The sequence below is a fragment of the Gorilla gorilla genome, chromosome 21, assembly GCF_029281585.2.
Source record: "Gorilla gorilla gorilla isolate KB3781 chromosome 21, NHGRI_mGorGor1-v2.1_pri, whole genome shotgun sequence".
NCBI classification, from domain to species: domain Eukaryota; kingdom Metazoa; phylum Chordata; class Mammalia; order Primates; family Hominidae; genus Gorilla; species Gorilla gorilla.
The window spans coordinates 35809140-36097497 of NC_073245.2; the positions used below are offsets into that span (position 1 = coordinate 35809140).

General features: G+C 43.3%; 1 protein-coding gene, 3 long non-coding RNA genes and 10 pseudogenes across 5 annotated transcripts; 13 read left to right on the forward strand and 1 right to left on the reverse strand.

Annotated features, from left to right (window-relative positions):
• The first annotated feature begins 6542 nt into the window (after nucleotides 1-6542).
• Nucleotides 6543-7552, forward strand: LOC134757789 (protein FAM27D1-like; annotated as a pseudogene).
• A 4118-nt stretch (nucleotides 7553-11670) lies between these two features.
• On the forward strand, nucleotides 11671-12479 carry LOC134757790 (protein FAM27D1-like; annotated as a pseudogene).
• Nucleotides 12480-29934: 17455 nt separating this feature from the next.
• Nucleotides 29935-30629, forward strand: LOC134757791 (protein FAM27D1-like; annotated as a pseudogene).
• A 9211-nt stretch (nucleotides 30630-39840) lies between these two features.
• On the forward strand, nucleotides 39841-40535 carry LOC134757792 (protein FAM27D1-like; annotated as a pseudogene).
• A 413-nt stretch (nucleotides 40536-40948) lies between these two features.
• Nucleotides 40949-42191, forward strand: LOC134757793 (protein FAM27D1-like; annotated as a pseudogene).
• Nucleotides 42192-51400: 9209 nt separating this feature from the next.
• LOC134757794 (protein FAM27D1-like) lies at nucleotides 51401-52095 on the forward strand (annotated as a pseudogene).
• Nucleotides 52096-52508: 413 nt separating this feature from the next.
• On the forward strand, nucleotides 52509-54118 carry LOC134757774 (protein FAM27D1-like; annotated as a pseudogene).
• A 3878-nt stretch (nucleotides 54119-57996) lies between these two features.
• Nucleotides 57997-58696, forward strand: LOC134757795 (protein FAM27D1-like; annotated as a pseudogene).
• Nucleotides 58697-62288: 3592 nt separating this feature from the next.
• On the forward strand, nucleotides 62289-188684 carry LOC134757821 (uncharacterized). 2 transcript variants are annotated; one of them, XR_010132332.1, is made up of 4 exons: nucleotides 62289-64703; nucleotides 69000-69134; nucleotides 126848-126969; nucleotides 185928-186240. It is a non-coding gene; the product is annotated as an uncharacterized lncRNA (long non-coding RNA). The 2 variants fall into 2 exon arrangements; XR_010132333.1 differs by lacking the exons at nucleotides 62289-64703; nucleotides 69000-69134 and adding an exon at nucleotides 101795-102062 and having other exon boundaries at nucleotides 185928-188684.
• LOC129528985 (uncharacterized) lies at nucleotides 79594-94381 on the reverse strand. The gene is made up of 5 exons (XR_008674342.2): nucleotides 94321-94381; nucleotides 83895-83975; nucleotides 83604-83731; nucleotides 82880-82975; nucleotides 79594-81942 (listed from the first exon to the last, which is right to left on the reverse strand). It is a non-coding gene; the product is annotated as an uncharacterized lncRNA (long non-coding RNA).
• Nucleotides 161444-162024, forward strand: LOC129528984 (uncharacterized). Its single transcript, XR_008674341.2, has 3 exons — nucleotides 161444-161472; nucleotides 161705-161812; nucleotides 161934-162024. It is a non-coding gene; the product is annotated as an uncharacterized lncRNA (long non-coding RNA).
• Nucleotides 188685-242300: 53616 nt separating the features above from the next.
• Nucleotides 242301-252966, forward strand: LOC134757820 (putative nuclear receptor corepressor 1-like protein NCOR1P1). The gene is made up of 2 exons (XM_063702434.1): nucleotides 242301-242472; nucleotides 252711-252966. The coding sequence occupies exons 1-2, from the start codon at nucleotides 242365-242367 to the stop codon at nucleotides 252864-252866; spliced, it is 264 nt and encodes an 87-aa protein (XP_063558504.1). The 5' UTR covers nucleotides 242301-242364; the 3' UTR covers nucleotides 252867-252966.
• An 18377-nt stretch (nucleotides 252967-271343) lies between these two features.
• Nucleotides 271344-272087, forward strand: LOC129529038 (protein FAM27D1-like; annotated as a pseudogene).
• A 588-nt stretch (nucleotides 272088-272675) lies between these two features.
• LOC129529039 (protein FAM27D1-like) lies at nucleotides 272676-275120 on the forward strand (annotated as a pseudogene).
• Nucleotides 275121-288358: the final 13238 nt, after the last annotated feature.

Here is a 288358-nt window from a genome sequence, read left to right on the forward strand (position 1 = left end):
GTGAACGTGTGTCACCGGAGGCGTACAGGGCGACGGCGAAACAAACGGTGGTGGCCAGGCATGTGCCAGCGGAAGGGGGGAACGAGTGACCTTTCCATCAATGCCAAGGAAAGTCGAAGAATACCTGGGACCCGGGGGTGGCGGCGCGTGTACCTGACCAAGCCACGTTTTCCAAGCCTACCAGAGGAGCAAAGAGGTTTCTGCAAAATTCGCCCCACCCCCAACCCTCCACCGCCCTGGTAGCCCTGACGCAACTTCGGCTGCACCCAGCCCCAGCCCCAGCCACAGCCCCAGCCCCAGCCCCAGGACCCTTTGGGTACCTGATATTCGTTTGGGACAGAAGATCAAGGGAGTCAGTCCACCCAGGAGCGGAGGAGACGATGTCCCTCAACAATGAGACAGGCCGCCATGCGAGAAACCGCTTTGTGGCGCAGAGGGCACATTGGGCCAAAGACACACACGCACACGGGCACTCACACACAAACTGTAAGAGATAGGAAAGAAACACCCAGAGACTGAGAGACAGAGAGAGAAGAGAGTGGGAGAGACACACACCCGCACACACACACACTGACAGAGAGACACGCAAACACACACACACACACACACAGACAGACACCTAGAGCAGAGGTATTGAAACACACCCCCCCAGGCAACCCCTGAGGCTTCGGGGTTCTGCTCTCGATGAGATCGACCCGCGGGTGAGAGAGCACCACAGGGGCACGCAGGCCGACCTGTCCTCGAGATCAAGGCGGCACGACTTTTGCCGAGACTCACCCCAACCAACACCGTCTGGGCAGGCCTGGGGCTGGGATGCTGTGCTGCTTACCCCGGACTCCCCCTGGGGTTTCGTCATCCTGGTAAGCCCTTTGCGACTGCTGGCATCCAGAGACGTTCCCGTCGATCCCGTGAAGAGGTCAGGCCGGAGCATCAGAACCCCGACACACAAGCACTTCCTCTGAGGTCTCCTGCTTTGCCAAGCCTCGGGGACTGGTTTCTGAGACAACCGTGGGAACCACTGTGACGAGAGAAGCCGCTCGCGCCTCGCGCATGCGCATCGTCTTGCCCGACTCCCGCTCCGCTCCTAGCAGTCAGACTGCGTCCCCTTTAAATAACGCCACCGCAGCGCGGCGGCAGCGAGGCTCCTGCTGCAGCCGCGGCGGCGGCTGGATCCGGGCTCCAGTTTGGGGCGGCGCGCGAGAGGGGACCGCGGGTGTCTTGTCCTGTCCCACGGCCAAACCCCCAGGAGTCCTGTCCTCAGGACCTCCTTGAACTGACTTCCAGCAAGGGAGGGAGGGGGAGCTTCAGGAGTCCTGCTGTGTTCTCAGGACTCCCCTTCAGATCCCATTTTGGCCCCCACCGAGTGAGATAGGATGGGCTCGCCACATCTGGTGAGGCAGGCAGGTCCTCGCTGCAACAAAGAATGATCCCATAGGTCTCGATGCCTAGCGTCAGCTGCAAATTCACTGACCCATCAGCCCTCTGCCTCCCTCCTCCTTTGAAAGAGCAGTGGCCTGCCCCGCTTCTAAAAGCCCTGGGGCTCCGGAAAGCCGACCGCGCGTGACAGGACTCGTACAAACAGGAACAGGGGCGAATGCGAGGTGCAGACCATGTGACCACGCGTGGCACTGGCGTATCCCACAGCAGATGGTGTGAACGTGTGTCACCGGAGGCGTACAGGGCGACGGCGAAACAAACGGTGGTGGCCAGGCATGTGCCAGCGGAAGGGGGGAACGAGTGACCTTTCCATCAATGCCAAGGAAAGTCGAAGAATACCTGGGACCCGGGGGTGGCGGCGCGTGTACCTGACCAAGCCACGTTTTCCAAGCCTACCAGAGGAGCAAAGAGGTTTCTGCAAAATTCGCCCCACCCCCAACCCTCCACCGCCCTGGTAGCCCTGACGCAACTTCGGCTGCACCCAGCCCCAGCCCCAGCCACAGCCCCAGCCCCAGCCCCAGGACCCTTTGGGTACCTGATATTCGTTTGGGACAGAAGATCAAGGGAGTCAGTCCACCCAGGAGCGGAGGAGACGATGTCCCTCAACAATGAGACAGGCCGCCATGCGAGAAACCGCTTTGTGGCGCAGAGGGCACATTGGGCCAAAGACACACACGCACACGGGCACTCACACACAAACTGACAGAGATAGGAAAGAAACACCCAGAGACTGAGAGACAGAGAGAGAAGAGAGAATGGGAGACACACACACCCGCACACACACACACTCACAGAGAGACATGCAAACACACACACACACACACACAGACAGACTCCTAGAGAAGAGGTATTGAAACACACCTCCCCCGCAGGCAACCCCTGAGGCTTCGGGGTTCTGCTCTCGATGAGATTGACCCGCGTGTGAGAGATCACCCCAGGGGGACGCAGGCCGACCTGTCCTCGAGATAAGGGCGGCATGACTTTTGGCGAGACTCACCCCAACCAACACCGTCCGGGCAGGCCTGGGGCTGGGATGCTGTGCTGCTTACCCCGGACTCCGCCTGGGGTTTCATCATCCTCTTCGGCACTTTGCGACTCCTGGCATCCGGAGACCTTCCCGTCGATCCGGTGAAGAGGTCAGGCCGGAGCATCAGATCCCGGACACACAAGCACTGCCACTGAGGGCTCCTGCTTTGCCAAGCCTCGGGGACTGGTTTCTGAGACAACCCTGGGAACCACTGTGACGGGAGAAGCCGTTGGGGCCTGGCGCATGCGCATTGGCTTGCCCGACTCTCGCTGCGGTCCTGGCAATGAGGCTGCGTCCCCTTTAAATAACGCCAACGCAGCGCGGCGGCAGCGAAGCTCCTGCTGCAGCCGCGGCGGCGGCTGGATCCGGGCTCCAGTTTGGGGCGGCGTGGGAGAGGGGAACGCGGGTGTCTTGTCCTGTCCCACGGCCAAACCCCCAGGAGTCCTGTCCTCAGGACCTCCTTGAACTGACTTCCAGCAAGGGAGGGAGGGGGAGCTTCAGGAGTCCTGCTGTGTTCTCAGGACTCCCCTTCAGATCCCATTTTGGCCCCCACCGAGTGAGATAGGATGGGCTCGCCACATCTGGTGAGGCAGGCAGGTCCTCGCTGCAACAAAGAATGATCCCATAGGTCTCGATGCCTAGCGTCAGCTGCAAATTCACTGACCCATCAGCCCTCTGCCTCCCTCCTCCTTTGAAAGAGCAGTGGCCTGCCCCGCTTCTAAAAGCCCTGGGGCTCCGGAAAGCCGACCGCGCGTGACAGGACTCGTACAAACAGGAACAGGGGCGAATGCGAGGTGCAGACCATGTGACCACGCGTAGCACTGGCGTATCCCACAGCAGATAGTGTGAACGTGTGTCACCGGAGGCGTACAGGGCGACGGCGAAACAAACGGTGGTGGCCAGGCATGTGCCAGCGGAAGGGGGGAACGAGTGACCTTTCCATCAATGCCAAGGAAAGTCGAAGAATACCTGGGACCCGGGGGTGGCGGCGCGTGTACCTGACCAAGCCACGTTTTCCAAGCCTACCAGAGGAGCAAAGAGGTTTCTGCAAAATTCGCCCCACCCCCAACCCTCCACCGCCCTGGTAGCCCTGACGCAACTTCGGCTGCACCCAGCCCCAGCCCCAGCCACAGCCCCAGCCCCAGCCCCAGGACCCTTTGGGTACCTGATATTCGTTTGGGACAGAAGATCAAGGGAGTCAGTCCACCCAGGAGCGGAGGAGACGATGTCCCTCAACAATGATACAGGCCGCCATGCGAGAAACCGCTTTGTGGCGCAGAGGGCACATTGGGCCAAAGACACACACGCACACGGGCACTCACACACAAACTGACAGAGATAGGAAAGAAACACCCAGAGACTGAGAGACAGAGAGAGAAGAGAGTGGGAGACACACACACCCGCACACACACACGCTGACAGAGAGATACGCAAACACACACACACACACAGACAGACACCTATAGCAGAGGTATTGAAACACACCCCCCCAGGCAACCCCTGAGGCTTCGGGGTTCTGCTCTCGATGAGATCGACCGGCGGGTGAGAGAGCACCCCAGGGGCACGCAGGCCGACCTGTCCTCGAGATCAAGGCGGCACGACTTTTGGCGAGACTCACCCCAACCAACACCGTCTGGGCAGGCCTGGGGCTGGGATGCTGTGCTGCTTACCCCGGACTCCCCCTGGGGTTTCGTCATCCTGGTAAGCCCTTTGCGACTCCTGGCATCCAGAGACGTTCCCGTCGATCCTGTGAAGAGGTCAGGCCGGAGCATCAGAACCCCGTCCCACAAGCACTTCCTCTGAGGTCTCCTGCTTTGCCAAGCCTCGGGGACTGGTTTCTGAGACAACCGTGGGAACCACTGTGACGAGAGAAGCCGCTCGCGCCTCGCGCATGCGCATCGTCTTGCCCGACTCCCGCTCCGCTCCTAGCAGTCAGACTGCGTCCCCTTTAAATAACGCCACCGCAGCGCTGCGGCAGCGAGGCTCCTGCTGCAGCCGCGGCGGCGGCTGGATCCGGGCTCCAGTTTGGGGCGGCGCGCGAGAGGGGACCGCGGGTGTCTTGTCCTGTCCCACGGCCAAACCCCCAGGAGTCCTGTCCTCAGGACCTCCTTGAACTGACTTCCAGCAAGGGAGGGAGGGGGAGCTTCAGGAGTCCTGCTGTGTTCTCAGGACTCCCCTTCAGATCCCATTTTGGCCCCCACCGAGTGAGATAGGATGGGCTCGCCATACCAGGTGAGGCAGGCGGGTCTTCGCTGCAGCAAAGAATGATCCCATAGGTCTCGATGCCTAGCGTCAGCTGCAAATTCCCTGATCCATCAGCCCTCTGCCTCCCTCCTCCTTTGAAAGAGCAGTGGCCTGCCCCACTTCTGAAAGCCCTGGGGATCCGGAAAGCCGACCGCTCTTTACAGGACTCGTGCAAACAGCAACAGGGGCGAATGCGAGGTGCAGACCCTGTGACCACGCGTGGCACTGGCGTATCCCACAGCAGATGGTGTGAACGTGTGTCACCGGAGGCATACAGGGCGACGGCGAAACAAACGGTGGTGGCCAGGCATGTGCCGGCGGAAGGGGGGAACGAGTGACCTTTCCATCAATGCCAACGAAAATCGAAGAATACCTGGGACCCGGGGAGTTCGGGCGCCTGTGCTTGACCAAGCCACGTTTTCCAATGCCTACCGGAGGAGCAAAGAGGTTTCTGCAAATTTCGCCCCACCGCCAACCCTCCACCGCCCTGGTAGCCCTGACGCAACTTCGGCTGCACCCAGCCCCAGCCCCAGCCACAGCCCCAGCCCCAGCCCCAGGACCCTTTGCATAGCTGACATTCGTTTGGGACAGAAGATCAAGGGAGTCAGTCCACCCAGGAGCGGAGGAGAGGATGTCCCTCAACAATGAGACAGGCCGCCATGCGAGAAACCGCTTTGTGGCGCAGAGGGCACATTCGGCCAAAGACACACACGCACACGGGCACTCACACACAAACTGACAGAGATAGGAAAGAAACACCCAGAGACTGAGAGACAGAGACAGAAGAGAGAATGGGAGACACACACACCCGCACACGCACACTCACAGACAGACATGGAAACACACACACGCACACACACAGACAGACTCCTAGAGCAGAGGTATTGAAACACACCACCTCAGGCAACCCCTGAGGCTTCGGGGTTCTGTTCTCAACGAGATCGACCCGCGGGTGAGAGAGCTCCCCAGGGGCACGCAGGCCGACCTGTCCTCGAGATCAGGGCGGCACGACTTTTGGCGAGACTCACCCCAAGCAACACCGTCCGGGTAGGCCTGGGGCTGGGATGCTGTGCTGCTTACCCCGGACTCCGCCTGGGGATTCATCATCCTGGTCGGCCCTTTGCGACTCCTGGCATCCGGAGACCTTCCCGTCGATCCCGTGAAGAGGTCAGACCGGAGCATCAGAACCCCGACACACAAGCCCTGTCACTGAGGGCTCCTGCTTTGCCAAGCTTCGGGGACTGGTTTCTGAGACAACCGTGAGAACCACTGTGACGGGAGAAGCCGCTCGTGCCTCGCGCGTGCGCATTGCCTTGCCCGACTCTCGCTCCGGTCCTGGCAATGAGGCTGCGTCCCCTTTAAATAACGCCACCGCAGCGCGGCGGCAGCGAGGCTCCTGCTGCAGCCGCCGCAGCGGCTGGATCCGGGCTCCAGTTTGGGGCGGCGTGGGAGAGGGGAACGCGGGTGTTTAGTCCTGTCCTCAGGACCTCCTTGAACTGACTTCCAGCAAGGGAGGGAGGGGGAGCTTCAGGAGTCCTGCTGTGTTCTCAGGACTCCCCTTCAGATCCCATTTTGGCCCCCACCGAGTGAGATAGGATGGGCTCGCCACATCTGGTGAGGCAGGCAGGTCCTCGCTGCAACAAAGAATGATCCCATAGGTCTCGATGCCTAGCGTCAGCTGCAAATTCACTGACCCATCAGCCCTCTGCCTCCCTCCTCCTTTGAAAGAGCAGTGGCCTGCCCCGCTTCTAAAAGCCCTGGGGCTCCGGAAAGCCGACCGCGCGTGACAGGACTCGTACAAACAGGAACAGGGGCGAATGCGAGTTGCAGACCATGTGACCACGCGTGGCACTGGCGTATCCCACAGCAGATGGTGTGAACGTGTGTCACCGGAGGCGTACAGGGCGACGGCGAAACAAACGGTGGTGGCCAGGCATGTGCCAGCGGAAGGGGGGAACGAGTGACCTTTCCATCAATGCCAAGGAAAGTCGAAGAATACCTGGGACCCGGGGGTGGCGGCGCGTGTACCTGACCAAGCCACGTTTTCCAAGCCTACCAGAGGAGCAAAGAGGTTTCTGCAAAATTCGCCCCACCCCCAACCCTCCACCGCCCTGGTAGCCCTGACGCAACTTCAGCTGCACCCAGCCCCAGCCCCAGCCACAGCCCCAGCCCCAGCCCCAGGACCCTTTGGGTACCTGATATTCGTTTGGGACAGAAGATCAAGGGAGTCAGTCCACCCAGGAGCGGAGGAGACGATGTCCCTCAACAATGAGACAGGCCGCCATGCGAGAAACCGCTTTGTGGCGCAGAGGGCACATTGGGCCAAAGACACACACGCACACGGGCACTCACACACAAACTGACAGAGATAGGAAAGAAACACCCAGAGACTGAGAGACAGAGAGAGAAGAGAGAATGGGAGACACACACACCCGCACACACACACACTCACAGAGAGACATGCAAACACACACACACACACACACACAGACAGACTCCTAGAGAAGAGGTATTGAAACACACCTCCCCCGCAGGCAACCCCTGAGGCTTCGGGGTTCTGCTCTCGATGAGATCGACCCGCGTGTGAGAGAGCACCCCAGGGGGACGCAGGCCGACCTGTCCTCGAGATCAGGGCGGCATGACTTTTGGCGAGACTCACCCCAACCAACACCGTCCGGGCAGGCCTGGGGCTGGGATGCTGTGCTGCTTACCCCGGACTCCGCCTGGGGTTTCATCATCCTCTTCGGCACTTTGCGACTCCTGGCATCCGGAGACCTTCCCGTCGATCCGGTGAAGAGGTCAGGCCGGAGCATCAGATCCCGGACACACAAGCACTGCCACTGAGGGCTCCTGCTTTGCCAAGCCTCGGGGACTGGTTTCTGAGACAACCCTGGGAACCACTGTGACGGGAGAAGCCGTTGGGGCCTGGCGCATGCGCATTGTCTTGCCCGACTCTCGCTGCGGTCCTGGCAATGAGGCTGCGTCCCCTTTAAATAACGCCAACGCAGCGCGGCGGCAGCGAAGCTCCTGCTGCAGCCGCGGCGGCGGCTGGATCCGGGCTCCAGTTTGGGGCGGCGTGGGAGAGGGGAACGCGGGTGTCTTGTCCTGTCCCACGGCCAAACCCCCAGGAGTCCTGTCCTCAGGACCTCCTTGAACTGACTTCCAGCAAGGGAGGGAGGGGGAGCTTCAGGAGTCCTGCTGTGTTCTCAGGACTCCCCTTCAGATCCCATTTTGGCCCCCACCGAGTGAGATAGGATGGGCTCGCCACATCTGGTGAGGCAGGCAGGTCCTCGCTGCAACAAAGAATGATCCCATAGGTCTCGATGCCTAGCGTCAGCTGCAAATTCACTGACCCATCAGCCCTCTGCCTCCCTCCTCCTTTGAAAGAGCAGTGGCCTGCCCCGCTTCTAAAAGCCCTGGGGCTCCGGAAAGCCGACCGCGCGTGACAGGACTCGTACAAACAGGAACAGGGGCGAATGCGAGGTGCAGACCATGTGACCACGCGTAGCACTGGCGTATCCCACAGCAGATAGTGTGAACGTGTGTCACCGGAGGCGTACAGGGCGACGGCGAAACAAACGGTGGTGGCCAGGCATGTGCCAGCGGAAGGGGGGAACGAGTGACCTTTCCATCAATGCCAAGGAAAGTCGAAGAATACCTGGGACCCGGGGGTGGCGGCGCGTGTACCTGACCAAGCCACGTTTTCCAAGCCTACCAGAGGAGCAAAGAGGTTTCTGCAAAATTCGCCCCACCCCCAACCCTCCACCGCCCTGGTAGCCCTGACGCAACTTCGGCTGCACCCAGCCCCAGCCCCAGCCACAGCCCCAGCCCCAGCCCCAGGACCCTTTGGGTACCTGATATTCGTTTGGGACAGAAGATCAAGGGAGTCAGTCCACCCAGGAGCGGAGGAGACGATGTCCCTCAACAATGAGACAGGCCGCCATGCGAGAAACCGCTTTGTGGCGCAGAGGGCACATTGGGCCAAAGACACACACGCACACGGGCACTCACACACAAACTGACAGAGATAGGAAAGAAACACCCAGAGACTGAGAGACAGAGAGAGAAGAGAGTGGGAGACACACACACCCGCACACACACACACTGACAGAGAGACACGCAAGCACACACACACACACACACACAGACAGACACCTATAGCAGAGGTATTGAAACACACCCCCCCAGGCAACCCCTGAGGCTTCGGGGTTCTGCTCTCGATGAGATCGACCGGCGGGTGAGAGAGCACCCCAGGGGCACGCAGGCCGACCTGTCCTCGAGATCAAGGCGGCACGACTTTTGGCGAGACTCACCCCAACCAACACCGTCTGGGCAGGCCTGGGGCTGGGATGCTGTGCTGCTTACCCCGGACTCCCCCTGGGGTTTCGTCATCCTGGTAAGCCCTTTGCGACTCCTGGCATCCAGAGACGTTCCCGTCGATCCCGTGAAGAGGTCAGGCCGGAGCATCAGAACCCCGTCCCACAAGCACTTCCTCTGAGGTCTCCTGCTTTGCCAAGCCTCGGGGACTGGTTTCTGAGACAACCGTGGGAACCACTGTGACGAGAGAAGCCGCTCGCGCCTCGCGCATGCGCATCGTCTTGCCCGACTCCCGCTCCGCTCCTAGCAGTCAGACTGCGTCCCCTTTAAATAACGCCACCGCAGCGCGGCGGCAGCGAGGCTCCTGCTGCAGCCGCGGCGGCGGCTGGATCCGGGCTCCAGTTTGGGGCGGCGCGCGAGAGGGGACCGCGGGTGTCTTGTCCTGTCCCACGGCCAAACCCCCAGGAGTCCTGTCCTCAGGACCTCCTTGAACTGACTTCCAGCAAGGGAGGGAGGGGGAGCTTCAGGAGTCCTGCTGTGTTCTCAGGACTCCCCTTCAGATCCCATTTTGGCCCCCACCGAGTGAGATAGGATGGGCTCGCCATACCAGGTGAGGCAGGCGGGTCTTCGCTGCAGCAAAGAATGATCCCATAGGTCTCGATGCCTAGCGTCAGCTGCAAATTCCCTGATCCATCAGCCCTCTGCCTCCCTCCTCCTTTGAAAGAGCAGTGGCCTGCCCCACTTCTGAAAGCCCTGGGGATCCGGAAAGCCGACCGCTCTTTACAGGACTCGTGCAAACAGCAACAGGGGCGAATGCGAGGTGCAGACCCTGTGACCACGCGTGGCACTGGCGTATCCCACAGCAGATGGTGTGAACGTGTGTCACCGGAGGCATACAGGGCGACGGCGAAACAAACGGTGGTGGCCAGGCATGTGCCGGCGGAAGGGGGGAACGAGTGACCTTTCCATCAATGCCAACGAAAATCGAAGAATACCTGGGACCCGGGGAGTTCGGGCGCCTGTGCTTGACCAAGCCACGTTTTCCAATGCCTACCGGAGGAGCAAAGAGGTTTCTGCAAATTTCGCCCCACCGCCAACCCTCCACCGCCCTGGTAGCCCTGACGCAACTTCGGCTGCACCCAGCCCCAGCCCCAGCCACAGCCCCAGCCCCAGCCCCAGGACCCTTTGCATAGCTGACATTCGTTTGGGACAGAAGATCAAGGGAGTCAGTCCACCCAGGAGCGGAGGAGAGGATGTCCCTCAACAATGAGACAGGCCGCCATGCGAGAAACCGCTTTGTGGCGCAGAGGGCACATTCGGCCAAAGACACACACGCACACGGGCACTCACACACAAACTGACAGAGATAGGAAAGAAACACCCAGAGACTGAGAGACAGAGACAGAAGAGAGAATGGGAGACACACACACCCGCACACGCACACTCACAGACAGACATGGAAACACACACACGCACACACACAGACAGACTCCTAGAGCAGAGGTATTGAAACACACCACCTCAGGCAACCCCTGAGGCTTCGGGGTTCTGTTCTCAACGAGATCGACCCGCGGGTGAGAGAGCTCCCCAGGGGCACGCAGGCCGACCTGTCCTCGAGATCAGGGCGGCACGACTTTTGGCGAGACTCACCCCAAGCAAGACCGTCCGGGTAGGCCTGGGGCTGGGATGCTGTGCTGCTTACCCCGGACTCCGCCTGGGGATTCATCATCCTGGTCGGCCCTTTGCGACTCCTGGCATCCGGAGACCTTCCCGTCGATCCCGTGAAGAGGTCAGACCGGAGCATCAGAACCCCGACACACAAGCCCTGTCACTGAGGGCTCCTGCTTTGCCAAGCTTCGGGGACTGGTTTCTGAGACAACCGTGAGAACCACTGTGACGGGAGAAGCCGCTCGTGCCTCGCGCGTGCGCATTGCCTTGCCCGACTCTCGCTCCGGTCCTGGCAATGAGGCTGCGTCCCCTTTAAATAACGCCACCGCAGCGCGGCGGCAGCGAGGCTCCTGCTGCAGCCGCCGCGGCGGCTGGATCCGGGCTCCAGTTTGGGGCGGCGTGGGAGAGGGGAACGCGGGTGTTTAGTCCTGTCCTCAGGACCTCCTTGAACTGACTTCCAGCAAGGGAGGGAGGGGGAGCTTCAGGAGTCCTGCTGTGTTCTCAGGACTCCCCTTCAGATCCCATTTTGGCCCCCACCGAGTGAGATAGGATGGGCTCGCCACATTTGGTGAGGCAGGCAGGTCCTCGCTGCAACAAAGAATGATCCCATAGGTCTCGATGCCTAGCGTCAGCTGCAAATTCACTGACCCATCAGCCCTCTGCCTCCCTCCTCCTTTGAAAGAGCAGTGGCCTGCCCCGCTTCTAAAAGCCCTGAGGCTCCGGAAAGCCGACCGCGCGTGACAGGACTCGTACAAACAGGAACAGGGGCGAATGCGAGGTGCAGACCATGTGACCACGCGTGGCACTGGCGTATCCCACAGCAGATGGTGTGAACGTGTGTCACCGGAGGCGTACAGGGCGACGGCGAAACAAACGGTGGTGGCCAGGCATGTGCCAGCGGAAGGGGGGAACGAGTGACCTTTCCATCAATGCCAAGGAAAGTCGAAGAATACCTGGGACCCGGGGGTGGCGGCGCGTGTATCTGACCAAGCCACGTTTTCCAAGCCTACCAGAGGAGCAAAGAGGTTTCTGCAAAATTCGCCCCACCCCCAACCCTCCACCGCCCTGGTAGCCCTGACGCAACTTCGGCTGCACCCAGCCCCAGCCCCAGCCACAGCCCCAGCCCCAGCCCCAGGACCCTTTGGGTACCTGATATTCGTTTGGGACAGAAGATCAAGGGAGTCAGTCCACCCAGGAGCGGAGGAGACGATGTCCCTCAACAATGAGACAGGCCGCCATGCGAGAAACCGCTTTGTGGCGCAGAGGGCACATTGGGCCAAAGACACACACGCACACGGGCACTCACACACAAACTGACAGAGATAGGAAAGAAACACCCAGAGACTGAGAGACAGAGAGAGAAGAGAGTGGGAGACACACACACCCGCACACACACACACTGACAGAGAGATACGCAAACACACACACACACACAGACAGACACCTAGAGCAGAGGTATTGAAACACAACCCCCAGGCAACCCCTGAGGCTTCGGGGTTCTGCTCTCGATGAGATCGACCGGCGGGTGAGAGAGCACCCCAGGGGCACGCAGGCCGACCTGTCCTCGAGATCAAGGCGGCACGACTTTTGGCGAGACTCACCCCAACCAACACCGTCTGGGCAGGCCTGGGGCTGGGATGCTGTGCTGCTTACCCCGGACTCCCCCTGGGGTTTCATCATCCTGGTAAGCACTTTGCGACTCCTGGCATCCAGAGACGTTCCCGTCGATCCCGTGAAGAGGTCAGGCCGGAGCATCAGAACCCCGACACACAAGCACTTCCTCTGAGGTCTCCTGCTTTGCCAAGCCTCGGGGACTGGTTTCTGAGACAACCGTGGGAACCACTGTGACGAGAGAAGCCGCTCGCGCCTCACGCATGCGCATCGTCTTGCCCGACTCCCGCTCCGCTCCTAGCAGTCAGACTGCGTCCCCTTTAAATAACGCCACCGCAGCGCGGCGGCAGCGAGGCTCCTGCTGCAGCCGCGGCGGCGGCTGGATCCGGGCTCCAGTTTGGGGCGGCGCGCGAGAGGGGACCGCGGGTGTCTTGTCCTGTCCCACGGCCAAACCCCCAGGAGTCCTGTCCTCAGGACCTCCTTGAACTGACTTCCAGCAAGGGAGGGAGGGGGAGCTTCAGGAGTCCTGCTGAGTTCTCAGGACTCCCCTTCAGATCCCATTTTGGCCCCCACCGAGTGAGATAGGATGGGCTCGCCATACCAGGTGAGGCAGGCGGGTCTTCGCTGCAGCAAAGAATGATCCCATAGGTCTCGATGCCTAGCGTCAGCTGCAAATTCCCTGATCCATCAGCCCTCTGCCTCCCTCCTCCTTTGAAAGAGCAGTGGCCTGCCCCACTTCTGAAAGCCCTGGGGATCCGGAAAGCCGACCGCTCTTTACAGGACTCGTGCAAACAGCAACAGGGGCGAATGCGAGGTGCAGACCCTGTGACCACGCGTGGCACTGGCGTATCCCACAGCAGATGGTGTGAACGTGTGTCACCGGAGGCATACAGGGCGACGGCGAAACAAACGGTGGTGGCCAGGCATGTGCCGGCGGAAGGGGGGAACGAGTGACCTTTCCATCAATGCCAACGAAAATCGAAGACTACCTGGGACCCGGGGAGTTCGGGCGCCTGTGCTTGACCAAGCCACGTTTTCCAATGCCTACCGGAGGAGCAAAGAGGTTTCTGCAAATTTCGCCCCACCCCCAACCCTCCACCGCCCTGGTAGCCCTGACGCAACTTCGGCTGCACCCAGCCCCAGCCCTAGCCACAGCCCCAGCCCCAGCCCCAGGACCCTTTGCATAGCTGACATTCGTTTGGGACAGAAGATCAAGGGAGTCAGTCCACCCAGGAGCGGAGGAGACGATGTCCCTCAACAATGAGACAGGCCGCCATGCGAGAAACCGCTTTGTGGCGCAGAGGGCACATTCGGCCAAAGACACACACGCACACGGGCACTCACACACAAACTGACAGAGATAGGAAAGAAACACCCAGAGACTGAGAGACAGAGACAGAAGAGAGAATGGGAGACACACACACCCGCACACGCACACTCACAGACAGACATGGAAACACACACACGCACACACACAGACAGACTCCTAGAGCAGAGGTATTGAAACACACCACCTCAGGCAACCCCTGAGGCTTCGGGGTTCTGTTCTCAACGAGATCGACCCGCGGGTGAGAGAGCTCCCCAGGGGCACGCAGGCCGACCTGTCCTCGAGATCAGGGCGGCACGACTTTTGGCGAGACTCACCCCAAGCAACACCGTCCGGGTAGGCCTGGGGCTGGGATGATGTGCTGCTTACCCCGGACTCCGCCTGGGGATTCATCATCCTGGTCGGCCCTTTGCGACTCCTGGCATCCGGAGACCTTCCCGTCGATCCCGTGAAGAGGTCAGGCCGGAGCATCAGAACCCCGACACACAAGCCCTGCCACTGAGGGCTCCTGCTTTGCCAAGCTTCGGGGACTGGTTTCTGAGACAACCGTGAGAACCACTGTGACGGGAGAAGCCGCTCGTGCCTCGCGCGTGCGCATTGCCTTGCCCGACTCTCGCTCCGGTCCTGGCAATGAGGCTGCGTCCCCTTTAAATAACGCCACCGCAGCGCGGCGGCAGCGAGGCTCCTGCTGCAGCCGCCGCGGCGGCTGGATCCGGGCTCCAGTTTGGGGCGGCGTGGGAGAGGGGAACGCGGGTGTTTAGTCCTGTCCTCAGGACCTCCTTGAACTGACTTCCAGCAAGGGAGGGAGGGGGAGCTTCAGGAGTCCTGCTGTGTTCTCAGGACTCCCCTTCAGATCCCATTTTGGCCCCCACCGAGTGAGATAGGATGGGCTCGCCACATCTGGTGAGGCAGGCAGGTCCTCGCTGCAACAAAGAATGATCCCATAGGTCTCGATGCCTAGCGTCAGCTGCAAATTCACTGACCCATCAGCCCTCTGCCTCCCTCCTCCTTTGAAAGAGCAGTGGCCTGCCCCGCTTCTAAAAGCCCTGGGGCTCCGGAAAGCCGACCGCGCGTGACAGGACTCGTACAAACAGGAACAGGGGCGAATGCGAGGTGCAGACCATGTGACCACGCGTGGCACTGGCGTATCCCACAGCAGATGGTGTGAACGTGTGTCACCGGAGGCGTACAGGGCGACGGCGAAACAAACGGTGGTGGCCAGGCATGTGCCAGCGGAAGGGGGGAACGAGTGACCTTTCCATCAATGCCAAGGAAAGTCGAAGAATACCTGGGACCCGGGGGTGGCGGCGCGTGTACTTGACCAAGCCACGTTTTCCAAGCCTACCAGAGGAGCAAAGAGGTTTCTGCAAAATTCGCCCCACCCTCAAACCTCCACCGCCCTGGTAGCCCTGACGCAACTTCAGCTGCACCCAGCCCCAGCCCCAGCCACAGCCCCAGCCCCAGCCCCAGGACCCTTTGGGTACCTGATATTCGTTTGGGACAGAAGAGCAAGGGAGTCAGTCCACCCAGGAGCGGAGGAGACGATGTCCCTCAACAATGAGACAGGCCGCCATGCGAGAAACCGCTTTGCGGCGCAGAGGGCACATTGGGCCAAAGACACACACGCACACGGGCACTCACACACAAACTGTCAGAGATAGGAAAGAAACACCCAGAGACTGAGAGACAGAGAGAGAAGAGAGTGGGAGACACACACACCCGCACACACACACACTGACAGAGAGACACGCAAACACACACACACACACACACACACACAGACACCTAGAGCAGAGGTATTGAAACACACCCCCCCAGGCAACCCCTGAGGCTTCGGGGTTCTGCTCTCGATGAGATCGACCCGCGGGTGAGAGAGCACCCCAGGGGCACGCAGGCCGACCTGTCCTCGAGATCAAGGCGGCACGACTTTTGGCGAGACTCACCCCAACCAACACCGTCTGGGCAGGCCTGGGGCTGGGATGCTGTGCTGCTTACCCCGGACTCCCCCTGGGGTTTCGTCATCCTGGTAAGCCCTTTGCGACTGCTGGCATCCAGAGACGTTCCCGTCGATCCCGTGAAGAGGTCAGGCCGGAGCATCAGAACCCCGACACACAAGCACTTCCTCTGAGGTCTCCTGCTTTGCCAAGCCTCGGGGACTGGTTTCTGAGACAACCGTGGGAACCACTGTGACGAGAGAAGCCGCTCGCGCCTCGCGCATGCGCATCGTCTTGCCCGACTCCCGCTCCGCTCCTAGCAGTCAGACTGCGTCCCCTTTAAATAACGCCACCGCAGCGCGGCGGCAGCGAGGCTCCTGCTGCAGCCGCGGCGGCGGCTGGATCCGGGCTCCAGTTTGGGGCGGCGCGCGAGAGGGGACCGCGGGTGTCTTGTCCTGTCCCACGGCCAAACCCCCAGGAGTCCTGTCCTCAGGACCTCCTTGAACTGACTTCCAGCAAGGGAGGGAGGGGGAGCTTCAGGAGTCCTGCTGTGTTCTCAGGACTCCCCTTCAGATCCCATTTTGGCCCCCACCGAGTGAGATAGGATGGGCTCGCCACATCTGGTGAGGCAGGCAGGTCCTCGCTGCAACAAAGAATGATCCCATAGGTCTCGATGCCTAGCGTCAGCTGCAAATTCACTGACCCATCAGCCCTCTGCCTCCCTCCTCCTTTGAAAGAGCAGTGGCCTGCCCCGCTTCTAAAAGCCCTGGGGCTCCGGAAAGCCGACCGCGCGTGACAGGACTCGTACAAACAGGAACAGGGGCGAATGCGAGGTGCAGACCATGTGACCACGCGTGGCACTTGCGTATCCCACAGCTGATGGTGTGAACGTGTGTCACCGGAGGCGTACAGGGCGACGGCGAAACAAACGGTGGTGGCCAGGCATGTGCCAGCGGAAGGGGGGAACGAGTGACCTTTCCATCAATGCCAAGGAAAGTCGAAGAATACCTGGGACCCGGGGGTGGCGGCGCGTGTACCTGACCAAGCCACGTTTTCCAAGCCTACCAGAGGAGCAAAGAGGTTTCTGCAAAATTCGCCCCACCCCCAACCCTCCACCGCCCTGGTAGCCCTGACGCAACTTCAGCTGCACCCAGCCCCAGCCCCAGCCACAGCCCCAGCCCCAGCCCCAGGACCCTTTGGGTACCTGATATTCGTTTGGGACAGAAGATCAAGGGAGTCAGTCCACCCAGGAGCGGAGGAGACGATGTCCCTCAACAATGAGACAGGCCGCCATGCGAGAAACCGCTTTGTGGCGCAGAGGGCACATTGGGCCAAAGACACACACGCACACGGGCACTCACACACAAACTGTCAGAGATAGGAAAGAAACACCCAGAGACTGAGAGACAGAGAGAGAAGAGAGTGGGAGACACACACACCCGCACACACACACACTGACAGAGAGACACGCAAACACACACACACACACACACACACACAGACACCTAGAGCAGAGGTATTGAAACACACCCCCCCAGGCAACCCCTGAGGCTTCGGGGTTCTGCTCTCGATGAGATCGACCGGCGGGTGAGAGAGCACCCCAGGGGCACGCAGGCCGACCTGTCCTCGAGATCAAGGCGGCACGACTTTTGGCGAGACTCACCCCAACCAACACCGTCTGGGCAGGCCTGGGGCTGGGATGCTGTGCTGCTTACCCCGGACTCCCCCTGGGGTTTCGTCATCCTGGTAAGCCCTTTGCGACTGCTGGAATCCAGAGACGTTACCGTCGATCCCGTGAAGAGGTCAGGCCGGAGCATCAGAACCCCGACACACAAGCACTTCCTCTGAGGTCTCCTGCTTTGCCAAGCCTCGGGGACTGGTTTCTGAGACAACCGTGGGAACCACTGTGACGAGAGAAGCCGCTCGCGCCTCGCGCATGCGCATCGTCTTGCCCGACTCCCGCTCCGCTCCTAGCAGTCAGACTGCGTCCCCTTTAAATAACGCCACCGCAGCGCGGCGGCAGCGAGGCTCCTGCTGCAGCCGCGGCGGCGGCTGGATCCGGGCTCCAGTTTGGGGCGGCGCGCGAGAGGGGACCGCGGGTGTCTTGTCCTGTCCCACGGCCAAACCCCCAGGAGTCCTGTCCTCAGGACCTCCTTGAACTGACTTCCAGCAAGGGAGGGAGGGGGAGCTTCAGGAGTCCTGCTGTGTTCTCAGGACTCCCCTTCAGATCCCATTTTGGCCCCCACCGAGTGAGATAGGATGGGCTCGCCACATCTGGTGAGGCAGGCAGGTCCTCGCTGCAACAAAGAATGATCCCATAGGTCTCGATGCCTAGCGTCAGCTGCAAATTCACTGACCCATCAGCCCTCTGCCTCCCTCCTCCTTTGAAAGAGCAGTGGCCTGCCCCGCTTCTAAAAGCCCTGGGGCTCCGGAAAGCCGACCGCGCGTGACAGGACTCGTACAAACAGGAACAGGGGCGAATGCGAGGTGCAGACCATGTGACCACGCGTGGCACTGGCGTATCCCACAGCAGATGGTGTGAACGTGTGTCACCGGAGGCGTACAGGGCGACGGCGAAACAAACGGTGGTGGCCAGGCATGTGCCAGCGGAAGGGGGGAACGAGTGACCTTTCCATCAATGCCAAGGAAAGTCGAAGAATACCTGGGACCCGGGGGTGGCGGCGCGTGTACCTGACCAAGCCACGTTTTCCAAGCCTACCAGAGGAGCAAAGAGGTTTCTGCAAAATTCGCCCCACCCCCAACCCTCCACCGCCCTGGTAGCCCTGACGCAACTTCGGCTGCACCCAGCCCCAGCCCCAGCCACAGCCCCAGCCCCAGCCCCAGGACCCTTTGGGTACCTCATATTCGTTTGGGACAGAAGATCAAGGGAGTCAGTCCACCCAGGAGCGGAGGAGACGATGTCCCTCAACAATGAGACAGGCCGCCATGCGAGAAACCGCTTTGTGGCGCAGAGGGCACATTGGGCCAAAGACACACACGCACACGGGCACTCACGCACAAACTGACAGAGATAGGAAAGAAACACCCAGAGACTGAGAGACAGAGAGAGAAGAGAGTGGGAGACACACACACCCGCACACACACACACTGACAGAGAGACACGCAAACACACACACACACACACACACAGACAGACACCTAGAGCAGAGTTATTGAAACACACCCCCCCAGGCAACCCCTGAGGCTTCGGGGTTCTGCTCTCGATGAGATCGACCGGCGGGTGAGAGAGCACCCCAGGGGCACGCAGGCCGACCTGTCCTCGAGATCAAGGCGGCACGACTTTTGGCGAGACTCACCCCAACCAACACCGTCTGGGCAGGCCTGGGGCTGGGATGCTGTGCTGCTTACCCCGGACTCCCCCTGGGGTTTCGTCATCCTGGTAAGCCCTTTGCGACTGCTGGCATCCAGAGACGTTCCCGTCGATCCCGTGAAGAGGTCAGGCCGGAGCATCAGAACCCCGACACACAAGCACTTCCTCTGAGGTCTCCTGCTTTGCCAAGCCTCGGGGACTGGTTTCTGAGACAACCGTGGGAACCACTGTGACGAGAGAAGCCGCTCGCGCCTCGCGCATGCGCATCGTCTTGCCCGACTCCCGCTCCGCTCCTAGCAGTCAGACTGCGTCCCCTTTAAATAACGCCACCGCAGCGCGGCGGCAGCGAGGCTCCTGCTGCAGCCGCGGCGGCGGCTGGATCCGGGCTCCAGTTTGGGGCGGCGCGCGAGAGGGGACCGCGGGTGTCTTGTCCTGTCCCACGGCCAAACCCCCAGGAGTCCTGTCCTCAGGACCTCCTTGAACTGACTTCCAGCAAGGGAGGGAGGGGGAGCTTCAGGAGTCCTGCTGAGTTCTCAGGACTCCCCTTCAGATCCCATTTTGGCCCCCACCGAGTGAGATAGGATGGGCTCGCCATACCAGGTGAGGCAGGCGGGTCTTCGCTGCAGGAAAGAATGATCCCATAGGTCTCGATGCCTAGCGTCAGCTGCAAATTCCCTGATCCATCAGCCCTCTGCCTCCCTCCTCCTTTGAAAGAGCAGTGGCCTGCCCCACTTCTGAAAGCCCTGGGGATCCGGAAAGCCGACCGCTCTTTACAGGACTCGTGCAAACAGCAACAGGGGTGAATGCGAGGTGCAGACCCTGTGACCACGCGTGGCACTGGCGTATCCCACAGCAGATGGTGTGAACGTGTGTCACCGGAGGCATACAGGGCGACGGCGAAACAAACGGTGGTGGCCAGGCATGTGCCGGCGGAAGGGGGGAACGAGTGACCTTTCCATCAATGCCAACGAAAATCGAAGAATACCTGGGACCCGGGGAGTTCGGGCGCCTGTGCTTGACCAAGCCACGTTTTCCAATGCCTACCGGAGGAGCAAAGAGGTTTCTGCAAATTTCGCCCCACCGCCAACCCTCCACCGCCCTGGTAGCCCTGACGCAACTTCGGCTGCACCCAGCCCCAGCCCCAGCTACAGCCCCAGCCCCAGCCCCAGGACCCTTTGCATAGCTGACATTCGTTTGGGACAGAAGATCAAGGGAGTCAGTCCACCCAGGAGCGGAGGAGACGATGTCCCTCAACAATGAGACAGGCCGCCATGCGAGAAACCGCTTTGTGGCGCAGAGGGCACATTCGGCCAAAGACACACACGCACACGGGCACTCACACACAAACTGACAGAGATAGGAAAGAAACACCCAGAGACTGAGAGACAGAGAGAGAAGAGAGTGGGAGACACACACACCCGCACACACACACACTGACAGAGAGACACGCAAACACACACACACACACACACACAGACAGACACCTAGAGCAGAGGTATTGAAACACACCCCCCCAGGCAACCCCTGAGGCTTCGGGGTTCTGCTCTCGATGAGATCGACCCGCCGGTGAGAGAGCACCCCAGGGGCACGCAGGCCGACCTGTCCTCGAGATCAAGGCGGCACGACTTTTGGCGAGACTCACCCCAACCAACACCGTCTGGGCAGGCCTGGGGCTGGGATGCTGTGCTGCTTACCCCGGACTCCCCCTGGGGTTTCGTCATCCTGGTAAGCCCTTTGCGACTGCTGGCATCCAGAGACGTTCCCGTCGATCCCGTGAAGAGGTCAGGCCGGAGCATCAGAACCCCGACACACAAGCACTTCCTCTGAGGTCTCCTGCTTTGCCAAGCCTCGGGGACTGGTTTCTGAGACAACCGTGGGAACCACTGTGACGAGAGAAGCCGCTCGCGCCTCGCGCATGCGCATCGTCTTGCCCGACTCCCGCTCCGCTCCTAGCAGTCAGACTGAGTCCCCTTTAAATAACGCCACCGCAGCGCGGCGGCAGCGAGGCTCCTGCTGCAGCCGCGGCGGCGGCTGGATCCGGGCTCCAGTTTGGGGCGGCGCGCGAGAGGGGACCGCGGGTGTCTTGTCCTGTCCCACGGCCAAACCCCCAGGAGTCCTGTCCTCAGGACCTCCTTGAACTGACTTCCAGCAAGGGAGGGAGGGGGAGCTTCAGGAGTCCTGCTGTGTTCTCAGGACTCCCCTTCAGATCCCATTTTGGCCCCCACCGAGTGAGATAGGATGGGCTCGCCACATCTGGTGAGGCAGGCAGGTCCTCGCTGCAACAAAGAATGATCCCATAGGTCTCGATGCCTAGCGTCAGCTGCAAATTCACTGACCCATCAGCCCTCTGCCTCCCTCCTCCTTTGAAAGAGCAGTGGCCTGCCCCGCTTCTAAAAGCCCTGGGGCTCCGGAAAGCCGACCGCGCGTGACAGGACTCGTACAAACAGGAACAGGGGCGAATGCGAGGTGCAGACCATGTGACCACGCGTGGCACTGGCGTATCCCACAGCAGATGGTGTGAACGTGTGTCACCGGAGGCGTACAGGGCGACGGCGAAACAAACGGTGGTGGCCAGGCATGTGCCAGCGGAAGGGGGGAACGAGTGACCTTTCCATCAATGCCAAGGAAAGTCGAAGAATACCTGGGACCAGGGGGTGGCGGCGCGTGTACCTGACCAAGCCACGTTTTCCAAGCCTACCAGAGGAGCAAAGAGGTTTCTGCAAAATTCGCCCCACCCCCAACCCTCCACCGCCCTGGTAGCCCTGACGCAACTTCAGCTGCACCCAGCCCCAGCCCCAGCCACAGCCCCAGCCCCAGCCCCAGGACCCTTTGGGTACCTCATATTCGTTTGGGACAGAAGATCAAGGGAGTCAGTCCACCCAGGAGCGGAGGAGACGATGTCCCTCAACAATGAGACAGGCCGCCATGCGAGAAACCGCTTTGTGGCGCAGAGGGCACATTGGGCCAAAGACACACACGCACACGGGCACTCACACACAAACTGACAGAGATAGGAAAGAAACACCCAGAGACTGAGAGACAGAGAGAGAAGAGAGAATGGGAGACACACACACCCGCACACACACACACTCACAGAGAGACATGCAAACACACACACACACACACACAGACAGACTCCTAGAGAAGAGGTATTGAAACACACCTCCCCCGCAGGCAACCCCTGAGGCTTCGGGGTTCTGCTCTCGATGAGATCGACCCGCGGGTGAGAGAGCACCCCAGGGGGACGCAGGCCGACCTGTCCTCGAGATCAGGGCGGCATGACTTTTGGCGAGACTCACCCCAACCAACACCGTCCGCCAGGCCTGGGGCTGGGATGCTGTGCTGCTTACCCCGGACTCCGCCTGGGGTTTCGTCATCCTCTTCGGCACTTTGCGACTCCTGGCATCCGGAGACCTTCCCGTCGATCCCGTGAAGAGGTCAGGCCGGAGCATCAGATCCCGGACACACAAGCACTGCCACTGAGGGCTCCTGCTTTGCCAAGCCTCGGGGACTGGTTTCTGAGACAACCCTGGGAACCACTGTGACGGGAGAAGCCGTTGGGGCCTGGCGCATGCGCATTGGCTTGCCCGACTCTCGCTCCGGTCCTGGCAATGAGGCTGCGTCCCCTTTAAATAACGCCAACGCAGCGCGGCGGCAGCGAAGCTCCTGCTGCAGCCGCGGCGGCGGCTGGATCCGGGCTCCAGTTTGGGGCGGCGTGGGAGAGGGGAACGCGGGTGTTTAGTCCTGTCCTCAGGACCTCCTTGAACTGACTTCCAGCAAGGGAGGGAGGGGGAGCTTCAGGAGTCCTGCTGTGTTCTCAGGACTCCCCTTCAGATCCCATTTTGGCCCCCACCGAGTGAGATAGGATGGGCTCGCCACATCTGGTGAGGCAGGCAGGTCCTCGCTGCAACAAAGAATGATCCCATAGGTCTCGATGCCTAGCGTCAGCTGCAAATTCACTGACCCATCAGCCCTCTGCCTCCCTCCTCCTTTGAAAGAGCAGTGGCCTGCCCCGCTTCTAAAAGCCCTGGGGCTCCGGAAAGCCGACCGCGCGTGACAGGACTCGTACAAACAGGAACAGGGGCGAATGTGAGGTGCAGACCATGTGACCACGCGTGGCACTGGCGTATCCCACAGCAGATGGTGTGAACGTGTGTCACCGGAGGCGTACAGGGCGACGGCGAAACAAACGGTGGTGGCCAGGCATGTGCCAGCGGAAGGGGGGAACGAGTGACCTTTCCATCAATGCCAAGGAAAGTCGAAGAATACCTGGGACCCGGGGGTGGCGGCGCGTGTACTTGACCAAGCCACGTTTTCCAAGCCTACCAGAGGAGCAAAGAGGTTTCTGCAAAATTCGCCCCACCCTCAAACCTCCACCGCCCTGGTAGCCCTGACGCAACTTCAGCTGCACCCAGCCCCAGCCCCAGCCACAGCCCCAGCCCCAGCCCCAGGACCCTTTGGGTACCTGATATTCGTTTGGGACAGAAGATCAAGGGAGTCAGTCCACCCAGGAGCGGAGGAGACGATGTCCCTCAACAATGAGACAGGCCGCCATGCGAGAAACCGCTTTGTGGCGCAGAGGGCACATTGGGCCAAAGACACACACGCACACGGGCACTCACACACAAACTGTCAGAGATAGGAAAGAAACACCCAGAGACTGAGAGACAGAGAGAGAAGAGAGTGGGAGACACACACACCCGCACACACACACACTGACAGAGAGACACGCAAACACACACACACACACACACACAGACAGACACCTAGAGCAGAGGTATTGAAACACACCCCCCCAGGCAACCCCTGAGGCTTCGGGGTTCTGCTCTCGATGAGATCGACCGGCGGGTGAGAGAGCACCCCAGGGGCACGCAGGCCGACCTGTCCTCGAGATCAAGGCGGCACGACTTTTGGCGAGACTCACCCCAACCAACACCGTCTGGGCAGGCCTGGGGCTGGGATGCTGTGCTGCTTACCCCGGACTCCCCCTGGGGTTTCGTCATCCTGGTAAGCCCTTTGCGACTGCTGGCATCCAGAGACGTTCCCGTCGATCCCGTGAAGAGGTCAGGCCGGAGCATCAGAACCCCGACACACAAGCACTTCCTCTGAGGTCTCCTGCTTTGCCAAGCCTCGGGGACTGGTTTCTGAGACAACCGTGGGAACCACTGTGACGAGAGAAGCCGCTCGCGCCTCGCGCATGCGCATCGTCTTGCCCGACTCCCGCTCCGCTCCTAGCAGTCAGACTGAGTCCCCTTTAAATAACGCCACCGCAGCGCGGCGGCAGCGAGGCTCCTGCTGCAGCCGCGGCGGCGGCTGGATCCGGGCTCCAGTTTGGGGCGGCGCGCGAAAGGGGACCGCGGGTGTCTTGTCCTGTCCCACGGCCAAACCCCCAGGAGTCCTGTCCTCAGGACCTCCTTGAACTGACTTCCAGCAAGGGAGGGAGGGGGAGCTTCAGGAGTCCTGCTGTGTTCTCAGGACTCCCCTTCAGATCCCATTTTGGCCCCCACCGAGTGAGATAGGATGGGCTCGCCACATCTGGTGAGGCAGGCAGGTCCTCGCTGCAACAAAGAATGATCCCATAGGTCTCGATGCCTAGCGTCAGCTGCAAATTCACTGACCCATCAGCCCTCTGCCTCCCTCCTCCTTTGAAAGAGCAGTGGCCTGCCCCGCTTCTAAAAGCCCTGGGGCTCCGGAAAGCCGACCGCGCGTGACAGGACTCGTACAAACAGGAACAGGGGCGAATGCGAGGTGCAGACCATGTGACCACGCGTGGCACTGGCGTATCCCACAGCAGATGGTGTGAACGTGTGTCACCGGAGGCGTACAGGGTGACGGCGAAACCAACGGTGGTGGCCAGGCATGTGCCAGCGGAAGGGGGGAACGAGTGACCTTTCCATCAATGCCAAGGAAAGTCGAAGAATACCTGGGACCCGGGGGTGGCGGCGCGTGTACTTGACCAAGCCACGTTTTCCAAGCCTACCAGAGGAGCAAAGAGGTTTCTGCAAAATTCGCCCCACCGCCAACCCTCCACCGCCCTGGTAGCCCTGACGCAACTTCGGCTGCACCCAGCCCCAGCCCCAGCCACAGCCCCAGCCCCAGCCCCAGGACCCTTTGCGTACCTGATATTCGTTTGGGACAGAAGATCAAGGGAGTCAGTCCACCCAGGAGCGGAGGAGACGATGTCCCTCAACAATGAGACAGGCCGCCATGCGAGAAACCGCTTTGTGGCGCAGAGGGCACATTGGGCCAAAGACACACACGCACACGGGCACTCACACACAAACTGACAGAGATAGGAAAGAAACACCCAGAGACTGAGAGACAGAGAGAGAAGAGAGAATGGGAGACACACACACCCGCACACACACACACTCACAGAGAGACATGCAAACACACACACACACACACACAGACAGACTCCTAGAGAAGAGGTATTGAAACACACCTCCCCCGCAGGCAACCCCTGAGGCTTCGGGGTTCTGCTCTCGATGAGATCGACCCGCGTGTGAGAGAGCACCCCAGGGGGACGCAGGCCGACCTATCCTCGAGATCAGGGCGGCATGACTTTTGGCGAGACTCACCCCAACCAACACCGTCCGGGCAGGCCTGGGGCTGGGATGCTGTGCTGCTTACCCCGGACTCCGCCTGGGGTTTCGTCATCCTCTTCGGCACTTTGCGACTCCTGGCATCCGGAGACCTTCCCGTCGATCCCGTGAAGAGGTCAGGCCGGAGCATCAGATCCCGGACACACAAGCACTGCCACTGAGGGCTCCTGCTTTGCCAAGCCTCGGGGACTGGTTTCTGAGACAACCCTGGGAACCACTGTGACGGGAGAAGCCGTTGGGGCCTGGCGCATGCGCATTGGCTTGCCCGACTCTCGCTCCGGTCCTGGCAATGAGGCTGCGTACCCTTTAAATAACGCCAACGCAGCGCGGCGGCAGCGAAGCTCCTGCTGCAGCCGCGGCGGCGGCTGGATCCGGGCTCCAGTTTGGGGCGGCGTGGGAGAGGGGAACGCGGGTGTCTTGTCCTGTCCCACGGCCAAACCCCCAGGAGTCCTGTCCTCAGGACCTCCTTGAACTGACTTCCAGCAAGGGAGGGAGGGGGAGCTTCAGGAGTCCTGCTGTGTTCTCAGGACTCCCCTTCAGATCCCATTTTGGCCCCCACCGAGTGAGATAGGATGGGCTCGCCACATCTGGTGAGGCAGGCAGGTCCTCGCTGCAACAAAGAATGATCCCATAGGTCTCGATGCCTAGCGTCAGCTGCAAATTCACTGACCCATCAGCCCTCTGCCTCCCTCCTCCTTTGAAAGAGCAGTGGCCTGCCCCGCTTCTAAAAGCCCTGGGGCTCCGGAAAGCCGACCGCGCGTGACAGGACTCGTACAAACAGGAACAGGGGCGAATGCGAGGTGCAGACCATGTGACCACGCGTGGCACTGGCGTATCCCACAGCAGATGGTGTGAACGTGTGTCACCGGAGGCGTACAGGGCGACGGCGAAACAAACGGTGGTGGCCAGGCATGTGCCAGCGGAAGGGGGGAACGAGTGACCTTTCCATCAATGCCAAGGAAAGTCGAAGAATACCTGGGACCCGGGGGTGGCGGCGCGTGTACCTGACCAAGCCACGTTTTCCAAGCCTACCAGAGGAGCAAAGAGGTTTCTGCAAAATTCGCCCCACCCTCAAACCTCCACCGCCCTGGTAGCCCTGACGCAACTTCAGCTGCACCCAGCCCCAGCCCCAGCCACAGCCCCAGCCCCAGCCCCAGGACCCTTTGGGTACCTGATATTCGTTTGGGACAGAAGATCAAGGGAGTCAGTCCACCCAGGAGCGGAGGAGACGATGTCCCTCAACAATGAGACAGGCCGCCATGCGAGAAACCGCTTTGTGGCGCAGAGGGCACATTGGGCCAAAGACACACACGCACACGGGCACTCACACACAAACTGTCAGAGATAGGAAAGAAACACCCAGAGACTGAGAGACAGAGAGAGAAGAGAGTGGGAGACACACACACCCGCACACACACACACTGACAGAGAGACACGCAAACACACACACACACACACACACAGACAGACACCTAGAGCAGAGGTATTGAAACACACCCCCCCAGGCAACCCCTGAGGCTTCGGGGTTCTGCTCTCGATGAGATCGACCGGCGGGTGAGAGAGCACCCCAGGGGCACGCAGGCCGACCTGTCCTCGAGATCAAGGCGGCACGACTTTTGGCGAGACTCACCCCAACCAACACCGTCTGGGCAGGCCTGGGGCTGGGATGCTGTGCTGCTTACCCCGGACTCCCCCTGGGGTTTCGTCATCCTGGTAAGCCCTTTGCGACTGCTGGCATCCAGAGACGTTCCCGTCGATCCCGTGAAGAGGTCAGGCCGGAGCATCAGAACCCCGACACACAAGCACTTCCTCTGAGGTCTCCTGCTTTGCCAAGCCTCGGGGACTGGTTTCTGAGACAACCGTGGGAACCACTGTGACGAGAGAAGCCGCTCGCGCCTCGCGCATGCGCATCGTCTTGCCCGACTCCCGCTCCGCTCCTAGCAGTCAGACTGAGTCCCCTTTAAATAACGCCACCGCAGCGCGGCGGCAGCGAGGCTCCTGCTGCAGCCGCGGCGGCGGCTGGATCCGGGCTCCAGTTTGGGGCGGCGCGCGAAAGGGGACCGCGGGTGTCTTGTCCTGTCCCACGGCCAAACCCCCAGGAGTCCTGTCCTCAGGACCTCCTTGAACTGACTTCCAGCAAGGGAGGGAGGGGGAGCTTCAGGAGTCCTGCTGTGTTCTCAGGACTCCCCTTCAGATCCCATTTTGGCCCCCACCGAGTGAGATAGGATGGGCTCGCCACATCTGGTGAGGCAGGCAGGTCCTCGCTGCAACAAAGAATGATCCCATAGGTCTCGATGCCTAGCGTCAGCTGCAAATTCACTGACCCATCAGCCCTCTGCCTCCCTCCTCCTTTGAAAGAGCAGTGGCCTGCCCCGCTTCTAAAAGCCCTGGGGCTCCGGAAAGCCGACCGCGCGTGACAGGACTCGTACAAACAGGAACAGGGGCGAATGCGAGGTGCAGACCATGTGACCACGCGTGGCACTGGCGTATCCCACAGCAGATGGTGTGAACGTGTGTCACCGGAGGCGTACAGGGTGACGGCGAAACCAACGGTGGTGGCCAGGCATGTGCCAGCGGAAGGGGGGAACGAGTGACCTTTCCATCAATGCCAAGGAAAGTCGAAGAATACCTGGGACCCGGGGGTGGCGGCGCGTGTACTTGACCAAGCCACGTTTTCCAAGCCTACCAGAGGAGCAAAGAGGTTTCTGCAAAATTCGCCCCACCGCCAACCCTCCACCGCCCTGGTAGCCCTGACGCAACTTCGGCTGCACCCAGCCCCAGCCCCAGCCACAGCCCCAGCCCCAGCCCCAGGACCCTTTGGGTACCTGATATTCGTTTGGGACAGAAGATCAAGGGAGTCAGTCCACCCAGGAGCGGAGGAGACGATGTCCCTCAACAATGAGACAGGCCGCCATGCGAGAAACCGCTTTGTGGCGCAGAGGGCACATTGGGCCAAAGACACACACGCACACGGGCACTCACACACAAACTGACAGAGATAGGAAAGAAACACCCAGAGACTGAGAGACAGAGAGAGAAGAGAGAATGGGAGACACACACACCCGCACACACACACACTCACAGAGAGACATGCAAACACACACACACACACACACAGACAGACTCCTAGAGAAGAGGTATTGAAACACACCTCCCCCGCAGGCAACCCCTGAGGCTTCGGGGTTCTGCTCTCGATGAGATCGACCCGCGTGTGAGAGAGCACCCCAGGGGGACGCAGGCCGACCTATCCTCGAGATCAGGGCGGCATGACTTTTGGCGAGACTCACCCCAACCAACACCGTCCGGGCAGGCCTGGGGCTGGGATGCTGTGCTGCTTACCCCGGACTCCGCCTGGGGTTTCGTCATCCTCTTCGGCACTTTGCGACTCCTGGCATCCGGAGACCTTCCCGTCGATCCCGTGAAGAGGTCAGGCCGGAGCATCAGATCCCGGACACACAAGCACTGCCACTGAGGGCTCCTGCTTTGCCAAGCCTCGGGGACTGGTTTCTGAGACAACCCTGGGAACCACTGTGACGGGAGAAGCCGTTGGGGCCTGGCGCATGCGCATTGGCTTGCCCGACTCTCGCTCCGGTCCTGGCAATGAGGCTGCGTACCCTTTAAATAACGCCAACGCAGCGCGGCGGCAGCGAAGCTCCTGCTGCAGCCGCGGCGGCGGCTGGATCCGGGCTCCAGTTTGGGGCGGCGTGGGAGAGGGGAACGCGGGTGTCTTGTCCTGTCCCACGGCCAAACCCCCAGGAGTCCTGTCCTCAGGACCTCCTTGAACTGACTTCCAGCAAGGGAGGGAGGGGGAGCTTCAGGAGTCCTGCTGTGTTCTCAGGACTCCCCTTCAGATCCCATTTTGGCCCCCACCGAGTGAGATAGGATGGGCTCGCCACATCTGGTGAGGCAGGCAGGTCCTCGCTGCAACAAAGAATGATCCCATAGGTCTCGATGCCTAGCGTCAGCTGCAAATTCACTGACCCATCAGCCCTCTGCCTCCCTCCTCCTTTGAAAGAGCAGTGGCCTGCCCCGCTTCTAAAAGCCCTGGGGCTCCGGAAAGCCGACCGCGCGTGACAGGACTCGTACAAACAGGAACAGGGGCGAATGCGAGGTGCAGACCATGTGACCACGCGTGGCACTGGCGTATCCCACAGCAGATGGTGTGAACGTGTGTCACCGGAGGCGTACAGGGCGACGGCGAAACAAACGGTGGTGGCCAGGCATGTGCCAGCGGAAGGGGGGAACGAGTGACCTTTCCATCAATGCCAAGGAAAGTCGAAGAATACCTGGGACCCGGGGGTGGCGGCGCGTGTACCTGACCAAGCCACGTTTTCCAAGCCTACCAGAGGAGCAAAGAGGTTTCTGCAAAATTCGCCCCACCCCCAACCCTCCACCGCCCTGGTAGCCCTGACGCAACTTCGGCTGCACCCAGCCCCAGCCACAGCCACAGCCCCAGCCCCAGCCCCAGGACCCTTTGGGTACCTGATATTCGTTTGGGACAGAAGATCAAGGGAGTCAGTCCACCCAGGAGCGGAGGAGACGATGTCCCTCAACAATGAGACAGGCCGCCATGCGAGAAACCGCTTTGTGGCGCAGAGGGCACATTGGGCCAAAGACACACACGCACACGGGCACTCACACACAAACTGACAGAGATAGGAAAGAAACACCCAGAGACTGAGAGACAGAGAGAGAAGAGAGTGGGAGACACACACACCCGCACACACACACACTGACAGAGAGACACGCAAACACACACACACACACACACACACAGACAGACACCTAGAGCAGAGGTATTGAAACACACCCCCCCAGGCAACCCCTGAGGCTTCGGGGTTCTGCTCTCGATGAGATCGACCGGCGGGTGAGAGAGCACCCCAGGGGCACGCAGGCCGACCTGTCCTCGAGATCAAGGCGGCACGACTTTTGGCGAGACTCACCCCAACCAACACCGTCTGGGCAGGCCTGGGGCTGGGATGCTGTGCTGCTTACCCCGGACTCCCCCTGGGGTTTCGTCATCCTGGTAAGCCCTTTGCGACTGCTGGAATCCAGAGACGTTACCGTCGATCCCGTGAAGAGGTCAGGCCGGAGCATCAGAACCCCGACACACAAGCACTTCCTCTGAGGTCTCCTGCTTTGCCAAGCCTCGGGGACTGGTTTCTGAGACAACCCTGGGAACCACTGTGACGAGAGAAGCCGCTCGCGCCTCGCGCATGCGCATCGTCTTGCCCGACTCCCGCTCCGCTCCTAGCAGTCAGACTGCGTCCCCTTTAAATAACGCCACCGCAGCGCGGCGGCAGCGAGGCTCCTGCTGCAGCCGCGGCGGCGGCTGGATCCGGGCTCCAGTTTGGGGCGTCGCGCGAGAGGGGACCGCGGGTGTCTTGTCCTGTCCCACGGCCAAACCCCCAGGAGTCCTGTCCTCAGGACCTCCTTGAACTGACTTCCAGCAAGGGAGGGAGGGGGAGCTTCAGGAGTCCTGCTGTGTTCTCAGGACTCCCCTTCAGATCCCATTTTGGCCCCCACCGAGTGAGATAGGATGGGCTCGCCACATCTGGTGAGGCAGGCAGGTCCTCGCTGCAACAAAGAATGATCCCATAGGTCTCGATGCCTAGCGTCAGCTGCAAATTCACTGACCCATCAGCCCTCTGCCTCCCTCCTCCTTTGAAAGAGCAGTGGCCTGCCCCGCTTCTAAAAGCCCTGGGGCTCCGGAAAGCCGACCGCGCGTGACAGGACTCGTACAAACAGGAACAGGGGCGAATGCGAGGTGCAGACCATGTGACCACGCGTGGCACTGGCGTATCCCACAGCAGATGGTGTGAACGTGTGTCACCGGAGGCGTACAGGGCGACGGCGAAACAAACGGTGGTGGCCAGGCATGTGCCAGCGGAAGGGGGGAACGAGTGACCTTTCCATCAATGCCAAGGAAAGTCGAAGAATACCTGGGACCCGGGGGTGGCGGCGCGTGTACCTGACCAAGCCACGTTTTCCAAGCCTACCAGAGGAGCAAAGAGGTTTCTGCAAAATTCGCCCCACCCCCAACCCTCCACCGCCCTGGTAGCCCTGACGCAACTTCGGCTGCACCCAGCCCCAGCCCCAGCCACAGCCCCAGCCCCAGCCCCAGGACCCTTTGGGTACCTGATATTCGTTTGGGACAGAAGATCAAGGGAGTCAGTCCACCCAGGAGCGGAGGAGACGATGTCCCTCAACAATGAGACAGGCCGCCATGCGAGAAACCGCTTTGTGGCGCAGAGGGCACATTGGGCCAAAGACACACACGCACACGGGCACTCACGCACAAACTGACAGAGATAGGAAAGAAACACCCAGAGACTGAGAGACAGAGAGAGAAGAGAGAATGGGAGACACACACACCCGCACACACACACACTCACAGAGAGACATGCAAACACACACACACACACACACAGACAGACTCCTAGAGAAGAGGTATTGAAACACACCTCCCCCGCAGGCAACCCCTGAGGCTTCGGGGTTCTGCTCTCGATGAGATCGACCCGCGGGTGAGAGAGCACCCCAGGGGGACGCAGGCCGACCTGTCCTCGAGATCAGGGCGGCATGACTTTTGGCGAGACTCACCCCAACCAACACCGTCCGCCAGGCCTGGGGCTGGGATGCTGTGCTGCTTACCCCGGACTCCGCCTGGGGTTTCGTCATCCTCTTCGGCACTTTGCGACTCCTGGCATCCGGAGACCTTCCCGTCGATCCCGTGAAGAGGTCAGGCCGGAGCATCAGATCCCGGACACACAAGCACTGCCACTGAGGGCTCCTGCTTTGCCAAGCCTCGGGGACTGGTTTCTGAGACAACCCTGGGAACCACTGTGACGGGAGAAGCCGTTGGGGCCTGGCGCATGCGCATTGGCTTGCCCGACTCTCGCTCCGGTCCTGGCAATGAGGCTGCGTCCCCTTTAAATAACGCCAACGCAGCGCGGCGGCAGCGAAGCTCCTGCTGCAGCCGCGGCGGCGGCTGGATCCGGGCTCCAGTTTGGGGCGGCGTGGGAGAGGGGAACGCGGGTGTTTAGTCCTGTCCTCAGGACCTCCTTGAACTGACTTCCAGCAAGGGAGGGAGGGGGAGCTTCAGGAGTCCTGCTGTGTTCTCAGGACTCCCCTTCAGATCCCATTTTGGCCCCCACCGAGTGAGATAGGATGGGCTCGCCACATCTGGTGAGGCAGGCAGGTCCTCGCTGCAACAAAGAATGATCCCATAGGTCTCGATGCCTAGCGTCAGCTGCAAATTCACTGACCCATCAGCCCTCTGCCTCCCTCCTCCTTTGAAAGAGCAGTGGCCTGCCCCGCTTCTAAAAGCCCTGGGGCTCCGGAAAGCCGACCGCGCGTGACAGGACTCGTACAAACAGGAACAGGGGCGAATGTGAGGTGCAGACCATGTGACCACGCGTGGCACTGGCGTATCCCACAGCAGATGGTGTGAACGTGTGTCACCGGAGGCGTACAGGGCGACGGCGAAACAAACGGTGGTGGCCAGGCATGTGCCAGCGGAAGGGGGGAACGAGTGACCTTTCCATCAATGCCAAGGAAAGTCGAAGAATACCTGGGACCCGGGGGTGGCGGCGCGTGTACTTGACCAAGCCACGTTTTCCAAGCCTACCAGAGGAGCAAAGAGGTTTCTGCAAAATTCGCCCCACCCTCAAACCTCCACCGCCCTGGTAGCCCTGACGCAACTTCAGCTGCACCCAGCCCCAGCCCCAGCCACAGCCCCAGCCCCAGCCCCAGGACCCTTTGGGTACCTGATATTCGTTTGGGACAGAAGATCAAGGGAGTCAGTCCACCCAGGAGCGGAGGAGACGATGTCCCTCAACAATGAGACAGGCCGCCATGCGAGAAACCGCTTTGTGGCGCAGAGGGCACATTGGGCCAAAGACACACACGCACACGGGCACTCACACACAAACTGTCAGAGATAGGAAAGAAACACCCAGAGACTGAGAGACAGAGAGAGAAGAGAGTGGGAGACACACACACCCGCACACACACACACTGACAGAGAGACACGCAAACACACACACACACACACACACAGACAGACACCTAGAGCAGAGGTATTGAAACACACCCCCCCAGGCAACCCCTGAGGCTTCGGGGTTCTGCTCTCGATGAGATCGACCGGCGGGTGAGAGAGCACCCCAGGGGCACGCAGGCCGACCTGTCCTCGAGATCAAGGCGGCACGACTTTTGGCGAGACTCACCCCAACCAACACCGTCTGGGCAGGCCTGGGGCTGGGATGCTGTGCTGCTTACCCCGGACTCCCCCTGGGGTTTCGTCATCCTGGTAAGCCCTTTGCGACTGCTGGCATCCAGAGACGTTCCCGTCGATCCCGTGAAGAGGTCAGGCCGGAGCATCAGAACCCCGACACACAAGCACTTCCTCTGAGGTCTCCTGCTTTGCCAAGCCTCGGGGACTGGTTTCTGAGACAACCGTGGGAACCACTGTGACGAGAGAAGCCGCTCGCGCCTCGCGCATGCGCATCGTCTTGCCCGACTCCCGCTCCGCTCCTAGCAGTCAGACTGAGTCCCCTTTAAATAACGCCACCGCAGCGCGGCGGCAGCGAGGCTCCTGCTGCAGCCGCGGCGGCGGCTGGATCCGGGCTCCAGTTTGGGGCGGCGCGCGAAAGGGGACCGCGGGTGTCTTGTCCTGTCCCACGGCCAAACCCCCAGGAGTCCTGTCCTCAGGACCTCCTTGAACTGACTTCCAGCAAGGGAGGGAGGGGGAGCTTCAGGAGTCCTGCTGTGTTCTCAGGACTCCCCTTCAGATCCCATTTTGGCCCCCACCGAGTGAGATAGGATGGGCTCGCCACATCTGGTGAGGCAGGCAGGTCCTCGCTGCAACAAAGAATGATCCCATAGGTCTCGATGCCTAGCGTCAGCTGCAAATTCACTGACCCATCAGCCCTCTGCCTCCCTCCTCCTTTGAAAGAGCAGTGGCCTGCCCCGCTTCTAAAAGCCCTGGGGCTCCGGAAAGCCGACCGCGCGTGACAGGACTCGTACAAACAGGAACAGGGGCGAATGCGAGGTGCAGACCATGTGACCACGCGTGGCACTGGCGTATCCCACAGCAGATGGTGTGAACGTGTGTCACCGGAGGCGTACAGGGTGACGGCGAAACCAACGGTGGTGGCCAGGCATGTGCCAGCGGAAGGGGGGAACGAGTGACCTTTCCATCAATGCCAAGGAAAGTCGAAGAATACCTGGGACCCGGGGGTGGCGGCGCGTGTACTTGACCAAGCCACGTTTTCCAAGCCTACCAGAGGAGCAAAGAGGTTTCTGCAAAATTCGCCCCACCGCCAACCCTCCACCGCCCTGGTAGCCCTGACGCAACTTCGGCTGCACCCAGCCCCAGCCCCAGCCACAGCCCCAGCCCCAGCCCCAGGACCCTTTGGGTACCTGATATTCGTTTGGGACAGAAGATCAAGGGAGTCAGTCCACCCAGGAGCGGAGGAGACGATGTCCCTCAACAATGAGACAGGCCGCCATGCGAGAAACCGCTTTGTGGCGCAGAGGGCACATTGGGCCAAAGACACACACGCACACGGGCACTCACACACAAACTGACAGAGATAGGAAAGAAACACCCAGAGACTGAGAGACAGAGAGAGAAGAGAGAATGGGAGACACACACACCCGCACACACACACACTCACAGAGAGACATGCAAACACACACACACACACACACAGACAGACTCCTAGAGAAGAGGTATTGAAACACACCTCCCCCGCAGGCAACCCCTGAGGCTTCGGGGTTCTGCTCTCGATGAGATCGACCCGCGTGTGAGAGAGCACCCCAGGGGGACGCAGGCCGACCTATCCTCGAGATCAGGGCGGCATGACTTTTGGCGAGACTCACCCCAACCAACACCGTCCGGGCAGGCCTGGGGCTGGGATGCTGTGCTGCTTACCCCGGACTCCGCCTGGGGTTTCGTCATCCTCTTCGGCACTTTGCGACTCCTGGCATCCGGAGACCTTCCCGTCGATCCCGTGAAGAGGTCAGGCCGGAGCATCAGATCCCGGACACACAAGCACTGCCACTGAGGGCTCCTGCTTTGCCAAGCCTCGGGGACTGGTTTCTGAGACAACCCTGGGAACCACTGTGACGGGAGAAGCCGTTGGGGCCTGGCGCATGCGCATTGGCTTGCCCGACTCTCGCTCCGGTCCTGGCAATGAGGCTGCGTACCCTTTAAATAACGCCAACGCAGCGCGGCGGCAGCGAAGCTCCTGCTGCAGCCGCGGCGGCGGCTGGATCCGGGCTCCAGTTTGGGGCGGCGTGGGAGAGGGGAACGCGGGTGTCTTGTCCTGTCCCACGGCCAAACCCCCAGGAGTCCTGTCCTCAGGACCTCCTTGAACTGACTTCCAGCAAGGGAGGGAGGGGGAGCTTCAGGAGTCCTGCTGTGTTCTCAGGACTCCCCTTCAGATCCCATTTTGGCCCCCACCGAGTGAGATAGGATGGGCTCGCCACATCTGGTGAGGCAGGCAGGTCCTCGCTGCAACAAAGAATGATCCCATAGGTCTCGATGCCTAGCGTCAGCTGCAAATTCACTGACCCATCAGCCCTCTGCCTCCCTCCTCCTTTGAAAGAGCAGTGGCCTGCCCCGCTTCTAAAAGCCCTGGGGCTCCGGAAAGCCGACCGCGCGTGACAGGACTCGTACAAACAGGAACAGGGGCGAATGCGAGGTGCAGACCATGTGACCACGCGTGGCACTGGCGTATCCCACAGCAGATGGTGTGAACGTGTGTCACCGGAGGCGTACAGGGCGACGGCGAAACAAACGGTGGTGGCCAGGCATGTGCCAGCGGAAGGGGGGAACGAGTGACCTTTCCATCAATGCCAAGGAAAGTCGAAGAATACCTGGGACCCGGGGGTGGCGGCGCGTGTACCTGACCAAGCCACGTTTTCCAAGCCTACCAGAGGAGCAAAGAGGTTTCTGCAAAATTCGCCCCACCCTCAAACCTCCACCGCCCTGGTAGCCCTGACGCAACTTCAGCTGCACCCAGCCCCAGCCCCAGCCACAGCCCCAGCCCCAGCCCCAGGACCCTTTGGGTACCTGATATTCGTTTGGGACAGAAGATCAAGGGAGTCAGTCCACCCAGGAGCGGAGGAGACGATGTCCCTCAACAATGAGACAGGCCGCCATGCGAGAAACCGCTTTGTGGCGCAGAGGGCACATTGGGCCAAAGACACACACGCACACGGGCACTCACACACAAACTGTCAGAGATAGGAAAGAAACACCCAGAGACTGAGAGACAGAGAGAGAAGAGAGTGGGAGACACACACACCCGCACACACACACACTGACAGAGAGACACGCAAACACACACACACACACACACACAGACAGACACCTAGAGCAGAGGTATTGAAACACACCCCCCCAGGCAACCCCTGAGGCTTCGGGGTTCTGCTCTCGATGAGATCGACCGGCGGGTGAGAGAGCACCCCAGGGGCACGCAGGCCGACCTGTCCTCGAGATCAAGGCGGCACGACTTTTGGCGAGACTCACCCCAACCAACACCGTCTGGGCAGGCCTGGGGCTGGGATGCTGTGCTGCTTACCCCGGACTCCCCCTGGGGTTTCGTCATCCTGGTAAGCCCTTTGCGACTGCTGGCATCCAGAGACGTTCCCGTCGATCCCGTGAAGAGGTCAGGCCGGAGCATCAGAACCCCGACACACAAGCACTTCCTCTGAGGTCTCCTGCTTTGCCAAGCCTCGGGGACTGGTTTCTGAGACAACCGTGGGAACCACTGTGACGAGAGAAGCCGCTCGCGCCTCGCGCATGCGCATCGTCTTGCCCGACTCCCGCTCCGCTCCTAGCAGTCAGACTGAGTCCCCTTTAAATAACGCCACCGCAGCGCGGCGGCAGCGAGGCTCCTGCTGCAGCCGCGGCGGCGGCTGGATCCGGGCTCCAGTTTGGGGCGGCGCGCGAAAGGGGACCGCGGGTGTCTTGTCCTGTCCCACGGCCAAACCCCCAGGAGTCCTGTCCTCAGGACCTCCTTGAACTGACTTCCAGCAAGGGAGGGAGGGGGAGCTTCAGGAGTCCTGCTGTGTTCTCAGGACTCCCCTTCAGATCCCATTTTGGCCCCCACCGAGTGAGATAGGATGGGCTCGCCACATCTGGTGAGGCAGGCAGGTCCTCGCTGCAACAAAGAATGATCCCATAGGTCTCGATGCCTAGCGTCAGCTGCAAATTCACTGACCCATCAGCCCTCTGCCTCCCTCCTCCTTTGAAAGAGCAGTGGCCTGCCCCGCTTCTAAAAGCCCTGGGGCTCCGGAAAGCCGACCGCGCGTGACAGGACTCGTACAAACAGGAACAGGGGCGAATGCGAGGTGCAGACCATGTGACCACGCGTGGCACTGGCGTATCCCACAGCAGATGGTGTGAACGTGTGTCACCGGAGGCGTACAGGGTGACGGCGAAACCAACGGTGGTGGCCAGGCATGTGCCAGCGGAAGGGGGGAACGAGTGACCTTTCCATCAATGCCAAGGAAAGTCGAAGAATACCTGGGACCCGGGGGTGGCGGCGCGTGTACTTGACCAAGCCACGTTTTCCAAGCCTACCAGAGGAGCAAAGAGGTTTCTGCAAAATTCGCCCCACCGCCAACCCTCCACCGCCCTGGTAGCCCTGACGCAACTTCGGCTGCACCCAGCCCCAGCCCCAGCCACAGCCCCAGCCCCAGCCCCAGGACCCTTTGGGTACCTGATATTCGTTTGGGACAGAAGATCAAGGGAGTCAGTCCACCCAGGAGCGGAGGAGACGATGTCCCTCAACAATGAGACAGGCCGCCATGCGAGAAACCGCTTTGTGGCGCAGAGGGCACATTGGGCCAAAGACACACACGCACACGGGCACTCACACACAAACTGACAGAGATAGGAAAGAAACACCCAGAGACTGAGAGACAGAGAGAGAAGAGAGAATGGGAGACACACACACCCGCACACACACACACTCACAGAGAGACATGCAAACACACACACACACACACACAGACAGACTCCTAGAGAAGAGGTATTGAAACACACCTCCCCCGCAGGCAACCCCTGAGGCTTCGGGGTTCTGCTCTCGATGAGATCGACCCGCGTGTGAGAGAGCACCCCAGGGGGACGCAGGCCGACCTATCCTCGAGATCAGGGCGGCATGACTTTTGGCGAGACTCACCCCAACCAACACCGTCCGGGCAGGCCTGGGGCTGGGATGCTGTGCTGCTTACCCCGGACTCCGCCTGGGGTTTCGTCATCCTCTTCGGCACTTTGCGACTCCTGGCATCCGGAGACCTTCCCGTCGATCCCGTGAAGAGGTCAGGCCGGAGCATCAGATCCCGGACACACAAGCACTGCCACTGAGGGCTCCTGCTTTGCCAAGCCTCGGGGACTGGTTTCTGAGACAACCCTGGGAACCACTGTGACGGGAGAAGCCGTTGGGGCCTGGCGCATGCGCATTGGCTTGCCCGACTCTCGCTCCGGTCCTGGCAATGAGGCTGCGTACCCTTTAAATAACGCCAACGCAGCGCGGCGGCAGCGAAGCTCCTGCTGCAGCCGCGGCGGCGGCTGGATCCGGGCTCCAGTTTGGGGCGGCGTGGGAGAGGGGAACGCGGGTGTCTTGTCCTGTCCCACGGCCAAACCCCCAGGAGTCCTGTCCTCAGGACCTCCTTGAACTGACTTCCAGCAAGGGAGGGAGGGGGAGCTTCAGGAGTCCTGCTGTGTTCTCAGGACTCCCCTTCAGATCCCATTTTGGCCCCCACCGAGTGAGATAGGATGGGCTCGCCACATCTGGTGAGGCAGGCAGGTCCTCGCTGCAACAAAGAATGATCCCATAGGTCTCGATGCCTAGCGTCAGCTGCAAATTCACTGACCCATCAGCCCTCTGCCTCCCTCCTCCTTTGAAAGAGCAGTGGCCTGCCCCGCTTCTAAAAGCCCTGGGGCTCCGGAAAGCCGACCGCGCGTGACAGGACTCGTACAAACAGGAACAGGGGCGAATGCGAGGTGCAGACCATGTGACCACGCGTGGCACTGGCGTATCCCACAGCAGATGGTGTGAACGTGTGTCACCGGAGGCGTACAGGGCGACGGCGAAACAAACGGTGGTGGCCAGGCATGTGCCAGCGGAAGGGGGGAACGAGTGACCTTTCCATCAATGCCAAGGAAAGTCGAAGAATACCTGGGACCCGGGGGTGGCGGCGCGTGTACCTGACCAAGCCACGTTTTCCAAGCCTACCAGAGGAGCAAAGAGGTTTCTGCAAAATTCGCCCCACCCCCAACCCTCCACCGCCCTGGTAGCCCTGACGCAACTTCGGCTGCACCCAGCCCCAGCCACAGCCACAGCCCCAGCCCCAGCCCCAGGACCCTTTGGGTACCTGATATTCGTTTGGGACAGAAGATCAAGGGAGTCAGTCCACCCAGGAGCGGAGGAGACGATGTCCCTCAACAATGAGACAGGCCGCCATGCGAGAAACCGCTTTGTGGCGCAGAGGGCACATTGGGCCAAAGACACACACGCACACGGGCACTCACACACAAACTGACAGAGATAGGAAAGAAACACCCAGAGACTGAGAGACAGAGAGAGAAGAGAGTGGGAGACACACACACCCGCACACACACACACTGACAGAGAGACACGCAAACACACACACACACACACACACACAGACAGACACCTAGAGCAGAGGTATTGAAACACACCCCCCCAGGCAACCCCTGAGGCTTCGGGGTTCTGCTCTCGATGAGATCGACCGGCGGGTGAGAGAGCACCCCAGGGGCACGCAGGCCGACCTGTCCTCGAGATCAAGGCGGCACGACTTTTGGCGAGACTCACCCCAACCAACACCGTCTGGGCAGGCCTGGGGCTGGGATGCTGTGCTGCTTACCCCGGACTCCCCCTGGGGTTTCGTCATCCTGGTAAGCCCTTTGCGACTGCTGGAATCCAGAGACGTTACCGTCGATCCCGTGAAGAGGTCAGGCCGGAGCATCAGAACCCCGACACACAAGCACTTCCTCTGAGGTCTCCTGCTTTGCCAAGCCTCGGGGACTGGTTTCTGAGACAACCCTGGGAACCACTGTGACGAGAGAAGCCGCTCGCGCCTCGCGCATGCGCATCGTCTTGCCCGACTCCCGCTCCGCTCCTAGCAGTCAGACTGCGTCCCCTTTAAATAACGCCACCGCAGCGCGGCGGCAGCGAGGCTCCTGCTGCAGCCGCGGCGGCGGCTGGATCCGGGCTCCAGTTTGGGGCGTCGCGCGAGAGGGGACCGCGGGTGTCTTGTCCTGTCCCACGGCCAAACCCCCAGGAGTCCTGTCCTCAGGACCTCCTTGAACTGACTTCCAGCAAGGGAGGGAGGGGGAGCTTCAGGAGTCCTGCTGTGTTCTCAGGACTCCCCTTCAGATCCCATTTTGGCCCCCACCGAGTGAGATAGGATGGGCTCGCCACATCTGGTGAGGCAGGCAGGTCCTCGCTGCAACAAAGAATGATCCCATAGGTCTCGATGCCTAGCGTCAGCTGCAAATTCACTGACCCATCAGCCCTCTGCCTCCCTCCTCCTTTGAAAGAGCAGTGGCCTGCCCCGCTTCTAAAAGCCCTGGGGCTCCGGAAAGCCGACCGCGCGTGACAGGACTCGTACAAACAGGAACAGGGGCGAATGCGAGGTGCAGACCATGTGACCACGCGTGGCACTGGCGTATCCCACAGCAGATGGTGTGAACGTGTGTCACCGGAGGCGTACAGGGCGACGGCGAAACAAACGGTGGTGGCCAGGCATGTGCCAGCGGAAGGGGGGAACGAGTGACCTTTCCATCAATGCCAAGGAAAGTCGAAGAATACCTGGGACCCGGGGGTGGCGGCGCGTGTACCTGACCAAGCCACGTTTTCCAAGCCTACCAGAGGAGCAAAGAGGTTTCTGCAAAATTCGCCCCACCCCCAACCCTCCACCGCCCTGGTAGCCCTGACGCAACTTCGGCTGCACCCAGCCCCAGCCCCAGCCACAGCCCCAGCCCCAGCCCCAGGACCCTTTGGGTACCTGATATTCGTTTGGGACAGAAGATCAAGGGAGTCAGTCCACCCAGGAGCGGAGGAGACGATGTCCCTCAACAATGAGACAGGCCGCCATGCGAGAAACCGCTTTGTGGCGCAGAGGGCACATTGGGCCAAAGACACACACGCACACGGGCACTCACGCACAAACTGACAGAGATAGGAAAGAAACACCCAGAGACTGAGAGACAGAGAGAGAAGAGAGTGGGAGACACACACACCCGCACACACACACACTGACAGAGAGACACGCAAACAAACACACACACACACACACACAGACAGACACCTAGAGCAGAGGTATTGAAACACACCCCCCCAGGCAACCCCTGAGGCTTCGGGGTTCTGCTCTCGATGAGATCGACCCGCGGGTGAGAGAGCACCCCAGGGGCACGCAGGCCGACCTGTCCTCGAGATCAAGGCGGCACGACTTTTGGCGAGACTCACCCCAACCAACACCGTCTGGGCAGGCCTGGGGCTGGGATGCTGTGCTGCTTACCCCGGACTCCCCCTGGGGTTCCGTCATCCTGGTAAGCCCTTTGCGACTGCTGGCATCCAGAGACGTTCCCGTCGATCCCGTGAAGAGGTCAGGCCGGAGCATCAGAACCCCGACACACAAGCACTTCCTCTGAGGTCTCCTGCTTTGCCAAGCCTCGGGGACTGGTTTCTGAGACAACCGTGGGAACCACTGTGACGAGAGAAGCCGCTCGCGCCTCGCGCATGCGCATCGTCTTGCCCGACTCCCGCTCCGCTCCTAGCAGTCAGACTGCGTCCCCTTTAAATAACGCCACCGCAGCGCGGCGGCAGCGAGGCTCCTGCTGCAGCCGCGGCGGCGGCTGGATCCGGGCTCCAGTTTGGGGCGGCGTGGGAGAGGGGACCGCGGGTGTCTTGTCCTGTCCCACGGCCAAACCCCCAGGAGTCCTGTCCTCAGGACCTCCTTGAACTGACTTCCAGCAAGGGAGGGAGGGGGAGCTTCAGGAGTCCTGCTGTGTTCTCAGGACTCCCCTTCAGATCCCATTTTGGCCGCCACCGAGTGAGATAGGATGGGCTCGCCACATCTGGTGAGGCAGGCAGGTCCTCGCTGCAACAAAGAATGATCCCATAGGTCTCGATGCCTAGCGTCAGCTGCAAATTCACTGACCCATCAGCCCTCTGCCTCCCTCCTCCTTTGAAAGAGCAGTGGCCTGCCCCGCTTCTAAAAGCCCTGGGGCTCCGGAAAGCCGACCGCGCGTGACAGGACTCGTACAAACAGGAACAGGGGCGAATGCGAGGTGCAGACCATGTGACCACGCGTGGCACTGGCGTATCCCACAGCAGATGGTGTGAACGTGTGTCACCGGAGGCGTACAGGGCGACGGCGAAACAAACGGTGGTGGCCAGGCATGTGCCAGCGGAAGGGGGGAACGAGTGACCTTTCCATCAATGCCAAGGAAAGTCGAAGAATACCTGGGACCAGGGGGTGGCGGCGCGTGTACCTGACCAAGCCACGTTTTCCAAGCCTACCAGAGGAGCAAAGAGGTTTCTGCAAAATTCGCCCCACCCCCAACCCTCCACCGCCCTGGTAGCCCTGACGCAACTTCAGCTGCACCCAGCCCCAGCCCCAGCCACAGCCCCAGCCCCAGCCCCAGGACCCTTTGGGTACCTGATATTCGTTTGGGACAGAAGATCAAGGGAGTCAGTCCACCCAGGAGCGGAGGAGACGATGTCCCTCAACAATGAGACAGGCCGCCATGCGAGAAACCGCTTTGTGGCGCAGAGGGCACATTGGGCCAAAGACACACACGCACACGGGCACTCACACACAAACTGACAGAGATAGGAAAGAAACACCCAGAGACTGAGAGACAGAGAGAGAAGAGAGAATGGGAGACACACACACCCGCACACACACACACTCACAGAGAGACATGCAAACACACACACACACACACACAGACAGACTCCTAGAGAAGAGGTATTGAAACACACCTCCCCCGCAGGCAACCCCTGAGGCTTCGGGGTTCTGCTCTCGATGAGATCGACCCGCGGGTGAGAGAGCACCCCAGGGGGACGCAGGCCGACCTGTCCTGGAGATCAGGGCGGCATGACTTTTGGCGAGACTCACCCCAACCAACACCGTCCGCCAGGCCTGGGGCTGGGATGCTGTGCTGCTTACCCCGGACTCCGCCTGGGGTTTCGTCATCCTCTTCGGCACTTTGCGACTCCTGGCATCCGGAGACCTTCCCGTCGATCCCGTGAAGAGGTCAGGCCGGAGCATCAGATCCCGGACACACAAGCACTGCCACTGAGGGCTCCTGCTTTGCCAAGCCTCGGGGACTGGTTTCTGAGACAACCCTGGGAACCACTGTGACGGGAGAAGCCGTTGGGGCCTGGCGCATGCGCATTGGCTTGCCCGACTCTCGCTCCGGTCCTGGCAATGAGGCTGCGTCCCCTTTAAATAACGCCAACGCAGCGCGGCGGCAGCGAAGCTCCTGCTGCAGCCGCGGCGGCGGCTGGATCCGGGCTCCAGTTTGGGGCGGCGTGGGAGAGGGGAACGCGGGTGTTTAGTCCTGTCCTCAGGACCTCCTTGAACTGACTTCCAGCAAGGGAGGGAGGGGGAGCTTCAGGAGTCCTGCTGTGTTCTCAGGACTCCCCTTCAGATCCCATTTTGGCCCCCACCGAGTGAGATAGGATGGGCTCGCCACATCTGGTGAGGCAGGCAGGTCCTCGCTGCAACAAAGAATGATCCCATAGGTCTCGATGCCTAGCGTCAGCTGCAAATTCACTGACCCATCAGCCCTCTGCCTCCCTCCTCCTTTGAAAGAGCAGTGGCCTGCCCCGCTTCTAAAAGCCCTGGGGCTCCGGAAAGCCGACCGCGCGTGACAGGACTCGTACAAACAGGAACAGGGGCGAATGTGAGGTGCAGACCATGTGACCACGCGTGGCACTGGCGTATCCCACAGCAGATGGTGTGAACGTGTGTCACCGGAGGCGTACAGGGCGACGGCGAAACAAACGGTGGTGGCCAGGCATGTGCCAGCGGAAGGGGGGAACGAGTGACCTTTCCATCAATGCCAAGGAAAGTCGAAGAATACCTGGGACCCGGGGGTGGCGGCGCGTGTACTTGACCAAGCCACGTTTTCCAAGCCTACCAGAGGAGCAAAGAGGTTTCTGCAAAATTCGCCCCACCCTCAAACCTCCACCGCCCTGGTAGCCCTGACGCAACTTCAGCTGCACCCAGCCCCAGCCCCAGCCACAGCCCCAGCCCCAGCCCCAGGACCCTTTGGGTACCTGATATTCGTTTGGGACAGAAGATCAAGGGAGTCAGTCCACCCAGGAGCGGAGGAGACGATGTCCCTCAACAATGAGACAGGCCGCCATGCGAGAAACCGCTTTGTGGCGCAGAGGGCACATTGGGCCAAAGACACACACGCACACGGGCACTCACACACAAACTGTCAGAGATAGGAAAGAAACACCCAGAGACTGAGAGACAGAGAGAGAAGAGAGTGGGAGACACACACACCCGCACACACACACACTGACAGAGAGACACGCAAACACACACACACACACACACACAGACAGACACCTAGAGCAGAGGTATTGAAACACACCCCCCCAGGCAACCCCTGAGGCTTCGGGGTTCTGCTCTCGATGAGATCGACCGGCGGGTGAGAGAGCACCCCAGGGGCACGCAGGCCGACCTGTCCTCGAGATCAAGGCGGCACGACTTTTGGCGAGACTCACCCCAACCAACACCGTCTGGGCAGGCCTGGGGCTGGGATGCTGTGCTGCTTACCCCGGACTCCCCCTGGGGTTTCGTCATCCTGGTAAGCCCTTTGCGACTGCTGGCATCCAGAGACGTTCCCGTCGATCCCGTGAAGAGGTCAGGCCGGAGCATCAGAACCCCGACACACAAGCACTTCCTCTGAGGTCTCCTGCTTTGCCAAGCCTCGGGGACTGGTTTCTGAGACAACCGTGGGAACCACTGTGACGAGAGAAGCCGCTCGCGCCTCGCGCATGCGCATCGTCTTGCCCGACTCCCGCTCCGCTCCTAGCAGTCAGACTGAGTCCCCTTTAAATAACGCCACCGCAGCGCGGCGGCAGCGAGGCTCCTGCTGCAGCCGCGGCGGCGGCTGGATCCGGGCTCCAGTTTGGGGCGGCGCGCGAAAGGGGACCGCGGGTGTCTTGTCCTGTCCCACGGCCAAACCCCCAGGAGTCCTGTCCTCAGGACCTCCTTGAACTGACTTCCAGCAAGGGAGGGAGGGGGAGCTTCAGGAGTCCTGCTGTGTTCTCAGGACTCCCCTTCAGATCCCATTTTGGCCCCCACCGAGTGAGATAGGATGGGCTCGCCACATCTGGTGAGGCAGGCAGGTCCTCGCTGCAACAAAGAATGATCCCATAGGTCTCGATGCCTAGCGTCAGCTGCAAATTCACTGACCCATCAGCCCTCTGCCTCCCTCCTCCTTTGAAAGAGCAGTGGCCTGCCCCGCTTCTAAAAGCCCTGGGGCTCCGGAAAGCCGACCGCGCGTGACAGGACTCGTACAAACAGGAACAGGGGCGAATGCGAGGTGCAGACCATGTGACCACGCGTGGCACTGGCGTATCCCACAGCAGATGGTGTGAACGTGTGTCACCGGAGGCGTACAGGGTGACGGCGAAACCAACGGTGGTGGCCAGGCATGTGCCAGCGGAAGGGGGGAACGAGTGACCTTTCCATCAATGCCAAGGAAAGTCGAAGAATACCTGGGACCCGGGGGTGGCGGCGCGTGTACTTGACCAAGCCACGTTTTCCAAGCCTACCAGAGGAGCAAAGAGGTTTCTGCAAAATTCGCCCCACCGCCAACCCTCCACCGCCCTGGTAGCCCTGACGCAACTTCGGCTGCACCCAGCCCCAGCCCCAGCCACAGCCCCAGCCCCAGCCCCAGGACCCTTTGGGTACCTGATATTCGTTTGGGACAGAAGATCAAGGGAGTCAGTCCACCCAGGAGCGGAGGAGACGATGTCCCTCAACAATGAGACAGGCCGCCATGCGAGAAACCGCTTTGTGGCGCAGAGGGCACATTGGGCCAAAGACACACACGCACACGGGCACTCACACACAAACTGACAGAGATAGGAAAGAAACACCCAGAGACTGAGAGACAGAGAGAGAAGAGAGAATGGGAGACACACACACCCGCACACACACACACTCACAGAGAGACATGCAAACACACACACACACACACACAGACAGACTCCTAGAGAAGAGGTATTGAAACACACCTCCCCCGCAGGCAACCCCTGAGGCTTCGGGGTTCTGCTCTCGATGAGATCGACCCGCGTGTGAGAGAGCACCCCAGGGGGACGCAGGCCGACCTATCCTCGAGATCAGGGCGGCATGACTTTTGGCGAGACTCACCCCAACCAACACCGTCCGGGCAGGCCTGGGGCTGGGATGCTGTGCTGCTTACCCCGGACTCCGCCTGGGGTTTCGTCATCCTCTTCGGCACTTTGCGACTCCTGGCATCCGGAGACCTTCCCGTCGATCCCGTGAAGAGGTCAGGCCGGAGCATCAGATCCCGGACACACAAGCACTGCCACTGAGGGCTCCTGCTTTGCCAAGCCTCGGGGACTGGTTTCTGAGACAACCCTGGGAACCACTGTGACGGGAGAAGCCGTTGGGGCCTGGCGCATGCGCATTGGCTTGCCCGACTCTCGCTCCGGTCCTGGCAATGAGGCTGCGTACCCTTTAAATAACGCCAACGCAGCGCGGCGGCAGCGAAGCTCCTGCTGCAGCCGCGGCGGCGGCTGGATCCGGGCTCCAGTTTGGGGCGGCGTGGGAGAGGGGAACGCGGGTGTCTTGTCCTGTCCCACGGCCAAACCCCCAGGAGTCCTGTCCTCAGGACCTCCTTGAACTGACTTCCAGCAAGGGAGGGAGGGGGAGCTTCAGGAGTCCTGCTGTGTTCTCAGGACTCCCCTTCAGATCCCATTTTGGCCCCCACCGAGTGAGATAGGATGGGCTCGCCACATCTGGTGAGGCAGGCAGGTCCTCGCTGCAACAAAGAATGATCCCATAGGTCTCGATGCCTAGCGTCAGCTGCAAATTCACTGACCCATCAGCCCTCTGCCTCCCTCCTCCTTTGAAAGAGCAGTGGCCTGCCCCGCTTCTAAAAGCCCTGGGGCTCCGGAAAGCCGACCGCGCGTGACAGGACTCGTACAAACAGGAACAGGGGCGAATGCGAGGTGCAGACCATGTGACCACGCGTGGCACTGGCGTATCCCACAGCAGATGGTGTGAACGTGTGTCACCGGAGGCGTACAGGGCGACGGCGAAACAAACGGTGGTGGCCAGGCATGTGCCAGCGGAAGGGGGGAACGAGTGACCTTTCCATCAATGCCAAGGAAAGTCGAAGAATACCTGGGACCCGGGGGTGGCGGCGCGTGTACCTGACCAAGCCACGTTTTCCAAGCCTACCAGAGGAGCAAAGAGGTTTCTGCAAAATTCGCCCCACCCTCAAACCTCCACCGCCCTGGTAGCCCTGACGCAACTTCAGCTGCACCCAGCCCCAGCCCCAGCCACAGCCCCAGCCCCAGCCCCAGGACCCTTTGGGTACCTGATATTCGTTTGGGACAGAAGATCAAGGGAGTCAGTCCACCCAGGAGCGGAGGAGACGATGTCCCTCAACAATGAGACAGGCCGCCATGCGAGAAACCGCTTTGTGGCGCAGAGGGCACATTGGGCCAAAGACACACACGCACACGGGCACTCACACACAAACTGTCAGAGATAGGAAAGAAACACCCAGAGACTGAGAGACAGAGAGAGAAGAGAGTGGGAGACACACACACCCGCACACACACACACTGACAGAGAGACACGCAAACACACACACACACACACACACAGACAGACACCTAGAGCAGAGGTATTGAAACACACCCCCCCAGGCAACCCCTGAGGCTTCGGGGTTCTGCTCTCGATGAGATCGACCGGCGGGTGAGAGAGCACCCCAGGGGCACGCAGGCCGACCTGTCCTCGAGATCAAGGCGGCACGACTTTTGGCGAGACTCACCCCAACCAACACCGTCTGGGCAGGCCTGGGGCTGGGATGCTGTGCTGCTTACCCCGGACTCCCCCTGGGGTTTCGTCATCCTGGTAAGCCCTTTGCGACTGCTGGCATCCAGAGACGTTCCCGTCGATCCCGTGAAGAGGTCAGGCCGGAGCATCAGAACCCCGACACAAGCACTTCCTCTGAGGTCTCCTGCTTTGCCAAGCCTCGGGGACTGGTTTCTGAGACAACCGTGGGAACCACTGTGACGAGAGAAGCCGCTCGCGCCTCGCGCATGCGCATCGTCTTGCCCGACTCCCGCTCCGCTCCTAGCAGTCAGACTGAGTCCCCTTTAAATAACGCCACCGCAGCGCGGCGGCAGCGAGGCTCCTGCTGCAGCCGCGGCGGCGGCTGGATCCGGGCTCCAGTTTGGGGCGGCGCGCGAAAGGGGACCGCGGGTGTCTTGTCCTGTCCCACGGCCAAACCCCCAGGAGTCCTGTCCTCAGGACCTCCTTGAACTGACTTCCAGCAAGGGAGGGAGGGGGAGCTTCAGGAGTCCTGCTGTGTTCTCAGGACTCCCCTTCAGATCCCATTTTGGCCCCCACCGAGTGAGATAGGATGGGCTCGCCACATCTGGTGAGGCAGGCAGGTCCTCGCTGCAACAAAGAATGATCCCATAGGTCTCGATGCCTAGCGTCAGCTGCAAATTCACTGACCCATCAGCCCTCTGCCTCCCTCCTCCTTTGAAAGAGCAGTGGCCTGCCCCGCTTCTAAAAGCCCTGGGGCTCCGGAAAGCCGACCGCGCGTGACAGGACTCGTACAAACAGGAACAGGGGCGAATGCGAGGTGCAGACCATGTGACCACGCGTGGCACTGGCGTATCCCACAGCAGATGGTGTGAACGTGTGTCACCGGAGGCGTACAGGGTGACGGCGAAACCAACGGTGGTGGCCAGGCATGTGCCAGCGGAAGGGGGGAACGAGTGACCTTTCCATCAATGCCAAGGAAAGTCGAAGAATACCTGGGACCCGGGGGTGGCGGCGCGTGTACTTGACCAAGCCACGTTTTCCAAGCCTACCAGAGGAGCAAAGAGGTTTCTGCAAAATTCGCCCCACCGCCAACCCTCCACCGCCCTGGTAGCCCTGACGCAACTTCGGCTGCACCCAGCCCCAGCCCCAGCCACAGCCCCAGCCCCAGCCCCAGGACCCTTTGGGTACCTGATATTCGTTTGGGACAGAAGATCAAGGGAGTCAGTCCACCCAGGAGCGGAGGAGACGATGTCCCTCAACAATGAGACAGGCCGCCATGCGAGAAACCGCTTTGTGGCGCAGAGGGCACATTGGGCCAAAGACACACACGCACACGGGCACTCACACACAAACTGACAGAGATAGGAAAGAAACACCCAGAGACTGAGAGACAGAGAGAGAAGAGAGAATGGGAGACACACACACCCGCACACACACACACTCACAGAGAGACATGCAAACACACACACACACACACACAGACAGACTCCTAGAGAAGAGGTATTGAAACACACCTCCCCCGCAGGCAACCCCTGAGGCTTCGGGGTTCTGCTCTCGATGAGATCGACCCGCGTGTGAGAGAGCACCCCAGGGGGACGCAGGCCGACCTATCCTCGAGATCAGGGCGGCATGACTTTTGGCGAGACTCACCCCAACCAACACCGTCCGGGCAGGCCTGGGGCTGGGATGCTGTGCTGCTTACCCCGGACTCCGCCTGGGGTTTCGTCATCCTCTTCGGCACTTTGCGACTCCTGGCATCCGGAGACCTTCCCGTCGATCCCGTGAAGAGGTCAGGCCGGAGCATCAGATCCCGGACACACAAGCACTGCCACTGAGGGCTCCTGCTTTGCCAAGCCTCGGGGACTGGTTTCTGAGACAACCCTGGGAACCACTGTGACGGGAGAAGCCGTTGGGGCCTGGCGCATGCGCATTGGCTTGCCCGACTCTCGCTCCGGTCCTGGCAATGAGGCTGCGTACCCTTTAAATAACGCCAACGCAGCGCGGCGGCAGCGAAGCTCCTGCTGCAGCCGCGGCGGCGGCTGGATCCGGGCTCCAGTTTGGGGCGGCGTGGGAGAGGGGAACGCGGGTGTCTTGTCCTGTCCCACGGCCAAACCCCCAGGAGTCCTGTCCTCAGGACCTCCTTGAACTGACTTCCAGCAAGGGAGGGAGGGGGAGCTTCAGGAGTCCTGCTGTGTTCTCAGGACTCCCCTTCAGATCCCATTTTGGCCCCCACCGAGTGAGATAGGATGGGCTCGCCACATCTGGTGAGGCAGGCAGGTCCTCGCTGCAACAAAGAATGATCCCATAGGTCTCGATGCCTAGCGTCAGCTGCAAATTCACTGACCCATCAGCCCTCTGCCTCCCTCCTCCTTTGAAAGAGCAGTGGCCTGCCCCGCTTCTAAAAGCCCTGGGGCTCCGGAAAGCCGACCGCGCGTGACAGGACTCGTACAAACAGGAACAGGGGCGAATGCGAGGTGCAGACCATGTGACCACGCGTGGCACTGGCGTATCCCACAGCAGATGGTGTGAACGTGTGTCACCGGAGGCGTACAGGGCGACGGCGAAACAAACGGTGGCGGCCAGGCATGTGCCAGCGGAAGGGGGGAACGAGTGACCTTTCCATCAATGCCAAGGAAAGTCGAAGAATACCTGGGACCCGGGGGTGGCGGCGCGTGTACCTGACCAAGCCACGTTTTCCAAGCCTACCAGAGGAGCAAAGAGGTTTCTGCAAAATTCGCCCCACCCCCAACCCTCCACCGCCCTGGTAGCCCTGACGCAACTTCGGCTGCACCCAGCCCCAGCCACAGCCACAGCCCCAGCCCCAGCCCCAGGACCCTTTGGGTACCTGATATTCGTTTGGGACAGAAGATCAAGGGAGTCAGTCCACCCAGGAGCGGAGGAGACGATGTCCCTCAACAATGAGACAGGCCGCCATGCGAGAAACCGCTTTGTGGCGCAGAGGGCACATTGGGCCAAAGACACACACGCACACGGGCACTCACACACAAACTGACAGAGATAGGAAAGAAACACCCAGAGACTGAGAGACAGAGAGAGAAGAGAGTGGGAGACACACACACCCGCACACACACACACTGACAGAGAGACACGCAAACACACACACACACACACACACACAGACAGACACCTAGAGCAGAGGTATTGAAACACACCCCCCCAGGCAACCCCTGAGGCTTCGGGGTTCTGCTCTCGATGAGATCGACCGGCGGGTGAGAGAGCACCCCAGGGGCACGCAGGCCGACCTGTCCTCGAGATCAAGGCGGCACGACTTTTGGCGAGACTCACCCCAACCAACACCGTCTGGGCAGGCCTGGGGCTGGGATGCTGTGCTGCTTACCCCGGACTCCCCCTGGGGTTTCGTCATCCTGGTAAGCCCTTTGCGACTGCTGGAATCCAGAGACGTTACCGTCGATCCCGTGAAGAGGTCAGGCCGGAGCATCAGAACCCCGACACACAAGCACTTCCTCTGAGGTCTCCTGCTTTGCCAAGCCTCGGGGACTGGTTTCTGAGACAACCGTGGGAACCACTGTGACGAGAGAAGCCGCTCGCGCCTCGCGCATGCGCATCGTCTTGCCCGACTCCCGCTCCGCTCCTAGCAGTCAGACTGCGTCCCCTTTAAATAACGCCACCGCAGCGCGGCGGCAGCGAGGCTCCTGCTGCAGCCGCGGCGGCGGCTGGATCCGGGCTCCAGTTTGGGGCGTCGCGCGAGAGGGGACCGCGGGTGTCTTGTCCTGTCCCACGGCCAAACCCCCAGGAGTCCTGTCCTCAGGACCTCCTTGAACTGACTTCCAGCAAGGGAGGGAGGGGGAGCTTCAGGAGTCCTGCTGTGTTCTCAGGACTCCCCTTCAGATCCCATTTTGGCCCCCACCGAGTGAGATAGGATGGGCTCGCCACATCTGGTGAGGCAGGCAGGTCCTCGCTGCAACAAAGAATGATCCCATAGGTCTCGATGCCTAGCGTCAGCTGCAAATTCACTGACCCATCAGCCCTCTGCCTCCCTCCTCCTTTGAAAGAGCAGTGGCCTGCCCCGCTTCTAAAAGCCCTGGGGCTCCGGAAAGCCGACCGCGCGTGACAGGACTCGTACAAACAGGAACAGGGGCGAATGCGAGGTGCAGACCATGTGACCACGCGTGGCACTGGCGTATCCCACAGCAGATGGTGTGAACGTGTGTCACCGGAGGCGTACAGGGCGACGGCGAAACAAACGGTGGTGGCCAGGCATGTGCCAGCGGAAGGGGGGAACGAGTGACCTTTCCATCAATGCCAAGGAAAGTCGAAGAATACCTGGGACCCGGGGGTGGCGGCGCGTGTACCTGACCAAGCCACGTTTTCCAAGCCTACCAGAGGAGCAAAGAGGTTTCTGCAAAATTCGCCCCACCCCCAACCCTCCACCGCCCTGGTAGCCCTGACGCAACTTCGGCTGCACCCAGCCCCAGCCCCAGCCACAGCCCCAGCCCCAGCCCCAGGACCCTTTGGGTACCTGATATTCGTTTGGGACAGAAGATCAAGGGAGTCAGTCCACCCAGGAGCGGAGGAGACGATGTCCCTCAACAATGAGACAGGCCGCCATGCGAGAAACCGCTTTGTGGCGCAGAGGGCACATTGGGCCAAAGACACACACGCACACGGGCACTCACGCACAAACTGACAGAGATAGGAAAGAAACACCCAGAGACTGAGAGACAGAGAGAGAAGAGAGTGGGAGACACACACACCCGCACACACACACACTGACAGAGAGACACGCAAACAAACACACACACACACACACACAGACAGACACCTAGAGCAGAGGTATTGAAACACACCCCCCCAGGCAACCCCTGAGGCTTCGGGGTTCTGCTCTCGATGAGATCGACCCGCGGGTGAGAGAGCACCCCAGGGGCACGCAGGCCGACCTGTCCTCGAGATCAAGGCGGCACGACTTTTGGCGAGACTCACCCCAACCAACACCGTCTGGGCAGGCCTGGGGCTGGGATGCTGTGCTGCTTACCCCGGACTCCCCCTGGGGTTTCGTCATCCTGGTAAGCCCTTTGCGACTGCTGGCATCCAGAGACGTTCCCGTCGATCCCGTGAAGAGGTCAGGCCGGAGCATCAGAACCCCGACACACAAGCACTTCCTCTGAGGTCTCCTGCTTTGCCAAGCCTCGGGGACTGGTTTCTGAGACAACCGTGGGAACCACTGTGACGAGAGAAGCCGCTCGCGCCTCGCGCATGCGCATCGTCTTGCCCGACTCCCGCTCCGCTCCTAGCAGTCAGACTGCGTCCCCTTTAAATAACGCCACCGCAGCGCGGCGGCAGCGAGGCTCCTGCTGCAGCCGCGGCGGCGGCTGGATCCGGGCTCCAGTTTGGGGCGGCGCGCGAGAGGGGACCGCGGGTGTCTTGTCCTGTCCCACGGCCAAACCCCCAGGAGTCCTGTCCTCAGGACCTCCTTGAACTGACTTCCAGCAAGGGAGGGAGGGGGAGCTTCAGGAGTCCTGCTGAGTTCTCAGGACTCCCCTTCAGATCCCATTTTGGCCCCCACCGAGTGAGATAGGATGGGCTCGCCATACCAGGTGAGGCAGGCGGGTCTTCGCTGCAGGAAAGAATGATCCCATAGGTCTCGATGCCTAGCGTCAGCTGCAAATTCCCTGATCCATCAGCCCTCTGCCTCCCTCCTCCTTTGAAAGAGCAGTGGCCTGCCCCACTTCTGAAAGCCCTGGGGATCCGGAAAGCCGACCGCTCTTTACAGGACTCGTGCAAACAGCAACAGGGGTGAATGCGAGGTGCAGACCCTGTGACCACGCGTGGCACTGGCGTATCCCACAGCAGATGGTGTGAACGTGTGTCACCGGAGGCATACAGGGCGACGGCGAAACAAACGGTGGTGGCCAGGCATGTGCCGGCGGAAGGGGGGAACGAGTGACCTTTCCATCAATGCCAACGAAAATCGAAGAATACCTGGGACCCGGGGAGTTCGGGCGCCTGTGCTTGACCAAGCCACGTTTTCCAATGCCTACCGGAGGAGCAAAGAGGTTTCCGCAAATTTCGCCCCACCGCCAACCCTCCACCGCCCTGGTAGCCCTGACGCAACTTCGGCTGCACCCAGCCCCAGCCCCAGCCACAGCCCCAGCCCCAGCCCCAGGACCCTTTGCATAGCTGACATTCGTTTGGGACAGAAGATCAAGGGAGTCAGTCCACCCAGGAGCGGAGGAGACGATGTCCCTCAACAATGAGACAGGCCGCCATGCGAGAAACCGCTTTGTGGCGCAGAGGGCACATTCGGCCAAAGACACACACGCACACGGGCACTCACACACAAACTGACAGAGATAGGAAAGAAACACCCAGAGACTGAGAGACAGAGACCGAAGAGAGAATGGGAGACACACACACCCGCACACGCACACTCACAGACAGACATGGAAACACACACACGCACACACACAGACAGACTCCTAGAGCAGAGGTATTGAAACACACCACCTCAGGCAACCCCTGAGGCTTCGGGGTTCTGCTCTCGATGAGATCGACCCGCGGGTGAGAGAGCACCCCAGGGGCACGCAGGCCGACCTGTCCTCGAGATCAAGGCGGCACGACTTTTGGCGAGACTCACCCCAACCAACACCGTCTGGGCAGGCCTGGGGCTGGGATGCTGTGCTGCTTACCCCGGACTCCCCCTGGGGTTCCGTCATCCTGGTAAGCCCTTTGCGACTGCTGGCATCCAGAGACGTTCCCGTCGATCCCGTGAAGAGGTCAGGCCGGAGCATCAGAACCCCGACACACAAGCACTTCCTCTGAGGTCTCCTGCTTTGCCAAGCCTCGGGGACTGGTTTCTGAGACAACCGTGGGAACCACTGTGACGAGAGAAGCCGCTCGCGCCTCGCGCATGCGCATCGTCTTGCCCGACTCCCGCTCCGCTCCTAGCAGTCAGACTGCGTCCCCTTTAAATAACGCCACCGCAGCGCGGCGGCAGCGAGGCTCCTGCTGCAGCCGCGGCGGCGGCTGGATCCGGGCTCCAGTTTGGGTCGGCGTGGGAGAGGGGACCGCGGGTGTCTTGTCCTGTCCCACGGCCAAACCCCCAGGAGTCCTGTCCTCAGGACCTCCTTGAACTGACTTCCAGCAAGGGAGGGAGGGGGAGCTTCAGGAGTCCTGCTGTGTTCTCAGGACTCCCCTTCAGATCCCATTTTGGCCGCCACCGAGTGAGATAGGATGGGCTCGCCACATCTGGTGAGGCAGGCAGGTCCTCGCTGCAACAAAGAATGATCCCATAGGTCTCGATGCCTAGCGTCAGCTGCAAATTCACTGACCCATCAGCCCTCTGCCTCCCTCCTCCTTTGAAAGAGCAGTGGCCTGCCCCGCTTCTAAAAGCCCTGGGGCTCCGGAAAGCCGACCGGGCGTGACAGGACTCGTACAAACAGGAACAGGGGCGAATGCGAGGTGCAGACCATGTGACCACGCGTGGCACTGGCGTATCCCACAGCAGATGGTGTGAACGTGTGTCACCTGAGGCGTACAGGGCAACGGCGAAACAAACGGTGGTGGCCAGGCATGTGCCAGCGGAAGGGGGGAACGAGTGACCTTTCCATCAATGCCAAGGAAAGTCGAAGAATACCTGGGACCCGGGGGTGGCGGCGCGTGTACCTGACTCAAGTCACGTTTTCCAAGCCTATCAGAGGAGCAAAGAGGTTTCTGCAAAATTCGCCCCACCCCCAACCCTCCACCGCCCTGGTAGCCCTGACGCAACTTCGGCTGCACCCAGCCCCAGCCGCAGCCACAGCCCCAGCCCTAGCCCCAGGACCCTTTGGGTACCTGATATTCATTTGGGACAGAAGATCAAGGGAGTCAGTCCACCCAGGAGCGGAGGAGACGATGTCCCTCAACAATGAGACAGGCCGCCATGCGAGAAACCGCTTTGTGGCGCAGAGGGCACATTGGGCCAAAGACACACACGCACACGGGCACTCACACACAAACTGACAGAGATAGGAAAGAAACACCCAGAGACTGAGAGACAGAGAGAGAAGAGAGAATGGGAGACACACACACCCGCACACACACACACTCACAGAGAGACATGCAAACACACACACACACACACACAGACAGACTCCTAGAGAAGAGGTATTGAAACACACCACCCCCGCAGGCAACCCCTGAGGCTTCGGGGTTCTGCTCTCGATGAGATCGACCCGCGGGTGAGAGAGCACCCCAGGGGCACGCAGGCCGACCTGTCCTCGAGATCAGGGCGGCATGACTTTTGGCGAGACTCACCCCAAACAACACCGTCCCGGCAGGCCTGGGGCTGGGATGCTGTGCTGCTTACCCCGGACTCCGCCTGGGGTTTCGTCATCCTCTTCGGCACTTTGCGACTCCTGGCATCCGGAGACGTTCCCGTCGATCCGGTGAAGAGGTCAGGCCGGAGCATCAGATCCCGGACACACAAGCACTGCCACTGAGGGCTCCTGCTTTGCCAAGCCTCGGGGACTGGTTTCTGAGACAACCCTGGGAACCACTGTGACGGGAGAAGCCGTTGGGGCCTGGCGCATGCGCATTGGCTTGCCCGACTCTCGCTCCGGTCCTGGCAATGAGGCTGCGTCCCCTTTAAATAACGCCACCGCAGCGCGGCGGCAGCGAGGCTCCTGCTGCAGCCGCGGCGGCGGCTGGATCCGGGCTCCAGTTTGGGGCGGCGTGGGAGAGGTGAACGCGGGTGTTTAGTCCTGTCCTCAGGACCTCCTTGAACTGACTTCCAGCAAGGGAGGGAGGGGGAGCTTCAGGAGTCCTGCTGTGTTCTCAGGACTCCCCTTCAGATCCCATTTTGGCCCCCACCGAGTGAGATAGGATGGGCTCGCCACATCTGGTGAGGCAGGCAGGTCCTCGCTGCAACAAAGAATGATCCCATAGGTCTCGATGCCTAGCGTCAGCTGCAAATTCACTGACCCATCAGCCCTCTGCCTCCCTCCTCCTTTGAAAGAGCAGTGGCCTGCCCCGCTTCTAAAAGCCCTGGGGCTCCGGAAAGCCGACCGCGCGTGACAGGACTCGTACAAACAGGAACAGGGGCGAATGCGAGGTGCAGACCATGTGACCACGCGTGGCACTGGCGTATCCCACAGCAGATGGTGTGAACGTGTGTCACCGGAGGCGTACAGGGCGACGGCGAAACAAACGGTGGTGGCCAGGCATGTGCCAGCGGAAGGGGGGAACGAGTGACCTTTCCATCAATGCCAAGGAAAGTCGAAGAATACTTGGGACCCGGGGGTGGCGGCGCGTGTACCTGACCAAGCCACGTTTTCCAAGCCTACCAGAGGAGCAAAGAGGTTTCTGCAAAATTCGCCCCACCCCCAACCCTCCACCGCCCTGGTAGCCCTGACGCAACTTCGGCTGCACCCAGCCCCAGCCACAGCCACAGCCCCAGCCCCAGCCCCAGGACCCTTTGGGTACCTGATATTCGTTTGGGACAGAAGATCAAGGGAGTCAGTCCACCCAGGAGCGGAGGAGACGATGTCCCTCAACAATGAGACAGGCCGCCATGCGAGAAACCGCTTTGTGGCGCAGAGGGCACATTGGGCCAAAGACACACACGCACACGGGCACTCACACACAAACTGACAGAGATAGGAAAGAAACACCCAGAGACTGAGAGACAGAGAGAGAAGAGAGAATGGGAGACACACACACCCGCACACACACACACTCACAGAGAGACATGCAAACACACACACACACACACACACACAGACAGACTCCTAGAGAAGAGGTATTGAAACACACCTCCCCCGCAGGCAACCCCTGAGGCTTCGGGGTTCTGCTCTCGATGAGATCGACCCGCGTGTGAGAGAGCACCCCAGGGGGACGCAGGCCGACCTGTCCTCGAGATCAGGGCGGCATGACTTTTGGCGACACTCACCCCAACCAACACCGTCCGGGCAGGCCTGGGGCTGGGATGCTGTGCTGCTTACCCCGGACTCCGCCTGGGGTTTCGTCATCCTCTTCGGCACTTTGCGACTCCTGGCATCCGGAGACCTTCCCGTCGATCCCGTGAAGAGGTCAGGCCGGAGCATCAGATCCCGGACACACAAGCACTGCCACTGAGGGCTCCTGCTTTGCCAAGCCTCGGGGACTGGTTTCTGAGACAACCCTGGGAACCACTGTGACGGGAGAAGCCGTTGGGGCCTGGCGCATGCGCATTGGCTTGCCCGACTCTCGCTCCGGTCCTGGCAATGAGGCTGCGTCCCCTTTAAATAACGCCACCGCAGCGCGGCGGCAGCGAGGCTCCTGCTGCAGCCGCGGCGGCGGCTGGATCCGGGCTCCAGTTTGGGGCGGCGCGCGAGAGGGGACCGCGGGTGTCTTGTCCTGTCCCACGGCCAAACCCCCAGGAGTCCTGTCCTCAGGACCTCCTTGAACTGACTTCCAGCAAGGGAGGGAGGGGGAGCTTCAGGAGTCCTGCTGTGTTCTCAGGACTCCCCTTCAGATCCCATTTTGGCCCCCACCGAGTGAGATAGGATGGGCTCGCCACATCTGGTGAGGCAGGCGGGTCCTCGCTGCAACAAAGAATGATCCCATAGGTCTCGATGCCTAGCGTCAGCTGCAAATTCACTGACCCATCAGCCCTCTGCCTCCCTCCTCCTTTGAAAGAGCAGTGGCCTGCCCCGCTTCTAAAAGCCCTGGGGCTCCGGAAAGCCGACCGCGCGTGACAGGACTCGTACAAACAGGAACAGGGGCGAATGCGAGGTGCAGACCATGTGACCACGCGTGGCACTGGCGTATCCCACAGCAGATGGTGTGAACGTGTGTCACCGGAGGCGTACAGGGCGACGGCGAAACAAACGGTGGTGGCCAGGCATGTGCCAGCGGAAGGGGGGAACGAGTGACCTTTCCATCAATGCCAAGGAAAGTCGAAGAATACCTGGGACCCGGGGGTGGCGGCGCGTGTACCTGACCAAGCCACGTTTTCCAAGCCTACCAGAGGAGCAAAGAGGTTTCTGCAAAATTCGCCCCACCCCCAACCCTCCACCGCCCTGGTAGCCCTGACGCAACTTCGGCTGCACCCAGCCCCAGCACCAGCCACAGCCCCAGCCCCAGCCCCAGGACCCTTTGGGTACCTGATATTCGTTTGGGACAGAAGATCAAGGGAGTCAGTCCACCCAGGAGCGGAGGAGACGATGTCCCTCAACAATGAGACAGGCCGCCATGCGAGAAACCGCTTTGTGGCGCAGAGGGCACATTGGGCCAAAGACACACACGCACACGGGCACTCACGCACAAACTGACAGAGATAGGAAAGAAACACCCAGAGACTGAGAGACAGAGAGAGAAGAGAGTGGGAGACACACACACCCGCACACACACACACTGACAGAGAGACACGCAAGCACACACACACACACACACACAGACAGACACCTAGAGCAGAGGTATTGAAACACACCCCCCCAGGCAACCCCTGAGGCTTCGGGGTTCTGCTCTCGATGAGATCGACCCGCGGGTGAGAGAGCACCCCAGGGGCACGCAGGCCGACCTGTCCTCGAGATCAAGGCGGCACGACTTTTGGCGAGACTCACCCCAACCAACACCGTCTGGGCAGGCCTGGGGCTGGGATGCTGTGCTGCTTACCCCGGACTCCCCCTGGGGTTTCGTCATCCTGGTAAGCCCTTTGCGACTGCTGGCATCCAGAGACGTTCCCGTCGATCCCGTGAAGAGGTCAGGCCGGAGCATCAGAACCCCGACACACAAGCACTTCCTCTGAGGTCTCCTGCTTTGCCAAGCCTCGGGGACTGGTTTCTGAGACAACCGTGGGAACCACTGTGACGAGAGAAGCCGCTCGCGCCTCGCGCATGCGCATCGTCTTGCCCGACTCCCGCTCCGCTCCTAGCAGTCAGACTGCGTCCCCTTTAAATAACGCCACCGCAGCGCGGCGGCAGCGAGGCTCCTGCTGCAGCCGCGGCGGCGGCTGGATCCGGGCTCCAGTTTGGGGCGGCGCGCGAGAGGGGACCGCGGGTGTCTTGTCCTGTCCCACGGCCAAACCCCCAGGAGTCCTGTCCTCAGGACCTCCTTGAACTGACTTCCAGCAAGGGAGGGAGGGGGAGCTTCAGGAGTCCTGCTGAGTTCTCAGGACTCCCCTTCAGATCCCATTTTGGCCCCCACCGAGTGAGATAGGATGGGCTCGCCATACCAGGTGAGGCAGGCGGGTCTTCGCTGCAGGAAAGAATGATCCCATAGGTCTCGATGCCTAGCGTCAGCTGCAAATTCCCTGATCCATCAGCCCTCTGCCTCCCTCCTCCTTTGAAAGAGCAGTGGCCTGCCCCACTTCTGAAAGCCCTGGGGATCCGGAAAGCCGACCGCTCTTTACAGGACTCGTGCAAACAGCAACAGGGGCGAATGCGAGGTGCAGACCCTGTGACCACGCGTGGCACTGGCGTATCCCACAGCAGATGGTGTGAACGTGTGTCACCGGAGGCATACAGGGCGACGGCGAAACAAACGGTGGTGGCCAGGCATGTGCCGGCGGAAGGGGGGAACGAGTGACCTTTCCATCAATGCCAACGAAAATCGAAGAATACCTGGGACCCGGGGAGTTCGGGCGCCTGTGCTTGACCAAGCCACGTTTTCCAATGCCTACCGGAGGAGCAAAGAGGTTTCTGCAAATTTCGCCCCACCGCCAACCCTCCACCGCCCTGGTAGCCCTGACGCAACTTCGGCTGCACCCAGCCCCAGCCCCAGCCACAGCCCCAGCCCCAGCCCCAGGACCCTTTGCATAGCTGACATTCGTTTGGGACAGAAGATCAAGGGAGTCAGTCCACCCAGGAGCGGAGGAGACGATGTCCCTCAACAATGAGACAGGCCGCCATGCGAGAAACCGCTTTGTGGCGCAGAGGGCACATTGGGCCAAAGACACACACGCACACGGGCACTCACACACAAACTGACAGAGATAGGAAAGAAACACCCAGAGACTGAGAGACAGAGACAGAAGAGAGAATGGGAGACACACACACCCGCACACGCACACTCACAGACAGACATGGAAACACACACACGCACACACACAGACAGACTCCTAGAGCAGAGGTATTGAAACACACCACCTCAGGCAACCCCTGAGGCTTCGGGGTTTTGCTCTCGATGAGATCGACCCGCGGGTGAGAGAGCACCCCAGGGGCACGCAGGCCGACCTGTCCTCGAGATCAAGGCGGCACGACTTTTGGCGAGACTCACCCCAACCAACACCGTCTGGGCAGGCCTGGGGCTGGGATGCTGTGCTGCTTACCCCGGACTCCCCCTGGGGTTCCGTCATCCTGGTAAGCCCTTTGCGACTGCTGGCATCCAGAGACGTTCCCGTCGATCCCGTGAAGAGGTCAGGCCGGAGCATCAGAACCCCGACACACAAGCACTTCCTCTGAGGTCTCCTGCTTTGCCAAGCCTCGGGGACTGGTTTCTGAGACAACCGTGGGAACCACTGTGACGAGAGAAGCCGCTCGCGCCTCGCGCATGCGCATCGTCTTGCCCGACTCCCGCTCCGCTCCTAGCAGTCAGACTGCGTCCCCTCTAAATAACGCCACCGCAGCGCGGCGGCAGCGAGGCTCCTGCTGCAGCCGCGGCGGCGGCTGGATCCGGGCTCCAGTTTGGGGCGGCGTGGGAGAGGGGACCGCGGGTGTCTTGTCCTGTCCCACGGCCAAACCCCCAGGAGTCCTGTCCTCAGGACCTCCTTGAACTGACTTCCAGCAAGGGAGGGAGGGGGAGCTTCAGGAGTCCTGCTGTGTTCTCAGGACTCCCCTTCAGATCCCATTTTGGCCGCCACCGAGTGAGATAGGATGGGCTCGCCACATCTGGTGAGGCAGGCAGGTCCTCGCTGCAACAAAGAATGATCCCATAGGTCTCGATGCCTAGCGTCAGCTGCAAATTCACTGACCCATCAGCCCTCTGCCTCCCTCCTCCTTTGAAAGAGCAGTGGCCTGCCCCGCTTCTAAAAGCCCTGGGGCTCCGGAAAGCCGACCGCGCGTGACAGGACTCGTACAAACAGGAACAGGGGCGAATGCGAGGTGCAGACCATGTGACCACGCGTGGCACTGGCGTATCCCACAGCAGATGGTGTGAACGTGTGTCACCTGAGGCGTACAGGGCAACGGCGAAACAAACGGTGGTGGCCAGGCATGTGCCAGCGGAAGGGGGGAACGAGTGACCTTTCCATCAATGCCAAGGAAAGTCGAAGAATACCTGGGACCCGGGGGTGGCGGCGCGTGTACCTGACTCAAGTCACGTTTTCCAAGCCTATCAGAGGAGCAAAGAGGTTTCTGCAAAATTCGCCCCACCCCCAACCCTCCACCGCCCTGGTAGCCCTGACGCAACTTCGGCTGCACCCAGCCCCAGCCGCAGCCACAGCCCCAGCCCCAGCCCCAGGACCCTTTGGGTACCTGATATTCATTTGGGACAGAAGATCAAGGGAGTCAGTCCACCCAGGAGCGGAGGAGACGATGTCCCTCAACAATGAGACAGGCCGCCGTGCGAGAAACCGCTTTGTGGCGCAGAGGGCACATTGGGCCAAAGACACACACGCACACGGGCACTCACACACAAACTGACAGAGATAGGAAAGAAACACCCAGAGACTGAGAGACAGAGAGAGAAGAGAGAATGGGAGACACACACACCCGCACACACACACACTCACAGAGAGACATGCAAACACACACACACACACACACAGACAGACTCCTAGAGAAGAGGTATTGAAACACACCTCCCCCGCAGGCAACCCCTGAGGCTTCGGGGTTCTGTTCTCGATGAGATCGACCCGCGGGTGAGAGAGCACCCCAGGGGCACGCAGGCCGACCTGTCCTCGAGATCAGGGCGGCATGACTTTTGGCGAGACTCACCCCAACCAACACCGTCCCGGCAGGCCTGGGGCTGGGATGCTGTGCTGCTTACCCCGGACTCCGCCTGGGGTTTCGTCATCCTCTTCGGCACTTTGCGACTCCTGGCATCCGGAGACCTTCCCGTCGATCCCGTGAAGAGGTCAGGCCGGAGCATCAGATCCCGGACACACAAGCACTGCCACTGAGGGCTCCTGCTTTGCCAAGCCTCGGGGACTGGTTTCTGAGACAACCCTGGGAACCACTGTGACGGGAGAAGCCGTTGGGGCCTGGCGCATGCGCATTGGCTTGCCCGACTCTCGCTCCGGTCCTGGCAATGAGGCTGCGTCCCCTTTAAATAACGCCACCGCAGCGCGGCGGCAGCGAGGCTCCTGCTGCAGCCGCGGCGGCGGCTGGATCCGGGCTCCAGTTTGGGGCGGCGTGGGAGAGGGGACCGCGGGTGTCTTGTCCTGTCCCACGGCCAAACCCCCAGGAGTCCTGTCCTCAGGACCTCCTTGAACTGACTTCCAGCAAGGGAGGGAGGGGGAGCTTCAGGAGTCCTGCTGAGTTCTCAGGACTCCCCTTCAGATCCCATTTTGGCCCCCACCGAGTGAGATAGGATGGGCTCGCCATACCAGGTGAGGCAGGCGGGTCTTCGCTGCAGCAAAGAATGATCCCATAGGTCTCGATGCCTAGCGTCAGCTGCAAATTCCCTGATCCATCAGCCCTCTGCCTCCCTCCTCCTTTGAAAGAGCAGTGGCCTGCCCCACTTCTGAAAGCCCTGGGGATCCGGAAAGCCGACCGCTCTTTACAGGACTCGTGCAAACAGCAACAGGGGCGAATGCGAGGTGCAGACCCTGTGACCACGCGTGGCACTGGCGTATCCCACAGCAGATGGTGTGAACGTGTGTCACCGGAGGCATACAGGGCGACGGCGACACCAACGGTGGTGGCCAAGAATGTGCCTGAAAGTAGATGGAGGATGTACTGGACGTGTTTGTAAGGAAGGCTTTTGTAGGGTGAACATAGAAGTAGAGTAGAGAAATTATTTGATTTGCAAAAATTTGGGCAGTTGCATTATTTGAACTATCCTGGTGGTAGGTCTCTCATTACACAGCTAATACTCAGCGGGCCACTTGTTGATGGGCTAAGCTTGTTTCATTTTTTCTATGTTGGAACCCTGGCCATGGGAGCTATCTCAGCCTAATGCTCTCCCATTATGATATTTTACACCTTCTTTCTGTATCAGGGTAAGTGGGGGTCTTCCCCAGGAGTGTTCTTACCACCCTGTTTCCCTCAGCAAAATGAAACTGTCCCTTTTGCCTCTGTATGCAATCTTCTGAACAAGACATTCCTAATATTCTTATCTCATCTTACATTATCTTATCCTCTTCTCTGCACCTTGTTTACATGCTTCTGGAACACTTGTGTGTCTTGCACCCATCTCCTGCATTATTTAGCCAATCCTAAAAGAAGACCACTAGGACGGATTGGTTGAGAACTGCTGGCATATTGAGCCCTCTCTCTTTGTATCTGGAACTTTCATAATTACATTAGTTCTCCATGCCAATTTTGCACTTATCTTTGTTCTCCACTTCAAAATACATTTACCTCTGACAGAAGCTGAGTACATAAAAGGGACCTTGTCCAGTGGTACTTATGGGCAGGAGTCATGATACAGTTAAAATTATAAACTATAATCACTGTATAGTTATATACTACATATAATCACTATATCACTCCCGGGTTCAAGTGATACTCCTGCCTCAGCCTCCTGAGTAGCTGGGATTACAGACATGTGCCACCACACTTGAATAATTGTATATGTTTTAAAATAGGAGTAGATTTTCTCAGCTAAACTGAAGGGAAATGCTAAAGAAAGAGTGAGAGTTGACTTGATAATTATGTGTCTGAATGAATCAGCCAATTAATAAAATGAAAACAGGCCGGGGCAGTGGTACATGCCAGTCCTCCCAGCAATTTGGGAGGCCAAGGTGGGCAGATCACTTGAGTCCAAGAGTTTGAGACCAGCCTGAGCAACATATCAAAACCCCGTCTCTACAAAAAATACAAAAGTTAGCCACTGTGTGGTGGCTCATGCCTGTAGTCCCTGTTACTTGGGAGGCTGAGGTAGGAGGATCACCTGAGCCTGGAGATGTAGAGGCTGCAGTGAGCTGTGATCATGCCACCACACTTCCAGCCTGGGTGACAGTGAGACCCTGTCCCAAAGAAACTAAGCTAAAATTAAATGAAAACAAACACAAGACAAAAATTGATGGACTTATTTTAACACATAGCATGATGAACACACGTAGATAACAATACTGACCCAATGGGTTATTGTCAGTCAAACTCATGGTCACTAGTCTAAAGGAAATAGAAATAATGACTGTAAATTAACAACCATTTACAACATTAGAAATACAAAATACAAATTATCATCAGATATATCAGACTCACAATTATTTGACCTTTTAAGAATTCATCCTGCTCTCCAAAATGAATAAGAAAATATTGATAACTCTTTTTTCCCTTAACTTAGCCCTTCATGCTCCTGAATCTCTGAATTTGTGTTTACGTCTTAACACTCTTTTTTTGTAATTATTTTCTGCAGCTTTTTTCTCTTCACTTGAGACATCTCCTATATTCTCTCTACACTTTTCCACAAATGACTCAATTTTTTTTGTAAACTTCATTAATGAGTTCCATGTATTTGATGATAGTGTAATGATAAATTATCCATGTGGTTTCCCTCCAGTCTTGTTAATTATTCAAGTGACTCTCAGTTTAGCAACAGGCTAGGAGGTACCTATGACATTTTGTTCAGGTTAAGCAGAAAGAAGAAAACAAAATCTACATTCTCTTTTTTATATTTTAAACACAAACCAACAAATAATTTGGAAGGACCCATGATTAGACAGGGAGTATTTTATGCTCCTTCAAGAGTAATTGAGATTGTTTAGTTGTATGGAGGAATGAGCATATCTCAAGGGGAAGCAAGAAGATATAATATTTAGATGACAGAATCATTAATAACTGGCTTTGCACCCTGGCTACACCATTGCACACAGGAAATATTAGGGTGCAGTGGTGCATGCCTGTAATCCCAGCACTTTAGGAGGCTGAGGCAGGTGGATCACCTGAGGTCAGGAGTTCAAGAAGAGCCTGACAAACATGGTGAAACACCATCTCTACTAAATACAAAAAATTAGCTGGGTGTGGTGGCACATGCTTCTAATCCCAGCTACTTGGGAGGCTGAGGCAGGAGAATCACTTGAACTTGGGAGGCAGAGGTTGCAGTGAGCTGAGATAGTGCCATTGCACTCCAGCCTGGGCAACAAGAGCAAAACTATGTCTCAAAAAAAAATATATATATATATATTCACTGCCCCACCAACTTTTTCACATAGGATGATTAAGGATTCCAGAGCCCATGCTAACTCTAGGGGCTCCTACCCCTGCCACACCACACATATATCTTGCCAGGGCCTGTTACAGAGAAGAAAAGGCCCAGTAAATTAATATCACAATCATTGCCACATACCCACCAAAAGACTCAAATTAAAATTTTGACAAAATTAAGTGTCAAGAAGAATGCAAAGATTTGAGAATTATCACATTGTAAGACTGTCAGTTGGAGTGTTAACATTGGGATGAAACCAATAATACCTAGTAAAACTGAAGGTAAGTTTACCCTGTAACCTATGGTTTCACCTCTTGCTTTATACTGTACATAAATACACACTAATGGTAACCAAATAGAAATACAAACATGTTCACAACAACATCATTTGTAACTGACAAAAATGAACATAACCTACATGTCCACCAACAATGAAGGGATACACACTGGTTTTATTTATTTTTATTTTTTATATTTATTTTATGTATATAAATATAAATTTATATATATTTTTTGAGACAGAGTCTTGCTTAGTCGCCCAGGTTGGAGTGCAGTGGCGCGATCTTGGCTCACTGCAATCTCCGCCTCCTGGGTTCAACCAATTCTCCTGTCTCAGCCTCCCCAGTAGCTGGGATTACAGGCGCATGCCGCCACTCCCGGTAAATTTTTTTATTTCTAGTAGAGATGGGGTTTCACCTTGTTGGTAAGGCCCGTCTCAAACTCCTGTCGTGAGGTGATCCACCTATCTCGGACTCCCAAAGTGCTGGGATTGCAGGTGGCAGGTGCTGCGCCTGGGCTTTTTTTTTTTTTTTTTTTTTTTTTGAGACTGTCACTCTATTGCCCCAGTTGGAGTACACGGTGCGATCTTAGCTCACTGCAACCTCCACCACCTCCCAGGTTCAACTGATTCTCCTGCCTTAGCCTGTCAAATAATTGGGATTATAGGTGCACACCACCACATCTGGCTAATTTTTTTTTTTTTTTAACAGAGTCTAGTTCTGTCACTCAGGCTGGAGTGCAGTGGTGCAAACTTGGCTCACTGCAACCTCTGCCTCCCAGATACAAGTGATTCTCCAGCCTCAGCCTCCTCAGTAGCTGAGACTACAGGCATGTGCCACTACACCTGGCTAATTTTTTGTATTTTTAGAAGAGATGTGGTTTCACTGTGTTCACCAGGATTGTCTCCATCTCCTGACTTAATGATCCACCTGCCTTGGCCTCCCAAAGTGCTGAGATGACAGACATTGGCCACCACGTGGCCTAATTTTTGTAGTTTTAATAGAGATGGAGTTTCATCATGTTGGCTAGGGTGGTCTGGAACTCCTGAACTCAAGTGATCTGCCTGCCTCAGCCTCCCAAGGTGCTGGGATTATAGGCACGAGCCATCGTGCCTGGCTGGTGTACTGTTTTAATAGAATGAAGAAACAATGCTAAGTGTGAATCTTAAATACTTAATATTGAGTAAAAGAGGCCAGATGCACCAGGATACAGACTTTTACTCCAATTATGTGAGAGAAAAACCAGGCAAAATCAGACTTTACTTTAGGCATATAAAAAATGCATAATAAGGCCAGCCACTGAGGTTAGGAGTTCTAAACCAGCCTGACAAACATGCAAAACCCCATCTCTACTACAAACACAAAAATTATCCAGGCATGGTGGCACATGGGCCATGCCTGTAATCCCAGCTACTTGGAAGGTTGAGGCATGAGAATCACTTGAATCTGGGAGGCAGAGGTTGCCGTGAGCCAAGATCATGCCACTATACTCCAGCCTGGGTGACAGAGCGAGGCTCTGTCTCCAAAAAAAATAAATAAATAAAATGATATAAAATACATAATAAAATTATAAAGAGAACCAAGGAGAGAATGGCAGATATCCACAGGTAATGTGGATATCTCTTATATCTGTTACTAATAAGGGGAAGGAGGACTTTAGGATCAGTTAGGTGCATACAGAGGACTTCTCGGTGGTGATAGTCCTCTATTTCTTCACCTGGATAGGTATCACACAGATGTTTATTTAATAACTGATGTATCCGTATTTTTGTTTGTATATTTTAAAATAAGAATGAAATAGAGGAAAGGAAGGTGAATGGAAAGAGATTTCTCCATCAAAATTTTAAAGTCATGTTTTTCCTCAGGTTCTTCGCCAAGCTCAGTCTGAAATGATGAAAGCAGCTAAGCGTGGTGGCTCACGCCTGTAATCTCAGGATTTTGAGAGGCTGAGGTGGACGGATCACCTGCGGTCAGGAGCTAAGACCAGCCTAGCCAACATGGTAAAACCCCGTCTCTACTAAAAATACAAAAATTAGCTGGGCGTGGTGGTGGGCACCTATAATCCCAGCTACTCGGGAGGCTACAGTGAGCTGAGATCACATCACTTGACTCAAAAGAGTGAAACTTGTCTCAAAACAAAACAACAACAATGAAAAAGGAAACAGGAAAACATCCTCAATAATAGAGGACGTAGTAAACAAGGATGCAGCCATTCATATCGTGTCTTGATTTGTAGATTAAGAAAATGATGACCCTTCCTAGGTACTGATTTAGAGTGACATTTCTGTGAAAGTAGAGAAATACTTATATATCCATAGAACACATATATGTATTTAAAATTGTATATGAGCATGACATATCCATACATATTTGTGTGTATGGCATCTGCATCCTTGTATGTTTAAATACGATCTGGCAATTGCATTCTTTGGTATATACCCAAATATTTGAAAACTTATATCCACTTAAATCCTGCACATGAATGTTTACAGCAGCTTATACACAACTGACAAAGATTGGAAGTAACCAAGATATCCTACAATAGAGAAATGGATAAACTAATTCTGAAACATTCATACAATGGAATATTCTTCAGGAATAAAAAGAAAGGAACTACCAAGGCATGAAAAGACATGGAGGAATCTTAAACATGTATTTCTAAGTGAAAGAAGCCAATACAAAAAGGCCACATAGTATAGATTTCCAATTATATGGAATACTAGAAAAGGCAAAACTAGGCAGATGGTATTATAAAAAGTTCAGTGGTTGCCAGAGGCTTGAGCAGAGGGAAGGATAAATAGGTGGAGCACAGAAGATTTTTAGGGCAGTGAAACTTTTCTGTGTGACCCTATAATGGTGGATATATGTCCTTAAGCATTTGTCAAAGCCCATAAATGGTACAACACAGAGAGTGAATCTTAATATTAGCCATGAACTTAATAATATCAATATTGGCTCATCAAGCATAACAAATTACCACACTAACAAGCTGATAATAGAGGAAGTGTGTGTACTATGGTGTGAGGTGAATATTAGAGCTCAACATGCCTTCTGCTCTATTTTTCTGTACACCTACAACTGTTCTAAAAATTAAGTCAGTTATTTCTTTCTTTCTTTCTTTCTTTCTTTCTTTCTTTCTTTCTTTCTTTCTTTCTTTCTTTCTTTATTTTTATTTATTGAGATGGAGTCTCACTCTGTCACCCAGGCTGGAGTGCAATGGCCCAATCTCGGCTCATGGCAACCTCCACCTCCCGGGTTCGAGTGATTCTCCTGCTTCAGCCTCCTGAGTAGTTGGGATTACAGGCACCAGCCACCATGCCTGGCTAATTTTTTGTATTTTTAGTTGAGATGGGGTTTCACTGTGTCAGCCAGGATGGTCTTGATCTGCTGACCTTGTGATCCACCCGCCTTGGCCTTCCAAGGTGCTTGGATTACAGACATGAGCCACTGCGCCTGGCCTTATTTATCTTTTTGAGACAGGGTTTAGCTCTGTCACTCAGGCTGGAGTGCAGTGGTGCAATCATGGCTCAACGCAGCCCCAAACTCCAGGGCTCAAGTAACCCTCCCGCCTCAGCCTCCTGAGTAGCCGGGACCACAGGCATGTGCCACCATGCCCAGCACATTTCTTAGACCTCTGAAAAGATGTTCAACACCATATGTCACTAGGGTGAAACAACGATGTGATACCATTACACATCTCTTAGACTGGCTTGAATGCAAACACCAACACCAAATGCTGGTGAAGATATGGAGCGACAGGAACTCATCTCTATTTCTGCTGAGAATGCAAAGTGGGACAGCCACTGTGGAAGGCAGTTTTGCAAGTTCCTGCCAGACTAAACATATGCTTACCATACAATCCAGCGAAAAATGAAATTTTAAAAATATATTTTATATACTTGAACCATATACATTTAAATACATATATATTTATATATATTTTAAAAGTATATATATTGTTATTTTTTGTAGAGACAGTCTCTACAGACCATAGCCTGCAGAATCTATTAATTTTAAAAGCGTTTTAAACTCTTGAACAAGAAATTATTTGAAGAGTGAAAAATAAAATGATAGAGTATTGATTGGTAAATTCCAAATGTTGTATATTACATAATTTGGATTAATTTTAAATTCCAAATAGTGAAACTTTAAAAAATATTTTAAAAATTTCCTAATCCGAGATCAATCCTAGTTCAACACATTCAAGAGCTGATTTCAGAGGAGAGGTAATTGGTCAACAAGTTCTTCGGTTTTGACCTTGTTTTCCGACTATTTGTGTTTGTGAATGGTGAATTTTTAGATTTTGTTCCTTTCTTCTTAGGGTATTGACTAATATTTTATTAAGCCAGAGAGACAGTAAATTAGAATTATCTGTTTGTCCATTTTATCTGTTATAAATATTTCCTCCAAATTCACTTATCTAAAATTTTTGGTTTCTTTAGTCGGGTGCAGTGGCTCACGCCTGTAATCTCAGCACTTTTGGAGGCTGAAGTGGGGGTCACTTGAGGTCAGGAGTTGAAGTTCAGCCTGGCCAACATGTCAAAACCCCGTGCCTACTACCATACAAAAATTAGTTGGGTGGCTGGGTGTTTTGGCTCACTCCTATAATCCTAGCACTTTGGGAAGCCAAGGTGGGCAGATCGCCTGAGGTCGGGAGTAAAGAAACAGAGAGTAAAGAATTTCTGAAACCAAACAGTCTGAGAAAAGCTGCTCAATATATTCATTCAACAAATAGTTGTCTCCTTACTGTGTGCATGGTACAGTTCTAGGCTCTAGGGATAAATAGCATTGAACAAAATTGACAATATCTCCTGCTCTCATCAAGTTTACATTCTAGTGGACGTAATATAAGAACAGAGATGATTTGTCAAAAGGCAGTCCGGGCACAGTGGCTCATGCCTGTAATCCCAACATTTTGGGAGGCCGAGGCAGGGAGATCACTTGAGGTCAGGGGTTCGAGATCAGCCTAGCCAATATGGTGAAACCCTGTCTCCACTAAAAATACAAAAATTAGCCAGGGCTGGGTGTGGTGGCTCACCCCTGTAATCCCAACACTTTGGGAGTCCGAGGTGGTCTGGATCACCTGAGGTAAGGAGTTCAAGAACAGCCTGGCCAACATGGTGAAACCCCGTCTCTACTAAAATACAAAAAAAAAAAAAAAAAAAATGTTATCCAGGCATGGTGGCAGATGACTGTAATCCCAGCTACTTGGGAGGCTAAGGCAGGAGAATCACTTGAACCTTTGGGGCGGAGGTTGCAGTGAGCCGAGATCACACCGATGCACTCCAGCCTGGGTGACAGAGTGAGACTCCATCTCAAAAAAAAAAAAAAGTTTTAAGTGCTATGGAAAAAATAGGGAAGTGGTAAATAGTTTCAATTTCAGATAGGATGATCTCTGACAAGGCAAGAATCATGTTAAGACATGAAGAAAATTAAGACAATGATCCTTACAGGTATATGGAGGGAGAGCTTCTTTTTTTTTCCTTTTCTGTTTTATTTATTTATTTATTTATTTATTTATTTATTTATTTATTTTTTAGACAGAGTTTTACTCCTGTTGCCCAGGCTGCAGTGCAATGGCACCATCTCAACTCATTGCAACCTCCACCTCCTGGGTTCAAGTGATTCTTCTGCCTCAGGTACTCTCCCAAGTGAAAGGTGACCAAGAGAGACATTGAAAATAGTGAGAGAGGCCGAGTGTGGTCCCAGCACTTTGGGAGGCCGAGATGGGTGGATCATGAGGTCAGGCGTTCAAGACCAACCTGGCTGAGAGGGTGAAACCCCGTCTCTACTAAAAATACAAAAATTAGCCAGGTGTGGTGGCATGTCCCTGTAATCCCAGCTACTCCAGAGGCTGAGGCAGGAGAATCACTTGAATCTGGGAGGTGGAGGTTGCAGTGAGCCCAGATCATGCCACTGCACTCTAGCCTGGGTGACAGAGCAATACTCTGCCTCAAAAAAAAAAAAAAAAAAAAAGAAAGAAAGAAAAGAAAAAGAAAATGGTGAGAGCACCATGTCTGAAAAGTGGTGCAGGCACTGGGGTAAGGGGCGAGTGTCAGCCAAGTCATCAGCTATCAGAACAGGAAGCCATCAGGTAATATGTCAAGTTGATATATTGAGAAGAAGCAGGATCTACCTATTATATAATATAGAGATAAGCACTCTGATATGTAGATTAGAAATAGTTTAGAAAATTTAAACATTTGATTATTCAGGAAGTAGACCTGGGAGCATTTGAGAAACAGGTTGGCGGAGTAGACTGCATGGAAAGCTCTTTCTTAGTTTGTAATTTTTCAATTATGCACATAGGTTTCTTACATAACATGGAAAATTCAATTAAAGAAGAAACAACATTGTTTTCTCAGGTCCCAAAGGTTTAGTGATTAATTAGAAAGACTCACAAAACCGAGTGAAGCTGTTATACTCATAGTTTATTACAACAAAAAGATACAGATGAAAATCAGCAGCAGAAAAAGGTGCATAGGGCAGAGTCCAGGAGAGACAAAGCACAAGCTTCCAGTTGTCCTCTCCCAGTGACATCGTGTGGACAGTGCTTAGTTCATCCAGCGATATGTGGCAAAAAGTATAGAATGCACTCCCCAACAAGAAGCTTACCTGAGCCTTGGGGTTGAGGGTTTTACTGGAGGTTGGTCACATGGACAAGAGCACCCATTTGGATGGCCTTAGTTTCTCTGACTCCACCCTTCCCAAGGTCAAGCTGACACTGCATGGTCCAAGTTCCCCATAATAAATCACGTCGTTAACTCCCAGATAGGCAGGAGATTCCAAGGACTTAGAGGTTATTTCCTGGGAGCTAGGATAGAGTCAAACCTTTCTCTGGAGTATGCCAGGTTTGGGCAATTCAGGCCTACTAACTTTCCTCGACTGCGCACAAGTGATAGTATGTAGGAAATGAGTAGTCACATATATTGCTGGTGAAAGTACAGTGTTATAAAACCCTTTGGAAAGAAATCAAGTGTGTAGCACCTAAACATTATATTTGGTTTGTTTTTGTTTTTGTCTGAGACAGGGTCTCACTCTGTCACCCACACTCGGATGCAGTGGCATGATCACAGCTCACTGCAGCCTCGATCTCCCAGGCTCCAGCTATCCTCCCACCTCAGTCTCCTGAGTAGCTGGGACCACAGGCACCTGCAAGTGCACCCAGCTAATTTTTCTGTTTTTTGTACGGATAGGGTTTCACCATGTTGCCCAGGCTGATTTCAAACTCCTGGGTTCAAACAATCCCTTACCTCAGCTCCCCAAAGTGCTAGGATTACAGTAGTGAGCCACTGCATCCAACCTATATTTGTATATACATTAAACTGTATATGTTAGGCTGGGCACGGTGGCTCACGCCTGTAATTCCAGCATTTTGGGAGGCCAAGGTGGGCGGATCACTTGAGGTCAGGAGTTTGAAAGCAGCCTGGCCAACATGGTGAAAACCCATCTCCACTAAAAAAGCAAAGTTAGCTGGACATGGTGGCAGATGCCTGTATTCCCAGCTACTCGGGAGGCTGAGGCAGGAGAATCACTTGAACCAAGCAGCGGAAGTTGCAGTGAGCCGAGATCACGCCACCGCACTCCAGCCTGGATGAGAGAGCAAAACTCCATCTCAAAAAACAAAACAAAATAATTGTATATGATATTGTATGTTGTGTATATACTAAGTTGTATATACACATATTAAATATATATACATATATTACGCTTTATACACATACACTTGTTTTCTCATGCAATTTGTTTTGGCAGAAGTAAAAATTAATAAAGATATAAGTAAAAGAATACTTACAGAAGCACTGTTTTTGGTGGCAAGAGTACTTTAATATCTTAAATGCTCATATAATGAAAGATACTTTAACTCTTACAAAGAACGAGTTAGCTTTTTATCTACTATAAAGATATCCTAATATCTTTATATCTAAAGTGATATATGTGGCCAATTGTTATATTAAAAAAGGAGAATGCTTTATAATTAAAGAAAAAAGAAAGAAACATTATATAGTAGCCCTCCCTTATCTGCAGGAGATGTGTTCTAAGACCCGCAGTGGATGCCTGAAACTTGGGTAGCATTGACCCAATGCTGTCAATCAGAACACATTTCTGTTTATGATTTCCACGCACAAATTTAATGCCTTTTTCATCTTAACTAAGCACTTATCACACACTTGGCTGTACTTTTTAGAGCTTGCGGTGCAACAAACAAGACTAACAGAAATTTCTTTTTCCTTCTTACATTTTCACCGCTAGAGGATTTGTTCTTACTATTGATCTTAGCAAACTGAGCACACAACTTCTCTCTTTTTCTTTCTTTCTTCCTTTCTTTCTCTTTCTTTCTGTTTCTTTCTTTCTTTCTCTCTTTCTTTCTTTCTTCTTTTTCTTTTTTTCATCTTTCTTTTTTTCTCTTTATTTTATGTATTTACTTATTTATTGAGATGGAATCTCAGTCTGTCATCCAGGTTGGAGTGCAGTAATGCGATATTGGCTCACTGCCAACTTCTCCTCCCAGGTTCAAGAGATTCTCGTGCCTCCGCCTCCCAAGTAGCCGGGATAAAGGCGCTCGCCACCATGCTCAAATAATTTTTGTATTTTTTGTAGGGATGCGGTTTCACCATGTTGGCCAGGTTAGTCTCGAACTCCTAACCTCAAAAGATCCACCCGCTTCAGTCTCCCAAAGTGCTGGGATTACAGGCATGAGCCATCAAGCCTGGCCTGTATATTCTGTTGTTTGCTGGCCAATACTTATATGAATCTTGGAGAACATCGTGGAAAGATGCTCATCATCTTGTTAACTGGTTATTTCAATAGTGGAACTGGAGGGGGAATACTGCCTTTCCTGTGTATTTATTTGTAATGTTTCATTTTCATTATGAACATGTATTATTTTAATATGTTTAAATATTAATAAAGACAGGTAAATATATATAATTTTAATTCAAGCTGAAATAGTCAACGCAATCACATATAATTAAATAGATGGAGGAAAGAAAACATTTAAAATCCCTGAAGGAAAAGGAGGGAAGTCCGGGCAAGGAGTCTCATGCCTATGTCAGCACTTTGGGAGGCCAAGGCAGGAGGATCACTTGGGGTCAGAAGTTCGAGACCAGTTTAGCCAACATGGTGAAACCCTGTCCCTACTGAAAATACAAAAATTAGCCAGGCATGATGGCATGCACCTGTAATCCCAGCTACTTGGAAGGTTGAGGTGGGAGAATCGCTTGAACCCGGGAAGCAGAGGTTTCAATGAACCGAGATTTTGCCACTGCAGTTCAGTCTGGGTGAAACAGTGAGACTCTGTGTCAATCAATCAATTAAAGGAGGGGGAAAAACACAACTAAAAAATAAGTGATTCAAAAGTAGCAATGTACAATAATGCCTAAATTTGCGGGATTGACGGGGTGCGATGGCTCCCGCCTGTAATCCCAGCATTTTGAGAGGTCAAGGTGGGTCCACCACCTGGTCAGGAGTTTGACACCAGCCTGACCAACATTGTGAAACCCTGCCTCTACTAAAAATAAAAACTTTAGCAAGATGTGGTGGCGGACACCTGCAGTCCCAGCTACTAGGGAGGCTGAAAGAGCAGAATCACTTGAACCTGGGAATTAGAGGTTGCAGTGAGCTGAGATTGCCCCACTGCACTCCAGCCTGGGTGGCAGAGCGAGACTCCCTCCAAATAAATAAATAAATAAATAAATAAATAACACTTTGTGGGACCAATTCCAATCGAGTCCAGGGGAGCACACACTGGCGACCAACATCCCCCCTCAGGTCCCTTCAGGGTCGAGAGAGTGCATCTGGAACAGACTGGGAAACTCCAGCAGGCAAAGTAAGGTTCCAGGAATAGACACCACCTGACACATTCTCCATGTTCCCTCCACCCACCCCTCTCCCCACCAGGCTTCCATCGGGCTCCAATTCTGCACTCTCCCCAAGAACCTCAGATTGAAACATTGCAAGGAAGACACCGATACTCAAAGTCACAGGCTTAGGAATCTGAGCTACAAAGAAAAATGAGCCCCTGCTCCCCCAACTGCCTGGTACTCCCCTCAGCACTGCTGCCCTTCACCTGCCCCCTGCTCCATAATTTGAACTGTCCTCACAGAAGCTGAAGAGACGGCTCGCCTGTCAGGAAAGAGAGGACCAGCATGTGGCAAATGCCTGGAATATGTAGGAGCAGATGGTGAGATTAGCACAGGGATGTAAGAAACAAGTGGCTCTCAGACCAAAGAAGACTCTGCGGGAGACGGCACATTAAGCCTTCATAGGGGCGTGTGCTGGACAGCAGCTCCCCAGTTACCGAAACAATTATCTGAGAAAGGCTCTGAGCTGACCCGAAACACCCTTGGATCCCATGGCAACGCCTCAGCGCCTGGCAGTAATAGGCTTCTGTGCCCATAATCTCAAGGTCTGGAGGTCCCAACTCCACCAGCCTCTCACAGCCCAGAGGTACATCCCATTGGCGCCTGATGGGTTAGGGAGGCTGTTCTTCCAGCTGTGACAGATCCAGCCTAGGAGCTCTCTTGGGTCTTCTTAGTTGTTTCTTCCCGCACACCTGCCACTCAAAGCCACAACCCACTTGCACGCCACCTTGAGGAAACCTTGAAAAGACTGCCTAGATCTGAACCGCGCTGAGGGAATAGTCAGCTTTACTCCCATTAGATGGCTTGGCCCAAAGGACCTAGCGACCACCCAGACAAAATTTCTTCCTAAAAGCTGGATGTGTCTGTGATCTCTAAGAGGCAAAACTAAACCCTAAAGAAAAAGCCAACCCACCCCCACCTCCACCACAAAACAAAAACAAGAACAAAAACAAAACCCACCGCCAACCCACCTTTCATGTGAGGAGTCCTTGAGAAGGGCCTCTCCAGCCAGGACCAGGCAAGGGAATCTATGCACTTGGCCAGACCCAGAACACACAGTGTCAGGGACCTCACAGTCACACTCTGACCCCATAGAATTTCCACCACTGACACACAGATCAGGATGTGTCAGCCTGAGAGATGACACCACAAATCTGGCTTTCACAGATTGATTCCACACACATCCCATCACTGACACCAGATTCCCTCATCACTGACCCTACATACCCACAAGAATTGATTCCATGGATCTCATCACTGTCCCAAAGACCACCCATCATAATCTACAGATTGTCATCTCTCACCCCAGGGACCCCACAGATTCCCCATCCCTGATTCCAGGATCCATAGAACCTCATCTCTTACCCCCACAGGCCTATTAATAAAAGGATACACTCATAGGAGACTGTGTTGACCATTTTACACACCCATTGCCTCTGTGTGTGTGTGTGTGTGTGTGTGTGTGTGTGTGCTGATTAATGGACTTAGGTAAACTTTAGCGTTTCGGTAGGCAATGCAATTTTTCAATGCCTTTTCTTTCTTTTTCTTGTACATCTTTAAAGGCCTTACTCCAGTAAGTGTGCATTGCAGTTTATTAATGCCTATCCCTTACTGAGTACTTGTCATGCATATTTGTTATTAATCATAATTCACAATTCTTATAATTCAGAGACACCAGAGATTCACATAAGAAGAATGGCTTTGGGTTTTTATTTATTTATTTGTTTTGGTTTCTGTAGATTATCAAATTCATTCATTTGTATCAAGTCACTAAGTGTATACTTTGTTTTCTAAAAAAAATTCCAATCAATTTTTTTTTTTTTTGAAGACAGGTTATCGCCCTGTCACCCAGGCTGGAGTGCAGTGGTATAATCATGGCCACTGTAGCCTCAACCTCCTGAGCTCAAGTGATCCTCCCTCCTCAGCCTACATAGTAAGCTGAGACCACAGGCATACACCGATATGCCCACCTAATTAAAATTTTTTTTTGTAGATATGTGTGTCTTACTATGTTGCAGAGACTGGTCTTGAACTCCTGGGCTCAACTGATCCTCCCACCTTGGCCTCCCAAAGTATTGAGATTACAAGTGTGAGCCACTGTACTCAGCTGATAAAATCTTAAAAAGAGGAAAATACTTTGGGGCCTAATGTAAAATTTCCACTGAGATGATGCGTCAGAAATTAAGGTAGAATAAGATGGCCCTAGGGCATCAAAACAACAGAAACTAAATCTTGGGCTGGGTGCGGTGGCTCACACTTGTAATCCCAGCAATTTTGGAAACCAAGGTGGGGGACTCACTTGAGGTCAGAAGTTTGAGACCAGTGTAGCCACCATGGTGAAACGCTGTCTCTACTAAAAATACAAAAATTAGCCTGGAGGTTGCACTGAGCCAAGATTGTGCCAATGCACTCCAGTCTGGGCAACAGAGGGAGATTCTGTCTCAAAAAAAAAAAAAAAAAGAGGAAGAAGAAAGAAAATCTTAATTTCTTCATCAAATGTAAAAACTATGGACTGGACTCTGGAGGAATAATACACAAAAAGACAGATAGGCACATTTTTTTTGAAGTTTTATTGAGACATATTGATAACATACCACAGAAGCCACTGATTTAAAGTGTAAAATTCAGTGGTTTTCAGTATATTTGCACTGTTATGCAAACATCACCACAATAAATTTTAGATCATTTTCATTACCCTGAAGTAAACACCATATCCCTCCATTTTCCCCCAACTCCCCTAACCCTGGGCCACCACAAATCTACTTTCTGTTTCTATGTACTGGTCTATTTTGGACATTTTATTTAAATGGAATTACATAACATGTGGTCCTTTGTGACCGGCTTCTTTCACTTAGCATAATATTTTCAAGGTTTATTCAATCTTGCATGTGCAAAGGGGGCACTTTACATAATGATAAACCTGGGGTGGGGGGTACTTACTGATTGATTTGGAAACTTCCCTCCAAAATTGTAAAGGGTTTCAAATAGAGGAACAACCTATTCAGGGTAAAATCCTGTTTTCAGCAGTTTGTAATGTGGGGTTTTTTTGCAAAGAATGGCAAGATTTTTGGGCTTATTTTCTGCAAATTCTCCCTGTGTTTGGGGAACAGTCACAGAATGTGGAGGAATGATCTTCTAGGCTCTGTGGCTGCAGATTCAAGTCCAGGAGAACTCAGGTCCCAGGGTTGGCAGAGAAAAACAGTGTAAGAGTGCCAAGAGAATGCTTTGAAATGGAAAATTTAAAATGTTCCCTCCAAAAGGAGTCCCAGATAACCACACAAAAGAGGACTTTGCTGGGCAGCTCCATCGCAATTGTTCAATACTAAGATACAGACAGACTGGGAAAAAAGGAAGTTTATTTCTGCAGCCACTTACAGGGAGAAGCGCCAGGTAAATCACCAGACCAACTCAAAGTTACAAGTTTTTTTTTCTAGTGCTTATATGCATCTTAAGCACCATGTGGGATTGCACCTACAAGCAGGAGTGTTTCATTCAATCAACATCTAATCTTTAACTCAGGTCTAGCGTCTGGAAGGATTTCTCTAGAGTCTTGGAAAGTTTCTGAATCTTAAGACAGGCTGAGGTGAATGTGTACGAATGCTATCATTATTCGATCAGATTTTAGGGTCTGAGAAAACCCAGACGGGGTCTCAATGGGTTTGTTTTCACGTTCCATCCCTGATACTCAGGCACCAGTTTCTCCATTTCTTTAACGTTAACTTATGCATTCATCAAAATTATAGTAAAGGGTTAGTAGAAACTGTTCTGGTGCTATTGGAAACCTGGCCTGCCACAGGCACTGAAGCCCACTACAGAACATTGAAAATGCCTGCAAACACTGACTTTACTGACCAGTCAATTAAATTGCAGAAAAGCAAGCTCACGCTGCTTCCCTGATCTGTCCTCCAGAATTGCTAGTTAGAAACGTTCACATTGTCCTAGGTTCAGTTTTGCAAAGATGGAGCCTGGCAGTGAAAGCATTTGTTTGAGTTCATGCATTAAGGTTTGCTTTGTCTATTTCTTTTATATTTATTTATTTGTTTTTTTTTTTTTTTTGTCATGGAGTTTCAATCCTCTTACCCAAGCTGGAGTGCAATGTGGCGGTCTCGGCTCACTGCAACTTCCGCCTCCTGGGTTGAAACGTTCTCCTGCCTCAGCCTCCCAAGTAGCTAGGATTACAGGCATGCGCCACCATGCCCGGCTAATTTTTGCATTTTTAGTAGAGATGGGGTTTCACCATGTAGGCCAGGATGGTCTTGAACTCCTGAGCTCAGGCAATCCACCCGCCTCAGCCTCCAAAATGCTGTGATTACAGGCATGAGCACCCTCGGCCGGCCTATTTTATTTTAAGATGGGGTCTTGCTCTGTCGCCCAGGCTGGAGCGCAGTGGCACGAGCTCGGCTCACTGCAACCTCTGCCTCCGGGATTCAAGCGATTCTTGTGTCTCCGCCTCACAAATAGCTGGGATTACAGGCACCCGCCACCATGCCTGGCTAATTGTTTATTTTTAGTAGAGAAGGGGTTTCACCATGTTGGCCAGACTGGTCTCGAACTTCTGACCTCAAGTGATCCGCCCGCCTCGGCCACCAAAAGTGCTGGAATTACAGGCGTGAGCCACCATGCCCGGCCCCATTTCCTTTATTTTATTTATTATTTCGAGAAGGAGTTTCGCTCTTGCCATCCACGCTGGAGTGCAGTGGCGCGATCTCGCCTCACTGCAACCTTCACCTCCTGGGTTCAAGCGATTCCCCTGCATCAGCCTCCGGAGCAGGTGGGATTACAGGCGCATGCCACCACGCCCAGCTACATTTCCTTTATTTTATTTTTTATAATTTACTAGCCTGTTTGTTGATAACAAGACTGGCTGTGCACAAGGTTGGGTCTCGGTGCTCACCGGGAGCCGGGCATGGACCAGGTGGGAGGTTCTCCAGTGCCTGGTACAAATCTGCAAGAAAGTGCAGGAAACGGCACTAAAGGTAGGCGTTCCAGCGCAGAAATGCGTAAGAAAGGTTTTCCTGTGCTTGTAGGGAGGTCATGCCCAAGCGTTTCTTATTGGCTTGCAGTGAGACAAGATCACGCCACTGCACTCCAGCCCGGGCTACAGAGTGAGACTCTGTATCCAAAAAAAAAAAAAAAAAAAAAATAGTGAATGAATATCCATTGATGCATGAAATGGCTGCATTAAAGGAAAACTAGCCAAAAAGTCAAGGATCAGTATGAAAAATAAATATATTCTAAAAGATTTGTTTTTAAAGCAACTACACGGGTTTAAATTTTAAAGGGAAAGAAGTAGCTCCAAGATAGAGGAAACAGGATGGCTTCTGAAGAAGGGAACGTTATTCTTTGAAATGGAAAGAAATTATGACAAGAGGGTAGCACAGACTGAAGAGGTGGAGGTAAAAGGGGGTTCTTGGCCAGACACAGTGGCTCACACCTGTAATACCAGCACTTTCAGAGGCCAAGGCAGGTGGATCGCCTGAGGTCAGGAGTTCGAGGCCAGCCTAGCCAACATGGTGAAATGCCTTCTCTACTAAAAATACAAAAATTAGTTGGGCATGGTGGCAGGTGCCTATAATGCCAGTTCCTTTAGAGGCTGAGGCAGGAGAATCGCTTCAACCCATGGGTGAAGGTTGCAGTGAGCCGAGATTGCATCACTGTTCTCCAGCCTGGGTGACTGAGCAAGACTCTCTCTCAAATTAAAAAAATTAAAAAAAATGTGTGTGTTGGGGGTATCTTGACTTTCCTCCATGTGTCTTAGGCCACAACTCTTACATGGGACCTTGCAGAAGAGATTCCTCAACCAGTACCTTTATGGTGCTGCCTCCCTGATGGGCTGGGTTCTAAACAGCAGTGCCTTCCCCATCTGCTCAGTCCTTACTCACCTGGGCACCATCCTCCTGGTACGTCCCTTGAAACCATCCAGGACTCTTTCCCTTGCTCCAGTAAGGAAATCACATCAGGCTTTGGGATAGAGAGACCTGTTTATAAGAAAAGAAGTAAGATGGCCAGGCACAGTGGCTCACTCTTGTAATCCCAGCACTTTAGGAGGCCAAAACAGGTGGATTGCTTGAGGTCAGGAGTTCAAGACCAGACTGACCAACATGGTGAAATCCTGTCTCTACTAAAAACACAAAAATTGCCCAGGCATGGTGGCCAGTGCCTGTAATCCCAGCTAGTCAGGAGGCTGAGACATTAGAATTGCTTGAACCCAAGATGAAGGTTGGAGTGAACCGAGATCGCACCATTGCACTCCAGCCTGGGTGATAGAGTGAGACTTCATCTCAAAAAAAAAAAAAAAAAAAAAAAAAAAAAGAAAGGAGAAAAAGAAAGAAAGTTATAAAGAAAGAAAGAAAGAAAGAAAGAAAGAAAAGAAGTAAGACATACTCCTGCTGTTCCTGAATTCAAAGTTAGTCCCTTAGTACTCACGAAGGACTAGAGGAAGGTGTAAAGGTCTGAAGCATGGAGAAGATGGAACGACCCAGAGAGCTGTCCATCTGTTAATCTACTAAACACAAAACAATTCCCTAGGCAGCAGGTGAAAAGTCACCCAGACAAGTGAAAGCTACACCCAAAACTCATGAGTTATTTGGGGATAGACATCCTTACCTAGTGAGACCAGGCTGCTATAGTTCTCCATCATTACATCTCTCTGTTAAGTCCTTCTGAGCAGTGTCCAGGCACTCCCATTCCTCCTGAGAGAAGTCTATAGACAGATCCTGGAACATGCCCAACCCCTGAAATGACAAACCCAGGCAGCGCTGTTGAAATTAAAGGAAAGGTTTTTAAGATGAAGGAAGAGATGGAAGGGTGCTGAAGGATGGAGAGAATATAGTGTGCAGACCGGCTAGGCTGAGAGTGGGGAAGAGTAAAAAAATTAGTGTAACTTCAACAAAGTACCTCCATGTTCATGAATATTCCTGTTGTGGCCGACAAACCTCCTTCATAGAAAGGGACATTCCCAGTATTCCATGGTTAGAGCTGGGAATGAATAAAGTACATTGATGTATTATTTCCCAAATAAATGAAATAGAGTTGAAAAGCACACAGCAAGCTGTAGGCCTGGCAAAGCTTTAAGAATATTACAGTAAACATCTGATATGCAAGCTACTATTCACAACAAAAGCTTAATAATTAGGCACTACCCCCTTACCATTTTCTTTCTTGTTTTTTTTTCTCTTGTTTCATTTTTTTGTTTTTGTTTTCACTTTGAGACAGGGTCTCATTCTGTTGCCCAGGCTGGAGTGCAGTGGCACAATCACAGCTCACTGCAGCCTCAACCTCCCAGGCTCAGGTGATCCTCTCACCTTAGCTTTGATTAGCTTTGATTAGCTTTGATTATAGGCGTGCGCCACCATGTCCAGCTAATTTTTTTCTTATTTTTAGTAGAAACGAGGTTTTGCCATTTGGCCAGGCTACTCTCAAACTCCTGAGCTCAAGCAATCCACCTGCTTTGGCCTCCCAAAGCGCTGGGATTACAGGCACGAGCCACCACACCCAGCCTTGTCTCTTTTCTTAAAGGAAGACAGCATCTTTCAAAAATATCTACAAAAAGTTTAAAAACTTCTATTGGCCGGGCACAGTGGCTCACACCTGTAAACCTAGCACTTTGGGAGGCCAAGGCGGATGGATCGCCTGAGGTCAGGAGTTCGAGACCAACCTGACCAACATGGAGAGATCATTTTAGTCTCTACTAAAAATATAAAATTAGCTGGGTGTGGTGACACATGTCTGTAATCCCAGCTACTTGGGAGGCTGAGGCAGGAGAATCACTTGAACCTGGGAGGTGGAGGTTGCAGTGAGCCGAGATCGCACCACTCACTCCAGCCTGGGCAATAAGAGTGAAACTTTGTCTCAAAAGAAAAACAACAACAACAACAACAACAACAACAAAACCTCTATTGCACTTTGATAATTAGTACTTCCATAAAATAGTATAGATAGCACTTTGATAATTAAATGTACATTGGCTAGGTGTGGTGACCCACACCTGTTATCACAGCACTTTGGGAGGCCAAGGCAGGTGAATTGCTTGAGCTCAGGAGTTCAAGATCAACCTGGGCAACATGGCAAAACCCTATCTCTACAAAAATACATATCATATACAAATTAGCCAGATGTAGTGGGACATGCCTCTAGTCCCAGCTACTTGGGAGGCTGAGGTGGGAGGATTGCTTGAGCCTAGGAGGTCAAGGCTGCAGTGAGCTGTGATCCTGCCACTGCACTCCAGCCTAGGCACCAGAGCAAGATCCTGTCTCAAAAAAAAAAAAAAAAAAAAAAAAGGCCAAGCACGGTGGCTCACGCCTGTAATCCCAGAACTTTGGGAGGCCGAGTAGGGCAGATCATGAGGTCAAGGGATCAAAACCATCCTGGCCAACATGGTGAATCTCTGACTCTACTAAAAATACAAAAATTAGCTGTGCATGGTGGCGTGTGCCTGTAGTCCCAGCTACTCGGGAGGCTGAGGCAGGATAATTGCTTGAACCCAGATGGTGGAAGTTGCAGTGAACCAAGGTCATGCCACAGCACTCCAGCCTGGTAACAGATGGAGACTGCATCTCAAAAAAAAAAAAAAAAAAAAAAAAAAAAGAGTGGGTATCATGGTAGGAATAAACTGCACACAGGTCAGACAAAAGTTACAAGGGCATCTGCCAGTATAAACAAGTTTCCTGTGAGACACCTGGTCATGGGTCAGATACTTGAGCATTAGGCTGTGGTCCAGGAAAAAGAAATGTCCGGTGAAAGGCTACTCTAAAGACCCACAGGCCCCTCCCCTAGAGCCCCATTAGAGTGAGGTAGAGTTTATAGCCATTCTCCTGAGAGACCTCAAGACCCAATTAGAAGAAAACTATAACATTTGTTATATAGAAGGCATTTTCCAAAGACTAGTTCAAAGATGAAAGATATAGTCTTCCTTTGGATATAAAACAAATCTCAAGATACACCAAAACTGTTTTGCTTTTACTGAATAATTTTTGTGCATATGTGTTTAGCTGCAAGTGCCTAACAAGCTGTGATTTTCTTTCCTTTCCTCTCCCTTTTTTTTTTCTTGAGACAGCCTTGCTCTGTCACCCAGGCTGAATGAAGTGCAGTGGCCTGATCTTGGCTCACTGCAACCTCAGCCTCCCATAGCTGGGATTACAGGTGCCTGCCACCACACCCAGCTAATTTTTGTATTTTTAGTAGAGATGGGGTTTCACTGTGTTGCCGAGGATGGTCTCGAACTCGTGGCCTCAAGTGATCCACCCACGTTGGCTCCCAAAGTACTAGGATTACAGGCATGAGCCACATGCCTGGCCAACTCTGATTTTCTAACTTGCCTCATGTATTAGGTTCATACTGGGAAAAAAACAGGTCAGAGCCATTGGAGCCACGTGTACAGATGTGCAGTAGCTCTGCTAGTAACACTGCTGCTTGCTTCGGCTCTTAAGACAGATGAGTTCAGCACGTGTCTGCCCTTGCTCTAGCTGTCTCTGATTCCCCCCAACAGATCCACAATCATGTCACTCCGTTAGATTCACTTTGGATATCCCATCATTAGATTAAAACCAGCAGGTCAAAAAGATAACTTGAGGAAATGCTTTCACATCCACAGTGTTCTCATAGGGCCAGTATCATTTAGACATGTCAGGACCTTGGTTGCAGGGGACAGCATGAAGTGTCATCCTTAACTGGCCATCCAATGTCATCAGCATGAACAGGAGGACTTTATAGGATATTATCTGATGTTTTCTGAATATTACCTTACAAATGCTGCTTTACTTATAACTTAAGAATAGGGACCCTGTCTTTTAAAGCTTTATACATCCTCAAGTAAAGGTTTTTCATATTAAATCCATTAATAATATCTAAAGGCCGACCTGAAAATTCCATTTCTAAGTATTTATCCAAAGTAAAGATTTTTTTTCTTTCTTTGAGACGGAGTTTCGCTCTTGTTGCCCAGGCTGGAGTGCAGTGGTGTGATCTCGGCTCACTGCAACTTCTGCCTCCTGGGTTCAAGTGATTCTCCTGCCTCATCCTCCTGAGTAGCTGGGATTACAGGCACGCAGCACCATTCCCAGCTAATTTTGTATTTTTAGGAGAGACAGAGTTTCTCCATGTTAGTCAGGCTGGTCTCAAACTCAGGTGATCAACCCACCTTGGCCTCCCAAAGTGCTGGGATTACAGGTGTGAGCCACCACGTCCTGCCAAGAATTTTTTTTTTTTCTTGAGACAAGTCTCAATCTGTTACCCAGGCTACAGTGCAGTGAGGTGATCACAGCTCACTGCAACCTCTGCCTCCTGGGTTCAAGTGATTTTTGTGACTCAGCCATCAAAGTAGCTTGGAATACAGGCACACACCACCATACCCGGCTAATTTATTTTTTTGTATTTTTGGTAGAGAGCAGGTTTTACCATGTTGGCCAGGCTGGTCTCAAACTCCTGGCCTCAAGCAAGGCCACTTTGGGAGGCCAAGGTGGGCAGATCACCTGAGGTCAGGAGTTCAAGACCAGCCTGGCCAACATGGTGAAACCCTGTCTCTAATTAAAATATAAAAGGTAGCCAGGTGTGGTAGCAGGTGCCTGTAATACCAGCTACTGGGGAGTCAGAGGCAGGAGAATCACTTCAGCCTGGGAGGCGGAGGTTGCAGTGAGCCGAGACTGTGCCACTGCACTCCAGCCTGGGCAACAGAACCAAACTGTCTATCAAAATATAAATAAATATAAAAATACAAAAAAGCTGGACACAGTGGCTCATGCCTGTAATCTCAGCACTTTGGGAGGCCAAGGCAGGTGGATGACTTGAGATCAGGAGTTCCAGACCAGACTGTCCAACATGGCAAAACCCTGTCCCTACTAAAAATACAAAAATTAGTCAGGTGTGGTGGCTCACCCTCTAATCCCAGCTACTTGGGAGGCTGAAGCAGGAGAATCGCTTGAACCTGGGAGGCAGAAGTTGCAGTGAGCAGAGTTCATGCCATTGCACTCCAGCCTGGGCAACAAGAGCGAAACTCCATCTCAAGAAAAAAAAAAAGAATACAAAAAATTAGCAGGGTGTAGTGGCTCATGCCTGTAATCTATGCTACTTGGGAGGCTGAGGCAGGAGAATTGCCTGAACCTGGAAGGTGAAGATTACAGTGATGAGACTGCACCACTGCACTCCAGCCTGGGTCACAAGAGCCAAGAGTGAGAATCCATCTAAAAAAAAAAAAAAAAGAGTTTCTATTTGGGGTACAAAATAAAAGAAATGGAGTGAAAGGGATGTAAGGAAATTGAAAGTCAACAGGCTAATAATGCCAATAAATAATGATGGAGCAAAGAAATCAGTATTGGCCAAATAAAACCAACGTGTTTTTCAATATTTTTTCAAAATTTGGACAAAGTTTTCCAGTACACTGAGACACTTCTACTATCAAGACTATAATATTGGCTGAGCACAGTGGCTTATGCATATAATCCCAGCACTTTGGGATGCCAAGGCAGGAGGATCGCTTGAGCCCAGAAGTTCAAGTCAAGCCTGGGAAATATAGGGAGACACCATCTCTGCAAAAATAAAATAAAATAATAAAATAAAATAAAATAAAATAAAATAAAATGCCAGGCATGGTGGTATACATCTGTGAGCTGTGACCACCCCACTGCACTCTAGGCTGGGTAACAGAGCAAGAAAGACCCTGTCTCAACAAAAACCTAGAATATAGAATAAATGACATTTGGGTAAGTGGAATATTGGGTGTTCAATAAACATAGGTTATTCCCTCCCTATCTCCATAGAATCATCAATTTTATTTTAAAAGAGAAGTTTTGATTAGAATCCAAAAATATCAATACTTCTCTTTCCAAAAAAGGAGGGAGGATTTAAATATAACAATTTCTTGGTTATTTCTATTTATTTTCATGGTTGCTTAATATTACTCAGTAACAAAAATGCAATTGCTCTTTTTCAAACATAGTTTTAATTAGTTGCACAAAATGCCACCTTATAGTCTGATGTACTTCAAATTTCCCTATCTATGAAAGCTAAATTTGGAACTCCCAGTGTTCATTTAGTCAAATTCTTTGAATTCAATTGGTGTTAATTTCCCCAGTACACACCCTGCCAGTAGGATGGTTGGACTAGAAGGGATTGTGGTGTCAGTTGTTTTGCATATATCAAACTAACATTTCTTCTCCATCCAGCTTTTGTGGCAGATAATTCATTAACAAATTTATTCTTTTCCAGTTCTTACAATCGGTTCCCTAAGACACCTTATTTTCCTTTGCTCTCATTTGGCCTTGGTCAAGTATCATAGCCTATGTCATCAGCTAAGTTACAGTAACTGTAACCCACAAAGACACAACAGGTCGTGAGCCCGAGTGGCCATCTCCTCCCTATGTAAATTTGTGGGCACAAACAGAAACGTGCTCTTACTGAATACATCATAATCCTGTATGTTCTACAAATGTTCTTACTTATTCAGGAAATTATTGATGTTTTTGTGGCCTAACACAGCAGTAATTTTCATAATTATGCTATGAATACTTAGGAAATACAGATCCTATGAAGTATAGATTTTACTATATAGCTACTTGGTCATTCTTACTGATGTTATTACAGGATCATTTCTACTTTATTTATGGGATTTTTACTTTGTCAGAGGCGATTTCAAGTCTCTCTGTACAGTCATGCTTATTTCACTTTGCATTTCTTGAATTTGTCCAAATTTTATGTATTTGGGACATAAAGATTTCTAAATATTATGTATTTATTATAAACTATATCTTTCAATATTAAGATTTCCTAACTCTGATAGTACAATTTCAATTCCTAGTTTCTTCTCTTGTTTCTTTGACAGGTTATATTTTTGGCTATCATTTTACTTTCTGCTTTAGGTACTCTTACTGGGTCTGTAGTATATACCAGCTGTGTGTTGTGTGTGCTTTTGTGTTTTCATAACACACTTTAATGATCTGTTTTTCATGTTTTCCCCCAATTTTTGGTCGTAATAAGTATTTTTTCAATTTCTGACATATGAAGTCTTTTCTCCTATTTTTAATAGTTTCTTTCTATTTTATTTGACTCCATATTTGTCATATTGTTTTATTGCTATGCCATATTTTTTGCTATTTCCCAGTAATTTTAAAAGATTATAGGATTTTAAGTATAATTTTAATAAGTTTTACACTTTTCAATCATGTTTAAATGCACATTTCTCAATTTCATCATATGAATGATCATTATTTGTAAAGTCAAGAAAGCTTATACATATACCTCTTCTTTGCCCCTTAATTGGATGTAAATACATACTGAAGTCTTGACCACAGATTATTGAGCCTGTCATCTTATATCCCATTTTATACCTCTAAGTATAATTTTTCTTTAAAAAGGGACTTAATTCTATTTACAAATACAATATTAACATCAATACTTTCATCCTAACACATTTGTTGTGAGTTATTTAGTTTGCTCTATCAAAATAAAGTCATCTTCTAGTGGACACTTTGAGGGAGAGGGGTACATGGCTAATAGACTTCCAGATTTTTATTTTTATTAAGCAATGTTTTTCTATGTTCTGGGAATATATAAATATCAACTGCACTTGGCATAGAATATTTTGTTCTCATTTTAAGACTTTGTCAACATATTTTCATTTGTCTTTTGACATCAAGTATTCTGAAATGAAGCCTAATATACAATTACTCTGACAAATTTTAGGAAATTTATTAAGTATCAAAGTTTAAGAGAGAATCTTAAAAACATCTAGGGAGAAGCATGAGGTCACTAACAAAGGTTTCCAAATCCAACTTTTGCTTTCTTATGTGTCCAAGTGAATAGTATTTGGTCATTATTTTTGAAGTTTATATGACATTATTTTATTCCCTTGTTTCTTAGTAAAGTTGTTTTCTTGATTTGGTGAATATTTTAGTTCATTTTGCTGCCACTCAGGGGAGGATAATCTGTAAATAGGAAATACCACCACATTCTCAAGAGCTGTATTTTCTCCTTTAATAATGGATTGCTAGCTACAAATACAATAAAATAATAAAAAGGAGATAACAATTTAATTAAGGTAATTACAGACAAAATAGATCTGTCTGCATCAAGAGTCTTAAAAATAGTACTTCATTGGATTAAAATTCAGCTAATCTGAGCATTTTAATTTTTTAGATGGGTCCATGGTCTAAACATTTATCTATGTATTACATCTATTACCTAAATATTTAACAGCAACCCCAGGAATATAGCAAGGTTTTCCCATTATCACCCCAGATTTTTATCTATCACTTTATATTGTTATTAAATATATTTGTGAGCTAATATGGCTGGTAGAAGAAAACAGCCACTCTGTTTCAATTATGACTTGAAGATAATTGCAACATGATTACATTGGCCTCTGTGATATATTGTCTTGTACATCCTTTATGAATGAAGGACTGATTTTCCTAGCTGGTGGGAGAACTGTGGCAGAGAGCCCTTAGCTGTCGGCCTTCTATGGGAAATTCCTTGGTTGTAGAAATTCCCGTGGTCATGTTCCTTTACAGGGAAGCCTTTACACAGTGACTGACTGATGTGTGAGGTATAGAAGCCCACCCTCCATGTCCCAATTCAGACACCTCTGAAGAACTCTATAGCTGGACATATTTTTATTATATAACATGAATATATTTTCACTTTAAGCATAAGAGTACAAGAGTAATGGAACATGCCTGCAATTCCCCAAGATTTGTTTGATTTTATCTTATATGCAGTTCATTATCCAGTCAGTAAGTGTTTGTTGTACTCTATCCTGTGCCAAGTGCTGGGAATTGAGGGATGAGGACACAGGAGTATCAACTCGGCCTATTGAGATATTCTTCAAAAGGCTCTCCTCAGTATAAGTTAGTAATCACATAAATAGACAAGATATTGACATATTATAATAAATGCTATGAAGAAAAATCAGATTGAGGATTTTTAAAAGAGGTTGAAGATGAAGTGAGATAAGGTGGGATCAAGAAAGGCCACTTTGAGGAAATTAAGCTCAGGCCTGAAAGAGGAGAAGATGACAAGAGAATTCCAGGCAACCAAAAGAACACATGACAAGGCCTTCTCACAGGAGAATGTTCTGTGTGTATGAGTAACAGAAGTCCATGGTGGCTGGAGCATAGTAAGTGAGGGATTCATGACATGAGGTTATACATACACTTAGAGTTAGGGGGTCAGAATATGGGGTGTGAGCTTTCTTGCACAAGTATTGAGAAGCTTCTGGAAGATTTATCTAGGGCAGTGACCTGATGTAATTCCTTTCCTGTTTTTTTTTCTTTTTCTTTTTTTGGTGATTACTGTCTTTGCTTTCTAGAGAACAGATGGTAGAAGGTGGAAGTGGAAATATGCAGATACATTATGGACCCATCAAAATATTGAACTGAACTGATGGGTTTGGCCATGGTTTGACCTAGAGTGGTTATTATAGAGAATGAGCAGAATGGATGCATTAGAGAGATTTCTCAAGTTTGAAATGGCTGAGCTACAGATTGGATACAGGTAGGAAGATGGTAAAGAAGGGATGACATCAGGTATACTTCGAGTTTGGTGTTGACAAACAGGGTGCATGGTTGAGCCATTTATAGAAGGCTTCAGGAGAACAAGGAGACTTGGAAATTATTCGGAAAGGTCAGAGACTGTGTTCTGAATCTTATGGTAGAAACAGGAAGGATTCTATTGTATACAGTAACAGGAAGAAAAATCCAAATGCAACTTTTTTGACCAGCTTTACAGAGTTCAGCCAAACAAGCCATACCTAGTTCAACCTCATGTTAGAGATGAGCAAACTGAAATTCAGAACCTGTAAACAGCCTGTCAAAATCATCTGACTAGCCAGAAGAATATTTTGCCCATTATATGATACTTTGTTTATTTAAATAGTTATAATTATTTTAGATATTTTGCTTTCTTAATTTTATTATTAAGCACAAATAACATTGTATTTAAAGTTTATCTCTATTTTTCACTTTGCTTCTTTTATCATAATTTCAGGTAATAATCAATCAAAAAATTATATTGAAATTGAAATACTGAATTTTATACTAAAGAAAAGGCATCCAAATGAAAATGAAATTTTCCAGGTGAAAATTTCTAAATCATAAATATGTAGGGACAAAAAACTTTATTTACAAAGAAAGATATAAGATAATTCTAATTAATTGATGATTCAAAGGTTTACAACTTTAAAAGTAAATATTATCTTTCAAGTAAAGTCCATTTACATTATTTATGCAGCCAAAGTTTTGGTAACTCTATATGTATATCATGTAAACTTTTTCAAGAAAAATTGAATTGGAAATGTTAGAGTATTATGTGGAAAAAAATCACCTACAAGAAAAAAATTATCTCCTTATGAAGGATTACTTGAGCCACTTTGACAGGTGTAGGTAAAAGAACACTAAATGCACATCAATATGATTAGCAGATGCATGCTTAGACATATCTTATGATTGAAAAGAGAATCGTATTATCACCTTTGCAGGGCCTCTTCTTATCCTTCATATTTATGTAACTTTGTCATCTATAGAAAGATTATGGGAATTTTAAAAGTAGCTGGTAGTTAAGAAACATCACCATAACGCTGTGATGGATACATAATAAAACATTTCCCTTCTCTCTAAAAGCCTTTTAAAATTATGTACCATAATCAGTATAGCTAGAAGAGGGTAATTTCCATGTTCAAGTTCTTCTGTTTCTTGAGGTTGCGAATCCTTTTATAGTCTTCTGGGGATGACACTGTACTGTTTTTTTAGCCTGATTATTTTCACCTATTTTTTCCGTTGTGTTCCTTTGTATATTTACATTTTATATATTGAAAGTTATTTTTTCAAATATTTTATATGTAAGTTTACAAAGTACAATGACTGTACATTAAAATAACTTATTTATGCCATATGGAAGTTTAAATATAATTTTACAATATCTAGTATTGATTGTTTAGTTTCTAATCATTGATACTTGACATGATTTTTCCTGGCATACCTCAAAATATTCTTCAAAATCCTGCTAATTAATTCCTGTAACACTTCTGAGGTGTATTAATAAGCTAGAGATGTAAAGAAGATTTGCAGACAAAATTAGGTTCCCAAATTAGAAATTTTGTCCCACTATCAACTAGAAACCTCTTGAAATGATCAAAAACAATAATAATACATGTCATAGAGGAAAACCAATAAGCCTGCTGCAGCATGACTACCTACGTGACCTCAGACAGGTTACGTGTGGGTCCCTACCTCTGTGACCTCAGACAGGTTATGTGTGGGTCCCTACCTCTGTGACCTCAGACAGGTTAGTGTGGGTCCCTACCTCTGTGGCCTCAGACAGGTTACACATGGGTCCCTACCTCTGTGACCTCAGACAGGTTACGCGTGGATCCCTGCCTCTGTTACCTCAGACAGGTTACGCGTGGGTCCCTGCCTCTGTGACCTCAGACAGGTTACGTGTGGGTCCCTGCCTCTGTGACCTCAGACAGGTTACGTGTGGGTCCCTGCCTCTGTGACCTCAGACAGGTTAGTGTGGGTCCCTGCCTCTGTGACCTCAGACAGGTTACGTGTGGGTCCCTACCTCTGTGGCCTCAGACAGGTTACGTGTGGGTCCCTACCTCTGTGGCCTCAGACAGGTTACGTGTGGGTCCCTACCTCTGTGGCCTCAGACAGGTTACGTGTGGGTCCCTGCCTCTGTGGCCTCAGACAGGTTACGTGTGGGTCCCTGCCTCTGTGACCTCAGACAGGTTAGTGTGGGTCCCTACCTCTGTGACCTCAGACAGGTTACGTGTGGGTCCCTACCTCTGTGACCTCAGACAGGTTACATGTGGGTCCACACTTATTTTCTTCATCTCTAATAAGAAATATTTGACAAATCTCATTTTCAAAAGTCTTTTAAGGCCTTTCCACCTTTTTTTTGTTTTTTTTTGAGATGGAGTTTCGCTCTCATTGCCCAGGCTGGAGTGCAATGTCATGGTCTCGGCTCACACAACCTCCGACTCCCGGGTCCAAGGGATTCTCTTGCCTCCACCTCCTGAGTAGCTGGGATTACAGGCACACAACACAATGCCCAGCTCATTTTTTTGTATTTTTAGTAGAGATGGGTTTTCACCATGTTGGTCTGGCTGGTCTCGAACTCCCGACCTCAGGTGATCCGCACACCTCGGCCTCCCAAAGTGCTGGGATTACAGGCATAAGCAACTGTGGCCTGTGAGGGCTTTCTACTTTTAAGATTTCAGGATGTATAGCCTGGGAGGTGAATGGTAGTGTATATATATATACACACACACACACATAAACACACACATATACTGTATATCTATACATATATACTGTATATTATATTATATATTATACTATATCTACTGTGTATTATACTCTATATATACATATCTACTGTATATTATACTATATATATACACACACACATACATGAGACAGAAAGAGAGAAGAGATAGAGAATTTCATGTGAAAATATAAACTGTTAACATAACATTTTGCTTCTCTGAGGAATATTTAGCATGGTTCTCAATCTTCTCTGGAGAATTTAAACATTTTTCTCAGAAGTCAACAGATAGAATGAGGGAGGCGCCATGTGATAGGAGCCAGAGATGAAGGGAGAACAATACAAAGAGTGCTTTGGGAATAATAGTGCAGTAAGGCTAGGGAATACTTCTCTCCAACAAAAAGACCAAGGTCACAGCTATATCTCTTCAGAAGCCAATCTTTCTTTTAAAATGTCGATTTCCATCTATTTCTTGCTTCACAGACATTCCATTCATTGCTGGATTTAAAGTAAAGCCTTTCCATGTGCAACCTTTCTATAGAAAAAGAGAAATATGGGGGACGGTACAGTCTAAGAAGTGATTAAGAATGTCTAGTGGACTTTCCCAGACTGTAAATCTTTACATATATCTGAGCCTGATGAGGTGATTTATTGTGCTGTAATGCACAGTGAATTATACAGACGCTTCTTTTTGATCATACTGCAGAATGGAACTAAATACTAAATACCAAATAGCACTCCCATGATTCTTATAGATGTCATTCATATGGCATATTTATGCTTTTTTATATAGCAATTCTTATTCTTAGCTCTTAGGCAATTATGGATTTTTTTTGTCATTTTAATAATCATGTTCCATTTGAGTTATGCATGGTAGAATTTCTAAGTAGAAAGTCTTGTTTGTATTGAATGTTTTCAGTAAACACTTTGGAAAAAGTCTCTGTTTTTTGATGCTACTTCTGCATGCTTTCTCAACATGATATTACTTGGTATTGTCCTTATTAACCTATAGTACACCGTATTCTGAAAATATTAGAGAGGGTTAAAAATCAGTCATGTATAAATAAAGTTAATGAAATAGAAAGGAAACCACATTCAGGAAATGGAAGGCAGAAGCAAATGTATTAACCGTGAGTTAGAAACAGTTTAGTCTTTGGAATGAAGCAGCGAGTTTAAAAATCTTGTTTGTGATTCACTAGCTTTGTGACCTTGGAGAATTACTTCAGATTTCTGAGTATCAGTTTAGTAGGTGATATCAATTGCAACTTCGCAGAATTATCACAAGTATTAAATAAAGGACTTAGTATCTGGGAGAGCATATAAAATTACTAATAGTTACATTTTTGTTAATATTACCGTTATTGTTATCATACTTATAGTATTTTCTTTCACTGACAATGCGTTTAGGACATAAGGAGAACTATAAAACGGTGCTTCTCCAACTTAAATGCATAGCATGAATCACCTGGAGTTTTGTCAAAATACGAATTCTGACTCAATAGTCCTGCAAACTAAGGAACTCTTGGTAATGCTGGTGCTGCTAGTTCACCAACAGACCATACGTTTTGCAACAGCTATATAGAATGTCCTGTTTCTTTTTTTTAGTCACAAAACATGGCAAACTCTAAAATAAAGCAGCATAACAGATTTAAATATTAACACTCATGTCCTCACAATTTATAATTTCTCCCTCCCTAACAATGGCATAATTCTGATTAAAAATTAGCAAAGAAAAAATTGAAATTAATCTTCCTATTTTTCTTCCTGTAACAAATTCTGGGTGATTACTACTGGGTTACTTGCTGTAGGAAATAGAAAAATTGCTTTGACATAGATCCTTAAGAATCTGTCCCACTACAAGCTTATTTTTGTAGGAAGCTAAAAGATTTATATAAATAAGCATAATTAAAGAGACAAACTAAGAAGTGCAATGCAAGACCTAGGGAAAGTGTTAGAGGAGTCCGGGGAGAGTAAAATTATCCTAAAATAATATCTATACGTAACATTATGCTATCTTCCCTAACCAGCGCTTGACCAAATTGTCACAGTGAACTTTGGTCCTTTCTTATATCTTGGTTTTGGTTGCCACATCCTTCTGTGTGGGGAAGTTCTTGGTTTCCTCATGTAATAATAACAACACTTAAACAGTGTATACTAGATAAGAGGAACTATATTGCTTGCTTTATTTACATAGTTTAGTTTATTTAATTTGCACAATGAACTGTGAAGTAATCAGCATGATTTCCTTCATTTTACATACGAGAAAATGGAGAATCAGCGACATTAAATCATCTCAAGTTTCTAAAATATCCACTCTCACCAGGCTGTTTACCCTCTGTTTTTGTCTGTGTGCTGCTATAACAAAATGCCACAGATTGAGTAATTTATAAAAAACAGAAATGTATTTCTCACAGTTCTGGGGCTGAGAAGTCCGAAATCAAGGCAGTGGAGATTTGGCGGTTGATCCGGACTGCTCTCTGCTCCCAAGGTGGCACCTTCTTGCTTCGTCTTCACGTGACAAAAGTGGGCAAAAATGGGCAACGTAAGGACATGGCAGAAAAGACCGAGGAGCCAGACATTCCTCTAAAGCATCTTTTATTAGGGCATTTATCTCATTCATGAGGGTGGATCCTTCTTCACTTAATCACTTAACCAAAAGCCCCATCTCTTAATATCATTATCCTGGGATTTTAGTTTCAACATACAAACTTTGGATGCGCACATAGGTTCAAATCGTAGCACCCTCCAAATTATAATGCCTCTCCCATGCCTGTTCTCCTTGAAGTACCCTCTGGTTTTGCTCTCTTCATTTTTGCCATCACAATTAACTCTTCAGTTCCATTTCTTTAAGTAATCTCTAAATTTGTAAGATGGTTCCATCTTTTTCTTTTTTGTATATGGCAGACTCTCAAACATATTTGTCATATGAACTAAGTAGGTAAATATGTAAATGCCTGCTAAATTTTAGTGAATGATATCATGGCCTAAAGATTTATCTACCCTTCAGCCACATATATTTGCTTTTAGTAGCAATCCCCGGCCGTATACAAAGTCATGACTCTAGGGGTAAACATTTTAGCCTGTGGGTAAGATGTAAAGCAGTGGTATGTTATAGTGACAACTCACTGTCGTAGCACTGGGACACGCTCCTCTACCTGCTACAAATTGAATCAGCAAAATATATTTGATTTTGTGAGATTTAAATGTATGCTCCTGTTAGCAAAATAAAAGTATGGGAAAACTTTACGGAGTAGATTTAATAGAAATGTTTTCCTCAGTTATCTGCCTTCTTTATTTTTATGTTATGCTTTAAGTCTATGGTCAATGTATAGAGCTATAATTGATGTGCTTTTTCAATTCTGTTCAGAACAGACAGGATAATTTTCTTCTTTTAAATCTTCTTGAATTTTGTCTAACATTTTTTAGTTCCAATTTCTTACTAGATTATACTCCCTTCCCTAACGCTGCTTCGTGATTACTTATACACAAACAATATTATGATAGTTACACATTTAATTCATTTCAGGTGATGATTTTGGTCATAAACATGAGCAGGTTATGAAGTGTTTCAGCCATCCCAGAGCATGGGTCTCAGTCCCTTGTCTAACGTTTCAAAAAAGTCTTGAATTTGTGATGATGCTGTGATGGCCCCTCAGATGTTCTTACACACGTCTTTGCCCCTTGTTCCCTCTAACTTTCCTTTTCTGATAAAAAAGCAAACAACTGCCAAGCTCAAATTGAATTACATTTGGATGCAAGTGTCACTATGCGATGGTTGCCGATAAAAGTACACAAGGAATTTTATCATGGTGAATTAAAGGCAAACAGACTTCAGAGGAATGAGTATGAGCACGAAAATGGCGCATGGTACGCGGATCTCACTGGAAAGTCATGCAGTACACAATGTTTTCACTAGAAAAATCCATTAGCTTTAGCTAAAAATTGAAATTACTTTATAGGAAATCAGGATAAAATATGTGAAAACATTATATTCTGTGCAAGATTAATACCACGTATGGTGTTGAAATGTTTGTGGTCTTGCTTTGATGATGCTAAAAGGTCAGAAACCACAAAGATGCATGTGTGCTGTCATTTGCACAGTTACTAATTTTTCTCATCATTTCCATAATGAGATGTACTGTTTCAACAGAGAAACCCTCTTGAGAGTGGCTCGCGGTGTTTTCAGGCAGCTCGTTTGCTTTCTTGTTTTGGCCTTGGCCAAGGAGTTCAGACAGACTTTTCACTTATTTTCAGCAAGAATGTATTCATTTATTGTTTTAAATAATAATAAATGGATTTTAAAATTACTGTACATTACTGCACCTTAAACTCCATGAGGTCAAGGACTCTATCAAGTTTGGACATCATTTTATACCCTACATCTTGCACAAGGTTTAGAAAAAATGGCATGGAAACCTATTTTTTGAATCAATAAATGAATACATAAAAGAATTCCAAACTCTAGTCCAAGGTTTTAGATTAATAATGTGTTAAAATGCGTAAAATGTATAGACAAAACTATTCTTATTTAGAAGTTTATTCTTTAGTTGGAGAGATAAGATATACGAACATAAAAGCTTAAGGAAAAATAATAAGGGTTTTGAAGTACTTACTATGTGAAAAATTTAGCAGAAATCTTACATCCATTTATTTAACACATTTTATATGTTTCATTATTTATACAGTGCTGATTGGTAGAATTCATATGTGAATAGAACTATAAAAATTTTGAGGATAAGCACTAGAAACAATGAATAGAGTGTTAACATGCAAAACGCAGAAATACTTACATTGGCTAGATGAATAAAAAAGATTTCTGGTTACATGTACACTGATTATTGAGGGATGAGTATGACACTATTATGCCAGAATCAATAAATATTTTAAATAGGGAGAAAACTATAATTATATATCTTTGTGTTCAGTAGAAGTAGTAGTATTTATAAAGTTGAAGTTTGTTAATACCTTGTTCATAGTCTTTTAAAGTTGTTTATAAATAAAATGTGCTCTTAGTTAATTAATGGTTGATATTAATTTAAGTGTTTAAAAATTTTTGACCTCTGAATTGCCTTGTACATATGGAGAAATAAAGCTTGCCTAGAATAATTTCTTGAGTGGAGAATGAATGATCTGGATAGATTTGTTGACAATAAATATGTTTGTACTTATTTTATTAATTCTTTAATCCTCATGAAGAAAAATATAAAAGTCATATTCTAGTATTTTATACCAAGGAAAAAAATTCTTATCTTTTTCCTAAGGAAAAATACATCATGACACAAAAGTAAAGTTAATTAAATTACTTAGTTTATTAATGAACTGTCTATTATTTCTACGGGTTGAAGTAAATTTGATACTCAGTGCTATTTAATCTAATTCTAAAAGCTTGAATGAGTAACGAGTTTTTCATGTAAGGTTAGTTGTAATAAATTATCATTGATTTTCAAATTTAATATTAATTAGCTATTGCATATTCTTAATGGGAAACGAGTGTTTACGAGGCCTTCTCTGGTTGCAAAAAGACCACACCCATTGTAGACTTCTTAGAATACATCACATCTGGCCTCTTTTTTAGAGTGGGGAATTCAACTCATATGTGGCTGGACATTGCTTCTGAACATTTTGAACATTATTTGCCTGTCTTAACTCATACTGGTTGCTGTTCTTTTATAAGTAATCACCATGTTTAGCATGCACTTGAACTATTGTTACTTAGGGTGCTTTACTATTTACAAGTCTCACTAGGACTCTAGGTATTCATTAGTCTCGTGGTGTGTATTTGCTGACAGTCCTGTTATCTTTGCTGATTCAATTACACAGTACCATCCAAGACGCTGCAACACATTATACACAGGGTATGGGTTGTGAGAGCTACAGATTTCAGCTATTATTCAGGCTCAGAAACTTAGAATCTCTGCGAGCTGGAACATGTTACTTAGTCTGGTTTTAAGACCTCTTGTTTTAAGTTAGTCTCAAATTCTTAAAACATAGAATAGGGATGCTAGTAGTGCTCACAGAATTGTAGTAAAGATTAGCTGGGAAAAAAGAGACTATTAAACAGAGCCTGGTATTCAATAAGTATCAGTTGCCTTCCATTAGCAATCTGTGTTGTCATGATTAGAAGATTGCTGGTTTATGTTACAGATCTGTAAGTATAGTCAAAATATGTCAAAATAACAACCAGACAGAATCATATACCATTCCTTCAACATTTCATCTCTAGAATCTAGCCAAATTAGCATCTCTATACAGACAATACTGTTAACACAGATATGTGCTCAAACCTCTCGTTTACTCTTCAGCACTTGTAAGTTACTGGAGATATTTAGGAAGAAGTCTGGGGTTATGGCTTAGTTAAGCTGAGTGGCTAGAAAGTGTTAGATGCTAGAGGGGTGCAGATGGTTGCCTCCTCCAGTTCATTTCTCCAGTGGCCGCACAAGGCATATCCATAGCTCTACTCCTGGGAACTCGTTTCTGGCGTGGGGCTTGTGCGCACCCCAGACCGGGAGGAGCCTGGAGCCTGCTCATTAGTAGCACGGGCAGCTCCTGTGCCTGGAGGAGGGAGGCGGAAGGACAGCCCTGCGCCACCAACAGGAGGAGGGAGCGCGGTAGCTACAGGCAGGGGAGGGAGGGGAAAGAAAAGGAAGGACGGCTCCCAGACAGAGAGTGGGAGAAATCGGGGAGCAGCCGGAGCAGCAGGTCCGGGGGGAGCTGTTCCGCTGCGCTGCGCTCATTATTCACACGGACGCTGCGGAGCTTCCCAGGGCTGCTTCCCAGTCCCCCTGGGTGGAGGCTGCCGTCTAAACCTGACTCCAGGTGAGTTCAGCAAAGAGGTGAACCCAGGGGTCTCGAACCAGAGACGTGGAACTGGCGAGGCTGCTCAGCTCCCCCAAGCGCTGCTGCCTTTATATTTCCCAAATTCACGGAAGGTTCTGGCGGTGGCTGCACAGGCTGGGAGTGGGCGGATGGGCGGTGGGTGGTTGCGATCCTCACAGCCAGCGTGGAGGCATTCGGATGGAATTAGCTTAAGTGAATGGGGTTTTAGGAAATGTCCCCAAAGGCACGCATTATGTATGTGTTTCTAGACAAGCTTTTAAGGCAGAAATTTGGTTTCCCGGATGCCCATTTTGGCCTTCTGTCCTTCCTTTTGCTTGCCTCATGCCCAATTTTCCAAGCCAAGGAAAGGATTGGGAAGGCGTGGAAGTAGAAGGTCTGGGCACAGAATGTGACAGGGCAACCTTGGTCTCTAAGTTTGGGGGTGGGAGTTGGGACTCTTTTCCTTTCAACCTAATTTACTGTCAGCACCAAGTGAGATTTTTTCTATTTAAATAGTTTTCTATTTGTGGTATGATAATTCATGTATGGACTTCGTGTAATTAACATAAATATAATGGAAGGTCGAGAAGTGGTTTATTTTTACCAAGAGGAAAAATTTGTACACTATTTTTTAAAATATTGCTTTGAAAATCTTTAAAATTAATTTTGATTCAGTTGGTGGAAGAGAGCATCACAGACTCACTGCTGGTGGTATTCTTGAGAAGTAATATTTGAATTTTCTAGGTATTGTCCCCAGACTGGCTTAAAGGAATTTAATTTTAGATGTAAATTTTCTGCTTAACATGGAAGATTTTTCCACGAAAATATTAGCTCCATCAGATACACGGTTGCTTAGGGGTAGCTGCATGGAATTATGGGACGGGTGAAATAGAAAAAAAAATTCATCTCTAAGTTATACATGCTGGTGTAATCATATTGATTGGATGATAATGATAATTACAGTAATAATATGATTGAAAGGGTAAGCAAGTAACATATAATACAGTTACTAATATAATCCTGTGATTGAGTTTACCACTTCAGTTCTCTTTTCTGGAATCCCTTAAGTTTGTCACTATTGCACTTTATTTCCTTTGCTTATTGTAGTGGTGTATTAGTTGCATTACTGCTGCTATAACAAATTACCACACATTTAAATAACTTAAAATAACACATATTTATCGTCTTACAGTTTCAAAGGTCGGAAGTCCAAAATCACTTCAATTAGGCTAAGTCAATGTGTCTGCAGTGTTGGTTCCTTCTCGAGGTGCTGAGGGGAGAATCCATTCTCTTGCCTTTTTCTGCTTCTAGTGGCACCTGTATTCATTGTCTTTTACCCATTCCTCCATTTTCAAGGTGCATTGCTTTTGTTTCTGTTTCTGTCTCCGCGTTGTCTCGTCCTTTAACTTCTCTCTACTTCATCTAAAGACTCCTGTGATTACTTTGGACTCACATGGATGATCTGGGATAATCACCTTGTCTGAAGATCCTTAACTTAATCATATCTACAAGTCCCTTTGGCTGTGTAAGGCAGCGCATTCCCAGGGCCTGGAGATTAGGCCAAGAACATCTTTTGGGACTATTATGCAGCCTATCACAAGTGGTAATAATATTTTTGTACCTTGAGAACCTGAAATTAATGTGCTTGCTTATGCATGGAAAAACAATGTATCTGTGGGAGTAACAATTTATTTTTGAACCATTAGAAGGTGTTGATGGGGAAGTTTTCATCTGACTGATAACAGCTACTGATAAATTAAATACCCTTAGATTTGTCAAATCTAGCTTTAGTAAAATGTAAGTAAAAGTATTTGCACTGCTGGGGTCAAAAATATTAATTAAACTCATTATTTATCAAAGCCAACTCCTGGATTACTTAGGTTTAAATTAACATAGAACATTATCTTCCATAGTGCTTATTTGTGAAGCTTAATTCTTGTTTACAAAACCTCATCCATATAAGAAAGCACAGAAAGGTTGGTGTTTTTTTAACCTTTGCAGAATATAAATTTTCAAAGGGATGTTAGACAGTAGTTCCATAATAATTGATGCAGTTCACAAACATTCATTGTGAATATTTTATCTCATGAGTTACATCTATGATACTAATCATAGACTTCTAGAAGAAATTTAACAATGGTCATGTCAGCCTTTCAAATCTTTCTGTAACCTAGAAGAGGATCATTGCATAAGATAGATTCATTTTCCCCTTTATTCCATTGTTGCCAGAGAGAACTTGAAATGCCCTGTTCAAATTAATTTAATGCAAATGAATTCTTGCTGCCTCACAAGTAGTTTGTCCTTCATTTTTCTTAAAATTATATTGTAAACGGATGTGACATGCTTTACTGGTTGTTGTGCAGGGAGCATTGTCCTTCCTAAAAGCTCCCTCATTTGTCAAAATGAAGCCATTAAGAGTAAAGTAAATTTTATTATCTGATCATAGTATCACAATTGACCTTAAAACAATAAATTGTGTAATCACTGTAAATTGCTGAATAGTGTTTGCAGTTGTAGAAATTTCAAAGGAAACCCTGGTTGAGATACAAAGCTGCTATAATCATTTTTAAAATCTTCGTTTTTTTTTTTTACTTTGGAACAGTAGTGCAGTAAGTAAGCACTTTTGCCTTATTGCTCTCTCTGCCTTCCAGCAACCCTCATTCAAATATTCTAAGTTTTTAAGTCTTTTTCATTTCTTTTAATATCGTAACATTTAACAATGTCAAAGAAAGAATAAATTTTCTGAAGATCAAGCTAAAAATAAAGAGAGGTTGGTGTAAATGAACATCAAATTAACAAGAGTGATTATGAAAAGTAATTTTTGAAAAGGGCCAAAGATCCCTTTGCACATAAATGCAAAAGAATTTAGTGAAATGAGGTGAAACTGGAATAAAGAACTCTACTGATGCTTAAGTAACTCTTAATGAGAATGAGTAATGTACATGCATATTTTTAGCTCCCAGTTTCAGAGATACAGTAGTTGTACAACAAATGGTCCTTTCCTGCTATTAAGGAAGCCTCTCCTCCTCCAGCCATGCTATTCCTCAGAGCAAGCGCTTCAACTGAGTTTTCAGCAACCATAAGTAAGAAGGATGGTATGATAGGCTGCGTGTACATATGGCCCTCATTAGCAGGCCAGCTGTTCCTTTTGCCCACCCACATCACTGGGGACATATGGCATTACTTTGACTGTGGAAACAAGTGTGTGTGGACATATCTTGGTATGAGTAAAAGACTGTTGATTGTCTTTCTCTTGTCGCTCGTGCAACCAACTGTCTCCTTGTGGAAATCATATTATCCATAACACTAGATTTGAGGACGATAAATGACGTTGTTATTATTAACTGAATTTGCCTCTCTAGTTTGATCACAAAACCAGTGAATGTTTGCTTATGGAACATGTAAAGTTTATAGAAGATAGAAAGCTTACAGAAAGAAATGATGGCTTTTCTAAGCATAAGAGTCAGGTCTTTTTCAATAAAAAACTAACTCATTCAAAAATTCAAGAATTACATAAAACCAGAACAGCAGAGGGTTCAGAAATGCTATTGAGATCATTTATTATAAAATAGCCAATTAATGAAATGTAATAGTGAGTCTGTTGTTGTTAGTTGTGACTATATGGAGAAATTAATGAGAAAATATAAGATAGGCTGGAATGAAGAGAGTCATCTGATCCCAGCATAATTCATTTTATGTAGTTCACCATATTGTAACTTTTAAAAAAAATTATTAATTTTTTCAATACTGTAAATTCTGAATTTGCAATATGAGGCTTTTCAATACTTGCAACAAGTGTGTATTTTTCAGAGGTGGCTCTAGAATTACATATCGGGGCTTGCAAGCTGCATTCTGATAAGAAGGCAAGGCTAGAGGACTCATGTTGAGGTGGCATTTGCACAGAACTTGATTTAGATAACATACATCAATGGTGTAGAGAGAAGAGCGGGTGATGTTGCTGAAGATTATAAGGGAGATAATAGCACTGAAAGGCACCTTTTGCTACCCCTGCTGGCCTATTTGTATATTCAGCTGTGTAGCATATTTCTTGTATAATTACATAGTAATTTCACACACTACATTAAGAAAATCTGAACAATTTCTACTAAACTCGTGTTTTCTAAATATTACCAATATTTGGATAGGTAACATTTATAAAAACAGTATTTCTAGATAGATATAGATGATAAATGTTCATCTATATCTATAGAGCTGATAAATTTTCAAAACCCTTTGAATATCACTTGTACTACAAAGTCTTGTTTCAGTTTCAGTGCCATGGCACATTGATTAATCACCACTAAAGCGGTACATGAAATATTTGGCAATATAGGTGTCAAGATATTTGGTAATGGTGATTGATGCACAGAATGCAGCACCATTATTGTTATGCAGTGGCCTTGAGAACTCTGGTTTTCATCTTTGTTCACCTTGATAGAGAACAAACTAACAACTTCAAATTATCTGATCCATCAAAAAATGTATTTCCTTGAAACTCACTGATTTATTTATTATTTTGGGGGGATCACCATTATTTGCTGTATTAAAATATCAAATGATCAACGTATTATACCAACGTGGCAGCTCACATGGTAGGCAACAGAATGAAAACAAACAGGTTTACTACCAAGAATTATACTATATTGCTTTTATTGACAGAAAAAGCGTACAGATAATTTTATTCAGAGATTTTATGTGAATTATTTTGATAAGTGTACCCATATATTTATAACTGACCTTTCTTTGTCAAGTGTGTGCCCACACACATATTCATACTAAATCAATCTTAGAGATCTTACCCAAAGATTGAATTTCTTAAAGTGACTGTTCCAAATACGTATCATTTATTGCAAAAAAAGTCACAAAATGGCAATATAAGGAGGCATAAAAGTGAAGATAAAGGGGGAGATAATGGTTAAAAACACCTGTAAATGAATAATTGATTTTGATTTAAATTCTCTTCAGTTCTTAGCTGATGAAATGAATATAAATGAAATTATTATGCAAAACACCTCTATTTGTTGTATATGCATGTACATATACGTGTTACAAATACAAAACTGATGGGATATGATTTAACATATATTCACACTCATAATGTGCATATATGTACATAATGAAAATGAGTGCTTGTTTTATATATATATATATATATATATATACACACACACAAGTACACATATTGCATACTTTCATTTTTTAAAACTTTAAGTCCTGGGATACATGTGCTGAACATGCAGGTTTGTTACATAAGTATACATGTGCCATGGTAATTTGCTGTACCTATCAACCCATCATCTAGGTTTCAAGCTCCACATGCATTAGCTATTTGTCCTAATGCTCTCCCTCCCCTTACCCCCACCCACGCACAGGCCCCAGTGTGTGATGTTCCCCTCCCTGTGTCCACATGTTCTCATTGTTCAGCTCCCACTTATGAGTGAGAACATGCAGTGTTTCGTTTTCTGTTCCTGTGTTAGTTTGCTGAGGATGATGGTTTCCAGCTTCAACCATATCCCTGCAAAGGACATGAACTCATCGTTTTTTATGGCTGCGTAGTATTCCATGGTGAATATGTGCCTCATTTTCTTCATCCAGTCTATCATTGATGGGCATTATGTTGGTTCCAAGTCTTTGCTATTGTAAATAGTGCCACGATAAACATACGTGTACATGTGTCTTTATAGTAGAACGATTTATAATCCTTTGGGTATATATCCAGTAATGGGATTGCTGGGTCAAATGGTTTTTCTGGTTTTATATCCTTGAGGAATCACCACATTGGCTTCCACAATGGTTGAACTATTTTACAACCCCACCAACAGTGTAAAACTGTTCCTATTTCTCTGCATCTTCTCCAGCATCTGCTGTTTCCAGAATTTTTAATGATCACCATTCTAACTGGTGTGAGATGGTATGTCATGGTGGTTTTGATTTGCATTTCTCTAATGACCAGTGATAATGAGCTTTTTTTCATAAGTTTATTGGCCACATACATGTCTTCTTTTGAGAAGTGTCTGTTCATATCCTTTGCCCACTTTTTTATGGGGTTGTTTGTTTTTTTCTTGTAAATTTGTTTAAGTTCTTTGTAGATTCTGGATATTAGACCTTGTGTCAGATGGATAGATTGCAAAAATTTTCTCATATTTTGTAGGTTGCCTGTTCACTCTGGTGATAGTTTATTTTATTGAGCAGAAGCTCTTTGGTTTAATTAGATTCCATCTGTCAATTTTGGCTGTTGTTTCAAGTGTCATTGGTGTTTTAGTCATGAAGTCTTTGCCCGCACCTATGTCCTGAATCGTATTGCCTAGGTTATCTTCCAGGGTTTTTATAGTTTTAGGTTTTACATTTATGTTTTTAATACACCTTGAGTTAATTCTTTTATAAGGTGTAACGAAGGGGTCCAGTTTTTCTTTTCTGCATATGGCTAGCCAGTTTTCCCAGCGCCATTTATTAAATAGGGACTCCTTTCCCCATTGCTTGCTTTTGTCAGGTTTGTTGAAGATCAGATGGTTGTAGATGTGTGGTGTTATTTCTGAGGCTTCTGTTCTGTTTCATTGGTCTATATATCTGTTTTGGTATTAGCACCATGCTGTTTTGGTTACTGTAGCTTTGTAATATAGTTTGAAGTCAGGCAGCGTCATGCCTCCAGCTTTGTTCTTTTTGCTTAGGTTAGTCTTGGCTCCACAGGCTCTTTTTTGCTGCCATATGAAATTTAATGTAGTTTTTTTCTAGTTCTGTGAAGAAAGTCAATGGTAGCTTGATGGGAATAGCATTGAATCTATAAATTACTTTGGGCAATATGGCCATTTTCATGATATTGAGTCTTCCTATCCATGAGGATGGAATGTTTATCTATATGTTTGTGTCATGTCATTTCCTTGAGCTCTGGTTTGTAGTTCTCCTTGAAGAGGTCTTCACATCCCTTGTAGGTTGTATTCCTAGGTATTTTGTTTTCTTTATAGCAATTGTGAATGGGAGTTTACTAATGATTTGGCTCTCTGCTTGTCTATTATTGGTGTATAAGAATGACTGTGATTTTTGCACATTAATTTTATATCCTGAGACTTTGCTAAAGTTGCTTATCAGGTTAAGGAATTTTTGGGCTGAGGTGGTGGTGTTTTGTAAATATACAATCATGTCATCTGCAAACAGAGACAATTTGATTTTCTCTCTTCCTATTTGCATACCTTTTATTTCTTTCTCTTGCTTGACTGCCCTGGCCAGAACTTCCAACACTATGTTGAATAAGAGTGGGGAGAGAGGGCATCCTTCTCTTGTGCCAGTTTTCAAAGGGAATGCTTCCAGCTTTTGGCCATTTAGCATGATATTAGCTATGCATTTGTCATAAATAGCTCTTATTATTTTGAGATATGTTCCATCAATACCTAGTTAATTGAGAGTTTTTAGTATGAGGGGTGCTGAATTTTATTGAAGGCCTTTTCTGCATCTATTGAGATAATCATGCAGTTATTGTCATTGGTTCTGTTTATGTGATGGATTACATTTATTTATTTGCATATGTTGAACCAGCCTTGCATGCCAGGCATGAAGCCAACTTGATGGTGGTGGATAAGCTTTTTGATGTGCTGCTGGATTCGCTTGCCAATATTTTATTCAGGATTTTCGCATTGATGTTCATCAGCAATATTGGCCTGAAATTTTCTTTTTTTATTGGGTCTCTGCCAGGTTTTCAAATCAGAATGATGCTGGCCTCATAAAATGAGTTAGGGAGGAGTCCTTCTTTTTCTATTGTTCAGAATAGTTTCAGAAGGAATGGTACCAGCTCCTCTTTGTACCTCTGGTAGAACTCGGCTGTGAGTACATCTGGTCCTGGGCTTTTTTTGGTTGGTAGGCTAGTAATTACTGACTCAATTTCAGAACTTGTTATTGGTCTATTCAGGGATTTGACTTCTTCCTGGTTTAGTCTTGGGAGGGTGTATGTGTCCAGGAATTTATCCATTTCTTCTAGATTTTCTAGTTTATTTGTGTAGAGGTGTTTACAGTATTCTCTGATAATAGTTTGTATTTCTGTGGCATCAGTGGTAATATGCCCTTTATCATTTTTTAATGTGTCTATTTGATTTATCTCTCTTTTCTTCCTTATTAGTCTGGCTACCGGTCTATCTATTTTGTTAATCTTTTCAAAAAACCCACTCCTAGATTAATTGATTTGTTTGAAGGTTTTTTCATCTTTCTCCCCCATTCAGTTCTGCTGTGATCTTAGTTATTTCTTGTCTTATGCTAGGTTTTGAATGTGTTTGCCATTGCTTCTTTTGATTGTGATGTTAGGGTGTCTGTTTTAGATCTTTCCCACTTTCTGATGTGGGCATTTAATGCTATAAATTTCCCTCTAAACACTGTTTAACGTGTGTCCCAGATATTCTGGTATGTTGTGTCTTTGTTCTCATTGGTTTCAAAGAACTTATTTATTTCTGCCTTAATTTTGCTATTTACCCAGTAGTCATTCAGAAGCAGGTTGTTCAGTTTCCATGTAGTTGTGCAGTTTTGAGTGAGTTTCTTAATTCTGAGTTCTAATTTGATTACACTGTGGTTTGAGAGATTGTTTGTTATGATTTTCGTTCTTTTGCATTTGCTGAGGAGTGTTTTACTTCCAATTATGTGGTTGATTTTAGAATAAGTGCTATGTGGTGCTGAGAAGAATGTATATTCTGTTGATTTGGGGTGGAGAGTTCCGTAGATATCTATTAGGTCTGCTTGGACCACAGCTGAGTTCAAGTCTGAATATCCTGGTTAATTTCCTGTCTTGTTGATCTGTCTAATACTGATAGTGGGTTGTTAAAGTTTCCCACTATTATCGTGTGGGAGTCTAAGTCTCCTTATAGGTCTCCAAGAACTCGTTTTATGAATCCTGGTGCTCCTGTATTTGGCGCATATATATGTAGGATAGTTAGCTCTTCTTGTTGCATTGATCCCTTTACTACTATGTAATGCCCTTCTTTGTCCTTTTTTATCTTTGTTGGTTTAAAGTCTTTTTTATTAGATACTAGGATTGAAACCCCTGCTTTTTTTTCTTTCTTTCCATTTGCTTGGTAAATATTTCTCCATCCCTTTATTTTGAGCCTATGTGTGTCCTTGCAAGTGAGATGGGTCTCCTGAATACAGCACACCTATGGGTATTGAGTCTTATCCAATTTGCCAGTCTATGTCTTTTAATTGGGGCATTTAGCCCATTTATATTTACAGTTAATATTGTTATGTGTGAATTTGATCCTGTCATCATGATGCTAGCTGGTTATTTTGCACATTAGTTGAAGCAGTTTCTTCCTAGTTTCATTGGTTTTTATATTTTGGTGTGTTTTTGCAGTGGCTGGTAATGGTTTTTCCTTTCCATATTTAGTGCTTCCTTTAGGAGCTCTTGTAAGGCAGGCCTGATGGTGACTAAATCTCTCAGCATCTACTTGTCTGTAAAGGATTTTATTTCTCATTCACTTATGAAGCTTAGTTTGGCTGGTTATGAAATTCCATATGTACATCATGAAAACGAGTGCATGTGATATACATACATACATACACACACACATTGCATACTTTCATTTTTATGTCCGTTACTTTTCTGATTTCATCAGCAGCCAACTAAAGAAAATAGAAAAAAAATGGTAATTTGATCTTTCATGTTCTTCATCTTCCAGCTTCACACTTATAGTTTTCTATTTTTATTGTTATTGTGATCAGAATGAAAAAGTATACCATAGAATCAGAATCAGGTCAGAATCAACAAATATACTATAATGTTTGTACATGCTTTCAATGCAGTTTGTCTCTGCAAAGGTGTGTTTGTTTCTATGCACATGTGCATGTACACAAGTGTGTAAATAAGTGTTTTATTCATGATGAGAAAGGCTGGTCAAAATTATTCTGAATGAGGTAGAACCACTACAGCAGATAATTAGGTATCTAGCAATAAAAAAATCATCAAACATGTTTCTAAGCATCTACTCAGTATCTGGCACAATGTTAAGTAGTATAAATATAATCATAAGCAAAATTCACCTTCTACCCCCAATGGTATATGTGTAGAACAAATTGGTAAAGCTGGAGTACATTTCAGGACCAAAAACAGTTTCTGTATAGTTCCCACTTCATCAAGACCATGTTATATACTACTCATACACTTAAGCCATAAGTAAGCAATTCTTCCATCCACCCTTTTACAGGGTAGTGGTGGGGAAGAAGAGCTGACTGTCATGCTTGAATTCACATAATTTCATAATTAAATAATTTTGTGTTATGTAATCTCAATAAACCTAAAATCCAATATATGATAAAGGTAGTGTTTCAAATCAGTGGATAAGTGATAAATGGTTCATAAAATGGTGTTCAGATAATTGGCTATATGTATCTTATAGGTGTAATATGTCATTCATAAATACTAATTCCGGAGTGGATGTCAAATACACTTTTTTGAAATATAAAGAAAAAATACCATAGACAAATATCACTTGTAACATTACGGTTAAAATTAAATATCTAAACATAGCACTAACCAATAACAGAAAATTTTTAAAAAAATATTCATGGATTGGAATTTGTTAAAATATAAAACTTTTCTATTTCAGAGGATACCATGAATATGTGTAAAAAGCAAATATCGAATCAGCAGCAAGTGTTTGCAATTCACTTGACATATTTAAAATATGAGTAGTTCCAACAAATCATAAATAAATGATTAGTAGTCCAATAAAAAAAGACAAAGTACATTGACAGTAAACTGTATGAAACTCATGAACACTAAATGTATTAGATTCTCTATTGTTAAAAAAATGCAAAAACAATAGAGAGCATTATTGATATGGAGTTAATATTTTAACAAAATTATTAATTTTATCCATGTTATGAGTAAATATATACATCCAAAAACCCTTATTTTCTCTGAAAGTTGTCACTTATGAGTCTATTTTGAAAATGTTTAAAGAATAGAAATTAATTAACTTTAATAAATAGGCATTCCTATTGAGGGAAAACAGACATTTCCATAATTTTTCTTCTGTTTCTAATATAGTAGATGGTAGGAAAATAATGACAAATGCATGTTCATACCTGGATAATATGCATTCCATTAGTTCTTTTAAACTTTTGCATTCTCAAAACTATATTGATACCTCAAAGCGAACCCTTTGTTGTTGAAAGCAGCCTTTTGAGTATAAAGACACACATATCACTTTCCTTAAATCTTATATAAGGCAGGGGCCTAGATGCCTATCAGAAAATGTGTTTCAAGAATGCTTTTTTAGTAGTTCCTGTGGCCTTATCTTATAGAGGGAGTTTTTTTTTTTTAAATACACACAGTTTTTGATGTACATTTTTATTGGAAAGAGCTTTTATTTCCTTAAATGTTTTTTTGTCTAAGTGTGGAAAGTATCCTGCAGTGGAATTTAGTGGAACAGATGCTTATTGTGATAGATGAGATGAACTTGCTTCTCTAAGCATGCATGGGCATGAAATGCATCTGGCTTCTGTACATAAAAGTCAGTTATGTTCCCAAATGTGTTTCTGCATTTACACAGACATTTAGGGGCAGACACCCTACTATTCCCTCAAAAGGCGGCTCTGCTTAATTATGAAGTTCAAGTTAGACCAGAAGTTGGAAAATACTAAATTCCACATTGCAGACAGAGCCTGAGCAGGTGATGTCACCACTGCATACTAAGGTGGCAAGTCCTCAGAGAAGTCACTTATCACCTTACCATGGAGAAAAATAACTGTGTCCAGAACACAAGAGGATGTTGTAAAGTAGCATACAATCAAGTGTGCAAACCTGTGCAATATATACCAGATGAAATCCAGTTCAGAGGAGGAAATAAGGGTAGGCTCAGGAAAACAAATAAATGAGGATATGCTTTAAAAAGTAGGACTTAATGTAAACAGTCATGAGAGTAAAGACTATTGCTAAGCACATGGGAAACATAAACCAGGCTTTCAGGAATGAGTCTGGCACATGTGTGCACTGGTAGGAGGTGTAATGTGCAGAAATCCGGACTTTTGTGGCATAGCAACTACAGTTCCTTTTCTATTGTCCAGATAACCTTAAATATTCCCTTATAAAGTAATATTTTAAAAAGGCCATCTACTGTGCACAATGTGTTAGCATCAAGGACATGAAATTTATCTGGAATATACCAAAACTTTAATCAATAGACTAGGACCAAAGCTTTTAAAAATAGGTTTTTTTAGATAAATCATTATAATTTATTATTTCCTTGCCATAGGTAAGGCATGATACATAACTTTACTCTTTTCTCAGTTACTTAGTGTGTAGGTAGAATAATGACCCTTAGTAGGATGACCTTTTGAATATGTTGTTAGGCAGCATGGGAGCATTATGGTTGCAGGTGGAATTCAGATTGCTAATCACCTGACCTTAAAATGGAGAGATTACCCTGAATTATCTAGGTGGGCCCACTGTAGTCACAAAGAACCTTCAAACAGGAAGGCCGAAAGACCAGAGTGAGTAGAAGAGCTTGGGGAAACTGGAGCCGACGCTGAAGTGATGTGCTGTGTCGATAGAGGCAGAGGCCAAGAGCTCAGGGATACATGTGACCCCTCAAACCTGGTGAATTCTCTCCTGGAATCTCCAGACAAAATATAGACTTGATGATAACTTGATTTTAGCACACTAAGACCCATTTTGGACTTCTGACCCACAGAAGTATAAAGAAAAAAATGTGTTGTTTTAAGCCTCTGAGTTTGTGTTAATTTATTATAACAGCGGAAAGAAACTAACACAGTAAGACAGTTTTTATTTTTCTTTATTTGATGTATAGAATTAAACTGGATATTCTAGGAAATATTGGGAATTTCTTTTCTTTTTTTTTTCTTTTTTTCTTTCTTTTTTTTTTTTTTTGTTGAGACTAGAGTCTCGCTCTGTGGCCCAGGCTGGAGTGCAGTGGTGTGACCTCGGCTCACTGCAAACTCCGCCTCCGGGGTTCACGCCATTCTCCTGCCTCAGCCTCCCAATCAGCTGGGACTACAGGCGCCCGCCACCACGCCCGGCCAATTTTTTGTATTTTTAGTAGAGACGGGGTTTCACCGTGTTAGCCAGGATGGTCTCGATCTCCTGACCTCATGATCCACCCGCCTCGGCCTCTCAAAGTGCTGGGATTACAGGCGTAAGCCACCGCGCCCAGCCGGGAATTTATTTTCTTAAGGTGGTTGGTTCTTCATATTAGAATAATGAGAACCATTGAGAAATTAAGTATTCTATTTTGTGAAGAATGATTATATAAACAGTATGAAGGTTAAAAAACGGGCGGGGCCGGCTGGGCACAATGGCTCATTCATGTAATCCCAGCACTTTGGGAGGCCGGGGCAGACGGATTGCTTGAGCCCAGGAATTTCAGATCAACATGGGCAACATGGTGAAATTCCATCTCTACAAAAAATACAAAAACTAGGCAGACTTGGTGGCTAGCGCCTGTAGTCCTAGCTACTCAGGAGGCTGCGGTGGAAGGATCTGAGCCCGGGAGGTGGAGGCTGCGGTGAACCGTGATTATGCCACTGCGCTCCAGTCTGGGTGACAGAATGAGACCCTGTCTCCATTAAATAAATAGATAAATAAATAACTAAAAGGGGAGGGTGTCTTTTGAAGGCTATTAAAGTCATCTAAGTGTCCTCTGATTATATGAGGCTGGGATGGTGCATGGAAGGTTGTGTCGAATAACCTGATACTCTTTCTGAAACTATAGAAGCATTAGTAATTTTAGCCTGAGAGTGCTATAATCTGGGATAATTTGGTCCAATACTTCCAGGGAGGGTTGAAGTTTTGAGATAGCTTGAGTTATTTCAGTTGAAGACCAGAATATGAGGCAACTGGATACTCAATTATAATTCAGTTTCTACTCTTTATATTAGGTATGTATTTGCCAGCCGCTTATGTGTGGGACATTATGTTAAAAGTAATGCAGCCATAGTGTAGAGGTAGAAGCAGATGAAAAGTACTACAATAGTCATATAGATGAGGTACTGGAAAGAAGCAGAGTTGAAAAATTGGAGATGACAGTTTTCCAGAGCCATAGGATTAAAACCAAATAGGATTACAACAGATTCAATTCACTCAAGATGTCTAACTTGGTAATAGGTCAGAAAACTAAATTTGTCATATTTTCTTAAAAGTAAACAAAAATGTTCCTTTTGATAAAAAATGTGTAGTGCACCTTCGGATTTGATTTTTCTTTATATTCTGTAAACTGCTCACAGTAAAACAGAAAAAAAATCTGACAAATACGATGATCCTTAAATCTTGTAAGAGTATGATGTTCATCCAAAGAATAGAGGTTTTGCTAGGAAGGCCCTAAGCAAGGAATCAAATTTCCTTTTGCAAGAAATAAAATTCTCAAAAGTTCCCTGCACCTTGGAAAGGCTCTGGTTGAAATTAATAGCACAACATTATTTATTTAAATTTTAACTTTTAAGTTCAGGGGTACAAGTGCAGGTTTGTTACAGAGGGAAGCTTGTGCCATGGGGTTGGTTGTACAGTTCATTTCATCACCCAGATATTAAGGCTGATATCCATTAGTTGTTTTTCCTGATCCTTATAGCAAATATTACCCCCATTAAGTTTTATGGTTACTTTTTTCTTATCTTCTGATTAATGCCATTAGATTCACAAATTGAAATTATTTTTCAGTAGTTTAATTCCCTCTAGAAGGTTTAAAAACTGTTTCCTAATTTGCTAAGTCTTCTTTCTTTGTTAGTCTTCTAAAAAACTATATTAAATGGAATTCATGTGCTCAGGCACACTTTCACTAAAAGCATATCTTCAACATTTGCCCTGTTTAAAAGTTCTTAAGGTGTTGAGGAACATTAGGTATCAGAGTTTATGGCATTTGATTAATCTGAATAAATCTTGGCATCAGATTGAATTCAGCAAAAATAACAGTGATAAATCAAAGAGCAATATTTGAAATGTCTCCATCAAACATTTTAAATCAATTTTTAAGTTCACTAATTTAAGTCATTACACTTGGCCGTAATATAGTAGATTTTTAAATGAAGCTCAGTCGAACTTGGCAGATATCATATACCAACTTTTAATAGTCATAACAATTCCTGTACCTCATTTGGAAAAAGATTATTTCCAGAGCATCAGTGCTTTGACCAGAAAGGCATTTATTATTCTGTAACACTTTTCTTGAGAAATTAGCATGATTTATCATTTGAGTACGCGCTCTCAGATAGGATTCTAATATTTGGGTGTGAATAAAACTTCAGGGCATTAAAAGCAGCTGGAAGATAGACAATAGGACAATCATCCTCTCTTGTCATTCTCTATCAAGGTCCTCTTTAAGTATTGGCCTAAACAGCTATAACTTTATGGTGAAAACAAACTGCTTGGATATAGCGTTAAAGGTTGAAATAATGAATTATACATAAATCTATTTAGTTCAGTTATATTCTGTTGAATTGGAAGAAAATCCAATTTTTAAATGTCTCTGCATTTCTTGAAGTTAGGAATAAACGCTGGGGTGGGGTGTCCTGAAATAATGAGGTCTAGAATAATTTCTGTTGTTAAATTTACTTTTTAGCAGGATAAGTCTACTAAAATCAATATGAATGGAACCTTCAATGTACCACTTAAGATAATTAATCTTTGAGAGGTTAAGTAACTATTACAAGGTAATTTACCTAATTAGCAACTAAGCCAACCGATTTTTAGATTTCTTAACTTTAAGACTATTGCTCACATAGTCACGTAAAGTATATCTTCCACATAGTCACAGGAAATCACAAGCTAACACGAGCAGGTAGCACAAAATATATGTTCCACACAGAATGCAGAACAAAAAAAGACACTTTTAAAATCCTTTTCCCTTTTCCAAATTCATCTTTAAAAAGTTTCTTGTGGAATTTCCCAAATGCCAGCATGGCCACATATAATACAGATTGATTACTCAGACCTCTAATGAGAAACACTTAGAATTACGCTAAACAAGGAACATTCTATATTGATTTAACAAATTCTCCTCTTTCTACTGATAGTTTCTCCTAAAATAAAATGTAACATGTTTGTCTTGTTTGGAGTCTGTATAGAAAAAGTGAGATAACTGAAGATATAGACACACAGGTGTATGTGTGTCTGTGTGTTCCTGTGAATTATAGTCTTTCTTTAATAGTTTTCTCTTTTTTTAAAATATACTTTAAGTTCTAGGGTACATGCGCACAACGTGCAGGTTTGTTACATATGTATACATGTGCCATGTTGGTGTGCTGCACCCAGTAACTCATCATTTACATTAGGTATATCTGCTAATGCTAACCCTCCCCTCTCCCCCCAACCCACAACAGGCCCCAGTGTGTGATGTTGCCCTTCCTGTGTCCATGTGTTCTCGTTGTTCAATTCCCACCTATGAGTGAGAACATGCGGTGTTTGGTTTTTTTGTCCTTGCAATAGTTTGCTGAGAATGATGGTTTCCAGCTTCATACATGTCCCCACAAAGGATATGAACTCATCCTTTTTTATGGCTGCATAGTACTCCACGGTGTATATGTGCCACATTTTCTTAATCCATTCTATTATTGATGGACATTTGGGTTGGTTCCCAGTCTTTGCTATTGTGAATAGTGCCACAATAAACATACATGTGCATATGTCTTTATAGAAGCATGATTTATAATCCTTTGGTTATATATATATATTTATTTATTTATTTATTTTTGAGACAAGTCTCGCTGTGTCTCTCAGGCTGGAGTGCAGTGACCCAATCTCAGCTCACTGCAAGCTCCGCCTCCCGGGTTCACATCATTCTCCTGCCTCAGCCTCCCAAGTAGCTGGGACTACACGCGCCCGCCACCACGCCCGGCTAATTTTTTGCATTTTTAGTAGAGACGGGGTTTCACTGTGTTATACAGCATGGTCTCGATCTTCTGACCTCGTGATCCACCTGCCTTGACCTCCCAAAGTCCTGGGATTACAGGCATGAGCCACTGTGGCCGGCCTCTATTTAAGTTAGCCCTGTCCAGTGCGAACCAGCATTTCACAGATAGAAACTGTTTTTGCAAAAAGCAGGTATACACCTATCCATAGTGCAGACATTATGCCTACTTATTTCTCTGTAAATAGATCTTTCATTTTAACAAGTACTTCACCTTCACAAAATTTAGTTTGAGTCAGTGAACTCTTATCCAGATGCTATACCTTGGCCAGGCCATCAAGAATTAAGCCTCACAGATAGGTTGTTTCCATTTCCTTTAACAAAGTTTATCAGTCCTGGGTTACTTCTTGATTTCTTGCCAGTGGTCACTTTAAGGCTTTAGATCTTTTGCTCAATATCATCTTCAGGCAAGTTCAGCCATCATTTTAGTGGCTCAACATTTACATGAAACGACCATTACAAACCTCTATTCCCCATTTTTTGACATCTTTATTTCCATTACTTTTTTCCTTTCCTCCACTTTATTGTCATCAAATCTGAAACATTTTCTATAAGGGTATGTACCACCAGGATCTAGATGCAAATATTCTGCCTCCTGGACATCACTCCTTGCAAGCTCATTGGCTCGGATATCCTCATTTCTACAATCCTTCATTTTTACTGAGACTCTCCTTAGGACACAGCTGCTGCTGCTCCCTCACAATCCATCGGTACTGTCTTGCTTTCAGTTTCCACGTTTTGCTCCTCAAATGCCGTAGTTCATTTGTACTCTCTTGCTTTCAGTTTCCACATTTTCCTCCTCAAATGCCATAGTTCATTTTTAGCATTCCCTTGCAGCTACCCTGAGCTTCATTTTCCCACCATTAATAGATTTGTTTCTATTTCTCTTCCCAAATTTTAAATATTGATGTTTTAAGGGTTCTGTCCTAATTGCTCTTCTTTTCTCTCTACACACATACTCTTTCTAAGCTCTAAACACTACTAAACAGCTAATAATTTCCACTTTTAGAGTTTGGCCCAGACTTTTATTCTGGGAGTTGATGATTTACATGACAATAGCACTCGAATAATTCAGAGGTAACATGTCCCAGTTTCCTACATGTCAGTAAGTGGCACTGCCAGCCATGCTAGATGCTTATAAGTCATTTTTGGCCCTTCCTCAATATTCTGACAATATCCAATTCAACATTCATTTAAAAAATATTTTGGTTCCAAATATATCTGTAATTTCCTCCACTTATTTTGACTTCCAATGTCCCCAGCCTAGCCAGATCCACATATTTTCTTACCTACTCTATTTTCTTAGGCTCATCCTTAGTCAACCAACTTTAATTCTTAATTTCCTACACTCTGTTAGCTACATAGACACCAAAGTGATCTCTTAACATGTCTTTCAGTTTCCAACTCTCCCACTTTTCTGGTGTACTTGGGCTAAGACCTATGTTCCTCATCATTACTAATGAAGACCTGTACAGTTTCACATACCCTTCTCTTTCAGCCACATCTCACATTAGTCCTTTTGTACTTCATCCAGATTCCTACTTTTCAGTTTTTTCATTTCATCCAATTCACAGATTTCTTCCACATGCCAAGATCTTGCTCATACATTAGGGTCCTTGAGCACTGTGGGTTTTTTCCTAAAAGACAGACCTTTCTGTATTGTATGAAAAGCTAACTCTTTTTATTCTCAGGTCTTAGCTTAAATATTCTCACTTGAAAGAAGTAGTTAGAATCTGTATAATCCAAATTAGTATTTCTTTTTTTCTTTTTCTTTTGAGACAGGGTCTCACTCTGTCACCCAGGCTGGAGTGCAGTGGCACAATCTTGGCTCACTGCAACCTCTGCCTCCGGGGTTCAAGCAGTTCTCCTTCCTCAGCCTCCTGAGTAGCTGGGACTACAAGCACGCACCACTACACCTGGCTAACTTTTTTATTTTTAGTAGAGATGGGCTTTTGCCATGTTGATCATACTGGTCTCAAACTCCTGGACTCAAGTGATCCATCCGCCTTGGCCTCCCAAAGTGCTGGGATTACAGGCATGAGCCACCACGCCCAGCCCAAATTCATATATCTATATATAAAAATTATATGTATGAATCTTATATAATCTGAATTAAGACTATATCTGTCTCATGTTCCCCCCAACACCCTTGTTGTGTATTCAGTCCCTTGCTTGACTTTGCATGTGAACACATTTTGTAATGATCTCCTCTCTTTGCTTAGTTGGATTTCTGTACCTGTCTTCGTCTTCAGAATTAAAACCCTAGGAGTACAGGACTATGGCTTTCTTACTCACCACAGCAGCTCCGTAACTAAGATAGCATCTGATACGTATTTGTTAAGGGAATTGATTAAATATAGACCACTAGGTCCAGTGGAGTCCACAGTCTATTCACTTCATGTAGTTTCCAAGAAACAAAGGTTTCTCAACCTATATTAATGAATGAGATATGGGCCAGGGTATCTGGTCTGGCTGGAGATGGCTTAACTTTGAGTTCACTAGAGAGAATATCAGTGTAAGCAGGAATGCTTTTACTCACTTCAGGAATTTCATGGTGTTTAGGACGAAAAATCACCCTGCTTCTCTGGAGAGACTTGAGGGCTCTATGGCTCCTGTGGGCTCTCAAACTATCGGAAGATGACTACTAAACCTGAGTTTTCAGGTCTCTTAGTTACATTCATTTAAACTTAGACATAGATGTTTTGTCACTATTTTAAGTTGTTTTTCACTGAAAAGTCAGTCTGAATATAGAGCCTTATTTCATTCAGATCAGAAAAACTGGGTTACTGTGAAATCTGTTTATCTATAATTTTAAGTAAGTACAATTTTATAAAGCAGTTATTCCTAACTTGAGAGGCCTGGAGGATTTATTACAATGTGTATTTCAAGGCCACATCTGCAGAAGTTTTGATACAACATTTCCTTACTAATATCCCTGACAGCACATTTTAGCAGGCATCCTGTGTTATTCAGAAGCAGAACGTTTATGCACTACACTTTGGGAGAGAGAAGTACATGTTTTGTTACCATTTAAAGATGCCTGGTTCTTGTGGGGCAAATTGGCAAATGATTTATCTGAACTAATGGCAGAGTGGAATTTTAATACTTTAGAGTTTTCAGGAATCTTAGAGCTGTTTTCATTTGTCTCATACATAGAGCCTGAACCTTGAAGACATTAATTAATTTGTCACAGAAATTACATGGGGTCAAAATTTACATTTCCAACCCATGTCTGTGCTCTTCATTCTAAAGCACAATGGCCTAGAGTCATATTTTAACCTCTAAGTTTTATCTTATTAAAAAATAAAATAAAATAAATAATAGTAAATGCATGTATTATATCTACATTTACAATTTATATACATTACAATGTTAATTTGAATTACACAGGACTTTGGACATCACTATTAAAGGCCAAGGAACAGTTTAGACTGAGATAAGCCCTACCTGTGAGAATTTACTAAGATCAAAAAGACTCCTTTTAATGGTGACTCAGTGGCACCTAGTCTAAGGACAAAGGCTCCAGTATATATCTTAATCTGAGTTATTACTGAATGTGAGTCATGTGAGGGCTTCTAATGAAAGTTTTCCATTGAAAAAAATCAATGTTAATAACTGGAACTCGAGAGCTATAATGGGCTCTGCTGTGTTTTTCTGGCTTAAACTGTGTGCTATAATATGCTAAGAAGAGGAATTGATGACCTGTGAGCTCTGGTCACTTCCTGACCTCATTTGATTCTTTGATCTTTAGTTTTAAAAGGGTGATCAGAGAGGTTGCTTATAATGGAGAAGTTGGACAAAAGGACTGTCAACCTGCAGGCTCACTGGCACAGCCCAAGTTTCACCAGATAAGCATTTCAGTAAAGAGGACTATTGCCAACAGCAATGCTTGCAAGGAAGCTTTGTTCCAGAGAGGATTTTCTTTTAAAGAAGCTGCTAGAAAAACTGACACTAGAAGCTAATTAGAGTCACTCTTTCTAGATAACAATGAAATTGCCAGTCTGAAGACGTTACTTACCTAGATATAGAAATGGACTTTATTTAAGAACCAACTTTATACATACATAATATACCCAGGCTTGTTGGTCAGGTTGGCTGGCTGGGGAAGAATAAAACCATCTAGAAGATCCACATGATGAGAGGAACCATTCGGGGAGGGCAGACAGATACCTGATGCTGGCCACAGATAGAACCCAGAGATGCTCTGTGATTGAAGTGGTTCTAATATCTGGAAGCTTCAATTTGCTCTTATAACGTGTTCTAAAGCCATTTAATTCAAGACTACCCTTCCTAGTTGGTACCTGTAGATGTAATGCATCTCTTAAACTGTGGTGGTATTATTCTAGGCTCCATCAGACAGAACAACTATCTGGAGATAGGTTGTGGAGCCTCTGGACTCCACGACGCATTTCACAGCGCTGTTTACTCCAAAACGCTTGCCTAATTAAACTAATGTAGCTATTGGGTAAGACGAGAAGTAATGCACGGACATTCTTAAAATCTGTTCTCTTTTGGCTTGCGACCTTAAACATTTGAAAGACCAAGATGAACACTATTGAATGGAATTGTGTTTCCATCGTCATAACCAATCTGAAAGCTTAAGTTTTACCTCTCTTTCACTGCATATCCAGTCTATTTTATGGGCAGAAGAGCACAATGGGCTCAACTATCCAGGCTTTAGGAGTTATTTTAATCTTTAAAGAGCAACAGGTACAAGTAAAAGTACATACATAAAGTAGGTATTTAATATTTAATTTTTATTCTCATACGCATGAAAAGGGTGTTCCAAAAAAAGATTAGAGAAGTCCATGGCATGTCTTTATGGTTAATCTTACTTTATTTTTTGGTTCATCTACCATGCTTCTTACAAGCTACTTGTTTTTTCTTTCATGGAAAATTTTTTTTAAATGAATTGATTTTACTTTTCATCAGCACAACTGTTGACTAATACCAAAGTTAGTTAGAAGGTTATAATTTTTATATTTATAGAATTGCAGGGGCAGAATTTACATAATACATCATAGTAACTTGGCATTTATGAAGTATTAGTTTTCCATACACATCAACTCAGAGAGGAAGGTTACATTTTTTTTAATTATAATAACATTTTGAAAACCATCTGTCCTTTAAAATGTTACTAAAATATGTATTGGAACTGGTGTTTTAGATGCCAGTCCTTCCTGAAGAGTGTTTTGAGATTTTTTTCAAATACTGCCTCAGTTCTATATGAAAGAGTAAAAATTCTGCCTTTTAAAATGACTACTGGCTGTAGGTAAAAAGAAGTTAAGGAAATATTACATAAAAATAAATCTGCAAAAGTAATTTACGGAAGGATTATTTACACTTTGATGAGTGGATCTGGATATTTTGATACTAAGTGAAAGTGGTTCCCCTATAATTATAACGGAACAAATATCTGCAAGTAGTAGTTAAAAGAATGTGTATAGGCCGGGCACGGTGGCTCATGCCTGACCTCAGGTGATCCACCCGCCTCGGCTTCCCAAAGTGCTGAGATTACACTCATGTTAAGTGGTACTCTAATTATATCAGTAATTTAAACCTCAAAAGAGATTCATTATGTACACAAAATTAATCTTGTGTAATTAAATTTATAAGTAAAATTAGTTGAACAAATCAAAAAACACAAGGTGGCTCACACCTGTAATCTCATTGCTTTCGGAAGTCTAGGTGGGAGGATCCCTTGACCTAAGGAGTTTGAGACCAGTCAAGCAACATAGTGGGACCCCATCTCTATAAAAAAATTAGCCGGGTATGTTGATGCGTGCCTGTAGTCCTAGCTACTTGAGAGGCCGAGGCAAAAGTATCGCTTGAGCCTAGGAGTTGGAGTCTGCAGTGAGCTATGTCACACCACTGCACTCCAGCCAGATCAACAGAGGGAGACTTTAAAAAAATAAATAAATATATCACAAAACACTTGTGATTCCAAATCCAGATATATAAACCACAGGAATACTTATATAAACACACGTTATACATACATATAGTATATGTATGATAAAATATACTTGTATGTTCAACTTGGGAAAGGTTGATGATTTTAGAAACAAACTAATTAATTCTATTGCCTTATGCTCTAATGATTTTCAATTTGAAGATGTATTTGGGATCAAATACTTGAGGCTCCATACACAAGACATCTTTTTTTCCCCTCTTCTCAGAATCATTTTTTGGCTGATTATTGGACTACAATTGGGAGATCTAGAACTAAATTCCTGCTTAGTGTTTACTTGTTCAGAGCGTAGGCATTGAAATCGTCCTGTTTTGCCTCAGTCTCCACAATAGTACCTACTAACCTCATGACTACGGGATCCTGTAGCATTTCTCTAAGCCGTGTTTTTCTTAGCTGTGAAGTGGTAAATTTTGAAAGTGCTTTGTTCATAGGATTTCTGTGAAAACTAAATTGGGTAAAGAATGTAAGGCATTTAGCACAGTAAAATAACCTGGATTACAGTAACTTTTCATGGAGTGTTTATTAGTACTTAAACTGTCATTGTCATCAAAATTCTGTTTTTACATATGAACTCAGAAATGTCATTGTAACCTTCTCAACTCATTTGGTCATTTAAAATGGAGAGGTTGAGTTAGGTGTTTCTTAAATTTCTCTTTAGCTCTGATACTATGAGTCTGAAGTTAAGTAATGCAAAGTTGTTAATTAAATCTTCCCCTTTCGTGATGTAGGAGAAAGGGAGAAAGAAAACTTCTGGGTGACTGGATTCCCTTGCAAGTTTATTAGAATTGTAATTATGTAGCATTTTGAATAAAGCATTCATTCTGGAAATCATTAAGTTTACTTTTTTTAACTCCGTATTTTGTCGACTGTAGAAAAATTGGGATTTAGGAGTAACTTCTGAGTTAAAATTCCACCTGTTAATCATTTAAATTGTAGTCTTGTAATTTCCTAACTTTGGTCTTGAAGGTGTTTATCATTCTTATGCATTATTATACTGTATTATATATTTATGCAACATAAAATGTATAGTTTTAACTATTGTACATGTTTACATATGAAAGGTATAGTTTTGAACTTATTATTCAATTTGCTAGTTTTGCTTCACTATTCATTTTTGACACTTATCCATATTAGTACATGCAACTCAAGTTTATTCTTTTGATCTAGTGTATATCATTAAAATGTATGAATAAATAACCTTGCTTTGGTGGACATTTAAGTATTTTCATGTGTCAGTATGAAAAGCAGTTTCAAAATGAACATTCAAATATACATTGTCATATATAATATTTGTATATATGAAAGTTCCTGTGGGTTATATCTCTGAAATCAAAATTACAAGTGTTTTGTAACTTCTATAATTAATTTTACTCTCAATTTTAAGTAAACAAGATTAGTTTTTGCACATGATGGGTCTCTTTATTCAGTTAATTACTGACATAATTAGAATACCACTTAAAACTTGAGAATATTTTCAAGGGTATTTATGCTAAACTTACATAAATGTGTTGAAAAGTCCTTTTGTATATATGTAGAGATTACATGTATGTTAAATTCATCAATTTGCCTAAATATCAAGTTATACTTAAGTAGTGTCCATACACAATTTTTTTGCTTGACCGAACTCCAATATGTATATTGGGAGTACTTTTTAACATTCGTAGGTTAAATGGCCTGTTTTGGAAAATGATATTAAAAATGTAATTCAGATGAATGCTTAGAATAAAGATTAAAGATGAGTGAGCTTTCGTATTAATCATCAATATGACAATCCTAAAGGGAAGCATGATTTTCAAATGTACCTCCTTGTAAGCAGGATAATTCAGAAATGCACAATGCATATTAGATATGGGATTTGAGTCGTAATATATTTCTCTAAGAATGTAATTTATTGTACTTTCACATCCACCCCACTGAATATGCAGAGTTTAAGACGCAATGGCCAGAAGACATGAACGTCTCACTAGAAGGATGTGGACGTGGGCTCTGGGACTGTTGATGATGACTGTGGTCTTTTGGGGTCATCAGGGGAATGGACAAGGCCAAGGTAAGTGCAAGGATGTTCTAATTCTTTGAGAGTTGGATGCGAATTTCACTTTATGATGAAATTATGTGAGTCTTTGGTTTGACGTTTAAGCAATTTGTTGTAATCTTCTGCCAGGTTTTTGTTACAGGGTATTGTAATGCCTCTGCACCAGTTAAATTGAAATAGAATTAGGTGTGAGTAAATGCATCAAAATTGAAGGCATCTTTCTGAAATTGGCTTTTCTATGTTGGAATTGATTATATATATATATGTATGTATGTGTGAGGTATGAGGCTATGTGTGTGTGTGTGTGTGTTTTGGGTGGGTGGGTATGCATGTGAGTTTGTGTGTGTGGTATTTTACAAGAACACGTAGCATATAAAGTTGTGATTTTGAAGAAAAGTTTTTGGATGTTTGTTTCTTTTCATTAGGGTTTTTAAATTTTACATTTTAAAATTTCAAGAACCTATTCTTAAAGGGTGTGATGTTCTTTAGCAATTAAATGAAAAATGTGATGTTTCTCATTCTTCTGCCAAGTGTATTTAGGGGAAATTAATGATAGAGTGGAACTGCAAGGTTGTGGCATCCTGAAATGTCTGTTGGAGAGTAGAAAAGGGCCATAGATTTTGTAATAAGGCTTTCAATACTGATTTGATCAATAGCTGTATGGAGCGGTTTGTGCCAAATCTAGTATCTGTGAATGTATTTTGTGATAAGTATTGTATTATTTTTGGAGGTGTGTTGGTTGCTCAGATACAAATTGCAATTCTGTATTTTATGTGATAAAACATCCTGACACCTCTGAAGTTTTCTTTTCCTTTTGGGGCAAGTATATTTGGCATTGATTTTCTGCATTTTCAAGGCTTGAAATGAAATCTGTGAGCAGGAAGTTCACAGAGTTTATTTCAAGGGATAGGTATATTTCTCCAGATAAAATTGAAAGTGTGCAGTGTTATTATATAATTGTGATGAAGTTGAGCTTTGCTAGTTTGAAGTATCTAATAAAGTTTAACACTTTTTAAAAGATCCTTCAAAAAGAGCAGTTTTCTTGCCATATGTAATATTGTTCAGTGAATTTTTGAAATGAAATAGATATTTTTCAAAACCACAAATGCATCTGTGCCTTTGTACATGAATAGTTGTATATACATGTAAGCAGATAATACATTTTGTTAATTAAGATCAGCTTTGATTTTAATTTTTCTTTCATGACATTCAGAATTTATATTAGCATTTAATATAATTCTCATTTTTCTTTTTTGTGATAAAACTAATGTAAAATACATTTAATACACATAGTAGTTTTTTCACCAAAGGTCTCAAACAAGAATATGTAGACAGTAGCTACGTTGGATTTCTGTGGCTATAAGAGTTGTTTATTTCTCTGGTGATGTGTAGAATTACTAAAATGCAGCATGACAACTGTTTCTCTGTAACAGTGATCCAACATGACATGTAGTATTACACAGGGTTGCTAAAACCTTCCTCTGACCATCATTTCCAGTAATCGTGGCTTGTTTTAGATGAGGAATAGGTTATTAGATGCTTAAAATATTTGAGAAAAGTAGGTATCTTCTCTCTTATTTACCCAAACCCTTTTATTTACTCAGTATTGATTGCTCAAATATTCTGTCCTTCACTGGGGACCATCATTTATTAAAAAATGGCCTGAAATTAATTCCAAGTCTAGCTGCAGTGAAGCTTCGAGTGGGAAATGCAAGTTAAGTAATTTGTTTTCTTTCTAAAAGGATAAATTAAAATAGACAATGATTCAAAGAACAAAACAACTTAATAGAAAACATAATGGAATGCTTTGATATTATGATTCAGGGAATTTTGCTTCCTTTGTGGTAGCTAGATTGAGTGAAGGAGATTGCTTTGGTATAATGAGCAAATCTTATAATTGCAAGTATAACCGAAGCTGCATATCATCATTTAGATCAATAAGCCTCATTAAATATTAAATATTACCTTTTAACTTTCATGCAATTAAGCAGTATTTAAAAATAAAAGTTTTAAAAATTAAAGTTTTTATTACTATCTTTTAAAATACAAATCTCATAGCTCATTATTATTGTCAAGAAAAGAACACATGAAGATTTATAAATAAGGTTTTCTCTCTATTAAGTTTACAGTCTTGCATTAAATATTGGTTACTGGAACCCACAATGTCCAAGATTATGATTAAGTATCAATGAAGTATGACTCTTACAGCAAATAAGCATACAAATGTTATCATTATTTTCGCATTATTTCACATAATTTCTTAAGCGTAATAGTATAAGTAAATTATACTTTCTACACAAGCTCTTCATATTTATGAATAGACTATGTTCTAAATGTTTAAGTCATTGAGAAATCCCAATGTTCCTTCCTAGAGAAACTGTGTGAGAAATTGTAGCTAAGCTAAAAAAATGGAAGACAAAAGTCGATTTAACGAGTAATGTAGATTAATATCATAGTATTGTCTCAACTGTGTGCAACCACTACTTATAAAAATGGTATAAGAAATGCAGTCTGAAATCTGAATTCTAAATAACAATGTAGGGCCATTATCCCTCTGGGACCCTTAGGGTCAAAATAAGAGAAAAGGGATGAATGGTGGGTTGGAAGTAAGTCAATGATCCTTGTCAATTTTTTGTATCTGTCAAGAAAAGCATCTGCTTGAGGACATCCATTTTCCTACTTCTGAGTTACCAAATAATAGGTGCCTATACTGAATGTAACATTCCCTGACGTGGACTCTGTGTCTATGCTGCTTAGGTGGTTTGTGCATGAGAAAGTGTTTAACATCTGAAAATGGAGACAATCCTTAGAGAAAGATACATATGAATTTTAGAAGGAAATATACCTATGATGGAAATAAAACAAATAGCATAAATATCTAGCTGTATTTTGTCTTTTTGGTAACTATTACAATATATACATTTTCAAACAGCTAAGTTCAGCACTGACTTCGGGAGAATCTAGATAAAACGGAACTGACATATAATAAGCATGGGTGTAATTAATAGCAAAGCAGGCAAAACCATGGGGATGTTTCCTGAGAAAGAGGGACTATAGAGAGGCACCAGAAAACCCAGCTCATTTACAGGATTCTGGGGAGTGTCAGGAGCAGTTATTGTATTCAGAACTGAGAACTTATTTCCTCAGCAACCCGTAGTTCTGGCTGAAGTGCAGTGGTGCAATCATAGCTCATCACAGCCCCAAACTCCTAGGTTCATATGGTCCTCTCATCTCAGCCTCCTGATAGCTATGACCACAGGTGTGCACTACTATGCCCAGCTAGTTTATTTTATATTTTATTTTCATTTCATTTGTAAAGACTGGGTCTTGCTATGTTGCCCAGGCAGGTCATGAACTCCTATCCTCGAGCAGTCCTCTAACCTAGGCCTCCCTAAGTACTGAGATTACAGCCATGAGCCATTGCATCTGGCTCAAAAATATTTCTGTCTTAATGGCTTTAACAAAGAAGTGCCATTTTGGGGACATATACAATGCTGTGCTGTTTGGGAGTGACACAAAAATAATTATAAGAAGAATGGAATGAATATGTCAGTATGTTTTCAAAAGCAAGTTAGCCCAAGTTATTCAACAAGCATAATTTTAGAGTTTTTGTAACTAACTTAGGGTTTAAATGTAGCAAAAATTTTAAACATTATCATGAATACACAGAAAATTTTAATCAATTTGGTTTCCACGATGAATTTACATGCTTAAATTCCTAATTTCGATTTGCTGCTAGATATGAGAAAGTTTGAAATTTTGAAGAAGCAAGTGGCGCTTACAGATGTAGCAAACTTAAATTTTGAGGACAATTTAATTTAACTTCCATTTTTATGACCAGATTTTGGGTCAGCTATTAAGCATTCAAAAAATAAAATCTGATAATATCTGGCAATTCCAATTTTCAGTTTTATTGATCTTCACCATGAAATAATATTTAAGTTAAAGGGCAAAATTTTGGAAAAGCAGACCACTTCGTTGTGCTATTTAGCAAGTTCTCAAATTCTGCCATCTTGGAATCATTACAAGTAATTATACGAAGACAATATCTTGTATTTTGTATTTCATTGTTACACATCCAGTTTTCCTCTAGAGATATCAGAGAAAACCTACTCAAGAAGGGAAGGTTAGATAAACAGCCCCCTCTCTCTCTGTCTTTGCCTCCATTCGGTTCCTTACAATTGTTTCCCGGTGCATTTCAAAGTTATTTTTATTATTCCCTTCATTTTCTCTTTCATTCCAGAAATTTAAGTGATTGTGTAATTCTTTTGACAGCTGAAGGTGGTATCCGACTTTGAATTAAAAGTTTATAGCTACAGCTTTTCAATTAGAAAATCTCAGATCATGTGATCTATGAGTTTTAATATCTTAGGATCACTACTAATAAGGAATAATCACTTTGAAAAACCTTAATGCTACCTAGAGTTTGTGTTTTGTGAGGTTGCTTGGTAAATTATTTTCATTTGATAATTGAATATGGCTTCAAGATAGGTGAGCTCAGACATTTGCCAATGAATATTGAATGTGTATTCCAAGAGACATGACCTTAAAATATCATCAAGCTAAGTAGTAGTGAAATTGAACTCTGCTGTATTATAGATGTCAGTGTTTCTTACATCTTTATGATATATAAATATTTTTACATTGTGGTAGATAATAATTTGTATGGAAAAATTTAATTGAATTTAATTTATCCTATGGCAGAATTATGTTACATGGGTCATTTTAGTTTTGGATTTAAGCATCTTAAAATCATAAATGCAAATATTCAACACATAAAACCCACATGAATACACACTCCCAAACATTTGAAATCCTAACAGTCATTTCTAACAGCTTTTTCCTACAAAAGAAGTCAACTATTCTTCAAGATTACATGCATTCCCATAGCTTGAGAGGTTCACACTATAAGGTAAACAGAGAAAGTATTACAGCAGTTTAAGAATACCAGTGGATTCACTTTAAAGACAATATACTTTTGAATTACTTGTCTTCAAAATTTAGTTTATTGAGAAAATTATCTGTGTAGATTAATCATGCATTTCAGATACTTTCCAGACATCTGAATGTTGTTTTCTTAAAAGTAGTCAGCAAGACTTTTTATGCAGTCTGCATGGGAGATAGTAAGAGATGTGTATGCTATATATCTACTAGTAGAGATTTGTTTTCGAGTGCTTCCTTAAAAAATTATTTTTTCTGAAGAAAGGGGTTTCTTTTTTATAATTTAGATTAGATGATTTTAAATGTTTTTATGTTTTAACCTCTCTTTCTGATCATCAGGGTCATTGCCATGGAAAAAATGCAAGTTATAGCATATTTCATTTTTATAAGGAAAGAAGTTGATACTTTAGACTTTTTTCTTTTACTAAATTGAATTACATCACTCAATATTTGGATGGCATTAATTCACAATAGTAACAAAAAAAATCTTACTACTCAACATAATAAAGTATGATTTCTTTCACATTTGTTTGACTTAATTTGTTCTTTAAGATACATCTCCTAATGAAGGTTTTCTCATCCTCTGTAGCTGAATTTATTTAGGAAAAAATATTTTAAATACCATCCCAAGCGATATAACTATTTTTATTGAGCTTTGATGTTCCATTTGAACGTATTTGAAGACTACAAGCACTCAATTTAGAATTAAGATTTCATTTGGAGATTTTGGTTGTATTTGAAATCTGTCGTGGAATTCAACATGAAGAATAGGTAAATTTAGTAGATGTCATTGTCTATGACACATTTTCATTTTATCTCTCTGCCTATATGTAAAGAGGAATAGAAATAATTGGTATAAACAGGAAAAAAGAAGTAAAGTGGTAGGATCAGATGTGAGAAATATATAAGCTAAGATATTCTTTTTTTGTTTGTTTGTTTGTTTTTTGTTTTTTTGAGACAGAGTCTTGCTCTGTTGCCCAGGCTGGAGTGCAGTGACACAATCTTGGCTCACTGCAGCCTCCACCTCCCGGGCTCAATGGTTCTCCTCCCTCAGCCTCCCGAGTAGCTGGCATTACAGGTACGCATCACCACACCCGGCTAATTTTTGGATTTTTAGTAGAGACTAGGTTTTACCATGTTGGCTAGGCTAGTCTCAAACTCCTGACTTCAGGTGATCTGCCCACTTCAGTCTCCCAAAGTGCTGGGATTTCAAGTGTGAGCCACCAGAGCCAGCCTAAGCTAAGGTATTCTAGAAGCTAATAATAGTAAAACATAATGTAAATTGTTTAAAATTAATCTGTATATGAAATTTTTTCTAGGACTTTCCTGCCAGAAAAGTAGGAATAGAAACGCACAAGGAAAGAGGTTCCTTCTGCAAGCAGGCACATACTATTTCACTTTATCCTGTGATCGGTCTCATAACCATCTCCTGGTGTGAAGTGCTAAAACTGTGCTTTAAGAATAACTTAAGTCCTTTATGTACAAACTAAAGTATGAGAGCCTGAACCTTGGAAACCGAGAGATTCCAAAAAGCCTTATGTGTGAGACTGGGTGCCACAGATCTTGGCAGAAATTACTGCTTATTCTTAATTCTTATTGTTCCTTTCTAACACTTCAACTTATAATGCCAATATCTCCCTCAGCCTAAAGACAAGCTCTAGAATCACTTGTGTTACTTATTACATTTCTTTTAAAGAAACTCATGAATTACACATGAATTTCAAAGTTGCCACCTGAGATTCCAAGGACTTAAAAAAAAACCTGGCACCTTTCCATTATAAAGGCTGTACACAGTGTTCATAGTGTTTGTCTTTAAGGGACATGCCTCATCCATCAGCAACTTTTCTTCCTTAAATCATCATATCTTGCCTAAAAATGTTTTCTCAAAAGTTAGGAAGCACTAAGTTTTACAGATTGTTCTATCACATCTTAATCTACTTATCAACTTTAGCATTATCATAGCATGAACTGTTTTTGGGTTTTCATAGTTAATTATGTTTGTCATAATAATTGGGATGCAATTGTTTTTCTTATGATTATTTTGTACTTGCTTTTCTTATGGTAACTTCTGATGCTTGTTTGTAAAATCTTCCTCTCTTTTCTCCATCTGGTTATCTTCTTACTTTCTGTCCTTTAACTCAGATATCACCCACACTGTGTGTCTTTCTGAATTGCTTCTTATTTAACTGTTGCTTCTCATAGTTTACATACCTCCTCCTATACCACACTATTGATATTTCTCAAACTGCACTATAATGCTGGTTTGTGTTTTTATTTATTTATAAGCTCCTTGATAATTCGGACTACATATTTGTATATTCAAAAAATACTTATGACGTGTTTACTTTGGGTCAGGAATTATTGAGTGAAGGAAATTGACCAAATCTCTGCCATCACGAAGCTCGCATTCTAACTTAGGGAGACAGATAACAGACAATGAGCCACATAAATATGTGAAGTATCATAAGTTAGATGGTGAAAAGTAATCCTGGATGGGGATCAGATAATTTTGATAGGGTAATTTCTAACTAGATAGTCAAGAAAGGCCACACCGAGAAGATGGCAATTGGAAGAACAAGGTAGTGAGAACTGCTGAGTCTGGAGCAAAACACACAATTTGGAGTAGTAGAAGATTCCAGAAGTAATAGAATAGAGGCGAAGAAGTGGGAATTGTGTGGAGTCTTACTTGCTGTTGTAAGGACCTTGGCTATGGTTTGGAGTGAGGTGGAAAGTTGATAGGGACCTTAGTTTTCTTTCTAATAATTCATTATGAATTTTGAATGGTTACTATTAAAGACTCAATAATTTTGCTTTATTACTCTTGCAATTGACTACAAAATAGTGTATTGAAGAAATGTTAAATTCTAATTTAAACTGATTGAAATAGGTTTTTATCTTTTTATATTTCTCATTACTGAATATCTCATTTTTAATTTGAAAGCATTCTAGAATAGTGAGCCAATGCAATTTAGCATAATGCATAACTTATTAATCATCAGATTTAGGTATTTAACTGAAGATGCTAATTAGAAAGTAACTTGTTCTGTTGGATGATTTTGATAAAGCTACTTTCAAATGATTCATATTAAGTTGTGTTTCTGGAACCCAAATTTAGGCAGTGGTAATGAGTTAATATCTCTAAGTGGATACCTTTTATCTCTACAGTCAAGGATACTTGAAAGTGGAAAAGCATACTGGCTTCAAGTCTTGGGAACTAGGACTTACCAGAAATGTTTTGGTTTGTTTTGTTTCCTGGCAGAATTGTCTTCTTGGAAAGATGGTGTTTCCTTCTACCAGGAAAAAATTGATCCTATGCTGCTTTACTTTAACGCTTTGCTTTTTTCAAAATAGTGTTTTCTTAGGAAAATTAACCTATCATAATATGATGAAAAGAGAAATGCTGAAGACACAAAATGATGTACATGTTAATATTGAGTAGGAAGCATCAAGGGACATGAGAAGAGAGGGAAGCAAAGAGAGGGAGAAGAGAAATATATAGTATAAGAAAAATTAGTAAAAAGGATTAGCATATACATGTAGTCAATAAGTCAATAAATGGATATTTATAGAAAGCCTACCAGTCACTAGGGGATATAGCAGTGAAGATGACAAAGACACAATTGGCTATACTGTAGTGAGGAGGGAAAGAGGACGAAGACATACAAATACTTAAACAAAGCAATGGTGTGAAGGGCTATAAGGTACACTACTATGAAGTCTTAAGATTACATGTGATAACATGGTTGAGTAAAACTGGCAAGTAGGAAGGCACTGATCTGGCTATAGGTATTTCAGAGAATTTTTCTCTCTGAGGAGCTAATATTTCATTTGAGAGTTGAGTGAAGACAAATAGGAAGGTACTTTGAAGATCTGGGGTGCTCTGAGTGGAAAGAAGGGCAGATATAAAGATTCTGTAATTTAAAAAGACAGCTTGATAGTTTCTTAAAAAGAAAAGAAGGCCGGTTTGGCTGGAATGTCCATGAAGGAAGAGCATGGAGAGATATTACATGAGTGCCCTCAGGGACCAAATTTAGATCTTATATCAAAGTGTAAATATAAATTAACTACATTGAAAAATGTACGATGGATATGTGATATGATGAGGTTAGCTCTTAGGAGGCTGTACTATTGTGGAAGGGTACAGTAGTGAAGGAAGGGGGTTCATTTAGCACCTGTCCAGTTGAAGGATGATGGTGGTTGGGATTATGATTGTAGCAATAAAGTTGGAGAAAATCAGTTGAGATTGGAAGTTGATTTGAAGATGACTGAATTTACTGAACAAGAATTATAACAAGGTATTTGGATTTAGGGACATGGCGGATTATGGTCACTTTTAGTGATATGACAACATCTTGATGACATGAGGCAGTTTGCAAGTGACAGAGGTGTAGGTAGGTGCATATGTGTGATTGATTTTACATTTTTTTAATCTTAAATTAAGACGCTAGTTAGAATCCAAGTGGAGACATCAAGTAGGCACTGACAAGTTGACTTGGCTAGAGATGTGAGTTAGATAATCGTAGCCTATTGATCATGCCTAAAGTCATGAATCTAGGCGAGGGGTTGGCAAACTATTAAAGTCCATGAGCCAGATCTGGTCTGCTGCCTGTGTTTGTATGGCTCATGAGTTATAAGTACGTGTATCATTTATAAGGCTAAAATGTAAAATATAGGGAAATTTTTCAGCAGCGAAATTTCCATAAATTTGCCTCTTGGCAACACAAAGCCTCCAATATTTACTGTCTGGCTCTTTGTCAAAAATGTTGCTGACTCCTGATCTAGATGAAACCCTGTGGGGAGAGAGTGTTGATAGAAAAGAGAGAAGCATCATAGTGGAAATTAAAATTATGTCAACTGAAGTGTATAGGGTAGAGAATTTAAGCCTGAGTATAACAGTAAGAGATTAAAATAACAATAAATTCATCGTCAGCATGATCAGTAAAACCTTTGGGGGCAAAAAGGAACTATCTTCATCAGACCTTTCACTCACCCATACAAGCATCTTAGGCAGGAAATACAACTTGTTTGAAGATCTGAGATAAGGCTAATGTAGTTTGGACAAAGAAAGCCAATGGGAGGATGACATTACGTCTGGCCAAAGATTTAGGGAAGAGCCAAATACTTCAGGCTTTTTAAAGTGATCTTTAGGTAAAGAGGAAGTCATCAAGGCATTCCGAAGTTGGAAGATCAAATCACATCTGATGGGAAAAAATCTGGCTGTATGTGCATCTAGGATGTAAGGAAGCCAACGTGGATGTGAAGTTAAAATTGTCCATTGCAAATAATAAAATGAAGGCCCTAGGTAGCCTTGGCAAGGGCAGATTTGGTACAAAATCCTTATTGGAATGGGCTTAAGCATTAACGGGAATAAGGATCTAGCTGTCGTGTTTGGTGGAATTTTATCAGTCTTTTTGTTGTGTATGATATATAGATGGTCAAAATAAAGAACTTCTACGTTTTTGGTTTTTGTTTTATTTTAATTGAGATTTGAATTAAAAATAAGAAACTTTTATTTTCAAAATTGGAGACTGTGTTTAAAAAGTATAAAGTAGGGATAGAAAAAAACATAAAACTCTCCTGATGAGGAGAATGCTAATCATGACTCTAATAATAATAAAATACTTCTCTGATAACTTAATTTTTTTACTGCTTCATTATTTATGTATGTATAGGAAGTTGTACCCTAGCCACATGCCAATTCACCTGGTGAACTTGTTCTTCAACGTGGCCCAAATATTTCCTTCTATCTTTAGCCTTCCGTGGTTTCTCACATGGACTATTGGCTCTTCCTATTTGAGCCTTCTGGTAGTACCCTGTAAGAGACATGCTACTCCATGACAGCAGGCACCACGCTGTAGGGGAATTGCCATACCTGTCAATCACTATCTCTAGAATGTGGCCTTTCATGAGCCCTGAGATTTCATACTGTTTCTCTGAGCTGTAACAATATTTATATTGAAAAAATAAACATGTTCTTCTATCTTTAATATTTTATATCTCATAATTTGAATATCCCATTTTCATTATACTACTTAGCTGCTAAGTTATGTTATAAAAACAAGTTTTAATTATCTGCAAACACCTTCAAATCTAATCCTCACCAGTGAAGACTGATGTCTGGTTAACATCTGTTAGGAAATTTATTTCCATACAGTATTTACAGCACATTTTTGTTATTGAAATGGCTACTGTTTAGTTTGAAACGATGCACCCTGAGGATTGGAATGATAAATGTGTAACTCTTACACAAAGATAATATTTTTAGATGTTTGTATTTAAAATACTGGTTATCAAAAGAAAAAGCCAGATGTTATTTGCTTACATTTCTGCTTGAGGTACTGAATCTATTTCAAGTCATATTTCTCAGTATTGATATACTTAATTTTGCTGAAATAATAACACACTATCTTTAGCTACTTTTTTTCTCAGTACGTCTCCTTGTCGCTCACTATTTCTGCCTCATCTCATTTCTCATCTTTATTTCTTTTTCTTTGGTCTACTTTTACTTTAGGGATTCTTTCAATTTAGAAGTTTTCTTGTTTTTGAATAATTACTATTATTCTTGGATATACACAGATATCATTTTCCATTTCATTTGTGAATTTATCTCAGAGGCATTTTGTGTGTGCCTTTTACTCATAGCTTCTAAGAAGTCCCTTTTGAGGTTACTGATTTAATATGTCATGTACTGTAAGGTTTGCATGGCATGGTGGCAGCTGACTTTTGACTTTACATTGATTGAAATGTTCACTCAACATGGACTGGCAAGATTTTCTTTTTTCCTTAAACATTACATTGCCTTGTAAACAAACAAAAGCAAACCAAAATCTCAAAACTAACATTAGTATTGGTGCCCCTGGAAATAGCTGCCTTCTCACTAAAGTGATTTTGTCATCCAACTTTGTGTGTTGTTGAACACACATGGTGCTGTATGAGCACACACTCACTAGTCTAGAAAACATTGCTGTGACCAGTTACAGAAAAATAAATTCAGATTGCTCTTTACATTCCACAGATGACCCTTCTGAAAGCTATTTGAATTCATTATAAATTATAGTTATATTAGTATGACTTTAATTCTTTTGTAATCTGAACTTTATGTGCAACGCATTTTTTTCTCGTGTTAAATCATTTTTGAATGCTAAATCATTTGCAAACAAATGGCTTGTCCTTGAGAAAGAATTTAAGACTGAAAGTACATTAAGTGCCATCTGGGAATCTGTGTCAATGGTATTATCACTACATATGCGTGTGTGCGTGTGTGTGTGTGACTGTGCATATCACTTACTTTCATCACATTTATTTGATAAAATTGATATGCAATCTCTAAATCATTGTGTCTCGAACTTGTGTTATCCCACAAATACAAATTTTTATCCTAAAATTGGTGGTACCCTCTGTAAAACTAGAAGCTCTCATTTGTACAAAGGAAGGAAAAAGAAAACAAGAAACAAATTCAATAAAAAAATTAAAGGTCAGATTTATTTTGTAGCTGCTGAGTTCCTTTCTTTCCTTTCCATCCTCCTCACATTCCCAAATCTCAACAAAGTTAAGAAATTAAAACACGCATCATGAGATCATATGTTCACCTTGTTAAGGAACTGAAGGATTACATATACAAGATTATACCTTAATAAGTAGAGGGAGAAATATGAAGATATAAATAGAATATGAAAATTTATTATAATGCAGTTCTATTCTAAAGTGTTTTCTAGGCAGGCTAAGAGTATGTTGCCAGGAAATTTTAAGAGACCCACTCCATTATATAGAGGAGGATGTGTGTAGATCTCTTAATTCTGAAATGTTTAGAACTGAGTACAACAGGTTTTTGAATAACGACGTTTCATTCAATGTCATTTCATTATAAGGTTGATGAGAAAAAACAAATTGATTCCAGTTGGGGTTCACTGTCTGTGTAGAGCTTATGTATTCTCCCCATGTCTGCATGGATATTCTCTGGATGCTCCAGTTTCCTCTCACTTCCCAAGGCTGTGCATGTGAGGTCGATTGACATGTCTGTGTGGTCCCAGTCTGAGTAACTGTGGGTATGTGTGAGTGCACCTGTAATGCGATGGCGTCCTGTCCAGGGCTGGTTCCCACATTGCATCCTGAGCTGACAGGATAGGCTGTGGTCAACTGCAATCCTAAACTGAAATAAGTAGGTAAATAATGATTTTACTGGTTTTTATTAATATTAAATGTATGAATAGCTCAAATTTATTTCAGCATTTAATATTAGAAGTGTTTTGATCTTTATTTACAAGTTTGTTGATGTTTTTGTTACCAAAAGCCATAGAAGCTTAACTCTTTTTTATGTCAATCTACGGTAAAATGGATTTTGCTAACTGTATTTTTGCACCAATTAACCATCCCCAATTTATCCCTCCTGTATGCGTGTATCAAAACATCACGTGACCATAAATATATATGCCTATTACCAGTTTTCAAGAACCTATCAATGATGTTAAGACTTATTGTAGTCCTTTTTTGACATAACAAAAATGTGTGTGTTTTGTTTGAGATTGGAAAACTTCTTTATATGAAGAACTAGACAGTAAATATTACAGGCTTTGCTGGCCATATGTAATCTCTGTCTCTCCTTCATCTACTCATTCTTCTTCTCCCCTTCCTTCTCCTTCTTTAAACACTTCAAAAATGCCAAAACAATTTTTAGCTCTCAGCCATATGAAACAAGCCATTGATTGAATTTGGCTCGTAGGTCCATAATATGTGAACTCCTTTACATCATCAAAATGACATATATATATGAAATGTTATTTATGAGAAATTAATGGTGCTGCCAGCAGAGAGAAATTAGCCTAAGTTAAGTTTGGGCTTTGGAATTCAGTGGAATACCATGCATGAAAATGCTCTGCTTTTAAATCTAGTTACTAACAATACATTTCTGATATCAGAAATATACGAAAACTACTAATTGAAGCAGCATTATTCACTACTTTAGTGCTGCTACTCATGTGTGGTGGAAAAAAAATCCATAAAGTTTTCCTTTCTATTTGATCATCCATGCAATAAAAATTTCCAAATCTTTTTTTGAACACATTTTTATCTGATAGCTCTCTTGTGTACTTTATAAGTACCTTTTGCTGCTTATTCTCATTAACTGTATTGAAACAATCTCTGTTTTCCTTTATCACTCAAAATAAAATAAGAAATTTAGCTTAATACTAATATTAAGCTGAAGTGCAAGATATATGAAAAAGAGAAAAAAGAAGCAGGATAAATTGACATTTTGGTAACTGCAAAGGACAGCAGATCAAACAAAGACTGGACTTTAATGTCTTACATTTTCAGAATGTAGCACAGTAAGTCCATTGGGTCCAGAAATAGCTTTTAATCCTACATTGAGGTGACTCATAATGCTGTCATGACATTGAGTTTTGTGGAAAAAGTGAAGTTAATGTTTTTCTCAATTTTTTTTTAAATCAAACAATGATTGATTTAGCTATAAAATGGGCTGATTCTAAATAGCTCATTCTGACTTGGGGGGTGAAAATGCTTTTACTCTAATCAATTTCTCTAGATATCTGATTTTATTCTGCTTTATAACATAAAGAATGAAACTATATTTATTAATGAAATGTAATCTAGCAAAGTGGCATAAGCATAATTATCAGTCACTTACTAAAATTGTGTTTTTTTCCATTGCATGAAAACCCTGCCTTGTTTTAATTTTTATTAATTGACTCTTTAAAAGCAATTTTAGGTTTGCAAAAAGAAGTGAATAAGCATTCACATGTCATCCTCAGCCTCTACCCCAATTTCCCTGACTTTTAACATCTTGCAATAGTGTGGTACATTTGTTATAGTTGATGAGTCAATATTGGTACATTATTATTGACTAAAGTCTGTAATTTATATTAGAGTTTACTCCTTATGAATTCTATAGGTTTTGTCAAATGTGTAATGACAAATAATCCTCACTACAGTGTCACACAGAATAATGGATTCACTTTCCTAAAATTCTTCCTTGCTCCATCCATTCATCACTTCCTCTACTATTTTATCTAGAAGACAAATTAGTAGATTGAGGTGATGTTTATAGGAGTTTAAAGCACAGATAGACAACTAGATTGTCCTACCTACCCAGACTGTGCTTCTCACTCTCACCTTAATCTTTGCCCTTTCTTAATCTTTGGAAATGCTTTTATTTATATATAAAATAGGCTATAACTTCATATAGTTGTATTATGAAAAGTTAATGCACAGAAAAAGACTTGTGCTAGGTATATGGTTTCTTCTCAATTAAATGGAAGCCATTGCCTGTATTTGTCAATAGAATTCATCATACTTTATCTCACATATTCAGTGCTTTACATCATTGTTGGCACATGGTATGTTTAGACTGCGCAAATCTCCAAATCCCTAATAGCCACTGATCTCTTTACTGTCTCCATAGTTTTGCTTTTTCCAGAAGGTCATGTAGTTGAATCACACGGTATGTAGACTTTCAGACTGGCTTCTTTCACTTGGCAATATGCATTTAAAGGTTCCTGTGTGTCTTCTGTGGCTTAATAGAATAATATTCCATTGCTTGGATATACCACAGTTTATTTTTCCATTCACTTCCTGAAGGACATTTCGATTTTAGTGATCATGAATAAGTCTCCTATAACATTCATGGGAAGAAGGTTTTTGTGTGCATGTAAGTTTTCAAATCCTTTAAGTAAATACCAGGGAATGTAATTGCTGGGTTGTGTGGTAAGAGTATGTTTAAGTTTTGTAAGAAACTGCCAAACTGACTCCCAAAGTAGCTGTACCATTCTGCATTCTCACCAGCAATGAATAAAAGTTCCTGTTTCTCCTCACATTTGCCAGCATTTCATATTATCAGACTTTTGGATATTGGCCATTTTAATAGTCATGTAATAATATCTCACTGTTGTCGTGACTTGCAGTTCCCTAATGATATATGACTAGTAACTTTTCAATATCCGTATTTGACAGCTGTATTTAGACCTTTGCCCTATTTTTTAAATGAGTTGTTTTCTTTCTTATTTTCGAGTTCTTTGTATACTTTAAATACCACTAATTTATGCGGTATGTGTTTTGAAAAGATTTTCTCCCAACCTGTGGCTTTTCTTTTCATTCTAAGCACAGTTTGAATAACAAAAGTCTTTAATTTTAATGATGCTCAATTTCTCAATTTTTTCTTTAACCCAATAAATCAGAAAGCTGTTTATCATTTCACATGACTTAATATTCAGGCAAGGCCTATATAGGTCCCTTTCAAACAGTCATAAAGTTTAGAAGCTCTCACCTTGCAAACAATAACAACAACAACATAGAAACAAAAATGACAGCTTTTGATGTTGTCTCAGTAATTTCTCAATTCAAGAACAGATTACTGAGCTTTACAAGCAATACATATAGATATCAATTTCCCAATAAAATACCTTATGATATTTATCAAATCACCTTAGTTTTGGTCTACTTATTGCTATTAGACTAAAATGTAATTTGTCAGACATGAGAAATCTTTTTGTAGTATTTCTTATAGAACCAAGTATTTGTTTTAGCTTTTTCAGTTCTTCCCTTGCTGTTTCCCCAGTATGGTCATTCCAATTGTCTCTATAGATGTATTAATACCAGGTATATAATAAATACAATTATCTCCCACGTGTACCCCAACCCCCTTCCCTGTTCATGCAGTCAGCATAAAGAAGCAGGTCAAAGGAAATCATGTACCCTCTGATATGCTAGGTTGTAAGGAAAGGTACAAAGTTAATTTACCATGTCTGAGTTTTCTTCTTCTCTTTATTTGTTCCATTTAATGCATGTATGTTTTTATTTCTCAGGCCTCTCCAGTCCTACCACTCTCAAGGACACTTGATACAAGTATAAGGCTGTGTCTTCATCAGGTCCCTTTGTGTTACCCCCGGCCAGGGGTGTGAAATAGAAGAAGTGAATGTCTGTATCTTCACTATGTATCACACAGAGCAGAAATATAAAGAAGCCTGTGTGGTGAATGGGTCTCTTCTTTCTCCAAAAACCACCTACCCCTTCAACTCCCACTGCTTCAACGAAAATCTTGTATTAGTCTCCCCATTTCCCCCTCAAACTTGCTTTAACAAAGCAGTTCCTAAACCTCTGTTAATGTATGTCCCCACCCCTAACTCAAAACACAGTCTTATGTCACATCACAGAAAAGAAGTTCAAAACAAAACAAAACGAAACAAAGCCACAGTCTTAAAAGAAAAATAGGTAAATTTTGCAAAAGTTGTGTACTGTATCTCTGCTTTGAATTTCGTCATTGGCCAAGGATAGTAAAACTCTTGGAAAACTATAAAACAGGAACTTACTTAATATGTTTTACCCAAGATTTTTCAAACATTTTTGGAAGGATACTTATTAACATCTTGCAGAGGTAATGTTACATGAAAAACTTAGCATAAGACCAATCGGGTATTCTATGCAATAATGCAGATATATGAAAAATTAATATAATGAAATAAATGACTTTTCAAAAGGTATTGATCCTAGATCCACATTCTTTTTTTGGTTCAGGTGAGGCAATTAGAATGTCAAAAAATTAAAGAAGCATAGAACAACCGTCTAATAAGAGGGATGAATGCGCCTGGGTGGAAAGTTATTAGAAGATAAATTAGTAGATTGACCTTTTTGCCGTCTATGTAGTTTGTTTGTTTGTTTGTTTGTTTTTTGCTGGTACCAATAGAAAGAAATTCATTTCATGGTTTGTGTCACTGGAAATGTATAACTTAGTGGTAGCTATATAGCAAACTTTCAATATGTATAATAAGAGATTAGATGTAGGTTTAATATCATTATTTAATTTATTTGCTTGAATACCAGTGAGGAATTTCCACTTAAGCTCTTGTTTTCAAGATGAGTGTTTAATTGAATTCCAGAATTCATTTTGAAATAGAACTTTGTGTAGGATATAAATTTTTTTGCAAGAAAAATCATTTGTACACTTGGGTTTGAGAGCAGTCTAATGTCGATATAACTTGTTTCCAGGCTTTCATTTCCTACTTTTTGATATGGGAATAATCTCATGACGTGATTGTGAAAGTCTTAAAAGATACTGTCTGCAAAGATACTCTGTGCACTCAAAGTGTGCTCTATACACTCCACTGCCGTTCACCTTTTGGGTTTATGAGGCTTCCATTTGCTGGCAATTCGAATGTGACTCTGAGTTAGATGCTGTGGTATGGGAGACATGTTTATAGGAGTTTAAAGCACAGATAGACAACTAGATTGTCCTACCGACCCAGACTGTGCTTCTCACTCTCACTGTGCCCTTTCTTAACCTGGTGGCCGTGTTTTCCTGGTGGCCCAGGCATGCCTGAGGTTTCTCCCTGAGCCGCCCCTCTGCGGGCTCCTGGGTGCCCTTGCCCTCGCGGTCCCCGGCCCTTGCCTGTCTGCGCCCCCTTCCCCGCCTGCCGCCCGCAGATCCTCTCTCCTCCCCGAGCGGCTCACTGGCTTTACGTCGGTTGGTGGCCCCGTCTGGGACCGAACCGGGCACTGACTTGTGAAAAAAAAAAAAAAAAAAAGAATAGAATATATCCTGTTAAATCAGACATGATACTTTCTTTTGTGGAGCTTATGCTTTAATGCAGAAACAGAAAGTCAAGCAAAAACTCAAACTATGTAACTTTAAATTGGATATGTGCTAATGAAGGAAAATGTGGCACTGTAAGAAAAAATAATAGGGAGTTAAAGGATCAATAGGAGTTTGCTGGGTGAAATTTATGAAGGGCTGAAGATTTCAAACAAAAGAAACTGATGCAGGAGGGTACAGCTTTGGAGTCAAGAATGAAGTTCTAGGAGATAGAGAGCAAGGAAATGGTGGGAGAGGAGGTCAAAGTAGGTAGAATTTTATATATTATCAATGGGAAAATATTGAACAATCCTAAGCAGAAAGGCAATGATATATGTTCATCTTCATTACAAATTCTTATATTTTTAGTAGACCTGTTTTCAGGCAAAACTTCGTAAGAGAATAGTAACAAAGAGAAAAAAAGCAGTGGTCTCAAATTATCTCTAACTCACCTGATGACTTTAAGTTAAATGGCCTCAACATTTTGTGATGTTTTTCCTTCTTATAAAGTAAGGAGTTTAGATGAGGTGAGGTATCCAATTTCGTTTAGCTTCAATTTCCTGTAATTTGACTGCTGTCCAGTCATGCTTTGCTTTGTTCTGTTTGTGAGCCAGAGTAACTTTAAGGCAGTATATTAACTAGAAGAACTATTTCTTTACTTTTAAACTTCAAAATTATGATGACATAAGTGTTTCAAAGAGCATTTAGAAAGTAGACAAATGAAAAATTTTTAACATTTTGGAATGCTTCTTTTATTTCTTTTTGAAACCTAGGTTTTTGGTGGTAGTGGTGATATTTATTTTTTGCCAAACTAACCATTCTGTGTAATTTTGTAGCATTTTGGGTTGATGACCACCGTAAGTCTAGTATTCCCACATGTGTTAAAATTTATCTTTACAATTAATATATTTTCACTGAATTATTTAATTAAAAATTAAACTACAATTTCTAATACATGTTCAGTAAGATATCATTAGGCATTACCTGAAAAGGATTTCTGGAGAAAGAAAGAATTTCTGGTTAAAAAAGGGTTGAACAGGTTTTCCTAGTGCAGTTCTCTCGGTCTCTAGGATGGAGCTACAGCATAAAGTAGCTTCCAAATTTACTTCACAAATTAGCCCTTAGATTTCAAGAATTACTTGTAATTTTTTTTTAATAGAGCACAGTTTCTTTGCTCTTCAGTATTACACTTGGCTTATGTGAGTTCCTAAAACTAAGTTTGATTTTGGAAATTCTTAATTTTATATTTACATTTTGAGTTGTGTTTAAATAAAAAATTAAGTTTAGTAAAAAGCTAGGTTTTTATTTCCACCTACAAATTCAGTGTCCCATCAATAGAAAAAAAATTCTCAATAATATTTTAAAGTTACTTACTTTAGTCTTTGTCATTAAAGAATAAAATTTGCCAGGCAGAAATGCCCCAGAAGCTACCTATGGAGGAAATATAAATATTATTATTACCTACTAATATTAACATACAAAATAGTCAATTATGTGTATAGCAGTTAAATATATATAAAAGTTAAATATTTATAAATGATACAGGACTCACATGTTTGTATGCCTGTTGTGCAGTCACAGTCTGATAAATTGATAAACAGAGTTTGCAGTAGAGAAAGAGTTTAATGATTGCAGGGCAGCTGAGTGAGGAGATGCGAGAACCCTCAAATCTGTCTTTCCAGAGAGTACTTGGCTGGGGTGAAGGGATTGTAGAGGACCAGGGGCTGGAAAATTGGGGTCACTGACTGGTTTGGGGAAGGGGGATTAAATCACCAGGATGTAGAAACTTTGCCCTTTAGTGAGTCGGCTTCTCCTGGAGCCCTTCGGAGCAGCTGATGTCAGTAGTTTCACTGGTATGTAGGATCTGAAAGAATACCTCAAAGAGAAAACTTAACATTTCACAATGCTCAAGTTGTTATCTATGAGTGGTTAAGTTTAACTATAATCTTGTGACAGGATATAAATGATTGTGGGGCCATACCTAGTGAACAATTATGAGGAAGCAGGACAGACAGCAAGTTAACTTAACGTTTAAGGCTGGATGTGCTGGAAGCTTATTTTTATTTCATCTGCTCCCTCCTCTCCCAAATAATTTTATAAAGATTACAGGGGTGGTTTCATTATATATATATATATAATATATATATATTATATATATATAATATATATATATAATATATATATATTAATATATATATATTAATATATATAATATATATATTAATATATATATAATATATATATATTTATATATATATAATATATATATATATTATATATATATAATATATATATGTAACATCTAATATGTTATCAGTTAATAAAAGCTCAAATTTTCTAGACATTTTTGTTGATTAAGCTAATAAAGTGGCTTCTACCAATGGATCTTGAAATGTGGTATGCTAAATGAATTTCTGTTTTCAAAAAGAATTGTGCATGATCAATAAATCACTAAAACATTGAGACAGTAGGCAAGTAAACTATATTTTTAAATTTACTAGTGGTGCAATCTTGTGCAAGTCACGTGACACTTTATGCCTTAATTTCTAAAAGAAAAAAGAGAACTTCCTAAATTACAGAGCTGGGTTCAAATGTGAATTAGATATATAAATATGAAGATATTGGAAATATTAGAAATATGAATATGAAGGTACCTGCCGTAGAGTTAGTGACTAACATGTAGTTAACTATCATTGACAAAATTATTATTCTTTTCTTGTTATTTTTGGGGGGGTTTCTTTTTTTTATTGTACTTTAACTTTTAGGGTACATGTACACAACGTGCAGGTTTGTTACATATGTATACATGTGCCATGTTGGTGTGCTGCACCCATTAATTCGTCATTTAGCATTAGGTATATCTCCTAATGCTATCCCTCCCTCCTCCACCCACCCCACAACAGTCCCCGGTGTGTGATGTTCCCCTTCCTGTGTCCATGTGTTCTCATTGTTCAATTCCCACCTATGAGTGAGAATATGCGGTGCTTGGTTTTTTGTGCTTGCGATAGTTTGCTGAGAATGATGGTTTCCAGCTTCATCCATGTCCCTACAAAGGACATGAATTCATCATTTTTTATGGCTGCATAGTATTCCATGGTGTATATGTGCCACATTTTCTTAATCCAGTCTATCATTGGTGGACATTTGGGTTGGTTCCAAATCTTTGCTATTGTGAATAGTGCCATAATAAACATATGTGTGCATTTGTCTTTATAACAGCATGATTTATAATCCTTTGGGTATATACCCAGTAATGGGATGGCTGGGTTAAATGGTATTTCCAGTTCTAGATCCCTGAGGAGTCGCCACACAGACTTCCACGATGGTTGAACTAGTTTACAGTCCCACCAACAGTGTAAAAGTGTTCCTATTTCTCCACATCCTCTCCAGCACCTGTTGTTTCCTGACTTTTTAATGATCGCCATTCTAACTGGTGTGAGATGGTATCTCATTGTGGTTTTGATTTGCATTTCTCTGATGGCCAGTGATGATGAGCATTTGTTCATGTGTTTTTTGGCTGCATAAATGTCTTCTTTTGAGAAGTGTCTGTTCGTATCCTTCACCTACTTTTTGATGGGTTTTTTTTTCTTGTAAATTTGTTTGAGTTCATTGTAGATTCTGGATATTAGCCCTTTGTCAGATGAGTAGGTTGCAAAAATTGTCTCCCACTCTGTAGGTTGCCTGTTCACTCTGATGGTGGTTTCTTTTGCTGTGCAGAAGCTCTTTAGTTTAATTAGATCCCATTTGTCAATTTTGGCTTTTGTTGCCATTGCTTTTGGTGTTTTAGACATGAAGTCCTTGCCCATGCCTATGTCCTGAATGGTATTGCCTAGGTTTTCTTCTAGGGTTTTTATGGTTTTAGGTCTAACATGTAAGTCTTTAATCCATCTTGAATTAATTTTTGTATAAGGTGTAAGGAAGGGATCCAGTTTCAGCTTTCTACATATGGCTAGCCAGTTTTCCCAGCACCATTTATTAAATAGGGAATCCTTTCCCCATTTCTTCTTTTTGTCAGCAAATAAACTAGAAAATCTAGAAGAGATGGATAAATTCCTTGACACATACACTCTCCCAAGACTAAACCAGGAAGAAGTTGAATCTCTGAATAGACCAATAACAGGCTCTGAAATTGAGGCAATAATTAATAGCTTACCAACCAAAAAAAGTCCAGGACCAGATAGATTCACAGCCGAATTCTACCAGAGGTACAAGGAGGAGCTGGTACCATTCCTTCTGAAACTATTCCAATCAATAGAAAAAGAGGGAATCCTCCTTAACTCATTTTATGAGGCCAGCATCATCCTGATCCAAAGCCTGGCAGAGACACAACAAAAAAAAGAGAATTTTAGACCAATATCCTTGATGAACATTGATGCAAAAATCCCCAACAAAATACTGGCAAACCGAATCCGGCAACACATCAAAAAGCTTATCCTCCATGATCAAGTGGGCTTCATCCCTGGGATGCAAGGCTGGTTCAACATACGAAAATCAATAAACGTAATCCAGCATATAAACAGAACCAATGACAAAAACCACATGATTATCTCAATAGATGCAGAAAAGGCCGTTGACAAAATTCAACAACGTTTCATGCTAAAAACTCTCAATAAATTAGGTATTGATGGGACGTATCTCAAAATAATAAGAGCTATCTATGACAAACTCACAGCCAATATCATACTGAATGGACAAAAACTGGAAGCATTCCCTTTCAAAACTGGCACAAGACAGGGATGCCCTCTCTCACCACTCCTATTCAACATAGTGTTGGAAATTCTGGCCAGGGCAATCAGGCAGGAAAAGGGAATAAAGGGCATTCAATTAGGAAAAGAGGAAGTCAAATTGTCCCTGTTTGCAGATGACATGATTGTACATCTAGAAAACCCCATCATCTCAGCCCGAAATCTCCTTAAGCTGATAAGGAACTTCAGCAAAGTCTCAGGATACAAAATCAATGTGCAAAAATGACAAGCACTCTTATACACCAATAACAGACAAACAGAGTGCCAAATCATGAGTGAACTCCCGTTCGCAATTGCTTCAAAGAGAATAAAATACCTAGGAATCCAACTTACAAGGGATGTGAAGGACCTCTTCAATGAGAACTACAAACCACTGCTCAATGAAATAAAAGAGGATACAAGCAAATTAAAGAACATTCCATGCTCATGGGTAGGAAGAATCAATATGGTGAAAATGGCCATACTGCCCAAGGTAATTCATAGATTCAATGCCATCCCCATCAAGCTACCAATGACTTTCTTCACAGAATTGGAAAAAACTACTTTAAAGTTCATATGGAACCAAAAAAGAGCCCACATTGCCAAGTCAATCCTAAGCCAAATGAACAAAGCTGGAGGCATCATGCTACCTGACTTCAAACTATACTACAAGGCTACAGTAACCAAAACAGCATGGTACTGGTACCACAACAGAGATATAGACCAATGGAACAGAACAGAGCCCTCAGAAATAATGCTGCATATCTACAACTATCTGATATTTGACCAACCTGACAAAAAGAAGGAATGGGGAAAGGATTCTCTTTTCTTTTTTGAAATAATGGAGGTATAGTAGAGAAGATTTTGTTAATTTGAGGTGTTTTAACTGTTTATTCAGTAAGTTCTTTGTAAAAATTTACAGGAAGAACTGAAGGGATACAAAAGGTTCATAAAAACACAGCAGATGATTTCTGATCCTTATATCCAGAAACTGGGCCCTAATCTATTTTGCTCTCTTATTTCTAGCAAACTACCTAGAAAAAGTTGGAGAATGGCACTATTTTTTTGTTGATCTGAGCTTCAAAAATTTCAAAATGTAGTTTTTCATTAGTAGTAGTAATTCAAGCTAGAACATATTGTATATTCAACATTACACTAAGTGATTTACTTTAATATAAGTTATTTCATTTAACCTTAAGAATACTTCATGGATATATTTATATTTATTTTTACAGATTAAGAGATTGTTATTAGCAGAGGTTGAGTAACTTGCCCAACTCTGATACGTTGCTAAGGAGTAATTGACCTCTAATTGAGTCACATTTCTTCTAACTACTATGCTCCACTGTAAATAAATGAGATTACAGGTTAAAGTTTGATAATTACTTCTAAGTAATAAATAGGACACTCAATTTTAATATCGATTCTGGTAAAATTCTTTATAAAGGGTTTAGCATTCTTTACAATGTTTGGGGTTGGGTCAGGGAGAAGATAATGAAAAGAGAACAGAGCAGATAAGAAACATTTTGCACATCTGACTTCCAAACTGATCCTCTAAATAGATTTTTTATGCTATCTCATCACACTGAAACTTTTTGATGGATATAGAAACAAAAAATATTGTATTAAAAATATTGAGAAAGATTGGGGAGAAAGATAGAAAATTGTTTTCAAGAGAATCAAAGTATATTATTTAAGGTATATTTCTGTGTGAATCTTGAAACTAGGGAAAGAAATATGTCAGCAAAAATACTGGAAGTAATTTATTCTTTCATTGACACAAAAACAATAATTGAATGATTAATATGTAGCAATCACTAATCTAGGATGCTCTTGCTCTGACTTATATTCCCTTTCCAAATATTCCAAACAATGATCTTGTATTAATAAAAGAAGACATTAAAGTAGTATATTGATATTTTACAAGCACTTAGAATGTATATTTTGAAATTTTGTGGTGATCTGATGAGTGACTTTGAGTCTCAAATTTAGAGAGTTTCTAATAATTCTGGATTAAACAAAATGTGAAGGGAGTTAATCTTGAAAGCAAAAGAAAAATAACTCATCCGTACAAGGAAATGACTTTATGATTAATACCTGACTTTTCATCAGAAACAATGGTAGTCAGAACACAATGGGATAGCACATCCAAAGTGCTGAAAGAAAAAATAAGTGTTTTGTTCTGTTTATCTTACCAGAGTGGTAATGTGTGTAGGATTTATATGTAAAGGGAAAAAACTTTAAGAGGAATTAGACATAGTCAATGGAAAGAATATGACCAATAATGTGTTCTCGGTCTGGCTTGGTTAGATATAACATGTTTAACTTTGGATAATTCATGAATCCTTTGCAAATCTTTCTTTGCCTCTGATATATCTCGGCTGGAGTCAACACTAAAAACTTGAACTCCATATATTGTGTATATCTGTTATTTCAAGTTATCTTTGCCTCCAATATAACTGGGCTGGAGGCAACACTAAAAAGCTTTAGCTCCAAATATTGTGTATATCTGTTATTTCAAGTTAGTATATTTTATGTTTCCTTCTTGATGGAAGCTTGTCTTATTTTGTTCTCTACAGTCTGTATTTTTTTCTTTTCATAATTCTGTAGCAATCGTGTTCCAAATATAAAAATAATTCTTTTGTGCTGTGTGAAAATATGCGTTCTTTTATTTAAGCTTCCAGATGAATGTGTTATTTCAAGTGGGAGACTATGGTTTTTCTCTAAAGATGATGGGTAGGGTTTTGTTGTTGTTGTTGCCATTTGTTTGTTTGTCTAACTTTACTAGTAGGTAGATTATTTGAATGACTGATCTCATTAACCATCACTCCTGCTAAATCTGTCTCCTTTTCCTTCTAAATCTATCTCCTTTCCTTCAAGTCTTTCATCTGAGTGACATTAGAAATTCTCAATACAATTGGTTTTGTGCCCAGCTAAATCCATCTGATTTTTACTTTTAAAAATGGCAAGTTGATGTAACATTTCATTATACTATATACAAGAGAAAAATCAGAGCAAAATGTAATTGACAGTTTTCTGAGTTTCTTTAGTCTTAAGTTTTGAAATTGTTTTTATCTATTTTTATTTATTTATTTATTTTTTACAGACAGGGTCTCACTCTGTCACCCAGGGTGGAGTGCAGTGGTGCAATTATGGCTCACTGTAGTCTTGATCTCCTGGGCTCAAGCAGTCCTCCCAACTCAGCTCCCAAGTAGCTAGAACTACAGGTGTGTGCCACCACACCCAGCTTTATTTTTTATTAAAGAAAAAAGTTTGCAGACATTGGCTTTCATTATGTTGCTCTGGCTGGTCTTGAACTTCCAGCCTCAAGTGATCCTCCCACCTTTGCCTCCCAAAAGTGCTGGGATTAAAAGTGTGAACCACCTCATGAAACTTTTTTTTTTAAATTATCATTATAATACTTGATAAAATAAAATAAACAAACTAAAACAAACATCTGAAAATGATGCTAACGTAGTTGAGTGCTGGCTTTAAAAAGTCCATTATGTCTTTTGTCAATTATATTAGTTTTCTAAGGTGTCACTTAAACACATGCACACACACACAGACTGGGTGGCTTAAACAACCAATATTTATTTTCTCACAGTTCTAGAGGCTGTAAATCCAAGGTCAAAGTGCTCCTCTGACGACCATGATGGAAGGATCTGTTTTAGGCCTCTCTTCTTGGCTTATAGATGGTTGCCTTCTCACAGCTCTATCTTCACACAGTTGTACTTCTGTGCATACATGTAGCTGATTTTTACCCCTTTCTAAATTTTATTTTATATGGACACCATTTTTTTTGGATTAGGACCCACCCTGAGGGCCTCATTTTAACTGAATTCTTATTTAAAACATCCGAGTATGGTTACTTTCAGAAATACTAGGCTTTAGAATTTCACCATATGAATTTTGGGAGAGAGGAGCACAGTTCAGCCCATAACTAACACACGGTAAGTAACTATTGACCAGGTTACTCATGTTACTCAAAGGAGATAATTCACTTTGTTAATATGAAGCAATTTTTTTCCTCAGTAGGTGTAAGAGTGTGTGTCAAACAGAAGTAGCATTTTAACATATAAGAGACATAGCTGAGCTCTAAATATAGGAGACAGTATGATAATGTTTTACATTTCAAATTCTCTGCCTGCATTAGAATATTTTTGCAGAATGTGTAAAACAATCTAATGAATTGATTGGAATGTGCAGGAACAAGAAATATGGGTGTGGTTTTTGCATAAAGCTTTTATATAGTTCCTTTAAAAATATAATTGTCTCATTTACCTATTTCCTTAAGGCAATGGGTATATTTTGTTATATTATTTTTGATCCCCTGATTTTTCTGACTACGGTTCACAAAAAACCATAAGATAAAGTACCATTCTGTACCTTATCTTCATGCAACAGTTTTTTTTCTGCTAAATTAATATTTTGTATATTTTTATTTTGTATATATTTGGTATAATTCTGTTAATATTTTATATATTTCATATATTTGTATATGAGATGCGGATGCTTTAGACAACATGAAAATATCTTCGAACATCCATATTTTACCAAGGAAGAAAGATAACCAAAGCACATGATTAATAGATTTTAGAATTAACTGGTAAGTTACACCAGTTTCAATTTCCCAGAAGTCTAATATATATCCCTGCATTCTTATCATGAAATATACAGTAACAAGGAAAGAAATTAATATATTAAAGTATCTTAATCGATCCAATTAAATGGTATTTTGAAAAGGACTTTAATGCTCTGTCTTTTGACATTGAAATAAAGTGATTTTATCTTGAAATTCCGTAAGATAATGAAGAGTTGGTAATTACATCTTTACATTTTATTGCTCTTTAAATTGCAGAATCTTCATTATTTCTGCGAGAGGTCACAAGCATGTTCATCTTAACTTGACTGTTATACAAATAAGGCTTTATTAATGCATCTATAGAAGTAGCCAAATCATTCATTCCATGACTAGGCAATTAAGTAATCCTGTTAAGATAAAGAAGTAATGACTAAAATTGGTTGGATAAAACTGTAAGACACAATGTCAGCAAGGTGAAATAACTTCTCTTTAGCACTTTGCCTAAATAACTTTTTTTTTAAAAGAGATGTATGCAAAAAGAACATGAATGTGTCATGAATTAATTTGTGCATGGTTTCCCTATACAATAGTCACAGTAGCAACCACAATTTTGGTAAATTAAAAGTTGTAACACTAAATGTTTTTAGATCAACAGTTTTCTCTTTAATGCTTTTTTCAATTTAATGCTGGCCTATTTTTCTGGGCTTTCATACAGACTTTATAATTAGGTGGATATAGTGGTTGTATGATTAATAAAATATAGACTGTGGTGCTGCCGTGTTTGCATTTGAATCCTGCCTCAGCCACCCAATATGGCATGAGTGACATCAAGTCAGAACCTGGGTTTTCTCATACAGAAAAATAGTCTTAGAAACATCAATTTCATAAAGTTGTGTGTTGGCTAAATAAGACAATTATGTAAAATTGTCAAAGCATAATAGCTACACATAACAGGCATTCAAGTATTAGTGCCTATATTCCGATCTCTGTTGTCCTCACTTTTCTATTCCCTCAAATGATAACAGAAGCTGTATTTAAAATCACTATTCCACTCTTTAATTTCTGTTGTGGAAAAATAGAGAAATCTCTATTTTCTTATGTAGTAACTTTTATCTGAGTATCTTCTTGAATCTCTAGAGTTATATAATTTTCATATATACAATTAATTTGACCTCCAGTCTCTACAGATAGTTTATCAACACACTGCTACACATAGACTCAGGTCTTTGATTTCCACAATGTGTGTGTGTGTGCATGTGTATTTATTAATATGTTTTATTTTCTGCCTGTTGAGTTGATGGGAGAAAAGTGAAGAAATCATAAGTAAAATTTTACTCCAGGATAATGTGCTGATTTTTCTTTTAAGGAGTATACCAATATAACTATTTAAACTTGGAATTATTAAGCTATCTTTTTTCTCTTTTTTGTAAGTATATCAAACTGAAATGACTGTCAGCAGGATGAGGCACATGCCAGTATATGCTGCCAATTTGAGATAGTTCATATTCCAGGACTTTTTTTAGAATAGTCTATATGCCAATCTTGAGAAAATTTCAGTTACTCGCAGAGTTTTCCTTTGTGCAGAAGTGAACTTAGTTCAGATATTTTGACTTCGCTACTAAAAGTGTATAAGTCAATTTTCTATAACTGAAGACAACTGACTCACCTTTTAAAATAATTCTAGGTGTCTCTAGGATTACTGTATATTAACACAAAAAGGGTTATAAACACATACTGTAATAACTACAATAATTAAAATAACATAAAATTACAAACAAATTCATGGCACTCAGATTTAGTAGGTATGTATGGCCCTTACACATTTGTTTATCCCAATAATTTGTTCTGATGTCAAACAGTACCCAAGTAGAAATAATACTGTTAGAAGGCATGGAGTAATCTTGCATTTTTCATTATAATTTCGTATATAATTTCATTTTTCATATATAATTTCATTTTTAATGAATAGTTACCATGCATTAAAAACCAACCTCATTTTTAGCCTCTTTAAATAAACACAGTTAACACAGTCAAGATGGCAGAGATTTTCAGGAATCACCTTATCAAGTTGCCCATTTCTAAGAGTATTTGGAAGCAGATATTATATTACTAAAAACAGTAATTAGGATGCCATAACTGCCTTGAAGTAATGTTGACTGTAAGTATCTTCAGTGTCCAGAAGTTTTCCTGGCATACAGCAAATATTCAACTAGAGAGTGAAAAATTTTAAAAAAATTTAAAGGCCACAGGATAAGTATAATCTTGAAAAATAACTTCAAATATAAACTTCACTTGATAATTCATTTTTAAAATTTACAATAGTTTATTTTTGTTGTGTTATTTTCGAAAATGGTTGCGATCAAGGTGACACATGCCCACATGATCAGAGAGCACACATGATCAGAGAGGCAGTTAATTAGGACGATAGATGCCTGAATCAAGATTTGCTGTTCTGTTTGTTTCATATGTTGCAAAAATAATATATTTACACCAAAGTTTTTGATGGTTTGGCTGTCAACACTATGGATATAATTACTGTCCCCTCAGGCTTTGCTGATGAGTCTACATTTATCAGGTTGTCTCCTTCCTCTACATATCTTCCATCATTGCTGCTCTAATAGTATTGAAGGAATTGTAAATCTCTCCCATTGGGTTTTTTCAAGTTTTGAAAGTTTTAATGTATAAATTGTTAAGTTTTGATAACCTACATTTTAGTTTATTTACTTATTTTTGGTACATATTTAACACATACATATATGCCATGAAATTATTACTATAATCAAGCCAATTAACATATCCATCACCTTTCATAGTTATATTTTTATGTGATTGGCAAGAGCACCTGAAAATATGCTTTCAGAAAATTTTCAGTATAGAATACATTATTATTAACTATTGGTATCATACTATACGTTAGGTACAACTTACTCATCCTACATGACTGGCAGTTTGTACCCTTTGATCTGCTTTTTTTCATTTCCTCTTAATCCTTATCCCCGATGGCCACCATTCTACTGTTTCTATATACTTGGCTTGTTTTTAGATAGCACATATAAGTGAGATCATGAAGTATTTTTCTTTCCATGTCTGGTTTATTTCACTTAGCATAATGCCATCCAGGTTCATCCATATCATCAAAAATGGCAATTTTAATTTTTTTAAGATTGAATACTATATTCATAATATTTATATTATTACAGTTTATATTATAAGATTATAATATGATAGATAATATGTTATAACTATATATCATAATTTCTTTATCCAATTGTTTTCATAGCTTGGCTATTGGTTATTTATACCGCAATAAACATGGGAATACAGATATAGCTTTCATATACTGATTTCAGTTCCTTTGGGTATATACCCAGCAGGGGGATTGTGGAGTCATACAGTAGCTCCATTTTAAATTTTTGAGGAACCTTCATACCATTTCCCAAAATGGCTGTATCAGTTTACTTTCCCACCAACAGTGAACATGAGTTTCCTTTTTCCACACCCTCATCACACTTATCTCTTTTTTATATAATAACCATCCTAACAGTTGCGAAGTGATATAGTTGTTTTGATTAACATTTTTCTGATTAGTGATGTTGAACACCTTTTCATATACTTGTTGCCCTTCGTATGTCTTTTTTAAATAATGTCTATTCAGATACTTTGGTCATTTATCAGTTGGATTGTTTTTTGACATTGAGTTGTGTGAGATTTTCATTTCACATATCAACCCCTATCTGACATATGGTTTGTAAATATTCTCTCCCATTCTGCAGGCTGCCTTTTCATTTTGTTGAGTGTTTGCTGTGCAGAAGCTTTTTAGTTTGATGCAGTCTCACTTGTTTGCTTTTGTTGCCTGAGCTTTTGGTGTGATAGCCAAAAACCATTGTCAAGGCCCATATCAAGGAGTTGTTTTCTCTGTGTTTTCTTCTGGGAGTTTTATAGTTTCAGGTCTTACACGTAGGCCTTTAATCCACCTTGAGTTGTTTTTGTGTACAGTCTAAGATAAGGGTCCGGTTTTATTCTTTTATATGTAGATAACCAGACTCTCACTGTTGCTTCTTCACAGGAACCCCTCTTTGCCCCAATTTTGGCCAAGTATCTTCTACACCACCTTCAGGTCTAAGTGCAACAGAAAATGCACCTTTCTCAGGAAAGACATTTATTGTTCACTCATAATTCTATCTTTAATAGACATATCCAATAGAATATACAGTTCGCAAGATTAAAAACAAGGTTTATATTGCTTCATAAGGAGCAAGCACATTTTTGAAGCACAGGGTAATTCTTGACAATAAAACCTGCAACTCATTATGATTTTTAAGTTATGTGAGACGTGGATACCCAGCATTTTCATGATGAGGCTGTGCTTTCTTACATTTTCAGTGATGAAGAAGACATGCCAACAGAGGGTTAATTCCAGATAAAATGAAATGATCCAAACAGTACGTTTGGTTATTTGATTCATCTGTGGGGGAAGGAAAGATGATTTTTGAAAGGACATTCCTGCTAAATTCTGTCTTAAAGTTGTTTGTGAGCAGAAGATTGAGTTTATATTACATTACAAGACTATAATGTCTTTATTAAATTCACTGTACAATCTTTAATCAAATAATTAAATGCATTATTTATTTCTAAGTTTGAAGCACACATTGTCTTCAGCTGAAATGCCAATTCTGGAGGAAAATATATCCAATAATATATGAAACTGAAGGCCATTTTTATTATTATTTTATTTATTATTATTATTATTTTATATTTATATTTCCTACTTAGACATGGCCCCTTAACTGATGGCTTTCACAGTGAAAAAGAAACCCTACCAAATACTATTGTTATTTTTTAAGTTAAAAAAATTCAGTTAAATCAAAATAAAATAATGGCAAAGAAAGACCTACAGGTTTAAATCTGTAAATTGAGCTTCTGAACTTGATTCATTTTACCCTGGATGGGTCAGATTTTCATAATAGATTGATACTAGGCCACAGATTGGTGACAAAAAAAAAAAAAAGACTACAGCATGAACTACTACAAAAGCTTACTTTGTCTTTAAATCTTTTTATGTAATTACCCTCCATCTATCTTCTGTGTGAAGGGCCAGCAAACTATATATCACAGGCCAAATTCAGCTTACCAAATGGTTTTTTATACAAAGTTTTATTGGAGTGCAATCATGCCTATTTGCTCACACATTATCTATGACTGCTTTCACTGTACAATGCAGAGTTCAATAGCTGTTATAGAGACACATGGCCTAACATATTCTTCTGCTGACTGTTCAAACTTTCCACATGTTGCTTTCCCCAGATATTGAATTTTGTCAGATGTTCCCTCCACCAAGGGTGCAGCCTCGTCAGGTGTTTTTTCCACCAAGCTTTCAGCCATGTCAGGTGTTCTTCCTGCCAAGGGTGCAGCCACGTCAGGTGTTCCTGTAGATGTTCCTTCTGCCAAACACACAATCTGGTTAAATTTTCTTTCTGCTTAAATATCATCCTCCTGATTCTTCACCTGGCAAACTTCTACTTATTCTGTATGCTTTCCTTAAATATTACCAAACTTTTCTTTTCTCTTTTCTCTTTCTTTTTTTGATGGAGTCTTGCTTTGTTACCCAGGCTAGAGTGCAGTGGCGCGATCTCAGCTCAATGCAATTCAAGTGATTCTCCTACCTCAAGCAGCTCTTCTACCTCAGCCTCCCAAGTAGCTGTGATTACAGGCACGGGCCACATCAACCGGCTCATTTTTCGTATTTAGTAGAGACGCATTTCACCATGTTAGTCAGGCTAGTCTCAAACTCCTGAGCTCAAGCAATCCATCTGCCTTGGCCTCCCAAACTGCTAGGATTACAGGAGTGAGTCACTGTGCCTGGACACTACCAAACATTTTAAAGCTTTAATTCTTCACCTTGGATGTAAAATTTCTGACACATGCTGAATATGGTAACGACATGACATAATAAGTAATAATTATAAGCTCCAAAAGGGGTTCTGGCACAGAGTAAACACTAAATAAAGTAATAAATAATAAAAAATATAATAATAAGAAAAATGCTTAGTATCTTAATAAAGAAGCAAATAAAAATGACAATGATAATAACAAGGAAGATGCTTAGTACCTTAAAGATACCTGACAGTTATTTGTTAAGTGGACAAGTGGATAAATGAATAACAAACTTTTTTAGGAAATTCTGTTGGAAAAATGCAGAAATTCAATAGGCACAGCTCTTCTGTATTATGAGCACCTTAAAGACCCAAACTATGTGTATTCCATCTTTGTCTCCTGCAACTTGCCAAACCTAACTTATAGAGGTCCTTTGATAAATATATAATAAAGATGTGCTCATACAGTTCATATTGTACAATGTGTCACATTTAGGTATCACAGTAGCATTTTCATTGTTGTGAAAAATTTTTGTAATATTTTTATAATTTTTTGAGTTTAGAGTTAAGCTATCTGAATATTTCTAATGATAATATTTTGGCTATTAGAGTATCTTGCTGTAACAAAATTACTATTAACACACTAATTGTCCAGTAGATAGAACAACATACCTTGCTCTAATGGAGTAAATATATCTTATTTGGTTTCAACTTAGATGGAATGAAGTTGATAATAGTGAGACCTTGTTGGTACAAGACTATGTAACATAATCTGTGCTTCTCAACAAAGAATTGCTTTTCTGACTTCTGCACTCAGTAGGTATCTTTGAAAGATATTCTCCTATTGGTACTGATGCACCCTGGCTAAGTTTTGTAATTCTTGCTGACATTTGTTTATGGTGCCAGAAAAGTATTATTAAATTCCAAATTCTAAAGATAGTTACTTTTTTAGTGACACAAGTCACTATGTGACACAGTTGATCCTTGAATAAGGGTTTTCACTCTAGGAGCCCACTAACAGATTTTTCTTTTCCTTTGCCACTGCAAGATAGCAAGACAAATCTCTCCTCTGCCTTCTCCTTATCAGACTACTCAACATGAAGGCAATAAGAATGAAGACCTTTATGCATAATAATTGACTTCCACTTAATAAATAGTGAGTATATTTTTTCCTCCTTATAACAGTTTCTTTCCTCCAGCTCACTTTATTGTAAGAATACAGCATATAGTACATATAAAATAGAAACCATGTGTTAATTGTTTATGCTTTCAATAAGGCTCCAGGTCAACAGTGGAATATTAGCAAAGTTTTGGAGGAGTCAAAAGAAACAGATTTTCATATGAAGCAGATTTTCAGCTGCATGGGGGATCAGCACCGTAACTCTCATATTGCTCAAGATTCGACTGTAATTAACTAATTAACTCTAATTTACTAAATGCAAACCATTTATTGTAAAAATTAAATAGAGCCCAGAAGTTCAATACCAGCCTGGGCAACATAAGAAGACCCTGTCTCTACAATAAATAAATAAATAAATAAAACCATGTTTCTTCATAGGTTATTGTGGGAGTTCATCAGGCTGGTGGGAAACATTTTAAGATGACGTTATAGGACATAGACGCAAATCTTCTTGGAAGGCCAGAAGGTTTTGTAAAAGTCTCAAGATAGGGTTATGGCTGAAAGCAGTCTAATCCTTACCTTGAGTAAGTAGCTTAAAGTGGGTACAAAGGAAAGTAGAGCAGTTTATCTAAATAGCTTGTTTACTCATGCAGTCTTAAGACTCCCCTTTGATCACCCATGGGCAGGATGGCTCTCCCGGGGTGGGGCGACCAGATTAATTACCCACAGGTATGTTGACTCAAAGCCTTTGTCATTAAATCTTTGCTAATAAATGCCCCCAGGGCCAGCTTGCCAGGATTGTGGCTGCTGACTCCTTACAGCACCTTCCTTGGTGTCTGTAATCGGCTCGGAACCCTTGCTGCTCTTTCACTGAATATCGCTGTCTGGGTATGTGTCTCATCCGTCATGCAGCCGGGGTCTGCAGGATAGACCCCCGCAGGTTATAATATTCAAATGTTACAGTTTTCTGTTATTAATTCCTACTTTTCGTTATTAGATGTTCAATTCTTTGTGGCTTGTAATTCAGGGCATGTAAACTAATTTTAATTTGCAATAAAATCTATTTATAAATATATTAATTCATTAAATTGGATAACCTGATCATCCCATATTACTGAGCTCATCAATCACACCAAGGGTTATACATTTTATAACAAGTCTCAGTTGTTATGACACTTGAGGAATCATACAATATACAAACTTAAAAATTGTGTTACTTATATACACAAAGGTATTATATAGGATTTTAGGGACCATAATTAAATATTTTTTCAGATAATTTTTTTTGAGATTATAAACTACCTACAACTAAATTCTTAACTAATTCTGAAAAATAAAGTAAAAAAATTAAAGCTATATATACATATATATACACACACTCACATACGTATATATGGAAACACATGCTATTTACACATTGCTTTTTGAATTGCTTTTTTGTGATCAGCGCTTCCATAATCTTATGGTAGCACCATCAAGAGTAGTTTGCTATCTGCAGTCTTACCTGAATTGGTATTTTGAGGATTTTTAGATAATTTTCATATATGTTTCAAAAGTTGTTGATGAATGCTATGTATAAAAATGTAATAAATAAAATTACTATTTTAACACGGATATAGAAAACATTTACCAAATTTATTAAGTTCTTAGAGTATTTCAGACAATATCAGAGCTAACATCAGAACATTACTTATTTCATAGACTTTAAGTTTGTAAGCTCTATGAACTTATTAAGCTTCTAATTAAATAATAAATAAAGAAAGATGAAATACTCATGAATTGAGGGCAGTATCACTCAGTAAATTAACTAGAGTTAGCTTGGCTTAATGGAAAATGTCCCTAACTCATAAAAAGTCCTAGCGCAGTTACCAACAGGTATTTTTTCTTGAACAAGTTGCTTCTCTTAGGTTCAATGTCTTCTAAAAATGAGGATTTTAGAGGCTTATTTCACTAGGTTATTACAAAGATTTAACAAGATAACATTTTTAAAATGCTCAAAGAAATGGTGAAGCAATGAAATAATTTATTCTTAATATTACTGCTGAAACTATTTTAAAATTCCCAGTAAAACCCAATGTGTTGGCCTGGTGCAGTGGCTCATGCCTGTGATGCAAGCACTTTAGGATGCTGAGACAGGGTGATCGCTTGAGCCCAGAAGTTCAAGACCAGCCTGGGCAACACAGGGAGACCCTGTCTCTACAAAAAATAAATTTATTTTTTTTAAAAGTGTTTCTTCATAGGTTGTAATGTTGAAATGTTGCAGTTTTCTGTTATTAATTCCTACTTTTGGTTATTAGATGTTCTATTCTTTGTGGCTTGTAATTCAAGACATCTAAGCTATTTTGTAATTTGTAATGAAATTTATTTATAAATATATTAATTCATTACATTGCATAACCTGATCATCCTCTATTACTGACCTCATCAATCACACCAAGGGCACAAAACTAACAGATCTCAGCATCTGGCATGGACTGCTACTACTCTTCATCTACCTCCTTAAACCTGAATCAACAAATCTTTGTTAGAACGATGCTTAAGTCACGATGTTCATTTCCAGCTGCTGTGGAAGACAAAACTCTACCTTTATTTTTTGTAAGTTCCACAAACAAGATGCAAGTTGGTATGTTCTCATTTCTGAGAGGTCTACTAACAACATATTGCACACAAGATCCTATGTGTTACCACACCTCTTTTCATAGATCACCTTACATAAATATTTTGTGTATGAAAATCACAAGTGCAATACTGGGTGTCACCCATTTTGCTTTGACTCACACCATTTCCTTGGAGCTAATTAGTCAAATGTCCTTTTGGGGACTGCAAGAAATATGCAACACTTCACAGATTTGTGTGTCATCCTTGTGCAGGATGACACTTGATTTTAATCTTAAGCTTTATGGTCAGTATGTCCCACCCTTACAAAACCAGTACTTTACCTTAGTTCTTCAGTAAATATGAGAACCACTCATAACATGCAACAACAGAGAAGGGAAGCTTTAATATCATTTATGGATTTCTTATTTTTCTATCATTAATTTTTTTATCTGATAGACCAATTTTTCTTTATCCTCTTATTTATTTAAGTTAAATATATTCACATACTTCCAAAGTGGATAGACATATATAATATATATATTAAAATTCATATTGTAACTTTTGTCTATTTACTTGTTAAATAAATTTATGTAATATTAAGTAGGTAACTACAAGTCTGCTTATACAAGTCATATCTTTAAAGTCAGTCATTTTTCTTTATTGTAATTTTATTAGTCAATTAAATACTTAAACATTATACTTTTACAAATATAATTGTAATTATGAAGCTCCTGTGTGTATATATAATGATGCCTTATCTTTGTGTTGTATTTTATTTATAACTATCCTAAATATCTGATTTCTGTAAACCATGTTTCTGAAATGCATCGCTCAGTTAAGTCACTCTACCAGACCTAGATGATTCCTAAATAAATATATTTAGAGAATTGCTTAGAAATTACACACTTCCCTACCCCACTTTGCTACTTTTGTACCACCTACCATGTTCTCTGCAAGTCACCTGTTAAGATTTAATTTATTGCTATAAAGGTATCTATTCATGGTTTTCCATTTCAAACACAATATAGTAGTAATTTTAATTTATTTCTGAGAATGTTCTCATCCATTCTGCTCATGGGTGAAAGTATTATATTAGTATGGTATATAAAGTGAAGTGTTGACAACGATGGTGGAATTTTTCACAAGGAGGAGGACAATATGGAAAACATAAGAATCGGGAAGAGGAACTAGTCTTACATCCACTTTAAAGATCCTAGGTGTTTTAGGTAAAATGTAATCTTCTTAGCTTGACATCAATAGCCTTTGATAATAATTTCCCATATAATTCTTCAGGCATAACTATTTTTTCAATGTTGTCCCTGCACTCAACATACATGTAATTCCAACTGAAGATAATTATTAAAATCCCCATGCCTTTTACAGCTTTCGTGATTTTTGGAAAGGAACTTTCCTCAGTCCTTTATGTTCTTTTCATCTCCAGCTAGTGCATTTCCATTCATCTTCCAATATCCAATTCAAATGCCAACTCTGTGACACCTTTTTGTATTCTGCCAGACAAAAATAATTGTGTTTCTTCTGACCTCTCCTTGTGTATTTCATGGAATATGGCAAAGTACTTAATTCCACTGAATTGTAGCTACTGTCTTGCTGTCTTACCAACTAAAACAAGGACATTTTGGGGAATATGAGAATTTAAATTGAATAGTAACCACAAGATAAAAACTCTGGGCTTTGCATGATCTTCCTTTTAACTAATTAGAGGCCAAGTATATTGATGAAAAATCATTATATAGAATTTGATAAGACTTTCTTCTAATATTAATTTTTATTTTATGATTTTCCTTGTTTCATAAAATTTTGACAGAAATATATTTCTTATAATTTGCCTTCTTTGCAAGTCCCCACTTTTGTTCCTAGAGCAACACGCTGTCCTGGATAGCTAACGTGTTTATGAATGCAAGAAAATTTTCAGAAAGGGAGTTTGAAATTTAACTCCACAAACTACTGTCTGGATTGGGACGCTACATTAAATGTATTATAATTTTGTATGGACATATAAGGATGGGGAATGAAAAGGATCCAAGGCCATATGTTGATAATCTTTTGATATGTTAAGAAATAATCTAGTGTTATTTTCTATTTCTTCTCAAATGTTTTTAGAGGTTACTTGGTACACTGGTCGACAAAACCTTGAAATGTTGATGTTTAAGGGCTGTTGATTGCTGGCAGCCAAGAAGTCCAACTGTGCTGGTACCCGAGATAGCGTCTCCACATTTTCTTCCAGGATCATCACCTTTGTTCTAAATAGCTCCCACATAGTGTGAACAGAAGTCACATGTTTTAGATTTTCTGCCTTGGCACCCAGGAAACCAGTATGATTGAGTAAACATATTAAACTTCCTCTGCATTTCCAGCCTGAACAGATGTTGAGTACAAGCCGATCCACCTACGTTCAACCTGAGAGAGTCCACATCCACAGACTGTTTCATTTCCCTTTTTCAATTTACATAGAAGCATAGATTCTTGCTGGCATATACAAATGCGCCATTTAAGGCAATCAAAAATGGTTCCACATCTCACCTGATTTCCACAATTGTTGCTGTAACGATGGACTACTGAGGAGAGAAACAATTTCTCTGGCAGATCTTCCCACGTTTTAGCAACATGTTCATGGAGAGCCAATATTCAGTAATTACAGCACAATTCCTCACAATTTCACAATTCGCTAACAATATGCATTTTCACAATGTAAAGCTGATTTTCCTTTAACCAAATCAAACATGAAAAGATAGCTGCAAGCAATGGGCAATCTAGATCATTAGAAGATTGATGTAAAATTAGAGGACATTGAGACTGGAATAGATTGCAAACTTCAGGGAGCTCAGAAAACTTGTAAACTCTACATTTTGAGGCAATATGTTGTCGATGCTTTTGCAGCTCTATGCAGTAACTTAACAAATAAAGCCTTAAAGTAACTTATCTACGAGTTACTTTGTCATTATTTGCAACTGTTTCACATCATACAGCTTCTCTAGGAAGTCCTCAGCTTATTCACCAAAATAAAATTTCTAGTTATAATTCCATTCCTCTGTTGATACTATTTCTCTTGCCTAGGAGACAAAGAATCAAAACCAAGTAATCAAAAGTGTAGAATATTGTAGTGGTTATGTTTAATTTTCTAATGTTGTGAATGCTATCTAATCAAATGAATTATATGATTTAACAGTCCCTATGAATAAGTAAAAAGTTACAGAAGTAATATACCAAGTCTGTACACTGTAAGTAATCATATATTCCAAATATTATTTTGTATGGTAATGAAAGGTACTATGTATTGAGCACTTAAATATGCATAAGCATGATGCTAATCTCTTTAGCTATTTCAACAATAAACTGTGTAAATACCGTAACCTACATTCTTTTTGAAGCACAGGTAGTTGTAACATGGGTACTCACATTCCGTTTTCTTTATAGTAGGGGAAGGTTAAAGAATGAGGCAGACACACACACACACACACACACACACACAGATATGGAATGTACATGAGAAATATTCAATCTGATAAATTATATAATAAATCTTCACTTAACATATAGTATTATGACAGCAAGGGACTGGCGGATAAAAGGAGCATTTTTATTTTTAAGTAGCACTGAAACACTGAATTTTAAAATGGTACAGGCTTGTTAGGTCAAAAAAGAGAAATCTAAGCTCAAGCAAGGAAATAGCATGTAGAATTTGACAAAGTTATAAAATGTATAATTTTTTAAATTGTATTATTATTATACTTTAAGTTTTAGGGTACATGTGCACAATGTGCAGGTTTGTTACAAATGTATACATGTGTCATGTTGGTGTGCTGCACCCATTAACTCATCATTCAGCATTAGGTATATCTCCTAATGCTATCCCTCCCCCCTCCCCCCATACCATGCAGCCATAAAAAACGATGAGTTCATGTCCTTTGCAGGGACATGGATGAAGCTGGAAACCATCATTCTCAGCAAACTATCGCAAGGATAAAATGTATAATTTTATTTCATGTCAGGGAATACAAAAAAAAAAAAAGAAAAGAGAACCAGAAGATTCAAAAGTGCAACAGACCAAAGGAACAGGCTTGTCGGTGGTTAAAAAAAACTCCCCCTGGTTTGTGGGTACAGATCAGTGAAAAATTTTACCTGGATGATAGATGTGAGAGGATTAACAACACTTGACAAATGCAACCTGCACTTTCCTATTCTCCTAGCCCTCCTCCAATTAACCAGGACCATGAAACAAGCTGTAGCCAAACAGCTGTGAGTAGAAATCATGTGTGTCCCTTTGGGTCAGTAGAAAACCCTCCAGTATTCTGTTCCTCTGCCAGGGCAATGAGGAGACTTTGTGTTGAGACTGTGGAACCGGAAGACAAAAGCAAACTCAATGAATTCCTGTGTAGCAGCCAAATCCCCCAAAACTCACCCGGACTAGAGTGATTTTGTGAAAGCAAGAAATAAAATGTTTGATTGCTACATCTGCAATGCCAGTCCTATCTTGATTAGTACAAATTATCAGAAAGTAGGAAAAACAAGAACATGAGCGTTCTGGCACCATCGTCATTGGTTGTGAAGCAGAACATTATCTGTAACATTCCATCCTGTATGGTAGTGAGGGTTTGTTATAGTTTGCCAATGTTTAGAGCCACAGTAGTGTATTTACATGGGTTCAGTTGGATTAACCAGTACATATTCATTTTCTTTAGATGGATTTAATTTAAGTAACAAGCCTACCAGTGTCATTAAACAAACGGACAAAATGAGCAATGGAACATTTTATGCTTCTTATTGAAAAATGAACAAATATTATTCTAGTAATGAAAGCTCCGTATGCAATACAACGTCAAGATTGAAGTGGTTCTCTCCTACCATTTAATGGATGAGTTCTAGAAAAGACAAGTCCTGTAAACAAAACACTATTTCCATGGCAACACATACTTCAGCTTTTGGCCTTTCATCGCACAAAAAAAATTTTAAAACATGTTTTATTTTCATAGTTTGTAATAAAAATGGTGACCTCTACATCTGGTATTTTCTGGAAGCTAGTAATTGGCAATGCCTCAGGCCTTACACTTTTTGGCCAATCTTCTAGGAGAGCTTTACCCAGGTTTCTCATTACTTATGAAAATTCAGTTCATTTTCCAAGGGCAGATACTTAAAATTATTATTAAAATTATTAGCCCAGCCATATATTTTGAAATGCATATTTTAGAAATAAATATTTTAAGTGTCAGATACACCTCTCTCTGAGTCAAACAACTGTATATGCACATACGCTGTGTGTTTGTGTGGGCATGTGAAGACATATATACGATTGTGTATGTGTATATGTAAATTATTTCTTATTAAAATTTCTGGAAGTGATAGTATAAATAGCCAGTGATAAAGCATGATAAAATATAAATGTAAGAAATAATATTGTGTCTCTACTGACACACAGCATTATAACTATGAAATTTGCAGATTAAACAAAGCAAGTGAATTATTTTATGGTTTGTGTTGGTTAGGAATTTGGAATGGGATTTAGCTGACTCTTCTGCTTCAGAGTCTTACAAGGCTGCAATCAAGGTAGCAGCCAAGACTATGGTCTTACCTGAATCTCAGCTGGGAAAGAATCCTCTTCCACATCCATATGGTTCCTTACAGTATTCATCAAGTACCTGGAAGGCTGTTACCCTGAGGGCCTCAGCTTCCTGCTAGCTGTTAGCTGATGGCCACACTCAGCTCTGTAAGCTGTGATCCTCTCCATGTAACAGCACAACACGACAATTTATTTCTTCAAAGCCAATGACAGAGAGTCTCCCAGCAAGACCAGTTACAATCTCATGTAATGTAATCATGTTCACATAATCACATGGTCTCATATTTGCCATTTGCTACTGTTAGAGGTAACTCAGTTCCTGCCCACACTTAAGAGCACAAAGGTGCTATCTCGAGAAGGTAGGGATTGCAGGAGCCACACTGGAGCCTTATACCACAGAGATTTTCACCTAAGTCCACATGATTAGAAATTATAGGAAGACAATCTTGTGGATCTCAAAAAATAAATTTTTGCTTATTCAGCATCATAAAATGTAAGTAACTGCTATATGGCAATTAGAGATTTTGTAAAATTGTGTTACAATTACTCTTTATTCCCTTTCTCAAGGAAGTAATTTATAAAAATTTCACTAAATACCCAAAATAACTCTTTTTGTATTATTAATTTTTACCTGACACTATACATTTTTAGAGGCATAAGAAAAGAAATACAGACACACCAATAACCAAAAAGTTCTAGATTCAGATCCTGGTATGATTATTTTTGAAGTTTGTAAAACCTTTTGTAAAGACATAATATGCCTGATTATTAGTTTTACTGTCTATAAAATTAATATAACATGTGCTTGGTATGCTTATTATGGATTTTAAATATTATACGATTTGAAATGGCCTGCTTTACAGTAGCATCTACTTAAATGACTGATAAATTATTGAAACAATACTTAATCTATATATATAAAAGAATATTTAAATGCACATATTATTAAATTTTCATATACTCATTTGGAAACTGTTCCCTGTTTGGTTATGATTTGAATTTCTTATACTAGGTGAAAACCATACCCCAATCTATTAGAAATTAATTAATTTCTGCTAGGGAAAGATACAAAGTAATAATATAATCAGAATTATACATCTATATACTATGCTTAGAAGGAATACATCTCACAGAAATGGCAAAACAATTCTGCCACAGCTGTAAAATTATGTTCAGTTTATCTGATTTGACTTTCTTGTGCCATGAAGTAAGAACTTGCAGAAAATATAATATTAATTAAAATACACATAAAGAGTTTTGCTCATGAAAGGAGAAAGTTATATTTTGACATCATTCCAGCTTTGGTTAGGATGTTGGATTCCCTGGAGTAGATGTGGGATTCTGCTTCACTTGAAAAAATACCTGAGCCTGTCTTCTTAAGGAATTACTAAATATAGAGTTTGGAAGTCAGGCTTTTCTCAACTATAGGTCACTATGGCAGCCCTATAACTATATCATCATTCTATATGTCAGAGGAGTGTCATTTTCAACATTCTCGTATCTCATTTTAGGGTGATACTCTATGGTGACTACGGATAAAACTGCTGGTACATTCATTCTTTTCTGCTTCTGTACACCAGGGATAGCAAATGCTCCTCCAGGTTCATCTTTACTAAGTTGGGAGTGGTTGTGAAGGATGGCTATGACAACCAATTGGAGATCCAAAGGAGAGCACACCACCATCAACTCACTCTGCCTGCCGCAGGGAACAATGGCGGCCCATACGCTACCAATCTAACAAATGGCCTCCAAGCATGGTGACAGCTGTTTGTGCAGACTCTGGAATAACAAATTACAACTTCCTCATGCTTTCTATTAATCTGGCATTTGAAATGTACTATGGACTGAATCGTGCCCACATTCCCCAATTCATATGTTGAAGTCCTAACTCCCAACGTGACTGAGTTCAACAAAATGGATCTTGGTACAGAGAAGGGAATGCTGCTGTAAGAGGCACTTAAAATGTGGAAGCAGTTTTGGCACTGGGTAATAAGAGAGGGCAGTAAGAGTTTTGAGGTGCATGCTAGAAAAAAATCCACATTGCCAAGGAGGGACTGTTGATGGACATTGGCTATGAATGGTGACTCTGATGAGGGCTCAGAAAGAAAAGGAGATAGAGAGAAAGCCTCCAACTTCTTAATGAAAGCATATACAATCATGAATACAATTTTGGTATAAACATGATATTAAAGGTTATTCTGGTGATGTCTCAGACAAAAATAGGAACAGATTATTGAAAATTGGAGAAAAGGTAATCCTTGTTATAAAGTGGCAAAGAACTTGACTAAAATGTGTTCTAGAGTTTTGCAAAAAATCAAAATTGTGAACAATGAAATTAGATAGGTAGTTGAGGAGATTTCAAAGCAAAATGTGATGGTGTGGCCTGAATACTCCTAACTGCTTATAGTTAAATGTTAGAAGAGAGATTAATTGAGGAAGGTATTGTTAAGGGAAAAACAATCAAATGTAGAAAGATGTAGAGAATTCTCAACCTGAGTGTGTGGCAAAAAAATGAGAACAGCATGTTCTAAGAGAATACCAAAGGTATAGCCAGACTGTCACTTGATAAAGAGATTATGGAATAATATAGGCAGAAACACTGCCGGTTTGAACTGATGGGGATGGAGATAAAATAAAGCGAAGGAAGCCTGAGGGTCTTCTCGGATTCTACAGGACAGGACAACAGAGTTATTTGGCTGCAAACATACACTATTTTTCAAGACAAGGGAAAAATAACACTGTTGGCAATTCAGAATTATCAAGGTCACCGGCTTAGTTTCAACTGGCCAGATAGCCTCTGCCAGCAGGGCCTTGGGAGGAAGACCTGAGCCTGGCAACAACCCCATTTAGGGCCTTGGGGGCAGAGTCACCACCCCAATCAGTCCAGAAGATGAATCATTGAGCCAGAGGGAATTATTGAACCTTAAGATCTAATGAAATTTGCTTTGCCTGTTTTTGGACTTGCTTGGGAGCTGCTACTCCTTTCATATTTCTCCTTTTTGGAATGAGAATGTTTATCCTATGCCTGTCCCATCATACTATGAAAGTTAGGTGGTATTTTGGAACCACATAACTTTTCTAGTTTCACAGGTCAGCAGCTTGAGAGAAATGTTGTTTCATGATGAATCATACCTAACATCCCACTCATACCTGATTTAGATGATATTTAGATGAGGCTTTACACTTTAGAGCTGATGCTGGAATGAATTAGGATGTGGAAGACTGTTGGAAAAGGTGAATATGCTTTGCATGTGAAAAAATATGAATTTTGGGAGACCAAGAGTTAAATATCATATACTGGTTTGTCTCCACAATTCATAGATTGAATCCCTAATACTCAATTTGACTGCATTTGGAAATAAAGTCCTTAGGAGGCAATTAAAGTTAAATAGGTCATAAGTGTGGAGCCCTAATTCAAAAGAACTGGTGTCCTTATTAGAAGAGATATCACAGAAGCTCTCTTTTCCCATGCATGCACAAGTAAGAGGTCATTTGAGCACACCAGCAAGATAACGGCTACTGAGAAGCAAAGAGAGGGGCCATTTTACCTTGCCAGCCTTTGATCTTAAACTTCTCAGCCTCCAGAACTGTGTGAAACACATTTCTATGGTTTAAGCTATCCAGTTTATGCCATTTTTGTTATGACAACCTCATTTGTCCAAAAAATGCATCTTGCTAAGTTAAGAAGCCAATCTGACAAAGGTTACATACTCTGTGATTCCAACTCCATGATATTCTGGAAAAGGCCAAACTAGAAGATAGTGAATACCGTGAATCCCTGTATTCCACCTATTGATCCCTCTTCCTCCCCTCTATGTCCTTGGTAACCACTGATTGGCAGTCAAACTATTCTGTGCAAATGTATAATGGCATGTATATAGTTAAATATAGTAAATACATGCCATTATACATTTTTCAAAACCCACAAAATATACAACCAGAAAGGGGAAACCAAATATATACCAAGGATTTTAGTTAATATTTCAATATTTTCTCATCAATTTGAACAAATATACCATGTGTTAGTGGGGTAGATATATGGGAATTTTCTGAACTTTGCACTCAATTCTTCTATAAGCCTGCAGCTGTTCAAAAAACTAAGTTTGTTAATTTAAAAATAAAAAGTAACTAGATATTATAAATTCATTATTTTTTTTTCATTTAAACAAGAAACAATTATTGAATCCTTACTATGTTGCAGGCCCTGTGAATGGTGCAGGGAAACTAATTTACTTCATGAATAGTCATGAATTTGCCCAGTGGTAAATAATAGCTAAATGTAATTCTAAAACAAAGTTATTTGCTCAGAATTCCAAATTTTAAGTCAAATAGTCGGTTTTCATTTTAGAACAAGGTCTGTTTTTGTTTGTTTTCCAAGCTAAGCTTATGTTGTAAATTAGGCCCTGGTTAAGCTTTAACAAATATTATTTTGGCATTATATTTAATTTGAATAGTAGAAATTCCTTTAAAGGCAATATTTCCAAAATGTATTTTTCAATCTCTGTGCCTTTTTGCTCTGCAGATATTTAAAATTAAGTTATTATAATCTAAGAAAAGTGAATCAGAAATGTGCAAACTATTTATCCATTTATCTGTTGACAGACATTTGGATAGCTTCCACCTTTTGGCTGTTTTGAATAATACTGCTATGAACATTGGTGTAAAAATTTCCATTTGAGTCCATGCTTTTAATTTTTTTAAATATATATTTGGAAGTGGAATTGTGGGATCATATGTGCACTATTAATTTTTAAGTGACTTTGTATCAAAAATAATGAATATAACTTCAACTAATAAGCACTTTCATAATAAATTGTGTTTTTAGTTTTTAAATAATTCTACATAAATTAATCTAAGGAAAATTACATGAAGCAGTTATAAATCTGAGAGCAATGAAGATGGGAGGAATTATATATTCATAGAGTTGTAAGTAAACAAAGTTTAAATTTGGGTTTCATAGAAACCCAATTTCTGTGAACATTTCTATGAAATTTGGGTTTCATAGAAATAGAGTGGACTTGCCCCAGATGCTTACAAAATTGAACTGGTCTTAGTTCTGCAAACATAGATTGTTTTTTAAAATTTTGATACCAGTGTGCTATCACAGCATATTGTTACCCTGCTTTAAGTCACCATATATATGAAATAAAGTAAAATAAAAGCTCCTAAGACACATCTAATTATTCCCTTGCAAAGCTTGATACTGTAAGATTTCCCCGGAATGGTGATATTCACATGTATTAAACAATATCACAAGTTGGTGTGTTGATCTGGTACTTACTGAGCTAAATGCTCCCAAGAAGCAAATCACAGCAGTTATTTAAAAGTTTTAGGGGCCAGGCACAGTGGCTCACACTTGTAATCTCGGCACTTTGGGAGGTGGAAGAGGGTGGATTATAAGGTCAGAAGTCCAAGACCAGCCTGGCCAATATGGTCTCTACTAAAAATACAAAAATTTTTCGGGCATGGTTGCAGGCACCTGTAGTCCCAGCTACTCGGGAGGCTGAGGCAAGAGAATCGCTTGAACCCAGGAGGTGGAGGTTGCAGTAAGCTGAGATTGCACCACTGCACTCCAGCCTGGACAACAGAACAAGACTCTGCCTCAAAAAAAAAAAAAAAAAAAAAAAAAAAAAAAAAGCTGTAGTAACTCTTTTACACCCTCTAAGGCATTTTATAAAATAGCAGTAAATCAATAAAATTTGAAAGTGGGCAGCATGTTAACCTTTGAACACGTGTCTTACTTTAGGATTCTATTTAACATATGAAATTTGAGGCTGTATATTGTACAACTGTACAATTTTAGGGAATGAGAGATGAGTTTGGAGAAGTAATGCTAGTAGATGCAGTCTTTGTCTACTTTCTCCTATGTAACTTGATTCTTACCCAGTACTTCAAATACTGTCAATATACTGAACCCTCAATCAGTATTTCCAGTACTAAATCCTCAGTTGATATAGGTTCATGTATCAAGTTGCTTTCTGAACAGCTCCACTTAAATGTCTAATGGGTGTTTTACATTTAACGTTCTCAGTACACTCCTTCCCTCTCTCAAACCTTGCCCCAGTAACAGTCAGTTTTAGGAAATGGCAAAACCAAGAACTCCAGTGACACAAACAGTGGAATAAATCCTGAGTGGCATGTTTCCCTGACAGAAAGTGCTTCATTAGCAAGCCTGCTTCTAAAACTCATTACAAATCCATACACTTTTAGCTATTTATAGCTTTCTTAATCTATGTCACACTAGTCATATTCTCTCACTTGGACTTAGGAACGTAGTCTCCTAATTAGTTTCCTTTTTTTCTCTGATTCTCCTCTTCTTTTTCTCACTTATAATCCATTCATCACTCTCCTTAATTGCTGCTATAATTTTTCCTCACTTATTTAAATATATTTAAATAATAAAGATATTTCCAATATCTTTATTATGGTTCTTTGTATGAATGGATCCTGCCCTCTTCTCCAAGGTGCATCTTAACTTGTATGAAGACTTCAGAGTAATTAGCATTTAAATATTTTTAATGTGTTAGTGTTTTGTTTTTCTATCAATTTTCTTTATCATCTTCTTTAATGTTTAGGTGATTAATTTGTTTGAGTGACAGCATGCCTATGGAGTAAATCATAACATTAAAACTTGGTCAATTTCATATCAATTTATTTTATATATGATGGGTTTCAGTGGGTAAATGATTCAATTTTAGCCAGAAGTGTGCTGAGCGACTTCTGGGTAAGATTTTGTTTTCCTGAAGAAAAAAAGAGAAATGAGAAATCGAAGTATCTTTTCTTCCTACCTTGAGTGCCGTTATAACAAGAAATGGTGCTTTGAAATGTGTCAGTCATCTTGTAAGAAACACTGTCAGTGTAAAGAGAAAAAATAAAAACAAATGAAAAAACAAGCAAAAATATGCTGAAGCTGACAGAACATCTGGGTCCTTGGTGATACTGGTATGCAGGGTGAGCCAATTTGAAATTTCTTATAATGTGAAGTAAAAAATCTATTATTGCTTAAGATTGTATCAATTATCTATTGCTGATTAACAACCCTCCTTAAAATTTAGTCACTTAAAATAATAATTCCTTGTTGCTACAAGATTCTATATGTTGGGTCTGCAGTTCTTTTGATCTTGATCAAGCTAGATTGATCTTGGCTGGACTTGATCATGCAACCGTGGTCATCTAACAGATCAGATGCATTTTCACTTTGGCCCTTCTTGGCTGGGCTTTCTCATATAAGTTTTGGGTCCATGGCTTGGACAAATGAGATAAATGAACTAAGTTCTGTATAATGTTTTATCTTCCAACAGGCTAGCTTGGACTTGTTCTCATGGAAATAGCAGGAGTCCCAACTACAAGAGTTGCAATGTCAAGGCCTCATCTTATAACTGGCACATAGGTCACTTCCACCATATTCTTTTTGCTAAAGAAAGTCACAAAGTCAGTCCATGTTCAAGTAGAGGGGAAACTGACTCCACCACTTGATGTGAAGAGTTGGAATATCATAGTTATTGTTTCTTGTGACTTGCCATAGCGTATTTTCTCACACTGACAACTCTGTATTTCTTCCCAAATTCTGAAAAATTCTTTTGTTGGCTCTTCCTGTACTTGATTCATTACATTAAGTTTTCCATTTAAATGTTATTTCCTTAGAAAGACTTTATCATTTGTCAAGTAGCTGTATTCTCTTCATCAGTTACTCTATTTTCTCATTAGAATATGAACTTTGTAAAAATGGGAACTTTTTGTTTATGCCAGTAGTTTATATACATTTTCTGTTACATGAAAAGTATGAAATGTTTTTTTTCATGGTTAAAGAAATAAAAGAATAAATATGTAATCACTGCAATGAGAAGAGTGAATTTTTATTTTCCCAAATTATTTTATGGGTTTATGAGAGTAGACTTTATTATTAGTTTAGAATTGGGTAATGAGGGGGAAAATGCTATAAATCTCAACCATTTTATCAGTCCTTTGCCATTTATACACACACACACACACACACACACACACACACACACACACACTATATTTATACATAGATAGTCCCAACTACATGAGTTGCAGGAGTCCCAACTACATGAGTGTATATATATGTGTGTGTGTGTGTGTGTATATATGTGTGTATATATATAGTGTGCATATATATAGTGTATATATATGTATACGTAGTGTATCTATATATACTGTATAAATAGTGTATCTATATATACTGTATATATAGTGTATCTATATAGTGTATATATAGTGTGTATATGTATATATATGGAAAATATATAATTATATATGCATATATGTATAATTATTTTGACAAATTAGAATATATTCACTATTTTAATTCTTGAACTTTTTTACATATTTTTTCCTGCATAGAATGTATATCCACCATTTTTCTTTTTACTATATAGGTTTTTCTTTTTTTATTTCCAAGCAAATATCATCTTTTAAAAAAACTTTTGTGTTCCTACTAGATAAGTTGTTTTCCTCCACTGCATCCCTTTAATTATCTCTTTGTATGCCTAATATGGAACTTGGCATACCTTGTTTTTTCAGTTATCCAAACATTGATTTATGTCCCCGTAAGTTGAAGTGTAATTTTCTGAAAATCTGAGTCTTACTCTCATTTATTTACTATAATTTATTACATGTATATAGCAAGCTATCAAAAAATATTTATTAGTTTGAGTTTAAGTATGTGATATATAGTCAGCCTGATAGCATAGATGCCTGATTTAATTTTGAAATTAATTGTAAGATAAAATGCAGTTTCTATTTTTGTCTTATTGAATTTGATTCTGCTACTTAAAGCTTAATGTCCCTGTGCAATCTCTCTGAAGGAGGTTCTTACTTTTTGTAATTTTGCAAGCTACAATAATATTGCATAGGCACATTGATACAATGGCCTAGTTTGCTTTCTCCTAGCAATTGTTTAAAGCTTGTTCCATGTTCCTACTTCTGTTGGCTTTGTCTCCTTCATTATATCTTATTTCCCATTATGCTGCCTTCCAATCACTGAATTCCATTCCCACTGGCTCAGTGCTTGGACCTCGTCTTTCTCAAATTCCCAGAACCTTCCCAGATAAACACCTTCAACTACAGTGACTCCTTTCCTCTTCCACAGAGGCCCCTAACAATAAACAACTTGCTCAATAGGTAGCTGAAGAATGATTCTCAGATGAGCTTAGTGTAAGAAGGAACTGGGATGTAATGTCTTTTTTACTCTTTGAATTCCCATTAGTCTCCTCATTGTAGAGGAGTAGACTGTTTGATATTGCCCATAAGCAGAACTTAGGCAGTGTGATGTCTAGTACAGAAATGTTCTGCAGTATTAAATATATCCCATCATGTACTAAGAAGCTACTTCAGAAGCATAATAAATTAAACATCACTATGGTGTCAACATAACTGAGTAAACAACAAATAAATATTTAACATATAAAAAGAAAATTTTAGATTTTGATTTATAAGGTAATTATAAATGTGTCCTCTTAAATTTAAAGTAATTTTTGAGGATGAGAAACTGAAAAGTAGGTTCCAAATATACACAATTTCAAGAACAAGAGGATTTAGAAACTTCCATTTATAAATACCTCCAAACACAAAAATATGAGCTTGAAGATGTCTACCAACATGCCCCATTCTGTCTCGTCTTCCATTTTTCTTTGAGAATATTAGACTCTACACCCACATACTATCCTCCATTCTGTTCCTGAAGAGTCTTGAACTCAGGACCTAACAGATTTAAAGTTATAATAAAAATCTTATTTTTTTACAAGGCCATGTGAATATCAGTTGGTACAACTGACAGTCAAATAGATATCAAACATTCAAAAAAAAAAAAAGAAGGAAAAAAATGACATACCATAAAATAACTGACAAAGGTTTCACTCTTTCGACAGAGAATGCTACCTTCCCTCTCCTTTAGATTTCTCTATGAAGGTCATTGTCAACTCAGCCAACCTATTAATTTAGCTGCTTAGCTCAAAGTTGTGTTTCCTTCTTTATTACAAAAAGCCATCTCTGTGTGTGTGTGTGTGTGTGTGTGTGTGTTATGTGACAGAGAGAAAGAGAGAGAGATGAATTGAAAGAGAGTGAGATAAGAGAAAAATTCAAGAATAATTTTAACAAAGTCTACACTGACACAGGTAAAATTCAAATAATGCAAAAACTGTAATAGCATATACTATATTGTGAAATTGTGAAAAAATATGAGTGTTTTATGATAACTATTCTGTCTCTCTTTCTCTCATGCATTCACATATACATACACACATACAATTATACACACATACTCACAAGCTTTCATTCTCAAAAGGTAGACTAGAATGCTCAGAGAAGACCAGGCCATTCTGAAATCTTACCTGAAGTCTTAATGTTTCATCAAAGTCCCTAACTATGCTCCCCAGCAGTAGTTCCCCTATCTCTTATTCTCCAAAACTCTTGACTATAACATTTGAGAGATTATTCCTTTTCCTTTATCTTCTATTAAAAAATCTGAAGAGGACTCTAGAAAATATGTCCTCCTTCTGGGGGAGCAAGGGAGATTGGAATACATTTTCTAACCTTTATTCTGTCTGTAGAATATTAGATGTTCCAAAGTCATTTTAAATCTTAAATTGCCATAGTCCATTTGAATCCAGTACTGTGGCCCTGTTGGCAGAACCATTCTCTAAAACTGCAATGGAATTTTTAAAATTGTTTTTCTTACAGTCATCTTAGCATACCTGTAGTTACATCCATGATATTTTGCATATGCAAGCCTATCTCTAAATTAAAATATAGTTTTATTAAATTTTCAGACTTTCATGTAAAAGTCCATCCTTAGTCTCTTTTCATGGAGCCCTTTTGTCCAACTGAAAGGAATTATGGCATGTTGCTTAATTAGTTGGTTTCAACGAGGATATGAAAGCTATTCTCTGGATTTTGTCTAAATCAAAGACTGAGTCCTAATTGGACTTGTCACTCAAAACATTTCTTAATTTATCTTTTACAAGTTGGATATGAAAAATACTTACATCTTAATCCTGCAAGTCTGATAATTTCTTTCTTTCTTTTAATTCTTCTAAACTGGCCAATGTTTTTCTGAGCTCATCTTTTTCTTGTAGCAAGCACTTTTTGTAGCTCTAGGAAATGTAGCTAACTAGTGGTTGGGGGAGAGAGTGATATGCTAGTAACATCACCAGGAGCCTGTTTGCTTAATCAATTGCCTTTTAGGTACTTGCAACTAATAGTTTTACCAAATGGTTTGTTACTGCATTTTATTCCACTTTAATAATAAATCCCTTGCTGCCTGAGGCCTGACTCCAAAACCAAAGCCACATAATTTAATAAACGCTTTCTGTTTATAAGTAATGATTACTTTATTACTTAGCTCTTGCTGGGCTAAGTTGTGGTAGCAAGAGTCATGAAAGTCTCAAAATCATAATGGTGAAAACAAAAAGATTTACTTGATTTTCTTCTTACATGGTACTAACAAGTAGACTACCACTCTGTTCAATGTCCTGTTTAATCCAGAGCCCAGGGTAAAGAGGTAGCGTTGTTTGAGTACATGGTGGCCTCATGGCAGAGGGAAGAGAGCTGTAGCAACCATTAAATGGATCTTTCATCTTTTACTCAGAATTTGCAAAAACTTTAAATCATGTTCCGTTAGCCCAGGTGTTATGGACTAAATTTTGTCCCCCCAAAATTCACATGCTGAAGCATACAACAGCCCATTTGAGTGTATTAAAAGATACAGCCCTTTAAGGAGGCAATTTAGGTTAAATGTGGTCATAAAGGTGGGGCCCTAATCCAATAGTACTAGTGTTCTTTGTTTTTTGTTTTGTTTTGTTTTGTTTTGTTTTGTTTCGTTTTTGAGACAGAGTCTGACTCTGTCACCCCAGGCTGGAGTGCAATGTCGCAATCTCAGCTCACTGCAAGATCCACCTCCCAGGTTCAAGCCATTCTCCTGCCTCAGCCTCCTGAGCAGATGGGACTACAGACACCCACCACCACGCCCGGCAAATTTTTTGTATTTTTAGTAGAGATGCGGTTTCTCCCTGGTCTTGATCTCCTGACCTCATGATCCACCCGCCTCGGCCTCCCAAAGTGCTGGGATTACAGGCATCAACCACTGCACCTGGCCAGGGCTAGTGTCCTTTTAAGAAGAAAGCAAGAGACACTAGGGATGTGTGCACCCAGAAAAAAGGCCATGCAAGGACACAAAAAGAAGGTAACCATCTGCAAGCCAAGGAGATAGGCCTTGGGAGAAAACAACCCTACAGGCACTTTGATCCCAGGCTTCCAACTTCCAGAACTGTGAGAAATGAATGTTGTTTTAGCCTCCTAGTCTACAGTAGTTTCTTATTACAGCACTAGCTGACAAAGGCACCAACAAAGTCACATCCTCAACCCTGACAGTAGTGGTGTGAAGTATATTCCTCCCACAGAGAAGCAGTGGGTGTTACATGATATTAGCAAGGAATATATGAGCTGCTTTGATGAAGACAGCAATAATTTTGAACAATAATCTCATCTAGCATGGGTATTTTGCTGGCTAAGTATGGAGAGATATAAAAATAATTTTAAACTTGATTCCAGTTTTCACTTGACCTAGTATTTTAATTGTAATCAGCATTTATTATCTAGACTGGTATAGCACACATCCAAATTCCTAAAATCTGTGGGCTTTTTGATGGAATAAAAAAGATGAAAACAAAACAGACTCCAAAAACACATGGAAAATATAACTAATTATTCAAAAACAAAATTATTAAAGATATACTTCAAGTTTACATTTTTAGACATGGGCCATTAGTTGTGAAACTGTAAGTTGTATAATAGGTGTGTCTTTGTCTGGACTCATGGGTGAAGCCTCCAATATCAAGAAGTCTTTTATGATACATTCATATTTTAACAACTAATACATTGTCCCATAAAAGTTAACATAGATATGTGAATATTTACCAATCATGAGCCCTGTTCTTCATAGGATGTTTAATCTTGAAGGAGGGACAGAGGTGGAAAGATATTTCCAATTATGAACATTGACTAATAAAAGCAGAGACTTAAGGGATAAGTAAGACAGTATATCTCCAGAGATGGTAGAAATGGATATTTTAAGAAGAAAAGGGTAATAAACCCTAAAATAAATCTCAAAACTTTTTTTCATTAATTTAAGTAGAAGAAACAGGATGTTGTTAGCTACTTATTCATTTTAGAAATTCTTGCATGGTTTAATCAGCCCTGCATATACATGGAGTGATAGGTGGTAGTTCCCTCCCTCCTGCTCCGAATTAGGCAGCCAGAATACCACTTCCCTTCTTTTCTCATGGCCTTACTGGCATTATATTGTGTTTTGATGATAGCTGGTTTAAGGCAAAAGACATAAAGGGAATACTAATAGTCTACATTTATGTTGTTTGAAGAAATAATATATTGCTATATATTAAAGGTATCAATGTAAATATAATTATGCCTTTTGCTACATCAAATCTTGACTGTAACATTGAGGGCTATGGTTTTAAAACTGGTTATGTGAGCAGAAATGCATGGTCCCTGAAACTATTTCCACATTCCCTGAGGTGTAGTAGAAGCTTCAAATTTCCTACTGTTTCACCAATTGAACTTCAGTTCTTATCTAAGGTCCATGTTAAAGTAGCTCAAAAGCTTTCTTTCTAAAAAAAAAAAGATATCCATAGCTAAAGTGTAGTTGGAAACCTCCATGAAATTCTTTACTTTCACATACCATATTTTTATGTTCTGTTTCCTCTTTATAACAATTTAAAACAATCTTGAAGCATTTTGTTGACTTTTTTATGTTTTCTTTGCCCAGAGGCTTTCTTCAGTCTACCACTCCCACATTTTACATAACACCACTTATCACACTGTACATTTATTTTCTTAGCAGTATGGAGAACAAAATTTCACAACTGGCCATGAAACAATGGCACAGGGAGAACTGGGGCAAATTTAGTATTTGGGAGTGTACCTCGGTGAGATAGAAATGTATCTATTTGATAGAGACAAGGTCTAGATAATAAGCAGCAGGTGTCTCTTTCATGCACAATCCTCCACTAAAAGCACTTCAAAGGGTTAAATTTTGAGACAAAAGAGACTACTCTAAAACTTCAGGATCTCAGCTTACTCTTGGTCATTGCTCATGCTCTACCAGACATTGTCCCAAAGAGCTAAAAGTGTAAGCCTTGAACTCTGTGGTATTTTATAACTTCAAATCAAAGGAGCTCAGAGATGGAAAACTGAGGCTCAAAGAAGTCAGGACAATGTGGTATCGGAAAAGAGGAACCCTTAAAATACCAACTGATCTTTCCTCCTACCTTTAACTTGAATGGCTCATAAATTATCTCATATGTCTCTACATCTTACAAGAAATAAAATTCTATGGTTGCATGGTCCTCTGACTAAAATTCCCATTAGAAATCTACAGACAAAAATCTCTTCTTCATGTCTCTCATATTAAGTCTGAGCTACATCTGACTTCAATGAAGATGGCAAACAGCTGTTCCTCTTCCTTAAGCTCACCGTATATTTAACAAAAACTCTATTAAATAACTAGCCCTTCCTCTCTCTTCCTTAAGCTGAAATCAAATTATATTTTATCATTATTTTAGGTTGGCATTTATCTTACACAATTAGCCTCTTTTTCTGTTGTGTGTCTTTTTACAAGGAGTTTTGTAGGTCATAATGTGAGTCAGTGCAATATGAAGATAAATTGCTCGGAGTAGGGAAAAAATAGCAGAAGAGTGGGATTGACGAAGAGGAAAGGAAATTCGTCTGGTTAGCTAATGAGCCAAGAATGTGAAAAGATGTATTTACTGATTTTTTTTTCCTTTCTGCATCCATAAAGTGTCTCCACTTAACAACCTCCTGGGCTTACAAATGTATGACAAGAAAAAAATATTTGAAGAATACTTTACTGTCCCTAATTACCAATTTTGCCCTGGCAAAAAATCTACTAAAACTAGTAATAAAAAGAAGCATGATTTGTTTCTCCTACGTTTGGCTGAATTTAGTTAAATTAAAAATAAGGTGTTATTGACATTAGCTTCAGAAGATAAAGATCCAAAGCTGACTTGAGCAGTGAGTTAACCAGAAAGTGATTAAATTCAGTGAACATATATGACAGGCCTTATGTCTGAAAGATTTTTATATTGACTCTTCTTATGGGCCTTGTTTTAAAAGATCCCAGAACAAATATCTAACAATAATCTAAGGCAATGGCTAATGGAAATGCTACTTTTACAGCTCAAGGGTAACATATTTGTTTAAGAAATAGGTGTACTAGCCTTCCCTGAGACTCTTTCCGTAATTAATGAGTTGATTAATTGTATGTGTACTATAAATGATGGTGTCTGGATAATGATTACTGACCCATATGCAGCTCCCAAACCACAGCAAACTTTGAAAATTCAATTACAAGGTCTAGATGCTATATACTGCATATATAAACTGTTTCAGGAAGGAAGATTGCATATTAATAACATAGTCTATGTGGGTTATCTCTGCAGGCTAGTGAATATTTTGCAGAAATAGTTCTTGGGGAAAGCAAAAGGTATGCAGACACTAGAGTGTTTCAAGTTTATTTCAACCTACAGCTACATTACATGTTTAGTCTTATCATAATTAGTATTTTTGTTTCAGTTATTAAAATCTCTTTGTTTTTATAAATTACTTATTTTATTAATATCTTTCAAAGATAAAAATAAATCTGAAGTATCAAGCTGTGTATTCTTGATACTGCAGAATATTATGTCATTTTTGTGTGCTCAAACTGACTTCCTTCTGATTGTATAGAGTACAGCATAGCAATTGACATTTTTTGGAAAAGTGTAAAAACCAAAACTTTGGTAAATGAAGAACACCACCACTCAAAGTTTGTATCTAGTAGTAGATATATACAATTAAAAAAAACACTAGCATTTATTAAGTTTTACTACTTATTATAGTTATTAATTCAGTTTAACTAATTACCTATCATGTATTTTCTAGGCACCTCCTACGAACCAGGATCTGTACTTGCTGTCCCAGTTATAAAGTAAAACAGCCTGTACTTCCTGCACTCAAGGAGACAGCTCTGTAAGCGGGGAGCTTGTTAAAAATGCAGAATTTGGGGAACTATTCACAGAGATTTTTACTAAGTTACATGGAAAAAAGCCTGGGACTAGCTACGATCTCCTCTCTGGTGATTTGGATGTGATAGTCTCTTAAACATATTTTGAAATATACTCACCCAAAGAATGGAGAAAGACCCAGCCAGCCCTCCTCATGTGGCTGCTGAGGGAGATATATGTATAATTAAAAAACTGCCGAAAACAAAGTCTCCTGTTCTGTTTTTTTTCATTTACTTTTTTCTACCACTTCAGTTCACATCTTATTTTCTTCCATTTAATAGTTTTCTGCTGTTAGCCAAGGAAACAGGAAATGTGAATGCTCCATTCCACACCAAATGAATGAGGACCTCCAGGCAGAAAAAAAAAAAAAAAAATGTGGAGAACTGCTTTTTCTTCTTTTTTCTTCTTCTCATTAATCTCTATTTGGAGAAACACTGGTCTTGGAAATAAATTGACAAATAACATGACCTTAGACAAATCAATTAAGTTTCTTGACCCCTGACTTTTTTTTCATCTGTATAATGCTATTTTTACTAAGGATTTATTAATGTCCTTCCAGCTCTGATATTTTCTTACTGATTCTAATTACATTTCAGCTTTATTCATTTTCTTTTTGATACAAATTCCTTTGATGGGAATCTCTTTCAACAAAAGCTTTGAGATTTTAAAAAATTGTAATCTTTGATAACTTCTACATTTGTCCTCCTTATTTTAAATTTATTTTCTCTTGTTTACCACTAGTTAATCTTCTTGTCTTGAAGTCAGCTCAGATTGGAAAATATATGAAAGCCCAGTTCTTGTTTCTTTCCTATTTGCATCTGCTTTTTATAGAAATCTGGAAAAATTAACAAATTATAAAATGGTTTGTAATAATTATTTCAAATATCTTTTCTAGGGTTTCTAATTGCTTTTCATTCATTGGAGATGACAGTTCCAAATATATTCACCTTTGCAAATGAAGAGGATAGAATTTTAATCAGAAGAATGAGAAAATAAAAGTGCTATGATTAGAAAAACTTGAGGATTATTCTAACCAGCAAGCAGAGATCTCTTAAAAACTTCAGAGGAATTGCAGAATTAAAAAAGTATATATATGTGGCAAGAACTTGATTGGATAGATAAATACAGGTAATAGATATCTTTGAGGTAAAATAGAACCTCAATTTAAATAGATAAATGCAAGAATTTTAAAAATGCCAATGAACTTGATATATTACAATAATCCTTTCTGGGCTGAAGGAAATATAAATAGGTGCAAGTCACAGTGGAAAAAACATACAATCTGTCTCACTGGGTGAGAGGGTTGTCCTGAAAACATCTGACATCTGGAATGCCCTTGTCTCCAAGTATGCAAGTCCTCCAAATATCCTAAGGCTAATATAATGCCATCAAGTAAATGGACTTTGTTTATATACATGGGAACTTTTTAAGAAATCTAAACAGATTAAAATTCTCGAAAGCAGTATGATTGATCAATAACTAAATCTATCCATAACTGAGAATTTGCACAACCTAGGCAACAAGCATTTTCTAGGAATAAGTTGCTATTCATCCATAGTGTGTAAATGACTCTTCCAAAACCATTTTAAGAGATGTCACCATTTTATCTTATTTTTTTCTTCCTGTTCCATCTTCCACTGTCTCAAACTCTCTTTACTTCATTCCTCAGGAACAGCTTTCATCTGCTCTTATTTCCTTTAAATATGTGACAATCTTTGCTCATTGACTCTATTTTCCTAGGATACGGTTGTCCTAATTAATTTTACCTCAGCTGACAATAGGAGCATTGTAAAAATTAATAATCTTACACAAGAATCTTTCTGAATACTATGAAATATAATCAGGTTTACCGTTTTTATAAATCTCTTTGTTTAGAGTAAAACAGGTGATGATATGGCTTTATCATCAAGGGATTCACCTCAATGCTAACCTAAAAAGAGAGGAAATTAGTTCTGATATAGGATCCAACACAATTAAGCATTTTAACTCATGCATATAACAATCTCTTTGTCTCAGTCAACTGCTACTCTTCTGTTATACAATGAATTTCTTTCTTTCAATTATTTTCTAAGAAGCATTCTATTTTTGGCATAAAATATTGATTTCCATAAACAAAAATTCATGAAGGTACAGCATAAGCATGAAGACTTTAGATTTATGTATGATTTCTGAGCAGGGGCTATTAATTTTGGTTGACTTTGAGAGAATATTTGAATTGATTAGTATTAACTATTTTTAAATCAGTAGAGACTGAGTTATCATGTACATATAGATGTGTATATGCATATGTATGTATGTATTTTTCTTCTCTTTTTTTAAATAATAGGAGTAATGGGGCAAGATAAAGTCATATAGACTAAAGAAAATAAACTCGTATAGACTAAATAAATTGGCACATTTGAATTGTAGTATGCAAAAGTACAACCTATTATAAATGTATGTATGTATTAAGTATGATGAGTAATTACTCCTGTAATAACTATGTCTCCAAAAATCCTTCCTGGAAAATGGTTTCTCCTAAATATGCTGCTGCAGTTAACTTGTATTTTCCTATTGAAACACTATTGCAATATGTTAAGCTGCTTGCTTGCTTGAGTACACGTTACTTGAGTAAACTTTGTGACAGCAGGGAGGGACCACACGTGTCTTTTTCTTTCTTTTTTCTCCAACACTTGTCTAATATATGAAGAGAGTTTTGGCTTCATAAATACCCATTGAAATAAATGAGAGGGATATTTTAGGCCCTGGTCATTCCTGCAAAGTCATGCTCAACCTCAACGCCAGTAATCTGGTATGTTATTTTTTGTTATCTTTTTTTCTTTTCTTTTTTTTTTTTTTTAGGAATGAGTGGATCTTTATTGATAAATTGCCAAGATACATCAAGTATAGATAGGAAATTGCATAAAAACATAAGTTATCAGCACTTTTATGAAAGCTTGTTCTTCTACTTAAAGCATTTTTAAGTAATTTTTTTTTTTAATTTTTTTTTTTTTTATTGATCATTCTTGGGTGTTTCTCACAGAGGGGGATTTGGCAGGGTCATAGGACAATAGTGGAGGGAAGCTCAGCAGATAAACAAGTGAACAAAGGACTCTGGTTTTCCTAGGCAGAGGACCCTGCGGCCTTCCGCAGTGTTTGCGTCCCTGGGTACTTGAGATTAGGGAGTGGTGATGATTCTTAACGACCATGCTGCCTTCAAGCATCTGTTTAACAAAGCACATCTTGCACCGCCCTTAATCCATTTAACCCTGAGTGGACACAGCACATGTTTCAGAGAGCACAGGGTTGGGGGTAGGGTCACGATCAACAGGATCCCAAGGCAGAAGAATTTTTCTTAGTACAGAACAAAATGAAAAGTCTCCCATGTCTACTTCTTTCTACACAGACACGGCAACCATCCGATTTCTCAATCTTTTCCCCGCCTTTCCCCCCTTTCTATTCCACAAAACCGCCATTGTCATCCCGGCCCGTTCTCAATGAGCTGTTGGGTACACCTCCCAGACGGGGTGGTGGCAGGGCAGAGGGGCTCCTCACATCTCAGTAGGGGCGGCCGGGCAGAGGCCCCCTCACCTCCCGGCCGGGCGGCTGGCCGGGCGGGGGCTGACCCCCCACCTCCCTCCCGGACGGGGTGGCTGCTGGGCGGAGACGCTCCTCACTTCCCAGACGGGGTGGCTGCCGGGCGGAGGGGCTCCTCACTTCTCAGATGGGACGGTTGCCAGGTGGAGAGTCTCCTCACTTCTCAGATGTGGCGGCCGGGCAGAGACGCTCCTCACCTCCCAGACGGGGTCGTGGCTGGGCAGAGGCACTCCTCACATCCCAGACGGGGCGGCGGGGCAGAGGTGCTCCCCACATCTCAGACGATGGGCAGCTGGGCAGAGACGATCCTCACTTCCTAGATGGGATCTGTTATCTTTTTTTCTAACAGTGGAATAAGTATTGCACTGATTTTATATTATTATGTCCTATGTTATTGACCCTGACACTTCCATTGGATATCTTAACATCATCTGTTTTATGCATCACTGCAGAGAAAGGTTGATGAAAGATTGATACTTGTCATCTTAGGAAGTCATTTGTGCACTAGTTAAAGCAATTAGAGGTGGGATGATAGTCTCTGGAAAATGTCCATTTTCCTTTTGTAAAGTAATTCTGTTGTTTATGTCATGTCTCCATTGATGAGCCCACAGTCTCTCAAACTATTCACTTGCCACTTTCTAATTTTATAGTCTCCACACCTTTGGAATTTGCCAGTACAACAGAGCATTAGATGATTTTCTTGGACTTCATGCTTGATCTGCTTCAATCTATACTATTTGTTATAAACCTTCATGACTGACAGATGAGACCTATAATCTTGGATCCTCTGTAGTGGCATAATTTTGTCTTTGACAGATTATAACTTAAAATGGCTGAGAATACTCTGTCAACTTTAAAATGTATCTGTAATATTTACAAGTATATCATTTTTGTCTTAAGTACTACAAAATACCTTCCCCTTATGAGAGTCAGTTAACTATTTTTAACTAGTTGCATTAAAAAGTGAAAACTATTTTTCGTTTCTAAATATGCTATTCTCTAAGTAAATTAGGATAAAGTACTTTCTATTGAAAATCAAAATTACAAATCTGTTGTCTTCAAACTTACTATGTACTTTTGAGTTTTTTATGTTAGGGACTACTTGAGTATAATGGGAGATCAATATAAAACCTCGTTTAAGAAACATTTTTGCATCTAAAATCATGCCTAATAGAAAGCTGAGGCAGTAGAAGTCGTGAACATTCCTGATAAAATTCTTCTTTATGAGTAAAAAAAATTCAAGACAAATGTATTATGAATATGATTTTTTTCATATTTCTACCAAAATAAAGAATGTTACATTATTAAGTCATGGGTGGTTTTCACTGAGAGTGTTAAATTGTGGAGAACTAGTTATTATCTCATAAGCCTTTTTGTCTGTGGTTACTGTTCAGTTACAATTGATGTCCTTAATGGCTGAAGAAACATCCATATCCACCATACCCATCACATTCCAAGTAGCTGACTGTTGAATGCTTGGTGCATTAAGTAAGAGGCATCGGCCAAGAATTTTGAGAACATTAAAGGGCTGTTAGAGTAGAAAGAAAAAAGCTGAAAAAATATGGTTAGTGAGAAATGCTGTACAGTATCATCCTTTAAATTTGACAGAAAAGTTGATCTCATCGAGAGTAGAAGAGTGGTTACAGTGTCATTTTTAACATAAGTTGAATATGTACTTAATTTTTAGTAAGAATGGTATATTCTCTGAATTTGTAGATAACGTTATTTTTATTTAATCAGTTTCTACAGCCTTTCACCTTTCTTATGATCCATTTTATTATAACTATCTATAAATGTTTATCATTTATTATCTTGTATATATTCTTTTAAATTTTCTTACATGGATCTCTTGGAGTGAAGCGACCAGATGGTAGACACTTTTTATGAGTAGCTGTGATATGGGAGTGCTGGGAAGGGAAGGGCATGATCCCTTTAAATGATACGGAAGTGGGGAAGGGAAGTGCTGGGTAAAGGAGGGCATGGTCCCTGGCTAGGGCTTCACCTGCCTTCTGCCCAAATGTTGCATTTCCTAAGACCACCCTTGAATGCTATGCCCCCATCCTGTGTGTATAAAAATCTCTGAGACCCTAGCAGGCAGACACACAAGCGGATAGACATCCAGAGGATGTCAAGAGGAGCACGCAGGTGGAAGATACCGGCAGGCCAGCAGGCCATCGGCCAGTAGAATGATGCAGAATTTGGCCAGAGCAGTTGGAGAAGCTCCACGGCCCCACATCAGGGAAAAACCATCTCCCTTCTGGCTCCCCCATCTGCTGAGAGACACTGCCACTAAATAAAACCTTGCACTCATTCTCCAAGCCCAGGTGTGAGCCAATTCTTCCAGTACATCAAGGCAAGAACCTGGGGTACAGAAAGCCCTCTGTCCTTGCAGCAAGGTAGCAGGTGTAATTGAGTTGGTTAACACAAGCCTATAGATGGCCAAACTAAAAGAGCACCCTATAAACACTCACCCACTGGGGCTTCAGGAGCTGTAAACATTCACCCCTGGACACTGCTGTGGGGTCGGAGCCCTGCAGCCTGCCCATCTGTATCCTCCTCGAGAGGTTTGTGCAGCAGGGCACTGAAGAAGCAAGCCACTTCCCCTGTCACATGCCCTGCAAGAGGGACAAGGACACCTTTCCCCTTTCAGGTGCTATCACATTACCTGTGTAAGTAGTCATTCCACAAATGTAACTTGAGCTAAATTTAATAGATTTATTATGGAGATTAATTGGAATAAAAAATGCTTCAAGTATAATCATTTCTTTTCCTCTGTTATCTGGGACGTAACCAAAAGTTAGAAGTTTAATACTAAAAAGATGATTCTCACACAAACCTAGGATAAACATATTTTAAGATTATATACAACTCATTAATGAGGGAACCAAAAAGAAGGTAAAACTGATTTAAAATACATTTTGTGGAACTGGCATACAAAGATAATGTGGGGAGAAATATTAAAATAAGACTGCTGGATAAAATACAGCTCTTGTTAACGGTCTATAAAACCATATGTTAATCTTTCATGTTTTCTTTTCTACAAAGAAATCTACAAGTTGGCATGTAAATTCATACAGTCAAGGTTACATACATATAATAATTGTTCTGTTGGTGTGTTTGTAAGCCAATGTTCAAGCTTTAATGTTCAAGTTTCAATGTTCAATGTTCAGCATTGAAAGTTACTTCCACACTGTCTTTGCTTTTTTTTTTGAAGTTTTTAATGATTTTTTTAAACAGAGTCAATAAACTCTTAAATAGGGCCTAATAAATATGTCTGCTTTTTCCCCAACTGTTTATATGGAAGAAATCTTAACTCCTTTATCCAAAAGAAAACAACTGCTATCATGTTTGTCTCTCTAGGCTGTGAATGGTAGACTTGAATCCCAAAATCTAAGGGCCAACCATAAACGGCAACCAGAATTTAAGAAGAATTAATGAATTCATTTTCTCAAGAATTTTGCAGAAGAGTCTCGGTAGAGGAATTAGTAAGAAATTAGTCACTACAATATACAGACATTGTTGAATAAAGAGTAATAGATTAGACCTATATAAGGAGACTGGAGAACAAAAACAAAAATGTCTTTACCAGAGCCTTGGAGTGGTGGGAGGGGAGAGGGACACAAGGAGAAGCATATGAATACCAGCCATACTTGGATTGTTTTAATCTCATTCCAGTAGAATTGAATGACTGGTTTGCAAGAACATTGCTAACGGTCAAAAGTATAGGCTGCTCCAAAGTAACCTCTGAATATCTAAAAGATGCTGTGTAAATCACGCCCTCCAACATGACTGTATTAATAAATATGCTTAAATGCATATGCACAGGCAAAGACATGGTGTCTTATTTGTTAATTACTTCAAGGCGTTAGGTCTTGGGTTCACTAAATTTTAAAACTTGATATTTTTATATATTACTGAATCTAAAAAGAAAAGCAAAAAATACGAAAAAGCAAAATCATATTTTATAATGTAAAGTGAAAAAAGGGCATTATATCAAATTTGATGTATTGTGATACTAATATGTCACGTCTAGTTTAGTCAGATGTCCTGTTAGGCTTCATTGCCTACATGCTACCATAACTAGAGGTGACAGTTGAGAACATTTTATGTGTTAAAAGACATAAATAGAAGTAAATTCTTTACAATATCAAGCAGGGAATTCTAAGTCAATTGGTCTGGGCTATCAAATACAAGTGAAAAAATTTCTAAGTGCACAAGAAAAAGGAAAAGTTTAGCTTCAAAAGTTGTGCTAGTGGGGTACTTTAATTATGCTATCAAATTATATTTGAAAGAGGACTGATTATTTCAATGCTGAAACATATACACACAAGGGCAAAAGATCATTTTTAAACACAGCAGGCTCCTCTACATCCTGCTACAGGATCCTACTTAAAATGCCAAATGCAGATTTCACTGTGATGTTGATACTCTCTTCCTTCCCCCAAGGCTTGCTTTTCAACTTTTCTTGCTTGCAAATTTTCATCATATAGCGTTAAGTAAGCATTTAGAGGATTTCACTTGGGATAATTCATTCTTACAGTCAGACTCAGTTATGTGTGCAACAATGGCCTATCTATTCTGACATTATCAGAAATGAAGAAACAATTTTTTTTCTTTCAGCAGACGATAAGCCTCGTAAAATCTTTGTTTCAAACACCTTAAGATTCCCTATGTATTTCCTAGCTACTTTTAGCTTAAAGTCTTGTACTGTTTGGTGACTTGTTCAGCGTAAAAAGTATTTACATCCTACTGATTCAAATAAAAAATTGCTATAAATCATAGGCAAATATCAGTGGTTAGATCATCTGTTAGAATATCTGCCAATTACAAGGTTTTTTCGATGTCTAGATTGATTTTGTATGTTAAAAATAAAATGCTACAACCCTTTTCTCTGGAGGGCAAATTTAAAAATAAATTTAACCTATTTATAGGGCATTAATTTAAAAATCAGTTACTTGTTTTACAAATGAGATGTGGAAGAACTACAGAATCTTAGAATTTAAGTTTTTTTTTTAAGTACTGAGTCTATATCATTTTATTTATGTATTTTATATTGGGATGAATATACATTTAAACAGGGACAAGTAATTTTTTCTAAAATATAAATTCAAAAGATAAAAGTGAGAATCTCCAATGGTAGACATAATTTGAGCACACTGGTATCACAAGTTTTAATACCTAGCCTTATAATTTCTAAAGAATGTATTATTAAAAGAAATAAAGAAAATTATTATTTAAAAGATAGAGTAAACTTTGCTCCCCCAGGCTCACTTCCGATGTCCTTGATTTTTTTTATACTTCCTATTTGAGATAATTTCATCTTCTTATTTTCTGTTCACAATATCTTATGCTTCTAACTATGTTGCTAGTCATATTTCATCTATGTTAATAAATATCTAAAGATATCCAGTGACCTTTAGATTACTTCATTTTCATTGATAAGATCCTAATTCCCAGCCCCAAGTTCTTCCTTCAGACAATGTTGGGTCTAATTTTAAGAATTAGAGAGAGTAGAAGAATAAGAAAAAGACTTGGTGTTCGGGACAAGGGATACATGTTATAGTGACACAGTTGAGAATATCAGAAATCGTATAGAACTAAATTGGCCCCACAATAGTGGAGGGCCCTAATGTTTTAACAGCAATGACCCCTGCATAGTAGAATTTCAGGTGACAATTTTATTTTCAGATTAATTGATTAGTTAGCTTGCCTTTATTGGATAATTTTATTATTCTGGCCTTGTATTACCTATAAAATATTGGCAAATTCATTTTTAAAAAAGACACTAAGAGATGACCGGGATTCCATACGATATTTGGAGTAGCAGTAAATTCCCCAATTAAACAATGACTACAAACTATTGGAAGCAACTCTAGTGAAGTTCACTGTATCTACCTGGAATATATGGATTTGGGAAGAAAAGCTTAATCAAGCCATATAGACCTAAAATAAACAAAAATAAAGGCATTTGCAACTTGTTCTTTCGATACGTTTTTTTCTACTAATTTTTCATGTGTCCCCAGCTTCAGCTTATTACTTGCCACTCTAGTCTTCTCTTTTTTTCATTATTCAAACTTAGTCAATCACATGTTTTTGTCTAATCAACTTACTATTTATTGATCTCCTAAAGAAGACATTCTTCGTACATTAGAACCATGTTCTACTGTTTTCATCCTAGATTCATAGTACCTCTCACTTATTTTCATGTTCTAGGCAATGGGTAGCTTTCTTCTGCAGCTAAAATATTCTACGACACTATGATCAAGAGTGCCATGAACAAAAGTGAATGGACTCTTAATGGTGAGAATGTGGGGTTCACTAAGTGTGTTGCATTCTATATGTAAAAATGTAAGTTTTGGAGTCAAGATTGGAATACAGATTTTAACACATATTACAATCTACTATGACAAACTAAAAGTAATCTGCCATTGCTTTTAGTGGCAAAACCACAATCGCTTTTGCACCATCCTAATACTTTCCATATATGATCTTAAATAGAAAAATATAACTAGAGACTTACTCATATTTAAAATGAAGATAAATAATATTAATGATAGTCTTATTTTATCTAATGAGATAATATGTAAAAGTTTCTAGCACAGTGTTTGAAATATAGTAAATCTTCAATAAACATATTCTCATTACTAGTTAGTATTTTATACTGTAGGTGTATATTTTTGGAAAGAGTATGCAATAAATGTTTAGCAGTTCTTTTTGCCAATTTTCTTTGATGGAATAATGTTTTTAAGTTTGAATCAATGAGGTTTAGGTGAACCTGATAAATCTGCAAATTCTAGAAGTTGTCCATGACCCAGCTCTGACTAGTGTATTCTACCTGGATGGCTGTAATTAATTTGTCCAGATATGAACATGTGACCCAATCTAGATGTAAAATTAAATCTTAGCTATTCCCTAGGTGAGAGAATTAAAATTCTGACCACATCATTTTATTTCCTGACTCTAAAACTAGCTATAATTCTAGACTTTTTAGTATACACAATTGTGTTTGAGAGCTATCTCATATCAACTCATGAGATCCAACTATTAAATTTTTAGAAATATTTTGAGGTCCTTTTTAGACACAGAAATTATTAAAAATAAACTTTTTAATTTATAATTAAATTATATTAAAAATAAGGAAAACAAATTACTTAAATTCATCATTTCCTAAGTATTTCGCTATATTTTGCTGTGATTTATGCTACCAAAAATATTTACATAGATGATGTTTGTATCATGGCAACACTATATAATGGCAAGCTAATGTGCATCTCTCCAACTTCCTATTAATGGCCTCAGGTTGTAGCTTGTAATTCAGTCATGAAGAGAGTATTTACAGCATGAAAATTAACACCGCATATCAGGGTTCGATTTAATATTTTGTTAATTGTGTAGAATAAAAATAATAAATAAAAAATTAATAAAAGTAAAAATAATGAATAAAAGTATGTTAATAATGCAAATTATTTTTTAAATTATGTCTGTAACCATTACATTATGAACTGCCCCAACATACACAGACATATTATCCTTGTATTAAAAAATTATGATTCTCAGAAGAGTGAATCATTGGTGAACAAGTAAAGGTTTTAATTTCACTTTTACCACTAACGTATATAAAAATAGTAACCAATATTCATATTGAAACTCTATTTATTTGCTAATTGCAGTCAGTTATCTATGGATGTAAGAGTTTGGCAAAAATTAACAAAAACTCCCCCTGAAAAGGGAACTAATATTTTATTACTTGTCCGTTATATGCTATGCATCTTCATATTAGTAAAACATTAAAAAAAGTTTCATGTACAACTTTTTTGAGAGATAATTCTTTTTTTTTTTTTTTCTGAGACGGAGTCTTTCTCTGTCGCCCAGGCTGGAGTGCAGTGGTGCAGTCTTGGCTCACTGCAAGCTCCGCCTCCCAGGTTCACGCCGTTCTCCTGCCCCAGCCTCCTGAGTAGCTAGCTGGGACTGCAGACGCCCGCCACCATGCCCGGCTAATTTTTTTGTGTGTTTTTAGTAGAGACAGGGTTTCACCGAGTTAGCCAGGATGGTCTCAATCTCCTGACCTTGTGATCCACCTGCCTCGCCCTCCCAAAATGCTGGGATTACAGGCGTGAGTCATCACTCCCGGCCAGATTCTGAAATTTTAGAGAAGCTACAAGCCTAGTCAACAAAAAGCTATTATTGCTCAACCTCTAAGGCAAATTCTGTGATGTGAATCTCAAGTAGTTACTTACTAAAGTATGACATTTATCAGAAAGACAACTTTTCTCAATACCTTTCTAAAATATGATCAACATTAAAAAAATAAAAACCAAGACCCATCTATCTGATGTCTTCAAGAGACCCATCTCACATGTAATGGCATCCATAAGCTCTAAGTAAAGGGTTGGAGGAAGATCTACCACACACATGGAAAATATAAAAGTGCAGGAGTCACTAATCCTACATCAGAAAAAACAGACTTCAAACCAATAACAGTAAAAAAGAGCAAAGAAAGGCATTACATAATGATAAAGGGTTCAATTCAACAAGAAGACTAAGCTATCTTAATTATATTTGCACCCAATATTGGAGCACCCATATTCGTAAAACACATACTTCTAGATCTACAAGGAGCCCTAGACAGCCCACACAGTAATTGTGGGGAACTTCAACAACTCACCAACAGCATTAGACGAATCATCAAGGCAGAAAATTAACAAAGAAATTCTGGACTTAAGCTTGACATTTGGTAGCTGGACCTAATAGACATCTAAAGAATTTTCCATTCATCAACGACAAAGTACACATTTTTCTCATCTGTATATAGAACATATTTCAAGATGGACCACATGCTCAGCCATAAAGCAAGTCTCAATAAACTAAAAAAAAATAGAAATCATACCAACCACATTCTCAGAACACAGAGGAAAAAATATAAATCAATGCCAAGAAGATAGCTTAAAATCACAAAGTTGCAAGGAAATTAAACAACTTGCCCCTGAATAACTTTCAGGCAAACAACAAAATATAGGCAGAAGTCAAAAATGTTCTTTGAAATAAGTGAAGAGAGACAAAACATATTAAAATTTCTGGGATATGGTGAAAGCAGTGTGAAGAGGAAAGTTTATAGCTAAACACCAACCTCAAAAATTTAGGAAGATTGCAAACTAATGATCTAACATCACATCTAGAGGAACTAGAAAAAGAATAACAAGCTAACTCCAAAGCTAGCAGAAGAGAAGTAGTAACTAAAATCATTGTGGAGTTGAATGAAATTGAGACCCCAAAACCCATACAAAGAATTAACAAAACCAAAAGTTTATTTTTTGAAAATATAAACAGGATTGTTAGACCACTAGCTAGATGAACAGAACAGAGGGAAGGTCTAATTATGCACAAACAGAAATGAGAGGTGACATTACAACCAATCACACAGAAATACAAGATCCTCAGAGACTATTATAAGCACCTCTATGCACACAAACTAGAAAATCTAGAAGAAATAAATTCCTGAGAACATGCAATCTTCCAGGATTGAATGGGAAAGATATGGAAACACTGAACAGACCAATATTGAGTTCTGAAATTGAATCAGTGATTAAAAAAAAAAACCCTACTAATCAAAACAACTCTGGACCAACTGGATTCACAGCCAAATTCTACCAGACGTATGTAGAAGAGTTGTTACAAATTCTACTGAAATTATTTCAAAAAATTAAGAAGAAAGGACTCCCCCACAAGTCATTTTACAAAGCCAGCATCACCCTAATACCGATGCCTGGCAAAGACACAACAATGAAGAAAACTACAGGCCAATATCTCTGATTAATAGAGATGCAAAAATCTTCAACAAATTACTGGGAAACCAAATTCAATAGCACATCAGTTAATTCACCAAGATCAAGTAGGCTTCATTCCTGGGATGCAAGGTTGGTTCAACATGTGGGATTTAATAAATGTGATTTACCACATAAACAGAATTTAAAACAAAAAAAAATATGACCATCTCAAGAGATGCAGAAAATATTTCAACAAAATCCAACATCTGTTCATGATAAAAAATTCTCAAGACACTAGATATTAAAGGAACATGCTCCCTAATAACAGCCATCTATGACAAACCCATGACTGACATCATACTGAACAGGCAAAAACTGGAAGCATTCCCTTAAGAGCTGGAACAAAATATGGATGGCCACTCTCACCGCTCCTATTCAACATAGTTCGGAAAGTGCTAGCCAGAGGAATCAGCAAGAGAAAAAAAAAAGGACATCTAAATAGAAAAAGAAGTCAAACTATCTCTCTTCACCTGATAATATTCCACACCTAAAGACTCCTACGAAAGGCTCCTGGAACTGATAAATTATTTCAGGAAAGCTTCAGGATACAAATCCAATGTACAAAAATCAGTCACATTTGTGTACCCCAATAACGTTCAAGCTAAGATTGAAAACAATAACATAATCTCATTTAAAATAGTTACAAAAATTAAAATACCTAGAAATACATCTAACCAAGGAGGCAAAAGATCTCTAAGAAGAAAACTATAAAACACCGGCAAAAGAACTCATAGATGACACAATTGCAAAATTATTCCATGCTCATGAATTGGAAGAATCAATATTGTTAAAATGACCATACTATCCAAAGCAATCTACACATGCAATGCTATCCCTACGAAACTATGCATACCATTTTCCACAGAATTAGAAAAAAAAAACTATTCTAAAATTCATTTGGAGCCCCTAAAAGCCTGAGCAGTCAAAGCAGTTCTATGAAGAAAGAACAAAAGATAAATATCTAATATCCAAATTGTCGTTGTAGGCAAGCCATGGCATTTTGCCTATGCCCTTTCCTTTTCACTCCGTAGTAGGTTTTACAATTGCAAATGTCTCACGTGTGTGCATACATATCTGTGTATATGTGTGCATGAGTGTGTGTAAACTAAGAAAGCCCTTTTAGTCCACATTACCTGGGAGCAATTAATAGTCATATGATAAATAAAAATAAGTATAAAAATAAAAATTACCTTTACAGAAGCTAAAAATCAACAGAGTAAAAATCAACACTCTTAATATTCATGTGGAGAAATGTGGAGACACACTCTCTATTTCCATAAGATGTTCAAACAATGTTTGAGTTAAGCCTCTCGAATTCTCAATAGTTTATACAGATGTCAGTTCATAAGCAGTACACAGAACACGGAGACTAGTATAATTCCTGAAGGGTTAATTTACAAGTGGATGGATTAGGGTTGGGGTAGAGATACCAGAAAGGATAGCGAAGTAATCTGTCACTTCCTAGCAGCCATTTCCTTACCACACGGACATCTGAAGGAGAAGGTGCATTACTCAAAATCAGAAGTAAAACATCCTGTACAGTCTGTACTTTGTTCGAATCAGTGGTTAAAGATGTAGCTACTTACAGGGAAGAAGCAAGATGAATTAGTATGCTGGTCTAACTCTTCATCCTTCGCAGCTCCTGTTAAGGGTTCACCATGAGCTGAGGCCATTTAGAAGTCAGAGGACCCAGAAGACGTAACGTATGTTAAAAAAGGTAATGGGAAAAAGTGGCACATGAATTTAAAGGAGCAAATGAGGTATCTTTCACAGTTTAGAAACATTAGTTTCATAGGGATAATTTTTCAAACACATACATGAGATTGTGTCTCTAAAATGCTTAGGACAATGTCTGGCTTGCACAAAAGAGGTTCTAAAGAATTATTAGGTTTGGCCGGGCGCAGTGGCTCCCGCCTGTAATCCCAGCATTTTGGGAGGCCGAGGCTGGCGGATCACCGGAGGTCCAGAGCTTGAGACCAGCCTGACCAACACGGAGAAACCCCGTCTCTACTAAAAATACAAAATTGGTCGGGAGTGGTGGCGCTTACCTATAATCCCAGCTGCTCGGGAGGCTGAGGCAGGAGAATCGCTTGAATCCAGGAGGCAGAGGTTGCAGTGAGCCAATATCGTGCCATTGCACTCCAGGCTGGGCAAGAAGAGCAAAACTCCGTCAAAAAAAAAAAAAAAAAAAAGAAAGAAAATTACTAGATTCATTCTTCTTCCTATATTTGCAAAATTTTCCAGCAAGAGTGAGTAAATAGAAGAATCGAGGCCCCTTTTCTCTCAGAAGAAAGCATTTACTATGTTAAAGGAACACAAACTGCGTGTTAATGATACATCATTACATAAATATTTGACAATATTTGCTCCTTTATGAAGTAATTGGCATCAAGATTTAAGCTATCAAATACATTTACTATGTGCCATTTTGTATAAAACGTATTTATATTGCTTTGAAATGAGCAGAAATTTGCAATGATACTGTCCTTGAGTGGAGATGTTGTGCTCATATTACTTTAATTTGGTCTGATAATTGTGGGTAGTAAAATCTAATGGTTGTGGGACACAAACCCTGTTAACATTGCTAACTGAGGTATGCATTCAACTATTTTTGTATATACTTAATAGTTTTTGATGCTTCCTGGTGTACCTCTTGCTGTGGATTTCAAGCCAGCGTCAAAGATCTTGTTTGTATATACATATATTGAGGAGATATAGCAAAGTAAATAGTTTCTACTGGAATCCATCTCATTGAGTTCACACCCTGATAGGCAGCAGTTGTTCCAGGATCTCTGCTAAAACTCCTCATATCTAATAGCACTGCAAATAAGAGAATGGACTTTATTCACACCAAAGTCAAAGAGAATCCTCTAAAAATTTAAGGGAATAATGGTTTTAATGCAAATATTTCTTTTTTGATTTCTAAAATATAGCTTTATAAATTTATTGAAAAAATATATATGGTCTACTCTTGACACCTTGAAGAAAAATCTGTCCTGAATTTTGGTACCTTTTTTTCTCTAGACAAAAATGAAAAAGGATTTTAGAAGACTACTTTACCAGAACTGTTAAATTCTAGCATCTTTCAGTTGTAGGTGATTTGGGGAAAGAGAAGAGAAAAGAGATAAGGTATTAGATGGACATAACATCTCTGGCCAAGGACAATTTCATTGCAAATATCTGTTCAGCTCAAAGCAATATAAATCTATTTTATACAAAATGTTATACAGCAAATATATTCAGTAGCTTCGATCTTGATGACAATTATTTCATGAAGGAAAAATATTTCAAACATTTATGCAATGATATATTGTCAACATGCAACATACCCGTGCCAAATACGTACTTCATTGTTTTCATTATCAACAATAATTCTTTAAATCTCCTCTTGTTCTAGCTGCCACTTAATTTGTCAGCAGAATTTTCTAGAAAGGTGTTAGAGATCAAGAATGTTTTTTAAAATGCTGACAATAGAGGAAAAGGACACTATTAGGAAAGAACAGAGAGACAGTGGTAATAACCAATTTTAACATTTTTTCAGAATACAAAAGTAAAAATAAAAAAATGATAGTAGATTCATGTTATGACATGTGAAAAAAAGTATGCTTAAGAAGAAGTGTTTCTATTTTTTGTTTTGTCTACCTACTGGCAGCCTCCTCTGTCTGCTGTAAAATGCTGCTAGAAAAAGATGTTGTAGAGAACTTACAGATAATTGTATAATTTTATATCTCATTTTAAAAAGTATGGCAATGACCAATAGATGTATACTAATTAAGGTAATATGCATGGATCAAATTGAGCACCCCAGATTTCAAAAGATATTCAAAATAATTTACCTATGTGTATCTTGATTCTGGTAGAGGCTGGCTGTAGACTTGGTGGTCAGTGAGTAATTATATCATAGTAAAAATCATGTGGGTTCAATTAAATAAAATATTATTTCCTTAAGAATATAACAGTATGCCTCAAATATGTATGAAATATATTTCTACTCTGATACGTAAAAACCCAATTTTCTAATATATTGTGTACAAGAAACATGACGGTTTGATGTTGCAAACCGTAGTTGGGTGGTCTGTTAGATTTTACAACAAACATACTGCTCTGTAGGATCATAGAGGAATGTGTGGGAATCAGATGAGAGTGATGAAGTGAATATATTGGCAACCTGGAGGTTTGAAAAAGACATCTGAGCATTTCTTGTAATTCTTTATATTTCCACACTATATAGCAAAGGCAGAACTAAGCACAGAAAAAATATGGTAATAAGGCAAAAAGGAGAAAACACGATATCCTTTCATTGTCTAGCATGATTTTTTGCATGATCCATGGAATAAAAATACAAAAAACTTTCATAAGCAATATAATCTAACTTGCTTATAAACAAAAAAAGCTGTCTTGATCATTAATATCATGTTTAATCTAAAATAATTTTCATTTAGGGAATTTTATAGATTCTTTGAAGTATCAAAATATATCTGTACATAATTATAGCACCAATTATGAGTTGCAGAGGTAAATTCTGCTTGAGCAAACATAAGAGCATATGTTTTCTCTTTTTTTTTGCTTCAGAGACATTTTTTCTTTTTAGAATAAAACTCTCTTCAACCAGAAAAATATATTTCAATATGGTTTTAAATTTAAAAATAAGTCATGTGGTTTTTCATGTTTAGTCCCTGATTTGAAAGCTTAGTCATTTGGGAAAAAATAAACATTGTTCAATCAACACAGTATTTTCTTCTTTAAATCTTTTATTCACATGTCTTTGAGGGTTTAAAATTTTGCATTTTTAATATTCTTTTTTAAATTAATACCCCTTTTAACACCTAGAACTCATTGCCTAGTGAATTCCTTAATGTAGTCTCCAATGCATAATACATAGTTAAGCTTCCTTTGGACAGGTAATACCTCCTTTTTGATTGATTAAAAGGAAGTAATAAGGTATTAGTAAAACACTAATTGAAATATAAATATTTTAGATTATTAGATAACCATCATAAAAATTATTCATACATGAAATTGAAACCATTTCATTGCATATATTTTACTGATTACAGAATTTGTAATGCATGTTCTACCCTGTGAAGAATAAAAATACTATCTTTCCAGAGTATCAACTATGTCATTGAGAATTTTATAGAATATGCTGCCTGGGAAGAAGTAGAATCACCTGACATTGTTAAACATTTTATAACAGCTTGTGCCGATGCAAATTGCCTGGAAGTTTGTTGATATAGATGAACATGGACAGATGGTTTTCTGTAAGCAGTATCATCATTGGTTTTCTACTTAACAGAAATGAAGGACCTCATATTTATGATGACATATTAGAAATCATGAGAATGAAGTTGCTCATTTTTCTTCTAATACTTTTCTCTATCAAGTAGAGACACTACTAGGAGAGTGCCTAGTGAGTACTTACACACAGTGTAAAGTTATCCATTCTGTTTAGGTGATCTTGCCCATAATCATGGTCCAATATAGTATTCCACTCTTGCAGTAAAGAAAGGTTATCCATCGATTTTAAACGTTCTAAGTCTATATCCTTATTGGAAGATGCAGACAGAAGAGGGAATTCTTTGAAGTTTATGTGTGTAGAGTAGGGAAAAGTAGCACATGCTTGCATCTTACTTAGAGTTGTCTGAGTGGTCATAAAATCAAACCACCTGTTTAGAGATAAGAAGTACTTAGTGGTAGCAGAAACCAGTAAGACAGAACACATCTTCAATGACCCCAGAAGAAGATGCATAAAGAGCTATCACAAAAGGTTAAAACTAAAGGAGAGAAGAGGAATCAGTGAAACAGGAAGATGTGTACAGTGATAGTTCTGAGAAACGTTCTTTTATCCTAAAATGGCTTGTTTGTTTTTGTTTATTTTTTTGAGATGGAGTCTGGCTCTGTCGCCCTGCTGGACTGCAAGCTCTGCCTCCCGGTTTCATGCCATTCTCCTCACTCAGCCTCCCGAGTAGCTGGGGCAACAGGCTCCCGCCACTATGCCAGGCTAATTTTTTTGTATTTTTAGTAGAGACGCAGTTTCACCACGTTAGCCAGGATGGTCTTGATCTCCTGACCTCGTGATCCGCCCTCCTCGGCCTCCCAAAGTGCTGGGATTACAGGCGTGAGCCACCGCGCCCGACCCCTAAAATGGCTTTTAAGTGTTTTCTTGAATGAAAACACCAGATATATTCAACAGCAATACTAACACAAAAAGACTTGGCAGCTGGGCGCAGTGGCACACGCCTGTAATCCCAGCACTTTGGGAGGCTGAGGCAGATGGATTCATTGAGGTCAGGAGTTCAAGACTAGCCTGACCAACATAGTGAAACACCATCTCTACTAAAAATACAAAATTAGCTGGGCATGATGGTGGTTGCCTGTAATCCCAGCTACTCAGGAAGCTGAGGAGGGATAATTGCTTGAATCCGGGAGGCGGAAGTTACGGTTAGCCAAGATCACACCACTGCACTCAAGTCTGGGTGACAGAGCAAGATTCCATCTCAAAAGAACAAAACAAAACAAAACAAAAAGACTTGGCAAACAAACCATTGTCATTCTTTGGATAACAATGTTTTAACCATTTCCAATTTAAGGTCCAAGTGTCCAGACCCCCACGTCTGTAAGAGATCATTGCTAGTCACAAACGTTCAGGAAAACAATCCTAGCTTGCACTTCCTAATAACTAATTAGAAGTGTCTCTTCTGCAATTTGATTGAATCATCTCCAAGGAAAAACACTGCTGTAAAAAAAAATATATATATAAATATATATAATTATTATATATGGGTACAATTTTAAATACATTTCATTACATTGATGTGCTCTCAAAAATACTAAACATGCAAACTAAACTCCTAACTGTTGCTTAGACAATACTATAGACACATGTAGTCAATAACCTTTCTCCTGACCTGTAATCTCAATGAAATAAACTGATCTCTAACCCAAAGAAATGTGAAGATCATCAGTATGTGATTATGTTTCCTTTATAATGGCTTCAATCAAGTGTCACTATACTGCTGAGTATAACTACAATTGCATTAAATTGCAATTTACTTAAGAATATTCAAGAGTCCTTAAATTTTCAAAATATAAATAAAACCTAACTTCATATTAAAACTGATTTTCAACAGAAAATGTTTTTACCTGGTATTAAAATTATTAGACACACTACAATTACCCAACTTAAACCTGGTTCCAGTTAGATATTTTTCTGAATCCAGATGCTAGCAACATATAATATCTCTGTACATAACATCTTTACAAGATAGTTTAAAATATGACATATTTACAATCACTTAAATTTTGTTTTTGCTACCAATTGACCAGTGAAAATTCATACAATAGCCTCATTTTTCATGTAATAAGCTATTTTATAGTAGTTAGCATTGAGATTGCTCCACAATCCATTTTTCTCAAACTACATTTTCTTCCTCTGAAATCCAAATTAATCATAGATGGTAATATCTTTTGTGGAAGTAGAACTAAGGAGGAGATTTAATGGGTGATTAGTGGACAATTATCTTAGTTCTTTTTGAAAAATTAGAAGACTTAATTTTTAAAACAAATTCAAAATCTTTTTTATATTTGAATATCTTTTCAACAGCTTGGATATGAAAACTTATATTTTTTTTATGTTTCTATACTCTAGTTTTGAGTTACCTTTGTACCATAAATTATGGACAAAAAATAAAAATTCTTATAGAGCACAAAATTTGAGAAAGAATGAAACATAATCCTTACCCCTTCACCCTTCCTGTAAAAGATTATAATAACAAGAATGATTATAAAAATGCATATATAGCATAAAAAGTATTTTCAAATCCTGATTCTATGGCTGATAATAAGGATACGGTATCTCTTTAAAAAGAAGATATAACTGTGGCATTTTTAAAATATAGCCACGAATACTTTGAATGTCCTCACATCAGAGGGTAGACATTATGTTTCTTCCCCTGTTAGACAGGCTGTGATTGCTTAAACCAACTGAGCATTAAAGTAATTCTATGTGACTTCTGAGGCAAGATTATTAAAGGCAATATATTGACCCATTAACTGAAACACTCAGGCAAACTACCTGTATGATTCCATGCTGTGAGGAAGCTCAAGTTACATGAAGAAGCAATATTCAGACACTCTGGTTAAGAGATTATTTTGAGCCCAGCCTTTAAGTCATACCAATGCAGTAGCCAAGCAAGTAAATGAAGAGGCTTTCAGAAGATTTCATTGTCCAACGTTTAATTTATTCCTAGGCATCTAGGACTTCTCAGAGGCCCCAAATACTGTAGACCACAGAAAGATCACCCCACTTTGCATTTTCAACCCTGACTCCAGAATATATGAGGATGACAAAATGATTATTGCATCATGCCACTGAATTTGAGTAGATTGTCTTGCAGAAATAACTAGCAGAAGCAATCACAAATAGAAATGTTTTCTTTCTCCACAATTTGGAAGACCATCACAAAAAGGAAAGAAGAGAAAATGTGGCATAGCACAAACCTGAGTCTTCCATTTGATAGCTGTAAATTTTGGAAGTTGGTATTTAAATCATGAATGATGTTCTGATATTCTGGGCATTTATGAAAAGTTAAATTAGATAGCATAATTAAAGTATCAGACACAACTGTGCTTTCAGCCAAAAATGCATAGTTATTTTATCCCTCCCCTTAGTATTAAACAAATTTTAATAGGTCTTTTTATAGGTGAAACATTATTGCCAGAAAAGAATTTCAAACTATATAAATGAGAAAAAAATAATGTTTGGCTTTTCTGAAATTAAGGAAAATTTCATAGTGCAAGAGGTATTGGTAGTGCAGTCTATAGACACAAAAATTTCATTCACTTTTATAAATACATGACTGTCTCACAGGAAGAATACAAAGTTTGAGATACAGAGGTAAATAAAAGGGTTGCATTTCGAGTCCTCATGGAATTTAGAATCTAGCAGGTAAATAAATGGGAATCACAAACAATTTTTAGCCCGATGAGTTTTTAATAAAGAGAAGACCACAATACTATGGGAATATAGAGCAGCAAAATTTTCCCTTGTCTCCTCGAAAATAAACCATTAAACTGATTCAAGATAATAGACAGTAGCTAGTTAATATTAGAGAAGTATGCCTTGAAGAAGCAGCAATAGACATAAAAGCTGTGAGAAGAAAGAATGCAGAACATCTTAGTGAAATCGAGAGACAACTAGTGTGTTTGGGTCATAGACACCAGTAAGGGCACGTGACTGGAGAGAGAAATCAGGGCTATATGAAAAGGACCTTTAGTAGATTACCAAATTTCTCTTAAGGGCAATAGTATATTATTCAAAGGGGTTAAGCAAGTGATTTCAGATATTTGTTTTAAAATGTTAGCTAAAGAACGCACAATCTATATGACTCTCCAGGGTAAAACTCTTAGGGATTTTCATACTTTTTTTTTCCCTTTTGATGCTCATGACATACCCTCATTCAAAAAAGGTTTGGGCATTATTCTTCTATAATTATACGATGGACATAAGAATACTTGATTTATGATTTGTACTGCCATGCTCTGATTTAGGAATCAGAAATATAAAGCCTTTTTATCACATACATGATTCAACTGGCAAAACTATTTAAATTTATCACTATGTTGTTTCATGATTTTTTAAAAAAAATCCTACAGAATGAGTTTACACTCAACTGTATCCCAAGTATAGCAGGAAATTTCATAGAAATATATTTGAAGAGGATTAGTTAAGTTTTGAAAAACTAGTGTGTAGCTATATATAATTACTAAACAAGAAAATACTAAATTATGATAAACCTCATATTATTTTTGTCATAGTATCAAATGTCTATATATTTGCTTCACATTTAACTATTGACACTTGTAGTTTGAAAGCCTCTTAGTCTTTCTCGCTGTCTAATGGATGTTTGCTTAATAGGCCTTGATACTATTGTAGGCTTGAATTTATATAAATCTTACCTCCAGAACACACAATATAATAACTACCTATCCTATACAGAGGGTCCAGATATTCTACCTATGTCTTTCTGATCTCATTCATAGAACTTACTTCTACTACTAGTACACTCTTCTCATGAGAAAACAAATAAAAAACAAAAACAAAAAGAAGTCTACTTCCTCTTCTCTCTCTTGCTTCTGCTCCCTGTCTCGTGAATTCAATTTGTTCATTCCTTGCTCATGGAAACATTGCTTGGATCCACAATGTGACTTTGCTTTCTGTGGTGCTGGCTCTTCTGCTAGCTTCTTTCCTTTTATCCTTTTATTAAAAATTATTCTAACATATTTTCTTTTCAGCATATTTTCTACCAACATTCATCAGAATTAGTAAGGAATCTCTGATTAAAGTTAAGCATTATGGCTATGTAAGTTAAATGAAAGTTAAGTATATTCAACATATATCAATATTGGCATATAGCATAGCATCCAAGGACATAGTTTTAAAAGATAATTAAAACACTTAACTTTGATATGTGAGCTTGGTATGAAAATGAAACTCTGCACCCACACACAAACATAACATTTACCAGAAAGTTTTTAAGTTATTTTTTTCAAAGGAATGTCACCTACTATGATCACAAAAGTTGGATGTCAGGAGTAATTAATTATCTCATACTTTTAGCCACAATGCTTAGACAGTAGGAATTAAAGTTTAAAATTGGGACATAAATCTGGAAAGAAGTTGGCTCTGTGGGATCTTATGTATAACTAAGAATGCTTGTATTTTTCATCAAACTCTTCTCTTTTAAAGGTTTGCTTTATAGCCAATTAGTTTTGCTGTATTCCAAGTCATATATCTAATAATGAGAAAAAAACATGTTTTCTATATGTTGTTTTGGAAGAGATGGAAAAGCACTTCAGAATTTTGTCAGAAAAAAAGAAATACATATCAAAGTAATTTTTCACTTTGTTACAAAATCGAGTGTGTCAACATCTACTCTATATATTAAAGTCTATTCAACACATACATAAATAATGGAATTAATAATATAAAATATAAATGACTGCAAATAAGTTGACAAATTCTTGAAAGTTATTTGCTAGAACATGAAAGTCAAATAATAAAAGTTGGGGAATACCAAAATATCATGTGCTTTTTTATCTGAGGAGATTGATTACTTAATCCACTTCTTTTTAAAGCTTTATGAGCACCTACAAATATATTGTAACTCTTTCTGAATGAAAAGATAATATTGATACAGTGAATGTGAGGGTTTCATGTTGATCTTCCTATTGTCTTTTGTTTAACAACAAAACAACCTTTCAAACATAACAATATAAAACAAAAATTATGTGAGTATCTAGCAGACTTCTCTTGGAGAAAGAAATACACTGACACCCAATTTGCTGTAGAGAGTGAGATTCCAAAGCATATTTTAGAAGAAAGAAGAGAAATTAACTTAAAGAAAACCTTAATTTCCTTGCATAAGAAATAAATGCAGAAGTTCCACCTCTAGAATGGCAATGTGAAGAGCTCCATGGATCTTTTATAAAATTGTTGAAAATTATAAAACAACCATCACCTATGTCACTTGAAAAGTCATAATGGTACATAGAAAATGATGAAGTATTTATCTAAGAAAATCTACTGAAACTCACTAAGAACAGTGAGAGTTTTTTTGCATTTGATCCACAACCCATTCTTACCTCTCTTTCTCACAGCCTATCTTAATATAAACTCCACTCAAGGCAACGTAGCCAAGAACACAGGACTTTTACTAGACCCCATTGCGGGGCTATAGTATCTTTCTGGGAGTAACAGTACATCAGAATTTTCTGGGAGTAACAGTACATCAGAATTTTTCATTTCAACCCCCACCTGCTGCCACTACCTGTTCTTGAGGTTAAGCTTTTGTTGAATGTGGCCAAGAAGTCGGATGTCACTTCTTCCTACCAGCTCTAATTCATGGAATGAGGACTGTTTGGGTGCAACACACTGAGAATACTGAGCCCTGATTGCCTTCTTTCTGGTTTGGCTGTAAGGCAAAGTTCTCATTCCAGGAGTGGCAAGCTGAGATTACCAATGGCTACTTCTCATCCCAGTGACCCTGTCTCAAAGCAGGGCCATCACTCTGAGAGGAGAATGTTGCTGTCTTTGCTGCAATCACCAGAGCCAAAGCTCAGAAGTTTTGCCCAAAGGAAGGGGCACAACATACAGCAGAGAGTGTAAAGCTTTTCCCAAAAGAAGAGTTTGGGGAAATTCAACCGTAAGGGTACTTCGAAAAACAATGAAGTGATGGTAAAAAGCAAATAAGAGAGACTGGCACTTTATTAGAGACATATGCTTTGAAACAAATTCAGCTAGTTTACCAGGAATAACCCAGGAAAAAGACAGCTAAGAAGAGCCCTTCTGCTGTCAGGAAGAAGTTTCAAATGCTGAACAAATGAAAAGACCTGAAATAATAAATAAGACTGTTAATATAACAAAAGCCATAAATACATAGTACGTTTCTTTTTAAGACATAAAATTATGTTAAGTGTGTTAGTCTGTTCATGCTGATACATATATATACCAGAGACTGAGAAATTTGTAAAGAAATTTATTTATCATAGTTCTGCAGGCTGGAATTTTAAGATCAATTTGCTGGCAGGTTTGGTGTCTGCTGAGGTGCCTTGAATACTGCATCCTCCAGAGGGGGTGAATGCTGTATTTTCATACGGTGAAAAGGATGCAAAGGCAAAGGGTCCTAATTCCCTCCAGCCCTTCTATAACACACTCATACCATCCATGAGGACAGAGCCCTAATAGCCTAATCATATCCTCAAGGTTCCAGCTCTTAATGCTGTCACATTAAATTAAGTTTCAACATGAACTTTGGAGAGGACAAAGCAACAAACCATATCATCAAGTAACAGTTATAACAATAAATTACTGGGTATATAGCATATACAGATGTAATGTGTACAGCCATAATAGCACAAAAAGAAGGAGAGCCAAAGTATACGAAAGTGAACAAAAGTAAAATTTATATATACATATGTCACTAGAATTGTTATGCATCTAAAATTGATTGTGATAAGATGTCTACAGTAAACCCTAAAGTAACAATTCAGGGAAACACTGAAAAAACATAGATAAAATATTATTAAATTTCAATTACATGTTTTATAAAAAATACCTAATTCAAAAGAAAGCAGTAAAGGAGGAATAGAGCAATGAACAGACATAAGGTATACAGAAAACTGAAGTAAAATGATGGATGTAAATCTAACTATACTAGTAACCTCAAGTGAAAATGAATTTAAATATTCGAATAAAAGACAGATTGTCAGACTGGAGGAAAAACAAATTAAATAAACAAGATCCATCTACATGTTGTCTGCAGAAAACACACTTCAGATCCAAAGATGAAAATTCATAGAAAAAAAAGGATGGAAAAGTTATATGATGCAGGCAGTAACCACAAGAAAGCTGGAATTGTTACATTAATATCAGAAAAAAATAGACCTTAAAACAAAAGGGTAATTACAGAGGTAAAGAGATATTTCATAAAAATAAAGGTCCAATATCTCAAAAATAAATAGCAATTATAAGCATATATATGTGTAATGAAAAGACTTCAAAATCCATTGATGTAGAAACCTCCAAAAATGAAGATTAATTAGACAATTTAACATACTTCTTGCAGCCTTTAATACTCACTTTCACAAAGTGGATCAAATGACTAGGCAGAAGATCAACCAAGAAATAGAACACTTGAACAATACTATAAAATAACTAGACTGATTAAATATTTAAGGAACACCGTAACAACATTAGATTCTCAAGTGCACACGAAACATTACCCAGGAATACCATACCCAGGCCATAAAATAGACCTCAATGAATTTAAACATTGGAATAATACAAAGTATATTTTCAGACAATAATTGAGTAAAATAATAAATCAGCAATAGGAAAATTTGGGAAACTCAGAATTATGTGGAAATTAAACAACATGCTATTAAATAACCAATGGGTCCAAGAAGAAATAATAAGATAAATTAGAAAATACTTTAAAAAAGTTAAAATACTTTAAGAATGCATAGTATCTCTTATGTGATGCAATAAAAGTAGTTCTCATACTCAAAAATAAAGTTCTCTAACCTGCCACCATAAGGCACTGAAAAAGGAAGAGCAAATTAAAACTACAGCAACCACAAGAAAGTATTAGAGATATACAAATTAGTGAAATACAAAATAGAAAAACAATTGAGAACCTTAACAAAGCCAAAAATTGTTTCTTTGAACACATCAACAGTGGCCACAATTTAGATAGACCGACTAACAAGAAAGAGAAGCTATTCAAGTATTAATGAAATTTTTAAAAGGACACTAAACTTAAAGAAATAAAAAATTATTATAAAAGTACCTATGAACAATTATATCTAAAATTTAGATATTTTTTAAGAACTGGACAAATTCTAAGAAAGGTTCAAATTAGCAAAAATGAGTCAAGGAGAAATATAAAATCTTATCAAGTAAAGAGATTAAGTTAGTAATCAAAACTACCACCTCAGGAAACAATGACAACAGCAACAAAATCTTCTAGCCAAGAATGCCTCTACCAAACTTTCAAAGTTGAATTAATACAATTATTTACAAACTCTTGCAAAAAAAAATAGAGAATACATTTCCCAGTTTATTCTATGAAGCTAGTATCACCCTAATAACAAAACCAGACAATAGCATAAAAAAAAGAACAATAACTTTAACAAAAGTAGATGGAAAAAATCCTCAGCAAAATGCTAATGATCAAAATCCAGTAATACATAAAACACATAATATACTATAACCAGGCAGGACTTATCTCAGGAATGCAAGAAAAATGTAAAATAAATGTATCATTACATTACCTAGAGTCAATTATATTGAATTTCATTTTTCCCTATTGATTACCTACTAAGTTGCTTCCAGTTTTACAGTATTTGATACTGCCATTCCTAGACTCATATCTGGACTGTTTCACAGTATCGACTTTAGAGAATATAGAGGGATCATCTTGGAAATAGAGAAACAATATTGTTCATTGATTTTAAAATCATATATGTATATACAAATAGTGAAAAAGTCATTTTAGCCAAAATGAATTCCATGTCAATGAAAATGAAATAACGAAATGATACCATCAATCAAAAAGAGATGAGAAAATGGAGGACATGAATATTGGAAAATAGAGTCACTGACTTAATTGTTGGATTTCTAGTGAAGCAGGTAAACAAATTAAATTCTCCTCTGTAGAGTTATCCTATCTAGGGCCACATGTCTTTAACCTGGCATCAACGAAGTACTAAAACCATATAACAAAACATTCTTTTATTAATTCCGTATACATCAAATGATTTTCTGGTATACATTTGGGTCCTCATGTAACTTTGTCTGTCTAGAAAGAACACTTGTTAATTTAAAAGGAATATTTCAGTTCCTACAGCATTTCTTTACATTAACTGGTTTAAGCACCGATCTCCGTTAGTTAAAGTTAGTATACCCATAACAAAAACTGGATTAATAATCAGGTATCTGGGCAGGAAATGCTGTGCCTCAGGGTCTACTAGCAGTGAGTGAGTAAGGAAATGATTCTTCGTGTCTTTCTGTAGTAAGGCATTCATAGCTTCTGTTTTACAAAGCATAATTATAGCTACCAATATTTTGTAGCCATAGATCATCAGTAAAAGGCTATATTTGTGTGCAGAATATTTGATATAAAAAGTTAAGGCTTCCAGTCTTATTTTATTATAACTTTTCTAATTATGTGGTATTATATTTTCAGATATGAGTACACAGAATGAAAACAATTAAAAAAACAAAGTTACCATTCAGTTTGCCTTCTTTTCATCAAATTGGTCTCATGTCATATAAACGTAGTTTATTTTAGAGATGGAGTGTTCCTTTGTATTTGTAGCATCATCACTCAAGATGGTAATTATTATGGTGAACATTTGGTTCATTAGACTGGCTTATACTTTAACAGATTGCTATGAAATTGGATATTATCCTTAAGCTCCAATATCTGTATGGCCCTGATAATGTTGAAGATGCAGTCCTCATTGTATCTAACCTTAGGAAATGAATAAATGGCTATATGGAGTCCTGCCTCCCATGTGCTTTTATATTCCTGAGGGCATGGTTTTACAATACTTCACAGAATATGTCAAAGATTAATTGTGAAATATTTGGATGTAAGTTGATTTGGATGTCCCTGATTACACAACATCTGCATGTAAGATAATACACTATTTTCAATTATGATTTTGTCAAGTTCTCAAAATACAGGATTGACTTTTAACTGAAACTGTTTCTGTGTGCTGGTATAATACCATTTATGCTATTTTCTTATATTTATTCTGTATATTAAAAAGGGATGTTAATTAACTAAAAGGGCTTTTGTGCTTATTTTAGACAATAAAGAAATTTATTATGAAAGTTTACTCATAAATATGCTGCATAGTCATTTCATAATAAAGTATGACATTATTTTATTTATGTCTCCCCAAGGGTAAAGATCATTCAAGCAGAACTATCTCCTGTATCGGTATTTATTCTCCTAAATAGACTGTTTGGGTTAAAATTTTAATGAAAAGCATGCTTATATTACTGTATAATTTTGTATATGCATGGATATTTATCTGTTCAAAGTAGAGATGTAGTTGACATGAAGGGATGTCTGCCTAGTTCACAAAAGTATGACCATGAAAATATCATTCCTATGATACTCCCTCATTATGGGAGCTATCCCTTTGTCACTCCAACCTTGAAACTGTAATGTCAGAGATTATAGTATCTACTTCCCTGTGCAGTACTTTTTGATCCAAGTAATAGATCCATGATCTGAGAATAGTCAAAGTGCATCTCAGATTTTTCAAGAGTTGTAGTGAAGGTTTCACTTCTGATGGTGTATGTTGTAAGAATGAGTCTGTATCTGTCATGCCAAATTAAGTAAGATGGAATAAGAATAAAGCTGATGCTCAGAGAAGAGGGAATGAGAGAGGTGGCATTGACTATTTAAAATCCGTCCTGAGGTCAGACCCATAAATGCATTTTCTGTTATTTTATTTCAATACTGATAAAACCTTCTTTTTATGGTTATAGTTAGTTCAAATTAGTTGTTTTTTCCTATTTCAATTGAAATAACAGGTGTAAAAAACCACAAAAGTACCCCATTTCCCCTTGCAAACGTATTGTTCTGCAGCTAGACTGAGGTTGAAATACTCGAGGTCAACCTAAAATGATACTATTTTACTGATGCCTTCATTTTTAGTATATTTTCCTTAGATTTTACAAGAGGTAAAAACATCTACTATAGATGTGTTACCTTTTGTGGTTGCTTTTCGTCTTGTTATCTGGTGTGTGTGTGGCTGGGACAATGGAACACGATTGAAAAACTGAAAATGATACAATTCCAAAAAGCTGTTTTTACAGTTTTGAAGCCTACCCTCAGAGTAAAATCTCAATACTATCATGAAAAAAATTACTAGGTTTGCACCAAGTATGAATAGGTTGGAAAACTGAAAAGGCCTATGAGGCCCTATAAGAAGAATCTTATTAGTGTTTAATAAAGGTAAAGTTAAAGTACAACAGAAATAAAATGCAGGAAATCATTGAAAGTCTGCCTTTCAGGATCCTTTCTCAGTCTCACGGACACATTTTATCTGTATATTATGAACCTTCAAGATTTGAGCTTACTATAATAATTTAAGGGAAGGCAGAAAAGTCTTTATAGCAGGCTCCCTCATACATTGTTGGTCATATACTTCTTAAGCCACGTTGTGTAAACCATCAAACTAAACATTCTCAACGATGTAGACCAGTTGGCACTAAACTTAAAGCAACATATTATGAATCACTAACTAGCATATACCATTTACCTCTTGCTCACAGTCAGTGTTATGCTTCCAATGCATCTCTAGATATAAATATCAAGCTGTTCCAGTCCAACTGTAAGAGAGTCCTCTCTTATGTAGCCATACATCAACATATACGAGAATATAAGATGTGTTGAGAAAAAGTATCAAAGGATTGAGAAATCTACATAAATTTTAAAAAGAATAAAGAGAAGGCCAGGCTATATTTCATGTCATCAAAGATAATTCTAGTGCATTGGCATTATTTTTTCACGTGCTTTTTCTTTCTTTTCCCCTTGACTGATTCTCTCCTAACTAGTTTTAATCAATTTTATGGAATAATTTTTGTATAAGGCACACATTTTAGTCCAGTTCAGTTTTACGAATTTATAAAGCTAGATAATCACCTACACAATCGAATATAGAATATTCCCTTCACCTACACATTTATTGCACGACCTTTGCCAATGAAATTCCCCACTTCAACCCCAGAAAGTTTTAATGCTTTCTGTCTTGGGAATTTCAAATTTTATTTACATGGAAGCATACAGTATTTATTATTTAGTATCTGCCTTCTTTCCTCTAGTATATGATAAAAATTCAACTTCAATTTTTTTTTGTATAAAGGAATGACAATCCTTCAATTGCAAAAACTAAAGAACATGCCACCCAACTAATCACAGGCCTTAGGGTATATTTCTGAAAAATAAAATACATATTTTAAAAACAACTTTATTAAAACTCAAGGCTATTAAAGTATATATGCAAATACAACACTAGAAAATAAAGTTGTTTCCAGGCCGGGAGCAGTGGCCCACACCTGTAATCCCAGCACTTTGGGAGGCCGCGGCGGGCGGATCACGAGATCAGGAGATTGAGACCATCCTGGCTAATACGGTGAAACCCTACTCTACTAAAAATACAAAAGATTTGCTGGGCTTGGTAACCTGCGCCTGCAGTCCCAGCTACTCAGGAGGCTGAGGCTGGAGAATGGCGTGAACCCGAGAGTCGGAGCTTGCAGTGAGCTGAGACCATGCCACTGCATTCCAGCCTGGGCAACAGAGCGAGACTCCATCTCAAAAAAAAAAAGAAAGAAAAGCTTCTGCAAAGCAGAGGAAGCAATCAGTAGAAGGAAGAAACAGGCCTGGAGCGATGACTCACCCCTGTACACCCAGCACTTTGGGAAGCTGAGGCGCGCCAATCACGAGGCCAGGAGATCGAGACCATCCTGGCTAACACAGTGAAACCCTGTCTCTACTAAAAAGACAAATGTCCAGGCGTGGTCCAGGCGCCTATAGTCCCAGCTACTCGGGAGGCCAGGGCAGGAAAATGGCGTGAACCCAGGAGGCAGAGCTTGCAGTGAGCGGAGGTCGCGCCACTGCACTCCAACCTGGGCGACAGAGCGAGACTCTGTCTAAAAAAAATTAAATTAAATTAAAATTTTAAAAAAATGAAGAAACAACCCAGAGAATGGAAGCAAGTATGTGCAAACTATGCATCAGGCAAGGGGTTCATACACAAAATATATAAAGAACTCAAACTCCTCAAAAGCAAAAATACAAATGATCTTATTTAAAAAAATCTACCCGAAACCTTTGTCCCCCACCATTATTTCCCTACCTTCTTTTCCCGACCGCCTTTGGCCCCCTCCCTCTCACCACCGTTTTTCTTCCACCATCTGCCCCCCAAACTTCATCATTTTTTGCCCACCTCATTTCTCAAAGCCTTCTCTACTCTCCGGCTCAACACCCTTTTCCCCATCCATCTACCCAAACCCTTTCCCCAGTTTCTTCCCACCGTCTTTTCTCCTTATCCCTGACCACCCTCTTTTTCCCCCTCCCGCTCTCATCACCCTCTTTTGCTCCTTTATCTAAGCAAAAACATTTTCCCCCGTCTTTTCCCAAAACCTTCTCTCCACTCCTGCTGCTCACTACCCTCTTTTCCCCCTTCATCCACCCAAAAACTGTTTTCTTCATAGTCTTTCCCCCGTTCCTCCTTGCCATTCTCTTTCCCTTCTCCATCCACCCAAAAACATTTCCCCCGTCTTTTCACAAAGCCTTCTCCCCACTTCTATTCACCTCCCTCTTTCCCCCTCCATCTACACCCCAAAACTTCACCCTTTTCAAAGTCTCCCCCCTTTACCACTTGTGCTCTTCTTTCCCCTATCCTGCTTGCCACCCTCTTTTTTGCCCTCCATCTACCCCAAACTGTTTTTCCATCGTTTTCCCAGCCCCCTATCCCTGCTCCCTCTCGCCACCCTCTTTCTTCCTCCTCGTCACACTCTTTCCCCCCTCCATCTATCGAAACACTTTTTACCCACCGTCTTTTCCTTTTCCACCGTCTTTCTTTTCTGCCGCTGTCTTTTCACAAAACCTTGTCTTCCTCCTGCTGGCTACCCTCTTTTCCCTTCTCCCACTTGCTACCCTCTTTTGCTCCTCAACCCAAAAACTTCACCGCCCCACTGTATCTTCTCCCCACCATCTTTCACAAAACCTTCTCTCCCTACTGCTTGCCCCATTTTCCCCCATCAGCTCCCTCTTTTTCCCTCCTCCCACTTGCCACCCTCTTTACCCCCTCCATCTACCCTTAAACTTTTTACCCACTGACTTTCTGCAAAACCTTCCTTCCCTCCCGCTCCCCACCCTGTTTTTACACCTCCATCTACCCAAAAACTTTTTTCCCCGCCATCTTTTCGCCACCATCTTTTTGCAATGCCTTCTCCGGCTAAGTTATCCTTTTTTCGCGTTGGCACTAAGTACCGTCTTTAATCCCCTCCATCTATCCCAAAACTGTTTTCCTTCTCCTACCACTCCAGCCGCGCTGCTATGTCTCCATTGCTGCCAACAACCGCAGCGAGGGGAGCCACGCTCCCGCGGCTCCAGCCTCCAGCATACGGCCACTGACTCCTGATTCCTAGTCCTCTACATCGGGCAGCCAGCAACTCGACAGGAAGATACAGAAACCTGAAAAGACGTGATCACGCTTCAGCATCATTTATATACTGCGGTTATGCCTATGGAGGTTCCTGGACTGCATGTTTTGATTGGATGAGAAAAAAACCTCCAGGCTTACTCTGATTGGACTTTATGATCATGTTCTGATTGGATAAGAGCAAGTCTTAACACAACCAATCACAGCATGAAAATAAAGTCCAATCAGAGTAGGCCTAGAGGTTTTTTTTCTTGTCCAATCAGAACATGTAATCCAGGAACTGCATTTGCATAACCTCGTATGCTGAGGTCACGTCAGGTCATTTCAGGCTCTTCTGTGTGGAGCGGAGGAGCTACTCTGTGCCCAGCTTAGAGGACTGGAAGAGGTCGCAACCTTCCACCTGCTGGAGGTTGGAAGATGGATGGAGGCTGGAGGATGAATGGAGCCTGGAGCCTGGGTCACTACCTCGCTATGGTTGGTGGTGGTGATAGAGCAGTAGGAGGGCAGCGGGCAGCAGGAGCTTCTGCTGGGCTGGAGAACTAGAAGGAAGAGGCACTGCCACATGCTGGAGGCTGGAACCTGTGCCATCATGGCTCACCTCGCTGTGATTGTCAGTGATGTCGGAGACTGCAGCTCAGCCACAGTGGTAGAAATGTGATGGGGTAGGTGAGTTTCCGTGCCTGCCCTGTACGCCTCTGGGGGCAAGGGTTGGGTGTCCTATTGGGGCTCACTGCTAGAGGCTACCCTGCCTGTGGCAGTGTTCTGGTTGGGGGCACTCTCTGGTGTTGCAATGGTGGCTGTGGGGCAGGTTGGCTGGCTATCTGGGGCTATACTGCCCGTGGTGGCAGGGGTGGTGCGGGGAGGCAGATGGTGTACACTAACGTGTATTGCCGGCGGCTGGTGAAAGATTAGGGGTGCTATCTTCTGCTGCACTGCCCGCGGCAGGGGGTGGGTTGGGTGGAGTTATGTGGGGCTACAATGTTGGCAGTTGGGGGTGGTTTAGGGGCGTTGTTGGGTGCTGCACTGCCTGTGACTGGGGGGTGCACCATCAGGAGCTGAACTGCCCGTGGCTGGGTCAGATTGTGGGCACTATTGGGTGGTATGCTCCCTGAGGTGTGGGGGGAGTGCTTTGGGGGGGGTATTGGGGTTACATTGTCTGAAGCTGTAGGGTGTGTTGGATGTGCTATCCATGGGCTACACTGCTAGTGGCAGGGAGCAGATTAGGGGTGCCATGGGGGCTACACTGCCAGCGGCATTGGTGAGCTGAGGAGGTGGCAGCGGCAGTGACAGCAGTGACCTCCTTCTTCTGGTAGCCTCCAAGTAAGGGATGGTTCTCCTCTTCTCGGACTCCAGACTCTAGAAGGCGATTTTCTCCCATGTGAGCTAGATTGCACGGCAGGGCCTCCATACCCACTGTGGTTTCCTGCCCCGCGCTCATGCTCTGTGTTGTGAAGACCACCTGGGACTACCAGGCAGGGAGTAGTGGGCACGATGGGGGAAGTGGGGTACAGGGCACTGTGGGTGGAGGTGTCAGGAATGGGAACCAGCCCTTGGGTGGGGAGGGCTGGCTGGGTCTGAGTTTCTCCTACTCAGGCTCTCCGAGGAGGGCAGCCTTGGTGGGCCCAGCAATTGTTGGCCAGCTGGACTTGGCCAGGGGCCGGTTTCAGTGAAGGCACTCACTCCCACCCCAGGCCCCAGTTCCTGGCCAGCTCTTGCCAGAAGAAGAGGTTGGACTTTGGAAGGTGTGTGTGAGTGCCTTCAATGAAACTGATCCCTGACACCCAGTCACCAGCATGAGAAGGTGAGGCTCTAATGGTTCTACTCCCTGAGTCCTGTTTTGGGCTCTTCTGGCTTTGCCTGCCCAGCTGCTCCAAGCCAGGCTGAAGGAGGAGAAGGAGGAGTCGCCTGTGGTAGGGTCGAGCAGATGACGTGGCTCTGCAGCTTGCCTCATGCAGTTGGTGGTGGAGATGGAGACCGCAGCTCGACTGGAGCAGTAGGAGGGCACCCACGGGGGCCAGGTGGTAGGAGCCTGGTAGGGTGGGCTGGTACATTGAGGGTGACTGGTTGTATTGGCATTGGTGCCAGTGGTGGTAGCAGTAGGAAGTCTGGGGGCCGGGACGGGGGAGTAGGAACACTGCAGGGCCCATCCCGTTCTGGGGTGGGGAGGAACCTGTGGATGCTGTAACAAAGGTCTCAGTGGCAGTGGTGGTGGTACACCTAGGGCAAAGAGGAGTCCTCCCTCTTCTCCTGCAATCTCTGGAGTATGCCCTCCTGCTGGTGCCTGAGCTAGGTGTGAGTGGCAGCATTATCTCATTCTTAACAAAATTTAGGTGGTGACTATTTGTGTATACTTTTGCTTGTTTTCTCTTGTAATACTCTTGGAGTTACTCAAATTTTATGAATCGAGGAGGGGATAAAAGGTATCATACTGAGCCTTCTAATTCCCACGCCTGTTCCTTTTCCTTTCTTCCATTGTGTATTTTCTTGTCATTTTCTTTTTCCTCTTCATTTTCTTTTGCTATTGCTTCTATTTCATGTTTGTATTATTGTTTCTCCGCCTGTTTTTTTTTATGCCAAGCAATGGCCTTAACAAACCAAAACTGAGTTAAAAATAAAATAGTTGTCACTGTTGTATTTTTTAAATAACTGATCCCTTACTATGTTTTAGAGATGAGAAAAAAAAAGTCAGTTGTATAATTAGTTACTTGAAAGCTATGATTTCATAATTGTGTTAACACACTTATGCCTAGTGTTCCACACTAAGCATGTGGGAATTACTTATATCCTACTGCTAAATGTCATCGACAAGGTCTGATTTTTCACCTATGCAAAAATTCAAAAAATTGCAACCTCTGGCATAAATAGGCTAATGAGTTGTAACTGTTATTCAAGGAATCAAAAAATGAAGCATCACATAAAATATTGGTAGCAAACAGCCATTTCATCTCTCTCACATATTTTTCTGGAGCTATGCAAGAGTCACAGGGGTAATAAGTTGTAATTTATGAGATGATTAAGTGAACCATATTCCCTTCATATTTTTCTCTGCACCTATTTTCAAGAGTATTGTCATCTGCATGAGCAAACCTGGTTCATCACCACATCTTTGCAAGAGGAAAAAGAAGGGGAGGCAATCATGTGTATAATGTTGTTAAGGCAAAGATTCACAACCAAAAACAAGGTTTTATTAACTTTCTCCTTTAAGAACCTGCCGTGTTTAGCCCTCTTTGATTCTTAGTATTACTACCTTTGGTATGAACTCTTTTTTCAAACTGGTCACTCCAGAAGTTTATGCATTTTGTATCATTTTTCAAGCCAACAGAAACGTGTAAGGGCTATAATTCTGACACTTTTTAGTTATTTTTAAGGCTATGAGCATGTAAGATACTGTTGATATATGGAAGAATATGTATAAATACCACTAGGTAGCTTATTTTGAAGAGATAGTATCTAAGTTTTTGTCCAGAGTAGATTGGTTGCAGTTTCTTAGGTGTGTTTCTTAATACTTTGCCTCAATGTTTTAAATCATGTAGAAATTTGAATACAGTTTAACTTCATACAGTCCTTTGTTTATAGGTTTAATATTTCTAAAGACTAAAGACATCACAGCTCCCTTTAAGATTCAGTAATATTAATAAAATTTTAGAAATATAGGGTTAGAGGCCAGGTGCAGTGGCTCACGCCTGTAATCCCAGCACTTTGGGAGGCCGAGGCGGGTGGATCACGAGGTCAGGAGATCGAGACCATCCTGGCTAACACGGTGAAACCCCATCTCTACTAAAAATACTAAAAATTAGCCGGGCGTGGTGGCGGGCGCCTGTAGTCCCAGCTACTCGGGAGGCTGAGGCAGGAGAATGGCGTGAACCCAGGAGGCGGAGCTTGCAGTGAGCCGAGATCGCGCCACTGCACTCCAGCCTGGGAGACAGAGAGAGACTCCGTCAAAAAAAAAAAAAACAAAAACAAAAACAAAAAAAAAGAAATATAGGGTTAGAATCCAACAAATTCAGAGGAAAATTGTTAAATTATATAGCTGTAGAGCAAGAATGAAACCCAGGTTCTAAGCACTAAGGGGGCCATAAGGTACCATACAGGTGCATCAGTCACAGGGCATAGATTCAGCAAAATTACAGTATGGTTAAGAGAGTGAGCTGTGGAGCCCAACTCTATGTAACATGAATTTTTAAACTGCATGGTGCCTCACTTTATCCATCTTTACAATGGGGACTGTGGTAAGTTTTTCTTTTTCTGCTCAGTTGTCTGTCTTGTTGCCAGCTGTTCCCTAGTCTGTCTTGTTGCCAATCAGTGCCCACATGACAGGACGTAAGGTAATTTCTGACAGGCTGGGACTCATTAAAGAAAAACAGAAGGTGCTACTAACCCCATTTTAGGAGAAACCTCTGTTGTCCTCATGGAACCCCAAGAACTTCAGGCAGACAGGTCTCTCTCAAAATCTAAGGCTCTCCTCTGTTTTGCTTTGTGTTATCTGACCTTTTAGGTTTTGGTGGGCATCAGAAATCAGTCAGGGAGAGAGATCTAAAGAAAGTTGTGGATATGAAGATGCATTTATGGTAAGAAAAGTTATGAAGGAAAGAAATGTTATATGAGAGGATCTTGTATGGCAAATTTTTGTTCTAAAGTAGAATGACTGATTATGAATTAGGGAAATACAGGAAAAGTCAGAAAGTCCATGTCATAGATGGTCTGTGGAAGTTGTGTTAGGATTCATAAAATGAGAAAGAAAAACTCACAACTGCTAGATCTTTTCCTGTCTAGAAATGTTCTGTATGTGATGGATATATAAAGGAGCCCTAATTACTTGGCTTAGAAGAAAAGGAAGGCTCTTAAATATTTTGTCAGAAAAATAGAATTTCTAATGCCTTTTATTTCACATGACTTCAGTAATCTTTGGGAAATAAAGACAGTGTTAAAATAATTTTTTAGTAGAGACAGGGTTTCTCCGTATTGGTCAGGCTGGTCTCGAACTCCCGACCTCAGGTGATCCGCCCGCCTCAGCCTCCCAAAGTGCTGGGATTACAGGTGTGAGCCACCACGCCCAGCCTACAAATAGGTTAAATTATTTTGTAAATTATCTATTGTTTGTTTTGCCTACTCTCAGACTTCTGGATTTTTTTTTTTAAGTATGAAGGATTTCAATTGTTTTATTAATATAAAAGCTTAGATAAATAGCACAATCATGATTTTTTTTTTTGACAGAGTCTTGCTCTGTTGCCCAGGCTGGAGTGCAGTGGCACAATCTCAGCTCACTGCAACCTCCACTTGCCAGGTTCAAGTGATTCTCGTGCTTAGTCTCCCAAGTAGTGGGGATTACAGGCATATGCCACCGTGCCTGGCTAATTTTTGTATTTTTAGTAGAGACGGAATTTCGTCATGTTGGCCAGGCTGATCTCGAACTCCTGGCCTCAAGTTATCTGCACCTTGGCTTCCCATAGTGCTGGGATTATGGCATGAGCCATCGCACTTGGCCGACTGTATTCTTTATGAATTTTTTTTACATCAAAAAGCTCATTTGTATATTCATTTTCTGTATGTATTCATGCTATAACATTTATTTTATTTTATTTTAATTTTTTAAAAATACAGATGGGATCTGATTGTTTTGCCCAGCCTGGTCTTGAATTCTGGGCTGAAGTAATCCTCCCACCATGGCTTCCCAAAGTGCTGGGATTACAGGCATGAGCCACCATGCCCAGCGTATAAAATTTATTGTAAAGGAAAAGGCATATTTTTATTAAGCTGATAATCTTTACATAAATATTGAAGCATGACATATTTCTTTATTCTACTTGGACTATTTTGTGTTGCATTAAGAATTTTTTGTTTGTTTTTTTTTTGTTACTATGCTTGCTTCTGGAATACTCCTTTCCTCCCTTACTCTTCCAAACTCTACTACATCTAAATTTATCCTATTTTTCAAGGGCTTGATCATATATTACATCATCCAGGAAGTGTCTCTCCTATTCCCTCTTCTCCAAAATGTATTTTTTTTTTTCAGGAAACTCTTGATCCTTTACCTCTAGACCATAAGCCCTTTGTAGGCATGTCTGTATCTGAGTTTTTAATTTTTTTTCCTCTTTTCCCACTCTCAGAATAACACCCTGTGTCCATGAGTAGTAGATACTTGTTGAATGCATAAAAGAGCTTAGCAGCTAGAGTTAGTGTGGATGCTGTAGAAGATGTCTGATATACATATGGCAGTTTGATGCTGAATAGTTTTTGGAAATTAAAAAACAGGTAGAAATTTCACCAATGTCAGTGACTAACATAGCTGTATTTAGTAAATTATCAAAATATTTCTTTTTTTTTCTTTTTTACAGAGAGGGTCTCTCTCTGTCGCCCAGGCTGGAGTGTAGTGGTGCGATCATTGTTCAATGCAGCCTTCGAGTCCTGGGCTCACGTGGTCCTCCCAAGTAGCTGGGACTACAGGTGTGTGCCACCACACCTGGTCAATTTCTTTTATTTTGTAGAAACAGGGTCTCATTTTGTTGCCCAGGCTGACCTCAAATTGCTGGGCTCAAGTGATCCTCCCACCTTGGCCTCCTGAAGTACTGGGATTATAGGTGCAGGCCACTGAGCCCAGTTAAAAGCATTTCTTTAAAAAAGAAAAAAAAATTCTGTTTATTGGGATTTGGGGGAGGAAGAGAAAGTAAATATGGGATTGGTTCATCCTAGACAGCACTCATGGTTCTAGGTAATATTAGAATGCAATAATGTTTTAATTTATATATTCAGGAAATTTTGGAGTAGTTTCAATCCTAGGAAAAAACTGGGAGTTAGAAATATGGGAAGATTGGCCGGCACGGTGGCTCATGCCCATAATCCCAGCACTTTGGGAGGCCGAGGCAGGTGGATCACGAGGTCAAGAGATCGAGAACATTCTGGCCAACATGGTGAAACTCCGTCTCTACTAAAAATACAAAAAAAAAAAAAAAAAAAAAAAAACACTAGCTGTGCATGGTGGCACGCACCTATAGTCCCAGCTACTCGGGAGGCTGAGGCAGGAGAATCGCTTAAACCCAGGAGGCAGAGGTTGCAGTGAACTGAGATTGTGCCACTGCACTCCAGCCTGGTGACAGAGCGAGACTCCATCTCAAAAAAAAACGAAAAGAAATATGGAACAGTTGGTTGATTATAATAGAATTTAGGACTCCCTTTGAAAGAATAATATTGACTAGTTTTATATAAAAATTAAATTCTTAAGTAAATTAGTTAGGAGTAAAGGAAACGTCAAGATTACCAACTTATTTGGATTTCTTTCCCCCATTACAGTGTACTCAAGGAACAAAATTTGGGCTGTTTGGCTGTTTTTATTCTTTGTTATACACAAATAAACTGATATCAAAACCAAATATATTGAGGTTACATTTTTCTTTCTTTCTTTTTTTTTTTTGAGACGGAGTCTCGCTCTCACCCAGGCTGGAGTGCAGTTACATGGTCTCGGCTCACGGCAAGCTCCACCTCCCAGGTTCACGCCATTCTTCTGCCTCAGCCTCCACAGTAGCTGGGACTACAGGTGCCCAACACCATGCCCGGCCAATTTTTTCTATTTTAGTAGAGACAGGGTTTCACCATGTTAGCCAGGATGGTCTCGATCTCCTGACCTCGTGATCTGCCTGCCTCAGCCTCCCAAAGTGCTGGGATTACAGGAGTGAGCCACCGCACCTGGAGAAGGTTACACTTTTCTAGCAAAATTTGACTCAGATTTATGATGAGAGTCACTTTTATGCTTATAGATTGCCCCTTTACCCCATACTTGGTTGAACTGACAGACATTCTTCTTGCCATTATCACTGTCATGCACTGTTCACATTCAGAGTAATTTGTTTTAGGCAATTCATTTCCCTTGGCAATAACATAGAGATTTATGTAATTTTGAAAATGTTTAAGTAGTCATCATCATGACTTTGAGTTTCTGTTCAAAGATGTTTAACTTTGCATTACTTTTAAGATTTTTAAATTCCTTTTTAATTACAATAACTTTTATGTATTTGGAGGTATTTGGAATAAAATCAAAACCTGTGCTATCTAGGAGTCATAACCTAAAATATGCAGAACGTAAATATACCTGATGTAGGAGTATATACATTCTGTTGAGGGGGGAGAAAGACGTTACTTGATATTCACACAAAATCATTTTAATGCGTGAAGGAAGATATGCTATTTTAAAATCTTATCTTTCACTAATTATAAGTAATACATTATTTTTTATATATAATGAAATTGAAAGAATCACTTCCTGGATGTAATCTACTGAGTTTGTTGCATATTCTTCCATTTTTTTTCTGTGTTTGTATAATTTTCTATATTATGGGATCATAATATACTATTCTTTTGTATACTACCGTTCCAAGTTTGTCTATTTATTTGAGTTACCTGTATCAATCATTAACACCAACTTAATACCCCATTTCTAGTACATGAAAATACCATAATTTGCCAGGCACAGTGACTCACTCCTGTTTTCCCAGTACTTTGGAAGGCCAAAGTGACTGGATCACCAGAGGTCAGGAGTTCAAGACCAGCCTGGCCAACATGGTGAAACCCTGTCTCTACTAAAAATTCAAAAATTAGCCAGGCATGGTGGCATGTGCCTGTAATCCCAGCTACTTGGGAGGCTGAGACAGGAGAATCACTTGAAACTGGGAGGTGGAGGTTGCAGTGAGCCATGCCACTGGACTCCAGCCTTGGCGACAGAGTGAGACTCTGTTTCAAACAGAAAAAAAGAAAATACCATAATTTGCTTAATCAACATATGGTCACTGGATTTTTTGTTGTTGTTGTCAGAAAAAGAAAGCTGTAAACAATTGTGTGTGTGTGTATGAATATTTATGCACATGTACATATGTATATGTATTTTGTGTACTTGTACAAACAGCTTTGTAGGATAGATTCCTAGAAGTGGAGTTGCTGAAATCAAAAGATGTGAATAATGTAGATATGGATAGATATTTATGCATTTTCCTTCCAAAAGGTTGTTGTACCAATTTGTAAAGCTACCAATAGTATTCAGGTATGCCCCATGCCCTGGCCAATACTAGATATTACAGTTTAAAACATTTTGACAATGTAGGAACTGAAAATATGTGATTCTGATGGCCTTTTGTCAATCACTATTGAGGCTGAACATTTTTTATTATGAAGAGAGTTGTAATTCTTTATTTTTTTTTCTTTTTTTTTCTTTTTTTGGGACGGAGTGTTGCTCTTGTTGCCCAGGCTAGAGTGCATAGAGTGCAATGGCTTGATCTCAGCTCACTACAACCTCTGCACCCTGGGTTCAAGCAATTCTCCTGCCTCATCCTGCCTAGTAGCTGGGATTATAGGCATGCACCACCACTCCTGGCTAATTTTGTATTTTTAGTAGAGATGGGGTTTCTGCATGTTGGCCAGGCTGGTCTCGGACTCTTGACCTCAGGTGATGTGCCCGCCTTGGCCTCCCAAAGTGCTGGGATTATAGACATGAGCCACCGCACCTAGCCTTTTTTTTTTTTTCTTTTTAGACAGAGACTCGCTCTTGTTGCCCAGGCTGGAGTGCAGTGGCACGATCTCGGCTCACTGCAACCTCCGCCTCTCATGTTCAAGAGATTTTCCTGCCTCGGCCTCCCAAGTAGCTGGGATTACAGACATCTGCCACCACGCCCAGCTAATTTATGTATTTAGTAGAGACAGGATTTCACCATGTTAGTCAGGCTAGTCTTGTACCACTGACCTCAGGTGATCCACCCACTTCAGCCTCCCGAAGTGCTGGGATTACAGTTGTGCGTCACTGCGCCTGGCCATATGTCTTTTATAAATTGCCTACTTTTGTTCTTTGTTTATTTTCTGATGGGGTTACTGGTTTTTAACAGGTTAAAAGTTATCTACATATTCACTTTTTTCTTTCTTTTTCTTTTCTTTCTTTTTTTTTTTTTTTTTTTTTTTTTTTGAGAGAGAGTTGTGCTCTTTTTGCCCAGGCTGGAGTGCAAGGGTGTGATTTCAGCTCACCTCAACCTCCGCCTCCTGGGTTCAAGTGATTCTCCTGCCCCAGCCTCCTGAGTAGCTGAGATTACAGGCCTGCGCCACCATGCCTGGCTAATTTTGTATTTTTACGAGACATGGGGTTTCTCCATGTTGGTCAAGCTGGTCTGAAACTCCTGACTTCAGGAGATCCGCCAACCTGGGCCTCCCAAAGTGTTGGGATTACAGGCGTGAGCCAACGCGCCTGGCCTTATTCACTTTTTTCGTACTTGTGCACATATCCCCCTAGCTATTCTTTTGTAATGTTATGTAGTCAGATAAATCCAAACCCAGCACTGTGCTGCTATGGGATCTTGGGCACATTGTGTAACCTCTGTACACCTTAATTTCCTTATTTGTAAAATGGAGATAATGTAAATAGCATTAGGCATAGTGGCTGGCACAAAGTAAGTAAATAATAAATGTTAGCTGTGACTGTTATTATTCATGTGACTTTTTTTTTTGTGCTCTACTTAAGACTTTCCTTGCTCCAAAATGTAAAATGTTCACCTATCTACTAAACTAGAAAAACAAAGTGAGGAACATTATATGCCTCTATGTGTCTTTGCTTTAAAGATGAAAAACAATGTATACATTTTTGCTTGTATATCACAGGATATATGATACTTGGAAACATTGGTTGTCATAGTAAGAAGAATGAGTGAGAGGAAGACTTTTAACTGCATGCCTTTTTGTATGTTTAAAACAAAGAAGTCCCCAGATTGTATTTAATACTTCAATGGTTTCTTTTTTTCCTTTTCCTTCTCTTTTTAAAACTTCTAATTGTTTGATCCATCTGGAATTGATTTCTGGTATAAGAAGTGAGGCATATTTTGGGGGATAAAATTGTGTGTGAATTCTACCCCAACTAGCTAGTTGTGTCAGCACCATTTAGTGAACAATCTATTTTTTGCCCCACTATTAGAATTGCAGCTTTTGTCATTTACTAAATGTGTTTGGGACTATTTCTGATTGGTCTTGTTATTTTTGTCTCTTGTGTATTACCATACACTTTAAATTACTATCATTTTATAATTTTAATACAGATGGGGTTAGTTACCTGTTCATTACTCTTTTTTTTCAGACTTTGACAATTCTGGTCTATTGTTCTTCTAGATGAACTTTAGAATCATTCTGTGACATTCAAAAAGAAATCATAGAGATTTTTATTGAATACTGAATATTGATTGTGAATACTGAAATTGTAGGTGAAGTTTGGGGAAATTGAGATCTTTATGTACTTTCTGTCCTGTGTTCTAATAGATTTTTATGTCTCTCAGTAGATTTTCTAGCTTTGCTTCAAATAAGTCCTGTACAAATAAGTCTTGTATATTTCTTGTTTATTTATTTTAGAAAACATCAGACCCATGAATGGGAGTTTGTTTATTTTATTCAACAAATATTATAGAGAATCAAACAGGTAGTTTTTATTCTAGTGAGAGAAGACAGAATATACTCAAATAAAATGAAGTACATAATCCATTTCAGATTATGATAAACCTATAAAGGAACCAAAAGTGTGATGCGATTGAGAGTAACTGGTGGGAGCTTACCTTATATGCAGGGTGGTTGGAAAGACTCTTCTGAGATGACATTTGAACTGAGACCTTAAGTTTGAGGAGGAGCTAGCCACCTCAATGAGCTAGGAACAGCGTTCCTGGCAGACAGTGAAGAAGGACAAAGGCCCAGCTAGGAAGGACCTGGCAGAGAAGGGCTCCTGAAGAAACTGAAAGGAAACTCATGTTGCTGGGTCCTAGTGAGCAATCTGAAAAGTAAGCAGGCCAAATCAAGTAGGGCCTTGGGTCATCGTAAGTAATTTAGACTTTATTTGCAGTGCGTAGGAAATCCTTGGGGAATCTGAAGCAGGAGAGTGACATGTTCTGATTTAAGGTTTAAAAAGAACACTTAGCTTTTTGAGTTGAGAAAGTATTGAAGTGGGAAGACCAGTTAGGAGTTTTTGCAGCAAGAGGTAAGGATGGTGGTAGTTAGATGGAGAGGCCTGGGAAGCTTCAGAGTCTGTGTGTGTGTGTGTGTGTGTGTGTGTGTGTGTGTGTGTGTGTGTGTTCGTGTGTAAGGAACAGCTAAACAACTTGCTGTTGGAGTGGGTGCTACTGAGAGCTAAGTACTGCTAGCTGCTGCAGAGGCCGTGTAGAGCGGAACAAAGCTGATCTTTGCCTTCACAGGTGTTTGATAGTTCTGTTTGTTTCTAAGGTGTGTATCAAAATAAAGTAGGCTAAGAGCGTTTGACTTTAAGATTTATGGAGCTCGGCGGTGTTGAGGGGGGTGCAGCAAAAAACAGAGTCTGTTAATAACCCTTGTTTTATATTGCTTAATAACCTGTAGTCTCTGTTAGTGGGTTAAAGGGGAGGCAGCAGCAGATGATCTTTAAGGTATCTGTCTCTGAGTTAGAAAAACATAGCTTGAGGAAGTTATGTAGCTTCCCTACAGCCTTAGAGCTAATAGTGGAACCAGACTTTTAGGTGAGCTCATGCACACACCAAGTCTTAGCACACTGCCTAGAGCACACTATCTAGAGCTCAATAAATGGTAACTCTTTTAGTAATATCCACTTAGATATTGTTATATCTATTAATTCAGGCCAAATATCTACATTAACATTTTTCTTATCTCAATTTCTTTGTTCTTTTGTGTTAAACAGGGAGGGAATTGGCATGTAGTCATCCATTTTGCTTTTGAAATATATTTGTTCCTTTTTTGTTTGTTTGTTTGTTTGTTTTGAGATGAAATCTTGCTCTGTCGTCCAGCCTGGAGTGCAGGGATGCGATTTCGGCTCACTGCAACCCTCCCAGGTTCAAGTGATTCTCATGCCTCAGCTTCCTGAGTAGCTGGGATTACCACCACACCTGGCTAATATTTTGTATTATTTTTTTTTTTTTGAGATGGAGTCTCACCCTGTCACCCAGGCTGGAATGCAGTGGTGCGATCTCTGCTCACTGCAAACTCTGCCTCCTGGGTCCAAGTGAATCTCCTGCCCCAGCCTCCCAAGTAGCTGGGATTACAGGTACATGCCACTACACCTGGCAAATTTTTATATTTTTAGTAGAGATGGGGTTTCACATGTTGGTCAGGCTGGTCTTGAACTCTTGACCTCGTGATCCTCCCGCCTCAGCCTCCTAAAGTGCTGGGATGACAGGTGTGAGCCACCATGCCCAGCCATATTTTTTTGTATTTTTAGTAGAGACAAGGTTTCAGCAGGTTGGCCAGACTGGTCTTGAACTCCTGACCTCAAGTGATCCACCTTCTTCTGCTTCCCAAAGTGCTGGGATTAGAGACGTGAGCCACTGTGCTTGGCTGGTTTTGAAATATATTCGTTCTTAGAAGTTGAGTGAGTGAGTGTTGTTCAGTTCAGAGAATTAGTTCAATGTAGTGCCGACATACCACAGAGTTCTCAGTTGGATATTATTACATTGTACTGCTGCCTTGGGACAGCACTTTATGTAGAGGTAAAGTAGCATCATTTTTCTTTCATTTAAGAATTATGTATTTATTATTATTTTTTGAGATAGAGTCTTGTTCTGTTGCTCAGGCTGCAGTGCAGTGGCACGATCTTGTCTCACTACAACCTCTACCTCGTGTGTTCAAGTGATTCTCATGCTCAGCCACCTGAGTGGCTGGGATTACAGACATGTGCCAACACACCCGGTTAGTTTTTGTATTTTTAGTGTAGACGGGGTTTCGCCTTTTTGGCCAGGCTGGTCTCAAACTCCTGGCTTCTAGTGATCCACTTGCCTAGGCCTCCCAGAGTGCTGGGATTACAGGCATAAGCCACTGTGCCTGGCCAGAATTACTTATTGAATATGTGTACCCATAGATTTATCAAATAATTATATCCTTATTCAAATTTTTCTTTCAATATCATACTTTATAAGAGGTAGGATAGGTTAACTAAAAAGCTTTTTCTTTAGCTTCCATTTGTTCTCTGTCTTTAAGTAAGATGTCATGATGTCAAAAGAGGCTGCAAATAAAATACCTTGTCAATGGCATTCCCCCAGATTAGATCTTAACCAAAAGGCTGAGAAGCAGTAGCTTTTTTCCCCCCAAAAGGGAAGAATGCTTTAGTTTATTTTATAGGAGAAAATTCATTCCAATATAGCACCACTCTGGTCTTGTACAAATTACAGAATTCACTTAGATAATTTCTAGTCTTTCCTCTCCTGGATGCTGGACTCTGTAATAAGTTTAGGAGGTCAGCTTTCTTTAAATTATCCCTAGGTTGGAGGATTTTAGGTGTCGGGATGCCCAGGGTGGTGGTCCTTCTTAGCCTTGTCTTGCCTAACATACTTTTAGAATTGGTCTAGAGCTGGACAGCTTTATGGGAACTGGTGTGACCTAATTTGCTTCAGTTTAATAACTAATATTTTAGCATTTGAATGTCATAGAGACATTGCCCTATCCCATACTTTTGTATCAGGAGGTTTTATTATTTTATCAGTTAAAAATTGCATATTTTGTAGGATCCTTTTTCTGCTTTGGTGAAATGTAGGCTTCACCTCTATTGTGACGCTTGGTGGATTCATTCTTGCTCATCTGAAGTGGCATCTGCAGTCCTGCCACTGTGAAGTATATTTTTAGCTTTTTTTCCTTTTTTTTTTTTTGAGATGGGGTCTCGCTCTGTTGTCAATCTGGAGTGCAGTGGCACGATGGCAGCTCACTACAACCTCCACTTCCCGGATTCAAGCGATTCCCCTGCCTCAGCCTCCCGAGTAGCTGGGACTACGGGTGTGTGCCACCATGTCTGGCTAATTTTTTTTTTTTTTTTGTATTTTAGTAGAGATGGAGTTTCACCAAGTTGGCCAGGATGGTCTTGATTTCCTGACCTTGTGATCCACTGGCCTTGGCCTCCCAAAGTGCTGGGATAACAGGCATGAGCCACTGTGCCCGGCCATTTTCACCTTTTTTTCCAAGATGGCTTAGGCCACCTTGAACACCTTTGCATAACACATTTTGGTTATGCGAATGTTATGGGCCAAAAGCCAGGAGTTCCTGCTGAGAGGAAAAATTGCTTGTTTTTGGCAGGATAGTATTTGAAATTTTGTTGTTGCAAGACTTTCCTGTTGAGTAAATATGTGTGTGTTTATTTAATATGAGAAGATTTACAAAGGAACTTAAAATAGATCAATTTCATTTTGCAATATTGTATTACCTGTTTGCAACATATAAGAGGCTAGTTCTGGGTTTATCTGTATAATTCAGTTAGAAGTGCTATTGTCTTTTATGACAGTGACATATAATTATTACTATATTATTCTCATCCTAAAACATTATGTGTTGATATTTAAGAGATGAGGAAGTTGCTTATAAAATCTTGATCAGATTTCTTAAACAATTCATAGAATTTTTTTAGTTCATGAGTCAACTATGTAACTACCCTGAGTTAATGAGTTTTGGTGCTAAGAACTGAAATCATAATTTGATACTGCCACTTAAGGTGCTCCCTTCCCCTTCAGTGTGAACTTTAGATTCTTTCATTTCAGTGGGTTTCAAATGTAAAGTATTCTGCCGAGGTATCTTAGTGAGCCAGGACTGGAGTGAATGGTGGAGGGAGGGATGGGGAAGGGCAGGGGGAGACTGAAAAGATGAATCCTAGGTCTCCCATTCTCACTAGATCAGAATGTTTCCCCATTGTACCTTTTGTACATTTAGCTTTCATTTAAGACTTTTGAGGAAAACATTCTGGTTAAAAAACAACATCTGAGCACTGTTGCCATGTATCTCGTGGATAAGTTTTGAGGAAGGAGGTTGTAGTGGTCTCCAGGCTGCAGTTCATGAGAGGACAGGAAGGGCTTGCTTTGACCTGTAAATTTGTATGCCAGTAAGGGCTAATTTCCTGATTTTGCTAGTGTTTTTACTTTTTTTTCCTTCTGTATTGGGCGAACAGTACTTTTAAATAAAACTGACTTTTTTGTTTTTTTTTTTTGAGATAATAATGTTAAACTCCATTAAAGTCATACCACAAAACTAGGACAACAGGAAGGATTACTGAGATGAGGGAAAAAATGGAGAAGTCACTTAACTTGTGACTTTGAGAGACATTGAGTGTAATTGTTGAACTCAGGACTCACCATAGCTGAAAGTTAAACAATGTGCATTAAAAAATTGTACCTCATGAGTTTCTAATCATTTAGGCCACTGTTAGATAAAAATGGGATGACCCTGGGTTAAAATCTTTTTTTTTTTTTGCCTCTGCATTCCATTTATAGCTTTATTTATTTGGGATGTCTGAGTTGGGAGGAGAGTGCAGAGATAGATCACTTAAAGCATGTTTTAGGACAGCAGATCAGAATTAGTTGGACAACTTTTATAAAATGCATGAACGTTCATATAGTGAAATACTCTTTTGTTTTTGGACAGAGTTTCATTCTTGTTGCCCAGGCTGGAGTGCAACGGCATGATCTCAGCTGACTGCAACCTCTGCCTCCCAGGTTCAAGTGATTCTCCTTCCTCAGCCTCTCGAGTAGCTGGGATTACAGGCATGTGCCACGATGCCTGGCTAATTTTTGTATTTTCAGTAGACACGGGGTTTCAGCATGTTGGTCACGCTGGTCTCAAACTCTCGACCTCAGGTGATCCACCTGCCTCAGCCTCCCAAAGTGCTGGGATTACAGGTGTGAGCCACCACGCCTGGCCCATAGGGTGAAATACTCTTTAGCAATAGAAAGAACCATAGAAGCATGAGAATAATTGGCAAGATATATATATATATATATATATATATATATATATATATATATATATATATATATATATATATATATATATATATCTTGGGATGGAGTCTCGCTCTGTCGCCCAGCTGGAGGTTGGTGATGTGATCTCGGCTCACTGCAAGCTCTGCCTCCTGGGTTCTTCCCACCTCAGCCTCCTGAGTAGCTGGGACTACAGGCGCCCACCACCGTGCCCAGCTAACTTTTTTGTATTTTTAGTAGAGACGGGGTTTCACCGTGTTAGCCAGGATGATCTTGATCTCCTGACCTTGTGATCCACCTGCCTCAGTCTCCCAAAGTGGTGGGATTACAGGCGTGATCCACCACACCTAGCCTACCAAGATATATTAAGTAATAAAAGCAAGATACAGAAGAGTGTGTTTCTAGTATGCCAGTATTTACATAGGGGAAAAAGTGTGAGTGTATGTATGAGTAGGATATTTCTAAAGGACACTCTAGAAACTAGTAACTTTGGTTGCCTTCTGGGAGGGTAACTGAGTAGCAGCTGGAGGAGAAGGGTGAGGAGATTTTTCACTTTGTATTCTGTGGTACTTTTAAAAACTCTTAATTCCCGCATATAATGTTTATTTCCAAAAAGATCAACCCTCCCCACAGTGCCACATGTTTGCTTTTCCCATTCAACCTGGAGCAGTTGCAGATGTATAGATGAGGAGACAGCTCCTCAGGTGGTTTTAATGTGTGGTCTCACTGAACATCTCAGCTCCTCCTAGTTCACTACTTGCTGAGAAAGCTGCAAAGCATTGCAGAAAACATTAGTTTTTCCCATTTTGCCACAGACAATTTTATGATATTGGAGGAATTATTGACTTTCTCTGATCGTCACGTTTCTCACCTGTCGAATCAGTGTTAGTTGGGTAATCTCAGCCTTCCAATCCTTAAGATTTGCTGACCTCCATGCCTCGGGCCTTGGAAGGGAGCAGGAAGAAAACAGATTGAGGGACAGCTGGTGAGTCTTCTGACTCTTCTCCTGGTCAGCTTTCACAACAGCAGGAAACGTGACATCAGGAGAAAGGATGATATATTTATTTAAAATATTTATATGTCCCATCAATACCTGATTTATTGAGAGTTTTTCGCATGAAAGGTTGTTGAATTTTGTCAAAGGCCTTTTCTGCATCAATTGGGATAATGATGTGGTTTTTGTCTTTGGTTCTGTTTATATGTTGGATTACATTTATTGATTTGCATATATTGAACCAGCCTTGCATCCCAGGAATGAAGCCCACTTGATCATGGTGAATAAGCTTTTTGACGTGCTGCTGGATATGGTTTGCCAGTATTTTATTGAGGATTTTTGCATCAATGTTCATCAAGGATATTGGTCTAAAATTCTCTTTTTTTGTTGTGTCTCTGCCCGGCTTTGGTATCAGGATGGTGCTGGCCTCATAAAATTAGTTAGGGAGGATTCCCTCTTTTCCTATTGATTGGAATAGTTTCAGAAGGAATAGTACCAGTTCCTCCTTGTACCTCTGGTAGAATTCGGCTGTGAATCCATCTGGTTCTGGACTCTTTTTGGTTGGTAAGCTATTGAATATTGCCACAATTTCAGCTCCTGTTATTGGTCTATTCAGAGATTCAACTTCTGCCTGGTTTAGTCTTGGGAGAGTGTATGTGTCAAGGAATTTATCCATTTCTTCTAGATTTTCTAGTTTATTTGCGTAGAAGTGTTTGTAGTATTCTCTGATGGTAGTTTGTATTCCTTTGGGATCGGTGGTGATATCCCCTTTATCATTTTTTATTGCGTCTATTTGATTCTTCTCTCTCTCTTTCTTTATTAGTCTTGCTAGCGGTCTATCAATTTTATTGATCCTTTCAAAAAACCAGCTCCTGGATTCGTTAATTTTTTGAAGGGTTTCTGTGTCTCTATTTCCTTCCGTTCTGCTCTGATTTTAGTTATTTCTTGCCTTCTGCTAGCTTTTGAATGTGTTTGCTCTTGCTTTTCTAGTTCTTTTAATTGTGATGTTAGGGTGTCAATTTTGGATCTTTCCTGCTTTCTCTTGTGGGCATTTAGTGCTATAAATTTCCCTCTACACACTGCTTTGAATGCGTCCCAGAGATTCTGGTATGTTGTGTCTTTGTTCTCGTTGGTTTCAAAGAACATCTTTATTTCTGCCTTCATTTCGTTATGTACCCAGTAGTCATTGGGGAGCAGGTTGTTCAGTTTCCATGTAGTTGAGCAGTTTTGAGTGGGATTCTTAATCCTGAGTTCTAGTTTGATTGCACTGTGGTCTGAGAGTTAGTTTGTTATAATTTCTGTTCTTTTACATTTGCTGAGGAGAGCCTTACTTCCAACTACATGGTCAATTTTGGAATAGGTCTGGTGTTGTGCAGAAAAAAAATGTATATTCTGTTGATTTGGGGTGGAGATTTCTGTAGATGTCTATTTGGTCTGCTTCGTGCAGAGCTGAGTTCAATTCCTGGGTATCCTTGTTGACTTTCTGTCTCGTCGATCTGTCTAATGTTGACAGTGGGGTGTTAAAGTCTCCCATGTATACATATATAACTAACCTGCACATTGTGCACATGTACCCTAAAACTTAAAGTATAATAATAATTAATAAATAAAAGAAAAAAAATAAAATATTTAAATGTTTCATGGTGCCACATGCAGTTTTTAAAGTTTTTTTTTGTTTTTGTTTTTTGTTTTTCTTTTTTGAGATGGAGTCTGGACCCCTCACCCAGGCTGGAGTGCAGTGGCACCATCTCAGCTCACTGCAACCCCCACCTCCCAGCTTCAAGTGATTCTCTTGACTCAGCCTCCCGAGTAGCTGGGTTTACAGGCATGTGCCATCATGCCTGGCTAATTTTTTGTATCTTTAGTAGAGACTGGGTTTCACCATGTTGGCCAGGCTGGCCTTGAACTCCTTACCTCATGATCTGCCTGCATTGGCCTCCTAAAGTGCGTGAGCCACCATGCCTGGCCTTAAAGTTCTTTCTACACGTTTTTTCTTTTATTTTTTGAGTCAGAGTTTCATTGTATCATGCAGGCTGGAGTGCAGTGGCACAATCACGGCTCACTGCAGTCTTGACCTCCTGGGCTCAAGTGATCCTCCTGCCTTAGCCTCCCAGGTAGCTGGGACCATGGGTGTGTACAGCCATGCCTGACTAATTATGCTTTTCTTTTCTTTTTTTTTTTTTTTGAGACAGAGTCTCACTCTGTCACCCAGGCTGGAGTGCAGTGGCCCGATCTCGGCTCACTGCAAGCTCCACCTCCCGGGTTCATGCCATTCTCCTGCCTCAGTCTCCCAAGTAGCTGGGACTACAGGCACCCGCCACGACACCTGGCTACTTTTTTGTATTTTTAATAGAGACGGGGTTTCACCGTGTTAGCGAGGATGGTCTCGATCTCCTGACCTTGCAATCCGCCCGCCTCGGCCTCCCAAAGTGCTGGGACTACAGGCATGAGCCACTGCACCTGGCCGCCTAACTAATTATTATTATTATTATTTTAATTTTCTTGTAGAGATAGGTCTGGCTTCACTGCCCAGGCTGGTCTTGAACACCTGGCCTTAGGAGATCCTCCGATCTTGACTTCCCAAAGTGCTGGGATTACAGGTGTGAGCCACTGTGGCCAGCCTATAAGTTTTGTTTTAAAGTTACATTGAAAGACAATTCCTTAGAAAATTTTATTTTCTAAACCTAACTGGATAAAGAATATATGATAAAAACTGGGAAATTGATCAATTTATCATACTGAATTATTTTTTGAATTTGCCCTCTTCCCAAATTCCTTGAAATGATGGAAAGAAAATTAAAAGTTTATTAATGAAGTATTAAATGGGTGGAGATTTTATATAAATAAAATTATATCTGTTATATTTTTATGTATACAATTATATAATTTTCATCTTATATTTAAATTCTATTTTTTAAAACCACCCAATTAGGTAATAATAGAACTCTGGTCTTAAAGTAGGAGTGTATGTGCACACATGCACATGTGTATATGTGTATATAAAATTTTTGTCTTGGGAGTTTTATATATAATTAAGATAGAAATTATATATTATTGCACACATTTTTATATATATGTAATATTCTCTACCACATGTATGTAAAATACTCCCATATTAATTATGTATAACATAAATATTTGTGTTATCCTGCAACATAAACATAGATAATCATGTTTTAAGATTGGAATACTCAGGCGTATAAGGGTACCTGTTCTCCCATTAGTCAGTCTGTGAATTCAATATTTATGTGTTCCCATCCCGAATTTCTCTGGGACCTGACAAGCTGACTCTGATGCTTGTGTGTAAGAGGAAATGTGCTAGAATAGCTGGGAAGGTGGTGAAAGTAGCAGCAACAACAAAGCACAGTGAGGTGAAACTTGCCCTGCTGGATATGAAACCTCGTAATACTGGAGTAATTTGAAAAGTGTGGCATTGGCACAAGAAAAGACAGACAAATCAAATTAATCTAGAATTGTGGACAAGTAGGAATATACTCTATAATGAAGATGGCTTTATTTTTCTTTGTTTCTTTCTTTTTTTTTTTTTATTTTTTTGAGATGGAGTCTCACTCTGTTGCCCCAGCTGGTGTGCAATGGCATGATTTCAGCTCACGGCAAACTCCGCCTCCCAGGCTCCAGCGATTCTCCTGTCTCAGCCACCCAAGTAGCTGGAATTACAGGCGCATGTCACCATGCCTGGCTAATTTTTGTATTTTTAATAGAAAAGAAGTTTCACCATGTTGGCCAGGCTGGTCTCGAACCCCTGACCTCAAGTGATCCACCTGCCTCAGCCTCCTAGAGTGCTGGGATTACAGGAGGAGCCACGGATTCTGGCCTTCTTTTTCTTTATTTGCTATTTCAGTTCCATAGAAGCATGCAAAGAGTAACATAACAAATGTCCATCTACCTACCATCTGTGATTACAAAACTTAGTATTTTATCATCCTTGCTTCAGAATTATTTAATAAAGACAATACTTCCTCTGCACAAATGCTTACCTTAAAACTACTCTTGAATTCTTTTCACAATTGACTTATCAACTCCCAAATTTAAAACCATGTATTTTTGTCTTTATATTCCTCAGACATTTATAGAAAGTTATTTACAGAGCAGTTACTGTGTGCCAGATATTATGCTGTTTTTATATACTGTTTTTACTTTATATAGCTAATTATATTATTTGTCACATATTAACCTATTTTAAATATAAAAAGAAATGACACATGAATGTTTTCAAACCTTGGTAACTTTTATTAAGTAAATACTTGAGAGGAAGCTTTTACTGGTAATTGTGGTTTTATTTATGTAGCTATAGTTATAATTTATTAGATGTACACTTGGTGTTTTAGTTCTTATTAATTCTATTTTTTTCCCATCCTGTTTAGATGTTTTCCTAGAAACATGATTGTTTATTGGCATTGATCTCACAGTCTGGTGAGGACTTCTTTACTGATAATGTCAAGTTCAGGTTACCCTCCCAACCAAGGAGCATTCAGCACAGAACAAAGTCATTATCCTCCTCACTCTGTAAAGTATACGTTTCCCAGCACCCGCCACCAGCAGGTAAGGAACAAATACTATGCAAATTGCACATGTTTTTTGTGTTTTTCTTTACTTTTCCTATTTAATACACATGTTGGTAGAAACCACCAAATTTACCTTTTTTTAAGTGGCAAGAGCTATTTACAAAAATGAGGAACCAAAGGTTGGGAATTAATTATTTCTGTCTTCCTACTGTGGCTTTATGCTGATTTCAGGAGTTGAACTTGTCTTTGCTTTTGATGAAAGGAGTTGATGATAAATGGAAAACTTATCAATTCTCTAGAATTTCTAGGGTAAGACCTATATTTATACTCCCAAGTTGTGGTTGAGTTTTAAGCTGGCCAGATAACTTGGCATGTCTTGAGTGATGGCCAGGATAGACCTCTGTCTTCTTGAGAGATTGATGGTAGGAAGATTTGCATAGTAGGTAGGAAGGAAGGGATGGTAGATAGGAAGGAAGACTGTATCATAGGAAGAGTTTGTAAGAGATTGATTTACCTTGTGAAAAATAAAGTATGAGGTGAAATAATCATCTCAGAGTAGACCAAGGATATGGGTGTAAGAGGTTTAAAGAAAAACAGGAAAGGATGGGATAAAACAGTCATCTCAGAGACTAAGAAAGCAGATTTGTCATCAAAATGTACTACGGGGTCCTACTGAGGACTCCTTTGAAGTGTAGTCATGATTACAGAGTTAGAATGGACATTCTTGTTGTTCCTGTGTAGGGAGGCATTTAGTCTTTTACCATTACGTGTAATGTTAGTTGCACGTTTTTGTTGATGCCTTTTTTGGTTGAAGAGGTTGTTTTCTGTTCCTAGTTTGAGAATTTCTGTCATGATTGGGTGTTGATTTTTGCTTGTGTTGTCCCCCTACCCTGGTGTTATTCATCTGATTACCAATTTTCCGGATTATTGTTGCTGTTGTTTTTTTCATAAAATCAGGCTGGGCGCAGTGGCTCACGCCTATAATCCCAGCACTTTGGGAGGCTGAGGCAGGTGGATCCCTTGAGGTCAGGAGTTTGAGACCAGCCTGGCCAACATAGTGAAACCCCATCTCTACTAAAAATACAAAAAAATTAGCCAGGCATCATGGCAGACACCTGTAATCCCACCTACTTGGGAGGCTGAGGCTGGAGAATCGCTTGAACCTGGGAGGCAGAGGTTGCAGTGAGCCAAAATCATGCCAGTGCACTCCAGCCTGGGCAACAAGAGTGAAACCCCATCTTAAAAAAAACAAAATTAACTTTGCAGTTTAGTTTATATATATACACATATATCTATATTAGAATGCACTCATTATATGTGTACATTGTAACAAATTTTGACAAATTCATAAACTCATAGAACCATCACCAAAATGAAGATGAACAACATTTCTAACACTCTAGCACATTCCTTGGCACCCCATCCTCCTTGGCACCCACCCATGTCAGTCCTCCTCCCCCACTTCCTACTAACCTCAGCTCCTAGGAAACCACTGATCTGCTTTCTATCATAAAACATTGTATATGTTCTGAGCTTCATGGGAACTCTTTTGTCTATGACCTTTTTGCTTCCCATAATACTTCTGCTATCTATCCATGTCTGGCATGTCCCAGTTCATTCCTTTTTATTGTCGAGTATGGGTATACCACAATTGGTTTATCCAGTCAACTTTTCCAGTTTTTGATTATTATAGGTAAAATTACGTAGAAAACATATATCTATATATTTGCTGTATCTAGATTATTAGGAGAAATGCAGATCAAAACCACAATGAGATAACATCTCACACCAGTTAGAATGGCAATCATTAAAAGTCAGGAAACAACAGGTGCTGGAGAGGATGTGGAGAAATAGGAACACTTTTACACTGTTGGAGGGACTGTAAACTAGTTCAACCATTGTGGAAGTCAGTGTGGAGATTCCTCAGGGATCTAGAACTAGAAATATCATTTGACCCAGCCATCCCATTACTGGGTATATACCCAAAGGACTATAAATCATGCTGCTATAAAGACACATGCACATGTATGTTTATTGCGTCATTATTCACAATAGCAAAGACTTGGAATCAACCCAAATGTCCAACAATGATAGACAGGATTAAGAAAATGTGGCACATATACACCATGGAATACTATGCAGCCATAAAAAATGATGAGTTCATGTCCTTTGTAGGGACATGGATGAAATTGGAAATCATCATTCTCAGTAAACTATCACAAGAACAAAAAACAAAACACCGCATATTCTCACTCATAGGTGGGAATTGAACAATGAGAACACATGGACACAGGAAGGGGAACATCACACTCTGGGGACTGTTGTGGTGTGTGGGGAGGGGGGAGGGATAGCATTGGGAGATATACCTAATGCTAGATGACGAGTTAGTGTATGCAGCGCACCAGCATGGCACATGTATACATATGTAACTAACCTGCACATTGTGCAGATGTACCCTAAAACTTAAAGTATAATAATAATAAGTTAAAAAAAAAGAAATTAAGCCACTTTTCCAAAAAAAAAAAAAATCTATTGCCTCATTTTCTTAACAGTATCCTTTGGAGAGCGTACATTTTTTAGTTTTATCAAGTCCGATGTACTTTTTTTTTGAGACAGAGTCTTGCTCTGTTGCCCAGGCTGGAGTGCTATGGTGCCATCTCAGCTCACTGCAACCTCTGACTCCCAGGTTGAAGCAACTCTCCTGCCTCAGCCTCCTGAGTAGCTGGAATTACAGGCATGTGCCACCACGCCCAGGTAATTTTTGTATTTTTAGTAGAGATGGAGTTTCACCATGTTGGCCAGGCTGGTCTCGAACTCCTGACCTCAGGTGATCCGCCCTCCTCCGCCTTCCAAATTGCTGGGATTACAGGTGTGAGCCACTGCACCCAGCCCCAATGTGTTATTTTTATTGTTCATTTCTTGTGCTTTTTGTGTCAAACCTAAGACGTTTTTGCCAAATTCAATGTCACTAGGATTTTCACTTACGTTTTCTTTTTTTCTATTTTTGTTTTGTTTTGTTTTTGTTTTTGTTTTTGTTTTTTTTGAGATGAAGTCTTACTCTGTTGCCCAGGCTGGAGTGTAGTGGTGCAATCTCAGCTCACTGCAAGCTCCACCTCCCGGGTTCACACCATTCTCCTGCCTCAGCGTCCCTAGTAGTTGGGACTACAGGGGCCCACCACCATGCCCAGCTAATTTTTTTTTGTATCTTTAGTAGAGATGAGGTTTCACCCTGTTAGTCAGGGTGGTCTCAATCTCCTGACCTCGTGATCCACCCGCCTCAGCCTCCCAAAGTGCTGGGATTACAGGTGTGAGCCATCGTGCCCGATCAATTTTCACTTATGTTTTCAACTCTAAGTTTTATAATTATAGGGCTTTCATTTAGGTAAATTAACTATTTTGAATTAAAATTTGATATGCGGTGTGGTAAGCATTGAGTTTCAGTCTTTCTGCATTAAGAATGATGTTAGCTTGGAGAGTGCTCTTTACTCCTATGTTTTCTTAAGGGGTTTGTGTAGGATTGGTACTTTTCTTTGAGATGGAGTCTTGCTCTGTCATCCAGGCTGGAGTGCAGTGGTGCGATCTCAGCTCACTGCAACCTCCATCTCCCGGGTTCAAGCGATTCTACTGCCTCAGCCTCCTGAGTAGTTGGGATTACAGATGCGTGCCACCACACCTGGCTAATTTTTGTATTTTTGGTAGAGATGGGGTTTCACCATGTTGGCCAGGCTGGTCTCGAACTTCTGAACTCAAGTGATCTGCCCACCTCAGCCTCCCAAAGTGTTGGGATTATAAGCAGGAGCCACTGTGCCTGGCCTCTTTCTTGCTTTTTCTTTCTTTCTTTCTTTCTTTCTTTCTTTCTTTCTTTCTTTCTTTCTTTCTTTCTTTCATTCTTTCTTTCTTTCTTCTTTTTTTCTTTCTTCTCTTTCTTTGTTTTTCTTTTTCTTTCTTCCTTTCTCTCTCTCTCTCCTCTTTCTCCTCTTTCTTTCTTTGAGTCTTGTTCTGTCACCCAGGCTAGAGTGGGCAATTGTGTGATCTCGGCTCACTGCAACCTCCTCTTCCTGGTTCAAGCAATTCTCCTGCTTGAGCCTCCCAAGTAGCTGGGATTACAAGCACCCGCCACCATGCCTGGCTAAGTTTTTGTATTTTTAATAGGGTCTCACCATGTTGGCCAGGCTGGTCTCGAACTCCTGACCTTAGGTGATCTACCAGCCTCAGCCTCCCAAAGTGCTGGGATTTCAGGTGTGAACCCACCACGTGTGGCTGGGATTGATATTTTTTCATCCTTAGATATTTGATAGAATTTATCAGTGAAACTGTTGGGCCCAGAATTTTTTTGTGTGGGAAGAATTTAAATATGAACTCAATTTCTTTAATAGTTATAATTGAGACACTCAATTTTTTCTTGAGTCGGTTTTGGTATATTTTGTTGTTTAAGGTATCAGAATTATTGACATAATTTGTCACAATATTTCCTCGTAATTTCAGTGCCTTTGAGATATGTTGCGATGTTGTTCCTCATGTTGATAACTTTTTATTATTATTTTTTAATCAGTCCGTCTAGAGGTTTATCAGTTTAATAGATTTTTGAAGAACTAGCTTTGGTTTCAATCATTTTCACTATTTTTCTAATTCACTGATTTCTACTCTTTATTGTTTTTTTCCTTCTCTAGTTGCCTGTGTATATATCATTTCTGACATCCTTCATTCTTTTTTGTATTCAGGTTTTCTTCTGATATTATTGTGTTTTTGCCTGAAGCACTTCATTTCTCTCAGTTAAGTCTTTTGGCAATTAATTCTCTCAGCTTTTATTTGCCTGAAAAAGTTTTTATTTCTGAAGACTATTTTCACTAGATATAGAATTCTAAGTTGACAGTTTCAGTATTTTAAGAGATGTCATATCATTGTATTCTGGCTTGTATGGTTTCTGACTAGAAGCCTGTGGTCATTCTTAATTTTTGTTCATTAATATATAAAACACATTTTCTCCCCTGTGGCCACTTGTTTTTTTGAGGCATTCTTTCTCTGTCATTCAGGCTGGAGAGCAGTGATATGATCTTGGCCCGCTGCAACCTCCACCTCCTAGGTTCAAGCAATTCTCATGCCTCAGCCCCCTGAGTAGCTGGGGCTGCAGGCATGCACTACCATGCCCAGCTAATTTTTTTTTTTTTTAGACGGAGTTTCACTCTTGTTGCCCAGGCTGGAGTGCAGTGATGCGATCTTGGCTCACCACAACCTCCGCCTCCCGGGTTCAAGTGATTCTCCCGCCTCAGCCTCCCAAGTAGCTGGGATTGCACACATGCGCCACCATGCCCAGCTAATTTTGTATTTTTAGTAGAGACGGGGTTTCTCCATGTTGGTCAGGCTGGTCTCGAACTCCTGACCTCAGGTGATCCATCCGCCTCAGCCTCCCAAAGTGCTGGGATAACAGGCGTGAGCCACTGTGCCTGGCCCCAGCTAATTTTTTGGATTTTTAGTAGGGACAAGTTTTTGCTCTGTTGGCCAGGCTGGTCTTGAATTCCTGGCCTCAAGTGATCTGCCTGCCTAACATATTCTAATATTTTCCCCAGTATCTTTTTGTTTCAATTTTTCTTTTTTTTTAAGAATACTGAAGTTTAAAATGTTTTTACTGCCATCAAATCTTTTTTGTATAATGTTTATTAACCTTTATGCCTAATTGCCCTTTCTTCCCTGATATCAAATAAATAAGTACCCCCACATTTTCTTTGAGTTTTCATGCAATGAAGAGTAATTTAAAAGATAATAAATGTATCTACAGTTTATTTTCAAATAGTTCAGCCAAAATAAAGTTTTAGACACGTACACAGACACACACAGAAAGCAAATATGTTAAAATGTTAACTACTGGTGAATTCAGATGAAGGATAAATGAGTGTCCATTATACTGTTCCTTCAACTTTTAAGCGAATTTGAAATTTTTTGAAATAGTAAGTTGGATGGGGAAAAATTCTTTGCCGTAAGCTAGAAATTAGCTAAGCCTCTAGGTGTTTTGTGACCCACCTTATCATGTGAAATATCTTTTATCATACAGTAGTCTGTGGGGTTTATAAGAAATGTTCTGCTGCATTAGAAAAAGAAATTTAAAAATATAGTGAATAAAGGTCATCTTCCATGGCTGAATACATTACCACAAATGTAATTTATAGAATTTCGTTTTTTAGCAGAAAAGTGTCTTAAAAACTCATTCATTAAAATGAGATGTGTTGTGTTGTAGTGTGACCCATTTCCATGTTATAGTTGAGAAACTGGGTGTTCAGAAAAATTAAGTGACCTGGATAGTACCTCCTGAGTTGGAATTAACCCAGGACCCCCGACTCTAGTCCTGCTTTTTTTCCTCTAAAGTGTAAACCGTGACTACTACTACTAATACTTCTCTTTCCATCTCCCTCTCCCCATTCTCTCCCAACTGCCCACCTCCAGAAGTAAGGATTTAAAAAGAACTAACATTTGTTAGATTTTTTTTTTAATGTTAAGCTTAGGTATATCATTTATAGAAGAGTTAAATAAGCTTGAAAGAAAAAAACTACCTACAGTTTTACCACTTAAAAGTTATGAACATTTTCATGTTGATTCTTCCCTATTTGTGTGTGTATGATTTCAATTTAAATTGAATTGAATTGAATTTTATGGTTTTTTTTTTTTTTTTTTTTTTTTTTTTTTGCTGCTGCTCCTTGTGGAACACGGCTAACCCCTAGGCAGTGTGTCCAGAGTCAGCCTGTATGAATACTTTAATGTGCTCACTTTGTACATTCTGTTTAACTTTACTTTTGCTTAAATACGTGCTTAGCTTTTTTTGTGCCAATAAGTTTACAACTGTATTGTTAGTGGCTACTTAGAATTCCACATATGAATAAATAAAGTTCACTGATTAAAGTTATTTATATAACTATTTAAATATAGTTATTTACTTATTTATTTCATGCCTGTAATCCCAGCACTTTGGGAGGCTGAGGCAGGCAGATCACAAGAGGTCAGGAGTTCGAGACCACCCTGGCCAACATGGTGAAACCCCGTCTCTACTAAAAATACAAAAATTAGCCGGGTGTGGTGGCAGGCACCTGTAATCCCAGCTACTCTCAGGAGGCTGAGGCAAGAGAATCGCTTGAACCCGGGAGGTGGAGATTGCAGTGAGCTGAGATTGCGCCATTGCACTCCAGCCTGGGGGACAAGAGTGAGACTTCATCTCAAAAAATAAAAAATAAAAATAAAAATAAATAAAGGTACCCACTCCTTCTGTATCCTTGCTGACACCACATTTATTGTTTAACAAAAAGATTGTTAATTTGATGATTGTTTTTAACTTATACTTATTATTTGTTAGTAAAATTTAACATTTTTTATTTGTTTATTGGTTATTTTTCCTGTTTTGTAAATTGCTGTTTCATATATGTTTCCCATTTTTCTGTGGGTTTGTTTTATATTGAGTTGTTAGAGTACATGTTTTGCAATGGTTTTCCTATTTAATCATTTGCCTTTTTAATTTGTTATTACTGTTTTGATAAGCAGAAGATTGTGTTTTTGCATGTGTCGGTTTTTTTGTTTTGTTTTGTTTTGTTTTGTTTTTGAGATGGAGTCTTCCTCTGTCACCCAGGTTGGAGTGCAGTGGTGCCATCTCTGCTCACTGCAATCTCCGCCTCCCGGGTTCAAGCCATTCTCCTGCCTCAGCCTCCCAAGTAGCTGAGATTACAGGCTCACACCAACACATCTGGCTGATTTTTGTAATTTTAGTAGAGATGGGGTTTTACCATGTTGGCCAGGCTGGTCTCGAACTCCTCACCTCAAGTGATCTGCCTGCCTCAGCCTCCCAAAATGCTGGGATTACAGGTGTGAGCCATTGTGCTGAGCAGAAGACTGTTTTTTATTTTATCCATCAATTTTTCATTTTTGAAAACTAATGTCTTTTATATCTTTTGGTTTTGGCCTTCCTGAACCCAAGATAATGTATTCTTTTTTTTTTTTTTAACTTGAGGCTTTTTGTGATTTGCTAATAAGCCTCTTATAAATGTTTGCTATTACTTGGCTTTTCTTAATGTAAGATATGAGGTAAGAACCTAATTCTTTTTCTTCAGGATTGGTATCTGGCTGTTTCAACCCAAGATTGTAAGCTTCATGAAGGCAGATATCTTGTCTGTTTTGATCCACCACCCTATTCCTGTTATATAAGTAGGCACTTGAGGATTTGGTTTCTTATTAAATATTTAATATTTAGAAAGGAATTCAGTGGAAAATATTCATTTGTAATATTAATTCTTTGGGCATGAATCAGAATCACTTGAGGAGCACTTTTGAAGTCTGCTGAATCAAAATGTAATCTCTTTTGCTATTATATATGCTTCTGTAACACAAATTTACTCATATGCATATAGTGGGAGAATGAAATTAATGTATCATGAAAGTCCTGGTGGTTCACCAAAGGTCTTTCTTCACGCATTAACATTTCTAAGTTCTCAGGAGTACGCTGTCTCATAATGAAAGAAAAAGGCTTCACAACACATGAAGACTTAAAAATATTTGAACATTCTGCATTTAGTTTTCATTTACTGCAAGTAGTAACTGGCTTAGTGAATTTAGGAACTGTTGTGCTTTTCATAGTGTTAGTGAAGATTCGAGCACTGAAAAGACAATGTGAAGACAAATTTTCTTGTATGTTTTTTAACGTTGATAAAGGAGGGCGGGGGAGAAAAAGAGGTTGATAAAGATGGTTATATGCCAAATCTGACTTTTTTTTTCTTTTTTTTTTTGAGACGGAGTCTCTCTCTGTCACCCATGCTGGAGTGCAGTAGTGCAATCTCAGCTCACTGCAACCTCTCCCTCCTGGGTTCAAGCCACTCTCCTGCCTCAGCCTCCCGAGTAGCTGGGACTACAGGTGCCCACCACCACACCCAGCTAATTTTTGTATTTTTTAGTAGAGACGGGGTTTCACCATGTTGGTCAGGCTGGTCTTGAACTCCTGACCTTGTGATCTGCCCGCCTTGGCATCCCGAAGTGCTGGGATTACATGCATGAGCCACCATTCCCGGCCACTGATATTTTATTTAGATGAAACGTACTGGTTTATTTTGGAAGCCAATGACCTCACGGATTTACATCTTAAGAGAGGAACATAAACTGTAGGGCTTAAAGCTGCCAAAGATTGACTGTATGTCAGATGCAAAGGATACTGGAGCTTTAACTCTATTAAGTTTATTAGAATTGTTATTGCTTTTATTGGTGCTTTCCTCACAGAATTTTTCAGGTTTTAGGGTATAGCCATAATTTATTTTCCCAGAGGGCCTCTTAGATTCAGTACATACTATTACAGAATATGAGGCTTTTCATCAATGTATACTAGCTGAAATATCTGTACTAAGGTGTTTTGAAGCAACTGTCCAGTTATCTCCTGTATGCATTCTTGGCTCAGAACTATTGACTTTTCACAGTTCCTTAATCATTATTTAATACATTTTAGGGTTCTGTAATCCTGTGAACCACCCTCATTGTAGGTTTCTCATAGTCTAAGTAAAATTAGTACTCTAAAATTTATCTGTTTCATAATATTGCTTATATCTTTACAGCAGACTGGAAATTAATAGGGTGTGTGTGGATGTGTGTTGGAGGGTAGTGGATTTTGGGTGAAGGGGCTTTCATTCTGCTACAGCTCTGCTGATTTGGAGGCGCAATGGGATGTTTTTGGCTAAGGAAAAGTTACCTATGCTGTAGTGTGGGCTTTATGAAAGTAGGCCCAGAGATAGTAGCAGCTGAAGTTCCCAGGTCACTTCTCTGACTTGTGTACCTCACTTTTGGTTTGGAAAGCCTGAAAACTTTTGATAGGAACACTTGGCCATGTTACAGTTGTTAAGTTGGGTGGACACACAAGTTTTACCTGGAATAATACTATTTCCCAGCTAGTTGTTCAGACCATTTGAAGAGCCATTGCCAGGAAATGGCTGAGAAGTTGGTAACTTCCTTTGTCATGATTGCATTATTTACCTATAAATTCTCTATAATTTCAGTATTGTTACACTAGAGGCTGATCAACACTACCTCACCTGACTTTGTATAGCTTTTAGGCTCTTCAAAATAGTACAGGGTATATCTAATCTATAAAAGTGAGGTGAGAATTTGCATATATGTAAATATGAAAGTTACTACTAAAGGTTTCATTAGACACATAGTACACATGGCTCTGCTGTGGTTTAAAACTGACTTTTTCATTTAAGGCAATCTGGACTCTATTAGTGAGAAATGAATTGTTTTTCTTGGTTTTATTCTCTAAAGAATCCAGCATTTGGAGGCAAACATGAAGCTCCGTCCTCTCCAATTCTGGGGCAACCGTGTGGAGATGATCAAAATGCTTCACCTTCAAAACTTTCAAAGGAAGAGTTAATAGAGTGTATGGATCGTGTAGATCGAGAAATTGCAAAAGTAGAATAGCAGATCCTTAAACTGAAAAAGAAACAAGTAAAAGTCTTTGCCTAATATATTCTAAGAATGTATGTTTTTCTCCCTACAGAAGATATTTTTGAGTTTTCCATATTTTGAAACTTTACATAAAAGGAGTCATTCCTTATATATTCTGACTTGCTGTTTTTTGCTACCATTGTGGTTTCCTTACATTCATTCATTTTCCTTGCTGCACTGTCTTATTATATGATTGTAGAGAGTGAAATTTGTTTCTCCATTCTATTTTTGATTTTTTTAATAATCCATACAAACAATGGTGCTGGTTTTTGGTTCACATGTAGAGATTTTCCGTTGCATGTGCCCAGTAATGGCAGTGCTTGGCCCAAGATTATGCACAGTGAACTATTTAATAGATGATACCAAATTTGCTAAGAAGTAACACCTTTTTACATTCCCACTGGCAGCTTATGTGGGTACTGGTTTGTGCACATTCTTGCCTTTATATCATTTTTTCAGTTGAATATGAAATAGTCTTCTGTGGTTTGGAAGGAGGCTGAGCTTATTTTCATTTATCTGTGGGTTATTTGCGTTCCTTATATGCATTGTTCAAGTCTTTTGTCTATAGTCTCCTATTTCGTCATTGAAACTTTTAAGATTTCCTAAAGTCCCTTGTCAGATATGTGTATAGAAGATTTGCCTAGTTTGAGGCCTGTCACTTCACTTTTAGCCCAGTATCCACTCTTAAGTGTACACTAAGTGCATTTTTTTTTCTAGATTTGGAGTCTCACTGTGTCGCCCAGGCTGGGGTGCAGTGGTGTGACCTTGGCTCACTGCAACCTCTGTCTCCCACGTTCAAGCGATTCTCCTGCAACAGCCTCCCGAGTAGCTGGGACTGCAGGCGCTTTAAGTGCTTTTAATGTATTCATAAAGTTGTACAGCTATCACCACTCTCTAACTCTAGAACATCACATCTTTATCATTTCAAAAAGAAACTCCATACTTATTAGCAGTTACTCCCCATTTCCCCCTTTCCCCAACCCCTGGCAACCACTAGTCTATTCTCTGTCTCTATGGACTAGCATATGCCAAATATCAGAAAAAACAGAATCATATGTGACCTTTTGTGTTTGGCTTCATTTATTTAGCATGTTGTCCTGATTCATCCATGTCGTATCTTGTGTCAGCACTTCATTGCTTTATACGCCTGAATCCCATTGCATGAGTATACTATGTTTTGTTTATCCATTCATTAGTTGATGGATATTTGGGTTGTGTTCATTTTTTGTCTATGATTAATAATGTACTGTGATGAGATTCATGTAATCTTTTTTGTGTGGACGTATTTTTACAATCTTCTTTATATATCTAGGAGTGGGCCTATGGTAAATCTATGTTTAAATTTTTGAAAAACTTCAAAACTGTTTTCCAAAGTCTCTGTACCATTTCATATTATTACCAGCAGTTTATGGAGGTTCCATTTTTTCCTACCTCCTTGCCAACATCTGTTATTTTCATTTTTTAAAAAAATATAGCCATCCTTGTAGATGTGAAGTGGTATCTAGTTGTAGTTTTCACTTGCATATCCTTAATGACTAATGATGTTGAGCATCCTTTCGTGTGCTGATTGGCCATTTGTATATCTTTTTAGAGAAATGTTCATTTAGACTGTTTCCTCATTTATTTGGGTTGTCTTTTTGTTATTCTAAGAATTGTTCATATATTCTGGACATTAGTTCTGCATCAGATGTATGACTTAATAGATCTTTTCTCTCATTCTGTGGGTTCTTTTCACTTTCCTGATGGTATCCTTTGATGTACAAAAGTTTTGAATTTTGTTAAAGTCCAGTTTGTTTTTTCCTTTTGTCACTCTTGCATTTGGTGTTGTATCTAAGACCCATTGACTAATTCATGGTCACAGATTTATACCTATGTTTTCTTCTACAAATTTTATAGTTTTACCCCTTATATTTGGGTCTTTGATCCTGATAGTGTTTTTTTGGTGAACAGAATTTGTTTAGGTTTTATATGAAAACCCACTGGGGCTATTAAGGTAGTCTTACTATATTATCTTTAGAAGTTTTATGGTTTTGCTTCTCATCTTATTCTTAATCCACTGGAAACTACATGTTGTATAGTCAGTGTTCATTTATATTTACTCACATATTTGTCTTCTTACATACTCACCATTTCTTCCCGCAATTCAAGTCTTCCATCTAGGGGAACACCCTTCTAATGAAGAACATCTCTTAGAATTTCCTTTAGTGAAAGTCTCTTAGTTAGCAAATTCAGTATTTGTTTGGTTTTTATGACTTAAATATTGTCTTATATTTGGCCTGTTTAGTAAAAGATATATTAATTTCGTACGTGATTATTTTTTCTTAGTACATTGTCTTCTTGCTTCCATTTTTAAGACATTAGCTCTTGGTCTAAATCCATATTCTTTCATGGATGATGTGAATTTTCTCTCTGTTTGTTTTCAATATATTCTGTTCTTCAGGGTTCTGTTATTTTTATGATGATACATTTAGGTGATTTTTCTTCCCTTTTAAATTGAGCTTCCTGAATATGAAGGGTGGAGTTTTTCATCACTTTGGGAAAATTCCAAGCCATTATCTTTTTACAAAACCTTTCTAACCGTTTATTGTTCTACTTACGAAATCCTGTTAGTTGTAATATCTTATCACTCTTGTCTTCCATGTCTCTTGTTTCTTTCTTACTTTTTACTTCTTTGGGCTTCATTCTGAGCAATTTCTTCAGCCTGTCTTCCAGTTTACATTTTCCTTTTCAATTATATGTAAGCTGCTGTCAAATCTGTCTTCAATTTCAACAATTATGTTTTTATTTCTGGAATTTCTGTTTGGCTCCTTCTCAAATCTGCCTGGTCATTTTTTGAAATGTTTTTTTGCTTTCATTGAGTTGTATTAAATTTTTATTATATGCCCAACAATTCTAATTAAGTCTTTATTGGTTTGATTTTGCTGAGTCTCTTTTTTTTGTCTTTATTTTCTTTACTTGTACAATGGTAATAATCTAGTAATAACGCCAACTAAATCACATGATTGTCTTATGAATTGAGATAATGAATATATTCATTATCTCATAATATGTGGTACATAGTAAATGTACATGCGATCCATTATAATAATTAGAAATAATGAAATATAATGTATGATTATTATGAAATGTACCAGAGCCACAAATTTTATTGAGTGATATAAAAGACAATTAGAGAAAACAAAGAAATATGCCATAGCTGGATGGAAACAGTAATAATAATGTTGTGTTTTCATCTTTGACTAAATCATGTCTCATACAATTTCAATAAAATTCCAATTAAATTTATTTTTAAAACATGGCAAATACATTGTAAAGTTAATGTAAAAGAACAAACAGGGCCAGGCCCAGTGGCTCAACCTATAATCCCAGCACTTTGGGAGGCTGAGGCGGGCATATCACGAGGTCAGGAGATCGAGACCATCCTGGCTAACACGGTGAAACCCCATCTCTACTATAAGACAAAAAATTTGCCGGGCGTGGTTGTAGGTGCCTGTAGTCCCAGCTACTCAGGAGTCTGAGGCAGGAGAATGGAGTGAACCCAGGAGGAGGAGCTTGTGGTGAGTGGAGACCACGCCACTGCACTCCAGCTTGGGTGACAGAGTGAGATTCCATCTCAAAAATAAAATAAATTATAAAAAGAAAAAGAATTTGTGTCTTGTTTCTTCATTAATGTTGGTTGAAAGCATGTTTGCACTTGTCTTTGACTTATATTTTATTAACATCGATTGGCATATTAAAAGTCCCTCTGAGCTTACCTTCTCTAAAAAAATGTAAGAAAAAGGGCCTGTGGGAAGGACTGTGAGGCAGAGGGGCTGGTGTGAGCACATGCTGGGCAGGAGGAAAGAGGTAATGACCAGGACCAGGGAAATCCCCAAACTCAGCAAGTCAGGGAGCCAAATGAAAGCCTTTCATCCTGTATCGGCCACCTAACCCCATCGACACTACAAGTGAACATTCTCTTTTAGAGATACTCATTGTCCTGTTTTTTCTGTAATCTTGTAAAGGAATCTGATTTCTCCCATTAGCCTTTCACAGGACTAAAATTTCACATTAGAATGCTATTCTTTAGAAGGCATCTTCTTAGATTAGGCTGCAAGGAGACTGAGGAAGTTACTGTCAGTCACTTATACCCCACAGGGACATTAATTCACCAGAGCTTTGGTGGGGGAGTAGAGGAGCTCATTACAAGCAGTTCTGGATGCTGCACAGAGTGTAAAGGGGGCAGAAGGATCCAGGACACCTAGGCCTGGAGATAGCGCTAATGCTGGGAGGTACCGTTATTATCCCCATTTTACAGAGGAGGAAACAGACACAGGTAGGTAATGTGATCAAGACCATGCTGCCGCGCAGTACAAGAGCCAGGATCTAAACCCAGGCAGCCTGCCTTGCCATCAGAGCTCTCACCCATAACCTCGTGCTGCCGTTAAGCAGGATTGCCCTGTGGCCAGGGGCACAGCTTCTGGGTTCACGTTCCGGCTTCTCTACCATTTCCAGCTGAGTGACCTCGGGCAAGTTACTTGTCTGTGCTCAGTTTCCTCTGCATAGTGGGTATAGCAATACCTGCCTCATGGAGTCCCTTAAGTGAGTTAATAGCTGTAACATGCTTAGAACGGTGCCATGCGCATCGTCACCATCCAGTTCATATGGGCTATCATGCCTGAATCCCAGATGGACACATATCCTTGAAGGGTCTAAAATCTAGGATCCTGAAATGCCTGGCACTGGGATCCTGAAATCCTCTGGCAGCATTCTAACATATTTTGGCTGCAGAATTGTACCCTGCTTCCCGGGGCTAGAAGGTGTGGGATCAGCTGCTTACTCAGTTCAGCCCCAAAGTAGGCAAAGAAGGTTTTGCCACAGGCTTGCCTGGGGCCCAGCCCCTGTAACCTCCCCTTGTCCCTCCCTTCCCTGCTCCCTCACCCAGATTCACACATGCACTCCAGGCCTTCTGGGCCCCAAGGGAAGGAGAGAGGGTGGGGAGTGGGTTCACTGGTCCACCAAAGCATGCTGCCTCCAGCCCTGCTGAACTGGTGGGTACAGGGAATGGGCCTGGAGCTGAAGGGGTCTTGCCCTCCCTTTACCTTTAAGCCTTGATTTGCAGTGATCCAAGAGCTTCATCTCTTCCTGTGAGCCTGTCTGGATGTTTATGCTGGATGGCACGGGCCCCTTCTGGCAGGGGTGCACAGGGGTGCACAGGTGCACATGGCTGGCAGCCATAGCAGGTGAGGAGACCTTGGCAGATGAGAAGACCTTCTGCTTCAGCTTCAATATATGGGTCTTCTGGCTCTCAGTACATTCCTCCTGAGCCATGATGGGCCCCAGTTCAATGAAACCTGTGGCAGCATCATGGTGTCCAGGGGTATAATCTGGAGCATGTGCCTGCGCTACCCCAAGGTATGTGGTTGTGGGGCTGAGTGGAGCCAGAAGGGCTGGATCTTGTACCTCTCTTCCATGTTTCAGCCCCATCCTTCAATCATCTTCTTGTTCTTTTCATTTTGACTCACTGTTTTATTCTGTCTTCTCCTCTGAGCACCCGTCCATTCATTTATCCATTCATCCATCTATTCATCCATCCATTCATCTCAGCGTCAATCTATCAATCCATGCATCCATCCATTTATTTCTCCAACCACCCATCCATCTATCTGTCCATCATTTAGCATAAAGATTGATCAGAAGCCTCCTGGTTCTGGAGCCATAGACCAGACACCATGGGGAGACATAATGAAAAACAACGTATGATTTGTGTGCTTGAAACAAAAGTTAATGAGTGCTTACCACCTGCCTGGCAGTCCTGCATTTAGGGCGCAGTTCTCCCCTCATCCTGAGCTTTTTGGTACCTTCTATAGTTTCATTTTGTAGTAGAGAAGGCTGAGCCTCGTAAAGTGGGGTCACACAGCTGTGTAGTGGAGTTTGGATTGGAGCTCAGATATGTGTGACTTAGGCATCACCCTCTGCCTTGAGTCCTCCACTCCAGGGTCCCAGAGCTGCTGAGCATTCTGGGGTTGGTCAGCTCTAACCTGGGTGGCATGCATTGAGCAACTCTCCATATTTTGGAGTCTTAATGTATTCCTAGCCTTAGTGATGGCAAGGACCCTGCTTTGCGAGACCTGGGTTCTAGTTCCAGTCCTGTCCCAAACTTCCTGTGTGATCTTTGTCTTTCTGAGTCCAATATTTGCATCTGCATAATAGGACACAAGCACCAATTTTCACAGCCTCATAGGGGTATTACAGAGGTCAGAGAAGAGAAGAGATATATGAATATTTGTAGACTGTAGAGTGTTTTGTTTAGGTGAAGGGCTGTCAGGTCCTGACAATCCTCTGGAATGAACATGTCAGAAGTTGTAAACCTTCAATGCCCAGAGAGGTGGAGTGACTCTTCCAAGATCACGTAGCTGGTCAGAGACAGACCTAGGGGAAAAAAGGGAGAGAAACATGGATTCTAACTTGGGCTCTGTCTCTAACTGCCTGAGAGACTGCTCAAGCCCCTTCCCTCTCTAGGCCTGTCTCGTTGTTTTTAGAATATGTGAGACAGGATGAGGGGATGGATGGGGAGGATATCTGGGGGCCCTGCTAGAACTCACCTCTAGGGCCCAGGCTTGGGAATCCCCAGAACACCCATATTGTCCTTTACACCTGGGTGGCTGTGCTCAAGGGCTCAGGGAGGGGGGACTCTTGCGGCCCTGGGCTCCCTAGCCCTTACCCTTCTGTGGGCCCACCCTGAGCTGTCAGCGTGTTAGGTGCTGAAATGGTCTGAGCTGGTTTGTAGTCATTTCCGAGGCAGTTTATGGTACCCTCACCTCTGTCCGTGCCATGTCCTGAGCAGAGGTCCGGGGAGAAATCCTGGGGGCCAGAGCCACCCATGTCACCACTAGCCATGGTAGTCCTCTTCCCCGTGAGGAGGCTGCACCCTGGGAGATGGCATCGGGTGGAACGGAGCATCTGTCCTGACCTCCCCGTTAAGCAGAGGTGGCTCTGGGACTGTGGGCAGAGATATTGGAGTGGCGGTGGGAAGCGAAGTGTAGGAGGAAATATTGCTGGGTACTAATGAGTCACAGTTGATGGACTCATGTCTTCATGTGCTTTGGAGGCACTGTGGTGGGGTGCAGATGGCATATGTTTTGGTGACCTACAGGCTTACATTCAAATAGCTGTTACCTCATGTTTCACGTCTCTGACCTTGGCAGGGGGAGCTCCTCAACCCCGAACCTTGCACAGCTGTGTGGGAGAAACCAGAGGGGTCTTGTGTTGTCAGGGACCTGGCATCATGCCTGGCACAGAGCACTTGCAAAATCTTCATTCTCAAGATTGGCATTTGTAGCTCTGGGGGATACACACAGATGTCTCTCTATGTATGGGCAAGGTACATGTGGATAGGTGTGGGTCTGTGTGTGTGTGAGTGCATGTTTCAGGGACACAGGCTATCAAAACCAGCACAAGGTGACTCCAATAAGGGAAGAGAAGAAAGCACATGGTAAACCAGGAAGACACTCTAGAGATGAGGCTTCCTGCACTCCATATGGCCTCTTGGTGCCTGTGCCATTGTAGCCTTCAGTACTCATGCTTGTCCTACCCTCTGGGTCCTCCCCTGGATCTCAGTGCCTGGCCCGTGGAAAGCTTCAGTAAATGGGGAAACACAAATATAAGGGAATATAACTAGCTAATTAGGGTAATGAAGTGAGGAGTAGCCATTTCCAACATGCATTAAGCTGTCCCTGCTTTTTAGGGCCTGGAGGTCTAGTGAGAGAGACAATTTGCGGCATGATGGGGAGGAAGTAGGATTCACAGAGAAGGTGAGCTTGGCTTTGTAGGTTAAGTAGAAATTCACCAGGCAGAGAAGATGTGGGAAGACCCTCCAGGCAGAAGAGTAACAGGATCAAAGCCTTGTGGTGAAAGAACAAGGCAAGTGGGTCAGCAATGCTACTAGAGGGGGAGGGGAAAAAGTCAAGGTGGAAATGGAGGGGCCTCAGCTCCTCAGTGCCTGGGGTGTTATGCTAAGGAATTTGGATGTTACCCTTTAGTCAAAGGGACAAGGGAGGGACATGACCAGGTTTGCAGTTTGAGAAAATTATCAGGCTGATATCTGGAAAGAGGAAGATCTGGAGCAGCGAGACCAATGGGAGGCTTCTTTGCTCAGGTGAGAGACAGTGGTCATCTGGATTAGGCAGAACTTGAAGCCAAGGCTGTAGGAACTGAGAAGACAGTTCCAGTTTACCATATGAGGAGTACCTGCTGTGGCTGGCAGGGCACCAGCATTTCTACCCAGATTATCTCATTAAAATTCTAAAGTAGACCTGGTCAGTTCTGGAAGCCACCTGGGCCTCAGGCATGAGAGAGGAGGAGGAATTGGGGCAAATCTAGTGGGTGGGTGCAGTTGGAGATGCTGAGCCTGTTAGCAAAGATGGGACAGGAAAGTGGGGAGCAGGGAAATGAGTGGCAGAGAGAGTGAGGCCTTTCCCTGCCTGGCTGCAGCCCTTACCCAGGAGCCTCCCTTTCCTCATTCCTGCCAGATCTGCTGGACCCAGGACCAGGACCCTCATTGGTGTTGAAGGTTCTGTCTCCTCTCTGGACCTCCCTCCCTCTGCTTCTTCTGAGGATTGCTCAATGTTCTGCCGAAAAACAAATCTGACTGCATACTCTCCTGCTGATAAATCTCCAAGGATGCCTCTGATTCTGGGCAAAGCCTGAGCTTCTTAGTTTTCTGTTCTGGGGCTCTCCATTGTTTGATATCCCCTCCCCAGCTTCAACTCTGCCTGTTCCTCCCCATCAAAGTACCTGTATTTTAATATGCTACCTCCTCTCCTTTTCCTCCAAGATTTTCATAGTTGTGGTTGTGATGATGATAATGATGGTGATGGTGAAGGTGGTGATAATGATAGTGATAGTTATGTTGAGAATGATGGTGAGGATAGTGATAGTGATAATGTTGGTGTTGATGAGGAAGGTGATGGTGAAGGTGGTGATAATGATAGTGATAGTTATGCTGAGGATGATGATGGTGAGAATGGTGAGAATGGTGAAGTTGAGCGTGGTGATGGTGATGGTAAGGATGGTGATGATGAGGTGGTAATGATGGTGATGGTCAGGATGGTGATGATGAAAATGGTGGTGGTGATAATGATGATGGTGATGGTGAGGATGGTGATAGTGAAGGTGGTGATAGATACCGATAGTTATGGTGAGGATGGTGCTGCTGATGCTGGTGAGAATGGTGAGGGTGGGACTGATGATGATAATGAGGATGGTGATGGTGAGTATGGAGATGGTGATGGTGCACCCCTTGATTTGGCAATTCGACATCTAAGAATTGTTCATTTCTTCTGGGATTTTTGTTTTTTGAGTCAAGACTTCTCTATGTTGCCGAGGCTGGCCACGAACTACTGGCCAGAGAGATCCTCCCACCTTGGCCTCCTGAGTAGCTGTGATTACAGGCATGAACTGTGGTGCCTGGCTTTACCCTAGAAATTTATCCTGAGGAAATAATCAGAGAAGTGTGCCAAGTGGTACTTAGAGAAGGGTATTTATTGTTGCATCGATGATAGTAGGTAAGATGTGGGAAGAATGTAAATGTCCAGCAATAAGAGATTGGACTACATACAGCAATAATTGTGCTACAGCTAGGCAAGGGGCTGGCTTATGGCCATTCAGAACACAGATCCTCCTGATTGAGTCAAATCTCCTGTCACTGCTCTCACACACCACACACCTCCCTCCTTTTCAGCACAAATTACAATCGTAATTTTACATTTCTTTGTGAACCTCTTTGATGACTTTCTGTATCCCTCATTAGATGTTAAGCTCCATGGAGACAAGGAGTATACTATGTTCATTATTGTGTCCTCCATGCCAAGTTAAGTTCCTGGAACACAGTACACTCTCAATAATTTGTTGTTAAATGAATGACTGAATCTATATATCTTAGTATGGAAAGATGTTGGAAATATGCAATTAAGAGAAAGAGCAGATTATAAAACAGCATACATGCTGTAGTACAGACTGCAAATTCCCTCCTTTCTTGATCTTCTTTGGGGGACCACATGCACACTCTCAGTCAATAAATTATGATTGATCCAAGGTCAATCATGACAATGCTATTCTCTACTCCTAGGGATGGTCATGAGATCAGGTTCTGGCCAATCTAAACAGATTTCCAGACCTAAAGAGAAATCCTCTGGGGGTCACCTCTGAAGTTCTTGCTTTTCTAATAAGAATACAGAAGTGACTGCTTTTGCTGGCCTTGTAAACTCATGTAGTGGTTGGAGCTGCAGTAGCCGTCTTACAGCCATGAGCTAAATTCCAATAGACTCACAAAGATGCTGGGCCTAACATTGTTGAACCAGTGAACCATAGCCAGGAACCATACGTACTCTAACTATGTAAGAAAAATGAACCTGTCTTTGTTTAAGTGACTGAACTTTCAGATTAATTCACTCCCAACAGATACAGAGCATGATCCCATATATACCTGTATGTGCAAATATGAATACAAAAATAATTAAAGTGATTATCACTGTGTGGTAGGATTCTCCTTCATATTTTTTTATTTTATAAAGTTTTCCCAAGGGGTATGTAAATAATAATCAGACAAATATTTCTGAACATTCAGAAAATAAACAATGGTACTAATTTTATTTTTAAAAAATAAACAAAATATTGGGGCCCCAGAATGTAGTTCACTACTATATGGTAAGTTAGCCACGACCGAGATGAACACTTGTGGGTGTCCTGGAGGACAGGTTCTGCAGCAGTGAGAGGTCCCCTCCAGAACAGTATGTGGTTCCAAACTCCTGAGGGAGGCGGGGCAAACCCCAAGGAAGTAGATGAGAACCTGAGTGAGGCTCTATGGGGAGAGACGATGTTCCTCAGTCCTCACAGGGACATGTCAGTTTCACTTGAGATTAGGCCCCAGCCTTGGCTGGGAAGCCTGCCAGGCAGGTTCTCAGCAGCATGGGGTGATAACAGGAGGAGGGGAAGCCTGGCAAGCTGGGGCAGCTCTGGGGTCTTCAGGTGGAGCTGTCTCAGGCAGCAACTGTGTTGGATGTAAACACAGATTTCCAGGAAGCAGAGCGTTGCAATCTCTCCCACCACAAACCTGGACCATCAGGGATGTTTCCATAGCAGCATCTATGCCAGTGAGGAATCTGGACATGATCTGTGATCCCCTCTCCCACTTTTCCTTTTCTCTTAGAATGGGACAGAGCAGCCTGGAGCAGCTAGTGTCCTGTAGTGACTCCAGTTTGCTGCTCTCTTCCTTATCTTCTTCCTCCTGCCCTCTGTCTCCTCTGCATCCTTCACCTTCTACATCAGGAAGCTCAAGTCACCGGGCCGAGCCTGGGCTTCTCATCTAAATCACGGAGTGCCAGGCAATGCCTCCCTTCCTCTTCCCAGGGAGCAACTTCAATCTTCCCTGCCTGCAGTGGGGAGTTAGACCCTGCTCCTTATTCCCTGTGCGACCATCCGCAGCCTGTTTCCTCACCCCTGTAATGGGACTGCCGTCTTCCCTGCCCACCTGGCAGTGCTAATTCCAGGCCGGGGGCCCTCCTGGGAAAATCACCATTGTGGGTGACACGATGGGTGTTTGTATGTGTGGAGGGGTGGGGCTGCCACCTGGCCATTTACAGACCCCTTCCTTCCTCTCTCCCTGTGCCTGTCACATGTCAGGAATCCCTCTCCTTTGTGCCATGAAACATAAGACATTTTCCGATCCATCGTGTCATGGAGCCTAGCATCTCCTTGGTGAAGTTGGAGTTATTGTCACCATTTTACTGATGAGTAAAATGAGGCTCAGAAAGGGGAAAGTCATTACCCGGGTTCCGCTGTGGACTTACAGTGGAGCTGGGATTAGGATGCATGTTCTGGATTCCTGGTGGGGTCCTGGCCCATCTGCAGCTAAGGCCTGTCTTTCTGCTCCCATGAGGTCCCTTTTCCATTCCTTTCCTCCCCATGACAGCCACTGTCACCACCACCCAGTGTCTGTGCTCACTGTCACACCACCACTCGCTGACTCCTGCATCTGGGCTGGAACCCACCATGTCCATCAGAAAGATTTTCCTCAATGGTGGTTGGGCTACAGATCCACTCTCCCCAGACTGACACAAATTGCACTACAGGGGGCCATAACTGTAGGCGTTTCTGGTCTAGAGAGAGAGAGATGGTCCCATAGAAATGTCAACATCACTTGGTGAAGAGGAGAGTGGAAACACAGGAGAAAGTTCAGGGAATGACGTCAGGAGGAGATAGACCTTGAGTTGGGTCTTGAGGGATATGTAACAGCTACCAGGCAAGGAACACTGGGAAGGGCATTCCAGGAGGAAAGAGCAGGATTCTCCAAGGCTCAGACTGGTCTGGTGGCTACAAGATAGAGCTGGGTGACCTGGACCCCTTGAGACAGTGCTCCCTTTTCAGGAGGAAATCTGCAGCTCTGATACTTTGGGCTGTCTCAGAGTCCCCCAGATATCTTGGAAAATTCCTGAGTCCAGTTCCCAGGGATTCTGGTCCAGGCAGAGGAATCCACACTTCTCACAGGCAGGGGCTGTGACCTCACCCCACAGTTCTGATGCAGTTGGTCCCTGGATCACTCTTGGAGAAATACAAGCAGGACTGAGAGGCTTTGACCCAAGCACTGTGCAGGGGGTGGGATGGGGATAGATGGGGAATGGGCCAGAAGAATAGTGGTTGGAGCTATACCTTCCTGGACCACCCTGTCTAAAATGTGGCTCTCCCATCCCCCTTTCCCACTGATACATTCTATCCTCCTTCACTTTTCCTTTATTTTATTTTTTGTAGATACAGGGTCTCACTATGTTACCCAGACTGGTCTCAAATTCCTGACCTCAATCATCCTCACATCTCAGCCTCCCAAAGTACTAGGATTACAGGCATGAAGCACCATGCTCTCATCACCAACTCACATGCTGAACATTTGACTAGTTTATTTATTATCTATTTCACCCTACTAGCATGAGGGCTACATGAGGAAAGGGACTTTGTCTATGTCATTCACTGCTGTAGCCAAGTGTCTACAATGTGTAAGGTCATGGAAGCTGTTTCTGTTTTGGTTTGTAATTTTAATTTTGGGAAGCAGAAGATATCTGAGTGGACTCAGTGGCTGACAGGAAAAGGGAGAACAGTCTTGGTGTGCACTAGAGTGACAGGGAGACCTAGACAGAGAGATGTCAGAGGACAGTTCCTGGAAGAGGCTGACAGAAAGGTGGGGCAACTGGGGAGGGTCTCTCTCGACATCAATTCCTTTGAAGCTGGCAGGGAGGAAGGAAGTGCATGGGTGGAGAAGAATGCCTGAAGAAGACCTCCTTGGCTTCCATATTCTTCATGAAGTGACAGGTGAGGGGCTTCCTGGGAAGAGAGGGCAGGAGGGGAACAAATGTAGGCTGGTGATGGTGGGCCTGCAGCAGTGCCCCAGGGTGAAGGGGTGAATGCATTACTGAGGCTGGACCCTGGTCATGACCCTTGCCTTGGCCTCAAGACTCATTAAAAACCAGCCTCCTCCAGTGAGCTTAGATCATGCCACTGCACTCCAGCCTGGAGACAGAGTGAGACTCCGTCTCAAAAACAAAAACGAAAAACAGCCTCCAGTCCCAATGTGCCCAGCTGGACCATGCACTGCTTCCTGGATGTGCCACCATCACAACTGGAACAGAAATCCTGAGTCACTGCCTCTAGAAAGCCTGCCTGGATTCAGTGCCTATCTGACTGGGCTCCTGCAGCACCTGGTCTGACACTACTATGTGACTTGCCTCTGCCTGCCTCTTATTACAGGTGCCTGTGTTTTTGCCTGCCTCAGTGAGGGCTTTTGAGGCCCGGGCCAGGCTGATCCATCTTAGGGGCTACAGCAGGTGCCAGCAATGGCTGGGCTGTGTCAGGGCTGGGCAATAGGCAGGCCAGGTTCTCACGCTGGGCAGGGGTGCCCTTTGTGGGCTCAACTGGCATGACCACTGCTTCTGAGTGGCCAGAAGATTCCTGGGAGAGGCCTGTTTATCTTGGGCTGACCCTCCCTCCCCAGTTCCTTCCTCCCTCCCTCCCTTGCTGAAACCCTTTTGCATGTCCTCAAAATCCTGCTCCAGCACCAGCAGCCCCCTGGGTTTCAGCAGCCTCAGGGAACTCTTCCTTTTCTTCCTTGCTGTGAGTAAGAGGCCCGATCCCCTGAGGACACTGCTGCCTTGCTGTCCTCTGCTGCAGCCCTTCCCTGGGCCTGAGCAGGATAGGTCCTCCTTGCTTCTCATTGCCTCCCTCTTTCAGCTCATCATCCTGCTCTCCCATAAAAATCCATTCATGTGCCACGAAATGATGTTTCCGTCAACCCAGACCGCATGTGCAGTGGTGGACCCATGAAACTATAATGGAGCCGAAAGACACCTACTGCCTAGCCCAGTGGTATAACAATTGTAACGTTATGGCAAAGTTACTTTAAAAATATATTTATTAAAAAAGATTTATAATTCTATAGAAAAAGAAATATATATCTCATAGTGTAGCCTAAGTGTCCAGTGTTTATAAAATCTACAGTAGTGCACAGTCATGTCCTAGGACTTCACCTTCACTCACCACTCACTGACTCACCCAGAGAAGCTTCCAGCCCTGCACGTTCCATTCATGATAAGTGTCCTAGACCAGTACCATACTATATTTTTATATAGTGCAATACTACATTTTTACTGTACTTTTCATGATACGTTTAGATGCACAAGTACTGACCATTGTGCTACAACTGCCAACAGTATTCACTGCAGTAACCTGTGCCCAGGTGTGCAGCCTGAGAGCAGTAGGCTGTGCCATAGAGCCTAGGTGTACGGTAGATACAATATTGAGGTGTGTGTAAACACACTCTGGTGTTCGCACAAAGAAAAATTACCCAAGGACACGGTGACACATGAAGGGAATCAATATTGAAGCTCTTGCCCTCAGATTGCACCCAGGGCCACATCCCTATGCATTGAACACTTGGCTCCCGGTTCATGGGCACTTTATCCTGCTGAGGTGATGTCAACATGCACATAGAAAGTCCTCCTCATGCTCTGGCTCTTGGTTCCTCCACTCCTAGAGACCTTGTCTCCACCCTCCCTGAGTCACCCACTCCTACCTGTATAATCTTGTCCTTGTCACTGCAGAAACTGTAGCTACTCCAGACACTCAATTTCAAACACCCTTTTTTTGACCACCACTTTCCTTTTTCCAGCTGCCTCCCAACTCCAACACACTTCAATGACTCCAAATTTTCACTTTTGTGTCTCACTCACTTTCTTGCAAATTTTCCCTCCTCCCAGCTGAGACTATATGGCCCAGCCTGTCATCCACCCTCTCTAACACTCTCCACTCTCTTGCCCCACAATTAATTGTACTCCCAGGGGAAAACTGCACTCTGCTGAAAACCAGGCATCCATTCCCTCTGCTCCTGCACTCAGGTGGCCGAGCGCAGCCAGAGAGAAACACACATGCCTTTTGCTCTCATTTAATCATCAAGCCCAAACGTCCAGTGGGCCCTGGATGATGTCCTACAAACTCACTCATTTCCTGAGTCCATAAGTCTGCCAGACTTCTTTATTTGTTATCTTAATAAAAATATATATAATCTAAGCATGTTATGAATACCAACTGATTTAATTATCATCACACTGTATGAATCTGTTCTATAATAATCACTATTTCACAGCTGAGGAGATGCTGGCACAGGAAGAGATGAAGTGACTTGCCCTGGAGCCCAGGCACCCAGCTCTGGAAGTGCTGCCCTGTCCCCAAGCAACAGTATCTTGCCTTCTCCTTCCTCCTTAAACCTCTAAAACCTTCCTCAGCCTTCCTTACACCTGTTGCCTTGCTTCCTATTTCAATTTGAAAATAGATGCAATAAAGAGAGAACCTTCCCTGGATCCCACCCCCACATCTCCCCAGCTGCTTGCCTCTGTGCTTTCTTCTCCACCTTCACTTGTTATTGTAGCTGGAGTGTCTCCACTCATGTTAGGGGCGACTTTTCTCCATCATATTCACATCACATCCACATCATGTTCACAGTTCAACCCTCAGTTCTTTCCTGAGTGTCTGCTTTGCACACTGCCTGGTTCCACAATGCAGGTCTCCCACCCATCTCACACCCTGCATGCTTACTTATTCATCATCTGTTCTGCTCTACTACAGTGAGGGGCACGGATTCTGGGTATCTTATTCACTGCAGATTCCAGCATCTAGAGCAGTACCTGGCACCTAGAAGATGTTGGCATTTAAAGAAGTCAGTCATTTTATATGTCAGGCTCTGGCCTGGTGCTGGGGACACTAGGGTGATTCAGACAGGTCCCTGCTTATACCAAGTTTACAGTCCCATAGGGGAGACAAACACATTACCTGACAAATTTGCAGGCAGCCATTTATATTTTTCATCTTACAAAGCAGCCCTTATTGTACTTGAGAGGAAATGCACTCAAGCCGTGAGCTGTAGCCCCACCTCCCCTACCTCAGGACAGAAAGCCCCAGGCTGCAGCCCTTACATTCCTTGGCCTCCATGGCTCCCTGGATTTTAGGAAATATCTAGTAATGGAGTCCAAGTCCACTTTGACTCAGAGCTGTGGGATGTCAACAAGATGTTTCCCCTCTCTGGTCCTCAATGTCTTTGTCTATTACAAGAGATGATGGTGCCAGCTCAGCGAGCTCCACAGGGCTGGGGCAAATGGGACAGGGAGGGTGACAATGCTTTGTGGACAGAGAGGAGGAATTCTGTGTGGCTACCAGAAAGGCACCATGTTTATTTGACAATTTCAAACATGACAGAACTGCAGAACACAGACATCAAGACTCCCCTGTAATTCCATTTGGAGTCTAAAGCTTAGATTTTGTTTTGTTTAGGCAGTGGCAAACATTATGTATAGATATAGATGTGGGATCATAAAATGTGTTTAAAAGTTATTGATGCAGGACAACTTTGCATATCAATACACAAGCATTTATTTTATTTGTTTTAAAAGCTGTGAAATATCCCACTGTATGAAAAGACTAAAATCTGTCCTTGTGTTGTGGATATTTGGATTGATGAACCATTGGAATGAAACAGAGAGGGCAATCAAAGCATTTGACAGCCTGGCAGATCAAAGTGAGAGGTTTATTACAGAAGACAGTAATGCTAAAAGGGGAGGAGAGCTAAGTGAATCCACCTGCTGCAATCAGAGCCCAGAATCCCACCACCCTAAGACGCAGGGGACAACGCGGCCAAAAGGGCAGAGGCCCCCAGGGCTCCCAGCCGTGCCAGATGCAAACTTGTAATCCCACCCTGTGTGTGGGCTTCCTATGCCCTGGACAGTCTTTCCTGAGGCAGAGGCTGTTTTAAGAGCTTAGAGCACCCATTCTACAGCAGAATTTCTTATGAATGAGGTCCCTGTTCTGTGCTCCTCACCTATCCTGGGCCCTTTTCCCAACTTGACTTTCGGTAGTGGGTGGATAGAGGCCCCAGGTAAACAACAGGCCCCAAGTGGACATCAGGGTTCAAGTGGACACACAGGCTCCAGGTGTATATCAGGCCCCAGGTATATACCATTTTTCTGGTACGTATTAGTAACCAAGGGGACACTGGACTCCAGGTGTACATCAGGCTCACAGGTGAACACCCAGGCCCCATATGGACACCAGCCTACAGGTGAGCATCAGGCTGCAGGAGGATACCCAGGCCTTAGGTAGATACCAGGCCCTATAAGGACATCAGGGCCCAGCAGGGGACTCAGGTTCTAGGAAGATACCCAGGCCTCAAGTAGTATCAGGGCCAAGGCGGATACTAGACTCCAGGTGGACATCAGGCCCTAGTTGGACACTAGGCCCTAGGTGGATACCTGGAACCCTGGTGATCATCAGGACCCAGACTAACTCTAGGCCTTATGTGAACATCTGATCCCAGTTGGATATCAGACCCCAGGAGAACATCAGTCCCCCGGTGGATATCAGAATGGAAGACACACACACTCACTCACAGACAGACACACAAACACACACACACACACACACACACACACAGACACACATATAGAGTCCTTGAGCAGAGGCATTGAAACACACACCCCAAGGCAACCCCTGAGGCTTCGGGGTTCTGCTCTTGATGAGATCGACCCTCGGGTGAGGGAGCACCCCAGGACAACTCAGGCCGACCTGTCCTCGAGATCACGGCGAGAGAGCAGAGGCCGGAACCCAGGCAGGAAACTGCACGGTGCCACCGCCACGGGCATAAGGGGAGGGGATCCAAAAGGGTGGCTTGTCCAGAGAAGCCAGCGATCCAGTGACAGGGATTGTTGCCATCTCGTATTCCCGGCTTCCTCTTGCAGACTGTATCATGCTATGGCTTCATTTCTCAGAGAAGAGCCGTGAAAAGATACAAGCGTCTTCTCTGACGTGGGTCCGCTGCTCTCCTGCGGGACAAAGAGCTCCTGTGGGGCTCTTGTCCTCAGCTGCAGTGTTTTCTTCTTGATGCTAGAAAAGAGGCTGCTCAGGATGGGGATGAGATTTCAGTTGCTCCGGGACCGACGCATCTCCTCACGTGGGCCAGGCCTTCACACACCCAAAGCGGATCCGCGGCAGCAAAAACGATTGACAACCGGCCTCACGACCCAGGCAGAGACGCAGAAAGAGGCTCACCAAAGACAGGCCGCCATGCGAGAAACCGCTTTGTGGAGCACCGGGCACATTCGGCCAAAGACACACATGGACACGGGCACACACACACAAACCCACAGAGAGAGGGAAAGAAACTCACAGAGATTGAGAGACAGAGAGAGAAGAGAGAATGGGAGACACACACACAGACACACACACAAGCAGACACACACACAGAGTCATACAGCAGAGGCTTGAAAACACACACCCCCAGGCAACCCCTGAGGCTGCGGGGTTCTGCTCTCGACCCTCTGGTGAAAGAGCACCCCAGGGTCACGCATTCCGACCTGTCCTCGAGATCTCGGACGGCGGCACGACTTTTGGGGAGACTCACCCCAACCAACACCGTCCCGGCAGGCCTGAGGCTGGGATGCCGTGCTGCTTCCCCCAGACTCCGCCTGGGGTTTCCTCATCCTGGTCGGCCCTTTGCGACTCCTGGCATCCGGAAACCTTCCCGTCGACCCCGTGGAGAGGTCAGGCTGGAGCCTCAGAGCCCCGACACACAAGCACTGGCATGGAGGGCTCCTGCTTTGCCAAGCCTCAGGGACTGGTTTCTAAGACAACTGTGGGAAACACTGTGATGGGAGAAGCTGCTCGCGCCTCACGCATGCGCATTGGCTGGGCCGACTCTCTCTGGCTCCTGGCAGGCAGGCTGCGTCCTCTTTAAATAATGCCACAGCTGCGCGGCGGTTGGATCCGGGCTCCAGTTTGGGGCAGCGTGGGAGAGGCGACCGCGGGTGTCTTGTCCTGTCCCAGGGCCAAACCCCCAGGAGTCCTGTCCTCAGGACTTCCTTGAGCCGACTTCCACCTTGGGAGGGAGGGGTAGCTTCAGGACGCCTGCTGTGTTCTCAGGACTCCCCTTCAGATCCCATTTTGGCCCACTCCAAGTGAGATAGGATGGGCTTGCCACATCTGGTGAGGCAGGCAGGGCCTCGCTGTAGCACAGAATGATCCCATAGGTCTCAAGGCCTAGTGTCAGCTGCAAATTCACTGATCCATCAGCCCTCTGCCTCCCTCCTCCTTTGAAAGAACAGTGGCCTGCCCCGCTTATAAAAGCCCTGGTGCTCCGGAAAGCCGACTACGCTTTACAGGATACCTGCAGACAGGAACCAGGGCAAATCCGATGTGGAGACCATGTGACCACGCATGGCACTGGCGTATCCCACAGCAGATGGTGTGAATGTGTGTCACCAGAGGCATACGGAGCGACGGCGAAAGAAACGGTGGTGTCCAGGCATGTGCCGGTGGAAGGGTGGAACGAGTGAACTTTCCCACAATGCCAAGGAAAATCGAAGAACACCTGGGACCCGGGGGGTGGCGGGGGGCGTGTGCCTGACCCAAGCCACGTTTTCAAATGCCTAGCAGAGGAGCAAAGAGGTGTCTGCAAAATTCGCCCCACCTCTAACCCTCCACCGCCCTGGTAGCCCTGATGGAACTTCGGCTACACCCAGCCCCAGCCCCAGCCCCAGCCCAGTCCCTTTGGTTCCCTGACATTCGTTTCGGACAGAAGGTCAAGGGAGTCAGTCCACCCAGGAGCAGAGAAGAGGATGTCCCTCAAGAATGAGACAGGAAGCGCAGAGGAAATGCGACACCACCTGTCCTGGAAGACAAGGCCAGTCACGGTCGCCTAGCGCTCTTTCTAGGCAATCCACCCACCCATGAGGGGAAACGTAGAGAAGAAGGAAGCTTCCCTGCCTGAGACACGTATGGAAGTCAAGAGCTCCAGGGTCATGAGACCTGCCCAATCCAGCAGAAACACGTTTGGAGAGAGAAACAGTCATGACACGGATCTCCAGGTAGTGTCTCCCTGACGGACTGGGAAGTCATCTTTGCTGAAGACATTTGGCGAGAGCGAGAGGCATCCAGGCCCCTGAGAAACAGGGGAGGCAGAGCGAGAGGGAGGAGAGAGCAGAGGCTGGAGCCCAGGCAGGGTGCAGAACCGTGCCACCTCCACGGGCATAAGGGGAGGGGTTCCAAAAGCGTGGCTTGTCCAGAGAGGCCAGCGTTCCAGTGACAGGGATTGTTGCCATCTCCCATTTCCAGCTTCCTCTTGCAGACCGTAGCGTGGTGTGGCTTCATTTCTCAGAGAAGAGCCGTGAAAAGATACAAGCATCTTCTCTGACGTGGGACCTCTGCTCTCCTGCCGGACAAAGAGTTACTGTGGGGCTCTTGTCCTAGGCTGCAGTGTGTTCATCTTGGTCCTAGGAAACAGGCCGCTCAGGATGGGGATGAGATTTCAATTGCTCCGGGACCGACGCATCTCCTCACGTGGGCCAGGCCTTCACACACTCAAAGCGGATCCGCAGCCGCGAAAACGATTGACAACCGGCCTCATGACCCAGACAGAGACGCAGAAAGAGGCTCACCAAAGACAGGCCACCATGCGAGAAACCGCTTTGTGGCGCACAGGGCACATTCGGCCAAAGACACACACGCGCACGGTCACACACACACAAACCCACAGAGAGAGGGAAAGAAACACACAGAGACTGAGAGGTAGACAGAGAAGAGAGAATGGGAGACACACACAGAGTCATAGAGCAGAAGCATTGAAACACACGCCTCCACGCAACCCCTGAGGCTTCGGGGTTCTGCTCTCAACGAGAACGACCCTCCGGTGAGAGAGCAGCCCAGGGGCACGCAGGCCGACCTGTCCTCGAGATCACGGCGGCACGACTTTTGGCGAGACTCACCCCAACCATCACCGTCCGGGCAGGCCTGAGGCTGGGATGCCGTGCTGCCTCCCCCGGACTCCGCCTGGGGTTTCCTCATTCTGGTCGGCCCTTTGTGACTCCTTGCATCCGGAGACGTTCCCGTCGACCCTGAGGAGAAGTCAGGCCGGAGCCTCAGAACCCCGACACCCAAGCACTGCCAAGGAGGGCTCCTGCTTTGCCAAGCCTCTGGGACTGGTTTCTAAGACAACAGTGGGAACCACTGTGACGGGAGAAGTCGCTCGTGCCTCGCGCATGCGCATTGGTTGGCCTGACTCGCGATCCGCTCCTGGCAGTCAGGCTGCGTCCCCTTTAAATAACGCCACCGCAGCGCGGCGGCAGCGAGGGTCCTGCTGCAGTCGCAGCGGCGGCTGGATCCGGGCTCCAGTTTGGGGAGGTGTGGGAGAGGGGACCGCGGGTGTCTTGTCCTGTCCCAGGGCAAAACCCCCAGGAACTGCCTGTCCTCAGGAACTCCTTGAGCTGACTTCCACCGAGGGAGGGAGGGGGAGCTTCAGGACGCCTGCTGTGTTCTCAGGACACCCCTTCAGATCCCATTTTGGCCCCCACTGAGTGAGATAGGATGGGCTCGCCACATCTGTTGAGGCAGGCAGGGCCTCGCTGCAGCAAAGAATGATCCCATAGGTCTCGAGGCCTAGTGTCAGCAGCAAATTCACTGATCCTTCAACCCTCTGCCTCCCTCCTGCTTTGAAAGAGCAGTGGCCTACGCGGCTTCTAAAATCCCTGGGGCTACGGAAAGCTTTACAGTACTCGTGCAAACCGGAACAGGGGCGAATGCAAGGTGGAGACCATGTGAACATGCGTGGCACTGGCGTATCCCACAGCAGATGGTGTGAATTTGTGTCACCGGAGGCATACGGGCGACGGCAAAAGAAACGGTGGTGTCCAGACATGTGCCGGTGCAAGGGGGTAACGAGTGACCTATCCATCAATGCCAAGGAAAATCGAAGAATACCTGGGACCCGGCGGGTGGGGGCGCCTGTGCCTGACCCAAGCCACGTTTTCAAATACCTACCAGAGGAGCAAAGAGGGTTCTGCAAAATTCTCCCTACCGCCAACCCTCCAAATCCCTGGTAGCCCTGACGCAACTTCCCCTGCACGCAGCCCCAGCCCTAGCCACAGCCCCAGCCACAGCCCAGTCCCTTTGGGTCCCTGACATTCCTTTGGGACAGAACATCAAAGGAGCCTTTCCACCCAGGAGCAGAGGAGAGGATGTCCCTCAAGAAGGAGACAGGCTGCCATGCGAGAAACCGCTTTGTGGCGCACAGGGCACATTCGGCCAAAGACACACACGCACACGGGCACTGACACACAAACCGACAGAGAGGAAAGAAACACACAGAGACTGAGAGACAGAGAGAGAAGAGAGAATGGGAGACACACACACACACTCACAGACAGACACACAAACACACACACAGACACACACACAGAGTCCTTGAGCAGAGGCATTGAAACACACACCCCAAGGCAACCCCAGAGGCTTCGGGATTCTGCTCTTGACGAGATCGACCCTCGGGTGATGGAGCACCGCAGGGGTACTCAGGCCGACCTGTCCTTGAGATCACGGCGGCACGACTTTTGGCGAGACTCACCCCAACCAACACCGTCCGGGCAGCCCTGAGGCTGGGATGCCTTGCTGCCTTCCCCGGACTCCGCCTGGGATTTCTTCATTCTGGTTGGCCGTTTGCGACTCCTGGCATCTGGAGACGTTCCCGTCGACCCCGTGGAGAGGTCAGGCCGGAGCCTCGGAGCCCCGACACACAAGCACTGCCACTGAGGGCTCCTGCTTTGCCAAGCCTCGGGGACTGGTTTCTAAGACAACGGTGAGAAGCACTGTGACGGGAGAAGTCGCTCGCGCCTCGCGCATGCGCATTGGCTGGCCTGACTCGCGCTCCGCTCCTGGCAGTCAGGCTGTGTCCCATTTAAATAACGCCACCGCAGCGCGGCGGCAGCGAGGCTCCTGCTGCAGCCACGGCGGCGGCTGGATCCGGGCTCCAGTTTGGGGCGGCGTGGGAGAGGGGACCGAGGGGGTCTTGTCCTGACCCAGGGCCAAACACCCAGGAGTACTGTCCTCCGGACCTCCTTGAGCTGTCTTCCACCAAGGGAGGGAGGGGGAGCTTCAGGACGCCTGCTGTGTTCTCAGGACTCCCCTTCAGATCCGATTTTGGCCCCCACCGAGCGAGATAGGGTGGGCTCGCCACATCTGGTGAGGGAGGCAGGGCCTCGCTGCAGCAAAGAATGATCCCATAAGTCTGGAGGCCTAGTGTCAGGTGCAAATTCACTGATCCATCAGCCCTCTGCCTCCCTCCTCCTTTGAAAGAACACTGGCCTGCCCGGATTCTAAAAGCCCTCGGGCTCTGGAAGCCAATCCCAATTTACAGGACACGTGCAAACAGGAACAGGGGCGAATCCCAGGTGGAGATCTTGCGTTGACGTGTGGCGCTGGCCAATCCCACAGCAGATGGCGTGAATGTGTGTAACCAGAGGAATGTTGGGGGACGGCAAAACAAACGATGCTGTCTAGGCATGTGCCCGGTGGAAGGGAGGGACAAGTGACATTTCCATCACAGCAATGAAAAATTAAAGAACACTTCGGAAACAGGAGGCGGCTTGTGACTGAGCGGATACAAAATTTGAAATTCCTGCCAGAGAAACAAAGATGTTTCTGCAAAATTCACCCCAATGCCAAACTCCATCGCCCAGGTAGCCCTCACGCAACCTCCCCTGCACCAAGCCCCAGCCCCAGCAGCAGCAACAACCCCAGCCCCAGCCCCAGACCTAGCCCATTCCCCTTGGTTCCCTGACTTTCGTTACGGCCAAAAGATCCAGGGAGACAGTCCACCCAGAAGCGGAGGAGAGGTGTCCCTCAACAATGAGACAGGAATTGCAGAGGAAATGGGACACTACCTGTTCTAGAAGACAAGGCCAGTCACAGTCGCCTAGCGCTCCTTCTAGGCAATCCACGCACCCATGAATGGAAACATGGAGAACAAGCAAGCTTTCCTGTTTGAGACACTTTTGGGAGCAAAGAGATCCATGGTTTCTAAGACAACCGTGGGAACCACTGTGATGGGAGAAGAAGCTCGCGCCTCACGCTTGCGCATTGGCTGGGCCTACTCGCGCTCTGCTCCTGGTAGTCAGGCTGTGTCCCCTTTAAATAATGCCACCGCTGCGCGGCGACGGCGGGGCTCCTGCTGCAGCTGCAGCGGCGGCTGGATCCGTGGTCCAGTTTGGGGCGGCATGGGAGAGGGGGCCTTAACTATACTGTCCGAAGGCCAAACCGGCAGGATTCCAGTCTTCAGGAAGTCCTTTACCCGACTTCCACTGAGGGAGGGGGAGCTTCAGGGCGACTGCTGCGTTATCAGGCTCCTCTTCAGATCCGAGTTTGGACCCCTCCGGGTGAGAAAGGATGGGCTCAGCACATCTGGTGATGCAGGTAGGGCCTCGCTGCAGCACAGAATGATCCCATGGCCCTCAAGGAGTGATGTCAGCTGAAAGTTCACTGATCCGTGAGCCCTCTGCCTCCCTCCTCCATTGAAAGAGCAGTGGCGTGCCCAGCTTCTAAAAGCCCTGGGGCTCCTGCAAGCGGACACCGCTTTCCAGGACAGGTGCAAACAGGGTCGGTGCGAATCCGAGGTGGAGACAATGCGATCACGCGTGGTACTGGCGTATCCCTCAGTAGGTGGTGTGAATGTGTGTCACCGGAGGGATATGTGGCGATGGCGAAACCAACAATGGTTCCAGGCATGTGCCCGGTGGAAAGGCGGAACAAGTGGCCTTTCCCTTAGTGCCAAGGAAAATCAAAGAACACCTGGGAACAAGGAGGAGTCCTGTGCCTCAGTGCAAGCCACATTTTGAAATGCCTACCAGAGGAGCAAAGAGATTTCTACAACATTCACTCCACCCCGAAGACTCCACCTCCCAGGTAGCCCTGACACAACATCCCCTGCACCCAGCCCCAACCCCATCCAGACCCAGTGGAGTTCCCTTGGTTTCCCGACATTCGTTACAGCCAAAAGATTCAGGAAGTCAGTCTACCTATGTGCAGAGGAGAGGATGTCCCTCATTTGTGAGACAGGACGTGCAGAGGTAAGCGGACACAATCTGTCCTGGAAGACAAGGCCAGTCATGATCGCCTAGCGCTCATTCTAGGCAATCCACCCACCCATGAGGTGAAACAAGGAGACCAAGGAAGCTTCCCTGTCTGAGACAAGTATGGAAGCCAAGTGTTCCAGGCTCATCAGACCTGCCCAATCCAGCAGAAACAGGTTTGGAGAGAGAAAGAGTCATGACAAGAATCTCCAGGAAGTTTCTCCCTGATGGACTCGGAAGTGATCTTCGTAGAAGTTATTCAGCCAGACCAAGAGGCAACTGGGCCCCTCAGAAACAGGGGAGACAGGGCAAGAGGGAGGACAGAGCAGAGGCCAGAGCTCAGGCAGGTTACAGAACCTTGCCACCGCCAAGGGCATAAGGGGAGGGGTGCGAAACGCGTGACTTATCCAGAGAGGCCAGCCTTCCAGGGACAGTGATTGTCACCATCTCCAATTCCTGGCTTCCTCTTCAGAATTCTATCGTGGTGTGGCTTCATTGCTCAGAGAAGAGCCGTGCAAGGGTACAACCATCTTCTTGGAGGTGGGTCTGCTCCTCTCCTGCTGGACAATGAGCTACTGTGGCATTTTGTCCTGGGCTGGAGTGTGGTCCCCTTGATCCTAGAAAAGAGGCCGCTCAGGATGCAGATGAGACTTCGATTGCTCTGGGACCGACGCATCTCCTCACGTGATCGAGGCCTTCACAAACCCAAAGTGGAACCGCAGTGAAAACGATGGACAACTGGCCACAGGACCCAGGCACAGACGCAGAAAGAGGCTCACCAAAGACTGGCCGACATTCAAAAAATCGCATTTTGGCAAACAGAGCACAGTCATCCAAAGACACACACGCACATGGGCATACACACAGAAACACACACACACACACAGAGACCGACAGAAAGAGGGAAAGAAACACACAGAGGGTGAGAGACAGAGAGAGAAGAGAGAATGGGAGACACACACACACACACACACACACAGTCCTACAGCGGTGGCACAGAAACACACACTCCCAGGCTAACCCTGAGGCTAATAGTGGAAAATATGTATCTAAGAATACACTTGGAACAGAAATATGAAAAACCGAAAGTAAGAGATATTATGAAGGATCAAATACAAAATGACCCAGTGCTAAAGAGGCAACAAAGAAAATTGTAGAAGTAAATGACAACAGGCATTGTGCCTTAATGAGTTTGTGCCACTATATAAGAAAATACACTAGGCTGGGTAATTTCTGAAGAACAGAAATGTATTTCTCACAGTTCCATAGGGTAGAAGTCCAAGATCAAGGTGCCAGCAGGATTGGTGTCTGGTGAGGGCCTGGTCTCTGCATCCAAGGTGGTATCCTGTGCACTGTGTCTTCAGGAAGAGATGCAGTGTCCTCACATGGCAGAAGACAGAAGGGCAAAACAGGGGAAGCCCACTCCCTCCAGTCCTTGTTTAAGGACCTAAACTCTTTCGTGAAGACTCTCCCTTCATGACTGAATCACTACCTAAAAGCCCTTCTTCCTAATCCTATGACATTGGTGATTAATTTTAGGGGGGCACATTCAGAACATAGCACCCCATATTCAATTTCTTAAAAATTATTTTGTTGTTTTGCTTTTCTGTTTTTCAAATGGCTTAAAGTGCACAAAATTGGATTAATCATAATCCTTGGCTCATAGCATACCTTGGCTCCTATGTCTGTGCATGGGCGTCTGTGTAAATGTATTTGAACAATATGGTAATCACTTGTGAACTTACAACACAACCAAAGAACTAGGGTTCTGACCCTAATATCTGCTCTTCCTCTGTCCTTTTTCCTGATTTTCACCCTTCAGCCCGAGGGTAACTACTACCCTGAATTTATGTTTAGGATTCTCTTCCTTTAAAAAAAAATTGTTTTATGCCATACATATGATTACCCTAAATGACATATTATTTAGTTTTTAAGGATATAATTTATTTACCCATTCTCCTATTAATTTACCCATTCTCCTATTAATGAACATTTGGCTTATTTCCAGATTTTTGCTATTATGAATGGCATTACATGAGCATTTTTTTTTTTTTTTTACTACCTCTAGTACATATGGGCAAGAGTTTCTCCAGGGCCTATGGTAGAGGTATTACTTTTCCATAACATATGAGAATGCTCAAACTTATAAGATAATCCAAATTGCTTTCCAAAGCGGTTGTTCTAATTTAAACTCTCACCTTCTGTGTTAGTTCGAGATGATCTGGTTGATCCAGTCTCTCCATATTTGGTGATATGGTTTGGCTGTGTCCACACCCAAATCCCAGCTTGAATTCTATCTCCCAGAATTCCCACATGTTATGGGAGGGACCCAGGGTGAGGTAACTGAATCACAGAGGCCAGTCTTCCCTGTGCTAATCTCATTATAGTGAATAAGTCTCATGAGATCTGATGGGTTTATCAGGAGTTTCTGCTTTGTCTTCCTCCTCATTTTCTCTTGCTGCTGCCATGTGAGAAGTGCCTTTTACCTCCTGCCATGACTCTGAGGCATCCCCCACCATGTGGAACTGTAAATCCAATTATAGTTTTTTTCTTTACATCTCTTTTTCTTCTCAGACTTGGGTATGTCTTTTTCAGCAGTGTGAAAACAGACTAATACAGTAAAGTGATACCCGTGGTGTGGGGTGCTCCTGAAAAGATACCCAAAAATGTGCAAGTGACTTTGAAACTTGGTAACAGGCAGAGGGTGGAACAGTTTGGAGGGCTCAGAAGAACACTGGAAAATGTGGGAAAATTTGGAACCTCCTAGAGGCTTGCTGAATGACTTTGACAAAAATGCTGATAGTGTTTTGAACAATAAGGTCCAGGCCAAGGTGGTCTCAGATGGAGATGAGGAACTTGTTGTGAACTGGAGCAAAGGTAACTCTCGTTATGTTTTAGCAAAGAGAATGCCAGCATTTTGCCCCTGTCCTAGAGATTTGTGGAAATTTGAACTTGAGAGTGATAATTTAGGGTATCTGCTGGAAGAAATTTCGAAGCAGTAAAGCATTCAAGAGGTGACTTGGGTGATGTTAAAGGCCTTCGGTTTTATAAAGGAAGCAGAGCATACCGTTTTGGAAAATTTGCAGCCTGACAATGTGATAGAGAAGAAAATCCCATTTTCTGAGGATAAATTCAAGGTGTTTGCAGAAATTTGCATAAGTAACAAGAAGCTGAATGTAAATCTCAAAAACAATGGGGAAAATGTCTACAGGACATGTCATAAGTCATCACAGCAGTCCCTCCCATCACAAACCCGGGGCCTAGGAGGATGAAATGGATTTCTGGGCTGGGCCAGGTTCACTGTGCTGTGTGTAGCCTAGGGCCTTCTTTCTCTGCATTTCAGCCCCTCCAGCCATGGCTGAAAGGGGACAACATAGAGCTCAGGCCATGGCCTTGAGAGTGCAAGCCTTGGCAGCTTCCACATTGTGTTCAGCCTGCACATGCATAGAAGTCAAGAATTGAGGTTTGGAAACCTCCACCTAGATTTCAGAGGATGATTGAAAACACCTGGATATCCAAGCAGAAGTTTGCTGCAGGGGTGGTGCTCTGATGGAGAACCTCTGCTAGGGCTGTGCAGTAGGGAAATGTGGGGTCGGAGCCCCTACACAGAGTCCCTACTGGGGCACTTCCTAATGGAGCTGTGAGGAGAGGGCAACTCTCCTCCAGACCCCAGAATGGTAGATTCACTGACAGCTTGCACCATGAGCCTGGAAAAGCTGTGGGCACTCAACATCAGCCCATGTAAACAGCCACGAGGTGGGCTATACCCTGCAAAGCCACAGGGGCAGAACTACCCATGGCTGTGGGAGCCCACCTCTTGCATCAGCATGACCTTGATGTGAAACATGGAGTCAAAGGAGATCATTTTGGAGCTTTAAAATTTGACTATCTTGCTGGATTTTGGACTTGCATGGGTCCTGTAATCCCTTTGTTTTGGCCAATTGCTCCCATTTGGAACAGCTGTGTTTACTCAATTACCTGTACCCCGATTGTATCTAGGAAGTAACTAGCTTGACTTGGATTTTACAGGGTCATAGGCAGAAGAGACTTGCCTTGTCTCAGATGAGACTTTGGATAGCGGATATTTGGGTTAACGCTGAAATGAGTTAAGACTTTGGGGGACTGTTGGGAAGGCATGATCGGATTTGAAGTGTGAGGACATGAGATTTGGAGGGGCCAGGAGCAGAATAATGTGGTTTGTCTATGTCCCTACCCACATCTCAACTTGAATTGTATTTCTCAGGATTCCCATGTGTTCGGGGAGGGAACCAGGGGAAGGTAGTTGAATCTTTGGGGCCGGTCTTTCCCATGCTATTCTTGTGATAGTAAATAAATCTCACAAGATCTGATGGGTTAGTGGTTTCGTCTTTTGTTTCTTTTGCCTCCTTCTCATATTCTCTTGCCACTGCCATGTAAGAAGTGCTGTTCATCCACCGCCATAACTCTGAGGCCTCCTCAGCCATGTGGAATCTTAATCCAATTAAGCCTCTTTTTCTTCCCTGTCTCGGGTATGTCTTTATCAGCAGTGTGAATATAGACTAATACACTTCGTATTGTCAGACTTCTTAATATTTGTGGAGAGAATAGATGTGTAGTATCTTGTGCATTTCCCTGATTAGTAATGAGGTTGAGAAAATTTTTTATGTTTTGCAGGCTTTCTCTTTTGTGAAATCCCTATTAATGTCTTTTCCCAATTTTCTGTTGGGTTGCTATTTTTAAAATTAATTCATAGGAGCTCCTTATACTTATTTGATATGATATTAATCTTTCGTAGGTTTTAGGTACTGCAAATATCTTCTCTAATTTATAGTTTATCTTTTGACTTTTTACTTTTATTTTTTAATTTCTTTTTTTTTTTGTTTTTGAGACAGAGTCTGGCTCTGTCATTCAGGCTGGAGTGCTGTGGCTCACTGCAACCTCCACCTCCCGGGTTCAGACCATACTCGTGCCTCAGCTTCCCAAGCAGCTGGGATTACAGGTGTCTGCCACTAATGCCTGGCTAATTTCTTGTATTTAATAGAGATGGGGTTTCACCATGTTGGCCAGCCTGGTCTCAAACTCCTGACCTCAGGTGATGTACTATTGGGATTACAGGCTTGAGACACTGTGCCTAGGCTATCTTTCCACTTCTTGATGTAAAATGTTCTTAATTTTGTGATAGTCAAAATGTCTAATCTTTTTTAATGGTTAAACGGCTTTTTGTGGCTCATTCACTTACATTTTCTACTAAAAGTTTTAAAGTTTTGTTTCTGACATGTAAGTCTTTGTCCATCTGGAATTTAATGTTTGTATATAGAGTGAGGCAGGAATATAATTTCATTTTGTTTCTTATATCAGTAACCATTATTTTTCTATTCTATTTATTGAAAAGTCCTTTCTTTGCTTGCTGATCTGCCATGTCACCTACATCACATATCTACAGAATGGTTCTGGAGTATAGATTTCATGTGGCTGGAAAATTTTTCTTTTTTGTTCTCTGCTATACTCACGGTCCCTAATGATGTGCAAATATTAATAGTGAGAATTTTTTAATGAATCGGTTCATAAATATATGAATATTTCAAATAGTTTTGTCCACATTTTTAAACTCTGGAAATCCCCCACTTTTTATTTTTGAATGTCGTTGACCACAGTGAGTGGTTTGGTCTCATCACAAGGGAAGATGGATCAGAATGAGTAAGAATTCTTTGATGAGTTTTAGGAAAGTGGAAAGATGTCCTTTTATTGTTTATTCAACAAGTGCTTACTGATTAACTCCTGTGTTCAAGGACCTGATTCTGTTGTTTCTATCTTTAAAGGCTTCAAAATCTAGAACTTGAGATAGAAAGAAAACCTACTTAGGACACGTTGTTTATTTCAATATTTTGATATTAATCATAAAATAAAATGAAAAAACATAGAAGTCAGTTATTTTATTTACTTGAATACATTGGAGAATCTCTGAAAAGGTCACTCGGAAGCCAGATTTGAAGAACGAGTTGAAATTTACTGGAGACAGAAATAGAGGAAGGGAACAGTTAGAAGATAGCCCATGAGTGGAATTAAGAATTTTCAGACCAGTTGTGGTGGCTCATGCCTGTAATTTCAGTACTTTGGGAGGCTAAGGTGGGAAGATCACTTGAGGTCAGGAGGTCAAGACCAGCCTGGTTAACAGAGTGAGACCCCATCTCTACAAAAATGAAAAGCAAAAAATTAGCTGGGTGTGGCTGCACACCCTTGTAGTCCAAGTTATTCTAGAGGCTGAGGTGGGAGGATTGTTTGAATCCAGGAGTTCAAGGCTGTAGGGAATCATGATTACACTACTGTATTCCCCCAGGCTAAGAGATAGAACACAACCCTGTCTCTTAAAAAAAATATGACTTTGAAACATTATGATAAAGTCCTGAAAGTGCTCTTAGTTGCCCATCCGTTTGCACAATGGAATAGCATGTGCTGTGATAACAGAAGTGTAGGGTGCCATGAGAGCCAATTGGAAGATTATCGTACCTGGATTACAGGAAGAAATAAGGGAAAGCAACAAGGAAGATCAGGGAATGTAGAAGCTGACACATTGCAGGTGACTCAAACGTAAGTGGGTGAAGAAAGAATAGGTAAAGGTCTACCTAAAAAAAAGAAAATAAACAGCATCAAATTTAAGAATTTATAAAAATTTATTTAAAAAAGCAGGATATATGAGGGTAACAATAACAATAAAATCATAAATCATAAAAAATATAATTTCAAAATCCTGACTGGCTTGTTTAAAAAAGAAATGATAAGAAAATAGATAAGTTTCAATAAAATTTAATTGAGATAAAGTACACATTTAAAAATTAGAAATAAAGCATATAACAACAGATGTGAAGATATTTAAAGTTGATACTATGATATATTAATATTTTGTCTTAATAAAGTAGATAATTTAACTTTATTAGGTGAATACAGCAATAACAAAATAGCATATACTAAAAAAGAGTAACTTTTCTCCAAAAAAGCCTTTACAAGCAATGGACTTATCGATTTCCTTCAATAATCAAGAAATGTGAAATATCAACAAAATGTTCAATGACATAGAAAAATGGGTGGGAAACAAATTTTTAACAAAACTTTTGTAAATCTGATACATAATCTGATAATGGCAACAGTGAAGAAAATTACAGAACTTCTTTCAGATAAACATATGGAAAATCTTAGAAAAACTTACCAATATGTTAATAGAAAGTAATATGAAAATCAGGGAAAGTGGAATTACTAACACCTGACTAATATATTAAGGATGCCAATCTAAAATTTGCTAATAGCATCATATTTACAAAATAATAACTATTAACATGAGAAGGAATGTAAGATTTAATAATTAGCATTATATTACAATTCTGGGAATTCTGATCAATGCAATAAAATATCAAGCAGAAATAACTAATTCAAAAGAGGTGATAACATATTATTTACAAATATTACAAGTATAAGGAACCTTAAAATGATCATTTTCTATAATTTATTATAGTAAATTGTTAAAGTCTACCTTAGGAAAATAACACTAAGAGAAAATGTTAACAAAAATATCTTTGGAGTTATTTTGTTAACAAAATTTGGAAAAGCCTAAATATTTAGCTAGAAGGAAATGGTACATTGATATAGACTGGCATTAAACTTAGTTTCTTGATTTGATTAAACTTAGTTTCTATGAGACATTTGTATCATTCAAAGTTGTATGTATAGACACTGACTGAAACACAAAGTGGGTCATAATATTGAATATGTGATGTAACGGCAACCATGAAGAAAATATCAGAGAACCAAATGGAAGGAAAAGAGCAGAACCTGAATAATGATTACCTTTGGACAGTGGGATCTTAGTTCCTTTTCCTCTTCCTACTAATTTAAAATTTGCAAATTTATTACCTTGAGAATATGAGAATACATTTTATTTATAATTAGAAAACATAAAATGAGTGCTAAATAAACAAATATACCAAATTCTGTTTAGAATTCACTTCCCCAAGAAACTTTCCTTGATTAATCCCACTGGCATTGATCATTATTTTATATGGCACCCTCATACTTATGTATTCAGTTTCTACCATATTATTTTGCATGTTTTAAAAAGTCAATTTATAAGCATAATTATGGCATTTCTACATTTATATAGTGTAGTCTCCAAACTGAATTATAAGCTTGAGGATATGAGGAACTACAGTGTATTTCCAACTATATTTATACAATAAATCATGTGGTACTTTTCACAGAGTGAATGTTGTTAACTTACTGAACACCTGATGAAACATGGGAAAGATGGCAATGTCTGACAAGAGGAACAGATGTGAAATAAAATCCAACATTCTGTATAATTCTTATTGTCTCTTAACCCTACTTGTTGAATTATGAAAACTACATATACAAAAATTTGAGCATTATACTCTTTAGCTGTACATTATCATTTCAAAGCAAACTTATACATGGATCTCACTATTACAATAATCTTCCCACTGTAAAAACTTTTAAGCTGTAACTTTCTGCCATTACTACATTACCTTCATATTAATTTATTCCATACTTCTTTCTGAATTTCTGTCAATATTCATCTGAAGTATTTTTGTGTAAAAATTAGATAGTAACAGGAAAATAGATAACTGCTTCTAGTAGGTAGAAGTCATTACTACAGCTTTGCCTATTAACACATACACACTATTTCTTCATGTCCCAGACGTTCAGGTACATGGGAATGAAACAAATTAGTGAGTTGGAACCTCTTGATTCAGTTATTCTGGTGACAAATAATCTGTATAGCTCATGGATGATTGTTTTACTCTTGACAAAGTGGCTGCAATTGTTACTTACAGATGTAGCCACATTTAATTTCTTTTCTCCACTCCCCACTGCATTGTATTTGTTATTCTTGATATGAGAAATGTGTTAAGAAACATGCCACTAACTGCATGTGCTCCCCATACAATTAGCTACAGAAATAAGTGATAACTCATATTATTTACAAATATTACAACTATAAAGAATCTTAAAATAATCATTTTCTATAATTTGTTATCAATTGTTGTTTATTTTAACAATTATCAATTAGCTACAGAACACGAGTAGTGTTTCTTTCTTTAGCCAGATGTAAACATGTGATGTGGTAACATAGTGAAGAATATTATTCACTTCAGGGGATAGGGCTTTGGTCAAGAATTTTGAGAAACTCTTGAAAAAGTAAAAGAAAATCCCCCATGATAGTAATACAATTCCAAAAGCAGAAGGAGAAAAAATGTAAATGTATTAAATCAAAAAATGTTTTAAGGTAAGGCAAAAGTAGGTATAGAATGGTGAGTCACATACAAATTGTGAAAGTGAGTAATGACCCAGAAATCAAAAGAGAGGGAAAAATATGGTAGGTGAATATGGTAGCAATGCTAATTAAAAAATGTTATTAGCAGCTAGCTCAATTCAAGTTTTGAATAAATAGAAATAGAGTGTTTATAATGGTATGCTTAATCTACTGGTGACAATATTAAGATAATTGTTGAAATATACTTAAAAGAAGTTAGTGAAAGCAGAGAATGAAAGACTATTGAACTTTTCTGGTTTGTTGTGTAAAAATTTGCCTATATCCAACATTCAGGCACAAAAATAAAATACTGGAAATAGAGAGCAAATCTTGGCCATTCAAATGAGAGTCAGCTATTAATTCTTTGGCCATAGGCTATATTCCTACAAGCAAACTTTGGCTAAAATATGCGATTCAATACAGATACTCATTTTTCAAGTGTTTACAACCTGTTTCAGTCCATTTGGACTGCTGTAACAAATTACCTTAGACTGGGTAACTTATAAACCAAATTTATTATTCTCAGTTCTGGGGGTTGGGAAGCCCAAGATCTAGGTGCCAGCACAGTTGTTACCTGGTGAGGTTTGTTTCTCAAACTTACTGCTACATCTTCACATGGCATAAGGGAAAAAGGGGCAAAGTAGCTCCCTATGGGTTCTTTTATAAGGGGACTAACCCATTCATGACGGCTCCCCTACCCCCTT

What these genes read in the sequence shown, in the direction of transcription:
- LOC134757820 (XM_063702434.1), top strand. Translation starts at nt 242,365, where the DNA reads ATGTCAAGTTCAGGTTACCCTCCCAACCAAGGAGCATTCAGCACAGAA. An exon ending in CCAGCACCCGCCACCAGCAG is followed by an intron (nt 242,473 to 252,710) that starts GTAAGGAACAAA and finishes TATTCTCTAAAG; the next exon opens with AATCCAGCATTTGGAGGCAA.